Source organism: Catharus ustulatus, chromosome 7, assembly GCF_009819885.2.
Source record: "Catharus ustulatus isolate bCatUst1 chromosome 7, bCatUst1.pri.v2, whole genome shotgun sequence".
In the NCBI taxonomy this organism is placed as follows: Eukaryota; Metazoa; Chordata; class Aves; order Passeriformes; family Turdidae; genus Catharus; species Catharus ustulatus.
In genome coordinates, this window is record NC_046227.1 from 40153674 (window position 1) to 40436149 (window position 282476).

The window sequence follows — 282476 nt, forward strand, 5'->3', positions numbered from 1 at the left end:
ATTAAATATCAGAGAGATCTACTTTAGACTGGATGTTCTTTCATTTTTCCTGCTTTAAAGATCCAAGCCAACAGGAGTCGCCCATAAGATGGTTGTTGTGCTATACCTACTGGTTTCTCAGTCTATTTTCTCTTCCATTTTTTTTGCTTCATTTCCCTCTTCTTCAGATTCCACTTAATCACATTCTGTTTTAACATTCCCTCTCTCCTTTTTTTGAATCACTGACATCCAATAATAAGACAATTCCAAACAAATCACGAGACTAACAGGTTTTATCTTTCATGTTTTGCTTTCAGAATCCCTAGAAGAGCTGTTTTTTGTGATGAAATGCTTTAGCACAGCAAAGCAGACATGTTTACAGCAATCTTGGAGAATCTTCCTGACATGATGCATGGTGGCTGCAGCAGCTGCCTGCAGATCAGCCCGAGCCCCCAACAGGTCCAAGGAACTAACAGTTTTTGTGATGAACATTTCTTCCACAGCATAGCTTACAACATAGATGGCAAACATTAAAAGATAATTCCTCAATTATTTTTTGTCATTTTAAATACTGAAAATGTTGAGGAGTTTATACACTAAATAACTCCAGATTATATGTATCTACTTTCAGTTGTTGCGTTTCTACTATGTTGAGTAAAACGTCAATGTTTGTTAAGATCATGGATTTTTTTTTAAAGGCATGAATGACAATGTTTTGCTTGTCTCAAGCAGATACTATAGATTGAAGAAGATTCACCTCACTAAATCAAGTTATTTGAATCTTCAGCAATGTTTTTAAGGTCCCCGCCTCTCACACCGCCCCCACGCCGCCTCCCGCCTCTCCTCAACGCCTCCACTTTAAATAATGTATAGGAGTTGAATTGACTTTTCATAAGGTTTGAACAGAAAGAAATGCATTGAACATGCCTCTCACACCGCTCTGCCCCTCACACCTCCCCTCACACCGCTACTCTCACACCGCTCTGCCCCTCACACCGCTCTCCGCCTCTTTCACCTCCCCTCACACCGCTCCCCTCACACCGCTCCTCTCACACCGCTCCCCGCCTCACACCGCTCCTCTCACACCGCTCCCCGCCTCACACCGCTCCCCTCACACCGCTCCCCGCCCCTCACACCGCTCCTCTCCCCTCACACCGCTCTGCCCCTCACACCGCCTCCCGCCTCTCTCACCTCCCCTCACACTGCTCCCCGCCTCTCACACCGCCTCCCGCCCCTTTCACCTCCGCTCTCTCACCTCCCCTCACACCGCCTCCCGCCTCTGTCACCTCCCCTCACACCGCTCCCCGCCCCTCACACCGCTCCCCTCACACCGGTTCCCGCCCCTCACACCGCTCCCCGCCTCTTTCACCACGCCTCTTTCACCTCCCCTCTCTCACCTCCCCTCACACCGCCTCCCGCCTCTCTCACCTCCCCTCACACCGCCTCCCGCCCCTTTCACCTCCCCTCTCTCACCTCCCCTCACACCGCTCTGCCCCTCACACCGCTCCCCGCCTCTTTCACCTCCCCTCTCTCACCTCCCCTCACACCGCCTCCCGCCTCTGTCACCTCCCCTCACGCCGCTCTGCCCCTCACACAGCCCGGATTACTCTCCTCGCTCTCAGTACCCCGCCCTACCCCGGTCGCTCCGAACTGCACAAGGCGCTGCCGCTCGGCTCGGTGCGCGGCTTCCTGCGCTGTTCCGCTGTCCTGCACTGCCGTGCCCCGCTTGGTTCCCGGCGCTCCCGGTCCCGCCATGGCGCTGAGGAGGGGTGTCCCGCCGGGCCGCCGCCCTCCCGCAGGTAGGGGCTGGGGCCGCTCCGGCCGCGGTGTGAGGGGCTCTTCCGCCGGACTGTCCCACACAGATGCAGCTCCTCCGCGGAGAGGAGTGGCCGAGTGGGACCGGGAACGGTGGAGGCGGGTCTGTGGGGCGCGGCCCGCTCGCCCCAGCAGGTCCCGCAGCCGCCCCATCATGGGTGCGCTCGGTCGGCGAGTGCGGGACTGGCGCCGCTCGGTGACTGGGAACGCGTTATTGAGGGATAACGAGAGAAATGGGTGTTCGTGTTCACTGAAATATCTGTGTTTAATGTTACAGCCGTATCCCTCGCCTCCTGTAGTAACGTGAAGAATTTACTTCTCCTCCACCAAGCCCCCCCGCCCCGATAGTTCTCTGTGAGGAAGCTTTCGAACCTGCTGTTCCAGCCGCCGCTATGCCTGTATGGTGGCTGTAAGAACGTAGTACCGGGATTTTAACGATGTAGTAGCGCCTGTGTTTGTTGGGGAGCGTGTAAATGCATGCGGTGTGAGCAGCTCTGGGCCATCCCAGGAGCAGTGCGGAGCTGTCTCTCAGTGCGTGGGCTGGGGCCCGCCTGTTCTGGGGCACACGCAGAGATGCTGCAGGCTCAGCCTTGGGAGCTGGGCGATAGATAGTCGCTGCAAGGACAGTCACTGCGGGCTCAGCCTTTGAAACCTGAGGAACCGTCACTGCAAGGCTTTAAACCCTGGAAGCTGGGGCTTCCCCTCGGTTTATTAGGCGTAGTTAGTGCCCGAGGAGCACATACTTGTGTGTCTCCATATACCCCTAAGAACTATTTTGTTTTCTTGAAATTATTTTTTATTTTTTGCTTGGAGTTTGTGGGCTTTTTTTCGTGGTTTTTTGTTGTTGTTGTTGTAGGTTTGTTTTTTTAACCATGCTTTTACATTAATTTAGGATGCAAATAATTTTTTTCAGCTTGTCTCTAGTCCATTCCTGGATTTTTGTGTGTGTGGCAGGGACAGTTGAGCTGTACCTGCAAGGGCCTTTAAAGCACTGCAGTCAGAGACCTGGAGCAGGTACTGGCCTTTCTGAACTTGAATGATAGTGAACTGCCTCTTGTAGACTTGCAAGTCTGCGAGTAAGTCTTGGTGAAGTTTGTGTGACTGCAGCAGGGACCAGCCTGGCAGAGGGGTGGAGGTAGCAGAGCAAGTGGTTTCAGCCATGCACTTAGTGAGCAAAGTTCAGGTGGGCACCTTTTTTCTGACCAGTATTCAGCCAAACTGTCTTTGTTTTCGCTTGGGTTTGTTTTTATGTTGTTTTCTTGTTTGGGTTTTTTTGTTGTTGGGATGTTTTTTGAAGAGGGGAGCATAAACGGGAATGTGCCTCCTTGCTTTCTTGTTTTATTTTAAAGATACATTGTGTTTTAAAAATGAAAATTAGTAAATATTTTGTCACTTAACTGTTAGATTACATGGCTAACAGGTCACTTATACAAATCAAAAAGTTGAACTCCATATTAAAAGTTTGACATACCTCTCTGTTGCTTTGGAAAGCAAATTGCAAAACAGCTTTGTGGTGCATCCCAGATGCATCCATGTTTAACTCTTGCCCCACCGTGGCTGTGTGAGCAGGTGGCACAGCTGTTCCTAGAGGCTAGTTTCAAGTCAGTGCAGAGCTAGAAAGGTCGGGTTCTGTTTAATCACTGTAGATAACGCTGTTTTGTGGGCCTGCTGGTACTAGACACAATTCCAGATTGTCTGCGTTTCAGTATCTCCTCCCATGCTGGGTATCTCTCTCCTCCTCATCTCGCTCCCCTCGTGCTTTGTGTAAAGCCTCATAGTGCTGAAATGTCTGCCTCTGCCTGGATCTCCTTGCCCTGCTAAACTAAAACTAAAACAATGCTTGTGTCTGGAAATCGCCCATCCTGCATGTCAGGAAAGGTCCCAAACCAAAAGTTGTGGGTCTAGGTTCGGTTACCTTTTTTTTTTACCTAGTTTCAAAATTTTAGTGGTTTTCCTGTTTGTGGTTTGACTGGTTCCTAAAAAGACAAGAGCCTAACAATCTGTGAGAGAACACTTGGGATAACTTGCGTTGGTGCTCTAGATGAAGTTATATAAAGAGAAATTATCTCAAGAAGATCTCTGAGATCTTGGAAGATGTCAGGGCTTTTTTTGTGTGGTCTGGTTTGTTATTGATATTTGGTTTGTGGTTTTTTTGGATTGGTTTGGGGTTTTTTTACATGCTTTGTCATTCTAGTTTGCCTCAAAGATGCCTCAAAGACAAGGAAGAGTTTCATACATTGTGAGGGTATTTAGAATCTCAGTTCTCTTTACTGGTAGATACTTGCAAGCAAATAGTTGAAACTTTCATTTCAGATACTTTTAATTTTGCAGTTAGACTGCCAGAAGGATTAGGTTCAGTCCAAGTCTCCAGCGTATTTGCAGCTGTAAGATGGCTGGACAAAGAATTCGCTGCTCATGCAGCAGTATAATTAACTGTATGTACATATGCAATTTTAGAACGAGAAGAAAAGCCAAGTCTAGCTATAGCATAACTCTGATATTGTAGTGCTGCTTTGGACACGGCTGCAGGAGAATTTTTTTTTCTAAAATTAAACCTACAACCAGGAAATACAAGGTCAGGAGTCAGATTTGGTAGAAAATGGGTGTTAGTTACAGATGGATACAAACGCATTTCTCATGCTAGCTAGTTGAGCAATTCTAGAAACCTCTCCCCATTTCCTGTTCTCTCCCACCTCCAAATTTAAACTCTAGCCTTGATTGTTCATGATCAGGCATCTTGCTGAGAGGTGGAGTAACTTGTTCATTAGGGTGAGAAAAGAACACCGAGGTTGTTCTTTCTTACTTACCATTTTAAAACTTAAAATGCTACCCTGAAGAGGGAGAAAATGAGAAAGTATTTCTTTCAAGAGAATAGTTTTGGATAACTTCACATGTTCTTTGTTCAGAATTCAATTTTCAGACGTGCCTCAGAACTTAAATTGTTATTGTTACATTGCCTGTAGATTAATTAGTGCTAATTGGTTTTGGTGATTGGCAGATGTGTTAATAAAATATAATTAAACATGTTGGAACACAAGTACAAGATGAGTATACATCTAGTTCTTGTCTTCATTATTTGATGTATTCTGGAATACCCTGAACTAATCATGAAACCCTTTTTGTTGTTAGTCACATCGTTCAAAAACCTGAAAGTGTTCAGATGGTGGTTTGATTTTCTTTTTTGCTTTTAAAATATGAATCTGAGATGTAATAGTTTCTGGGGAAGAATGCATATTAACATGGTAAGGTGTTAAAGTTTAATATAGTGTCTGAAACAATCTGATTTCTTGATTTATGGTATTTGGAAGCTGGTTTGAGTCTGCCATGACACAGAATTTTGAAGCCTTTGCCACATCTCTTTGGCTACTCCTGTGGATGCATGTGTACGAGTAAAACATTGACCTAAATACTGAAAGATGATTTCTGGTTAATGGTTATCTGGGGTAAAAGTATTCTCTTTTTGTGTATGTACTGTGGTGTGTAATTCTGGAGGTATTTTTACTTATATTTCACTTTCTTTTTGCAGTTAAAGCTGGAGGTATGAGAGTGTCTAAAAAGCAAGAAAATGGACCAGTGGAGAAAAATGCTAAACCTCTGGGAAAAGACAAGTCAAGGTATTGCAATGCAATGTTCACCCCTGCCCTGTAGTTCAAGTTCATAGGTAATGATCTTTGAAAACAAAGAAAACACTTATTCTACTGGAGCTTAATTCTTAAACTAACTTGTGCAATTTATAGATAAAATAATACTGATATTGAAATAAGTATCAACTTAAAAAAAAAAACCAACAAAATACAGCAACTTCAAAACCCAAGGACAGTGCCTTCCAATGAAAGGCAAAGGATGAATTTCATCTCTATTGTCATGTTTTATGGAACAGAAATTAAAACAATGTATTACATACCTGTGCTTAGTAAAGGAATGGTCAAACAGTTTCCAGTGAAGTAGGAATGAACTTTAGGCTGTTTAATTCTGAAGGAAATTAAACCCACATCAACTGCCCCCAAGGAAGACTCTTATCTCCTGTATAGGCTATGCTCCCTATTTCAATCAAAAATCTAAGTTGGCTTTTGCTGTTTGCTGCTTTACAAGGTTAATCAAGCTGTTTTGCCCCCAAAATGAAGGCATGCCTCTATTTTTATAAAGTAACACCGACCAGTTGATGTGGTCATTAAAACAAATATTTTCTTGCAACTTTTTCAAAGACTGAACATTTTCCTAAATACATGCACTTTTCTTAAGTGTAACTTAACAAAACGTTAACCAATATAAAGATATGACAGTAAAATTTGAATGACTTGTGGTGTTCCTGAAGTTTTTGATTTTTTTTGTTGTTTTCTTCTGGGATTAGAAGCTTTTTATTTCCATTTGTTGCCAATTGTCTGGGTGTATTTTGCAGCTGTCTTTTCCATAGTCATAGTTACCTAATGGTATAAACAAATCTGAAATAACTTACATTTGTCAGTGTAGCAAACCGTCAATTGCTAAATTGGAATGTCAGTAGGAAATGTCTTGCCTGATCCACAGAATTATAAACTTAAATAAAGATATATCTGCTTTTTCAAGAGTCACGTTTATGGTATTTGGGATTTATCGTGGTTTTTCCCTACTCCATTTTAAGCTGCAGATGGTTATAATGGTATCATGAGAAGAATGTGCCATCTGAAGTTCTTCCTGTTGTTGAAGTACATTATTTCATATCCACAGACTCATTTATTTGTGAATATTGGTAACATGGTATTATTTATTGAAATATGGAGAAGTTATGGGATAATATAGTGAAAAAGAAGTTGTTGCTTGACAAATAGTCGCTGTGAAAGCGGACACTCTCCAAAAGCAGAGGGTGAATTTTTTTTATGGGTCTAGGTTGGAATCAAGAAAATTTTTTATAGATCAGGGTATAACTGCCCAGCTTCTGAGAAGTTATTTCACAGTGTACAAAAAAAATCCTTTTTGAGATATTCAAGGGTATTTCATACACAGTTTTTTGTATATCTGAATAAAACAACCTGTCACACAGCTTTTCTGCTGTTCCATTCTGAAACAGCATGCCTTTTTTGATATTATATACAGTAACTTCATGACTATAAGGCGCACCCTTTTGACTAAAATTTTGTCCCAAACCTGGAAGTGCGCCTTATAGTCTGGTGCGCCTTATAGTTGTGAAATTACTGTAGTTTTTAATGTGATGAAAAGATTTAGCTCCAAACCCTAAATTTACATTGCAAAATGTTTTGTATTAAGTCTGGAAAATGAAAGTGACAAGTGCTCAAGTGTTTCTGTGATGTGGAAATGCTAAATACTTTTTTTTCTTCTGCTTTACAGTGCTATTGTCAGTTTTACAAAACCTCAGAACATGGGTGTCTTGGTAGCAGAGGCACTGAACAAAGTAAGTCTGCAAGAAAAACTCAGGGTTTCTTCATAACTCTAAGCATGAAAAAGAATTAAAAAGTGAACTTTCCTTAAACAGGTGTCTGGCAGTTGCAGGTGTTTCATCTGCCACTAAATGTTCTTGGGATATTCTGTTTCTGTAGTGGCTGTGTGGCTGAGCTGCTAGATGGCTAAAAAGTACCTGGCCTTTTCTCCTCACTCTGATTACACTCCCAGTTACTGTGACATGCCCTGGGTAGTTGTGCCAGCCAGACAGTGAGGTGTGTCCTGCTTGTAAGGTGCCGTGGTGCATCAGCTTTGGTGAAGTACAGGGAAGAATTACCAGTGGCCTCTAAGTTCTGGCTGAGCTGGGATTACAGTGCAGAACAAAACCTTGTCTTCAGTGCTTTATCCCACTGTGGAAATCACTCTGACCCCTGTGAGTGTCCAGCAGAAATACAGAGCTGCGTGAGGGACTGGGTGTCATGGCTGGCAGGTGCAGGGCATGCCAGCATGGTGCTCCAGTGTCCTGCCCTGTGAATGATCCCCACTGAATGATCACAGACAACAGACACAGCATGTCCTCCTGCTGCCCCATAGCTTGCTGTTTCATTTGAGGCCTGACATCACTCACTCAGGCACCTTTGGACTTCTCCCTTAGGAATACTAGAGGATCCTGTACAATCCTGTATCCCAGAGCTGCTAATGGACCCTTCTGTTTATCGCCACTCCTGCCCTGTGTGTCAGTAGGCTGCTGGTGCAGACTTACACCTGCCCTTTGGAAGAGCTGATCTTACAAGCAGCTTTTTGGTTTGCAGGGTAATCCGAAGATCTCGCAGTTATCATCTCTTTGTTACACACTTGCAGACTTCCTGCTGAAGCATACAAGAGTTCCTCATCCCTAGAGCTCAGTAAAACATCAGTTGCATAATTTCAATACAAACCTTTTATCAATAGTTGTGCTTATAGCTTTAGCCTGTAAATCTTGAATTTTTGCTTAGGCTTTTTTAATGAGAACAGATACAACTCATCCTCTTTCTCTTCCACTCATCTCGTCTGTTCTGACCCACCATTTCCTTCTCCTGTTGGTTTCTAGAATCTTGTTTATGAAGCTTCCTTGCTACTTTAGAATGTGATAGCTACTGTAATAATGATGACTTTGAACCTGGGAAAATAAGAATTTGTTTTAATTTACTGTTAACTCTGGCATACAGATTATTTGCTGTGTTTTCCTTATCTTGGAAGCTTATTCTGTGAACTACTAAACAAGGAAAGAAAAAACCCAAAAATTTCTTAAAGGTAGTCAGAGTAATATCACTTTAAAAACAGAAATTATAACTAAAACTACCAAGTTACCATGAATTCTGTGTATTGATCACTTGAATTTTTTGTGGGTTTAGGCCGTACTGCTCCTTTTAAACTACTTTAGTAGGATGAAATTTAGAAAGACAATAGCTGAAAAATCTGTATTCTATCACAACTTTTTTTCTCCCCCCTTTAATGTTACAGATGAGCCACAAAATCCATGCAGCAGCATCACAAGTGGCTCACCAAAAGCCACAGCCTACCCTGGAGAAGTTCATACTGCCTAAAAGAATTTACATTATTCAACAGCCACGGAAATGTTAAGATAATAATTTAAAAACTTATGTTTACTTAAAAGTAAGTTTCTATTCTATATAGCACTTAGCACAGTGGTGAAGTGCTCAAAAGCTGTGTGCCTTGTATCTTGCTGTGTTTCTGTTACTGACAATAAAATATAAGAAGAGTTACTAAATGTACTCAGGATTTATTACAATATCATGGCTTCCCTCTAACCTGGTGTTACTGGTATGCAGTAATTACTCAATGCCAAAAAGTCTAAGATTCAGTTACTGTGTGAGTTTTGAGTGAAGGAATGGAAACTGTCAGCCCTGTTGTTTTGGGGTTTTTTTTAGTTTAATGGTAGCAAAGTTGATGTGAACTTGATTCTAAGAAAGCAGGTCATGACTGAAAGACATGGGGCTTCTTTCAATTGAGCCTAAGGTTTTCCATGCTGAATGCATGCCTGAGGCTTACTGCATGGTAAGTAATTCACAAAGTCCTGGGAAGGATTTCAGTGCAATGAAAGAAATATTTTTGGTTGCATTTCTTTCTGTAAGAAAACCCAGCACTTCTGTAGGGCTCCAGCAAGCAGGAAGAACTGACTGGAAACAGTCTGATCCTATTTGCGGCTGGGGTGGATAAATGAAGGAAGTACCTGATTTGGAGCTGAACCCTTGGCATAGGAGGGCAGGTAGCAGGGAGGAGCCAAGGTACAGAGAATCTGTGACTGGAGATTGGAGTTAGAGTTGGTAGAATGGGGTATGAGACTTAGCACTGACTGGTAGTAGGGTCATGAGGGTTAAGCTTAAAAATGGGGAGGAACAAGTGTAAATCTTAGTCTAGGCAATGTCCTTGAGCCATGACCTGCTTGCAGTGACAGCAGGGACAATAGAGAGAGCCAGAGGATAGCACTGTCTTGCTGTTGGGAGTTAGTTGTGGAGCTCCACTGAATCAGAATTTAATTCTGCTGTGTCTGGTTTTTTTTCTTTAAGGTTGTGATTGCAGACGAATATTGTCCCAAAACTGGTTCTTTCTTCCTTTTGGTGTGCAAGAAATTGATGCCCACAGAGAGTGTAGGTTTTTGATTTATTTGCAGTTGTGTGCAGAAAGGGGTGCTGGGTGTTGAATTGTCAGAGCTAGCATGGACACAGACCAAGGCAGGCACACCTGTAGGTTACAGTCTCAGGCCAAGCAGATTGTGCTTCACCCCGTGGTTAAGTTGCTATTAGCGTCTCGTCTCTATTTCAGTCTCAAGGTGTAGTGCCCCAAGAAGTCATGGTACGTGCTCAGTGAGCAGTGGGCTCTTGGTGGGCAGAGGGGGCTGAGCTAGGGATGTGGCTTTTGCTATTGTAATTATGTCATAAGGAAAGTTCATGGCAAGGGCAAGCTCTCACCACAGAAACAGTCAGACCTGGGGCTTTGTTGGCCCATCATATACGGTCCTGAATAAGAAGGGTGTGATCTTTTCGTTCCCTCCCCTTCAAGGACCTAGGACATCAATTTAGTTTTCTAAATGTGGCTGTTGCTCCCATTGCTTAACTGCTTTGTTCTCTGTCTTAATATTTGGAACTTTGCTCCTGTTATTCATCAGTTCCCCACTTCCATACCTATGATTCTTCTTACACATACCAAAAGTCTCACTTTGGAACCAGCACACATTTTCCTGAAAGGAATCACAGGGCTGATAGGTAAGTCAATTGCTTCATGATTTCCCAGATGCAAATACATAGTGCTACGATTAACACAAAACATAATAGGGTTAGCATTAGGTTAAAAACAGGGTAAAACATCTCATTTAAACTCCCTGTAGTGATGGTAAATGACCATCTGAAAAGTGTCCCACCATCCACGTGCTCTGTCTCACTTCTCTTGTTCCAACCTTTGTGTGCTTTCCACACCACAATGGACAGAAATCGAATTATTTTATCCATTCTTCTAAGCTTGTTTTAGCAGTTGTTGCAGATCATCATGCTATAATAATTTTCTTACTAAAGTGACATTCATCCCAGCAGGAATGGGCAGCAGATCTTGCATCAGCATATAATTATCCTGCAATAACTGATATAATGTGCAGGAGCTGAATAATTGAAATCCCATTGATTTTGGTGAAATTATCCACACAAACATTAATTACTTGTATCTACAATAATGAAGCCAGAAAGTGTTCTCATATAAGCACACAGTTTTCCAGTATATAAAAGTACAGGTTCATGAGCTTCATCAGGATGGATTTCAAAATGACTAACACTATTCTGGATCCAGACAAATGTCAGGGCTTTGGTGTGAGTGCACAAGTGAGTCCCTGCTCCCATACAGTGCATGTGCTGACACTGATGGTTTGCCATTCCCCATGGGCTCATGTCCTGTGCTCCAGGGTAGGGTTTGGTTCTGATTCAGGCCTAGTGCAGTGACTGAGTGATAGACACTGAGGCATCCTAGATGGATTAGTACCAGGACTGTGCTATTGGTGTTACAGGTATGACTAAATGCCACAAAGGCTGGAATTCCTTTGCAAATTCAGTCATTATTCCAAATTACTTTTTGAAGTTCAGTGGGTGAAGGTGCGTTCACCTTCTCTTAAAACTGCTGCTGCTGCTATTGATTGTATCCACAGCTGAGCTGAGGCATAGCTAAGAGGCAAAGAACCTTCACCTTGTGTTGCACCAAGTGCCTCTGGGATCAACTATGAGCTTGTTCATTGATTCTTTCCATCTGAGGCAATGTGTCAGGTAAGAACCATTGATTAGTTTCTAATGCTGGTAGAGAAGACCACAGAGGGTGTTGCAATTTGCTTAAATCACACGTGGTTGTTTATAAGGTTATTTATAAGTACTTCAGCATCTGCACAATTTAAAATTCCCAAGTCCCTATGGTTCCAGTCACATCTCCTCTTTTGGAGAAGTGGGGGTTTGCCCATGTAGTCATAACTCTTGCATGGGAAGCACTTAAGAATGGTGACTGCATTGGTTTAAGTGTAGGAATATTAATCTGCATTGCTAGTTCTATTTGTTTATGAAACCAAGGTGGATTAAACAACATTTGTTGCTGATCTGCATTTTTTAACACATGGTCTAATTTCAAAAATGTGTGGGAATTGAATTTTCTCATCCTCTTTGACCGGGGAGATGCTGTTTTGGTTTCAATAATATCTACCTTGAGTTTAAATGTTAGTCCCACATGATGGTCATGCCAAAGGCATATAACAAAACCAGGTTTAACCAGGGTAACATGATACTAACAATCCCACCCTTTGATGGCATAAAATTTTGAGTCTTTTGTGTTTGATTCTGTTGTACTAGGAAACATTGAATGGCTTTCCCATATGTAGATTCATTGATCATTCTATCAGAATTTTTCCTTGGGTTGTTCCTTTCAAGAGAGGAACCCAACTATATCTATCCCAACCCTACCCATGTTATAAATATGCTTCAGTTCCATGCATAACCAGAGTAGTGAAATTGTGTACTAAAATTGTATACTTAAATTTATGCTTTGTGCGAAAGGTGATACTCAAAAAATGGTTATGCCGTCAATCAGGATTCTTTTTAAAGTGTGCTTTCCACATGACTGCAGTGGAAAGCTTTGCAAATATATGAGACACTCCCCCTAAAATCAAGGGGTCCTGGCAGTTAGTGTTGCTCTTTAACACTAATGTCTGCCTCTTTTCATCCATCCATCAAATGTAAATACCCTTGCGTTGAGTAAATTATGATCACAGGAGGTGGTGATTACTAGCATATGCAATAAATAATTTGGCTACACCTTGAATAAATAAAAAATATTAAAATACTGCTTCTCCTTTGAAGGCAACTGGTTTTTATCTCTGGCTCTGACTGATAGCTACTTGTGAAATACTGTCAGTGTTACCCTGGACAGCAGCAACAATATACTTTATGGGTGTTGAAATTGTAGGTATGGGATTTGGAAAACAGTCTGCTTTGTATCTTTTATTCCCCAGGCTGGGTCTATGGCAGTGAATATTGATATGAATGTCAGTGAACAAACAGGACTTGAGTCAAAGCTGTCCATGTGTCAAATGACTATCCATGCTCTCAAAGCCAAAAATAGCACAGTGCACTCTAATGTATCAATGGCCAATACCTGCTTCCCCTGCAAAGAATATTCATAAAATCTTTACAATTCTAATCTTCATGCTTTTTGTTTCTGAGGAAAATCAATAACTAGTGAAAAGTTGTAGGGTCTGGTTCTGCAGGCCTTTCTGTACGTAACTTTGTATGAAGCTGCATGTTATTTAACTGTTTAAAGCAGTATGTTCAGGGAGGGGTATGTGCAGGCTGAAATGGAAAGGATCTTCCAGGTACTAACTGGGTAAAACTTCCACATGTAAAAACAGGTCCAGACAAGAACTTAGGAGGTCTAGTTTTGAAAAGCTCTGGTTCCCGGATTTGCTAAATGTGGAGGAGATGCAATCTCCTCTTCTGCTATAAGATGAATCTTGCAGAGCAGGAAATCCTGGCAAGTGTTCTGTTCCATGTCCTACTCTGTCAGGTGGCGTCCCGTTTGTGTTTGTGCCATCGTTGATGATACTGTCGTGAGGCTGTTGTGCCTTCTGTTGCAGGGAGTTTGTTTCATTTAGTTCAAGTCTTAATACTTAGCTTTCATTATTTTAATATGAATTGCCACCAAATTCAGCACATAAAGAACAAATAGAGTAGGTTTGCTAGAAAAATGAAACCCCTGCAAGAAGACTGTTTCCAGGCTTTTCATGCACTGTTCCAAACAGCACAGGCATTCAGTGAGAAGGACATGATTTCAGCAAAGTGTTTCTGCTGGTGATCTTCATTTCACCATGTTGAAGGGCACAATGTTGGTTAATGTGCAGTTGTTATTAGCTGTAGCCCTTAAAACACCTTGCAGAGATGGGACGCCAAGGGACAGTGAAAACTGTGAAAAGAGATTTCCGTCCACGTTGTTGGTTCAATGTCCTTGTCAGTTTGGTAATGTCACACGTGCTGTTTGATGGCCTGGGGCACGTGTTCTGTTGGACTTCTCTGCTGGGAGGCGTTTCCTCTGGGGCAAGGAAGAGTCTCTGTCCTTAAGCCCGTGGCACTCCTAGGTTGGGTGGTGCTGGACAGAGCTGTTGGGAATTTGGGACTGTCACTGGTCTAGCAGGAGCTGCAGTGTGTGCTGTTCAGTGCACAGACCAAGGCCTGAACTGAGACCATGGGATTCCTGACTCATGTGGGAAACTGCAGGAGATGAAATGGCAAAGAAATTGCGCATGGCGAGACGGAGAAGTTGCAATAAAAGAGAACTATAGCACAAGACTTAATTTTAATAAACAAATACTAGCTGCTGTTTGAAGCCTTTGTGTGTTCCAGGATGTACTTGTTCAGCCTGTTCCTCTCTAAGTGGTATGCATGAATCTGCAAATCATTTCAAGCACAGTAACCTCTGCCTGGGATATAAGCCCCAAAGTACTGGTAAGTGTTGCATGGATAAGGCAAATAATTTCCTGAGTTCACCTTTAATTCCAGCATAGAAGACTATATTCCTACAATGTAAAAAAAAAAAAAAAAAAAAAATCAGTGGTCTAATCATTGTCATCTGCCATACTCGTATTGTTCCTGTTGTGTGCAATTCCCACACCATGTTACTAGGAAGGCACCTCTTGGTTTGGAAAACCTTGCTGTTGTTGAGGACCATTGTTTCCACATGTTGCCATTCCTCCTCTTCCCTCCTTGCACCTTCTCGTTGCCCTTTGCTCCTCAGCCTGCACAGGACGGGTATTTGCAGCTGCTCAGCTGGCTGGAGGAATGTGCACTTTTATTGTATGTTCATGGTTCTTGTCATATATGGCCCCAGATTCTACTCCTGGCCGTTATGCCACTCTAGCTCCATGCTAATGAAAAACTTGTAGATTATTTTATTAGCAGTAATTCCAGTCTGACACTTCATTTATAATGGGCTACCAATGTTTTAATTCATTCTGGATGAATGTTGTTTGTTAAAGAAATTTTACAGAGGTTTATAACTCATATCAAGAGTAGCTTATGCAGTTTCAAAGGTTATTCATCATTACATGTGTACTGGATTTGCCACAAGAGGTTGCTGTATGCCTGTAGCTTGTTCCAGCTCTGCCAGCTGAGCTGCCCTCAGAAATACAGCTGTTTTCTGCCAAGGAGGTATATTTTAATTTGCTGGAAAAGTTTAAAAAAAATAGATAAGTTTATGGAAATATCATTTGGTATTTCATGGGGGACATGACTACCTAGAAGCTGTGAAGATACAAAGGGCATAACTCCATGATAACAAAAAGTGGTATCAGACTACCTACCCTTCCTCCAGTCTCTGGTTCCCAGCTGCAGTCAGGTACAGGTGAGGCAGCACCAGGAGCAGGAGAGAGTGCAGACTCTGTTGGTATTGGGTACATCCAGTGTGATTTTCTCAGTTTGTAGATGCTTACGTAGTATGTTTCTGAATATGGTCACTTCAGAACAAATTCATTGCTTCATGAGCCAGGCGACATTAGAAAGTTGGATATAGCATCCCACAGTCAGCAGTTATGGATCAAGAGATGAAGTTTCTAAACCCAACTCTGTACCAGTGTATTTCTTCTATATTTGGGCTTGACTTCTGGAGAGCAATTCAGAACTTAGGGTTATGTAAAGGAATTATTAAAATTTTTCTTAAGTTAGGATAAAAATTGTTTTATATCATAGGTATCATTTTAGTTGCAAACCATGCATTTACCATATACTGAAATAGAACAGTCACTAAAATGAAGATTAATATTAAAATTTAAATCCAACCTTCTACTTTCATTGATAAGTTTCTTAAATTCCTTCTAGTTTAAATTTTTCACATTCAGTATGTTTTTTCAAAGTTAAAGAGCTGGAGCAAACTGAGCTTTAAGCTACATAAACCTGAAATATTTGTTCTTTATATGTTACAATCAAGAAATACTAAATAATGAAAAGTAAGGTTATCTATTTAAAAAATAGCTGAAATTGAAAACTTTTAATTTGGTTTGTTCTGTGGATCTCAGCTTTAAAAAGTAAAACAAGTCAAAAAGACAAATTTAGACAGATTTTGCTGAAGCTGTTCACAGGTGCCAGCCAAAGGTGACGGCGTGTTGTTCCTGGTGTGTGTGCATTTGAACACTTCTGCAGTAAAATTTGTTGAGGTTTCTGTAGACAGTTCTTGTAAATATGTCACAAAGAGCCCTATAATTATGTCACAAGTTCTAGCTGCTGGTTCTAAAATTGGTTTAGATGTCTTGAATTGTAATGAATAAAAAGGAAAATAAAGGGGGTGACGGGGAGGTGGTAGAATGTCCTAACACTTTGCAGACCTGGGCTGTAAGGAATTCAGCAATTTCAGCATATGCTGTGCTGCATGCTTCTGCTGGTGGAAGTGCATGTACTGTTCTCATAAGCTTACAGCTTATCAATAGGACTTTTTTTTTCTTGTCTCATGCCCTGCCAGTGAGCAGGTTCACAAAGGAAACTGGGACAGATGACCCGAGCTGGCCAAAGGGATATTCCATACCACAGAATTCCATTCCCAGTCTGTAAACTGGGGGGGTAGCCAGAAGGACCTATATGGGTTTGGGAAGGGGGGTCTGGCATCATTCAGCCAATGGTGAGCAATTCCATTGTGCATCACTTTTTTCCCCCCTTTTTATTATTTACCATTATTACTGTATTTTACTTTATTTTCAATTGTTAAACTGTTATTATCTTAACATACAAGTTTTACTTTGATACTCCTCCACATTCCACTGGGGTGGGGGTGAAGAAAGGGCGTTGAGGGAGCAGCTGCATGGTGGGTTTAAAACCATGACACTCTACTACCTTAAAATCAGTAAATTGAGGATTTCCTACCAAATTCAAATTATTATGTTGCATGAGAATGAATCTGGTGGGATAAAAGCATTTACATTGAATGGAAGCCTCTAAAATTTACAGATTCCTTGAAGGCACCCTCTAAAACAAACAATTGGAATAGTAGATTAGGATGAGAATCCTGAACTGACACAAACAACACTGAATCTGAGCTGAAAAAGGGAGGAGGGCTGATTTCTAATTTCTCTAGCCCCCAGCATGTATGCTAATTCAAAGAACACTGCTGCCATTATATTTCAGTGTGGTCTGATTCCTGTTTTCCTAAAATAAAAAAGCTACTAGAAGCTTGCGTGATAAGTGCAGGACCGAGGAGAGCCATAACCTTTGTGAGAAGAAAGAAGAAAAAGCTGAAGAATTTCAGTGGCTAGGATAAATCATCCGAACAAATGAGTGGAAGGAGCAGAGGGCAGAACAGTTAAAGTAGAAGAACAGCTGTGAGCTAAATTCTTCCCAAAAGGAAGCTACTGATGAGAGCAAACATCTTTACGTTCCTGATATCAAAAGCATTCCTCTACTGAGACAAATAGGGAACCACTAGAATAGATTGTGAGCTTTCCTGTGAGGCAGCAAGACCTAAATCCATCTGACTGTAAGTACTATTTCAAAACTTCTGGGTTCGTATCTAGAGGAAGAGAGTGCGAGCACTGGACCTTGTGAGGAATAGATCCCACAACAGTGGAGTCATAGCTCAGTTTCTTGTCTCAGATTTCAGAGACAAAGACAACATCGTAAAATGCTGCCCAAACTGACATTTCCTCTGAGAAGGAAATTCCTTTATTTCATCCCACTGGCAAAGTACGGGGAAGAGAATGTGATTAAGAGGATTTTCCACTGGAGAAAAGACGCTGTGTGCTGCTGGCTGAGGTGCACGCAGCATCCTCCCCTTGTTTTGGAACCAATCTTCAGCTACCAAGCTGCTGAAGTGACGGAGAAAGGAGAGCAATGTCACTAATTGCTGTGCTCATCACCCTGAGGGTTCCTCTGCCCTTCTGACACAAAACAAGGCAGTTGTGGCCATTGCTCTGCAGAGAATGTGCTGCTTGTGTGTCTGCCTGGCACTTCTTTCTGAACGCACATGTGGATTGCCTTGTGCTCCTTACAGACACCTTGGAAGACATTTTGTGAAATGCTTGCATAGCGTACAAAATGTTCTAGAATACTGTGGCACTGTAATTTTGTGGTTAAATTCAGATTTAGTTTGTCATGATGAATTGTATATGAAAATTAGAGTTTGCACAGAAAACAGCAAATCCTTATTTATCCATTTATAAATGTACTTCAGATTGTCCCTGTATTTTCCTTTTTTGGTGCGAGGAGGATTCATTTTTGTGTTTAATTATGTGAAATTGTAGAGGTTGTGTGTAGCAAGGCTAAGCACTTTGGCCTCTATGCAGGAATAGCTGCAGTATTGGCCACTTGGGGTGGAAAAGGCAATCAACTTCTTCCAAGGGTGGGAGAGAAAAACATGTCAGCTGAGTGTTTCTGCTGACTTTTGATTGATGTGCTCGTAACAATGGCATGCAGGTCACCACTGCTAAACCTATGTTATACTTAACATAGTTAATACTTAAAACCACCGGGCACTTCAGTGCTAACTGCTGATGTAAGAGTTATCTGTCTACACGTGACATTCCCAGCCAGAGATCATGCTCTTTGTGGCTACTTTGGTACAGTTCATGGAGGTCACCATGGTGCCCCAGAGTAAAATTACCTCGGGGTTTTTTCTCATAAGCTGCCATCTGAGGTGTATTTTTTAGGAGCTAAATATTTTAACACTCTTGCTGCCTGGCATCATCTTCAGCCTTCAGATCAGTTTTGTGGATTTCTTCTGCAGTCTCATTCTCCAGTATCTTGGAAAATATGGACGGATATATGGGAGCGGTGTTCACTGCTGTATTCAGAGGTAATGCCACCTCTACACGTACTTGCTGATCCCTCCTTTGTATAGGTAAAGAACACACCGGCTTCGTTTGGAGCAGCAGCATTGATGTCGTGTGGCCTTGCCATGGCAGCCCCAAACGCTTTCAAAGGTGTTGCTTTCCAGGACGCAGTTTGTCTTCTGTGCTGTGGGCAGGGCGCCTCTCTGGGCAATCTGTTCCAGATCTGTCGTTATTATTTATAGGATTTACATTATTTATATTCCACTCATCTTTTGTCGTGTGCAGCTTTTATAAGCTCCGATGCGATTAGTTTCATGTTCCAGGGGGAAGGTTGCTTTAGTGGAAGTGGATGGCCTCTGGTGCGGGACTCGGGGCAGGAGCCCCCAGCCGCGCCTGTGGGCTTCCAGGAGCAGAGGTCAGCCGGGCAGAGCGCGCGGATGGCGGGGCGCTCCGAGCAGCACACGGCCCGGGGCCGGGGCACGGCCCTGAGGCCGGTGTTTGCGGGGCGGGAGCCCGGCCGAGCGGGCACGGCCCCGCTCTGCCTCACGCAGCGCTCCAGCCCGGCCCCGCTCCGCCCAGCCCGGCCCGCGGGGGGCGGGCGCTGCCGCCGCCCCTCCCGTGAGCTCATCCCGCCGACGCGCCTGCCCAGCCCGGAGGAGCCCGGAGCAGCCCGGGCTGGGCCGCGCGGAGCCCGAGGCGAGGGGCCGGGCCCGCCGCCGGGTGAGACCTCCCTGCCTCGTCCTCTCCCTCCTTCATCCGCCCCGCGCCCGCCGGGCCGGGGGCTGCGCGGGGTCGGCGGGCGCGGAGCCGCCGGTAAAACTTTCTGGCGGAGGAGCGTGTGCGGGCATGTCGGGCAGGCACGGGCCGGGGCCGGGGCCGGGGCCGGGGGCAGGGCGGGACGGGCGCGGCCCGGGGACAGCGGGGGTGGCCCGTGAGTGGCTCGGGGTGGCCGGGGCCGGGCTGGTCCGGGGGAGGCGCTGCCCGGGCGGGGCCCGGCCGGGATTTCCGCCTCCCCGGCCCGCGCTGTCACGTTTCGGTGACTGGGGCGCTTTTCATGCCTTTAACAGTAAAGACTTGGGGGTAAAGAAAAAAAAATGCTGCTTTCTGGAAAACTTGTTTTGTTGGTGGTGTTTGATTTCGGTATTGGAAGAGGCGCTGGGAAGAGGCAGGCGGCCCTGCCGGCCGGGGCGCGGGCACGGGCGGGGATGCGGGGCGGACACGTGCGTGTCGGTGGGCAGCGACCTTATTTTGACGGCTGCGACAGAAGGGCCTGCCCTAGAGCTCGTCAGCGTTCCTGCTGGGATCTCAAGCATAAGATGATAAAACCATAACTGGATTCGGTTTTAGTGAGTTGCTGATAGTGTATAGTAACTGTATTTTAAAGCTGACTTTCTAAAGCTTCCTGATTTCTCCGCACTTGTTTGCCACAGTCTCATAATGCATATTTGTTGGATAGGAGACTGGGTCTTGAATTACTGCTTTTGGAAACGGGATGTGACTGAGGACACCTTTGTGTGGGGGTGAGCCCTGGAGGACTAGATCCGCTTTGGAGCGTGTCCCTGCCCGGGTCCTGCTCCGCAGCCCCCGGGTGCAGAGGAGGTCTGGATCTCCTTCGGTGCCATGTGGAGCGTGTCCCTGCCCGGGTCCCTGCTCCGCAGCCCCCGGGTGCAGAGGAGGTCTGGATCTCCTTCGGTGCCATGTGGAGCGTGTCCCTGCCCGGGTCCCTGCTCCGCAGCCCCCGGCCAGGCTGGCAGCAGCGCTCCCTGCTCTGCCTCGCATGGCGCCTTCTGCCCGAGCCAGTGCTGCTGCACCATTTGGGAGGCCAACAGCTGAGGATGTGGGAGGTTTACTCTGAGCTTCTGTGACTGCTGGGTGTAAAACCAGTTGGCAAGAGGTTCGTTCACTGGTCTGGAGTATTTTAAATGATTTACTCATCCAGCCTACTTCAGAGTTTTGCTGGATTATTCAGTATATGCAGAAGTCCTATGTTACCTCGTATTTTTTATAGCTGTTGCTTAAAAATAACCTGATACTTAAAAATTGAAAATACCAGGGAACATGGGAAATAAGTGTGATACCTTAGATCCTAGAAAATTTCCTCCCAGTGTTGTTTAATATACAGTGGCCAAAAATGAACGTTTCCCATTTGTTCTGATCTGCTGTTTAAGTGCTGTTTAAGTGAAAAATGGTAATGTACTATTAAATAGTGCCAGTGAGCAAGGTAAACACAAGTACTGTTTCTTTTTGCCACTGCTTGGGTAGTGTATTCAAAGCTTCATTTATGTAAATGCTCTGAAGTGCTGGTTGTCTTGCTTTCTCAGTGTAGCTAACCATTGGAATGTCCAAATGGTGATGAATTATATCTACTTTAGAGCCAAAACATATTTGGTTCATGGCCAAAGTTGCTCAGCTTCCCATAAGAGTCTGTAGGAAAAAAGACATTTTGTGTGTATGACCACAGGCCTGAAGTTGATGCCATGGCAACTTTGTGATCTGAATTATATGTTGGAAGGCAGCTGAGCAGTCTTAGGAGAGGTGTTTGTTTTTCTTTAGCTGAACTTCTTCCTCTTATCAAGATTAAACCTTTCTTTGAAGGTGGAAGATTATTTAGCAAGCATTCTTACATGCACAAGAGTTTGAAAATCACGTGATCTGTTAGTTATTTGTAATGACACCCATAAGTATCTGTAAATTGTAATTTATATCCACGATTTTAAAATTAAGGTTTATCTGTAAAGATGCTGTTTTGACTAAAAAGTGGTATTTCAGGCTCTGTCGGGAGCTAGATCTTCATGTTTTCCAGAAAAATAGAGAAAGGTCAGCTATAGGTTTTGTGTGTGGGAAAGTCTGAGAAAACTGGGTTAGTTAAAGTCTTTTGGTTGCTTTCAGCTCCTGAGACTTGATGTGGAGGTCGGAGAGTTTTTTTATCACAAAGCTGTGGCAGTGGAAAACAGATCTCAGCTTATGGCCTTACAAATGTGTAAGGTTTTATTTCTTAACACTATGTTTGCTTATAGGAAGCACCACTGTTAGAAAACTGGCTACTGAATATTGAAGGCATAGTATAACACTAGACTGAAGAAATCCCAGAAGCAACCTCTGAAACAATACGTGATCCTCGCTGCATTTGGTTTTGTGTTTAACTTTAGTTTGATAACTGCCTTTTTTTGTTTTAATAAGTGTGTTTTTGTGGAGTCTTAACCTCTCTGATCTTATCCTGAAGGGAAGTAAATAAAGGGATCAGTTGCTCATTAAGGCAGAATATCTATTGTGTGGTCTAATGTTAATATGTCTGTTTGCTTTGCTGTCTCCTACTATCCTTTCCTTTTAAAATTCATTGTTTAGCATGACTGAATTAATCCTTCAGTATTCACTGTACTTGAGAAGTTCTGTAAAACTATTTCAGCATGCTTAATTGACTAGATTATTTATCTAAGTATAAAACGCCAGAGCTCAGGGGATGATCTGTGTGCTGTGTTTGGGCTCTCCACAGACATGTTGCAGTCTCCCATGGTGTCCATCTCCTGCTTACTGGGTACTGGGAGAGTCTGAACTGGAGCATGGGTTTTCTTTGGTTCGGTTTGTGCTTTCACTCAGGGTGCTTTGGTCTCCTTTCATAGCTAAAATGTCCTTTTGCTCCCCGCTCCCTGTTTTTCAGCTTCATAAACCTTCAGAGGTTTATCCAGCGTAGTGATGTCAGATTTCTGTGCTGTGTAGGTGATACATCACTGTGTAGGCTTTTTTCATCCATCATTGCCACTCCTGCATCTTGAAGTACATGCTTTCTAGTTCATGTACATGGAATTATTTAACTTTAAAAGTCCTGTTTCTCTTGCTGTGTTTCTGGAATTTCCTTTTTGCTCCCCATCTCGAGAGGGGGCCTGCTAAGCCACAGGCTTCATCTGTAAAATATTTTGTTACTAGAATAGTCAATTTTGCAATATCTTAGCTGTAAGTGCTTTGCCTCCATGTGTGAAGTGTGGAGTTACTTGTGTGCCTAAGGGATGTTCATTAGAATGTGGGAGCAAAGGGCTGGGCAGCTGAGCCTGTGAGAGTCATTTCTGCGCTGTGTGATTGGGAGCACTGCTGCGACATGGGCTTTGTTTCCTGAGGCGCTATCACCAGTTCAGTATTTCACATATTTTCTCGTCTGTAATTTCTAATGAGGGTGCTGGTTTGAAAGCAGAAGTTGCACTGGCTTTCAGAGTGAGCAGATCAGCCAGCCTGGCCGATGTGAGGTGTCCCAGATGTCGGTGTCCTGTCCCATGGGACAAGTCCTTGGGTGCTGGCAGAGAGCAGTTTGCTCTCAGCCCCGTGGGTGGGCAACTCCTCAGCCTGGGATCCTTGCTGGGCCGCAGAAGTGATGGTCAGTGATGGCAGCAGAGAGTTCTGCCACAGCCCTCACAGGAATTTAAATGTCTGCAGTCAAATCAAGAGCTGCCTTTGCAGTCTTGATGCTGTTGGAGTTGGTTCACTGAATTATCTAAATTTTTTCTGTAAATACTGTGTCAGCAGGTGCAGAGGTTATAGTTTGCAGTATTTGTGAGGTGACTGACTTGGTGAGGCACTCTGTGGAGCACTTCTCATTCACTTTTGAAGTCTAAATGGTTAAAATAATTTTGGGAATGCAGCTGGTCTTGAAGACATCTAGTTCTTCCTCATGTGCATTAGGGAATTCAGCTGTATCTAGATGTGTATGAAATTGGAAAACTTCATGCTTCTTAGGGTTCTAGTGAGCTTAAATATTTTAACTACATTATAAACATATACAATATATAAAATATATACAAAGTTACAGATCTGTATTTTGAATATCTGAGTGTTTTTTATCAGCTGTCCTTAATTCATGGTGATGCAAGTTAGAATTTGTGAATTATCAATAAATACAGATTTCCTCTGTATTTTAGACTTCTGTAATGCAGGATGGTGTTAAAAGAGAAAAAATCTCCACAGCCTACAGCAGAATTGTTTGCAGTCTCATTTTGCTCTACAGTAGAATTTCCCCCGATCAGTGATCCCAGCGTTAGTGGAATTTATCACCTTTTTATTTTTAAGAAAAGATCCCTGGGGGCCCAGCTCTGTCAGAATGACCGATACAGGGGCTGTGCCAGGTGACAGTGGCACAGCGGTGCCAGCGCTGTCTGGGGCCAGAGGTGATGCCAGAGGCACACGGGATATGGGGCAGTGGGAGGGGACAGGGGACGGGGGGCAGTGGGGCCATGGGAGGGGACAGGGGGCAGTGGGACAGTGTGGCCATGGGAGGGGACAGGGGGCAGTGGGACAGTGTGGCCATGGGAGGGGACAGGGGGCAGTGGGACAGTGTGACCATGGGAGGGGACAGGGGGCGGTGTGGCCATAGGAGGGGACAGAGGGCAGTGGGACAGTGTGGCCATGGGAGGGGGCAGTGTGGCCATGGGAGGGGACAGGGGACAGTGGGGCAGTGTGGCCATGGCTTGCTGCAGGCTGCTGGGTGCTCTCTTTGCCATGGCCAGCACCTTCTGCCTGCCCTGTGTCACATACTGTCACACCTGAGCAGTGGGAGCTGCTGTCACCTGTGTCTCCAAGCCCCTAAAGTGCATTTTCTGAAGTGTGTAGCATGAGAGGATGAGGAGCTGCTGCTTGTTTGCAGCATATTTATTTGATAATTTACTGCTATGAGACCAAAGGGTTCTGTAAAATGTTTGCTGCACTGCATAGAAGTTGTGTGTATGGTGTAGGTTGTTTTTTTGTGTTATTTCTGTTTGTTGGGGTTTTTTGGTTTATTGTTTGGGGTTTTTTTTTGCTTTGTTTTTTTTTTTAAGACTCGATCTTAGTCTTGGTTAAATTTAGCTCCAGCAGGAGAGAAGCTGGAACTTGTTAGGACACAGGAAATGCCCTGACAGGAGGTTTTTGATGTGTGTGTTTGTGTGTAAATGTGAACTCTGCAGCTCCACGATGGACTCAGGCCTGGGGACCTTTGGGTAGGTTTTACATCTTTAAATGTTGTCTTAGGTGCTCTTGGAACTTTGCTACATTAAATATTAAATATGTCTTAACTTGTCAAAAGCTGGTAGTTTTAAGTTAAATCCAAAGCTATCACTCTTAAAACAGCAGAGGTGTTTAATTGCTGAAAACACAGTTCAGATTTTATCTGCTTCAGTTTTGTTTTATATGAACAAACACTGGAATTTGTGTAGTCTAAAGATTGTACTTTTTTCTTTTCAGTCATTTACAATTAAACTAATCTATGTGTGTCTTAGCAGACGTCCCTTCCTCAGGACCTACATTTCTGACCATACTTTAACAAATTAAGTATTTCAACAATATCCAAATAAGAGTGAATAGAAGCACAGTATGACCTTTGCATTTTGAAATTTAAATGAGGTGGAAGTTGGTAGAGACTTTAATGTGTGGGCTGGGTTTGATTCTTTTTCTGTGTTGTGTGTGTGGGGTTTTTTGTTGCTTGGGTTTTTTTGTTGTTGCTTTTGAACAAGAATGACAAAACACAAAATAATTCTTAGTGTGAGTTTTAGAGGGAGATTGGTTTTGTGTTTTGCACCAGAAATGCCTTTGAATTCAGTTGATTATTTAGTTGATATGCTTCAAGGTCTGTTTTACACTGGGCTAAATACCACTGAGGTCACAAAGGGATTTTTTTGGTGTTGGTAAGGACTGAGTTCCTGGATTTTTCTACAAAATTTTCCGTCAATTGAATGTTTGAAGAGGAATATTGCTACCACAAAGTAGGCGTGGTAAGGTAAAATTTTCAGCACTTGCTAACTACTGATACAGAAAGTTTGTGTTCATGCAAGAATTACTTTGAAAAGTTAGGAGACAATGTGACAAGACATAAAGAGAAAACTTGGCTTTATGCTCCAATTATACTTGGCAAAGGTAGAATGGAGTATAGGAACACTGTGCCTTCTAGCATCATGTACTAATCTGTTGTGCAGTTTCAGAATTTAGTGGTGCTGGTATATTCAAAACTCTTGGAATTCATAGCGGGTGTGTATATTTTTGTTTATTTATTCTCTGTCTAAGCCATTCTTTGTGCCACTGTGGTATGTCACCAGATATTTTCTGTGAGTTTGCAGTAAGTCACCCAGTGATTGATGGCAGCAGCTTATGAAGTATTTTACACTCATTTTGAGGTACTGGGCATAGTTTGAAAGTCTGAGGGGAAAAAAAAGACCAAATTAATATTGTTTTTCTTCCCTGACCAAAAACACTGCACTTTGTCTTTAAAAGACAATAAGGACAGGAAAACTGAAGTGACATTGAATTATTTTGTTCTGCTGGAGTTGAAAGCTTTGTAAAAGTCTGCACCAGAGGAATATATGCTGGCTGGTTTGTCAGAGAGGACTTTTTTTTCTCTTTTTGCTCCTCCCATGCCCATGCAGAAGGTTCCGTGAGGCTCTTGCACCCTGTGTGCAGTGTGTGCCCCCAGAACTGCCCTGGGTCTCACTGGGGACCTGGGCTTCTCCAGAAAGCTCCTTTTGTGTGTCCCAGGCTGTCTGGCATCTGAGGAATCTCACACTGTCTCTCTATCTGGTAGAAATAAGTTTGATTTCCACTTGTTTTCATCGTCTCAGCTAATAGGAAAAACAGGTACTTTTCTTCTCAGTGAAACTTGCTTGAACTGAGCCTGCTTTCTTCAATTCTCAGCCTTCCCCAGGAGAAAAATTTAATTCTGTTTCTTTGCAGTTTTTCTTCTGTTGGCAGGATTTTGAGCTGAGTGGGTTCTTGTTGGCGTTGACTCTCTTCTCTTTGTGTATCAGTGAACTCCACTCCTGTGATGCACAGCAGGGCTTGTAGGCATCTCAGGAGCAGGTTAAGGGCACCCAGTATGTACTGCCCTGGCAAACTTGTAAAGATGTACAGGGACTGAAGATTTTAATGAATAATTACCTTTTGTATTTTAAGTATAAAAGTTTGTATTCCACTAGTAGCCAAATTTTTGTTGCGAGGATTTAAATTTATTTATTTTGGACACTTGCCTGTGGAAGGAATGCTTTCTGGCATCTGAGTTAGACACTTTAGTGGTGCTTGGCTGTTTAATTACTGAAAACAACAGGACAACTGTAAAATTTTAATAAATACGGGCTTGCCGGGTGTTCCGTATTTTTGGTAAGAACATGTAAGATCTTGTCTACACCAGGGAGTTACTGCAGGATGGGGGAGGATGTGAATGTGGAGCACTTTACCCCTTGTATAGACAAGCCTTTAATTTTTCCTGAGTGAACTCTGGGATGTTCTGGGTATTCCATGTTCTTGTCCTTAATTTGAGCTCTGCAGTGGCTGACAAGGAGTTCCACCTCAAGTGTGTGTCTAGTTCATGTGAATAATCTCCCTGGTGTGGGGTCTGTGTGTGAAGAGAGCCCAGCCACGCCACGCTGGCACTGGGGAGGCCTGGTGTGATCCCTGTGTGTGATCCCTGTGTGTGATCCCTGTGTGTGATCCCTGTGTGTGATCCCTGTGTGTGATCCTGGCTGTGATCCCCCGTGTGTGATCCCCGTGTGTGATCCCCGTGTGTGATCCCCGTGTGTGATCCCCGTGTGTGATCCCTGTGTGTGATCCCTGTGTGTGATCCCTGTGTGTGATCCCTGTGTGTGATCCCTGTGTGTGATCTCTGTGTGTGATCCCTGTGTGATCCCTGTGTGTGATCCCTGTGTGTGATCCCTGTGTGTGATCCCTGGCTGTGATCCCTGTGTGATTCCTGTGTGTGATCCCTGTGTGATCCCTGGCTGTGATCCCTGGCTGTGATCCCTGGTGTGATCCCTGGTGTGATCCCTGGCTGTGATCCCTGGCTGTGATCCCTGGCTGTGATCCCTGGCTGTGATCCTGTGTGTGATCCCTGTGTGTGATCCCTGTGTGTGATCCCTGGGTGTGATCCCTGTGTGTGATCCCTGTGTGTGATCCCTGTGTGTGATCCCTGTGTGTGATCCCTGTGTGTGATCCCTGGGTGTGATCCCTGGGTGTGATCCCTGTGTGTGATCCCTGTGTGTGATCCCTGTGTGTGATCCCTGTGTGTGATCCCTGTGTGTGATCCCTGTGTGTGATCCCTGTGTGTGATCCCTGTGTGTGATCCCTGGGTGTGATCCCTGTGTGTGATCCCTGGTGTGATCCCTGTGTGTGATCCCTGTGTGAGATCCCTGTGTGTGATCCCTGTGTGTGATCCCTGGTGTGATCCCTGGTGTGATCCCTGGGGAGGTGCTGCCTGTCAGGAGCGTGCACACAGCTGATATTAGTGATATCAATGCTGATATTAATGCTCTAACAAGGGCTCTCAGTGCCACTGCCTTGTACATTGAAATGGAAAGTGGTTCAAGGGGGAAGGAGTTGGGAGAACATGGATGTTTGAGTGTCTCCTTAGAGTTTACACTACAGAAGAATGCCTGAGTCTGTCTATAAAATAACTCCAGCAGGTAACCAAAAATGGAAGGTTTACAATTCACAAGAGACAGAAAAAGGCAGCATCCCAGGATCTGAGGTGAAAGCAGGGAGAGTAGTATTTGTGTTTTGCCTCATTTCAATGAGTGAGATTTCAGGAAACAGCCAAGTAATCTAGCAGTTTGTTGTGATTCAGGGGAGTGAGTGCCATTCCTTCTTCTGTACCTGCTGTGGGATCCTTCTTTTTTGCTGTATCATTTTCTCTAAGCACAGAGAAGATGAATTTCATCTGGGCCAATGCAGCAGGAGCACAGGGCTGACCCCACTGGCTGTCTTGTAAAGGCTCCACCAGCATGACCTTGAGAAAACTGGGCTTTGCTCCTCCTAGGTGACATGGAAATAAGTTTGTTGCCCTTCCTGCAGGCTGCTGGGAGCAGGAATGTGTTCTGAGATGCTCTAAGGTTGAAGAGGCAGTATACACAGATACCCAACATACTTTCTGGATTATGTCACTTATATGTCTGTTCTTTAGGCATCCTCAAAAATGTTAATGTTTAATTCCAAAGTTTGCTAATTTATTTTGTCCACAAAGATATATACCCTTCTTTTTGTGTGTGTGTGTGTAGTTGTGCAATTGTACTAATGTGTCTTGGACAGTCCAGTATGTTTGAGCTTTGTGTTCCTGCTCATTCCCACATTATAGGGTCACTTAGCACTTGCTTTTTAAGGAAATTTTTTTAGGAGGAGGAGGAGGGTTGCAGGAGGTACGTTATAGTAATTGGTATCTAGTACAGTATAGGTCACGTTACAGTAATTGTTACTAACTCTAACCCCAAACCAGCACAGGGATCCCTTTAGTTATGTTCTCTGAAGGAAATAATTTTGCTTTGTATTTTTGATTGAGGTTTCCAAGACTTTGTTGTGCGACTTGCCCTGACCAGGGGCTGGACCAGATGATCTTCAGAGGTCCTTTCCCACCTCAGCCATTCTGTGACTGTGCCCTAATCAAAGAAGTCCTAGTGAGTCCTGATGTTTCCTTTCTGTCACTTTAGGATATCTCAAGCTCATCACATACCATTCCACCTCTACTAGCTAAAGCTAACAGTAGTTATCCTAAGGAAGAAAACATCAACATCCATTTGTCATCAGAGTAGTATATTTTAAAAGCCACATTAAAACCTTCAGAAGTGTATACTTAGTAAAAAATATGTTCACCTCTGCCTGTGAAGTAGGAAGTAAGTAATGTGTTTGTGTACAGATTCTGGATGGAGCTCTGCATTTGATTTCTAGAAAAAGTGAGTGGCTGTGATTCCCAGCCATTTCAAGATCAGGTATTTTATGATTAGAGTTTATAGAAAACATACCATCTCAGAATTTCTAAGAGTATCTGACATGGGGAAGAAAAGATTGGCACCAAATATAGGTGCATGTTCTGGTCTGTGTTTAAATAGAGAGAAAACTCTTAGTGAAACAGGATGAAAATTCCATGAAAAAGCAGAGAATAAAATCCTGAAAATACCTGATAAGAAGGATGAAGAATGTAGGAGATCTGGAACTAGATATGATGAGGAGCTAAAATAGAAAGAAGCTGTGAGTTTTATCAACATCATCTTATATTATTGCTCAAGAAAATACAGCTGTCTGTATTAGTGTGATGTTTCTTTTAAAAAATAAAAATCTCAGGGATACTAGATTTGTTGAAAACCTGCAAAGTAGCTGTGATGATGAAAAAACTCACCTCTCTTCTGGACATAACACTGACCTGGTTTGGGATTTTATTGGATTAGTTAGTTTTAATTTTGTTTTGTAAGTCATAACTGAAGAAAGGGAAAACTGTAGAAAAAGGTAGATGGCTGTGGTCCTGGCATTTTCTCTGGAGGGTCTCAGCAGAATGGGAACAAAAAGTCTGAAACACCTCTGCTGTGGCCAGGTATTTTTCATACAAGGAAAAGCTGTGAACAGGTAAGATTTTCAGGTTGTGTTGACAGCTGCTGCTCTTCTTTCCCAGTGTAGCCAGACTGGTGATTCCACTTGTGATTCTCCAGGATTGCTGAATCCTTGGGCTTGGTTCAAACAGGGCTTACGACCTTTGAGGTGAAGAGTTCTGGCTTGTGAGTGCTCTCCATCTGCTTCAGTGAAGATCAGCTTCCTCCGTGCTTCAGGGTAGTGACGAGTATCTGGGGAGCAGCAATCTCTGAAATAGTGATAAAGAGTCATTTATGCAGTGTCTGGCACCTGCCCAGGAGTTTTGGACAGCAGTCAAGTGAAGTGACCAGCTATTCCCCTGTGCTGACAGCCCTCAGGGACACTGGCCAAAATAATCAGCAATTTGGTAAAATGGTAGCGTAGCAGAAAACTGGGTGACTTCAGGACTGAATAGTTACATCTGTGGCATCTGAGAAATTAAATCTAGGTCCAGACTGTGGGAAAAAAGTGACGGCAAAAGCACATTCTAGCAGCTAACATGATAATGAGGTTTTTCTCACACTTCCTCATCTTTCACCTCCTATTGTATTTTAATAGTGCTTCAGGGCATAATTCCACTTCAGAAGTGAACAGCAAACTGGAAACCTTGCTGTTCTTTTGCAGTTTCCTTTTAAACTGCTGCATAGCTTTCACTGGGTCAGGTGAGAGGGAGAAAATGTGGAGTATCTCATAGGTAAGTTTGATAATAATTAGACGATTGAATGAAGAGCGACTAACACAAATGTACTACAGCTTATCTGTATTGTATATCTTTTGTACCTTTATTGATCTTTCTGCATGAGAAATACCTACATAGGGTAAAGACCATAATTGTTTAGGGTATTGTTTAAAATATTTCAATAATAACTGTTTAACTTTAGTGGGTCTGGCTAAATATAGCCTATTGGAAACAATACATATAGCATGTTTTACTTGGCTGTAGGGACAGAGAGTCAGGGACAGACCTCTCCAGTGAATGCTTTATCATTTTCATTCATGCACTTGAATGATCATAACAGAAATAGATCTCACTGGAAGTTGCATCTTAAAAAGTAAAAACACTGTTCTCTTCAAATGTCTGTTCATTCATGAATCAGTAATTTAATATATGGGGATGTGCCCTCTGTTTTTTACAAAATGCTAGCTGTAGGTGACCCAAATGTAGTAAGTTTAAAGGATTGTTTTACTTATTGTCTGAATTTGTTGTATGAATACCTTGCTCCTTTAAGTATTGTTTTTTGCTGTATATTCCTCTTGTTTGAAGTCTGCAGTTCAGCTAAAGGACTTTGAATTTGCCATAAAAGGGAAGTGTTGGAACTTTTCTGTGTGACACATAGAATGGCACTCTGAATGTGTTTGTAGGCAGTGAAAGCAGCTCTGACTAAATGAAGTTTTCTGAAGCTCAGGATCTTGGGATTCAAATGTTTGAATCTTTGGATTCAGAAATGCAAAATACACTTTTAAAAATACAGATTATTTGAAGTATATGTTTAATAAATCTCACACTGAAGGGTAGCAAATCCTTAAGTACTTCTGTGCAGACAGTGGACTAAGATGTTCTACCTTTTATTTCTTTGCAAATAGATGCTCACTGGTTTTCAGGATCTAAATAAGGAAGCTTGAACACAGCTGTGGGTAGTAATGTAAGGAGTGTAAATGTCAGGAGTTCTGGGCAGTAGCTCACTTGCTTACCTGCCGTGTGGCATTAGTTTATTTGACCTCTGCAGCAGTGATGGACTCCTGTGGGTAGATCTTGGAAAATAGTCCTCTCTGAGAGGTGAGGGAGGTGGAGCAGGAGCTGTGAATCATCCTGTTCCTGATGTCAGGGTCTTCAGTAGTAGCTTCATATGGAAAACACTCCCATGCAAGGAAGTTGCTGAGTTTTAAGGAGAGACTTGCAGGCTGAGGGAAAATATGGAGAGGTTTTTCCATCTCTGCTTTTCAGAGGGGATCCCTCAGATAATGAAGTACTTAACTTAGAAAGGTTGAGAAATGAACTGTTGTGTGTTCCTGTGCTCCTGACTCTTTCCATGAGCTGTGTTTTATAAAGCTTTTATAAAGAAGCTGATCATTACAAATTACTGAATTGAGAGACTTTCTGCCCTTTCCCCCCTGCTCCGAGCAGGAAGCAGTTGTATGGAATGTCTTCTGCATCTCAACACAAACAGTTGAACTGGTGGGAGGACAGCACCCGTTTGAAAATGCTCTTGGTGTGAGCTGGGAATCCACCTTTGTCAGCAGCTGACAGCACCTTCAGTTCCACAAGCAGAAGAGTTCTCTTGGGATGTTATTACTAGCACTCTGGGGTGACAAGTCCACAATTAATACCCATTTTAAAATGGGAAAGATAATTTTAAAATCTTTAAGAAACCCAACAAAACACCAAACAAAGAGTTTCATGCAGAATTTAAAAACTGGAATTTAGAAAATGTAAACTAGAGTTGTTTACCAAAGGGAAGCACTTGCAGTAGCTGAAAGGGTTCCTGAAGTCTGAGTCAGGGAGTGATTCTACTTCAGCTTAGCTGTGAGGAGACAGAAGGTGCAGTGTGCTTAGAAAGGCAGTGTCCCACATTACTGGAAAATGTCCTATTCGTATCCTTTAAAACAAAACAACATCCAGTACCTTGTGCCTGGTTCAAGGCATGACCAATTATCAGTGCACACTACCACTGTTCACTTTGGTTGGTGTTCCTGAGGTGTGAACCGTGAGTATGGAGAAATGCATTGCCTGAAGCTGAAAAGGAAGGAAATGAACTTTATTTCCAGGTAGCAGGCACTTTTCATATCTCCTCTGAATGAGCAGCCATCTTGCATGCCAGTGCTGTGCTGTGTTGGAACAGATCCTTGAAGAACTCTTTGCACAGTAGGGGAATTGGCCTCAATTCCAAGAAGAGAAAATCTAGGATGGAATTGTCCTTGATTCCTTTTATTTGGTCTCTCATTAACACTTATCCATGTTCTAAGAATAGGAAGTAGAGTTCTGGTTCTATATCAAGCCTGTCTGTTCTGGTTAATAGAAAATTCATACTACTATTTGCAAAATAAGAAAGTGAAATATAATATGTGACTTTTCAGGTCTTCCTTTTTTTCCTCAGCATGGTTCCTGTGTTGTCCCTGTCCTGTGTGACACCTGGCAGTGCCACACCCAGCATGGTTCCTGGGCTGTTGCTGATTTCTCTTTCTCTGCTTTATTTCATCAAACTAAGAGAATCCATTTCTTTCTGAGGAATCCATCATTTTTGGGTGGAAAACTTTTGCTTTTTCTGTCTCACGTGGGGTTCGTGGCAGTCTGTCACCTAAGACACCATAGCCAGATTACTTTTTCCCCCCTTCTTGTTGCATATTCCATACTGCAAGTTTTCTAAAATGTGATACCTTTTGAATTTTTCAATAGAGAAAACAAATTATGATTCACAGATGCTCCCAGAAAGCTTTTTGAGAAAGAGGTACGCTTCGTAATTCTGTTTTCCTTGCTCTGTAACTGAAGCTACTTATGTGAAAGAACTGTCATTCAGGTTTATCAACCCAAATATATTTTTCTTATGCTTCTTACTGCTCTGAGATCTGCAGCTGGTGCTCACCTGAGGTTGACTGTGAAGTGTGCCGTGTGGCAGACAGGAAGCATTGAGGGATGGAGGAGGTTGTTGCTCAGGTGCCCTGTGTGCTGTGTGTGGGGACAGAATGAGGGTGAAACTGTGTCCTGCTGTTGTCCCCCTGTACAGTCCTGCAGGTGGCATTCCCAGCTGGCACCAGGCTGTTCCCACTGCTGCCAGTCAGGCTGCTGAAGTCTGGTCAGGAGTTAGAGTTTGATTTTAGTTTATTTTTGATGGAGTGCCTTACAGCAACTTACTCAGGTTTAGCCCTGTAACTGCAATTGGATGTGGAATGTGGAGAATGCTGCATTATTTTTCTGTACCAGAAGACAGCAAACTCTTATTTGCTTAGTTAAAGTATTGAAACATCCCTTGTGCATCAGTACTTTGCTTAACCAAGTGACACTGTGAGAAATAAATGTAACTACCAGAATGTTTCTTCTAGTTACCCCACTGTTTTATTTGTATTGATCCTGTTTTTTGTTTCAACATGTATGAATGGGCATTGCATTTATTTTTGTTTCTCTCTGTAATTCTCTAGGAGCAGCATTTAAAATGTTAAAGGCCGTTCTGAAAAAGAGTCGAGAGGGTGGCAAAGGGACCAAGAAAGACCCAGGTATGAATATTACTGTGATGTTTTATACCCAGAGGAGTTGAGCACTGTGCACCCAGGAGTGTCCACGCTGTGGGGCAGCAGGGCTTGTCCTGGGCAGCTCCAGGACACTTGTTCTGCATCTCCAGTGAGAACAGGTGCTCCTGGAAATCCTGAGAGCAGGCTGTGTGTGCTGGGCTGCCTGGTTGTGATTGTGGGAATCCTGAGAGCAGGCTGTGTGTGCTGGGCTGCCTGGTTGTGATTGTGGGAATCCTGAGAGCAGGCTGTGTGTGCTGTGCTGCCCTGGTTGTGATTGTGGGAATCCTGAGAGCAGGCTGTGTGTGCTGTGCTGCCTGGTTGTGATTGTGGGAATCCTGAGAGCAGGCTGTGTGTGTGCTGTGCTGCCTGGTTGTGATTCTGGGAATCCTGAGAGCAGGCTGTGTGTGCTGTGCTGCCCTGGTTGTGATTGTGGGAATCCTGAGAGCAGGCTGTGTGTGCTGGGCTGCCCTGGTTGTGATTCTGGGAATCCTGAGAGCAGGCTGTGTGTGCTGTGCTGCCCTGGTTGTGATTGTGGGAATCCTGAGAGCAGGCTGTGTGTGCTGGGCTGCCCTGGTTGTGGTTGTGGGAATCCTGAGAGCAGGCTGTGTGTGCTGGGCTGCCTGGTTGTGATTGTGGGAATCCTGAGAGCAGGCTGTGTGTGCTGTGCTGCCTGGTTGTGATTCTGGGAATCCTGAGAGCAGGCTGTGTGTGCTGTGCTGCCCTGGTTGTGATTGTGGGAATCCTGAGAGCAGGCTGTGTGTGCTGGGCTGCCCTGGTTGTGATTCTGGGAATCCTGAGAGCAGGCTGTGTGTGCTGTGCTGCCCTGGTTGTGATTGTGGGAATCCTGAGAGCAGGCTGTGTGTGCTGGGCTGCCCTGGTTGTGGTTGTGGGAATCCTGAGAGCAGGCTGTGTGTGCTGTGCTGCCTGGTTGTGATTGTGGGAATCCTGAGAGCAGGCTGTGTGTGCTGTGCTGCCTGGTTGTGATTGTGGGAATCCTGAGAGCAGGCTGTGTGTGCTGGGCTGCCCTGGTTGTGATTCTGGGAATCCTGAGAGCAGGCTGTGTGTGCTGTGCTGCCTGGTTGTGATTGTGGGAATCCTGAGAGCAGGCTGTGTGTGCTGTGCTGCCCTGGTTGTGATTGTGGGAATCCTGAGAGCAGGCTGTGTGTGCTGGGCTGCCCTGGTTGTGATTGTGGAAGTCCTGAGAGCAGGCTGTGTGTGCTGTGCTGCCCTGGTTGTGCTCATGCAGGTGTTGGTGGCTGCTGTGAACTGCCTGCTCTGTGCCAGGCCTGCTGAAGTCTTTGCTGCAGTGCCTGGAGAGCTCATGGACCTGAGTGAAAGTTACCTGTTTTTCAGAGTTACATTTTTAACTTCAGACTGTTAATGTAGAAGAACATTTCTGATTTTCTGATGAGTTTGATCCTAAATTATCCAAAAGAGTAAATTTATGCTCTTTGGCAACATGAGCTTCTTAATCCCTGAGTAAAGTATAAATAAATAAATCTGGCCACTTCTTAAATACATAAAGAATAGAGCATAATAAAGCTGACACATCCTTGTTTATTGGAACCTTTAAAACAACAGTCCTGTTGTCTTTGAAAGCAAGTTATATACGTGTCTTGCATTGCACTTTTAAAATTGTGTAGTTACACTGAGCCCTACAAGTGGAGGGTGTTTTCACTGTTCTTTTGCAAAAGCCAGGTCTGAGTTCATCTGGCAGGTAATGTGCTGTTCTTCAGGAAATTTCTATGGTCTTGTAAGTTTGTGCTCTGCCACAGTTCTTTTCTAAATGACTGGACGATGGGAGCTATGCTGACTGGAAAGAGCACTGACACTAGATCAGACGTGCACAGAAATGATCTCAGAACAAGACCAAAGGCATCCTGTCCATTCTGAGTGTGCTGCTGACTTGAAGTCACCAGCTGGGGTTGTTTAAAGAGAGTGGACTAAAGATTCCTGTGGTGAGGCTTTCACTGGTACATTTTTTTGTTAAAATACTAGATGGAAGTTGGTTTTGGCTCAAAAGGAAAATTGGTCTGCTTAGAATGAAGCTCTGACCAGGCCTTGATTAAAATCTGAAGCTTAGAAAAACCTTTTTCCTGTAGGTCAGAAGGCATGACTTTTTATTTTAGGATCTCATGACATCTGTCTGTATTCATATGTGCAAAAGAAGATTTTTCTCTGTTTTTGCAAATAAAATGCAGCTGTAATTGTGAGCAACAAGGGAAGATTGTTAGATCGTGGGAAGTTTTTTGGTTTAATTTTTGGTTTGGTGGATTTGTTTATTTGTTTGGGGTTTTTTGTTGTTTTTTAAGCAGAGCTCCAGAGTTTCATGTATTAATTAGATGTTATGGAAACCAAGTATTGAGAAAAAAATTGGTGAATAATGCCTGACTGGTGAGAGCTAGAGCAAGGAGGAGTTCAGGAGCAGCTTTTTAAAAGAAAGTAAATAATTTATATATTGGATTTCAGAGATTTAGGGATTTTTTTTTATTTGAAGATGATGTGAAAAGTTTGAAGAGAGATATGTGCATTTTATTCTGTTCTGTGTTACACCAGGGCTCCCTGTGAAGTCCAGTCTGGTTTTTTCTCTTTCTCTGTTGTTCCAAAGCACATTCCAATTCTTTCAACTCTAAGACATTTCTCCACTTTTAGAAAAGATGTGAAGCAAGGCAGAGAACATTGGTCTTTGTAGAGCTTACTTTTCTCGCTCATCTCCCTGATCTTTAAAGTGAAAACAGGAAGAAACTGAAGGGTTTTTTGATTGTAGTTTTCCCACTTCACCACCCTTTGGATATGGAGTAGCAACAAGAGCTCTGAATTTCCTGGTGTCTGAAGAGGGTAGAAATGCACCCCAGTAATGGGAGCTGTGGACGTGGCCATGGCCGTTCCTTCCAACTGCTGTTGGAGAGAGGAATGCAGTAGTAAATTTAGATTTACCTCAGATTTACCTGAGCTTCTCTCAGCTCTGGGGGCACATGGGCCTGACTTTTTGCTTATGAGGCTTTGGAAAAGTTTCCAGGTTTTTCAGAGCTTCTGAATGCGGGAGGAAGGAGATGGTGCCTCTCAGTAGGGCCACCCTGAACACAGGTGGGAAGACTGCATGATCTTTTTTGAGTATGTTCATGGTCTTTTTTGAGTATGTTCTTGTTTAGGAGTGATGCTGAGGAGCTGGAAGGGTAAAAGCACCAGGGGTCATGGTGGGCAGCCCAGCCAGTGCAGGAGGGACGCCAGGGTGATGCAGCTGTGCCCTGACCACGTAGGACAATTTGGAGTCTAACTGGAAGGGGTTTAGGCTAAACTGCAGCAGCTTCTTCTTGAACTGAAGTAACCCCAGCTGTCCCATGGGCTGCATGGAGGGAGCGCCTGGAAGTCTGTGTAATTCAGATCTGAGTGGGATGATTCCTGTTTGACTGAATAGAGCTTCCTGTTTGTGTGTTAACTCTGATGGGTTTTACAGCTGCTGGCCTCCTGGAACTAGTGCAAGTAGCAGTGGTGTGGTTTTTTCTGGATTGAAGGCAGGCACTTCTGGAATATTAAAAAGTGTAAAAGGGTTAAAGCACAAAAAGAAATCAGTGCTTTTTTTAAAAGTAGCTTGTGTGGTTTTTGATATGAGAATTTTTCATTGGCTCGGACATAAGGGCTTAATAGATGAAACTGTGCATAATATTTTTGAAATATAGCTGCTGGGCATATTGATTGTGAGTTCTAATAGATTCTTAAATTTGGTGTTACCATGAAAAAGAGGGTTGCAAGAGCTAGTATTGATGCTTTCCAAGAGAGACTGAAGTGCTCTGCTGAAGATTTGTACAATGTCTCTGTAGAAATAACTTCTGCCTTGATCAGGTGAAAGGCTGTCACGTGGAAATGTCACTTTTGGAAAAATGATGCCTCAAGCACCACCAAAAGCAGTAATTGGAGGTACATTGTTGGGCTCAAACCCTGCAGTTGCTTCAGTAGAAATTCTACAAATGTTTTCTTAAAACGGGTTTATTTAGATGTGGCTGTTGTAGAACTAGATAAAATCTAAATTAAGCAAAATAAGTGTGTTTAAACATGCACATATGTAATTATCAATTTGTGCAAACATACATGAACACAGGTGAGAAGAGCTGTGTAGGCAGCAAGTTGTGTAGAACAGCTTTTGCAAGCAAAGCTCATGGAAGTTATTTCTAAGTGTGGATTTGAAGACAAAAGTGGTTCATGTCCTACTTAGGTAAATAGATGTACCAAATGAGCAAAATTTCAAACAAACCTGTTTTTTTACCCAGACATACAACTTTTTCTGCATCCAGATTTTTTCTGGTTTTCTGCAGCATGAAGAAACCTGTCTTTATAACCCTTCAGACATAGTTATTTCCATACAACAGAGATAACTGTCTGCAAGTTGATTCTTTTCTCTTGTTCTTCCTTGCATACTTGGTAAAGGACAGAACCTGAGGAGGAAAACCCACAGTCTGCACTTTAAGTTAAGCTTTAAGTTAAGCTTAAAGTTACAGAAAGCTATGTGAGGAATGTTTGAAACCAAGAGGAGGAGGGTAAACAGGAAGATTAATTTTTGTGTCCCAGAAAATAATCAGTGTGTTTACATGTCTCATATAAAATGCACAGCTGGAAATATGCAGCTGGAAATGTACAGCACTTACTCCCAGTTTTCCCTTATTTCTCAAGGTTTTTAGTCTCAGAAACAAAGTATAAAGTGGTACTTTCTTCTCTTTGTTATCCTATTGTCATCAAATAAATTTTATCTCTTTAAACTCTTCCTTGGAGATTTCTCTGCAGTGGGGCTGGCAGAGTTGTCTCACCTTGTGGCCTCTGCTGAGGGTACACCTTCTCTTTCCTTACTCTTTGTCTTTTGCTTTGCTTTCTTAGTGCACTTTATTTTCTAGATTTAAGGCAATCTCATCGCTTTGACTATTTCTGCCCTGTGTTTCTACCAGCCATAGAATTGTGTGTTTCTGCTCTCTCTCCTTTGTTCTCATAGTTGAGGTTTACTTGTTGTCCAGTTTATTTCCTTGAGGTTTTTAACTTGACCTCTGTAACCACAAGGAGATGATCTGCCTCTGGCCTCGGCTGAAAGGAGCTGGCTGTTTTTGTTTTAATATAGCATACAAATTTTATGTTAATGACACAGTTCAAGCAATCAGAGCCGGGAGACTTATTCAAGTTCAGGTTCTACCAGGTTACTTTTAAGTCCTGTCTGTGCCTATGATGAAGGTGATAGTAAAAAGAATATACATAATATCTTCAGAATATAAACAGAAAATACTTCTTAATTATGGTCAGTTAAGAAATTCTACAGACCTAGTCATTCTTAGATGCTTAATAATGCTTCAGAGATAAATTTGTATTACTATTTCCTGTTAGGTTTCTGTACTTCCATCTGCTTTCCAGCTGCATTCGTTTTCTTTAACTGTCCCAAACTCAGCAGCTTGCCTGCATTGGAGAATCTGCTTTTTTTTTACTTACTAAGCAAAAGCTCATTCAGTATAAAATACATGTAAGGTATTTTAATTTAAAAAGACAATAAAATCCTGTGTATGAAGTTTCTGCAGAACATGCTGAGTTATTTCAGATGGCTTTGGAGTAGCGTGAGCGTTGTCATTCTGTTGACCCAATCTCAGGCCTGAAGGAACACAAATAATGGCAGTATTGTGCTTAGTTTGCAGTTCTTCCTGCACTAAATCCCATCAGAAGTTGAACATCAAATGTAGTACATGGTATGCCTGGAAACTTCATTGATGTCAGTAGAAATTCAGTGGGGTAAGTAGTTGGGACTTTAGGTTTTTCATCTTCAAGGGTGGTTAGATATTAATAGTAGTGGTAAAATAACAAGGGACAGATTATTATGTAAACAAAAAGATAATGTTTAAAATGTAGCAAGGGTAGTGCTTTAAAGGCAGAGAATCTGGAAAAACAAGGTGGGTGGTTTTGATTTCTGAAATAAAAGTTATTGAAGTACTTATGAATTTGTATACATCAGACTTTCAGGGATAGCCTGCATATTTAGATTTTTTTAAAATTTGGTCTGCAAAAAGGGTTCATATTAATAGATCTTTCTTGTGTCTTGTTTGATTCAGATCTTGAATTTTTACAGTACTTTTTGACACTTAGTTTGCATTTGCATTAGTTTCCTTCCTCTTCTATCTTTGAGTGAAATATGAGTGTGCAGCCTTTTGAATGTTTGTACAGACTGGAGCCTTTATTTCTGCATTATGCTCCATTGTAGGTTGGTGTGTCATTAGTTACTTTTATTTGTCTGCCTTGCCCTTTAGGAATATTGTATACTAAGCGTTGGATGAAATCTCTGGATTCAAAATTGCCTCTCTTATTCACATCATCAGATACAATTAAGAAATTGAAATTATACTGAGTATTCTTTTTCATAAGTAAAATGGCTTTCAAAGGCAAGAGCTGTGATCGCTCATAGGAGGTTCCACCACCCCTGGTTTACTTTCTCCCTTTCCTTTCCCAGGCCCCTGCTGCAAGCCTGATGTGCAGCACTGGGGCAGCACTAGGAATGGAAAACAGAAATGTGCTGAAATTCACTGTCACTGGAGGATTTTGTTTGGGGTTTTTTTTGGTGTTTTTTGTTGTTGTTGTTATTATTTATTGTTTGTTTGTTTGTGGTTTTTAAGAATTACTTGCCTGTAGCAGTAAAGGTTTGATTCTCAACTGACTGTCATCTAAATGCAGGTTTTAACTCCTCTGTCTTGCATTACATCTCACTCAGCATTTCTGACTAATACACTGAACTGAGCTGAGAGCATCAAGGCTTCAGGTACCACTCTGGAAAACTGAAAGACCATTAAAGAAAATAAGTTTGCCTTTTAAAATCTAAATATGTAAATCCAATTGGCCTTTTCTGTCCAAAAGCTCTGTGATATTAGGCTTTGAATTTTAAGAGTAAAGGGCATTTGTGGTACATAAAGTACACATTCACTGTCTGGAACATTGAACTTGGAATGGAATACTTTTAAGTTTCAGTTTGACTTTTTGTTGTTATTCTAAAAATATCGTGCAATAGAAGAAGCATTGTTTCATGCTTAAAATATGGAGCTGGGTTTGATTATCTTGTGTTGCTTTGCCCACTTTCAGCTGCTCTTGTCACTTATTAAAGAGCTTAAGTTTTTTTCTGAACATTGAGTATTTAATGTGGTAAATGTCTTTTCAGAAGCTAATGTATCCCATGTACGTATAAGCACCCGCCCTCAAAAAAAATTCTGCCCTTGAAACACATATGCAAATTACTTCAGTGGTCTGAATAACCTCTGTTTTTCACTGTTTTATTTTAAAATTATTGGGTTTTTTTAAGAGCTACAGGAGAACATTAATGTTTTGTGTACTGATAAAGTAATCCAAAGTGCAGAAATAAATGCCAGAATGTGAGCAAATAACGTCAAGTACAAGCAGAGTTGGCAAAGACTGGCCATTTGAACCATTTATTCTAATTTTGCCTGGGTTGTTTCTCACTCAGTGCACTTCACTGCTTCCTTTGCTAGGGTGTAATGAGTTTGCTTCCCATTGCATGCTAGTTTCTCTCTTTTTCTGGTCTTCCCAGAGTCTCGAGAGCAAAAGGATGAAATGTTGCTCTCTCCTCATGCGTGCATTTTCCATGGCAGCAGTCTGTGTCCTGTCCCAGAAGACTCCACTTGGCAGGAGTGGCTCTGCAGCCAGTGATGGTGCTGTGAGACTGGATTGCCTTGTCTTGGTGGTGTGAGACTGGATTGCCTTGTCCTGGTGCTGGTGTGAGCCTGGATTGCCTTGTCCTGGTGCTGGTGTGAGACTGGATTGCCTTGTCCTGGTGCTGGTGTGAGACTGGATTGCCTTGTCCTGGTGCTGGTGTGAGCCTGGATTGCCTTGTCCTGGTGCTGGTGTGAGACTGGATTGCCTTGTCCTGGTGCTGGTGTGAGACTGGATTGCCTTGTCCTGGTGCTGGTGTGAGACTGGATTGACTTGTCCTGGTGCTGGTGTGAGACTGGATTGACTTGTCCTGGTGCTGGTGTGAGACTGGATTGCCTTGTCCTGGTGCTGGTGTGAGACTGGATTGCCTTGTCCTGGTGCTGGTGTGAGACTGGATTGCCTTGTCCTGGTGCTGGTGTGCACAGACTGGATTGCCTTGTCCTGGTGCTGGTGTGAGACTGGATTGCCTTGTCCTGGTGCTGGTGTGAGACTGGATTGCCTTGTCCTGGTGCTGGTGTGAGACTGGATTGCCTTGTCCTGGTGCTGTGAGACTGGATTGCCTTGTCCTGGTGCTGTGAGCCTGGATTGCCTTGTCCTGATGCTGTGAGCCTGGATTGCCTTGTCCTGGTGCTGGTGTGAGACTGGATTGCCTTGTCCTGGTGCTGGTGTGAGACTGGATTGCCTTGTCCTGGTGCTGGTGTGAGACTGGATTGCCTTGTCCTGGTGCTGGTGTGAGACTGGATTGCCTTGTCCTGGTGCTGGTGTGAGACTGGATTGCCTTGTCCTGGTGCTGGTGTGAGACTGGATTGCCTTGTCCTGGTGCTGTGAGACTGGATTGCCTTGTCCTGGTGCTGTGAGCCTGGATTGCCTTGTCCTGATGCTGTGAGCCTGGATTGCCTTGTCCTGGTGCTGGTGTGCACAGACTGGATTGCCTTGTCCTGGTGCTGGTGTGAGCCTGGATTGCCTTGTCCTGGTGCTGGTGTGAGACAGGATTGCCTTGTCCTGGTGCTGGTGTGCACAGACTGGATTGCCTTGTCCTGGTGCTGGTGTGAGACTGGATTGCCTTGTCCTGGTGCTGGTGTGAGACTGGATTGCCTTGTCCTGGTGCTGTGAGCCTGGATTGCCTTGTCCTGGTGCTGGTGTGAGACAGGATTGTCTTGTCCTGGTGCTGTGAGCCTGGATTGCCTTGTCCTGGTGCTGGTGTGCACAGACTGGATTGCCTTGTCCTGGTACTGGTGTGAGACTGGATTGTCTTGTCCTGGTGCTGGTGTGAGACTGGATTGCCTTGTCCTGGTGCTGGTGTGCACAGAGTGGATTGCTGGTGGTGTGCACAGACTGGATTGCCTTGTCCTGGTGCTGGTGTGCACAGACTGGATTGCCTTGTCCTGGTGCTGGTGTGCACAGACTGGATTGCCTTGTCCTGCCTGGGCACACTGGGACCCTGCACTCCCCTGGCCTCCTGGATTGCCCTCTCCCAAGCTGGGCCGGGTGTGTGCACACGCACACACACACTTTGAAACATGTCAGTTTTGAAAGACACAACCCTTCCAGGGCAGGGCTTAGTGTTTTACAATAAAAATGAAGCACCTTGTATTCAGTCACTGAGCCATGTTACAGAGTTCTGTGGGCACTTGCCTGTCAGTTCTATTGAAAGAATATCAAACCCACTGGGCTTGGTAGTCCTTAAACAGTTTCTTACTGCTTAAACATAGAGATGCCTTCTTCTGGAAGGGACTTTCCTTGTTCTTACAGCTGTAGTGTCCTTCTGAACTTGTGGTAGTGTGTAATCACATCCAAATGTTGGACGTGGTGGTGTCCTTCACTCCATGGGGCTCACAGGGAGCCTTGGTCCTGCACAGGATACAACAGCATCCTGCACTTTTTTCTTTTTTAATGCAGAACTACAGAATTTAAGATTTCTTCTGTTGTAGCATGATTTAATATCAGGTATTTTTCTTAAGTGGGTTGAGTCTTGTTTCAGTTTAGTAGGAAGGTTAAGGGAGAGTCTTTGTCCTCTTATTAGTACTGAAAGTGGAAAAGCAAATCTTGGACTGCCCATCTGTGAGTGTATCTATTATTAATTCACCTTTTTACATGTAGGGGGTAACCCAGCCCTCCTTTAACTAGTTCAGTAAACAGCATTTCAGGTGGTCCTGACTTTCATGCTAATACAGTGATGCTAAAACACCTTTTTAGTTTGAAAAATACTTTTATCTTCTTAGGAAACTTAACCCTAAGGATGAAATCTGAAAAGTGCTGACTGTTAAAAGTGAGATTTTTTTTCCCTGCCTTTTTCTCTTTATTATATTAAATTAAAATGTTGCTAACTTGTTTACTTACATTTTCCCAGTGGTTGTCTGGATTCTGCAGTGGAGGTGGCATGGTAGAGCAAGTCACACTCAGTTGTTGCTGGCAAATGTTTTATTGTGTTAAATACTAATGTTTCAATGCAACTCTAGGCTGTTTATTTTGGCACATCACCTAATAGATGACAAAATTTTATTTTTAGCAGGTGACTGCTGCCCAGAGGATGCCTCACAGGTTACAGCAACATCTGGCCACAATGCAGATTTCCCCAGTGGCGAGCAGCCAGGCTCCCAGGACACTTACAGAGCAAACTTGGCCAAGGGAGTCTCAATGTCACTGCCGTCCTCTCCCCTGCTGCCACGCCAGTCCTATCTGATGCAGGCAAGAGCAAACAAGAAGTCTCCAGGTAAGATGAAGCAACGAGCAACTGGAATCTTCAGAACATGTTAATTCGGTTATTGATAAATGTTGCATAAATTAACCTAGTAAAATCATACTAAACTTGCAACAAAAGCCAGAGCAGTGCGTGTTTCCAGGTTAAAAAAGTAATTGGTTATTAAATAGAATGTGTTGTTTCATGTGGCAAAAAATGAATTCTATTTGGTGTTGCAAATACTTATATTGAAGTGTCTGAATATGATTAAACCTGGTTATTTATGGTTATTTTATCAGGTGGAGGACTACTACAAAAAGCTTTGTTTGTGCATGTGTTAGTGACTGTGTAAGAGTGAGTGTTGTTCGTGGCTTTTACAGTTCATTTATTTTGCTTGTATCTCCATACAGAAATGTATTAATAGGTAAGTTCCTGTGGAAGAGACAAGAAAGTTGTTAGTTTTCAGCAGTTGTGTCCTCAGTGGTGCCTACCCACTGGTGTGGGAGCCAGGCTAAATATGGGGCTCCATGGGGCTCCTGTTATCAGCATTCTGTGCATGGAAATCATTCCAGCACGCTGGCATCACTTGGGTTCACTCGGGTCAGGGCAGGAGGGACAAGTGAAACTCTCCATGCTCCTGTTCCTCTGGAGACACTCAACAGGTTGGAGTTTATAAGGTCTGGGAACAGAGTGCCAAAAGCTGGGCTTTGTCAGCACAGAAAATGCTCAACAGGAGATGAGTTGTGACTGAAAAGCCATATTTACAATGGCTGCAAAGTCATTCCACTGCGACCCACAGCCAAGGGAAAAGATTCTACAGTGCTGGGAATGCACTGGCATTTATGCATCATGATTTTGTACAAACACATAACCAGGTGATAGGAGGCTGACAGAAACATTGTGCTATTCCTTTGACTTTCACCAAACTGTAGCTAATGGAAGATGATTTAATATAAATTAGCTGTGTGGTATCTGGGACAGGGGTAGTAACAAGAGTATGCTAGTGTCCTGATTTAAAAGCTCTCTGTTTTGGTAGCATGAAAGCAAGTTACAGATCTTTCAGGATACGGGGAGTGAAAGAAGAAAGGACTGCAAAGGAGCCTCTGTTGGGTTGTAGTGATAAAGTTGTCTAACAATAGTAGAACAAAATTCTAATTTCGGTCCTCTCAGTTGAGTTTTTTCTACTACAAAGCTAGAATGAACATTGTTTGGATTGGTTATCTTACAGGTGTGCAGCTAAACCAGTATTTGTTGTCTTAAACGGGTAATAGTTGATTGTAGTCTGATTAGGAGACTTAACTAAAAGAAGGAAAATATTGATTTATAAGGAATGTGCCCAAAAAATGAATTGTGGAGTTCAAGATATGAATTAAAGATGCTGCTACTGCACTTGAAAAAAATGTTTGCTGCTTTCCTGATATCAATGATGCAGTAATACTTTAACAGAGAAGGGTTTCCTTTGAAATCAGTGAATTTCCATAAGTGAATGCCAGAGGTGGCTGCTGGGAGAGTCTTGCATAAATGTACAACAGGACTTTAAGAAGTTTTGAAGTTAAACTTCAATTAAAACTTCTAATTAATACGCAAATTAATCCTCACACCTGATTCTTGAGACTAGACTAGGTCAGAGAACTGGTTTCAGCCCAGGCTGCAGGTCTGTGCCCTAGCCCTGGGAGCCCTGGGGACTGTTCCTCCTGCGTGCTCTAAGCTGTCCCAGCTCCAGGGTCCTGCATCAGCAATCCCTGGGGTCAGTGCAGCTACAGATCCTCTTAGTGCTGACTTCGTGAGTGGGAAAGGATGGAGCTGCACACACACAGTTACAGTGATCATCTGAGAAATGAGCTCTTCTGCAGTCAGAGAAGCACTAGGAATTGCTAGCAAAGCAATAGATGACTTTCAAAAAGGATAGGTATGGAATTGTATAAATCTGTAACTTGTCCCCCCTTGGGAGGAGACTGGTGTAGCTGGTGATAGCAACTTTAAAAATCTGCACTAGATTTAGAGCTAGAGCAGGCTCAGGAGTGACGGTGGGTGTGGAATGGCACTGAAGAGAAGTCATGGTAACAGGCTGGAGCAGTGTCTGCCTGCAGGAAAGGCGGTTGTGAAAAGGAGACAGGGCAGGCCCTGTCTGGCAGTGTTGTGTTCACCTGCTGGTGGTGCAGGCTGTGAAAGAAAGGCTGGGCTTAGTTCCTGGAAGAAAAATCCATCTTGAAGAGCAAGTGGCCAGTTCTGCGTCAGGACATGCTAAGGCGCTCAGAGCAGTCCCAGGAGCATTGCAGGGAGGGTGTTTGCTCTTGCTGAGATTCTTCTGCCTTTTGCGATAAAACATCAGGGGTGATGGACATCCCTGTCCCAGCTGAACCTGCTGTCAGACCTGATTCAGCCATCCTGCACTTCTGGAAAAGAGCTGCTGTTCTGCAGATGCAGTTCATATTTGAATGAGCCCTTTTCACCCAAGGGTTAATTAATGTGTACTGTTAGGGATTAGTGCATGAAAACAAACTTACCATGAATTCTCCTACTTGTTGCAGTGTTGTATATCAGGTTTGCAAGTACTGTGAGTCACTTCCAAAGCAGCTTGTGAGGAACAAAATTCAGTAAAGGGTCTGAGGGTCTCCTCCACAGCTTAAGGCATGATTGCTAAAAATACACCCTGAAGATCTTTCCATGCTGATCTAATTTTACAACTGCTACACTTATTTTTGGTTCTTTTAGAATGAATGCTTTTTACTGTCAAACTTTGACATGTTTGGTTATACTTCTGCTTACAAATGACAGGTTTGGACTATGGTCTCCTTAAAGAATGTGAATTTATTTCAAAGGAATGTATTTTTAGCTGCTTTCGCCATGGCCAGTGCCCCTTATTTTTATTAGACAGTGGCGTTGGAAGAGCCCCCTCTGGTGTTGGTGCCAAGCTGGTGGTGTAAAAACTGAAATCCACTCCAGAATCTCTACCATGTGTTTGTGTAGGACTGACACTTCCTGACCAGTATTTCTTAGCTAAGGCATTAGGTTGTCAGTTGTACTTGCAGGTGGAAATCTGAAAGAGCAGATGGGTCCAGCCAGGTTGTTGTGGGCAGGTGATGTGTGCTCCCCTGTGATGGGGTGGCCAGGCCTTCAGAGCTCTGGGCCAGTGTCACCCTGGAGCCCGAGGCCGCAGAGGAGACGTGCAGCGAGTCCTAAAGTGCTCAGGAAAAAGAGCAAGATATCAGTGTCGTTTTCAGAGACTGAATGTACCCTCTGAGGCTGCTTCCAAAAGGAAAGATGGGAGGTTTAATGTGGCTTAAGTGCCACAGCCCAGATATAGGGTGGGGTTTTAATGAACAAAGTGTGTGAGAGCTTTGGTGTGCCCTTGAACTCTGAACCAAGGAGGATGAAGAGCTGAACTGAGAGGGGGAAGCCCCTTTCAAGGGCAATGTGGGACAGCTGGCATCAGGCCCAGGTCCCTGAGATGGAGCCGAGGTGCAGTCCCGAGTTAGACAGCAGCGCTGAGGAGAGGAGGGACACCCGTGTGCAGCTGGCACACCACACACAGCGGGGGTTTGCCAGCAGACCTCACGCGCTGAAAAGCCTGGAGCACGTTTGTCACCAGAGTGGAAGCGCAGCAGCTCGCTGATCTTTGTGATACAAGTAATTTCTCTGCTTTTTTTTACATCATAGAGCATAGATATAGGACACAGGAGCCTTGTGGTCCCTGTGGAAAGAGTTAGATCCGCTCAGCTCGTTCCCATTGCAGGTCCAGTCAGGAAGCCCAAGTATGTGGAGAGCCCCAGGGTGCCGGGGGAGGCAGAGCTGGGCCAGAGGAGGCCAGAGCCGGGAGAGCCCAGCGGCCACGGTGAGTGTGAGTGTGTGCTGGGGGGAGTGTGAGTGTGAGTGTGTGCTGGGGGGAGTGTGAGTGTGAGTGTGTGCTGGGGGAGTGTGAGTGTGAGTGTGTGCTGGGGGAGTGTGAGTGTGTGCTGGGGGAGTGTGAGTGTGAGTGTGTGCTGGGGGGAGTGTCAGTGTGTGCTGGGGGAGTGTGAGTGTGATTGTGTGCTGGGGGAGTGTGAGTGTGAGTGTGTGCTGGGGGAGTGTGAGTGTGTGTTGGGGGAGTGTGAGTGTGATTGTGTGCTGGGGGAGTGTGAGTGTGAGTGTGTGCTGGGGGAGTGTGGGTGTGAGTGTGTGCTGGGGGAAGTGTGAGTGTGTGCTGGGGGAGTGTGAGTGTGAGTGTGTGCTGGGGGGAGTGTGAGTGTGTGCTGGGGGAGTGTGGGTGTGAGTGTGTGCTGGGGGAGTGTGAGTGTGTGCTGGGGGAGTGTGAGTGTGAGTGTGTGCTGGGGGAGTGTGAGTGTGAGTGTGTGCTGGGGGGAGTGTGAGTGTGAGTGTGTGCTGGGGGAGTGTGAGTGTGAGTGTGTGCTGGGGGAGTGCATGTGATGTGTGCTGGGGGAGTGTGAGTGTGTGCTGGGGGGAGTGTGAGTGTGTGCTGGGGGAGTGTGAGTGTGAGTGTGTGCTGGGGGAGTGTGAGTGTGAGTGTGTGCTGGGGGAGTGTGAGTGTGTGCTGGGGGGAGTGTGAGTGTGTGCTGGGGGAGTGTGAGTGTGTGCTGGGGGAGTGTGAGTGTGAGTGTGTGCTGGGGGGAGTGTGAGTGTGAGTGTGTGCTGGGGGTGTGTGAGTGTGTGTGTGTGCTGGGGGAGTGTGAGTGTGTGTGTGTGCTGGGGGAGTGTGAGTGTGAGTGTGTGCTGGGGGAGTGTGAGTGTGTGCTGGGGGAGTGTGAGTGTGAGTGTGTGCTGGGGGAGTGTGAGTGTGAGTGTGTGCTGGGGGGAGTGTGAGTGTGAGTGTGTGCTGGGGGGAGTGTGAGTGTGTGCTGGGGGAGTGTGAGTGTGCGCTGGGGGAGTGTGAGTGTGCGCTGGGGGAGTGTGAGTGTGTGCTGGGGGGAGTGTGAGTGTGAGTGTGTGCTGGGGGAGTGTGAGTGTGAGTGTGTGCTGGGGGAGTGTGAGTGTGTGCTGGGGGGAGTGTGAGTGTGAGTGTGTGCTGGGGGGAGTGTGAGTGTGAGTGTGTGCTGGGGGAGTGTGAGTGTGAGTGTGTGCTGGGGGAGTGTGAGTGTGTGCTGGGGGAGTGTGAGTGTGAGTGTGTGCTGGGGGGAGTGTGAGTGTGAGTGTGTGCTAGGGGAGCGAGTGTGTGCCCGAGGTGTGAGTGAGCATCTCTTTGCTGTGTGAGTCCCTGCTCAGCTGTGCCCGCGACAGCGCCGCTCACAGTGCACTCGCTGGCTGTGTGCTGGGCAGAGCTGTGTGCTGTGCTGTGCTGGGCAGAGCTGTGTGCTGGGCAGAGCTGTGTGCTGTGCTGGGCAGAGCTGTGTGCTGTGCTGGGCAGAGCTGTGTGCTGTGCTGGGCAGAGCTGTGTCCTGTGCTGGGCAGAGCAGAGCTGTGTGCTGGGCAGAGCTGTGTGCTGTGCTGTGCTGTGCTGGGCAGAGCTGTGTGCTGTGCTGGGCAGAGCTGTGTGCTGTGCTGTGCTGGGCTGTGCTGGGCAGAGCTGTGTGCTGGGCAGAACTGTGTGCTGGGCAGAGCTGTGTGCTGTGCTGGGCAGAGCAGAGCTCTGTGCTGTGCTGTGCTGGGCAGAGCTGTGTGCTGTGCTGTGCTGGGCCGAGCAGAGCTGTGTGCTGTGCTGGGCAGAGCTGTGTGCTGGGCATAGCAGAGCAGAACTGTGTGCTGTGCTGGGCAGAGCTGTGTGCTGAGCAGAGCTGTGTGCTGGGCAGAGCTGTGTGCTGTGCTGGGCAGAGCTGTGTGCTGTGCTGTGCTGGGCAGAGCTGTGTGCTGTGCTGTGCTGGGCAGAGCTGTGTGCTGGGCAGAGCAGAGCTGTGTGCTGTGCTGGGCTGTGCTGGGCAGAGCTCTGTGCCGAGTTCACTCACAGTGCCCTCACGAGCTGTGCGGAGGAGTTGGTTCTGTGCTGGAGCAGCTTTGCACACAGGAGCTGCTTGCCCTGACACCTGCCCTGACTTTGGGCTGGCTCTAGAGAGTCTTGGGGCTGTTGATGTGCTGCAGGCAAAGTCATGTCCTGGTGCCCCTGGCTGCCACATAGAGCTAAGGCCTTCTGGCGTTTTTCTGAACTGGCTCAAATGTGTAGCTTTGCATGCCTTGTAGTGCTTTGTTTTAGAAATTTTGTAAAAGTTTCCTGACTAGGGCAGTAACAGTTGATTCCTGTGTTGACAAAGCTGGGGGATGCCACCTCCCTAGATCTTACTGGCTTTGGAAAGTTTCATGTTGGTAAATCTGACTAGTGAGTGACAGTGTGGCTTTTACAGTGAATGTCATGACACCTATGTCAGTATATGTCATGTATTTTTAGATTAATTTTTCAGTTTAACTAACTTCATTAAGGTTAGTGGATATAACTGATAGTGTTCCAGGTGAAAATTGCTTTTTTTTCATATGTTTCAATTTTAAAGACAACTACAGTTTAAAAGGTCTGTATTTCCTTTCTAATATATGGATGCTTAGTAGCAAAACCAGAACTATTTGAAATTGTTTTCACCATCTACCCTGGTTGCTCTTGTACCTTCTTCATAGGCATCTTCTAGTGCTGGCATTAAATTCTAGGTCCAGCTGGGAGAGCATGCAGTGTTTGTCCCCTAGTCTGGCCGTGCTGTGATGTTCTCCTGTCACAGAGCTGTGCTCCCAGGTGCTGTGGCTGAGGCTGCTGGAGACCAGCACCAGGTTCTGCTGTTCCAGGATTGAACAGTGCATGCTGGCTCAAACACCTTGGACTCTTAGCTTTGGTCTCTGTTACAGACTGAATTTGGTAGTATGCCTAATGTTTACTCAGACTTGTCAGATATTATAATTTTCAAGTAATAATATTAGTAATTTTTGTAATTTTGAGAGATGAATGAATGTGTTGATTTCACAAACTGTAGTTTCCAAGATTGTGATTTAAAGATTAACTGTAATCTTTAAAATTACTTTTTTAGGAGAAAATATATTTTCCAGGCAAATATTTGAAGACCAGTCAATTTGTGAAAATTCTGAGTTAAAAAAAACCTTTTTCTGTCTACTTTCATAGACTTCCTTCTTTTGGGATTCAGTCTCACAGAGTAAAACCTTAAGCTGTCCACCAAATTAAGAAATACATGCATTCAAGTAGGCATTGAACTGGAGTGAAACAAAGATGGAGAGGCTGACTGCACATGTGTCTCCTCTCCTGAAGTTCGTCCCCAGGTCTGGGCACTGACTTCTCTCGCCCACTGAGGCACTCAGCAGCAGTTGGGAGCGGTTTGCTGCACTCCTCCAGAAGCTGAGGTGCTGGAGCTCTTGGGGTGTCCTTGCTGGCTCGCAGCAGCCCCAGTGCTGGCTGGGCAGTGGCCCTGCAGCTGCTCCTCTGTGTCCCCCTTGGCAGTTCTGGGGATAAGAGCTCCCGCTGGGAGCTGCTTCTCCTAGTGATCAGATGATGCTCTGTATTAATTTAGCTGTTTACATCTGAGGATGGGAAGGCCTGTGTGTGTGTGTATATGTATATATATTGGTTTGGTTTTTTGTTTTTTTAAAATAATGGATGAAATAAATAAATGCCCTGTCAATGTTTCTGTCAGAGCAGATGGTCACAGGTTGGTGGGTGATGCCAGACTGCTGACATCAAAGAAGGAAAATGGCTGGAAATGTTTGTGAGATTGCATTAGCAAGAGTGTGTGCCAGGGCAGAGCTGTGCTTGGCTGCTCTTGTTGCAGCTTGCCTCATTTTGAATTTTGTCTTGTTATATCTGTTGGATGCTAGAAGACATTTCAAAGCACTGTAGTGATAAAATTAAATAACTTTGCACCAGAAGAGCTGGGACATTTAGAACTGGTGTCACATCTTTTGCATAGCAAGCAAAACAAAAATCTTTGGAACTAGTTCTAGTGTTAACTGTGAGCTTACAAAACATTTGTGTTATTAATCTGTACTCTCCACGTTTTTGTATGAGAGAAATATAGTTTCAGATTGCTGCTAAGCTTTGATAACATTGAGGTTAATGCTGCTCTTAGGAGAATCCTTGTGTTCTGTCACTCATCACTCCAGTGATGAACTGATTGCACTTAAACGTTTCTGCTTTGACTGGCAGATGGGTTTTTCCTCCCCTAGAGCTGTGCAGCAATTAAAAGTCTGCTGGTCAATTTGGTTGTACTTTTTCTACCTCTTTTAACAGTCTCCAAATATAAGACTCTAACCTTCAGCTTTTTTCCTCCCAATCCAAAGCAAAGCCTGACAAAGACTCAAGCTGTTCTCCTGCAGCGCAAGAATTGATGACAAGATTGGGGTTTTTACTGGGGGAAGGAATCCCAACTTCTGCTCACATGGAAGAGAAAAGCGAAGTTATGGTAGGATAATGGAATATATTTAATGTTCATCCTGTTTCAGAGAGGACTAATGTTATTTCCTCTATCTACTAGTTGCAGCTACTTCATATATATCTACCCAAACACCATCCATTTTAATAGATACAGTAATAGAATTGGACTTCAATTTCAACAAGTATTTGTTTTCAAGAAGACAACATCAATTCACAATTTGAAAACACACAAACTGAATAGACTTCTCATCATTTCTGGACATTAAATCTGATCTACTGTGAATGTGAATAGCTTGTAGAATTCTTTCTGCTTTTAATATTTAGGAGGAAATTTTTGCTTTCTCTTTTCAGTGATTTTTCAAGAATGGAGAGGGCCAGCATTTTATTAAAATTGGGAGCATGTTTGAGGAGAGGGGTGTGTTTGTTTCTTCCTGAGAAGTTCACGTCAATCAGGCAGTGCTTCTCTGTCATTTGGGGTAGAGGGATTGGAAAGGAGCAGGCAGCTGCTATGTACACCAAACTCATCTGCTAACTAAAACTTCACAGTAACTACCCCCTTACTCTCTCCACTTTCAGTCCCAGCCCTCCTAAATCTTAGTGCATTAGTTTGGGTTTTCACACTGACAGTGTGAAAGACAGCAGTTCTAGGTTTTTCAGCTCGAATAAATGCAAGAGGTGGAGGGGAGGGGTATCCAGTAAAGTGTTAAATAGAGAAGAAATCTACCTTACAGCTTTTTCACTGAACTGTGAAATTCCCTTTTTAACTCAGTGGTCACTCTTTAAGAGTAATATGGAACATGAAGATTCCCAGTCTAGACAAAGCTTTCACTTCTTGAAGTTTTTACTTTAAAAATGGGCTCTTTGCTTTGCTCTTATCCTACCTCAGCTCAAAATCTCTGGTTTTCAGCACAGCAGGTCCTGCCTGCTGTGCAGTGAGTGTTTCTTGCTCTCCCCTGGCAGTGTGCAGTCCCCAGCCGAGGAGTGAGTCCCTGCTCCACCCTCACCAGCAGCACCACCTCGCCCAGCACCGACAGCCCCTGCTCCACCCTCAACAGCTGTGCTGGCAAAGCTGCAGCCAGCAAGAGCAGTCCCTGTGGCACCATCAGCACCCCCAGCTCCACCCTGGAGAGCAAGGACAGTGGCATTATAGGTGAGCATTTTCCTGAGCATTACTTTCCTCTGAATTGTGCAAGTCTGAGCAGATGCTTTATGGCACCATGTTTGGTTTTACACTGCCTGTGGATCCCATTTGAAATACTGAAATCCTGTTCTTGGCTATAAAATCTGCTGTTGTTACGTGTGCATTTCTCTTCTTTTGTTTTCCTGGTGCAGTTCTAATTTCTCCACTTTTTCCTTTGAAATAATTAATTTTCTCTCCTTTTCTCCATTTTTTTTTCTTATGCTTTTTTTCTTTTCCAGAGGTCTTGACAGTGCTTTTCATAATGGTGAAGCGTGGCAGGGCTTGAAGTTCATTTAATTTCCAGCTGAGGAAACAATATTGATGTGATTTCTTATGAGAATAGCCTAAATCAAACTGTTTAAAAAAAGTGCAGACTTTTGAATAGTTGACATGAAAATGAAGCTAAAATAGGGCATTGAGGAAGAGATGAAATTGTGTGATCTTTCTGTTGAAAATGGCTGAGTTGAGGGTGTGTATTCATCTCATGTGGGGAGCCTGTGGCCACTGGAGGCAGCCACCCTCACAGCCCAACTGCTGCAAGCTCCTTGTACCAACAGCTGAGTAGAAATCATTTTTACTGATCAGTTACCCTAAGAGACATTGTCATGGGTCAAGAGACTCTTGCATAAAACTGAAGTGTTTCAGTTGAAGAAAATGATTTTGTGTGCTCGTTCCGTGTCACATTGATACATGATCAACTTTGTATAAGATCTGATTTTGAGATAGCATGAACATCTTCATCATAAAGGAAAGGATATATCAGAATTGTTGCTTTTGGAAAAAGAGCACAAATGTAGATAATGATATGAACATACTAGCCATGCCTGACAAGCTTGAAATAGTTCAAGAGTATGTCCATGCTCTAAATAAGGTCATAATGGCCTCAGGTTTGTTTGAAATAGTGTACTGGCATGACAACATCATTATTGTATAACCTTGTAAGTACCAGTGTTTTAAAGAAAATATTTTAAAACAGTGATAAAAGTTGCTTATTGAACTACTGAAAAGGAAGGATGAGTGTAAAAAAACAGAGGGGTCTTGCTGGTGGTTCCTTCAGTCGAGTACGTATGGTTCATGGCTGGGACCACGTGGAAAGCTTCTGCTGCTGCTCTGCAGAGCTGCTGTTCCTGTCTCAGATCCCAGGAGAATTTGAACAGCCCCTGTCTCTTGGCTTCCCGTGGCAGGACCCCTTACATCTATAAAGGCATGAAACCAAGGAGAGGCACCTTTCTGATAAGGGGCCTGTGCTTTTGGTTTTTATATACAAGTATGTCTGTGCATTCACATTCGTTATTAGCACATGTGCATTTTAAATAATGTCTAGCAAGTATATGTTTTCTGATGTCTTAGACAGAGTCCATCCAGCCATGAAAAGATCTTACTCTTTCATGCTATTTACATGAGCCTCCTCTGTATTTCTACTCCCACTATGTTTTCTGGAGCAGCAGACTGATGGGAAATGGGTCTTTTCTCCCTTTTCCTCTGTTTTATTTCCAGTTGAGGTTTCCTTTAGTTTTCCACTCTTACTGCTGTAGCCAAATTTTTGTTTGCTTCTGTTGAGTTTGATGTAATGTAGTAAAGGCAGGTTTTAAACTTCAGCAAGGAGCTACATAGGAGAAAAGATTGGGCTACTGGCCGAAAGAAAAGCTTTGCTGGATCCTTGCTGCTGGGTCAGGATGGAAATCTTGAGCACCCAGATTTCCTGGAGCTACATTTCACTCCAAGAGGAATTGAAGTTCTAAAGATTTCATACTTCAGGAAGAGCCAGATTTTTTTGACATGACAATAAAAATAAAATAAGTTTATCATATGGAAGTACAATCTAAGTATGTGCAAAGATTAATGGAGTGCCTGGGAAGTTGGGTTTCTTTCTTCTACTGCCTGTAAATTGTATGTCATTATTGTTATTTCTTAGAATATGAGCTGTTGAGTTGGAGCATCCGGTCTTCTATTTCTTATGAGTGTGAGCCTAAGCTGGAGGAACACAGAGTTGTGCAAGTACCTCAGCATCCTGCATGGCTGAAGCTGCAGTGCTGCTGCTGTGCAAGAACAGTTGGTCCTTCCTTGGCTGGACCAGGCTCAGCATTGCAGGAACCACCCCTGTGGTTGCATTTTGTTATCGGTCCTATATGCCAGAATATTTTCCTTAAGGAATGGGCCAGTTGAGTGTAGAATAACCACAAATATGGCTTTAACTTTTAAATTGGTTCACACAGTTATTATAGTTTGAAATGGTATTGACTTTTTTTGATGTGTTTTTTTTTTTATCCTGATGCCCTTTCATCCTATTTTGTGTTTTCCTCTGTTTTATTAAAGTGTTCAAAGTGCATAGTGCTGGCTTAACCTTTAATAAATATTTGAATATTTGTTGTTCAGTTACTTCGTGAGAGTTTAATGTATGTAATTAAAAAACTTTTAAATTAAACAGAGTAGTTTCAGTATTAGTCATACAAAAAAAGAATATATCTGCAGAGTGTTCCTAATTGGGTAAGGAGGTTAGCATAGTTTTATCGAACATTACTCAAGTAGGTCTTCAGGAACATAAAGTCTTCACATTACAGGAGGCCTGGATTAAATACAGTCCCAGACAAGTACAGACAGACTGATAACCCTTGGCGACCAAACTGGAACATCTGGGTCCCACTGGGTTATGCAGGTGGTGTCTCACCAAGGGAGGCACTGCAGCAGCAGGAGCTGCTGTTCTGTACCACAGTACCCAAAAGCACCTTGGTGGTCTTAGCTGCCTTTTAGCTGAGGGTCTCTCTGGGTCTGTGTTGCTTATTGCCAGGCATATGAAATTTTCATAGCAGAAAAAGTCCCCTTTCTCCCCAAGCCTTTATTTGAGCATCTGATTTATACTGCAGCACTCTTTAAAAACATAAATCAGTATGTTTAATATAATCTGGAATTTTATTAATATGCTCTACTGGTTCTGATTTATCCTGTTTGTTCTTTCTGATAGTGAAATGTAGTAGGTGCTTAAGAAAGGAGCAGTAAATAGCTTACCTGCTGGAAGGTCTCTGTCAAGATCAGTTTGCCAGGTATATGAGTGCAGGCTGAGTGTCATCCTGATGTGATTATGTATTTTAGGTGTGACAGACCTCTGAACAACATTGAATTTTTGTCATTTATGTTTCACAATGCCGTTTGACAAAGAAAATTCTAATGTGTGTGCCATATTTCTCTGACTTGGTTTTTTTCCCTCCTTTTCAGCCACTATAACAAGTTCATCAGAAAATGATGATCGTAGTGGATCCAGCTTAGAATGGAGTAAGGATGGGAGTCTCAGAGCTGGAAAACGCCAAGGCATGAGCCGTGATCGAAGAACAGATAATTGTTCACCAGTTGCAGAAGAGGAAGCCATTGGATCTTCTGAGAATTTGCCAAAAGAAGTACCAGCAGGAGAGGGTCCCCTTCCTTACACTCAGAGTTCTGCCTCTTTAATAATGCCTCGTCCAAACTCTGTTGCAGGTAAAGTCCTGGAGTCAAAACCCAAGGGTGTTCTTAATGATAGGACATTTCTTTTGAATTTTCTGTTGTCAGTATGAAGATATCGCTATAGGATAAAAAGAAAAAGCTTATGTTCTAAGCTGAATAGATGAACATTACCTAAGTTGTTTAAAACTGTCATCCAGAAGGCTGTTACCTTGCTTTTTGGTAGGTATTGATTAGGTCAGGACTTCTGAAACACTTGAGAAGTCCATCAGTTATTCCAGGACTCTGCCTGCTGACAGGGAGTGTATTAGCAGGTAATACCCAAACCTGTTCTAACACTTCTGGTCTCACTGACCTGCTTGTTCCCACAGTAAAAAAGGAAACTGTATGGAGGGGAGAACTGAGGGCCATTTAAGCAGGGAAAACCCCTAAATCTTTAGTGAACTTGATTGAAATGCATTTTGTAAATGTTACAACATTAATGACTTTATGGCCATTGTATAGAAAAACTTCTCTGTAAGTAACATGTGGATGAAGGACTGTAATAAATAATTACATTATTTGTAACTTGTATAGAGAGAGAAATAAGTGTAGTTCTTTCATTCTCTAGCAACAAGTTCAACCAAATTGGAAGATCTGAGTTATTTGGATGGACAAAGAAATACTCCTTTACGAACTTCAATCCGCTTACCTTGGCACAACACTGCTGGCGGCAGAGTGCAGCAGGAAGGTAAAGGCAGAGCCATGTCCAGCTGCACCTGGCTGCAGTCACACCTTGCTCCAGCACTCTGGGGTGTGGGGGGCTGAGAGCTCTGTGGGCAGCCCTGTCCCAGTGCACTGCTCCTGACGAGCCACTCTGTGTGGCTGCCACCAAGATGCTTGCCTACACTTTTTCCTGAACAATGCTGTGGTTTGGAGATGGAATGTGTGTGCATTTGTTACAACTAATAACCATTAAAGGCAGAAAAATTAAGATGAATTCCTGCTAAAACTGACCTTGAGGATTGTACGTAGATATTATGCTGCACTCTTCAAATTATGGCTTTTCACAATCACAGATGAAGGCTGAAACAGAAGTTGTGTAATATTACATTTGGCTAATGAATCTTTAGGGCATAATATTGGTGAATATTATTATTCCTCTAAATTTTAATGTATTTTATGCAGTCAAACCCAAATTTTTTCCTAAGTCATCAGGTGTTTCCCAGGTGTATATATCAGAGTAATCAAAGGTGTGACTACAGATCCTTGAAAAGTGACTTGAAAAGTACAGAAAAACAAGGCAGTAATTGTTTTTGTGTTACTTTAAGGGGTTTTTTAAAACAGAAAAATTAGATTATTCTCTATACCTTTTTCTGTGTCTCTGTAAATGTCTGTACAGATTTAAAGACCTAACAGTGCTCGGTGAACATAGTTCACTCTAAATTGAAAAATGACACTTCCCCATTTGTAGAATTATTAATGCATTTTTAAGAAAACTTTTTGGATTCTACAACTTACTAACTTGAGTTCAGTTGTAAAAAAATAGATTATACCTGTAGCTTCTTTCCTCTACAATTTAATTCATGCAAAAATTATGGAGAGGACCTAAACTGAGGCAATCAGATTTTATTGTTTTCATGATGAAAGCACTAGAGTGTCTGATTATGACTGTAACAAAGCTTCTAAATAATGTTACCTTCTGCAACCATGCTGTTTGATTGCATGTCAAGTTTCTTCTAATAAGCTTTTCTCCCTGACACCTTTTCAGCTCGTTTCATCCCCTATAAGCCTCAGGATATTTTGCTGAAGCCGCTGTTGTTTGAGGTGCCAAGCATAACCACAGACTCGGTGTTTGTTGGAAGAGAGTGGCTGTTTCACACCATTGAAGAAAAACTGCAGAATCCTGACCCGGCAGAGAGCAGGGGAGCAGTCATTACTGGAAACGTGGGGTTTGGGAAGACTGCGGTCATTTCACGGCTGGTGGCACTCAGCTGCCATGGAAGTCGCATGAGACAAATAGCCTCCAACAGCCCAAGTTCATCTCCTAAAAGTATGTTTCTTTTTGGTAATGCTCTGGTTTCATATGCATCAGGAGTCACATATTTGCTTTTTTGTCTCGAGGTAGTCAGATCTCATCAAGTCTTTAGCAAACACTTTTTTCTTCCGATGAGCAAATGAAGGAGTTAAAATGTTTTGTTCTGACAAATGCCTTCAAAGTGTCATCACGTGGGCTCAGCCCATCAGAGGTGGTAACACGGAGGCAGTGTGCAGGATCTCTTCCTCTTGTCAGGCAGCGCACCCCAAGATCTGAGGATGTGCCTGCAGCAGCTTTGGAAAGGGAGCAAGGGAGTGTTTCTTTCCTGCTGTGTACCTGCTGTGTATGCTTTCCACAGAACTTTTGTGGAGGTGAGGATAAGGCTGTGCAGAGCTCCCTTCTGTCTCCTACTGGGATCCGTAACCTCCTGTCACCAGACCAGTCCAGTGCCTGCATTAGCTGGAAGGATGGCGAGACTGTCATTACTGCTGTTTCCCTGACTGACACTTCAAATGTTATTATTGCTAATAACAGCAATGTAAATTTCCCAAGAGTTTAGTCATACAGTAACTACTAGTTTAAATGAGGTATTGTGTATGTAATTTTCTGAAGGAGACTCTCCACATCAGCATGGTTTTGCTTTCAGTAATTCTATAGTTTTGATTTAAAAGTCAGTTGAGTTGTTTTTAAATCGTGAAGTTGCAAATGTGTGCCTGTATTTATCAGACTAGTTTCAGACTTCTTTTATAATGGTATTTCTCAGTTTCAGTTTTTCCTCCAGCAGTAAGATAATCCGTGGTGTTTTCCTAGAAAGAAATCTGCTATCAGTAAATTTGGTCTCTCTTGTGTTTGTTGCCTTTTAAAAGCAGGTGGTGACTCCTGTCAGGAGATTCCCTTGAGCCAGTTCCCCCCGTGTGCCCCTCTGTCAGGTGACACCAGTACAATGAAGACTCTGACTGGTCCTGGCACTCCTGAATGCAAAACTCACACAGGGGATTCTGTGAGACGCCTCGCCTCAAAGGTGAGTTCTCACTTCCTCGGAGATGTTCAGTGTGCTAGAACCCTCTGCCCTGGGGCTCAGTTTGCTTTGCAGAGCCCCCTTGGAGGCTGCAGGCGTGCTGGGAGAGGGGCAGCACCTGGGCACCTCTGCATGATGGCTCTGGTGAGATCAGCTGCCTGCCCCTGTACATGTCAGGGGATCACCTGAATCCTGCATGGCCTTAGAAAGAGTTATCTGAACAGCTGCTCACCAGTTGTGTGTGGGTGTGGGAGGTTGGCATGCTTTCCTTGCCAAAGGGGCTGTATGTTTTCACTGGGAGCTACTCAGTGTACCTTCCAAATGCAAAATTTGGGATAGGGGGAGGTGGGGAAGAGAAAGTGTTTGGTTCTTGTATAAGACATCTGTATGCTATGATACAGGCTGAGTCTGAATATAGTTTTATTTTCCATACTCAGAGTCTGAAGTAATTTTTGTATTAGATTAATGTTAGGTGTTTTATTTTTTGCGTGAGTAGTAAAATCAATGAGTGTCTGAATTGCATATTTTATATTAATAATTGTAGGGAGAACATGAGATCTCTAACATTTGCAGTCTTTAAAGTGACAGATATTCATTTGAAGCAGTGTTATGAGAACCACTGAAGTGCAGGCTTTTTATTCACTGTGAACACCATGTTTTCCTTGTGGTTTGTTTTGGGGCTTTTTCCCCCAAAGAAATATGGGTTACATCCTGGTTTATTTTTAAATACTAAAGCCAGTTGTTGTATTTCTCCATTTGCTTATGGAAGCATGTCTTTAATAACTGTCTGTCATTTACTTTTGCCTGATCAGATTAGTTCTTAGGTCATTACAGTGTGGGACATGGTGTTGTTAATTTACAGCTACTAGGTCACTTAGTCAGACCCTCAGGTTACTTTTCTTGTGCTTAGTTAATCAGCTGCTTACCCACTGTATCCAAATATCACAAACTCAAATTGTTGTGTTTTCCTACCAGAATCTGACACCTTGGTTTCTTCTCCTCTCTGCATGCCCTGCAAGGTCAAAAACCTTTCTCATTGCCTTCCTCCCTGTGTTTGACCCAGGCTGTCAGAGATGTGGGATCTAACAGCATGGGAAAGGATAAAAGGATAAAAGGATCCTGAAAAGGATTTTATAGTCGAGAGAGAAATTTAATAACACTATCATAACTAGTAACCAGCCAAAATTCTGAAAGGGTGATGCTTTTTGCTGTGTATTTGTGCAGGTGGTTGCTTACCATTACTGCCAGGCTGATAACACGTACACGTGCCTGGTGCCCGAGTTCGTGCACAGCGTGGCAGCTCTGCTGTGCCGCTCCCAGCAGCTGGCAGCCTACAGAGAGCTGCTCCTCAGAGAGCCTCACCTGCAGAGCATGCTGAGCCTCAGGTCTTGTGTCCAGGATCCTGCAGCAGCCTTCAAAAGGGGAGTGTTGGAACCACTTTCTAACCTCAGGAGAGGTACGTTAAATTGAGAGCGACTTGGAAATGGAATCTAAACTGCATAAAGAGTGGGGAAAAGTATTAAAAATAAATAAAGCAGAACCTTCCTGGAGAAGGGGATTCCTTAACTGTGCTAGTTGTTTTAACAATAATAGATGAGTTTTGAGCAGTTGATTCGTGTTTAAATTAAAATTCTGTGGAACTTATCGAAGGTTATGCAAGTTTTATATTTACCTTTTTTGCCAGAAAATGGAAAGACAGCTATGAACTTGAAGTTAAGACTGGCACATTCACATTAAAGGATTTTGTTTTAAGATGTGTTCAAGTTTTGTCACATACTTTCTAATTTTCTGGACCTAAACATCTGCAAAGTGGATATTGGTTTTGCTTGCTTTTAAAATGGATGTGGCAATTTTCCAACAAGTACAGAATCTCCTGAACTGGAAAGGACCCACCAGGATCATCACTTAGCTCCTGTCCCTGCACAGACCCCCCCAGCAACATGATTTGTGTATTTTATAAGACCCTAGCAAACTCTTTTTGAAAACAACTGCTTCCCAGCATATGTCAACTTGAGCAGATACCTGATCTGTGGCAGAATGGGGGCTTTGCCTAAGCATGAACTGAGTGTTTCATTCCTGCTCAAACTGGTTTTAGTCTCCTAATGTTGTTTTTAATCTCCTAAATAACGCTTCAATGCCGTAAAATGTACTAGTGTGCATAAAGATACATTTTTGTTATTGGCATATGGAATTTGAGAATAAAGATGTGTCACTTTAAGGGAGAATGTATTTTTATCCTTTCCTTTTTCATTTTCAAATTTCAGAGCAGAAGATTCCTGAGGAAGACTACATAATTTTGGTAGATGGTTTAAATGATGCTGAATTTCATAAACCTGATTATGGTGACACTATTTCTTCATTTATCGCAAGTATAATCTATAAGTTTCCTCCCTGGCTGAAGCTCATTGTGACTGTAAGAACTAATTTCCAGGTAAAAACACCTTTTAATGCTTTTCTTACCCTCAAAGACCAAATAATCATTTATATTGGTGCAGCTTCATTATTATGAAAAATACTGGGTTTTGAGGAACTTGGCCTCTTGGATTTTTTTCTTTCCTTTGTTCCATGTTTATTTGCAGCACACAGATACACTGTTGGAGGCCTTTTCCATTGTGAATCACTTTATTGCAGCTGCCAGTAGAGTTGATAATACAAGGAATGATGAAATTTGGGTTTGTTCCTTGTACCTCAGGAGTGCAGTGCTAAGGTGCAGGTGTGCTGCAGTACAGCCTCTGAGAGTTTATTTCTTCTCTGCCTTCTTACCACTAGCACTCAGAGTGTTTAACTGGCTGAAGGTTTGTTTCTCAGCTAAATTTTTGAGTTTAAGAAGGGATTTCTGTAGCAGCGACTGTCCCCTCTCTGGAGACTGGAGAAGTGTGTCTTAAAGCATTTCACTAGTCTGAAAGTGTAGCTTTTTGAAATCCATTTAATTACATAAAGTGGAATAGAGTTCCTTTTTCTGTTGCGAAAGTCTGGAGATGTTTGTTAAACCTTCTTTCTAATACATGACTCTATGTAAGAAGCTTCTGATTCTTAAACTTTTATTTTAAAAATTTTAAAATAAAACTTTAGAAATTTTACTTTATGTATGAAGTTTAAGTTAGAAGTTGCAGAAATGTTTCCTTTAAATAAAGGTCTTTCGGAACTTTATTTATATAAACATAAAAGTAATCTGTATAACAGAAACATGAAAGTGTGCTCAGGGGAAGCTGCTGAAGTGTCTGTGCTGTACTTGGTACTTGTACCTTCAGGCACATGGGGCTGGGGATGTGTGCACAGCACCTTCCTGGTGCATTAGCACTGGAAGGTGAGTTGCTCTGGGGAGTCTTTATTCTCTTGTCATTTGTGATACTTCTAAATGAAACGTTCCTGCCTATTAAATCATTCTTTTTGCCTTCCCCTTTCCCTGGCCTATCTTAGGGTCCAATTCTGGTAACTGTTTTCCATTTCCTTAACTTTGAAGTGGTCATTTCTCATCCACTTCAATTGCTGAGTTTGGTCAGTGAAATATTTGAGACCTTCCTATGAGAAATTATAAAATGTGGGAATACTGGTGTTCCTTTTATGAGGAGGCAATATTTGCAAAACCATCTCAGGCATACTGAATTCCTTTTTAATCTGGTACTCAGTACAGAAGGGAAATGTAGCAGAGATGCATCATTGAGTTCTCAGTGCTGGAATACTGTAATATCTTTGATTTGATTTTTTATTTTTTTTTTTCTTTTTTCTCTTCTCTCCCTCACAGGAAGTGGTAAATTCACTACCATTTGTCCCAATATCCCTGGATAATTTTCCTGACAACAAAGGAATTCAGGATGATTTGAATGCTTACATTCAGCACAGAATTAATAACAGTCAGGAAATTATAAACAACATGTCTTTAAATGGAAAAGCTGATGCAGCTACAATTGGGAAAGTGAGTAACCACCTGATCATGAGAAGCCTGGGATCTTATCTCTATTTGAAACTCACTCTGGATCTTTTCCAAAAAGGTCATTTAGTAATCAAAAGTGCAAGCTACAAGGTTGTTCCTGTGTCTCTGTCAGAGCTGTACTTACTGCAGTGCAATATGAAGTTCATGACAAACTCTGCTTTTGAGCGAGCTCAGCCCATACTTAATGTGGCACTGGCATCCCTGCATCCCATGACAGATGACCAGATTTTCCAGGCTATTAATGCAGGACAAATAAACAGTGAACAACAGTGGGAAGACTTCAGCCAGAGGATGGAAGCCCTTTCCTGTTTCCTGATCAAAAGACGTGACAAAACACGCATGTTCTGCCATCCGTCCTTCAGGGAATGGCTTGTCTGGAGAGCAGAAGGTGAAAACACTGACTTCTTATGTGAGCCAAGGTAAATTAAAACTGCAGTAATTCATGTTCAAATAGCCAAAATTAGGTTTTTTATATTTGATTGCAGCAATTGGTGAGGGGAAAGAGTGATTTTAAAATACAAGTACACCTAATTTTTTCCAAAACAAAAACTTTTATATATATATAGAGGTAATGTGACTTAAGACTCAAAGTTTACAGTGTGTAATTGACTCTTTAGAAGTCAGAAGTTTGCATCTGACTTTGCTACCTTCATGGAGAAATTAGAGTGCTGTATTGTTATTAACACAGCAGAATTGTTGAGAATCCCCTGCACAGCACCTTGTCTATGTAATGTGGAGTGCAGGAATAGAAGGAACAGATCATCTGGGCTTTTTTTAAACGTAAAAATATTGAGATATTTTGTGCTGTAGTTACATCCTGCAGGCATTGTTTCAGTTTGTTCCAGCTCACTTTGTGTGACTTGGAGAGCGGAGTTGGTTGAGTTGGAGACAGTGGCTGTTACTGCCCATCATGTTCTCACAGTTGGCTCCCCAGATGTTTTTTCCCATGTTCCTTGGGGTTTGCAGCTTTTGGGTTTTACAAAAGAATAGATGATTCTGACATTTAAAATTATTACCAGCCCAAGACTTGTCTGAGCTTTCAAGTGGCTGTAACAGAACAGGTGTGGGTGGGACTGGGGGTTGCAGCCTAGTGGAGCCCTGGTCCCACCACAGGAACTCCCAGCACTTGGCCCAGCAGCAGTGGGGGCTGCCCGGGCCCAGGTAAAGCTTCTGATTGTGCAAAGTTCTGTTCAGAAATGTCTGAAGATGGAATGAGAAGTCCCTTCCCACACGTTCCCCCGTCTGAAGAGTCCAGCTAGCATATGGCTGGTTGCCCAGTTCCAGTGTGTGGTCTGATTAACAAATACTTTGTGATAACCTTGTTTCCTCAGGGTTGTGCTGCTCTCATTGTTTCCTAGAACACTGACCACCACTAATGTAGATGTAGAATTACTAAATACACATTTTTCTGTCAAATTTTGCAAGTATTCAGATCTTGTGCTTCTAAAAGGTTTGGCTTCTCTGTGTGATGTCTGCAGTTCCTGGCTCTGGGAATGCAAAAGGGAGCAGTGTGTAAACCACTTCAAAGCTGATACAACCCCCTGTGAGGGGACTGCACAGAGATAACTACCACCAGTGTTTCATCTTCAAAATTTTGCTGGTTTTCATTTTGCATTATTTCATTATGGAAAGAATTCTGTTCAGATGCGATGGTATATTTCAGTAGTCTGACACAGTTGAACTGTTATAACAGGCATGAAGATGTGTTAGAATATGTACTGAAATGCAGTTATAAAAGTGGTTTTCTCTTAATCCTTTTTGTTAGGAATGGACATGCTCTACTGGCTTTCATGTTTTCTCGACAGGAGGGAAAATTAAACCGCCAGCAAACTATGGAACTTGGCCATCATATCCTGAAAGCTCATATTTTCAAGGTAAAGCTTGCAGCTTAGTACACATTATGACCTATTTGTATGAATGCATCATAGAGATTCTCCTCTGAATAATTTGTTGGGAGCTTCCTCAAAATACTTGGTAGTGCTATAGATACAGATTTAATTTCTTTTTACACTGAGTTGTAGATGAAAATAGGATTTCTAATTCTATAGTGAGATTTCCTGTTCTGTCATTTCTGTCAGGGTCTCAGTAAAAGGACTGGAATTTCTTCTAGTCACCTGCAGGCCTTGTGGATTGGTTATAGCACTGATGGACTGTCTACAGCCCTGGCTTCCCTAAGAAACATCTACACACCCAACGTGAAGGTAAGAGCTTCAGCAGGGCTGCACAGCCAGCTGCCAGAAAAACACCTGGATCTGAACTCTTCTGTGACAAGCCTTCATGTACTTTTGTAAGCTATTTCTAAAGTTCAAAACAGTTTTCCTTGGTAGTATTGATGGAAAGAAGGGTTTTTCCTTTTTTCTTGTGTGGCTGGTGAGTGTGTGGGTGCATTTTTGGGGGTTAGATGTCCCATATGGCCTCGCTGGGCAGAGCTCAGGGCTCTTTGCTCTGTGGGAAGTTGTAAAAGGGGGAAATACTGTGAGAGGAAATTCTTTAAAACACCACAACTTCGCACTGTTATTTGAATTTCCAGATGATGGAAGGCAAAATCCAAGTCAGTCACTTGGAATTTGAGCCAACTGCTAAAGCTTTTGACTGGAAATTTGTCTGTACATAAACACACACCTGCATGCTCTGGCTGTTTGAGATTTTTTTTTTTATGCAACCTGATTCTCTCTTAATGGAGGTAGTTGCAGAGTAGTAGTGAGTATCAGGGGAGAGGTAAGTTTTCTCTTGGGAGTACAATGCTCAGTAATTCAGTAATATATTTACTAAAAGAATATTTTAAACTGGTATATTGGTATATATATGTTAAAGTTGATGTCTGCCAATAAAATCTGCATCAAAACTGGGGGGTAGCAAATGAATACCTGATCAAGATAGCAAATTCAGACAAATCTGAGGAAAACATTGTTTTGTTTAAATTAAATTTTAGGTGAGTCGGCTGCTGATTTTGGCAGGAGCGAATGTGAATTACAGGACTGAGGTATTGAATAATGCTCCAGTGCTGTGTGTTCAGTCACACCTTGGACACGAGGAAGTGGTGACTCTTTTATTGGAGTTTGGAGCTGCTATTGATGGAGCTTCAGAAAATGGGATGACAGCCCTTAGTTACGCAGCCGCTGCAGGTCACATGAACATCGTGTCCCTGCTGTGCAGAAAAGGGGCAAAGGTAAGCTGGTGCACAGAGATTGCCAAGCCTGCAACCAGAAGAGTCATACAAAGACCTAAAAAAGCTGTTACTTAAGTCAATAATTATCAGGCATAGCTTGAGGGGTGAGTCCAGACTTCATGAAGCATTTTGCTCGTGCTGCTGGTCACAACCCTCTGGCAGAGCCAGCTTTGGGTGCCCCTCACTGTGCACTTCAGTGACCTGTGGCCATCACCTTGTCAGTGACTGTTACTGAGAGATGTTGGAGCCCTCAAAGTGGAGGTCAGGGAGATCCCCAGCTCTCCTCACCCACCCTCTGGTCCCCTCAGAGCTGCTGGCTGTCCAGCAGGCTAAGAACAATCTCCTCTTGGCCAGCCCATGCTGACTGGTCCTGCTCACCTTGTCCTTCCTGTGTTTGGTGGTGCTCTCTGGGATTAGTTTTTCCATCCTTTCCCAGCTGCTCAGTGAGGCTGTTTGGCCTGCAGTTCCCCAGATGTTCCCCCTTGTCCTGGAAGTCAGGAGTGAGAGCTGCTCTCTCTGAGTGCTCTGAAGCATCTCCTCTCCACAGCCTTTCACTGTTCCTGTTAACCTCAGACATATCCTTTCCCCCTTAGGCTGACCTTGCTGACAAGAAGGGCCAGTGTGCTCTGGTCCATAGTGCACTGAGGGGGCACTGTGGGATCCTGGAGTTCCTGCTCAGCCTGGTTTGGGTGAGTCCCTCACGAGAGCAGGATTCACTGCGGAAGCGCCAGGCGCTGCAGCAAGCGCTCACAGCAGCGGCCAGCATGGGGCACTGCCAGGTGGGTTGGCAATTCAGGTACTTCAGAACGGTTTGAAATCATCAGAATTGTACAACAGTGCTTGCAGCTGTTTTTAGAAGAGGCTTGGAAAGAATTGTTGACACTTCTGATATTTCTCATAGTATGTATTAGCAGCTGGTTTAAATGCTCTAGCTGAGTATCTGATAGTATAGCTTGCCTCAGGATCTGTTTATATGTAATTTTCTGTCTACTTTCTCTTCTCTGTTCTTGGAAGTAGTCCTAAATCTCTAGCGGTGGTGATGATTTTCTGTGTCACTGATCCACCCAAGTATGTTTCTACTTCAGGTTGAATTTTTTCTTCCAAATTTCATTGCATGCAATCACACAGGCTTCAGTTTTTAGCTTGATGTATGTGTCAACTTATAGTCTTCAGCTCAGTGTCACTTTAGACAGAAATTTGGTAAGGAACACTAAAAATAAACACATGAGAAGTACTTTAAATGCTTTAGATATTTAGGTAATACAAGTATATCTTCTGTTCATTGGGAAAATAAACTGTAACCTTGATAGAAAAGTAATGGGTGAGTAAAGATCCTTGAATGAAGATCAGCTAGGCTAGGGGACTTAATTGTGTAGTAAGTGATGTACCAAAGAGGAAACAAAATCTCTTCAATAAAGGTGTTTCAATATTTACTTCTTGTAAATCTATTTTTAAATTGCTGTAAGATAAAGAGTCTGATATTTGAAGTTGTTTAGATGATCCAAAAGTACAAATGTCTATGTGCAGTTATTTATTATATTGTATATAAACCATTGCTGTCTTGCAATATAAACTTGAGGATTCTGAGCTATGGTTAACTTGGATGAATAGGTAATTCCTTCACTCTCATAAAAGTTCTTGTTTGCTGTCCAGTAATTAAATGAAAGCAGTCAAATCCTGAATATCAATAACAGAGATCACATTAATCATAAATACATACCTGAAATATGTCCGTCTGTCTCTATTTTTAAGACATTAAGAAGCTGTATTCTTAACTAGAAAGAAGATCTGTGTATTTCATTAATTTTAACAAATTATGTCCTAGCATTTTGAATTCTAGGATTTTCCATACAGTGTACGTGGGCAAGTGTCTGCAACAGTTTTCAGACAGCCTGAAAACACCCAGATCCTTTCACCTTTGCTGCCTTTGTTTTTGCCTGTAGCATCCCAGACTTTGTTAGTGTGATTCTCTTCACTCACCTGTTACTGCGGCCTCAGTGACCATGTGCCCCATTAGAAAATCTGTTTAAAACAGTAATTAGAAAAAGTTTTAATTTAATCTTTTAGCAGGTGGTTTCAAAACACAGATTTCCTTATTATAGTATAACAAGGAATACATGTAGTAGAAAGACAGCAAAACTTCATTTAAAGCTTATTTCAGCTTTAAAAATTACCCTTTATCAATATATGCTTAGACTATTCTGGGAAGAAATATAGAAAACCAGGTAAAATATAACCAACGTGGAAGGAAAAACCGAGGTATCACCATTTTACAAAATGTGTGCAAATACTCACATTTTTGCTCGCTTGTTTTAGATGATATGGAATTTCCTCACGGAACTGGGATGCTTTATTTTTGCCATTGTTTATTTTGATTATTCTGTTCTGTATAGGCCACATGGGAGCTCATTAAATCATATTCGTGCCAAATAGCAAATCCATGGAAGAGCAATGGGCTTTTTTTAAACTGTTTTCAGTAACATTCACTTGCCTTCAAGTCATTCTAAAATCCTACTGAATTTGTTTTGAGCAATACCGATTTTCTTTTCTATTGATTATTGCACTGAGAGAGAAGCACTCTCACTTGTTTTACATCTTTTGTCCCTTGCTGTAGCATACAAGTGACAAGTGCTGCTCCTGTGGCCCAGCACATTTGTGCTCTCTGTTTTTGGCAGGTGGTTCGTTACATCCTGACAGTTGAAAAGGACCATGACATGGACATCAATGACACTGATGGCTTGTGGGGAGAAACAGGTACTTCCTTCTTGTGTGTTTTGTAATTAGAGTTGCTAATTTAAGAATCAAGAGTTTTTAATCATACTTTTAAAATTTAATTTACTATAGTAAAAATAATGGAAAGTAGTAGATTTAATAATAAAATGCAGTTTATAAGTATAGTTTTAACTTACTGAATCTATTAATCTCAAGTATTGAAGAACTGTTTTACATTAAAAGTACTATAAATTACTTACTTTTGAAGTAAATGGAAAATTGTGGAAATAGAGTGCTTAAGTTTTAGTGTGGAATTTTATGGTATTCTCTGTCTGAGAACCTTTGTTTAAATATCAGTAGTTTTCAGGAAAAGCTGGGCCAAAGCCTCATTTGTTCTAATTAGGCAGTAGAAGAAAAGAGCTGCCTTTGGACATCTGGGGAGGGGCAGATTCAGTTTTTAAGGCAGACTGTAATGGGTGCACTGCAGTTCCCTGGTGTGCAGCTCCACTCCCTGGAACAGCCGAGGGTGTGGGGATGGTGCTCAGTGACCTCTCACACCCTGGAGAAGCAGATGTGCTGTAGATGTTCCTGCACCTCTACAAAGCCCTTGTTGCAAATCCAGTGAATTCCAGAAGCCATACGTCTGTTTCTAAATTAATTTTGTTCTTCAGTGTTTTCCTGTCAGTGATTGAAATCCTTGCATAATACATTGGGACTCTCACTGAGGAAGTGAACTCCTAAAAGGGGGATTTTTAAACAGGACTTACTGGTATCCTTAACAGTTATTTTTCAGTTGTTCAGCTCTAAACAGTTGTTATAACTGGAACACAGTGCATTTTCATCGACTGAGGAGGGAATGCGTAAGATAGTGCTAAAAAAGAAAAATTTACTTCTTCCTGCAGTGTTTGTAATTTCCTTTACTTTCAGTGTTCATTGGAATTAAAAAAAAATTCTATTTGATCATGTTTGAAAATGCTAAAAATTAGTAACAGGAAATTCATAATTTGACCCATTTTTTAGTAGAAAATTCAAGTTATTAGGCTTTAGAAACTGGAGGGACAAGTCCTTTGCTGATTCTTGCATAAGTCACACATGAACTCATTTCTAAACACTGTTGGCATGACTGGTGAGGCTTCAACACAAACAACAAAATTTAAATTACAAGTTCTTTTTAAAACACAATATGAGCAAAGTAGAAGAGGGGTGGAAGTCACGATGGGGACTTTTTTGTTCCTTTCAGCTTTCAGTAAGTGTCCCAGTGAAAAGCTGAAAGACTGGGGATTCAGAAACACAGGGGTGTTGTGATGTGTCCAAAGGGCAGGAGGCCAAGAGCTGGTGCTGATGGCAGTGCTCTCTCTAGCCCTGACAGCTGCGGCGGGCCGGGGGAAGCTGGACGTGTGCCGCTTGCTGCTCGCGCACGGAGCCGCCGTCACCAGAGGCAGCAGGAGAGGCGCGGCCCCGCTGCTCTGCGCCGTCCGGCAGGGACACTGGCAGGTCTGGCACAGCCCTGGGCACCCCTTGGGAGCTGGGCCCCGATTCCTCCCATCTCTGTCAATTTTCTAATACCCGTTTGCATCTGCTTCGGAGGGATGGGCTCAGAAGCTTCACTTCCAAACCCTTTGTACCCCTTGAAATAACTTAAAAATCATGTTGGCCTCACAAAGTCTTAGTTTTAATATACCTGAAAAATAATGTGAGTTAAAATATTTTCCTTCCTAGACCAAGATCAGAGGTGATTTCAGATCTTTTATGCTGCTGTGCAGAGAGAGAACCTTGGATTCAGAAGCCTTCCTCATGCTGGTCTCTCCTGTCAGGAGAAAGCCTTGAACTGCAGTCAGGGCTTGAGTTATGTAGAATTTCTCAGAGATTGCCATAAGTGCCACCTTAGACCTCCTTTTTAAAAGTTCATGATATTATGTCTGAAATCTCAATCTACCAATTCTCATAACATCACAGAATTGGTAAGACTGGAAAAGCTCTCCCAGACCATCAAGTCCAATTGTTCCCCAGTACTTCTGAGGCCACCAGTAACCCATGTCCTGAAGTCTTACACCCATGTGCCTTTTAAATCCCTTCAGGGATGTGGCCAGTGGGAATTCTGCCCTGGTGCCAGGGCTGGACAGCACTTTCTGAGAAGAAATTCTCATTTTCAATCTAACTCCCGCCTGGTGCAATGAATGTATTTTTAAACTGATATTTTCTGTTTCAGATTGCTAAACTTCTAGTGGAGCATGGGGCTGATGTGAATTTAAGTGACAAGCAAGGCCGGACACCATTGATGGTGGCTTCTTGTGAAGGACATCTGGGCACTGTGGAATTTCTCCTTTCTGAAGGTAGAAAATAAATAGTGCATTACAACTGCACCAGGGATTGCATCTGGGTGAGATAACCAATTTTTCCATTTAAACAGAGAATGTTCATAACGAAGTGTGTTTTCATTTTACAGGTGCAACTGTTTCATCTCTGGACAAGGAAGGACTGTCAGCTCTGAGCTGGGCATGTCTGAAAGGCCACAAGGAAGTGGTTCAGTATTTAGTAGAGAAAGGTGCAGCAACTGATCAGACAGACAAAAATGGACGAACACCCCTAGACTTGGCAGCTTTTTATGGGGATGCTGATATTGTAAGTATAACAAAACAAAAATTTTAAAAAAATTTATAAAAAATTTGAAATTTAGAAAAAATATTGCCTACCAAAATAGCAAATTCAGGGACGTAGCCAAGATGGTTACACTGCTCTCATCCTGACTGCTGTGAAAATGTTTGCTCAGGAAAGCATTTTCTAGATGAAGTAAAAGCCTGGAATTATGCTGCAAACCCACAGAGGTCTCTTCTCAGGGTTCTGGACAGTTGGTGCCTTCATAGAGGAAATACCTTAAGAAGAGGAAGGGCACACTCAGATCTGTATGGACAGATCCAAGAGGGCAGCAAGGAACTAGGCAGAGCACATGCAGCCTCTTGTGCTCACATCTGTGTTCCTGCAGCTCACATAGACAAGGTGTGTTTCAGGTGCTGCAGTACCTTGTCCCATTCAGCCTTTGTCTGAATTAACTTGAAATTGTAAATAAGCCCTCAGGTTCCAAAATGGCTTTGGTGGTTTTCAGACACTGTGTGTGTTTTTGTCTGTGACACTCGAGACTGCTGGAGAATGAGGGGTGTCCAGGCTCCTTCCTGTCCCTGCATTTGCTGTAGGTTATTGTCCTGGAGTGGTGCCAGCTCCGTTCCCTGGCCAGACCAGTCCCTTCAGTCTGTGCTCAGCCCCTGGACAGGCTGGGACAGGAACAGTGCCGGGGAAGAGGTCCTTGGGCAGGCCATGGGTTGTGGGGCCTGGCCATGGGCAGGACTGTTGATGCCTCTTCCCGTACAGGATCACTGCTGGTGGCCCTTGGGCAAGTAATGGCTGTGGGAAGGAATTGCTGCTTCCCTCCAGCCTGCCGAGCTGTGGTGCCTTCAGTGGGTTTTACGTTGTGGGTTGTACTCTGCAGCATGTGCTCAGTGTGTTTCAAAGATTACATGGTACCTTAAATATTGCAGTGGTCTGCCTTTCCTAGCAAAAGCCATGTTCCAAGGCACGTCTCATTTCTTCTCCCAGGTGCAGTATTTGGTGGAGAAAGGAGCAATGATCGAGCACGTGGACCACAGTGGCATGAGGCCGCTGGACAGAGCCATCGGCTGCCGCAACACCTCGGTCGTGGTCATGCTGCTGAGGAAGGGAGCTAAGCTGGGTCAGTGACTGCCTGCACCAGGCCCAGCAGCTGCCTTCTGCTCTGCCAGAACTAGTTATTTCTGTACACTAGATGAAATAACGCACCAGATTTTTGCAGGCTGTCTGGTTTGCAGATGTCTACCCAAGAGAAACAATCTCCTTTAGAGGCAGACATACAGGACTCACTTTAGAAGTGAGGAAACACAAGAACTTTTTTTCTGCTCCTTCTTTGATGTGTGCTGACTGTGAGGTCTGGAGGAGTCACTGGGTACTCTGCCTTAACATATTGCCTTAAGACAAGAAAATGATGATGGTGCTATTACTGATACATAATTAGGGCACTATTAATGATTTAGATTAAGAAGTTTTACTTTTAAATAACATTCTTCTAATAAACTATAGAACTGTGTATTTTTGCAAAGGTAAACAAAAAAAAGTAAGTCATGTATTACCAGTAGGTAAGCACATGGTGCAGTTGTGTATGTGATAATGACTGAATATGTAGTACCTTTGAATCACTATTTCATATTATTTGGGTAGTAATATGATCAAATACAGGTTCTTACTTAGGCCTGAATTTGTGATTTCTATACATTCCTTTAGAGGGGGGAAATGTATCAGACCATTTAGTACCTGGCTGCTGTGCAGGTGGTGGCATAGATGTATTTCAAATGTGTGCACCCTAATTATGATGATAATCGTACTATCAGTTGCATGTAGGTGGAATGTGTACTGAAGCAGGACCAGGCTTTCTGCTGTGGAAGACAGCAGAAACATACTTTCTTCCCTTTTGTAAGAGACCCTTAAAATTTAACTTGCAGGAAATGCAGCGTGGGCAATGGCCACCTCCAAACCCGATATTCTCCTGATTCTTCTGCAGAAACTCATGGAAGAAGGAAATACGCTGTATAAAGTAGGTAGATTTTTCATTTTTTCTTGCAGCATTGGACTTCTGCCTGAAGGTAGACTGAATTCAACTATATAATCTGATATATTACTGCTCTGTTTAAAACAAAACAGTACATTAATTTTTTCTGGTACTAATAGTACGTATTAGTGCAAGTATTATCCTCACCAGACACCATTAAACATTTGAGTTCAGGAGGAAACACAAACTCTGGTTAACATGCAGGCTCTCGCTGTGCTTGTCTGATAGTGTAGTTCATACTGTGTATATTTATTGAAAAATCTGTCTCTGTGTTTTTTACTTGAAAGGCATCTCTTGTTAGATGTCAAATATAAATACATGCTTTTTGGCAACAGTATTGCGATATTAAAAGTTTGTGAAAAACCTCTTGTTCCCTAATATTTGCAGAAAGGCAAGATGAGGGAAGCAGCACAGCGCTATCAGTACGCACTGAGGAAGTTCCCAAGGGAAGGATTTGGTGAGGAAATGAAAGCCTTCACTGAACTGAGAGTTTCATTATACCTGAACTTGTCACGATGTCGCCGCAAAACAAATGTAAGCTCTTGCTGTTAGTCTGCTACCTCTCTGGCACTGGAAATCTGAGACTTACATCCTACTGCGTTACTGGGGTTGTATGTGGACATCTTATCTGTGCTGGTTTATAATCCTTTTAACTATATCCTGGCCTTGGGCTTGACCATGTCAATAAATAAATGGTTTATTAGATGAGGGCGTGTTGCTGTGGGGGATCTATTACAGCTGGTCTTAACATCGTGCAGTTATTTTAGAATGATGAACTGCTGGATCTTTATGGTACTTTTAAAAGACTGAATGGAAAACACTGCTCCCACCTTTTGTTATCAAACGGCAACCCAGGTGCCATGGCTGTGCCCATATGTGCTCTTGCAGACTGGGGCAGGAGCCTCTGGCTGCGCTCCCAGAGCCCAAGCACGACCTGGGGCTGGCAGCTGGCTTTGACTGGCACTGTGTAACCAGCGTGTTTGATTCCTTTATTAGGATTTTGGTATGGCTGAAGAGTTTGCTACCAAAGCCTTGGATCTGAAGCCTAAGTGTTATGAAGCCTATTATGCCAGAGCAAGAGCCAAGAGGAACAGCAGGTACTTTTTGATTCTGTACATCTGTCTGCACAGATATTTTTTAACTTTCCCTTTTTAATAACTTGTTCTTTTCTGCTAGTTATATTTCAAATTTGCAAAGAAGAAATTATTTTTAGTGCACTGTACATCTGAACTATCAGATAAAGCTAACCACATCCAAATAGCAGTATTGAGTACTCTATTGAGTATTGAGGCAGTTTAAAAAGTCACAAATTCATTTGAAGAAGGATTATTTTAAGTGTAACATTGAATGGGTCTGCTGCTCCACATGACTCAGAAGATTGTGGCCAGCAGTGTACCACCCAACTCCAGCACTTCATTATTTATTGCCAAGTTTCTGATTTATTACTGGCTGCTTTGATAGGACAGAATATGATGAATCATTAGCAGCTGAAGACAAAAACAAGTGGAGAGAGGAGGAACTCTCTCTTCAGGTTGGAAGAATAAAAAACTACAGGGGTGTAGCTGAAGTACATGAAGAGATGCCTTTTTGATTCACCATGTCTTCTCTAAACATATCAATAAATGAAGCAGAGTTCAGCAGGTTCCCTATTCTGGAGGTAACTGCGGAGCTTGTGAGACCACATGTCACTTCCTAGTGTTCCCAGCAGAGAGGTCTCTTGGGGGTTTCTGCATGGGCTGTCAGGATACTTGAGAGAGGAGTTCAGGGTTGTGTCTGCACTCCCACTCTAGTTAAGAATTTCCTGAGGTGGAGAACTTCCAGTTCTAATTTGTCACCACCTGCAGCAGGAAGCAACTAATCAGGATATTTCACTGCATAGGTGGAGGTGGATTAGTAGTAGGCAATGCTGGGACTCAGATTTGCCACAGTTTTCATTGTTTACTTATTTCTTCCGAAACAGAAAACTCCTTGCTGCTCTCTCTGACCTACGGGAAGCCATTCAGCTGTGCCCCAGCAATCAGGAGATAAAACGTCTCCTGGCTCGGGTGGAAGAGGAATGCAAACAGTTCCAGAGAACACAGCAACAGAAGCATCAGTCTCCACAGCTACTTGAACAAACCAACAACTCTGATAATGACGAGGAGGGTATTGTACCAGGTGTGAATGATAATTTTAATCTTCAAGACAGGGAAGATGAGCTACCACACCCCAGTGAATCTGTTTCCCCTCCACAAAGGCTGCAGTGTTCCTCAGCTGCTTCATTATTTAGCAGGACCCTTCAAGAAGGTGTTCAGAAAGCTCAGTCTGTGTCCCCTCAAAGCAGAACAAGCAACAAGTACGTGAGAGAGCCAGGCTTGATCATGCAGCCAACAAAGCAGGCACAGATTGTAAAAACTAATCAGCATCTGAGCTCCATCCAGCCTGGATCTAAACCAGGAAGCAGTCAATGTAGCACTAAGACACAATCATCTTTGCAGCATCTTCCCCACAGTCCCTTGCCCATCCAGCACTCCAGAAGTCACCATGTGGATGGGACAAGCACATTGTCATCTGGAAGCATTTCCACAGATCCGCCTCCTGAACTGCACAATGAGAAGTTTGTGTCCAGCCAGTGTTCACATCCACAGCATCATGAGACTCTTTCTTCTCGTTCTTTTGCTACCAAATCTAAACCTGCTGACACATCAGCAGCCTCTGCTCCAGTGAATTTCAGTGACCCAAGGCAGCAAAGTCCTGGACCCAGTGGTGGCTCTTCTGGCTCTCCATCCAGTAGTGTGCTTCTTGCCAGCTCATCAAGCAGCTTCAGTTCAGCCAGCAGTTTGTCAGGCAGTGTTAAGGGGCTGGGCCCAGATGTTCGACTCAAGGAGACCAATGTGAGCCAAGCTCAGGGTACTGAGCACCGACCCCGCAACACCCCGTTTATGGGAATCATGGACAAGACTGCAAGGTTTCAGCAGCAAAACATGCAATCTAGTCGCACCTGGCACTCTCAGGCAGCAGATGGATTATCCACAAACGTTGCTTCTGCAGGCATTCAGCCCTCCACCCTGGAGCAGTTCTCAGTTAAACACTTCTCAACTAAAGGATCATCTACAGGTGCTGCCCTGGGAGAGGGCAGCCAGAGCAGCGTGCAAGCAAAAGAACGCGAGGAGCTCACATGCCAAATCCCTCCCCACTGTACAGACAGCAGATCACCCAGCCAAGGTTCTCATTTGTACCCCGATGCTGTAGCCAAACTGCCATCCCACAGCGCTCAGGACAGCCACCTCAGTCACGTCAGCACAGCAAAACCAAAGCGCTCGTTCATTGAATCAAATGTATAAATGCTGTTCTGTACAGTGACAGGCTAGACCTGGCTCACAGCATGGCAGGGTCTGACTGCTGTACAGAACACTGACTGCCCAGGCATGGCTGGGTCCCAGGGAGCAGTCTTCAACGGGATACAACCACTTCCAACTGTTCCTACCATCACAGGACAGTGACAGTAACTGGAATAACAAATTCATGTAGAAAGACTCAGTTAGGTTGACCTAGGAGCTTGAGTGGAGAAATCCTTTCCATTACTTACATGTTACCATTAAATAAGCGTCTCCTTTCACCTAGGGCTTCGGTCTTGGCTTTTGGTTCTCCTGCATCTCACACACAGTACTTGTGCCTCTCAAATGCTTACGTGCTGATGTCTCACAGCAGTGCTAAGGGCGATAAGCTGCTGCAGAATACTCAGAGCTGTACATGCATGCATTTTTAAAAATCAAATTATCACTTTTTTAGTGAGATCTAATTTGGGTTGCATGATGTACATTTAGGAAGCATAAATACTTTGTGTATGAGTAAACTATAAGCAGCCATACTTTGACATGTAAATATAACTATTTTTAGTAAATAGAAGAAATGAAATTAAATGAGTGACATTTGCATGTGTGTTGAGAGGCTTTGACCATATTGGTTATTGCACTGAAGAACACAATATTATGGCCTATTAACAATAATCGCACTTTATATAGGGTATCTAATCACCTTTGGGTGCTATCTTAAAGCAAAATGATTTATTGTTTATTTGTGAAAAGGTACAACAACAAAATGCTTAGTAAATGTTTTTATGGGAAAACCAAGAAACGGATGGGGTGGACGTGAAAGTTTGGGGAAAAACGTACGTGCAGTTGCATGACAGGATGAAGCTGAGAAGTTGGTTTTTTGAGGAAATGAGGGTTTTTATTGGCAAGAACATTCTGAAAATGAACTGCTGCAGTGACATTCCTATGAGTGCAATTCAATTGGAGTGCTCAGCTTTATGCTCTTCCCATCATGCTTGATTACAGTGTTCTGTGTACATTGTAAACAGCTGTACCCAGCTCTACACATCCTTCTGCAGTTTGCATCATTACACTTTAGCTTATTTATTATTTACTGTTTGATATTTTGTACAAGTCCTATATTAGTCTTGTCCTGTAGTTCTATTTTTGCACAGCTACTGTACTCTTTCCATACAAAATAAAGATTATTAATATATCTGTGGGATGAGATGCAATCCCTGATGGTTACAGGAGAAACTCTCTCCCAGCTTTTCCAACTATGTGTCCAGTAATGGGGAACAGAGAGACAGACACATTTCAGTTCATCAGAGTAGAAAAGGAAATACAGAGCCTATATTTTGCTATTTCTTATCTTCTGAAAGACTGACTTGGCAAGATGAAGACTCAAAAGTCATAAATGTAGTAAAAATTTTAAGAAAATTTTATTTGAAAAATTCAGTTTGAGTACTTCACTCTTAAACAGAAATACCACAAAGTAGAGCTACAAGGAGCTTAAAAAAATTTGTGGGAGTTTGCACCAATGAAGGTTGAACCAGCCACAGATTAGAAGAGAAACACTTTTTCTTTCCATTTGTTTCTGATACAATTAATTCCTTCGGCTGCATAAACTTGCAATTAATTTTAACAAACAACTTCAAAATTAAGTGGTTTAACTATTTCTGCTGAGTCTCTAGCCAGCGACTAATGGCCATTTTTAGTGTCCTGTTTGGTGTGAGCATAAGAGAGTGGAGAGGAAGATTCGTCATGGGACTAGATCGTCTTTTGCTGAGCCAGTTTTCCATTGCTTCCCTTTCATAGGAATAGCCATCTGCAAAGAAACCATCAACAAAAGCTTGCATTACAGAGGTATGGGCACTGTGCAGATGTTAGCTGGTTAAATGTAAAAGGGAAGTAAGGAAATACATCCCATCAGGAAAATTGAGATCTAGAATAAGTACACTGCATGTGAAATCTTTCCTGTGGGTACAAGCAGTTGCAGCTACTTTCATGTATCTGTCTCTGCCTGCAAAGCACCAAAGTATATTATGCACAAGTTCAATAAGACTTTCATTTCAGTTTGAATGATCCATAATGTCAAGTAAAAAGCTCATCAGCAGCAATTCCCTAACAGAGCTAAAGCTGCTGCTCTGCTGAAGGGGGTGCTTGTCCACCTGGCTGACCCAGCCCTGAGCTGCAACCTGTACACCTCACCACCTGGCCAGGTTCAGGACTTTGGCTCTTAGAGTTGATCCTTAAAGAACAGACATTAGGCCCCAGCTAGGCATCAGTCACTCAGGAATGTCTGTAGTGGAACACAAACCCGGGTCTGTGCCCCTCCTCTAACACAGAGCCATACTCTGGTCTCCTTACTCCTTATGGAGTAAAGCCATGTCTTCATATTTTGGCCATTTTAATTCTCAGAAGTCTGCCCTAATACCTCAGAACTGGATGAAGTCACGGTTGCAGAGCAACAAAAACAATTATACTGATCTGATGCTTGTATGCTCCTCCTTCCCTCTCCCCTCAAGAACAGAACTACCAAACACTAGTTCTTCGTAAAATGTTTTAACTACATAACATCTGCTGCTGCTGGCATATCACAGTTCCAAGGGCTTGCTGCATTTAAAGGAGTCGCATTCTGTACAAACTTTTAAGTAGGTGCCCTGTAGATGGTGTGCCAAGCATAGTAATGAGACTGGGTTAGTTCTTTCTTGAGGGGGTGGGCAGGGTTGATTTGATTTGTTTCTTTGCTTTTTGCCCCACTGAATGCCCAATTCCATTTTGCACTTACTGAGCCGACATTTTAATTAGGCTTTTATGTATATTTACAAAGGCATATAAAGAGAAACACATTAAAAAAAAAAGGTTGCTTGATGCAGTGTTTTTCTCCATATCAGAGCTGTGATTCAGCAGATTAAAAATTTGTCACAATTCTGGTTTGTTGCAACAGCTGTTTAGAATAGTTAATCTTTCTAGACCTGATTATGAGATAAGATGTGGGAACATAAAAATGGGCCTATCTTTACTCTCAGGTAATTAGCTTTAATTCATGTCATGTAAAGACATACCTGTGGCAATGACAGGATCCTTCATAAGCTCTCTTGTTATAGGACAGAGGAACTCATCAGGAACAGAAACCGAGTTCATTGTCATCCTCAGCTGTTCAATCTTCTGGAGAATTTTACTGCGCAGGCCTAGAGATTCTGAAAAATTATTTGTACATGAAGCGCGCAGCAAAGACAGGTAAGGCGAAGAGGTCAGATCTTGAAATAGTCAGCAGCTGTGTGACAGGAGACAGCTCCATCTCACACAACCTGCAGCCAGCGCTGGCTCCCACTCGGTCAGCTCTGCCACAGGCATTCTCTCGTGCTGTGCAACAGGAGCTTGGGGCAGTAATGAAAACAACCAAACCAGTGCAAGTGCAGCAGAGCCAGGGCAGAGCTGTGGGCTGGCTGCACTCCCACAGGGCCAGAGCAGTGCTGCCCTGCAGCCACACCCTGGCACAGGACACTGCAGGGCTGGCCCTTGGCACGGGACAAGGCAGTGCCAGTGGGAAGGGACAGCTGTAGAGTGCTGCCAGCACCTCCAGCAGAGTGGACTGCCCTTGGCCCTCATGCTGGCATTGGGCAGCCCTGGTCACCCACCTGTGTTACACCACACCTGCTGCGCAGCACTGTGGTCTAGGGCTCACAGAGGTACCCCTGAAAGGTGCCTGAGCCTGGGGTTTTTAAAAGAACACTGATGTCCTGCAAACTATAAAGACTGTGGAAAGCTTCTAGAAGTCTTTAGCAAGATCTTGCATCACATTCTCAGAACAAAGAAAACAGGTTATCAAGAAGAGAAAGGACATGATCATTCAAGGATTTGTCTGGTGGTAGACTCCTAAAATTTAGTCAAACGGGAATTTGAGTTTGATGTCGTTCATTTTAGGCAGATAGTATTCTCCTTCGTTTTGCTTGATCCTTACCAAAAGTCATCATCAAATGCACACTTAAGAATTTCACTGTTTGATTCAAGGCTGGTGAACCTCCAATTCTAAACATGCCACTTCTGCAGACTGATAGGAAAAATTATAGACCACTCTGTTTACCAAAGTGAGAAACATGAAGTGTAGAGAAAAGCTGAAACTCCTTTTCCACAGCTTAATAATACAAGATCAACCAAGGAAAACAGAAACAAAATCAGGTAAGATCACTTAACAGCATCATTACTAGAAGTGCACTTTATGTCTCCAGGTTTGAGCAAACACACACACACACACAAAAGGAGTACTATGGCCAATGTATATTACGGGGGTTTTAACAGCCCTACAAATGAAATAAAAAGGCATTTCAGAGGGAAAAAAATCCATGTATGGAACTTCTAATTTGCTTTCATTCTAGAGATTAAAAACTAGCTGGATTCCAATCCTCTTACCAATTTTTAGTTCATTAGCAAGACTTTCCTTAGTAAGATTCAGTAGTTCCTTGCCATCAATATTATTCATTTTGAAAAGTCCAACAAAGTCTGCTAAATCCTGTGCACAGAGCCAGGCTGAAACATCATCCTCTGACCAGTCCTCAACAGCCATCTTTGATTCATTTTCTACAGTATCTCCTTTGGAAATTAAAAAAAAAGAGTTTAAATCTCCTTTGGAAATTTAAAAAAAAAGAGTTTAAAAACAAAACAAACAAAAATCCAAATTAAAAACAAACAACACCTCCCCCCACAAAGAAATCTCACCACAACCCCCCAAAAGCAACCAACAATGAAATTCTCAGTTCAAAGAAACAATGTCATTAATAGATCCTGTTTTCAAGTGTACCATACATTCTTCATCTAATAAAAGAAATGCTTATTAGACATTCCTTTGGGAGGGAGAGCAGTAATTTGGGTTTACTTTTTACCTATCAATTTTCAAAGTTTAGAGGAATTTAATCTCTTTGATGCCTACATTTCTGTCAAATTTGAATTGAACAAACAACTAGAAAAGTGTTAGCAGACACTGGAATCATCTTGCACCTCCTTAGAAGACACACCAAAATCCAAACTTACTGTTGTGTTCTGAACAAGAACAATATGTACCTTTGTTCCACAAATTCTAGATGCTGGTGTAACTTGCACCATTAGTTATACTATATTAATGGCACTAATGTAATTTGTACAATTAGTTTTTCACCAATAACGACTGGTAAGGTGCATTTCTAATTGACAATTACGCTTGCAATTAGCGTATTTTCAACTTGTCACAAATTATGGGTGTCCAAGAAGTCTTTCAGCACTCTGGCAATAATATTCATCTCTTAAATGCTGTCCAGAGAATAAACAATTGTGAATATCAGAAAAACAGATACAGTAATTTAATAAAATTAAGATACATCTAGTTTATTTTTCTTTACAAAGTAACAGAAAGAGAATACCTCTTCTGGGCATTAATCAGGTCAACTGGAAGATAAAAAACATGCACACAGTCCTGACATTACACATTAAGTGCAGGTAAGAATGTGGGATTTTTGCATCTTCGGATGGTGTTTTGAATTTAAAGAACAGATTACAAATACTTCACACACTGACCTGCACAGGATTGCTTAAGGTCAAGCTGCCATATGTGCACAGTTTTATCCATTGAGCCTGTGGCAAGTAAGGGACTATGTGGTGCAAAAGCACAAGTTGTAACGTATCTACAAATAAAAAAAAGGTCTGAAAATTCACAAGAAAAGGATTTATTTTATTTATGAAACAGAATAATCATGCTGATTTCTTACCTCGTATGCCGAGACAAAGAATGAAGGGTATTGCCAGTACTCTGTAAAAGAGTTTTTGTGATTTTAAATCTTAAAGAATAAAAAAAGTGTTTCTTCACTTGCTTCCTTTGAGAACAGGGAATACTGCTTCTTGAAAGGTGACAGAAGCTACCTTCAGAGAAGTTACACAACCTTGACAGAGCTGATCATCAGCAGAGTCAGAAATGCAACTTGAATTTCCTGCTTGAAGCCCCTGTTTCCCTGGAGCACTGCTCCCCTGCACAGTCAGGCAGCATGGAAAGTGCACGGAGAACAGTGCCAGAAACACTGAATTAAATCCATATTGGCTGGTTGGTTGTGTAGATAAAGACATTTCTTCTATAAATTTTCTATTAGAAATGACCAAAAGGGTCATTGTAGGGGTCAACCCACAATCCTTCAATTGGACCAATAATTAACCACTCCTACTTGGTCTGTTCTCTATTTGGCCACTAAATACTAGTAAAAAACTAAATTCCTGAATTTTGGCAGTTTTAACTTATTATTGAAAGATTTTCCCTCCTATGAAAAACTGCATTTCTTTGACAGGTACAGACAGGTTGGAAAGATAATGAGCAAAGTTGTTCTGAATCACTAATTGATCAGTCAGCACTTCAGTATTCAGTACTGAGGATTCAGTATTCAGTACTGAGCTGTCCAACATGACTGAAGTGCCCAAATATAGGATGAAATCTCTCTCCCTCTGCAAAAGGTTTATTGTCCCCACTTTTCCCCACAGAATCTCAGAATGGCTGGGGACCTCTGGAGATCATACAGTCCAACTCCCCTGGTAAAGCAGCATCACCTAGAGCAGGTGTCCAGGCAGGTTTTGAGTATCTCCAAAGGAGAATTTCACAACTAGAAAACTTACTGTCCCATTTGATAAAAACCTAAGGCCACATAAGCTGATGAACAGCATATAAGCAGTACTTAGGCTATGGTTGCCTTCATCTTTCAATTTTCTGAGACTCCCAAACTCTAGAGGACATCTTATGTATCTGTCTAAACTTCAAACTACTAAAAGAACTGAGCCAAAAACTGTGCAGGTATCATGGTAGCGATTTTGGTGAAAAAACTTTAATGCTAATTTAAAATTTGTTTCAATACAACAGGTATGTGCAAAGCAAGCTGAAGAAGTTAAAATTTGTTCATCCTTCATTTTCAGCAAAATTATTATTTTTAATACTATAAAGTACTAAAGGTGTATATATATCGCTTACAACAAAGGATATACCAACATTATTATAGAAAAAGCTTGAACATTATGTTTTAAAGACATTGTACTTAATATAAAAATTTTCTTGAATTCTTTATTATGCTTCTATTTTATGTGCACTTTACATATAACTAACTACAGAACTTCTGTGATCACCATTCCTGATTTTATGTCAAAAGGTACAGTCCTTCTTGCTTTGGAAACTAAACTAAAGTTAGGATAATAAAAAAATCCTTCTGCTTCAATATGATTCAATACTCGTAAGTATGAAATTATTGAGTAATACCCTACTGCAGAGAAATCAACTGACAAATCCTCACAATGTAAATAAAAATAGAAAGTAATTAGAAGTAATAAAAGAGAAAGACTGGTCAACTTGCAGGAGATTTTTTCCTTAGACTCCTTCCCTTCTACCCGCAAATGCACAGTAAATTTTGGCTTAGTATCATTTGTATTCTTTAATATTTTTCATTGATAAGACACTGCAGAAGCAATGCTCATATTTAAAGACAACACCCCAACAAAAGGTCCTCCATTATGCTATACTTACAGTTTCATAGATTATGACACACTTGTCCACAGACCTTAAAAAAACACATTGACATTAAATGATGCAGAGAAGGACAAGGAAACTGTTTAATTAACCCTTTCCACAACCCAAGATTTCAAACTCAATCACCTACAAGACACAGACCAAATGTAAAAACACTTCAACAGTTCTGGAGGTCAAAGAATTATCCCTTAATTATTGTTAATAAATATTTAGAAATCTTCAACTCTTTTGAACTTTCAGTTTTACAATATTGAAGCATGAACCTGGACAGCCTGACATTTCAACAAGGTGCTGCTTACCCCGAGACTATCATCTGTCCATCACACGAAAATGCACAAGCCAAAACTGGGGCAGAGTGCCCATTCAGTGTGCATTTATATTTTAACTGAACACCTAAAAATACAAAAAGTAAATTATTACATATGGCCATATTTGACAAGGTATAACAAAGCTGCTTTAAGAAGCCCAAAGCTGCACCAAAGATGTGACTCTGTGACATACTGTTTACAAAAAAGGAGATAAAAATATCACAGAGATATTTTATACCTTTTAATACCTTCAACTTTCTCACTTTGTAGTCTTAGCATGTCTCACAAGATTTTAGATAATTAAATGTGTATCTGGATACACAGTATTAATCCTTACATACATTTATATAAAAGAGATTACAAAAAAGTACCTGCTAAGGATATTTTTGGCAATTTACCTAGTCTCTACATTGTCATTTTTGCAGGAGCCAAGATTCTTTTCTCCAGCTCTTATTCAAGGCCCAGGATACACTGAAACATGAAGACAAACCTCTCCCTGGCCAGGCAGATCAAGAGGTTTCAACCTATCAACCTCCTGAAAGGCCACAGAAGAATTTTTTATAAATCTTTACTTTCAATACTTGTTGATAAATAGATTGCTAAATAAAATCTACATGGCACAGCATCATGAAGTGCTGAATGCCTTAGCTGTTCGCCAGCTAATAATTCAAAGAAATCTTTCAATTTGTGGTTAGTTTGGCTGTGAATCCAGAAGTATATATTTGATTTTTGATTTAAATTGTCACTACACACCTAATACATTGGTATACTCAAAAAACATTTCTATACAAACCTAAGAAATCTGTAAACAAAATAAGCCAGAGTTTGATCTGATTATCTTGTCCACAGGAAGCCATCTGGAAGTATTTTAATCCATTTTCACTATCTGATAAAATTAAAATATATAAATGGGAGTCAGTAACATTGAAAATAACAGCAGATCAGTAAACTACATCAGAATAAAAATCTATCAGAAGTTCTAAAACAGTCTGGATGTGAGAAATAGGTATCATTATACTCTTTCCTGAATAAGTAGATAAAGAGCTGTGCTCATGTTTTAAGTTTCCTTGATGGGAAATGTTTGATTCCTCTACATATACTGCTGGAGTATTTTTATTTTAACCTGAATTATATGGTTATATCAATTTTTCTACAGTTCTGTAATTCTCAAAATTAACCATATACACATGTACAAAATCTGAAATTTTCATATTTTTAGACATTAATTTCTCATTTTTATAAACTCACATTTCATGACTGCAGTTCAGCCAAACACTCAGTAAATACTGCATTAAGTGTGAAATACAACAATAACAGTTTTATAGCTTTCCCCTCGTGATTCAGTGGCTATGGACATTTCTGAATGATCATGTTCCACGAGTAGACTGTTAGATGCATAAGGAAGTGGTTGGATGGTTGCAACCTGAGGGCAGTGGTCAATGGCCCGGAGTCCCAAAGGACCCGTGGTGTCCCTCAGAGTTCTGTACTGGGATCAGTGCTATTTAATGTCTCCATTAAGGTATTTCATAGGGAGCAGGAAGGGAGCAAGCACACCCTCAGCAAATCTGCAGATGACACCAAGCTGAGTGGTGCAGGTGACACACCAGGACAAGGATCTGGGAGGACCCCAGAGGGACCTGGACAAGCTCAAGTGCTGGCCCAAGGGAACTCAGCTGCTGGTGCAGCAACTGAACTGGGGCAACCTTGGTAAGGATCCAGGCTGAGGGGTGAACAGGTGGGGAGTAGCCCTGCCAAGAAGGACTTGGGGGTGCTGCTGGGTGAGAGGCTGTGAACATTGCAACCCTCGCCAGCCTCAATCCCAGCTTCACCGCAGCCTTCCCTACACAACCATAATTCATCTCCATACTTTTCACAAGCTGTGAGTCTTTGCTTCTTGCCTTTTAGTTTGACCAGCAGTTCCTGACTCAGCCATGCCAGTCCCTTGCCCTCCTTGCCCAGTTTCTGGCTCCCAGGCACCACTGACTCCTGCACTCAGTAGAAGACTTTCCTAAAGATCTGCCAGCTCTGCTCCATTCCCTTGTCCCTAAGGGCAGTGTCCCAGGGGATCCCACTGACAACCTCCCTGAAGAGCAGAAGTCTGCCTTCCTAAAGTTCAGGAGCCTGCCTCCATTCCCTACCTCACCTATATTCCTTAAGGTGGCAAACTCCACCACACTCCATCACAACTGTTCTAGATCCCACGAGCTCCCAGGCAACTGTGACTGAATCCACTTCAAAGGCAGAAGAACCACCTGTTACAGCCTAAAGCACAAAGAACCTATCAGACACTCTAAATCAAAACTTGCTCTGAATTAAGCAGGTAAAGAGAGTCTCAATTTAAAAGTATCTCTAACTGTACTGGGTGAGCACTACTTGTATGCATTTCATAATGTGCTAAATCTGCCAAAAATCCCAGAATGTCCAACTACTGATGATCAAACGGCAACACACAAAAGGAAATACGTTGACTTCCAACCATATATGGATTAAAAAATCAAGAGTGATCATAAATCAACCAGAACAAATCCACAGTGCAGGAAATACCTGTTTTGTTGTCTGTTTCACTTTATCTTGGCAGAAAGCTGTAATTTTTAAACCAAGAGAATAATCTCAGTATGAAATGGAGTGCAGTAAATTACACTCCAATCTGTTTCAGCTGCAACACTTTTTTTTTGCCCTCAGATGCAACTCTTAATTCACAATGGAGTTTTTGAGCAGTATTTTCACCAAGAAAGATGCTACACCTTCCAGTGGACACACATTTGTTTGATTTGGTATTGTCAGTCACTAATTCTCTGATCTGAAGTCCATGTTTTCATCCATCTTCCTCAGCTTCCTGCTGCTTCTGTCCTGTTTTCTTCCCCACTGCTTCTCTCCTGTTTTCTTCCTGCTTTGCACCACCTCCTTAGACAGGGTGGTACACAGACAGTAGCACTCATTGCTGGGTTCAGCACTTGAAGATGAAAGTGGCTGCTCAGTTACAACTTTTGGGGCCTTTGAAAGGGTAGTTTATGTATTCTGAATACAAAAGCCTAAATATGTTGATGAAGATCACTTTGTCTCAATAGTAGATCTGGAAAGCACGGAAGTATTCACACAAGGTTATTAAGTCAAGTTGCTGCACTACTCCCTGAAGCTGACCACGAGGCTTCTTCCCAGTTTCCTAACCTCCATTAGAAGCAAATGACTATGTGATCAAATGTTAAAACAGCTCTAAGATTTCTGAACATCTTAGTGGAACGCAGGAGATTCGGGGCTCATTACTACCCCAAATTCCTCTAAATGAGAAAGTCTGGCTCAGGAAAATAGCCTACCTGTTCATATTCCACAGTTCAAGCATTTAGCTTATTAGGTTTACAGCTCTGTGTATTGTTTTAATCCAGTCCTGCTCCTAGGGAACCGAAGTATGAGAGAGTCAAGTGGGAATGGCAATCAAGCACTGCATCTTCTAAAACCTTGTCTGCTGCAGGGTAATTAACTACTCAAGGTTATCACCTTGTTTGTTGATCTAGTTCATTCCTTGCCACCAACCAGACCACAACATTTACTTAAGAATATTCCAGATATTCTAAAACATCAGCTCTTCACAAGATCATTTGTATCTTGAGCACCAATGGCTAAAAGAATATGAAAACAAGAGCTAGGGAAAAATAAAATGTCTCTTTTTAAAAATATTCCTCCCCCAATGAGTTGAATAACTAACCAGATACTGGATGTGAAGAAATATCACAGCAGGTAACGCCAAGATCATGTGCTTTTTCATTATACAGGCATCTCATTTTATCATCCCAAATGGTTAAATCACCACTTGATGATCCAGTGACAAAGAAACTTCCATTGGGAGAAAATGCACAAGCCATCAAAGAACCACCTTTAACTTTCCCAGATCTGAAAAGCAAGAGTACACAGGATTTGAATTCAGAGTAGGTGAAGTTCTACAAAGTGACCCCTCAAATGCAGTCTGATGCAATAAGCCAAACTCTTTTAAGGTCTGCACTTTGGAACTAGCTAACAGAGGAAAGAGAAACTCAAACCAACTATGACAAGAGAGCAAAATAAGCTCTGTAGCAGGGACCAGACCTGCTCTTTGACAGCAGGAGGAAAAACATGAGATGGCAGCCCAAGACAATAATTTATACTGAGTGATAAAATAATTTTCAAACTAAAGACAATTTGCACGGATTTAACACTTAAAAGGCATAATGCACTGTTAAAATTCTATGGCAGGACACATTTTGGAAGTCAAAGATAAACACATAATGATCATTAACACAGATTTACATGTAAACAAGAAAGGGGAAAAAAGACTGACAATTCTTCTGGTTTTAGAGACAAAAGAGAACATCTACTAGCCCATGTGATAAGCTGTAGCTCAGTAGAATACTTTGTGACTTATGATGTGAGATAAATTTTGAACAACTTGTACACAAGAGAAAGCAATATGGAAAAGAAATGCTGGATTTTAACTAAGTCAGCCAAAGCACTTTGTAAAACTGATCTTCAAAGAAAATTTCTAGCAGATATGGAAGTGTGATCAACTTCACACTTCACAAGAAGTGGGGTGAACCTGACATCCTTTACACTATCTGATAAACTAAAGTTAATCAAGTCTCACTCCTTTTAATGGACACCAGATCCAACCAAGCAGGCACAGCAGAGTCTTTAAGTGCAGGGAGAAAATCACAGCCATGTGAAACAGTCACATGGCAAAAAATGTCAGTCCTACTTACTCTGTCACTGCACTTTGCAGAACAGCTCCTAATTCTCTTTTACTGACAGAAATGTTATTTACTGCCAGAGGCGTCAAATGTAATGTCACAAGAAGACAAATCAATAAATTTTCCTGTGTTACACCAGGCAGACCCATGACCTTCTAAAAAGCATTGTCTCCCTTAATTCTTTTATTAAGGATACTACGTGCTTCCCATCCTCATATGTACAATCCTTTTTCTTTAGTGGAGCTTTTACAACTTTCCTTCTTTCACACAAAAAGCTGCACATTCTGCTTAGAAAGCAACAGTAAAATAAATAGCATTGTGCATGCATTTAAAGCTTGCAGGCCAAATACCAGTTTTGTAACTTAACTACTGAACATGAAACAGAGACCACTAAGAAATACACATTCGTCAGCTTGCTTTCTTGTTGTTCACATCCATCATAGAAATTATCTAAACAGCCATCTTACTTCACAATTTGAATCATCAATTAAAACAGATGAGTAGGTAAGAAGCAAATATTATGTAATTTTATTATAATTACCATTCATTTAATTAAGTAACAAAACAGTGTGGTAAAATGTTTCCTCATTTTCAGCATCAACACAATCAACTGTTTCAAAAGAAACAGGGGACCACAGATTGACAGTAGATGGTTAGATGGTTAACTAACTTCCTCTGACATAATTTTAAGTACCTTGATGATTTCTATGTGATACTGATTTCAGCTTTTAAAAACAGGATCTGTGCATTTTTTCTATCTGCAATTACAAACGACAGTAAAAAAATTAATCAGCTGAAAATAGATACACACATAGACATCCCAAAATAGATATAAAGTTAAGTTGACTACTGCTGGCCTGTTAACACTCTGAAATGAATTTTTAATAGTTGATGGGGACAGGATGGGAATGTTCAAGTTTTTTCTTATTTCTCTACAATGAAAACACCAAAGCAGAATAATTTCAGCGTGTAATAATGATAGAGTTTCTACATAGTCATTATACATGCACTACTCATCTAGAAGAAAATTAGGATGTAGGTCCAAAACACGCATCACTGTATGAATTAAGAGTATAAAATTGTAAGAAATGCTGTTTTCATATTTCTGGGTTTTTCCCTTCAGCAACAGCATTCTGAATAAAAAATAAACAATCTCTTCACTAGTCATGTCTCAAAACAGATAAGCCCTCAGATTTCAGAATACCAATGACTGAATTTCCCACTTTTTCTTAAAGATAAAACTAGAAAAAAACCAGGTTATCTTTACTGTCTGAAAACAAAACCACCATTTCAATGTTTCTTTATGTTTTACAAAAAAACATGGTGGCAAAAATCTGCAAGAATTCTGTTAATGGACAAATTTCCAGATTTACACAATTTCAAGTAACTATAATCAATCATTTTTAAAACTGTACAATTCCCACATAAATCACTGCCGTGGAAAGCAAAGAGGTCACAAAAGGAGGGACATGCTTGACAGGGGACATCAAACAATTCTGTCTTTCAGAAACAGCTGCTCCCTCAATCTGGAGTGAAACATCAGTTCACTCAAAGTCTTAACTATTTTTCTAACTTTAGAGTAATTTAGTTGTGTAACAGGGCCCTACAATCGATATAATGTCTTGCCCAAATACAGATTGCAACTGGTCTGAAGAAAGTACTGAACGACAGAATGTAGAGGAGGACTGTAAAGATAGCTGTAAGGTTCATGCCTTTAACTGCACCACACCAACAAATATCTGCAATAAACACCAATAAATCTAATCTGCTTTGCTTAAAATGTTTCTTGGAAACCTATGTGAAATGTTGACTGTCACGCTTAACTCACTTAGCACCAATACTTCTTTCTGCCACTTTATGTCTTAAAATGTACAGTTTCAGGACAGGTCTATAGTTTCCAAACTCTGATTGTTGGATTACCAGCAAGCTTCTAAGACTTCCCTGGACTCCAAACGCCTGGTAATTAAACATTTAATTTATACTACTATGTGTAATGCAATATAAAGCACACAGTACAGTCCGGCTGCACTGTGTATTATGTATCACAGTTTGCTGACCCACTGTTTAGAAACCAAATGCATACAATCTGCAATGTATCCTGACCTCATGTTAAATGAATGAAATTAACTTTTAAAAAATCACGATTTAGATGCAAGATAACTTTGTAAAAATTAAAGCTTCTTACGTTCACGTTGTTTAGTTTAAAAAAAAAAAAAAAAAGATACTCAGAACTTTTCCCTCTCCTACTGATAAATCTTGTGGTCATCTAAATCCTATCCCCGTTTCTTTGTGATACCCATCGGTGGTGTAAGTCTGCCTATCTTGTTTACAGCACAGCATACCACTTGAACTATAGTCACTTGAAAACTAAGTATTTGTCAAAAAATATTCGGCACTCACCGGTAGAGCTTCAAGGAGCGCACGTTCCAGAGAACCACGCTGCCATCCGCCGCCCCTGCCAGCAGGTAGGAGGCCTCGGGGGAGAAGCGGCAGACGCGGACGGGGCTGGCCCCGGGCTGCGGCAGCACGGCCAGCCTGCGGCCGTCGCGGGCGTCCCAAAGCGCGGCCGTGCCGTCCGTGGAGCACGAGGCCAGCACGTGGCCCGACGGCGAGAAGCAGCAGCAGTGCACGGCGTACGAGTGACCAGCCAGGGGCGAGTACGGCAGCTCCGCAAAGTTGCTCAAAGAATAAACGCGGATTGTTTTGTCCAAGGAACAAGTAGCCAAGCACGATGAGGAGAAGGCGCAGCAGTTGACATCGTCAGTATGATCTGCTAAAGTGTGAATTAATGTCGCCATTTAAAAAAAAAATCTGAAAAAGAGTTTAACAGTTAGACTTAAATTTCCTATTTCATAAATGAAACATAGTACCTTAGCAAATTCTGAAGAAGAAAAAAAAAACCCAAACCTCATTTGGAAAGGCAAGTTTTTAATCTACATTGTGTAAGCACAGAATCATAAAATCACGGACTGGTTTGTGTTGGAAGGGACCTTAAAGACCATCCAGTTTCACACCCTGCCATAGGCAGGGATACCTCCCACTATCCCAGCTTGCTCCGGGCCCCATCCAGCCTGGCCTCGAATGCTTCCAGGGATGGGGCAGCCACAGTTTCTCTGGGGACCCTGACAGCCCAAGAATTTCCTCCTAATGTCTAATTTAAACTTGTTCTCAGTTTGAATCCATTCCCCTTTTTACCACTGCACGCCCTTGCAAAAAGACCCTCTGCAGCCCTCTCCAGTGTGTGGCTGGAGCACTTTCCAGTAAAGACAGCGACAAAAAAGTCATTGAGTACCTCAGCCTCTCCATGTCTTAGGTAACCAGGTCTCCTGTTTCCTTCCAGAGAGGGCCCACGTTTTTCCTAATCTTCTTTTTATCACCAACATACCTATCTATAGAAGCTTTTCTTGCTGCTCCTGACATCCCTGGCTGGATTTAATTCCATCAGGATTTTAGCTTTCCCAGCCTAATCCCTGACTGCTCAAACAATCTGTCTGTATTCCTCCCTAGCTCCCTGTCCGTGTTGCATCCTCTTCCTTTTTTTACTTTGTCCAAGGGCTCCCTTCTGCTTACTTTGACAGACAGCAACAGTATTGACTGTAAAACATCAGCACAATACCACATACTTGTGTTGCCAACCTAAGGTTTAACCAGACTGACCAAAACATTTAAGCCAAAATGTGAATATTAACTGGGTGATCAGAACTGGAACCTGCAGAAACTGCATTTGCTGCTAACAGAACAACAAAAGGCAATGTGAACTTCACGAGCATTTCCCCAGGACTTAAAACTGCTGCAACCAGTTTAAATTGTATCAGACAAGTGGTTTACACTGCTGAGGTCCAGGAAATCCCTGAAGAGGTATATTCCAACCACTTACTCCCCATGCTGCACATCTCAGACAAATTTCCTGAGAATAAGGAAGCACAGAGCCAATATAAAATACCCACAGCTCTTATAAGCTGTTTATAACGAATAAAAAAACCAGTAACACTGTTTATATTGAGTTAACTTAAATAATAGTCTGCTGTTTTAGGTAAGTGCTTCATTCTGAATAACTTCAGTGCTGACACATCTGCGAACAAACCCATATATACTCACACATTTTTTTACATAGAAACATACACACACACACACGCACACACACACACACTCGTATGTTCGTATGTATGTGGTCATGCAAGTATGTATAAACCCACGCACACATGCAGAGGTATGCACGTATACAGACAGACACAAAGGTGCATTTGTAAGGGTAAAATACTTGTTCTCTTCAGACAGTATGGCACACTGATTTAGTTAAAGACCAGCTTACTGAACAATACCTAGTTTAGCTTCAGGATGTTCAGTTTTACTACTACTCTCTTTAAAACCACTAAACAGATGAAGTACTATCAATAACATATCTTTTAGCTGCAGGAAGAAAATAAACATACTTTCTTCAACTACGAGAAACCTAGGAGTCAGACAAAGCTTGACATCTGGAAAGATGAGTTGAAAAAGGCACCTTGATCTCACTGTCAGAAGACTTTCAGGAGCCCACTGCAGGAAAGTAAACCTAAAAACAAGAGGTTTCAGTATCAATAAATCGACTGAGGAAGCGAGGAGCAGCGGGAGCATTCGTCACCAGAGTTATTCAGCACCACAGCATCATCTCCTCTGGCAATTACGTATTTTTTCTCATAATCCATAAACCAGCAGCACCTGCCACAGAAAGAGCTACAGCAACTCTTGGCACGGCTGGCAGCCCCTTCCCTATTGCTCTTTCCCGCAGCCTAGCCCCACCCAACCAGGGCGCCGGCGGCGAGGCCGGGACGCGCTCGGAAGGTCGGCTCAGTGACCCCGAGCTCCAGTGGCAGGTGTCGCGTAAACAACGCCCTGTCCCGGCTGCGCGGGGGTCCCGCAGCCACCAGGCCCGGCCGTGACGGGATCCCGCCCGCACCTCCCGCGTTCCGACCGCGGCGCCTCCAGCCCCGGCCGCTCCCGCACGGCCCAGGGAGCTGCGCACGCGCGGCGCCACCCCCGGCCTCTCGGCATGGTACGGCCCGGGCCGACCCGCCCCGCTGCGGGCCGCGCCACTGCGCGCCGGCAGCGGGGGGAGCCGGTGCTGCGTTTCCCGCTCTCACCGCCGCCACTGGTGCCGGCCCTGAGGCAGCGCGGGCGCGGCTCGTGCGACAGTCAGCCCTCCGCGCCCTCAGCCGCCGGCGCTATGGCTGCTGTAGCACGAACCCTGCCTGGGTGCGCCGGTGCCAACGCCTCTGGGGAGTCGGCGGGACGGATGCTCCCGGTCACTGCCGCGCCCTCAGATCCGCGCCCCGCCAGGCGCCAGCCGTGTCCGTGCGGGCAGCGGGAGCACTGAGATCTGGACACGGTGACCGCCTCAGCCCGGCCTCCGCCCGCCACAGGCGCGGAGCGAAGCACAGCGCAGGGGAGTTCCAACAAAGAGCGCTCCCTCAGGCCCAGCAGCCGTCAGGTAATTTGCAATCATCGCCTCCCCCTTCCACATACATGCTCAGCAACTCATGCATAATAAATGGTTTCGCCGGCACCTACACGTTCTAAACAAGACAAAGTCATTTTTTCGGAGTCACTGTGCCCAGGGAGCGTTCCCTAAATGATTCCGTGTTTAGTATGTACCATCTCACGCTGTTTTATAGCACATTACTTGATTGCACACTCTGATCCACGGCTGAAGCCTGGCCTTTCCTTGTTCTGAATCTTAGGTGACAGCCACTATTAAAAAGAAGGCTTTAGACCTCCTTTTAAAAATACATACTTTGATTTTTAGCTGCTTTTTTATCAACCCGTTTTTTCAAAGAGATGACAAGAGACAAGAGAGCACCCACACTCATAAAATAGTAAGTTTGAAAGTTTCAGAATAAATTCTCTAAATTAAGACTGCCACACTGTTCAGAAAGGATGAGAGCACACTGGAAGAGTTTTCCTCTTACGAAAACACACAAGTATCAACAGAAGAGAAAATTAATAAAGAGGAAACATTAAAAACATTTTTCTAGTGGTTAAATCCCTGATCTTCTCTATGGAGGTATGAGGGCATATGCATTACTCAAGCTTGCCATTCAAATATAGTATTTCCTGTAAATTTTAATTTTACTGCACGAATGAAAACACTGGCTGTTAGCAAGGCAAGCAATACACTGGCCACGTCAAGCTAGAGAGAGGTGATGATTGTCTTATCCTCATGACTATAGTAGCTGTTGCCACCTTCGCAGCTGTTCAGCTGAATTGGGATACAAGCTGAAAAAATTGCAACTTGTGTTATAGATAGTGTATGTAGTGTAGCTGGTAACCTGACATTTCAGAAAACTAACAGTTCTAGTATTGCAGACAAAGCATTAACCAGTACAGAATCTGGAAAAAAAAATCACTGAAGCACTAGATTTCTCGATTACCTAGCATATTTATAACAAACTTACCATCATAAATTCAAGAGTGATTATTCTTCGTATTGGTAGTACATGTCAGCAAATCTCTTTACTGAAGTCTTCAGAAAGGTCACGAAAAGGAAAGCCATGGAGCAGTCAGTGTGGGAGCTCATGTTAGCACGCCAGACTGTCTTGACATCCAAATGTGATCTTTTTATTCAATAATAACAGATTATTCTAACAGGACTTTGGAATAAAGGAAAACATTACTGAACAAGATATTCTGAGGGGAGCAATGGAAACAGTTAAAAAGCAGGCACTAAGACTCAAACATGGCAGACCTAGTTTAAAAGCAAAAACCAACACCCCTCCCAACATTATTTTGTGAGAGAACTACATGTATTCTGGTTCCACAGTGCGTTTGTAATTCCTGTATTTTCTTCAGTGTGAGAAAGGATTATGATTAATGTCCTTCTACAGCCAAAGAAAGGGGCAAAACCTCACATGCCCAGTGGTTTTCAGAAACATGACCAAACATGTGCATTTCCATGTCTGTAAGGACAGTGATCACCCTGGCACACCTCCGTTATTTACAGGCAGGGAACTGCTCTCTGACTTGACTTGGCAATTCTTCCTTATGAACTACTACTAAAAGCCCTGGAAAACTGAATGTTAAATGCAAGACTCCCAAGATATTATCTAAAAAATACCCCAAACCAAAAAACCTGTATATACAGGACCTGAAGTATTAAAATTGCCAAGAAAATATGGTTTGCAAAAGTCTTTTATTGTATCCGTGCCACACATACTAGTGAAAAATAACACTCCTAAAAAAGGAAAAGAAAGAGAATGCTACCTTTCCACAATATTTCTTTTAAATAAAACTTCAAGTACTCTTACATTAGTACAAAAAAAATTCCAATCTATCTGCCCCTACAGGCCACCACTACACACAGTAGATAAAACACAGTGGTTACAAATGTCTTCTTTCGTTATTAGGTGGCAAGGCAAATGGAGGGAAATGTTTCTATGAAAAAATACTGTGTGCGTAGGAAATTGTCACAATTTTCTTCCACATGGATACAAATGATTATACTTGAATTTGAGGCCGTGGGGGCTTGAAATTATATAACAAAATAGAAAAATGGAAAACTAATATCCCCTACACCCTGTTTTAAAGGCAGGCACTACCAAGATTAAGGAGACTCCACAGTGTTGGTAGAGGATAATTACTGTACAAGCCATAGAGCTATAATTACCTTAAGACTAAAATAAAATGCTACCATCCTCCTAAGGCATAAACAATAATGTCTGCAAACAATATGTACACATCATACATATTTAAAACAAGACTTAATATAAACAATAATGAACAGTATGTACATGTCTCAATTTTTCTTCACTGTCTTGAAATACAATTTAACTACACAAGTGATGCAGCAACATATATATAAATGTACTTGTAACTCTACAGTAAAGTTTAATTTTTAGTGCCTTTACAGCACATCAGTGTAAACAGTTTTACTTGGCTTTGTTTTATATTTTAAAACATTCCTTGTTGTATTTTCAACATTTAAAGCAATTTTCTAGTTCTTCCTTTTCACAGAAAACGAAGATTCTGAATGCCGTATAATCATAAATAATTCATAAAATTAAATACATTCACTAAAAAATAAACTACAAAGTAAAAAAAAAAAGAAAAATAGATATTTATTGAAAGGGAAAAGAGAACCATTTCCCCAAGTAGAGCTCTGGTGGTTGAATATTCAGTGCGTTTTGATAAATTGCTATTGCACTATAACACCCCTTTCTTTGAAATTCTTTGGGTGTGCTTCCCTGTTCTACCTAGTTTGTTAAAACACACAAGCCAATAACCAAGGGGCCATGGTTGCTGTAGGAGTGAAGCCTTTAAAACTAGTATCACAACTCTGTGATATTTTAAAGGAAAACATTAGTTACATATGTGCCTTTTACTTCCATGTAAATACAGTTCACATTGCTGGTCTTATCAGTCCTCATTTAATGGAAAAAAAAAAAAAAAAGAAAAGAAAAAAAAAAGAGTTCTAGTAGCTTCAGCTCACTTTGAAAATTTCTGTCCATTTTTTTTCAAAATACTTCCTCATATTGTGGCCAGCCCTGCCTATGTCAGAATCATCTTCATTGAAAGTTTCACAGTTGTCAAAAACAAGCCTGACATCCAGCGAAAATGCTTCAAGATTAGGGTACCTGAAAGAAGAAAAAAGTGAATGATTTTTGGAACATAGAGAATCAAAAGGGAAAAATATTTCAACTACATGAGAAATTACTTAAGTAAGAATTTAGGTTAGAATTTCTAACAGGAAAATTAACATCAGTGAAAGGAAACACTCTCTTGTAACTGTTTTGTTATTTTCCTCTGAAGTTTTTTAAGGTAGAATTTCATGCCTGTACTGGAAAACAAACTTTTAGAAAACTAGCTTCTCCTTCTTTTCAACAGCTTTCTAGTTAAAATGCTATGGCTATTTTCCATTTATGCATCTATTCTTGGGCTTTGGGTCCTTTCAGAATGTTGGACAGCTGAATTTATCTAAATGAGGAACAAATGGGTACAAAAAAAGGCTGCCCAATAATCCTGTAAAACTGTTTTTACTTTTTATTCTAAACATACCCCTGAATGGCCCAAAGAATGTTCCAATATTCATAGGAATTAATAAAAAATTTTTTAAAAGTTACAAGTCTGCTGATATGAGCACATGGGGAGGGTTTAGATCTCATATTCATGGGAGAAAAAGCCTGAAGACATTAAAAAGTTCCTTTGCTATCCATCCTAGGAAAGTTGCTGTGTGTGGAGCTGGCAGACACTGTAGAGGGTCCCTCTTCATAGATTCATTAGAGCACAGGGATACTAACAGGGAAGTGACACAGAGGCATGTAGTGTGGTCTTCTCTTAAGAATCAGTGCAGTCTAACTGTGGGACTATAAAATTATTAGCCACCATAACAGCAGTGTTACCCACAACAGAGCTGGCAATTCACTCCACAGCCACATCATTTACAGGGACTCTAGTAGCCTAAACCTCTCTCTGACATGCCGTAACACTAAGATGTCTCCAAGAAAAAAAGATGAGGAAAAAAGCACCTTCCTTTTGATTGTTTTGGTGCACTTGACCTGGCAGTTTTATTGCCAGTTCCACACATTCTCCCATCCAACATGCTATTTCACTTGGATATGGCAAAGATAAAAGCTTACAATTTTGAACTTTTATTTTGACTGTAAAAGTAATCACAGATGTGTCAGAGCAGAAGAATATAGTTCAGCTAATTTTAAAAATGTATTGTATTTCAGTGTTTAAATATTTTTTAAATGTAACGTAAAATTTACAACAGGTTTACTTACTGTCCACTGCTTAGCTTGTCTCTAATAGTAGAAAAGTCCATAGGTTTTTTAATAACTTTCTTATAACCAGGAACAAGTTTCAAGTTTACAGGAAGTAAAAAAGGCCAGGCATCTTCATGAGTTTCCAATTCTGAGAGAATCATGCTGAATAAAATAAGGTTTCAAATCAGTGTTTTTAAACTCTTCATACATTCACAGTGCTTTCACTATTACATGAATTCCCTATGAACTGCTAAAATATTCGCTTTACAAAAGAAAAGCAATTTATTCTGCAGCCCTGTGTGAAGATAGGTTCTAAGGATAGTACAGAAGGCAATCTCTCCCGATGATTTACAGCTGTACTGACTACTGAGGAGTGGAAATAGCCTTACCTGCCCAATGAGTTTGGCTGTTATAAAAGAGTGGGCTAGCTGGCTACAAATTACAGTTGGAGCTTAAGACCAAGAGTCTGCTGCAGTTTGGGATAGAGCGTGCTGGCTGTGCTGTGAGGCAGAAAGGATATGCGGTCGTGCAAGGGACAGACAAGGTAAGGAGATGGTGTGTGAGGGACAGACAGGGTAAGGCAGCTGGGAAAGGGACAGCTTGGGGTCGGCCAGTTATGTAGAAGGAAGAAGGGATCTTGCAGAGAGGAAAGAAGGAGTCAGAATTGTGTGGAGCTGCCTGTAAGAAAAGGAGTCGGTACTGTGTGAAGCTGCCTTGAGGGAAGGGGTCAGAGTTGCCAGAAAGAAGGCATGAGAAGTTTTTCAGTAAAGGACTGGCAGTGATTCTAGTCCATCTTGATATAATTATTACATGCCCCATGCAAAGCTGAGAACAATGTAGATGGAGACAGACACCTGAGTAACTAAAATAGCCTTAAGTTCTCTCCAGGCAACCTGTGTGAGATGAAATTCCAATGATCAACATCCCAAAAGAAAACATGATCCTGCAACTTCGACCCTCAATGTAAACCATTTGCAAACCAGCTGCTAATACTGACTTTCCAAGACTGTGATAAGGCTAAACTAAGTCTCATTTGACTGAGCAGCAGTACTACCACAGCAGATGGTTTGTGTATGCCCCTTGGGACACCATGGAGATGGCCTTTGGTAGCCTTCAGAAAGGTGTCAGTGCCACAGCTGCTGGGGCTGGGGGCCAGTGCTCCCAGTCCTGAGAGAAACGTTCCCCCAACAGACACACAATGTGTACACACACACATGATATGTGTATGTATATACACTTGTCAAAGTGTAGCATTCCTGTTCCCCAAAACAGAAGAAAAAGGATTAAGTACCACTTGTTTAAACACGACTTACCCCTAAATTTAGCATCTGACACTTTACCTGCATATAGCCAGGTCCTTGGAGTCTCCATCTCTCTTAGATTTCTTAACAGCAGTGCAATTTTCTTGCTTTGACTGGCTTACACAAACATTTTCATCCATCTTTCTTTTCTTAGGGTCTGTTTTTCCTCTTTTTAAGGCAACGCTTGTAGTTGCGGAGTCTTCATCTTCTGTTTCTCCTGCTAATTTCCTGCTTCTCTTTTGTTCATTGCTTTTTTTACCTTTAATTTGAAGCTTTTTTATCTTTAGAGTTTGACCACTTGCCTACAATAGAAAGAACTGAAATAAGTAATAGAAATTACAGAAACCTCTGTTACCATTGACAGATAGCAATGAAGATCAGAAACAGGAGCAGCAAAACAAATTAAATATTTAGTATTAGAGATTATTCCTTTTTTGGTCTTCTCTGAAGACAAATAAGGCTGCAGAAACTCCTGGTACTTGTGACAATACAAAAGCACCTGACATTCAAATTAGTAAAACAGTACCTTCTAACAACCAAGTTACCATAGTTTTAGAGAAATATTAGTCCATTACTAAATGACTGATATAAACATTAAAAAAAAAAATCACTAAGTTTTTTCTCTGCTTTTTCTTTTAAAACAGACCCTGAGAACCTGTCAACACTTCATGATGAAATTTGAAAGACAAATAATGTATACATTTTAAAACAAATTAAAAATTATGGTTTTGAATTAGCTTGAAAATTCTGTACCTACTTACATTAAAGAGTCCACAGGTCAGAACAAATAAAACCTGTAGCCTTCACTGCCACTAAAATACAAATTAAAAAGAACTACTCATCTCATAATTTAATCTGAGTCCCCCATAAAACATACAGACCACTATTTTCATTGAAAAAAAGCAGTGGTAGACCTGTAACTCTATCACATAGAATAAAGCAGTCCCTTCATCCTGACAGGAGAGTTACCTTTGCTATGCAGGCAGGACAGAACCAGTCCCCATCTGGGATAGTGCTGATCTTGGGTCTGTGGCAGTAGGTGTGACAGCCTTTATCACAACCATCACAAAGGAGCAGCAGTTCCTCATTATCTCCCTTTCGACAAATTTGACAGTACTGCAATTCATGAAAAATGGGTTTAATTCAAGTTTTTATATTTGAAACACATAAATGGCACCTAAATTACCCTTCTTCACACACACAAATTCACTCTCAAAAATACTTTGATTTTACTTCAATCAGAATCACACGATTATATCCATAGAAGAATATACCAAGTATGTATATACTAGGCTACATCTGGCTGCTTGGCTACACGTTGGAAAAGCAGTTCATTTATTGTAAGACAGGTGTCCCTAGAGCACAGAGAAAGACGAGCGCTTTTTGTAATTCATTAATGTCTGTGAGAAGTAAAAGTATACCTATCAAAACCTCTTGGCCCAAACATACGAGCTAAGAAATCTTCTCTTCATTTATGCCCATATTGTATACAGATGTTGCTATTTAATAAAGAACATTTATATTTTACAAGAGTATTTCCACATAATTATCCAAGGGCCACCATGAACAAATTCAGTAAAGCAAAACATATCGTTCCAACGCTTCCTAAAATTCACACAAACTTAAAAATATCTAAAGGACTGTCTATTTTCTTATATATCTGTTGTGTGATTTTGCTAATCAATCTCTTAATTCTAGACATCTTTTTCAGGAACTTAAAAAAATCTCTAAATATTTTCAACAAATACATATGTTTACTGGTATCACAGAATATCCTGAGTTGGAAGGGACCCATGAGGGTCATTGAGTCCACCTCTTAAGTGAACGGCCCATCCAGGGACTGAATCCATGACCCTGGCATTACGAGCACCCTGCTCTAACCAACTGTATTGTAATTAAATGTAGGAAATATTTAAACCAAATTGAGAGAGATATATTTTTCCTGAATAATAAATTACTTCATCTTGAAATGTTCTAATGCCTTTTCAGGTGCTCCTACCAAATTCATAAGCATTTTGGCCTAAAAATACTGATTAAAACTAACTGCTATATAAACTCAAAAGTGCAGCCTGATATTAAAGCTTTTATTTAAATAATCCTTTAATTGCCCAGATGTAATTAGAATCTATATAGGACTGACAGAAATTTTAAAATTAGGAAAAGGACTACAAATGGAAGAATCACTTTTGCCTCCCACTACAGACCACCTGTCATACTTGATCACATCATAGTCACTATTGCTGTAGTAATAAGTTTTGTTTTCAGGAATTTGAGGTACAGAGGTCCATGCAAATTTTGACACACCTCCTTGGCATGCTTTTTTTGTATATGTAGTTGACAGATTGACCTGCTGAGTGTACCAGGAACCAAATATTTCAGTTTGTCTCCTCACACACTTGCCTAATTTGTATGTTCAGATTTGAGAACTCTGTATGCAAAGAAGCTGCATGTTTGGAGCATCTCATCTTTCTGAAAAATGGAATCCTTAATGAAGGATATATGACGTTGAGCTTCCGTAAAAATAGTGTCAGGGGTGAGGTTAGGAACACTCCATTAGAAAGAGGATGTTTCATCAGATGGCGCAAGATGACTTACCTCCATGTCATCATTAAAGAAAAATTGCCATCTTAAGTAATGTAATCATTTACATAATGTAAGCAAGGAACAATCTTTTCCATTAGGCTTCTTCATCTGTGTACAATGTACAGTTTAACTGTGTGAGGTTTTACATGAAGTAATAAGAAATGCATTATTCAACTGAAATTGCCTGAAGTTAGAAAATTGGATAGAGCAAAAAACAGTTTTGATACTTACAACTTTCATAATGGATTTTTCCCATGCTATTGATTTCTGTAGCTGCTGAATGCACAGAGCTACCTGGGCAGCACTGCGGGCTTCTGACAGTGCCCTTCTCCACACCCTTAGCCCTGGAGCAATATCCTCTTCAGTTCTGCATTAAAATACAGGCAAATTAAGTAGGTCACACTCGTGTTTGCCCATGTTTAAATGTGGGACAATCATTATCACACTGAAAGCCAAGCAATGACAAAACGTACACAGCCAATAAGTATAAGGTTTAAGCAACTAAATTTCATGTAGTGCACAGACTGTGGCTACGTGCCTCAAAGCTTAGTCACAACCAGTTAAATGTAAGATAACTTTGCAAGATTATTAACAAACGTAACAAAAAAAATCTTTACAAAGCACCATGCAGAATAACACGATCCATATGGATCACAGACATACAAGAAAGTACATAGATAACAGGCAATAAGAAAATAGGCTCCAATTAGCAAAGAAGCACAATAATTTTTCAAGTTAATCTCAATAACCTACCCGTCACCATCACCACTAATAGATGGTGCAGGAGCAGGGACAGTAACTGTGCCCACATTATCCAGTTTGATCTGAATGGTGGTACTTAAGGGGCTCTTCAGATACCTTCGCTCTATGTTCCGCTCCAAGTCAGCAAGCCTGGTTACAGCTATATCTAGAGGGTTGTCACTCCTCCGCTCTAGAGAGCTGGCACTGCCTTCTCCGCCTCCAGCACAATCTCCATCGTGCTTCTTGTGCAATCTAGTAATTGACTTATGTTCACGATATACCAAGTCGTCTCTCTCTGATGCAGGTTCAGGACACAGCCAACCCTATGTCAATAGAAAGGTTTGGGCATTTATTGGTTGCTGTTAACTCAGTGTGTAAACACAGGAGCTGTTTTATGGAATCAAACTAAGTAATTGAAGTGCTGTTTCCAGTAGATCTTGGTTACTTGTAATCCATCTGTAGAGACATTTTCCAAAATATCCAGAGAACTAAAATAATTAATCAAGAAACAGAAGCATTACCAAACTTTCTGAAGGGACCTTTCTGCAACAGTCTGCATTCTTACCCTCTTGTCGAGTACCCTGTTCTATTGGCTGAATGATCAGAACAGGTCTACCTGTTCTGTAGGCTCAGGAGGCAGCAACAAGACACAGGAAAGTAACACCCATCTCATGCCAAAAACTAGATCCCAAACGCTGCATCCGTACTATAACCAAACATATGCAATTTGACAACCTTACACCCACCTTGGAAAAATTCCAAAATCCAGAGAATTCTTAACTCTATCACACTCATAACCATTACATGTTCTCCATGGCTCTACAATACTCGAGCAAATTATTCTAATGTACTTGTAGGCATTTCTGAAAGCATTAATAGCAACATTCACACAAACAAGGCAGAACTGTGGCAAACCCCCTGAGAGTTAGGCACTTTATGTGAAATACAGTCTCTGCATTCAGAGAAGGTTAACAAAATGTACACAGAACTGCACTGTAGGAGAACACTCTCTGGGAATTGCCATTCTGAGCATCTTCAGCTGAAGACTGAACTGCAATAAAATGTTTCAAACATGAACCTCCAAGATACTGCGCAATGTATTTGTTTCATTTGTAGGCAATTAGGATGGAATAACAAGGCACTTATGACTACACAAAGACTGCTGTCTGCTTTAAATTCTTACCACTTAAACAGACATTTTACTGAAAGTTGGTTTTACCTTAACTTGTAAACTAGCTGATGCAACTCTCCTCTCTAGATCTTCCACCTGCTGAAGAATAGCAAGATCCATCTCCATAGCTTGTTCTTCTACTGACCAGTTTTCCACAACATCCCGAGTTACCTGGTTATCTTCATTTTCATTGATATCAATAATTGCAACTGTATTTGAGAATCACATTTTTATTATTTTCATTAGCATTACAACTGCACTGGTAAATTCAAGCTGATTTACCCGTCACTCCAGTCAAATGCTGAAGAACTGCTGTAGAAATATACTATTCTTAAAATACCCAATATGGACAACCAATTCTGTATGCTTTGAAACTTGCAATTTAAAGACAAGAAGGGGAAGGGAAGTCCAAGTGTCAAAGAGATGGAAAGAGCTTCAGAAGGTTACCAGAGCTCATGAAGGTTACTTATACCACTAGAACTATATATATTAAATGGCATTTCTCTAACTTTCCAGAACAAGCCTGGTGAAAAGGCAACTACAGATAAGGAGACTTTTACCTTTTTTCTCCAACCATTACTTTAACTGTCCTGCTAAACATATCCCAAAGAGCTCCATGCCAGTTGTCATGTGTAACATAAATATCAACTACATACCATCCTTGTTTTTGATGCAGGCCAGAGTGATATAATCCATGTGTTTCTGTATTTGCTTTTGTAAGGCCTTTTCTCTTATTCCCCTGAGATGCAACACTTTAAGCAAAGATTTTAGGTCCTCTGGATCAGTAATCCTCCACCACCCATACTGCATTTCTAAATCAAGACAAACATATAAACACTTCGCAGGTGCTTTTTTTTATGTGATCACACATTATCAGATTAGAAAATAAATAGGCAAATTATTTAAAAAATTGTAACATGATGGGAGGCACTGCAGAAATTATCTTAGTGTTGCGTTACACTTACCTTCTGGTATAGGCTTTGGGCTAGGATAATCTACAGGTTTGGCTACTTCAGCTGCTGTAGAAGGGGTAGAAGATATTCTTTCAGCTTGTAGTGCTGGTGATTCACTTTTACTCGCAGGAACACTAGATGCCAAGAACGAGTTACCATTCACTTCTGATAACCCCAGCCCTGATCCAAGAGCAGGTAAAGGAGATGGAAATGGAACATTTGAAGTAAGAACTCCTGTAGGCCATCCACAAAACTGAAGTCCCATTATAGGTAGTCCTGTCTTCATCTGCTACAGAGCACAACTACCATTACTATAACCAAGAAACCTGAATCATGATTAGGATGCTATTTGTCAAACATCAGAACACAAATATGGCCTTTACTCAATACATCAATTAGTTTCAAAAAACGAATGTAATACTGACATGTAACACTTCTTATTAGGGCCTGGTTAATGGTAAAAAACAATAGGTTCTAAAGGTAGGGTTTGGTGTGTTGCACTTCCACAGATTAGTTTGTATTTACTTGCTTTTCATTTAACACCAGTAGCCAACATCCTAAAAGCCAAACTATTTCCTGAAATACATGCACAAAATATCATACATTGGCTTACTTGAAACATCATAATCTAGTATTATAAAACTTCTGTATTTAGTTACTAACACTTAGGGGAAAAAAAAAGAAATGCAGATATAATGATTGCAGTTCTGTGAAGTAATTTGTATAAACAGACATCCTGCCCAAATAAGCTCTGCAAATTCAAGCCATTCAAAAATTAATTTATTTACCTGCAGTGGTGACAGTGCAAAAGGACTTAATCCCATAGGACTCTGTGCAGAGGTTGAGCCCAGAAGAGGAGATGGAACAGGTGAGGGTGACTTTGATGGTGGTGACTGAGGAGTGAGTGCAAGTGCAGTAGCTGCTGTGTCCACGCGGGTCACTGAGGTGTCATCACAGGGCACCCGTGGCAACAGGCTGAACCACTGCCTGCTCTTCTCACTAAGAGTCTTTAACAACTGATCATTTGCAATTAGTGGAGAACTGTGGAACTTTCCTGTCCCACTGGCATTAGGACTGAAAAGATTATTAGAATCAGATTTCTCGATGGAGCTTTGTGACGCAGGGGATTGCAGACTGCAGAGAGAGTTTTTTGAGTTACTTGGGTAAGATAATGTGCAGCCATTTGCTGCACTGCCATTAGGTTTTGGGGACATAGTGTCAGACTCAGGTGGCATTTTTGCTACCTCTAACAGTTTGCTTAATTTTGAAAATGACCCAGGCTTTTGTAAAAACAGGTTAGTGCTGTCCTTTTCTTTCAGATTTTCCTTTTGCTCACAGTGTGTTGTAGCTAAGCAATGTAATTTTTCTTCTGTTTCAAATTCTTCTTCTTTGATATGAATACTTTCTTCCTTTTTTAACTTTTCTTTTTCTTTTGCAATTTCTTCTAGACCTAAAAAGGTACAAGAAGCACAGATTACCTGTAACAGATCAACTATTTTACAAAGATTTTATAATCATAGTTTGAATTAAAAATGACTTCCTTTTTGGCTCAACACATCCTAGATTCCCATGTCTCTGCTATTGTTAATGAAATCGTTTTCACTTTGCAGCACACTTCGCAGAGGAAACAAGCTTCTAGGCCTACAGATTTAAACACTATTGAACACTCTAGAAAAAACCACCTCAACATGGCCAACACGCTACTGGATTCACACATCTGAAGCAGCTTGCCAGTGTGTGTCTTTGAAATGAACAAATTTTTGCCCGACTTTCTTTTTGCATGCCTCATCCAGAAGCCCCTCTGGTGATATCAAGGGAGTGCAATGTCTACAGCCCTAAGTTTATTTTTGCAACTGATTGTTTCATTAAACACACAGCCAACTACAGAACCAAAATACCTGTTACAAAATCAAATATTTCCCAAATACTGAAATAACATTAAATGTTTTACTTCTTTCAATACAGATCACTAACAACTTTGTCTGCGAAGTTTAATATCCTTTCAAGAGCCACCCAGAATGATTGTAACTCTCCATAAACTAAGCAGACAGCTAGTACCTAAGAAATTGAAAGTACAGCAAGCAGAAGCTGATTTAAAATAAAAAACTTTCTTCAAACTTAGGAGATGAAAAAGATCTGAAGATCTACTTTTAATGAAGGAAAAACTTTTTCTCATGTTTGCACTACTCGTCTTTCTTAACCATTTCTCTTCTGCCCTTATACTGACTGCCAACTCAGACAAAAAGTCTTTAAAAGTATATAAAGAGAACTGTAAGCACAAGGGGAAGGAGGTAGAAAATCCAACTACTTATTTTATGTTAATCAGATACTTCAGTCACAAACAAACACATGGCTTATAGTTCACTGCAGGCACATCTACAAGTATTTACCTGCTCCCAAAAAGCTGTAATTTCTACAAAGAAAACTACATCTCCTCCTATTAAAACTTCAGAATGTGTTCACAGTTATGGTCTGTGTCAAGATATAAACAGTTTAAGTATCAACATAAGCATGAAAATGGCTACAAAAAAGGGACAGAGAAGTACAATTTAAATGGACAGATCATTCAAGACTTTGTGTCTCCTATTTCCAAGGGTTAGGGTTAGGCAATTAGAAACAGATAAACTGTAGAATTTACAGTACAAGAGGGCAAACTAAGAGCTGAGGGGAAGAAGAGGTAGGTGAGAATTTAAGAACACATCTGTTTTCCTTTTCAGGGAGATTAAACTTTCATTAAGACAACATTAAAAAACAAAGGTTTGCCCTACAGCTGTTGGGTAAAACTTCTGTGTGGGTTTGTTTGTGTCCGGTTTTTTAGTATTTAAAGACAGGTAAGTGTATGTAAATTATCTTTTTGTTTACCATTTCCAAAGCGTTTGGGGGTTCATCTGGTTAAAATATAATGAAATGCAGCAAATCAAAGAAATGCAAGCAGCACATTCTGTGTGCAGCTACTTGAGCAAAAGCATTCCTCACACAGAGCACAAGTTAATGTGGAGCAGGAGAAAGAGAGTAAAGTACTTCTTATGCTACCCATTTTAGAAAGATAATTTGATGATCAAGATTACAATTAGGGGAAGTTCTATGGCTTATTTTTGGACCCCAGACCAGGCTCAAATTTCCTACTATCCCATATTGTTACTGTTAAAAAGCTCTCTAGAATGATGCAATTCTCATGAGATCATGCAATTCTGATGTGCATCAGATTTTTTTCTTGTTATTTTGTGAGGGAAACAATGTAATAGAAGTGTGATTTTTGGTTCATCTACGTGAAAATTAAAAACTATTTTCTGTGGCCAAAACAAAGGCTTATGTTTAAAAATTCTAATACCAGTAAAAAAGATTAATACATAATTTCTGCGTATCTCCAATTTAAAATGTGTGAAAAATTCAACCACAGTTAATATACAGCTATCATAACCCAAAACTACATTTTTGTTTTAGCAAAATTATTTCAGCAATTGCCAGTTAAAGAAACATCAATTGGTAAAGTACAGAAAACAAGGTACTTCACTGCATGAAAGTAATGATCATATTTTTGCAAACATCTATCATATCTTCATGCACAGAATAGTCTGTGCATCTGCAGAAAACCTGAGGACGAAAATTTTTTTCTCCATTCTGTGGTCTTCCTAATTTTCATACATAGAGGTCACTGCCATAGGGAAAGGTAAAATAGTTCAGAAAGAGTCAAAAACTTTGGAGGTAGGTAAAAGCATAACATGTAGAAGTATAACTGAAAACTTCCAAAATACCAATCCTCATTTTGAAAGGTATTACCTGATCTTTCATAACCAGGAAGAAATACCAGAGAACCACCTGAGCGGAGAGCTCTACTGGCAGCAGCCTGAGGGCATCTGCCTGAGGGTGAAGACCTTGCTGCACAAAGCCAGTGCCTCTGGAGATGGGCAGCATGTCTTGGCCTTGTGTGTCTCTGAGTGCCACCATCCCTTAATGGCTCTTACCTTCACCACTTTCCATGCCTTCTACAAAAATCCCACCACACTGGGGCAGGATCCAGTACCGGCGCCTGTAACGGTCCTGACCAAACATCATTGAGCGCAAACAGTGCGAAGCTTCAAATAACTTCTTTCTGTATTGGCTTTGTTGCTATTTAGAAAAGGGAGAGCATTATAAATCAGTGGGGGTAAAACAATCTCATTATTACAGAAAACATCTGGCTGACAGACTGAACAGAAGTTCAAGGGTCAGACAAGGAGGCCCTCTCAGAGATTCAGGATAGTGGTGTTGTCTGTGTTGTGATATTCTATTCACAACTGCTGCCTTGATGATTTTACTCACAAAGCTTCCTTTCTTAAAAAAAAAAAATCAATTAAAGCACTCCCTGGCTCAGCCTAGGTTTATCAGTTTTCCTCTAAAAACACACTGCAGTGGCGCGCACCTTGTCTTTTTATCCCTGTCTCTCAAAACGCAGTGGATCAAAGAAAGATTTCATTGCATGAGAACAGCAGAAATCCTAACAATTACATAGCATCAGCAAATGGTAAAGAGCCCTGAAGACAGATGCTAATGGGAGACTAGTAAGATATTTTAACTGTTCATAAAAGAATGACAACAACAATGCACAAAAATAAACTATCTTTGAACATAACAGCTCTTTGAGAGGGCCAACAAGAACTTCAGTTTGTTTATTCAGTTCTTGCTCTGCTAAATTGACACCTGGAGTCAGCTGGAATCCTGGACTGCCAATTTACTGCAAATTAGAACATGAGAAAAACCAACACACAAAGTCTTAAATGACAAATTTTCTAATAGGAAAAATTTTAAAAATTAAAGAAATTAAAATATGAGCCATGGGTACCCCAATTACAGGATTACATCCTTCTCATTTACATTTGTCATCCTATTCTATTGCTGCTTCTTTCAAAATGAGAAGCCCAGACAGCTCTGTACTGGCTTGGGGCACAACTGCAGAAATCAGAATGGAAAGGAGGACATGAGAACCACAATCCATTGTATAACTGAAGCCATTGCTTCTCATGCAAAATTTGTCATCATTTCCTGAGATCAACAAATAGAGATATATGAAGTAGATCTGGATAAAAAAATACATTACTTTTTATTCTCCAATGTGCAAATATATGATCAACTATTATAATTAACTGCCTTCTGAGTGACCTCCACTTAGTGCCACCAGACTGAACTCAGTTCAGGTGTCATGAATCAGAGCATCATTCATACTTTCACAAAACAAGAGTAGATACTGATTTCAATTTATATTAAGTTGGAGCATTGAAAATGATGTTTAATATACTAACTCACGACACCCAGTGATCATGTTTGTATTAGAAAAAAGAGTAATGATCTCTCACCTTTGTCAGTTTTTCAATCTGCTTCTCTAGTTCTTCAACACTTGCTGACTGGTCCCCATCATCCTATAACCACCAAATTTATTTCATAAATCCATAGATAAAATCATACTACTATGTCTTATCATTACTACAGGAAAAAGATATAACAGAAAATGAGAGGAAAATGCTAAAGAGAAAAAAAAAAGAGTTCAAAATGTGCTCTTGTGCAATATATTTCACTAGCAACAACATAACTGAAAAGCAGATATCCCTTGAATCTTTTCACACCACCCCAGATGTGGACAAAGTGAGAAAGCTCATGTTTGCTAAAAACTAGAAGTAACTCAGTTTGTGCACGAATACAACACTACAGAATTTAATCTTACTTTCTATGAAGCTTTTAAGATAGTCAAAATAATTTTGAATGTTTCTCATGCATGAAATAATGGCATCTCTTCAAATCCTATCAGTAAGTCTTTGGTTAGTCCACATTTGCATTTAAAATTATAACTCTGCTACAAAAGTTACAGCATCAATCCTGCTGCTTTTTGACAAAGAATAAGCTCATGATTAAGTCTGTGGTTGCCTTCTTCTTTCCTGTTTAAAAATGAGAGTCTTTTCCATTATGAGAGTCTCAAATTATTTGAAGAAACAGTAGTTTCTTCAATTAGTTGGAGATAACAGTAAGTTTCCAAAAGAATATGGCCCAAATCATCTACACCATAAGATACAGGTCTTGTTATTTCTTGTCTCCATAAAAGTGTACCAGAGTAAAGCATTCTGAAATACTACATCAAATACAAATGAAATGGAACTTCTGGTAGATCAGAAAATTAGTTTCTGAACAGTTACTGGAATTTTGTCAATTAAACGCCCAATGAACCAGCAGAGGAGATTGCACAAGAGGGAAAAGGAATAAGGGATGGACCTGAGATTATAAATCTAAATATTACTCTTTTAAAATTCTGAATTATTTTTAAGAACTTTGGGCTGTCCTCTAAGGTATTCTCTTGAATTCATACAAATTCTAATACTTGAAATAAATCCAGAATAACAGCATAACAGGCTATTCCTATTCTAGAAATTAGCTGGGTTTCTAATTAAGGGTGTATGCAAAGATCTGAGTTCATATAAGTTGGATATAGGCATTGTTCAAGTAGTCTTAAAAACCTTTGAACCTTGCATGAATAGAGAATTTTCTGTTTGCCAGAAAACACCCAGTGCAACACCAAGTGCTTTAAAACATAGTCTTTTCTATTGCTCATGCCTTGTATCAAGTTCCATCCAGTGGAAGCCTGTGCATTTCCATTAAAAATTAGCTCAAAAAAGTAAAAATCTTTCAGTGATACTTCCTGTATTGTATCTGACACTGACAAATGAAATTTATCATACTTTGATCAAATACAGTCAGGCAGTAGCTACCTGAGGGAAGTTGTGAAAAAAATACACAGGAAGATCACTCAAGTTTCGTAACAGAGAATGTTGAATGTACCTTTATTGTTCTGTTTTTTAGTTAACAAAATAATAAAAACTAATAAAAATTTTAAAACCCTGGAGGTAAGTTATTCTTCCCTCCTTTTTATGGCAATGTTTTGGGGAAATAGTGTCATATTACAGAAAAACAGAAGGAAAACAAGTTTTAGCTTATTTGCAAATAATGTTTCACTATACTGACAATTCCCCACCTCATCCTCACAAACTTCTGCCTTCTTTCCTTTTTTATCATCTTTGTCCTCTTCATCCTCATCATCCTCATCTGCCTGATCGTCACTGTCATCATCATCGTCGTCGTCGTAGTCGCTGTCGCCTCCCTTCCGCCGGCGCTTGCGGCCAGGTGTGGGGGCCTCCAAGGAATGGGGCTCCTCGCCTCCATCCCCAGTGCCCACAGCGTCTCTTTTACCAGTTTTCTTGGCATGAATGATTCTAAGCCTTGGGACACATGAGAAAGGGTGAAATGATGGATTATGTCTGTAGCATAAACATACCTCTCTTCTTATGAGATTGAAAGAAAATTATACATTTCAGATTTAAACTAGAGCTTCTGGTCTATCATGATACTGTATTTTCTCAATACTTATTGTCACTAGTCAACAGAAAAACTGAGGTTATAAAACCCTTACAACTCGTGGTTCCATTCTGAATAGACTTTGTTCTCCTAGGTCAATTTTACTGTGCAACTGTTCAGAAGAAATGAAACACAGGACGGATTTTGAGAAGTCAGGAAAGATGATGTAGAAGACAGAACCATTTCAACTTCTTTATGTTTTATTTAATGCAGTTAAGAACATGATGACGAAATACCTGTGTCTGAGCCAGGGAGGAAAAGGCAAAAATCCTCACTTGGAAGTATGAAATTATACACATTGCATGGCAACAGCAAGGTCAGTTTATTTTTTTTTCTTTTTCAGATTTTTAAGAACTTTAAATATTATTTGACTTTTGCCCTTTACCTGAACTTTTTATATATACTTTTTTTTCTGGGGAATTTAGTTACCTCAACTATAAAAGATTACTCAAACTGTCATTTTTCCTTTTATGAAAAAAAAAGGAAACTTACATACCAGTTATTATGGTTGTAGTAGACCTCCTTCTTCTATAAAACCCCTATAAGACAAGATTCCACACAGCAAAAATTACAGTTCCACCTATCAGGGAGCTTGCAGGCAAACATGCTGAACCACAGGAGGTGTAAATAGCCAGGCTGAACCAGTCACTTATCACGCAGACCAAAAACGCAACTGACTTAGAAGAGATTCATAAACGTGTAGAAAAGACAAAGATTTTGTAAGAGATGACTGAAGAAGGTAGGATGGGAAAAGCAGAACGGTAACGACAAACACAATTACCAGGACGTAATTTTTCCTTGTCGCACTCCTCTCTCTTCCCATCCTACAGAACAATATTCCATACAGCAAGTGGCTATAAGTGCAGTGAGTGCTGTCCAAGTACTGGCTCCAGGAATACTGACACATGGACCAGCCTTCTAAAACACTGCTAACCAGAGCCAGTTCTCAACAGCACAGACTGAAATGAAGGTGTCACTGTTCAACTGGGAGTAGCACTTCTTTTAGAAAAAGACTGTTTGCCAAGAAATCATCAAGGGGACTTGAAAACTGTTGGGCTTTCGTTTTTTGGTGCGGTTTTGTTGTTGCTGTTGTTTTGGGCTGGGTTTTTACACACTGGTTAATCCACTGGAGAATTTATAAAGTTTTATACATATATTTTTTCCATATCAAGTGGACATTTACCTGTTTTAGTGATTTAAAATATCTTTACAAAAATCTCAGATCTGCCAGTGAATTTGGAAGCAAGTAACATTTTCATGTATGGTGCAAAAACCCTCACTCTCACTGAGCACCAATACCACTCAAGCTATTAAGTTTTTCAGAAAACAAATTTCCTTTTTACAAAGATAACTTCAAGCCTCTTCACGTGGACTGGAAATTCCTGCCAATACACAGGAAACAACTACCAAAATCACTAGTCAATGACTGGATTGACTGCTTCAGCGCTGGACGATTTTAGATTTTTTAATTTACATACAGCAAGATAATCTTGAAGACAATTCAGTAATAAAGCTGGCAAGTGAATGTTCAATGATCTGCAAACACCTCTTTCACATACCTAAAGGGAATCAGAAGAAACAAAAGAGGCTACTTTTGCTGAAAGCAAAAATAAAGATGCAATGTTGTCAAGCGCTAAAGGAAGCTTGCACCATAGTGCAAAGTACCAAGCATGCAAATGAACCAAAGATGCTCTCCTTTGAACAAAGATGTTCTCCTTCACAAGCAGAAGGTAGCAGCAGTCCCTACTCAAAGTAGTGCAGAAGCAGAAACCAATGCCAGCATAACTTTAAAAATGTTTAAGAAGCATAATCATTTTTCAGTTGCTACCTACACATATGGCTTACAGAGGGAAGAAAACAGTCACTTAGGAAACTGTTCTTTCTCACTTTGAGGTATGGACCAAACCTGCATCTCCAACTGTGAAGAGAATTATGAAGTCCACTGGCCTATAAAAAGAGTAGGTAGCCTATCAGAGAACCAAATGATTGACTTAAGACTGCTCTAATCTGATCTATAATGCTTACTAGATCACAGAAGGAAAATTCACTGTCTGACTTAGTTTTCAAGCCTTCCATGTAATTTTTGCATGTAAGTATTAGGTAGTACCAAAGCAAAGAAATTCTGAACATTGTACTTTCAATATACTTCTAATATACTTCAACTTGCATCTCAAAAAATTAAAGTTTGGCAAATCAGCATTAGCATCTTCTACCCAAACTCAGGGTGTGATTTCTCCCCTTAGTGACACTGCTTTTGTTATACCATCATCATTTAGAGTTGAAATGGTTTTAATTCAACAGAAATTAACTTATACTTACAGAGCATACCATAAGAACTTAACTTACAGAGCATACCATAGCACTGGCATGTTAAAAGAACACTTTGAAGTGAGAAACTTGTTTCAAGTCCTGTAAAAAACTGAATTATTACCTAATTCTTTAAGAGACTGTATTTCATTTTTATTCTGTTTTATGTTGATCTGGCTACAAAAGAGACGCCAAAGAGAAGACATGTAATGGAAAAGGAGATGCTGAGACTTTGATTATCCAGTTTTTTTGAAAAAAAATACATCACAGAAATCATCTCAGGTGAGAGTCTGACCACAGCTGTCACACAAAAAGCACAAAGAAAGATTACTTGACCATACAAGATAGGTGCCTTTACAAAAAAAGAGAGTAGCAAGATTCATATCAAAATGTGATAGAGAAGGAATTAGATGCAACCTTTCACTGACCACCAGCTAAGCAGAAACAGTCCAGGCAGTTCAGAACACAATTTCGTGAAATTACTTTAAGCACCAAAAAAACCCCAAAAAACCAACCAACCAAACAAACAAACAAAAAAACCCATCCTTCATTGAACACATATGATGCAGATAGAATCTTTTCTCATTCTCCTTGGACATACTTGCAGCCAGCCTGGACACAGTGGTTTGAAGATTAACGACAGCAAATACTGGCCAAGCGGGTGGAGATGAAATAAATCCATTCCTCAGCCTCTGTTAATCATCCCCTACACACTTGCCACAGGGGAAAGGTCTGTAGGCAGTGAAAAGAGGTCACAGCTGCTGATCACACAGCAAGTATACCACCAACAGGTATTCCCATGCAAAACTGTTTGGGACTGGGATGCTTAAAAATTAGACCAAGATGTGAATGGAGGGTAAGGATAATATATAAGAATTAAGCCTGGAAGCAGAAAAAGCAGCAAAAAGAAGACTGAAGTATACAGATTTTTTTTTTTTTAGAGAAGCCCCAGAACTGTTTAAAATTGATTGAAGAAGGCTCTTCTAGAACCTTCTTGGAATTCATCAGAAAAAGTGGAAAATTCAAAAATTTTGAATCAAAGACTGAGAGAGATGAATCAAGCCCAGTGAATTCAAAGCAGAAGAGCAACATTTCTGAGCTCTGCTGCAATACTTGCACTCAAAAATAGGGAGAGCACTGTTGGAACCCGAAATTCACACCTGAGGGGAAAAAACCCCTCAGGAAGAGAGAAATTATTGTAGCAAGGAGGAGGAGCTTGGGACTTCAGGGTATGATGCTCACTAGATAAGGAAGAAATGAGAGATCATAAGGAAAAGGGAAGATCCTACATCTACAGGTACTTACAGTTTGATGGAGGGAGAGAAAGACTAAGCAGATCCTAAGAAGACAAGGACAGGGAAGGGTCCCATTTCACTAATGGTAAATTGGCTACATCAGAAAACACTTTTTAAACTATATCCCATAGAGGGGATACAGATGAGGACAGGAAAAAGGCATCTGGGTTATCCTCAAGGTTAAAATACATCAACTCTGTGCAGACTTGGATTTGCAGTATTAGTAGAGAATTTATTGGTCTAATTTTTTCCTCTACCTCCCTCTTGTCCTTCTTCTTTACTTCTTTCCTTCTTCCTTCTGAGATACATTAAAGGGAAAAAATGGAGACATAAGATTAGAAACAAAAGTACCTAAAGCAAGGACTAAGAAAGGATTTACCGTTCCTAGCAAGAGGTAATGATGACAAAGGAAAAAAAAAAGCAGTCTGGCTATGCACTTTTACCCCCTGTGATTCATGAACTTTATGCCGTCCAGCTTCCTGACAGTTGGGAGTCAGTATGGTTGCTGTATGGAATTTTGTCTTGTAGGATGGGAGAACAGTGAATATGAAACTGACAACCCTTAAGAAGCTCCAATTTTACCTTAAACATAAAAAATATAAAAAACAACTCAAAGCTTGCATTCTACATACGATCCCTAGCTATAGGGAACAACGTGACATTGACAGATGAGAAACACTAAGATAACATAAATTAGCAAGATTCCATTGGCAATTGTTGTATGAAAAACACGTTGTCTTAAAATGCCTTTCAGAATGAACACTGGGAATCATAGTAGCTCCAAATAAATTTTGATTATGTCAATAGCAATTTTATGGCTCCTTTAATATTCCAATTAAAAAGTTTTTCATTTCCTCCAAGGAATAAAAAAATCAGACTTGACTTTGCTCCAATTCTTAGTGATGCTAACCCTCTGAATCTCATGCATCTTTAATAGACTGCAAAAGACTGTTGTTGCAATATTCTAAATCCACCATCTGTCTTAATTAAGCACTTTGATTACTAATTTGATGATAAACCTGTAACTTCAACAGCTGATTTTGTGCTTAGAACCAATTCCCTACAAAGCAGTGTATGTGAACAAATGCAAAAAAGCAAAATATTGTAATAGTTAAGGAAATAAAACTTACTTCCGAAGTTTGCCTTCAACCATCCATTTATCTCTCCTTAAGTTTGACATATAATCAATGTTTTTATCAATTTCACTGTCAAAGATGAAAATAATCCATTAACTGTGAACTTAAGTATCTTTTTACTGACAGACATTTACGTATAGACACTTTCCTTCAAATAACTGTCTTGGAGAAATTGTTAAAATTCAAAATACATCATTTTAAAGCTAGGAAACCACAATACTGGTATTGTAGCACACTGCTGTACCTATGTCAGCCTTTATCCCCAGTATCGCCTCAGCTTTCTTTCCACAAGAAGCAGGGCATTCAACATTTCTTTTTATCGTTCTAGTTCAGGGTCAAGCCTCCAAATGTCTTTGCCACAAAGCATGTAGCCCTGTGCTGAGAAAACAGTTACTACTGATCCATCCGAGGTATTCTGCCTAGGATCCCTGGGATCTACAATCCAACATTCACTTTCCACTGCAGAAACTGAAGAACCAAAAAAAGGGCTTCGGTGCAGATCCCACTTCAGAGACATCTTGGCCTCAACAATTCAGCAATTATAGTTGTCTCTATGATCAAAATATAGAAGCTCAAGTTCTGAGTGATCACTTCTACAAATAGGACCTAACAATCAACTGCAACAAAAGGACGTTTCTTTCTATGACGAATTTGACTGATACTCATGAAATTTCTTGAGCAGCTGATGCACAGCACTGGTACTGCCCACTTCTGCTATTTTTCAGCTTTGGAAAACCTGAAATACCTCTTCCATTCCTGCCTTACACAGCCCTAGTTAACTTTTGCAGCATAGAGTACCAAACCCAGCAGAACACACCAGGAAACAAAGCAGCGCTCAATTAAGTGATGAAAACCTTTATCACAGAAAGTCAGTCTGGGGAAGAGCAGGCATCCCAGAAACTGGCAAAACTTTCCTAACTTTTTATTGCACATTGATGGGTTTTGACAAGTTGTTGAACATAGAGGGGATTTAAAATTATGAAATGCTATACACCAGTGAACACAAATGCAACATAGATCTTCCTGAATTAATATGATGATACATCAAGCCTGCCACCTCACCTTATGACCCTACTTAAAGTATTTGCACAGCAAACATCTTCAAAAACAAAAGGAAAAAGGGGAAAACATTGTACTGCAGAAGCCTCGAACAATACTTTTAAGTTATTCCCTATAATACATAGTAAATTTCTTTGCAATCAATCTCATCTTTAATTCCAAAAATTGCTAGAGAAATGTTGGTTCAAGCTTTGAACCAACCAAACATGGAAAAGTTCTATTCTTCCATCATATAAACAGTATCTAAAGGTAAGAAACAGTAACTCAACCAATTTCAGGTTTCATTGTAACAAGAATGTAAGTAGTCTTCCTGTAACAGAATAGTGAATACATAGTATTTCTGAATTACATCATTTTTCTAATTTTATTTTCACACAGCTGTTTGGGAAAAATCTTACCTTACTACACTTTTGCTGCATGCTAACTCATTGACCAGAAAAGCAAGTACCGATGCTTTCTGAGCTGGAGAATGTGCCTGAAAAGCTTTTGTCTTCAAGCTCTCTGTCAGCTCTGTTTGCCCACAGTGAGCCTCCATGAAAATCTGCAGAATCTCAGACACATTATCTCGATTGATACCAACGTTCAGTAAATGTTCCCCAAGAATAGTTTTAGCCTAAAAAGAACAAAGACATTTCAAACAATTATGTTTAAAAACCACTATTTTCCTTTGCTATATTATTGTTTATAGAAGGTTTTGTTTGCATTTTTACATAAGGACTTCAAACAAGATTATTCTTTGAAACTATTCAAATGCACATCTTAAATACAGTAACAAATTAGAATGTCTTCACCTCTAAGTTTTTAAAAACAGAGATAGTATTAGTAATAATTAAATGGATTACATGCAAAAAGGCATGGTCTTTTCATCAATGAAAATTGATGACTACTGCTTTGTACAATGATTCTATAAGGAGCTCTGGAGTGGAAAAAAGCTGTACTGGCTTGAAAAAGAAGGCCAGTAAGAAAGAGAGTCATGAATGAATTGGGGTTTTGATGATGTGACCTAGACAGCAGACCTTAGGCAAAGAAATAGCAAGATTAACTGAGAATGTAACATGAGGATAAAAACACAAAGGAATGGACAGAGTTAAAAGACATAGCCACAGATGTGACAGTGCCCTGCAAAAGGTCCAAATAAAAATGGGATGTATGTTTACGTGTAGAGATAATGCACAGAAACATATCATGTCTGGAAAATGGAAAGGCTGATGGGACACAAGATTTTGGAGTAACATTAGAACCGTGACACTGCAGAAAAGAAATTAGGAAAGAGAAAGGAAATCCATGAGACGTGTCAGAGACACATTATGAAGAATGCATTCATATAAACAGGGTCTTTACTATGGATATTCTCTTTTTACCTTGTATCCTGTACCAAGTCCAGGATCGCACACAGCCGCAGAGACAAGTTTCACAAGCAAGTCTTGTACTTCTCCCATGCTGTCCCCTATGTTGAGCAAACCCTCTTGAAGAACACTCAGGGAGGGAACATCTACGGTCACATCAAAGCCAAGAACTTTACCAAAGTTACGCAGGAACTGCACTACCATGAGACAATCCGAAAACGTGCTTCCATCAAGAATGAGGCCTGGGATGCGAGGCAGCTCTGGAAAAGGCTGGAAAATGAAAAAAAGTGAAAGATTCAATAGCATATTTCAAAAGAAGATTTTTTTTATAACAGCTGGGAAAATTGATTGACACTTCCTTCTGACCTACAGCGTAACAATGCTGGAAGGTACAGGCGATAGGGAACCTACATCCCTTGTCCATTCAATGCTGAAACACGTTTAACTTTTCACAAATTACAGGAGGCGAGAGATTAAGAAATACTTCTCTTTTGGCCAGGAGATACTGTAAGGATCTATTCTGAGCCAAATTACTGTAAATGTGGTAAATGTGTAAATTTAATTAGGGGAAAAAGGGAAGGGATTTCTCAGGAACAGAGACTTTGAACCCAAGCTTCTCTCAAGTCCTTACAGACAAGAACTAAGAACTTGAACGACTGGGAGAGTAATTTTTTTTGAGCAACACCTTGTGAGAGTTCTCTAGATGATGATCTAGTGCCTGTGTACTGAGACATGATGCATATTCTTGATGTAAAAAATAACTTAAGTAAAGAATTTTTTTTAAGCAATAATGCTTTTGGGAAGCAGGCCTCTTCTAAACAAAAAGCTTTTGATTAACTAATCATATGCTACTGTGTAGTGTTCCAGTATCTTGTATTTGTATATATTTCAAGTAGTTCTCTAATTATCTCAATTAAAACTTGAATGCTTTGAGAGTGGTTGCAAGAAAAAAGTTATTGACAGAATTGTAATATACACAAACAAGAAGCAAGAAAGTAAGTCTATGTTGCTGTGATCACCTTCTGGTCTGCTAAGCACATATCTTCATTGGGCTTCTTTAGCTCCTTTGCCATTTCTAATTCCAATCTTCGCTGTTCCAGTTTACGTTCTTTATTTAATCTTTTTTCATCACGTTTCTCTTGCTTTAGCCGCTCTTTTTCCTTAAGAGAATTAAAAGGGAAAAAAATAAACCCCACATATTAGACTTACAAAGGAACAATCAAACAATTTGAAAAGCACTATTTCTGTAACCTTAATAATCACCACCTCAATTAAGGAACCTGCATTAAAGTAAAGGGGAGGGGAAAACTAGAACAAAACCACTGAATTGGTAAGGCAATCTAAGATTCACTTTTTTCTCTCCTGTCCATGCAGACACAGGTTACAAGTATGTTGGCACAGAAAAACTCTTTGAATTACCATTTAAGAAAGACAACTGAGTGAAAATATGGCAAAGAATTGCCACACAAGGCATCCAATTTCAAAAAGTCTGCTTACACCCCTGTATCGTTAAACTGCACCTGCTACAGCAGGCTCAAGAAGCCTCTCTGAACAATACATGTTTAAAAAGTCCCATAATACATAAACTAGATATGAATACCTTATAAAACACAAGTGACCATTTCAAACACAGGTAGCTTCTGGCATTGAATTATCATACACTCTGCATGCAACCTGAAACTGAACATGTCGTCCTTTATGTCCTCTATGCACAACAAGAACACATAGATCATCAAGTGAGAAGCCAAACATCTGTTATTAGTCTCTGCAATACCCTCCACAGTGGAGTCACATCAATACTACATCAACTCTGTCTGCAACATGCCAAGACTCACTCTGAACCTGGGTGGCCTTTCCCGCCCTCAGTGACAGAGGTTCTGCTGCCACATGTTCAACATCAATCCACCGTCCTGATGACAAAACTTGCAACCACTATTGAGTGTAAAATGTATGGAATCTGCCACATATCAACATCACCTGCTAAGAGCACAGAACTGTGCCTGTAAACAAACATATGTGTATGTGTGCGTGCCACCACTAAGGACCTGATACAATACAAAGTTGAAGATGCTGTATGTCCTTTTCACCTGTGGACACAGAAGGGCTAAAGAACCAAGTCAAGATGCTTTCCATTACTCAGAACCACTCCCTACTATTCTGTTAGTCTAAGAGGTCACTCTAGTCTCTTCCATTTACTACCACTCTAGTTTGCCACAATGAGAGAATGGGCAGTACTAAGCCAACGTTCGGCTGCATTTGTAGATCAGTATTAACCACTGACTTCTCTGTAGAGCTCTGGCAGGCCCTGTGACTTTTTATTCTTCCTTTTGATTCTATACAGAGTATTACCAGACCACTAGTGACACCTGTGGCTAACCACTGTGAGTCCACAGAGATCATGACTTCCACTACTACAGTCCTTAGTGGATTTTATGCAACATTGTGTTTCACATTAGACACAAAGAACATATTTGGACCAGTAAATTTACACTGGCAGAAAAAAAAGCAGTGACATTCAGAACTACCCCTCTGCCCACCTGCTTGCTGCTCTACAGCTGTGTAAGCATCCTCTCTACTGCCAACGCAGGGCCTCTTCATCTACACTGAGTTCATAAAAGACATCTTGTACGGAAAAATCACAATACACTAAAGCAGCACGCTAAATCCCTAACTGGATTTTAAAATGGGAAATGCCCTCTGATTTGCTTTTTGAAAACAGTTCATTTATTTTAGCATATGTCAATGCCTCAAGGCCAACTGGCGTTGCCTACTTGTTTTTGCCAATTCGAAACAATCTACCACAGGAGAAAACAAGAGATGCATATATGGATATTTATGTGGCAACTTAATAATTTACAGTTGTGATTAAAACCAAAAACTTTAGCTGCACTACATTTCATAAATCTATTTAAAGTTTACTTTTACTGGTTGAAATAAACACTGTTCTATTTCTATTAGAGTGAGAATATAGTTAGATATTCTTAGGTAGTGGATCAGACTTAATGACCGTTTAGCTTGGGATTCTGATTTCCAACAGTAGAAAGGGTGCTTAGCATATAATCTTCCTCTATTTCCTTGCACTGAAGTATTATTCAGGTTCTTTTGGGTTTGGTCAGTCACTTTTACTGAAATTTGTAAATACATCCTAGAGAAAAGCTTTAATTTCCTTAACAACTACTTGCAATAATGATGGATATCTTATTTCAGTATGTTCATTACCTGCACTTTATTTACAAAACTCTCAGGATATAAAAATACATACAACATAAAACAAAAAGTAAATCAGCAATTGGGGGGGGGTTGTATTTTACTTATGTTTCCTCTCAAGAACATCCAGAACTCTCAAAACTCGGCAATCTCTGCCAGTGTACAACCATCTCCCTCCAAGGAAAAAAGTTTTTTTAAGTTGAAACAGAATTTCCTGTATTTCAATTTGTGACTAATTCTTCTTATCCTACTGCTGCAATGTACACCAATTAAATTATACATAACATAAAAAGACACTCCTCTTCTACAGATGACTGCAGAATGAAACCATGAAAACTTCAAACTTTCAGAGGTTAATACTCACTTCGGCTTTTTTACGCGCTTCCATGGCTTTCATAAGCATCATATGTTGTCTCCTCCGTTCTCGTTCCTATTGAAGCAAGTAATATTAGAACCAAACTAAACCACATTTTCAAATCAGTAAAAAAGCCGAATAACAAATTTAGCATTAATAGACAAGTCACAGTAAATACTAAATATAAGACAAGAATGGCCAAGTCTGTGCATGTTTTAGTTCAGGTTTAGAAAGCAAATACAAGAACAATCAAAAGCAAAAAGGTAAAGCAATGAACATGGAGACAGTGTAAAAAAGAAGCATACAGATTTACTTATGGTCAGTTGTGATGCTCCTTCATAAGCTGGCAGAACAAAAAGCATAATGGTTGGCTGGAACAGGTCAGTTACCTTACATCTGCTATGATGGAACTTGCAATTTACTTCTTCAATAGCCAATTCAGTAGAAATTTTAAACTGGTCTTTTTCAAACATTGCAAATATTAACATTTTTGCAACCAAGCAACAAATTAACGTGATTGATTTTATCAGCTCTAGATCAGTTTTACTCAAGCCAGTGGTGGTGCATATATATGTACGCAACAACACTTGCATTTACTGGTGCCTGTCCCTCACTAAATTATGTCAGTAGCTTCAAATGCATTAAGGAGCAGTATTCTAGGGCACTAAGTACAGGGGTTTTGCCTTAACAAATCTTGGCCCCAGTAAAGGCTATAGGAATTTTATCATCTGGTTGGTGGGGTTAGGACTGCATTCTAATATTTCATTGTGTACTTCTAACACTATGTATTTATCACCAGCTGAAACCTAATTTCCTCAGTATCTTACAAGGGGGAGACATCACTCTGATTTCTAAAACAGGTTAATTCAAATTGTATTTAAAATGTCTGGATTCATTCCCAGTGAAAGGGACAAGACTTGCAGAGATCATCCAAGTGACTACCGATTAATTTTGTATCAATCCCTGATTTTATATACTAGTCAAATTTTTACTGGGACATCAGTAATATAGATCCCTGGTCAAAAATCACATTTAGTTTTGCCACATTCAATTTATACACATGTTCAAAACATGTCTTTTTTTCCTTAACAGACAAGACAAGCAGATGTATGCAATGCACTGTGCTGTAAAGCCATGCAGCAGTATGTAATATGACAGCAGCCAGTGCTACATTTTATGCATTGCTATGACAACCATATCACAACCAAATCACAATGCGGTGTTAGATGTACAAAAATAAACATACCCATACCATATCTAGTCTATGCCTCTCCAACTCCTGGTAGAAAGAGTTGGCACAACATTATGAAACAGAAATCACAAAGTCATAAAACCAATTTATAATCCCCCAAAAGACCCCAATACCAAAGCAAAGCAAAAAATTGTAAGGCAAAAGAATATCTGTGCAGGAATCAAACCCAGAAATTTAAAAAGGGCATATTTTGAGGACTCCACCCCCCCATACAACTGAAAGAGGTAGCTGACAATTGGCATTCTGTCTGTGTTGTCAGTCAAACTTATACCAACCTGGTGCTTCAGAAGAACAGCCTGCTGCCTTCTCATCTCTTTCTCCTTCAACAGAAGAACAAAAATGTATTTAAAACATCAAAATTTTCTTACCAAATTGCACAGTTCTGCCACACTAAAACAGTACATCTGAGTTCAATTCTAACTCAGATGAAGAGAGAAGTACACACAGCATACATGACAGTAAAACTGGTGAGTTGGGACTTCCATGTTAGAACACACCTAGAATGCTGAAGCAGCAATAGAATTACCTATACACACACACACACTATTTTCCAGTATTTGTAAAAGAGTTCTGTAGTGTTGCATGCATAACAGCCTAGAAAAGACAATGCCCGCTGAGAAACAACATTGTTTTTCAATACACTATGCTTAAAAGAATATTGTGAATAACGTTACTGCACAAACATTTTGTTCTGCAAACTATGATAATGGCATATAAAGTGCCAGTCTCTAGATACTTTTGTGCCTATGTCACACATAAACAAACTCCTCTGCATATGCTTCATGTCTTTTTATAACCATATATACATGTTATTATTTCCTGTCTCTATGTACAACTTAATTACTGATGAATAGTCTCTCAAATTTATTGCTTTTATATATCAACATACATTATGTACAATAACACAGTTCTTGTTTTTGGAGCTCCTCCAAACTAACCTTTATTCGTTTTTCCGCTTCCAGTAATTTGGCATTTGCTGCTTCTTCCTTCTTTTTCTTTTTTGCCTGTACATACAAAACAGGTCACGCAACAGCACCATCACAACCTGAAAATAATCTGACTAGAAGCAAGGTTATGTACCTTTAAAAGTTAAGAAAATCATCACTTATTGTGTACATTGCAAGAAATCCCTGATGCAGCTTTCACAGGCAATCAATTCACATTTCAGTTACTTTATAAAAATTAAACCAGAATTTCAAGTCCCACTCAAAATTGCTTCACCTGGCTATTTTAAGAAAGCAAGTACCCACAGAAACAATGTAAGTGGCAAAGAGATTATTATTACAGTATTTTCACGACAGTAAGGCGCACCGAATTATAAGGCGCACTTCCAGGTCTTTGCTAGAAGAATGCTCTACTCAGACATACTATTTTTAAACCCATTGCACTTCTTGTAGAGCAGAGCATTATATTGTTTCAATATCCTACTGCTGCGAACTTGTTCTCTAACAAAGGAATTGCTCTGCTGTTAACTTAAGTACACACAAGACTATGCTGATAGAAAATCGTGAGTCCAAGTGTGAATACTTTTAAGATTATGGATCACAGTTAGTGTTAATCTTAAAAGAAAAATAATTTAAGATACATTTTTGAACTGGTCTTTGGAAATCAAGGTTGCTAGAACTGCTATACTTAGTTCCATTCCTAACTATGTGTGACTACTAAAATACAACATTCTTTAAATGGCAACAGAAAAATCCCATTTGAGCCAGTATTTTTACCTCTAGGATTTGTTGAGCTCGAAGTTCTTTCTCCATTCTAATTTGCTGGATTCGTTTAATTTTTTCCTACAAGGGTAAGAAAGTTATTTCTTAAAAAATAATATTTAAAGGAAATTTATTTTTATATTTGAAAAATGACAGAACTTATACATACTTTTTTATTATTGAAAACAAATATTATTTTTGTTATTGAGTTTCACCCATTTCAGTCAACTGTTCCTGTATGTTTAGAAATTTTACTAGGATTAGATGTCTGGTATAACCCTGAAGGAAGTCACACCTAGTTATGCATAGGTGCTCATGTTTAAGTTGTCAAAGTTTTGTTTTGGTTTTTTTTTTTCAATACCCTCAAGGGGACCAGATTAATGACCAAGCAAGGAAGCTAGAGACTTCAAATTCCAACTGACAAAGGTGGAGCTAGTTAGGAATTAACAGAAGGGTGAGCTATGCCATGAAATCTGTGACAGTCTGACCAAGAAAGAGAGAGATCTGCCCAAGCACTGTTTGTGCCTCAGCTCTTGCAGCCTCTCTCAGACCACTGTGGTCCCATGGGCAGCACACAGAGCTCAGCTCCGCAAAACCCAAAGCCCGTGCTCTGTCAGCCAGGAACACTCACATCATGCAACCTGGCTAGCATGCTCAGTTAAGTACACTTCACTTTCTCCAGACTTTTAAAGCACTCAGGCAAATGATGCTAACTTTGGAAGCCTTAATATGTAGTTTAGGGGATGCAACTGCATACATGATGCAACAAAGGAAGTAACTGGAACAGGAACCAGGGGAACTACAACACATTCAAGCATGTTTCATCATGGTGAGAAGAAAATGATCTAGTTATGTACTTCACAGACAGATGCTGGGCAACCACATTCTAATTTATTCTTCTTGATGAATTAATTCTAAAATCTGAACAAAGTCTTATCACTTTGATGGAGAAATGTAATCATTGCAAATCATTTCACACTACCTGTGCTGCCTAGGTTTGTCTGCTAAATTCGCTACTAAAAATTCACTAGTACATTATTTAATATTTCATTATCTCAAAAGAGCTGACTGAGCCACAGTGACTAAGAAGGACCATTTTGAAGAAAAGTGCCTACATCCAGCTGGACCTGCTCTGAAGTTTTAATAACAAAACCCAGACCATGGAATAGCCCTGCAAGCAGGGGGAAGTCTAGATCAGAAACTTTAAAAGGAGCTCAATGAACTTCTCAGGAACAGCAGACACTTTCCCAACAGTGAGGGTAAAGCCCATCTGTACAGAACACATTGTTTTCTTGTGAGCTGGCCTGAGACTCTCAGAACACAGACCACTCTAAAATTTTAGTCTATGGAGAACACATAACGATATATCTACTTTATTGAAAAATAACTCAAAACCAAAACCAAGCTCCTAAGAAAAGATAATCTAAAATATTTAACAGTAAAAGAGCAATCACAGATGAGAAAGACATACAAAGTTTTCTGACAAATAGAGCTCCAATCCATGAAGTCTTATAAACTCCAGGCAAATCCTACCAGCTGCTTAAACTGTTGAAAAGTCCAACACAATACAACTTTATCAAGAAAATTAATTCAGAGGCCTTGTTCAGACACTGCTGAACTTTTTCCACCATGTGAAGCTCACAGCATGGACCTCAAACCTCTATTATCCCCATTATATTTTAAAACAAAACAGTGGAAAGTTGAAAGCATGTGCTACATCCTCTCAACTCCATAAAGGTTAGAGTTAATAGAGACCAAACTTTTCAGCAGAGATCACAACAAAGAACTGTATCAGAGAGGAAGTACTCTGCACATTGAAATCATGAGTTTTATCAGGTCACACATCAAGAAGGAATATGATGATGACAAACAAGGTCTGGATTTGATATATTTGACAATTTAAAACCCTGCTTCCTGGACCCTCTGAATGCAAGGGCCACTTGAAAATCATAGTGTGTTCCTTTTCTTTAATAAGTATGGGTTGCACTGAGAAGTGGACACATCAAAACTGTCATGACCTACAAAAGTGCAGACTGGTTGAGACTGGGAGGGACATCTGGAAGTCACCTCGTCCCCACCCCCCTGCCACAGAAGGGTCACCTAGAACCAGTTATTCAGAACCATGTCCAGGCTGCTGTTGAAAATCTCCACTGCTCCACTGCTGGCTGATACCCAACTTGCCATCAACCAGGACCCCACACCCCTTCCTGCTCTTCAGTCCCTCATTTCCCAATTTATAAACACACACTGGGTTGCCATTAATATATTTAAAATCTTTTCCATTATGTCCCATACTTCTGGCAGCTCAAACTTCAACTGAGCTTTGGCCACATAAGTTTTCTCCCTATAGTGACAAGCAGCACCTCTGTCTTCTCCCCATGTCACTTAGAGGTAAACTAATATTAGTACTTTTTCCCAGTGTTGGGATGCTGAGACCATGTACAGGCATTGATTGATGGGCTGGGGCATGTCCAGAGAAGAAGGGCAATAGAGCTGGGGAAGGGGCTGGAATACCAGGAACAGTTGAGGGAACTAGGGAAGGGGCTCAGCTCAGAAAAAAAGGAGGCTCAGGGAGACCTTCTCACTTTCTTTAACTCCCTGACAGGCAGGTGGAGCCAAGCGAGGTTCTGCTTCCAGGGAACAAGGGACAGGACAAGAGGAAATGGCCTCAAATTGTACAAAGGGAGGTTTAACTTGGATATTAGGTAACATTTCTTCACGGAAAGGGCTGCCTATCTGGCACACGCTGCTCAGGGCAGCAGTGAAGTCACTGTCCCTGGAGGGATTTGAAAGTTGTGTTGATGTGGTACCTGGGGACACGGGCTAGTGGTGGATTGAACAGAGTTTAGAACCGCAAGTAATATACACTCTGTGCTCTTTAAAACTAGATTTAAAACATACACTTCATAATCAGCATACTTATTAATCTACTAAATATTTAAAACATCATTTAAAGAGCTTATTTAGCAATTGCAATTATAGTTTACCTGTTGCTTCATTATCTTTATCTGCTCCTTTTGCTTTCGCTTTTCTTCAGCTGCCATAATAGCTAACAAACAAAAGCAAACAGTATCAGCAGAACGTGGCAAAGGACAAGTAACTTTTCATAAACACTTTTCAAATTCCCTAGCATTCACAAACTTGCACAACACCTACCTTGCTGTTTTTTTGCTTCTTTGGCAGCTCGCGCTTGTTCCTGCTTCTGAAGCTTTCTCAGTAACTTTATTTGTGCTGCTTGCCTAGCTATTTCTGTTACAAAAAGAAAATAATAATTTCATAAAAACAGTGCTGTCCAACAATAAAGACACAGTTAATGTTCCAGACATTTGCACATTGTAAAGAAAGAGCAAACAGAGGATTTGATTTGCACACACTGAACCATCATTAATGGCACATCATGTATCAGCAACTGCATCAACAGTGCAAATGAACATGGATACTTTCTACATAAAATAAATAATGGTTTTGGAGGAAAAAAATATTTATTAAGTGACAGAATCGTGCCAATAATGCTGGTTAATTTTAAAACCATTTTTTTCTTTCTTTTTAAAGCAGACAACATTGTTTCAAAACTACTAAATCAACATTTTATTCAGAAAGCATGGAATTAGTTTTACTTAGAAGTCACCTCATGTAATTTCTAAATCCTTTTTTCACAATGAAGCAAGAGCACACTCTTTCCTTTGGCTACCTAAAGTCAGCCATTCTTGTGTTAATTAGTAACCTCCTGAAGCATTCTACTACTCTGTGACAGCATTTCTGAAATTTGAATTAACTGCTCTTGGACGTACTGATAGAAAGCTGTAGGAAGGATTTTCTGGAGGTTGAATTCAGCTTGCTTTTCAAAGGACTGAGGTCCAGGACCTGCATGATAGAACTCCCCAAAATCAGCTTCTGGTACAGTAACAACAGAGAGAGTTTTTAGACATGTCTGTACCCATGCACTTCCTTCTTTCAAATCTAGCTACTGATGAACTATTTACTGATCTTCCAAAAGTCTTCAGTAAGAGCATGTAACAAATATCCAAAATAAAATTCTGTATACTAATATCCTAGCTAGACAAATCACTCTCCTATAGCAAAAACATTAACTCTTAATATACCAACATTCTCTCTTTGTGAAAATAGGCAGACCTCCTACCTTGAGCCTGGAGCTTTCTCAGAAGCTTTGTGTCAGTATTGTCCAGAAATTCACCACTTCCAACATTGGGAGGTCGGCCCTTGCGGCGTCTGCTCCTCAACTCCTCCCTGGAGTGCTGTCTGTCGGGATTTGGGGGTCGTCCTCTACGCCCTTCCATAGCTCTGATACGGGGAATGACTTCCTCTTCCTTCAGAAGACACCACTGCACACCCTTTTAATTGACACATTTCACAAGAGCTATTACAAACACAGATTAAAATAACCTGAAATCTAAGATGAGCTGTAGATACTAAATATGCAAGGGCTGTGGTGTATTATTTGGGCAGGACAATTTCCTGGTGAAGCACAGAAGCTATGTGTTGAGAGACTATCACTGAGAACTTTTGTCAATTCTACCACTAGGAAGGACTTTGAAGACTATTCAAGCATATACTAAGTTTTTACCTAGTAGATATGCCATTACTGTGTTATTTTTAATTATTTCTCATCAAATAAAATTGTTCAACCCTTTCTAAAAGTCAAAACAGATTCATCCTTATTATATAAACTCAAGAACAAGTATTCTGCTTTCACATAATCCACTGCTCCACATGAATGAAAACATGTGTGAAGCTATGAGGCGCTGTCTTCCAATAGAGCGTGTTTACAGAAATTCTGGCATACATAACAAGCAAAGGCAGTACTGTATTTTCAAATATTGCTTTTGAGTGTTGTAGAGCGCAACAACTGAGCTGAAAAAACACAGATGCATTTTAATCTTCAAGTTTTAGTTAGCAGAACTGAGTTCTCCCCTCATTCACTGCAAAACAGTTTCTACACCAACTTGAACCAATGAAAAGTAAGTTCTAATCATCCACGTACCTAAACTAAACTTACGTGAACTCTATTCTCTAACCAAAGCACACACATATTTTCTGGCATCATGAAAGCAGATTCTAAAATACTTCGTTAATAAAAACACTCAAGGTAATCTTCAGGAAAGAATAACTTTACTTCAACTGGTTACTAAAAAGTAAAGTTTATTGCATCTACTGAGCAGAAAGAGAGTACCACATTTAGGTGATCCTGTTTCATTGAACACCAGTATTTCAAAATTTTAACATCTTTTACCATTTCCCCAAGTTTTTGAGAAATGTAGGGAAAAAACTGCAAGCTAAGCACCCTTCAGGACTTTTTCGCAACTTGCCTAAAATAGGTTTGTGAAAAATATCAGTTCAGAAAAAAAGTCATTTGGAATGCTTCCATTTTCACATTTATATGTACATAAACCCTAAAATCCAATTTATTATACCACAACATGAATTATTTATGCTTATTCTTGTAATTTGTTTTTTAATTATTTCTGCTCATTCCTCACAATTACAAAGGTTTTGCATAACTTCAGCAAAGGAAACAGCAGTTTGTTAATGAGACATTCAGATTTCAAAGGAGTTATCAGTATCTGCAAAGATACTTTTCTGAAGTCTGAATCACCCTCAGTTAAGACCATCCCCAGAGTACAAGTCACACTTGGTTTGCACACATTCCAAAGGGCTTTGTTATTAATTATGTTCTGAAAATGTGCTGATCAGAACCAGGACCATATCATCAATGTGTACCACATTGTCATGCACCACCCCGAATGGCTTTGTAATCCAAAATAATTCACCTCTACCATGTGTCTAGAAGTCAGTTCTCTTACTATCTAGAAGAGTACTACTTAAGTGTAACTTTTGTTTTTCTGCCTAGTTCTTGAATTTCAGTTTATCACAGGTTCAGTGTGTTCAGGTAGATTTGATACTTGCACTTACTACCTGCACCAACTTCCAACCTAGAAAACCTAATCTTGTAAGATGTACGCGCCAGGGGAGGAAAAACAGAAATCATAGAAAAGGAGGAGAAGCAGCCATAGTTTAAAAAGTACCTGTAAAAAGCACCTTTTCTTCAAAAAGAACAACAATGGAGATTGCTCTTGCCCTGTATTTGTATTTTCTGCAGTTAATGATACTAACAATAATAAATACACATCACAGAAAAGTAAGAGGTCTACCAGATCATTAGTATCAGGGACCATGCCGAGTATTACATTATCCTACTACTGCCTGAGAGAGAAACTAGAGGTCATCAAATTAAGTGAATAATGGCTCAGGAAGCAAAAGGAGCATGCGTTTCAAGGGATGGGAGAAGACTGCTTATGTCTGGTCAAAGGATATCATGAATGCACAATTTTCCACAAGTTTAAGAGAGGACAAGACAAAAATAGTCCAGAACAAAGCCACTGAGGGCTAAGCAAGATGTGACTGATCACCTATATTTTGTGCTCTAACAACTTTTAAAATCTAACACAAAATACATTTCTATTAAAGGAATGTACAGTCTGATATTCTGGGGTTTTGATATTTCAAAGATAAAATATAGGGGTTGTGCCCTAACATCAGAGAATCACAGGCTTCCATAAAATTGAAGCTTTGTTACTCAAATATTAGAGAAAAAAATAGGAATAACACTGTGAAATGTTGTGTTAGCGTTCAAACTAATCAAAATAATAATTCTATTCAGTTTCTCACCTTCAAGCATCTACCATGTACCGCAGTACTGTACTGCCATCAGGACATTTGCCAGAAAGACACCAGACAACCATGCATGAAAGCAGGATCAAGTACAAATCCTGTTAATCCAAGCTAATGAACAGAACTATAGGCACTTTGCATGAAGCAAAAATCCACCTAAATTTCAGATTAGATTTGTGGGGGAAGAGTTAACAACATAGGTTTCCAAACTGCATTGCAGAACTCAGAACAGGACAGACTCCTGTACATATTTGTTAAGCTCATGAGGACACGTCTATTCCATCACCCCAAATCACATTCATAATAATCTTCCTAAATCACAGCAGTTGAAACCTGAAATGAATTTTCACATTTGCCAAACTTGAGTCATTCTAATCCTACTCCTTTGTGGCCCACTTCTGCCAGACATGGTTCTGTTACAGCATTCAAACACTGCTTTGAATAACCCATAATATTTGGTGGTTTGCATACTACAAGAGAGAAACACAGGTACTAACACAAGCAGGTAATCCATGTACTTTTGTCTTGCAATAGATAAATCTTTAATAATACTGATTTAGCCTTAAGATAATTTTCTTCAATATCTTGTTTCATCTTAGAGCTGTGTGAATCTCAGCCTAGCATAAGTTGCATATCTCAAAAGATGACAGAAATGTATAATGAAGGAAGGGAAGAATAATCACTAAAGGCTATATAGAATAATTGAAATTACCATGAAAGTAGAAATAAAATTTCTGGAATTACATCCAGACATCCATGAAGATATGATTATGATATATTATTTTGAATCTGCATGATTCAAAAAACTTTAGTAAAGAGGGTGTAAGCTCTTTTTATAAAGTATCAGTATCACACACTGTTTCACTAGGCAATATTATCAGCCTGAGTTTGAGCTGTTTTGTAACTTCTCATTCACACATAAAATGCAATACACATCTTAGCACATCTAACACAGCTGCCCTCAGTCTCTTTTGTAGTAAGAAAACTTCTCCTTTGTACTACCCAAGCCTCAGTGGAACCTATCAAAAACCGCATCAGTACCAAGTTCTGTGGTGATATGTACTACAAACTAATGCTCACATTGCCAGCCTTGCCTGTAGAAATCTGCCCCTCACACTGCCTTCATTCTCAAGTTTTATAGAACAGGGCAAACTGAAAATCAACTAAGGGAGAAGACAGATATAACTAAAGAAGGAGACAAGATTAATGAATAATACAGGCAAGAGACACAGAAAAGAGAACTCGGCAAAAAAAGAGCAGATACCATGCCATTACATTACATCACAATAAAATGAATTATTACAGTCAAGACATGCAGGTACATGATGAAGTTAATAATTACAGGAACTTGTAACTGTTGAAGGCCAAACATTAAGCAAGTTTATCAATGTTTTAGTCTTAAGCCAGGAAGTACCACCTAGAAGTAGTTGTTTACTATGAATTCAGTCTTCAATGCTTTCAAATCTATACCACACAAACATTACATGTTTCTACAAGGTATTACACGAACATAAGGCTAAATTCAAGCCTGAACTCAAGCCTGTTGAGAGCTAGTAACATGTTCAGAACACTTAACTTTTAAAGAAGCAACTGAGAAAAGTCGAAAAATTTTCATGCACATCCTGAAGAAATGGTAACATGGCCAAAATACAGTAACACAGCATGGCACAAACAAAATAACAATTTCCTTCAAATTTTCCTTTTACTTATCCTGGTATGGTATATCTACATACCATCGAACAATTTTACCACTGAAAAGCATAACTGGTATAGTTCTGCATCCCCCTCTGTAAAAACGTTACACCTCACGATGCTCAGACAGTATTCTTGATAAAGGAGACAATTGTATATAAACATGCAATTTACATATATATATAAACACACATATTAACACATACATATGCACACGAACACACTAACAGAGTAGGATTTAATGTCGACATGTAAATTACTATTGATATGAGGCTGTATACAATAAAAGAAGAAACAAAGTTTTAAGTTAGAAATACCTGAATGCTAAGATAAAACACTTAGCTCTGAGTTTTCAAACTAGACCAAGCCAGGCTCAGATCTGATCACTGAAGCACCCTCGGAGCAAAGCCACTGAAGGGAGCAGTTCTCAACCCAGCCCAGCATGAAGTACTCCACGTCTGTCTAACTACTGTTAAGAACATGTGCAGCTTTTAGAAATAATTAGCTAAAAACAAGTAATGCTTCAGACTGTAGCAAAAAATACTTCACCTAAACTTAAGTTAATGCTCCTTGGATCAAAAACTTTACTTTTTAAAAAGTGGATACCTGCGGTCCATCTCTGGCTTCATAGAAGTCACCCACTCCTATTTTTGCACTGAAGCTGAAATTGTCCCTTGAGATATCCATTATTCCATTTCTGCTGAGATACTGAAAAAATCACATATTTTTCCACTTCAGCTTGTAAATAATTACAACCCAGCTTTGATGTACAGCTAACTTTGTGAGTGTAATGTTTTGCATATTCTGTCAAAGGGATACGCATTTATAAGACATCAAATCAGTAACAAACTGAGATACATTACACCTCACATCACAGGAAATAAGTATCTCTACCGGAGAGAATAAAATACACATTTTAAATGCAAGCATGCTCACTAGCGTTAGAACACAGAAGTTAAAAAATTAATGTACCTTTACTACTTCAGGATACTGTCTCAGCTTCTTTCCACAAGGTGCAAAATATGCTACTTCTCCTTGAAGACGACCACCAAAGTTTCTTATTCGGGTTTCTCTTTGCCAGCTAGAGTAATATGAAATAGTTGCATACAACAATACACTTTTTAAAAAACAAGTAATTTGTGTCAATTTAAGAATTCTACCAGAAAAACAAAAGGAATAAGGATAATGTGACTAGAGTATCATAAACAGACCAAACCAGAAAATTTTAACATGCAGATTGTCCAAACTGGCTAAATATATGAAATTATTTATATCAAGCAACTTACATATTACCAGATTTTAAACAGCCTAGAACTATACATTAGGGAGTTATTTGGAGTCTATATCGGGTTGGACCATCAGGACTAATTTCCAAAACTAAACAGCTAAGAAACGGGTCATGTTTGCAAAAGAGAAAATTTAATGCACAAAAATTAACACATGAAATATGTTGACACTTTTTTAAAAGATTCACAGTCACTGGGAGTCAGAAATCTAAATTGTTGAAGCCCTTTCCTGATTATTGGTTCAGCCTCAAGATTTTTAAAGCTCATTTCTTCCCCAACAGCTTTTTGAAGGCATGATCTCTCTTTAAGGAAATTCAGGTGTATAAGTAACATACCCATAATCGAGAGGAACACGCAGCTCCCGTTCATCTGCTACTCTTCGTCTTTTCGAAATACCTAACACAGAATCTCTGATTAATACCTAACAGAACTTACAAAAGAAAACATGGTCCTAAAATGTACTTTTTATGTTTCTATTTCCAAAAGAGAACTGTTTTTTCCTTCTCCCCATTATGTACCTCAATTACCAAGAAAACTAATGTAAGTGTTCTTCTGAAATACATTTCCCTCTAAGTCTCCTGTAACCCCACCCTCTGAAACTGTAAAGAGAAAACCTAACTATTCCATATCTATCTGCTTGTCCTGTTTAGTGCTCTCAAATATTGCTAATTTAATTCCTTGAACACCTGTTTATCTAGACAAGACTGTATATGAAATTTTTTCAGCAAAGAAGATGCAAATAAAAACACTACTTTAAAGATCTAAAGATTAATATTTAAAGATATTCTAACAGGTATTCAATTCTACCTTCTCTCAAATAATTACACGAGTTAAAATGTCCTGGTCTAAGTGTAACGTTCTAGTCTAGAGAACTTGCAATTTGGCTGACAGATCTTAATGACTACTGCGAACACCCGTGAAATGATCAGTCACCCAATAGCCAAAGTCAGAAGACAACTGGTCCAGCCTTCCTTGGGAAAGGAAGCTTTGCCAAGATTGTCTTGCATCCTGACCAACTGGTATCTGAAAACCTCAAGTGAGGGGGACTCTGCCACATCCCTGGGGTGGCTGTTCAGTGAAACACTGTTTTTAGGAATAAAAACCTTCTTGAGCAGTCGCTTGATACCAGCACCTGGACTACTTTTGCAACTACTTTTACAATACATGGACCTTAGCTATCCCATGGTAGTACAAGAGAAGACGGTGAGATACCACAGTGTGTACTTGGTGTGAGGCTGGAGGTTCCTGTCCCGAGGAACACTGCAGGCTGGGACTCGGGACATAAGGCAGCTGGTGCCGAGCTCGATGTCTTTGCTACTTGGAGATTAAGCGGGGCGGAATGAGCTGTAAGACCAATGGAAGAGCTCTTCACAGAGGATGAAGTTTTATTCAGTTTCAGTGGGGTTTTTTCTCCCTCAGTGTCGGTATCCGATTCATCTTGGTCTTTATCGTCCTCCTCATCTTCCTCCTCAGACCCTTCTGTATCTGACTCAGAATTACTGTCAGACTCTGTTTACACAAAGGGTGGCAAAAGGCACATTATGACTTGGAAACTACTGAGAAGTTCATTGAAGTTCTGATACTTACTTTCTCTTATTGTATACACTTTTCTAATAACATCACTTGAGTATCAATAGGAGGTTCTAATTAACTACCTAAACTTTAAAATTACTACAAATAAGACATCATTAAATAATTCTGCACCAAAATACACTGTTCTTTTGAATGGAAAGAGATTAATGACAGACGCTGCAGTATTTCAAGACTGTTTACCCCAGAATGAGCTACAGCTCAATCATCCCATTAGCCTAGCAGCAGCTGGGCATTACCCCAGGAAGGGCATTTCATGGGTGTGACATCCACTGTGAAGAGCAAGAAAACAACAGAACTGGATATGGACTGAAAGGTATCAGAATCAAAAGAATGGCAACCTGGGCAAAAGAAGAAGAAGAATCATGAACAGCCAAGGTAAGGAACTAAAGGTGAGATACAATCCTGAGATAAAAGATTACTACAGGGTGTGTGGATGAGAAGGGGAAAAGAATGAAGAAGGTGGACACAAGGGATATCAGCACACTGGACAAAGCAGTGACCGAATTCAGTCAACTCTTTAAAACAGGCCTTGTCATTCCAAATTGCACAGCCTGGTCTGGAGCCCTTAGAACTGTCCAGTTACTTGCTCATGGATTGCTGTGCTCCTGAATGAGGCACAGGAACACGCTTTTCCTGCCAAACTTGAAAACTTGAAGGCCCTTGTTTAGTCCCCCTCTGGTTAGGAAACCTGTTTGGCAACTGGTCTCTGCCACAATCATTAACCATCAATGGTCCTTAATGTCAACCCGTTCCTGAGCACTTTTGTCACAGCAAGCTGCAGGTTGGGTGACTTATGTAGAGGGCAGGTCTTTGACAACCTTTCAAAAAGGCTAAGGAGCCACCCTTACCAGGACAGCTGACCAAGTATCAGAACATCTCAAACACAATTTTTAGACATGACACAATGGAGAATGTGGACACATGCTAATTTCAAGGATATGTGTAGTACACTGTGTGGGCCAGGCTGTCCCAGTATTTCCTGCCCCTATTTTAAAATATGGTGAGAAATGCATGTTTCTAAAATGTAAAAAAATTAAGTTTCTGCTTTTCCTATTAAAAAGGTTAAACCACCTGATTGGCTATCATCAGAATCATCTTCTTCGTCGTCCTCATCTTCATCTTCATCATCGTCGTCATCATCATTTGAGTCGTCAGAGTCTTTACTGCTGGGGGCATCTGAGTCTACCCCTCTGAACTGCTCCACCACCAGTTTTGCAGAATGAAGGCGGTGTTGTGGTTTTACTGCATTTACTGCATTATTGCTGACTGCTTTATCCTTTCCTGAACCAGGTAACACAGGAGAGGTAGAGGGCATAGCAGCTGTCCGGTTACCAGTTGTCTTTTTCCCACACGCACTCAAGTTTATTGGCAAAGAAAAGGGGGCACTACTAGAAATGGCTACACTTTCACTGATCTTGCTCTGGGGTTTCGCTTTCGTAGTGAGCGCAAGAGGAGCCTCCTGGATGACGCTCTGAATAACTCCATTGGGTTGGTGATTACCTAAAAGTGCATTTGTCAGGAATGGGTTAGAATGGTTGTTTTCCAAGGGTGTGAGTTTGTGATGAGCTGGTGAATTAGATGTTGGCTTGGGACTTGACAAAGCTGCAATAACCTTCTTCAGGCTCTTAGACGATTCCTGTTTCTTTAGCTGTGCTGCTGGGAATGTCTGTTTATATTGTTCCTAAAGAAAGAAGACAGAGGAATGAAATGTGGAGGCGTTTGTTTGGCTTTCTGTGGTATTCAGGCAGGTGAGCTCTAAGAAATTTTAAACATCTGCTAAGCCATTTTTAGACAGTCAAAAGCAGGTACTAGGTACAACAGAAGAGATGAGTAACTACTAGTTACGCAAGTCTTGTATGTTTTTTTCACTGTAAATGAAGTAGGGAAAGACAAATTGCACTCAAGATGAAGTTGATTCCAATTGTGTGGGGAAGCTTTCTCACCTGCCACAATGCTCTAGACAAAGACTTTCACAAAAGGTACTAATCATTCTGAAAAAAGCCACTTTTAGAAAGATACTTACTACTCTTGTGTACCAGCACAGGAAACTCTCTTATTACTTAATTTAGTGTATAAAAATCCCATTAGTGAATGCACAGTTACCTTTAATAATTTGTTCACTTTAAAGCACCAGGTAAATGCAACACACTAATGGCCACAATACTAAAAAACCAACAGAGGACTCTTGGTGTAGAAAAATTTTATTTACAAAAATGAGGAAAAAGGTATTACTCAGAAATGCTGTGATATGTTAATTGTTTAACTGGAAGAGTAGTGCTTGAAATTCTTCCACGTAAAACTTGGTAACAGCTCAGAAATACATATAAAGTTTACAGTGTCTTTAGTCTAAAGACTCTCGCAAAGAAAAAACCCACATCATCTTCAATAGAAAATATAATAAAATGGATAAAGACAGTACAGTTTGAAATCTATTTTTAAAAATTAAGTAAAACACAATATATTCCTGGAAGTTACTACATTTAATACTGAATACAAAATTATGATGATTTTAAAAATAAATTCACACGGTGCGGACCTCCAGTAAAAGTTTTAGAGAAATCAAACTATTAAATGTGTGATCTATCACCAACTAAAGACTTGTAACCTAAATCTGAAAGCAAAAGCCTCTTTCAAAAGTAAAGACGTGTGTTCTTATAATTCCAAGTGAAAACCATGTTTGAATTTTACCAACAGGAGATTGGAAAGGAAAAACAGTTTTCACCTTCTAGTCTAGGAATAAAAATTAAGTATTTTCAATCCTCACTGAAGGCCTGTGAATTAGCTGTGAATCATAATTGAGTTTACTACTCCTGAATAACACTTAGCTTAAAACAAAATTTGAAAAAATAAAATAATAATAATAATAATAATAATAATAATAATAATAACAACAACAACAATAGTTGCCTTGGCAAATGCATTTTTATATTTTTGTACTTTATTTTTATACTTATTTTTGTATATAGCCTAAGCCTCAGGGTTTGTAAAACACCAGATTTTTATTCTCTTCTAATCCTCATTCCAATTTCACTGAACAGAAAATTCATCAGCAGTCATCTTAATTACGATTAACAAAATTAAGAAACTGAAGATCTAAAAATTTTAGAAGCCGCAGAACTGTTAAGACAGACACACAAACTTATTGTATAGTCCTGACCAGTAAAAAGGAAGATAAATTGAGGGAGGGTGGGCAGCCACCCTCCAGTGGGTGTCCAGAGCAGCTGTGGTTGCCCCTGGATCCCTAGCAGTGCCCAAGGCTGGACAGTGGGGCTGGGAGCAGCCTGGGACAGTGGCAGATGGCCCTGCCCATGGCAGGGTGGAACAGGATAGAGCTTTAAAGTTCCTTCCAACACAGGCCTTTCTTGCCTTCTAAAAAAAAACTACTGAAATGGTCATACTGAGTTTTTACAGGTATCAGTGCATAAATACCAGTCTTTAAAGAGCAAGCAAAACTCAACATTAAATTACACTGAATTTTTTTTTTTAAATGGCTTTCAGTTTCTTTGTTTAAAATCATGGTTGAAATAGGTGATTTCAATTACTTTGACTTGAAAGTATCCAACTTGAGAGAAAGTGAAGCCATACTTACATACTAGATATGTGAAGAATTAAATCATAACTTTGAACCTAGCAGCACAGGAAAAATATCCAGGCCACACAATTTACCCATGAGCACTTGGCTTATTTTGATAGTGATTTCAGGTGCACATTGTCCTTAAAGAGATGCACAACCCACACAATCTAGTTCATTTACACCATTCAGAAACTCTAAAAACACAAACTCCCATGATAATCAAAATATACATACTTATAATTTTAGTACACTATATTTAGAAGAGCTTGATGGCACAGTATTACATCTTCTTAAGCAGATGGCACAGGTTACAACAAATCAAAAACTTCACTCACCCGTTTAGATCTAACATCGCTGGTCAAAGTGAGAGATTCTTCAGAGGTATTTTTATTCCCTGCTTTGACTAGATCAGGGGAAGGAACTAGGAGTTTTAAAAATGTCTCCTTTTTGGCTTCATGTACCAAAGACAAAGGTTTCACATTAGGAACCAATCCCGTAGACTGTATTACACTTGTGTGTTTGTTCACAGATTCCTCCTTTGCCTGAGAGCTTTGAAAAATAAATGGAAGCTGCTGTGACAAAACCTGAGGCTGCTTCTGCTGGGACTGGAATGATGGGTGAGTCTGGGAATCAGACACAAGAGGTATCTGCTGGTGTGGTTTTTTTTCTTGAGACTTTTCCAGTGACTTCTGTCCATCGGTTTTTGTATCTGTTACACTACTATGCATTAGCACCTGCAAAATATTTATTTTTGACTGTTCATTACAGAAGTTAAAGATCCTTTTCAAAAGGCTAAACATATGATAAGTCTCCATGAAACAAGTACACTAGTCTTGGCAGACGATGAACAATAATAATTTTTAAATCAGTGTAATACACTTATTGTTCATTTTCGGTTTTCCCCCCAGATAGTTTCAGTATGCAATGACAATGTTTACTAGAGAAGGAGTATTAAACCATGGTTGTTTTTAAATGTATTTCTGACTGTAAACCTAACAGGATACCAAAGATTCCAATCTTTTTGTTCTACTACTAGGAAAAAGCAGCCACACTACTAGGAAAAAAGTAACTGCCAAAGAAATATCCAAGTTTCAATTTTTTCAATCCACTACCAGCACTTAATTTCTTTGTATTTCCCACTCTGACATAACAAAAACAACACTCTACCAACTGTAAACTCCTAGCCTGTAAAGAACAGCAATACACACACATGCAGACAAAAGAACCAAAAAACCCTTCCCAGAAACCCCACAAACAGAAAACCCTGCAGCAAACCTAAAAAGAGTATTCCTAGCATTTATTAATGTGCAGTTAAATAATTGTTGACTATTTGCTCACAGACATGAGCAGGTCAACTTGTCACAAACAGCTTGCATCAACAAGACTGTGGGCAGCAGAGTGAGGTGTTATACCTTGTTCTTGCTTTTGTGATGTGTTTCATTTTCAGAATCAGATTCGTCATCTTCACTCTCTTCAGCACTCTGGTCCTCCTCCTCCTCCTCATCCTCCTCTAGGTCATCAGAGTCACTACTGCTTACACCTTCACTTGAGGTGTCTGAAGAGGAGCCCGAATCACTGTCGCTGTTACTAGAGCTTTCCACTGTTTTTTTTCTGGGCTTCTACGGGAAGATGAATTCTGTTAATGCTTCAGCTTAAATCTGTTATATAATCTTATTATTACACATAATCTTTGAAACAAGGAAGAGTGAGACTTTGGAGTGAAGTGATCTGCAGCGCTTAAAGAGAAAGTGCTTCACAAGATGATGGAAATTAAAAACTGGTCACAGAGTCCCACTGAAGTATTTTTCTGACCACTGTCAACATCACTACATCACAAAGCAAAATGCCAAATTTAGGCCCACAACGTTGACCAAGAACTAGGGTCTAGTAAACCTCCGAGTGTGCCGATTCCAGAAGCTTCATACCCAAAATGCATATTGCAAATTAGCCCAGAAAGAACAACAAACATTAGGTTTATCAAAGCTCCAGTGACTTTCACAGTATGAGCTGCCCAGCAATGTACAGTTTTCAGGACTGAAAAGAATATGTTCATCAGATTGCTTCTGGAATTTGTTCCTGAAAAATGGAACAAAATCTCCTGAAATACTCTGACAATTATATTACACTGAAAGTAACTCTCTACATTTTCATCAACTGTAAAAACAGTTTGATATTACTCTTTTTCTTTTTTTCCTACAACTAAACAAATATTTTAACAATTTTTTAGGTACCATCCTCAAAAAGAAATTATAACTAAGATGACTGAAGAAATCAGAAGATGAATACTAAAAAAATTAAAACCCTGAAGAAAAGAACCTTTAGGAAAAAATATTAGAAGGTTTTAAAATAAGACATGCTTTTAAGAAGAGACAAGAGTTTCACTTCAGAATCTAAAAGCATAACATCACTTGTACAAAGCCCAGCATAATCATCCTCATGTTGGAGTTCTCATTTAGAGTAATTTCTGCAAAATTTCAACAAAAGGTTGTTCAAATCATTACACTGACAAATACCAATTACCTCACAAAAAGTTTCAGAGGAAAAGAAGTTATGAACATCAGCATATCAAGTAAGACTAGAAACAACAAACTCCCTATCAGTATTAAAAAATTTACTACAGGAACTTATGAAACAGACAACCTGATATTTATTTGCATGAGACAGTGGACTTGAAGTTAAGATACAGAACACAACATTCCTAAGAAAGGTACTTCCGAGTCTATCCTTTCACAACACCTCAATATTTAATCAAGTAAAACTGGAGCTTGAAATCAGTGCCTGCATCAAGAAATCTATCAGCAGTACCAAATTTATACTTAAAGATGAAACGTAATATGAAGGAGAAGATAACAACGCTAAGAAACATCCCGACAGAAACCTGGGGGTGGACCAAAACAACAAACTAAACAAAAACCCACAATTACAAACAAACACACACACGCCAAAAAGAGTTAAAATTTTATGAGTAAAGCAAAGTGCCAAAAAGTACCTTCTGGGAAGGTATTTAGAGATTGTAAAAAAGGAATTAATTTGGTATTCTGCCTAGCTGTAGTAATAGTCAGAAATACAAAAACACTATCTGGAAAAAGCTTTACCTCTGCACCACAGAAAGAAAGCCAAAATTTGCATGTAGATACCCAGGATAAAAGCAGAATTTTAGAAAGATCCATTTTTAGTATTTAAGCCTGAAAAAAGTCAAAGATTTCCCAAATACCTTTAACTACCATAATACTTTCAAAAGCTGTCAACTGCTGAACACAAAGAATGTTTTGAGGGAAAATATTCTTAACAATTTCCCTGTATTAAACACTATATATCATTACACAATTACAAGTAATCATTTCAGTGTTAACCCTTATTTTTATGCAGATACATCAAGCACCAGCTGTCCTTTGAAAATGCCAACCTCTCACCCTCAAAGATTCAGACTTGGTAGCTGAATGTAGCTCCGTAACAGAAAGAAAGCAAGAGGCCCAATTCATTCACAACACAAAAATAAAGAGATGTAAAGAAAGAAAAATATTTTAGCCTAGATGGCTATCAGTAGAGAATTACTCCTTAGCTTCTATTCAGACCTAATCACCTCCCCAGTACACCATCTTCCATGTTTTGCTTATATAGTTTTGATTCCAAGAGTAGCAAAGTTCTTAGTGTGCTTAGGACAATATATAAGGTTTACTAAGTCACTGAAATTACTCCTGTCTTTCATATTAGATGGTTAAGATCATTGCTGAAACACAGCAGTAACAGTAGTTCTTTCCTCTGATAAACAAGAAATTACTTCCAGAGCAGCATTTTTAATGTCTAAAAATTTTCTTTTTTTATAAGATACATGCAAACCTAATTATATTCACAGAATGCAGTAACTGTAATATCAATATATGTGTGTGTGTATATATATAGTAATATAATAATATCAAATATTGGTATTAAATATAACTTCTAAAAAAAATTATATAGTTTTTTAAAAACAGCTGTTGGACACAGCCATTAACTTATCAACTAGTTAAATTAGCACTAATAGTAACTTTTGGTTCATAAGTATGTCAAAAAACCCTCAAACAATTAAAAAATTTCAGAAGTCAATACACACAAAAAATCCCTACAGAGACAAGGGTACATATTTTGCTCTAATAAAGCAGAAGAACCCAAAACATTTTTTACTTATAAAGAACACTGAAAAATGCTCCCGTGTGCAGAACACTTATGCCGAATTTTTTGTCTGAATCTTCAGTTTCTTTCTGTGTATTTACCTTATCTTTGATTTTGTCAGCCCTGGTGTCCAAAAGCTGAACTTTGTTTTGCTCCTGGTTGTATTTGCGTCCTCCAGCTCCTGAGGTTACAGTTTTCACTGCTCCTGCCGATGTTGCAATGCTAGTGGAGAGCAGGGATGTGCTGAGAGCCGAGACTGTAGTGGTACTGTTGCCATTCAGTGATCCATTTATACCTAAAGATGACAGATTTACAAAGTGACATTTAAAACAAATCTGAAGTAACAGATAATTTCTTTGAGATGCCCCAGTCATACTAACACTCCATAGACATGCAACAAGACCCTAGACTACTTACAAGTTACTCACCATATATACTAAAATTTGCCATCAGAGTGTGAGTCTGATTTGGAGTTACTTCAGTGTAATCATACAGAGAACCCACAAATTAAAGGTCAAACACATACTTGGTATGCATCACCCTTACCTAACAGAACCAATTTTTACAGAAATGTTTAAGAACGAGAAGAACGAGGAAAGTAAAGCTCATATTCCACAACTTTCTGCACATGTAGAAGTTCAATATTATTATTTCCTGACAACTTCAGCCATTACCTTTGTCTGTATTGCTTCGACTACTTTTTCCTGTAGCTCTTGAGTGGAATGAAGCAGAATCATGATTCTGCGCAGGAGGAGCAAACAGTGTGGGAATTCCCAAGAGTGGTGGGAAAAAAGCTGCCCCAGGACGAGAGTGTGTGTCTGCTGTTCGCCACCATTCTGAACCGCAAAGGAAATAAAAACAAACTTCAGTTGTTCTAATACCATATTTAAGTATTTCAGCAAGCATATTGTTGTATGTAATCCAGACCACATTTACTAAATCTAGAAGAACAAAACATTCACAAAGTTCTCAATGACACACATTTCCTGCAGTAACTCTGGTCTTAAGTCATTAAAGCCATTCTGATAAAGATTGCAATTAAATTTTATTTAAATACATTCTGAAAATTAGTATTTAATAGAAAGCTATATGACACTGATGACCCCAAAATGAAACTGCTAGTCTTATAAACTGAATCAGTATTCACAGATCATCCTTTAACATTTATTATCTCAGCACTTTTCCTACATCTGAACTACCAAGTAACACACCAGCTTTCAGTCACCTCTGCAATCTGAGTCTTGCAATACTCCAAGACCTCTACCACAAAACCACATTTGAAGCTGGTCCCTATGAAAAGACCTATTAAATAGAGTAAGAGTGAGCCACTCAACAGCACTCAACAGTCACTGCAAGAGGATTCTATCCTTGAGCTTGACACTGCATTGCAAAAAAAGCAGCCTCTTTTTTTCCTGCAACAACTCTATTCAAATGCCCAAGTTTCAACTGGTGATCCAGCTTCGAACTTCAGTATGAGTAATGCTATCTCTCAGATTGGTAGGTTGGCAGACAAGATGAAGATGCGACATGATGAAGAGATATCCTGGCTCCAGACAGGACAGGGTAATTTTTGCAGTAGCTGGGAAGGGGCATATGGCCAGGACCCAAAGCTTATTCAAATAAATCTGCTGTCATTGGCAAGGAAAATGGACTCTCTTCCAGGGAGAAGGACTTTCTTCCCAGTTGGCACATGGTGGCAGAGGTCAGGAATCGTCTATTGTTGGGAAGGGGGGCGCTCCATTTGAATAGCTTATACCCTCTGTCAGTACTGCTGCTGCTAATATTTGTTTTCTTATGTCTGTTTCCAGTAAATTGTTCTTATTTTGACCTGTGACCTCTGCCTTTTGTGCCTCCAATTTTCCTCTCCAGCCCTCTTCAAGGGCAAGGGTGGTGGTGAGGGGCAGGGGAGAAGTGAGTGGCAATGTGGTCTCAGTGGGAGCACTAAAGCTAATGAACCAGACTGTAAAAATTACAGCTAAAATGAAAGCCTAGCTGGAGCTGTGCTTACTTTAAACAAGAGGGAGACTGAAGCTAATACAGAAAGAAAAATATGTGAAAAGGAAAATTAACAGGGGAAGTGACCAGAAAAAAGTAAATAGAGAAGTTATTTGAGCTGCTACACACCTGGAAGGTTGGAAAGGGCAGCACAGAAGAGAGCAGGCACAGTACAGTAAGTCAGTATGTAGTCATAGGGTAGGACAAGGTAAGAATATATAATAGCGAAGATGACAGACAAAAATCAAAAGCCTAGAAATTCTGTAATCCTGGTAGAGGAGATCTCATAGGTGTTTCAGAACTAAACTTCAGCTTTAGAGATAGTCTGAACACAAGTATGGAAAACAAGTCATGGAATTCTGAGATTGTAAAAGCATACATAACCAGAAGAATAGTGTATTCCCTACTGGACAGAAAAAGCAGAAAAAGACTGACATCAAAGAACATTAAGTTCATTTGCCCCACCCTTTAATATAAAGATCATCACATCAAAAAGGACAGCATGAGAAAGGCCAAGCATTCCCTGTTTCCCAGGAGACTCCCATTATCAACAAAGGGCTCTGCACACTGGCCATGCTTCTGGTGGACTTCCACACACAAACCATTAACTTGTTTGGTACCTCATCCCATGCTTCCCTAATCGCTTGCAATTCTGTAGCAAGGCAAGCCTGGGATGGATAACAGGAACAGGATAAAAGATACAAAGAGGCTCTTTCTCCCAGGGTTTTCCTTGGTTTATTTCTTCATGGCTTCCAGGGAGCAAAGAGGAAATCTCCCAAAGTCTGGGGTCTTTTCTAGGGTCAGGAAAGGGGAGGGGAAGCTTGGCTTCCTGCCAATAGGATAACAGAGGGGTCAGTCCATAGATTTTACAGGGGTAACAGGAATCAAGGGACATACCATTCTTAATACATCTTGGGTACAGGGTTACAACACTTGTTTGTTAATCTACTTCTCCCTCTACATGTTTTAAACATTATTACTGTGTTTGTGTATATAAGGAATAATTCTGAAATTGATGCCTGACTGCAGTAACTCATCCTATTAGGTGTTAGGAATGCAAGGGCATTCACCAGGATTTTTCATTTACTAGCAACTACAAGGCAACATAACAGACATACTACAGTGCAGGGAAATTCCTCTTACTGATTTCAGATTTCTGGTTCAAGTGTCTTTTTTTCCTTCCTCCAAGACAAGAAGAGATTTGCACTTCACTGATGCTAACTATTGCACATCATGTGTGGAGTATTTCTCTAAACTTCTGGACTGAGTTTATAAGCATCGAATTTCAGATCTATATTTGCTGAACTTAGTTCAAATGGCTTTAACATCACTTTGTAAATCATCACAAAAAAAGACCCAAAAAACAGTCATAACCAACCTAAAACCCATTTGTGTATCTTCTTCCACAATGCTTATCTCTCACAGACCACAGTGGTGATTCTTAATCATGTTGATGAGCAACACTGCATTGCAAAATTTCATAATACTCTGAAGACCTTCCAAGTTGAAAGAACCTTTGAGACTGTTCATCAACTTTCTTCATCATACAGAAGGTGTACCTAACTGAATATTACACTACACACAATTATGGCCTTGGAAAAAGACGTACTAAGTGTGCTATCTGATCCATTACCTAATGTATGTAAGAAAGAGAAGGCAAGTATTTTAAAATACTTGAACACATGGAAGAAATAAAACACAGACAAAAAAATGGCAGAAGTCTTGTAATACTAAACTGAACTGTAATGACATATCCCCTCTTTCTTATCTGACGAAAATACTAACAGTCTGCTTAGTAATTATTTCTAGTATTTCCTTAATTTTCCTATTTTAGTGTTTGCTCTCCAAGCTACTAACTTACCTTAAACATGCTCTGCATAGCTAAATTTCTTACTCAATCTCACTCCTTAACATCCTTGGTTTACTTTCAAATAGGTTAAATATTTTTGAGCACTGCTTTTCAAATTCTACTAACCACTGCACAGATAAATGATTGAAAGCATTATTCCAAAGGGCAACATACATTTTAACAAGGTTGGTCTCTTAGTAACAAAGAATGACTTTGTGCGTTTATGTACACAATTTAAAATTGTTCTGGATCTTATTAAGGAGAAATAGGGAACTCCAAAAAGACTGAAGATTTTTGCTTTGACAAAAACAGCTTATGGTCTGAGAAAAAAAAATTGTGTTTTGTCATTTAATAAACAGTTGATGAACTTTCCTTTCTTGAAAATGAAAAATTAAGGACCTTCCAGACCTGATAACATCAAAACAAGACAGCTTAGAATGTTTAGCTTGGAATGGTTTCACACAATATTATTATTGCCTTTCATAAAGACAATACACTGAATTATGGTTGCATTTAGAGAAAAAACTATTGATTTATATTCTTCCAAAGTTGCTAACATTCTCATAAGGGTAAACCTCTTTCCAGAGGCAATTTACGTTTCCAATATACCTTATTTCCAGCAATGGATGAATAAAGGAAAGCAAGTATCTGTTTACTTTATTAGAATGCCTTACTTGTTCAGGAACTAGTGCAAATTAACCAATTAAACTAACAGCATGTGATATATTCCACAATGGTTTCACACAGGTGCTTTGTCTTTTTGACCTGGGCAATATGCCAAAATAATTTACTTGTATTTTAATCTCCCTGGTAAAGCATAAAGACTCCTAGTCCTAACTCACCATGTATCACAGGCACCTGACAGAGTACGCAAATAAGTTTATTGCGGAGACTACTTAATAGACTACTGATTGCTGCAAAAAAAATCAAGAGATTAATTGGGCTAAAATGAACCTTTCTAATTCCACACATTAAGATGCATTACCTTCTCGTAGTAAGAATAATCGCTCATTCTTTAAAAATTACTTTATTAGATTCTAGAAAATTCTAGAAAAATGCATTTTTAAGTTTGAAGTCAATTATCTGTTTGACAGACATTGATGGGTTTTTTTAAATATCACAGTAGTGAAGGCGGTTTAGAACAGGCTAGTATATAGTCTATCTTGGCTACACAGTATCTTGCAAAGTCAGGACACGCCATAGGTCATTCATGGGAAAACAGTCCTCAGCTGGATGGCAGCATAAACGCTTCAGAGGAACCTTTTCAGAGTGGATACCACAGTAACCACAGCACACTGCGTCAGCAGAGAAACACACACACTCATAAATAAAACTGACGGGACAGCACTGATAGTAAACTACATTCCAGCTTGGTTTTGGGAAGACAAAGTGTCCTTGAAAAATTATGGATGTCCTTAAACATTACAGGTAGTCAGGTAAACAATCTGACCATCAAAAAAAATTAATGCTGGTAATTACTACTAGTTTTTCAAACTATTAGATATCAGATAGAAATTAATTTTATTTTTTTTTAAATAAGAGATGAGAATACAATTTTTAAAAGGCTTTTAGTAAAGAACCACCTATGTTTTCTAAAGAAGAACAAAACTGACAGTTTAGTATCTTTATTATATTATTCACCTGCATCAGTCTTACTGTATTTTGGCAGATCAAATACGTATCCTCTAAATGCACAGAGTGTTAACAGGAGATATAGAACTACATGATGTAATATGTACACAGCAAAAGCAGCAAGGAGAGGCAAATGAGTCACAGAAATCCTCAGGTTAGGACTGTACATTCATAGCCATACAGAAATTAACTCCTGTTACTATTCCAGGAGCCACCACAGAAAATCATTTCAAGTGACATGGGCTAATGAACATAGACAAAAAGTCTTTTGGAGATGAATTTTTAGTGGGATACTGAAAAATAAAACAATTTGTTATTCATTTCAGATGAGTTTTAGTTAATAATTTTCTGGCTGATTTTAGAGAAATTAAATAATTAATTGAGACATAACTCTAAGTCTGCAGACATTCTGGTTTCAGCTTCTTGGGGCAGCTGAAAATGAACAAATTCAGGATGGAGTTGGGGACTTGCAATCTACTTACTACTTATCAAGCTGTAGCAGTTCTGGAGAACGTACTTTTGCTCACTCTGCTGCAAAAACAGTTGTCTCTGAAAACAGGATTACCATTAATTTAAACTGAAAAAACTTCCTATTTGCCATGTATCATATAAGGATCAGGCTAACAGAAACAAGGTTCTCCAAAAAAAGATGCATTTTCCGAAAGTTAAGCGCGAAGCAGCAGTGAAGAGTTTGCGATTTCTTGTTCTGTGGCATACGTACGCATCATTCAGCTGAAATAGCAGTTTCAGTCACAAAAATGAGATTCTTGCATGGAGAAATCTTCCATATATTTTTCTGATCCAAGGTAAGATATTTCACTCCAGTCATGATTATCCAAGACTGCGACACTGTGAAATTCATCTTTTCCATTTAAAGCTCCATTAGAAGACACTATTTCTCCAAAGTGCAGTATGGGCTGCGCTTCAATGCTGAGAACATGATGTATGGTCAAGAAGCTGATTATTACAACTTCATCGGAAAGTGGTACAGAGTTTGCTATGTGAAGCCTTTATCTGATCCTCGCTTTCAAGGCAGCCTTACAAACTGATTTTTTTTTCACATTTTAAGCAGTGTTGGGGGCTGTTGGTTTTTTTCGTTCTCCTCTCTGAAAGGAATTTTTCCCCACTGACATGCTAAGATGGTTACCGATAGGGGGAGGCTCCCTGTCCCTCTTTGGAGTTTCTCTCGACTGGAGGGAAGGCAGGGAACACCACGAGATCAGGGGCAGGTAAAGGAGAGGTTTGGGTAGCTGCTCGCTCTCTTGTTCGTTTGGCTTGGAGAAGGATGGTTGCTGGAAAACCTCGCCCTGCCATCCCGACACTGGGAGTTGCCATTTCCGGTGTGGGACACAACACAACCCTGCTCAGACACTTTCCTGCTTCAGCCTGCCACCTCCAAGCATCCTGCTGGAGCACCTGTTGTGAGCAGAGCAGAGCCTCTCCTTCCCATCCAGAACACAGCCACCACCACCCCCAGTGCCCCTCCAGCCACGTGTGATCACCGCCTCTCCCCCTGTTCATGGGGAGCTGGCTGGCACTGACTGCCAGCTGTGATGGTGACTGCACCACAGGGGAAAGGTGTCCACAACCAAAAGAACTGTTACTGGATTCCTGTTCTGTTTGTTGTTAATTTTGTAGTTGTTGTTGTTTTGTTTGCCTTGTTATATATACATATATCAGTAAAGAACTGTTATTCCTATCCCCGTATCTTTGCCTGAGAGCCCCCTCAATTCCAAAACTATAATAATTTGGAGGGAGGAGGTTTACATTCTCATTTCAAAGACAGGTTCCTGCCTTTTTTAGACACCTGTCTTTCAAACCAAGACAACAGGTAATTTTAAATTAATTTCATTCCTTCAATAAGTAAGTACTACGTAAAATGTATTCACAACACATGAATGTCACCTGGCAAAACCAAAAAACCTCAAACATTTTTCTTGGATGCATCTGTGCAACCTTATTACATGTGACTTGTAATAATAATTACAAGTGCTGACAAACACTAAAAATCACATTGCAATATAGACTGGAGCCATTTTTACCACATGTGTTGATGGTGGAGCTCAATGTCGTGGCTCCACCTTTCGATACGTCTGAAGTTACCGATGGTGTCGAAGATGCTGGAGTGGAAGCAGCTGCAGCAGAGGAGACTGATGATGACGTTAACCGCTCTCCAGACTCCATATCTGGAAGAGAGAAGATAAATGTCTGTCTTCTATGGCAGCAAAGGAAACCACAAGGGACTACAGGATTTTCTGTGTTGTGTCTCAGGATCTGCACTGGATTTTCCAGAGGTTTCTGTGAGACCTTTGCATGACAGGTACATCCCATTAACAGCACCCATTTGTCAGGGAATCCAGCAGAGCTGCAGCACTATGGCAACTTGGTACTGCTGTTCGGAGTTACACCACATTTCAACTTGAATGCCTCTACACATCCTCTGCTCAGAAGCTCCCTTTCAGCTCAGGTTGGAGCCCTCAGGCCTTGCCAGAGCCCACCCACCACTCTGTGCCTCTGCCTCTTGGCTACATCCCATGTTCTAGCTTCCCTCAAGGACAGCATCAGCTCCCATCTTCTGCTACTTCTGATCAGACAGCCAGATGGAAACTGGGCCTGACAGATTCCACTGTTCTGTCTAACCCTGTGACCAGTACTGTTCAGACTGCACAGAACCTTGCCAGAGTTGGGAAAAGCCCTGCGTGCATAATGCTCAACTGCCAGCTTATCCCTCCTTGCTCTTGCTGCTCCCTGACAGACAACTTTAAAGAACCTGTACTGCATGCCAAAACATCCATATCTAGACTCCTAAGGAAAGACCCAGCAATTATGGTGAGAGAGTATAAATACAAGAACTCCTGTAAGTTGCTAAGGATTTGTGGTGGTGGTGGTGTTGCTTCCTGGTGAACTTTACATACAAAATAAGACATTTTTATCTGTGTCATGAATTGCCTAAATCAAAAGTCACCAGACTTATTTCACTGAAGAAGTATGTGTATTTTAAGAACAAAAAGACAGTACTATTTTTATTAAAAACATCAGAAAAATTGTTTGGACAATCCTCTCAGGCACATGGTGTGGCTCTTGGGGATGGTCTTGTGCAGGGTCAGGAGTTAAGACTCAACAATCATTGCGGATCCCTTCCAACTCAGCATATTCTGTTATTCTGTGAAGTAGTTTTTCAAATAGTTAAGAAGTGCGACCAAGCCAATTATGTCTTTGTGCAGTGGTAGCAGCATCAACAGACTGTCTGACTCAATCTGCCAGAGTAGCAGTTGATGGTGAGTCAGGATCGCAGTATAAATAAAGTGGGGAAAAAATTTCAAAGTCTCTGTACTATCAAAAATGCAATGAGACCAAGCACATTGAACTCTTAACTGGGAAACTCCCAATAAACCTGTTCCTGCTGTGGAATCTCCCTCACGGACAAAGGCAATACCATTTCTTAGTTTACACCTGAAATTTGAGGGGGTAAGTACTGAACCTAAATCAAACAACTCTTAAAAAATCTCATTCCCAGTACTTACAAAGCAGAATGCCAAGTACACAAGAAAGTAACACTTTTCCAAATTCCATTTTAAACAATTCTGAAAACTGATACGGTAAACAGCACTTGTGATCCCAAGTTGTATTAAATAGTGACTTCCCAAATGCACACTTGGAAAGACAGCATAAAACCTGCTTCTCCAGAAAGTAGATCCTTGGTTTGTCTCAGCCAGTAAAAACGAAACTTAAAAAGCCACAGCAAATACCAAAACAAAATCAATGGAGAAACGCAAAATATTGTGAAGATACATTGCACCCATTTCAACTAAACTGTTCATTCCTCGTCACTAATAGTTTTTATACAATGCAATTTCTAAGCATAGGGAAAGCCTCCAGGATTTCCCAGCTAGCAGAACAAAGCATACTACTTTGGGAAAGTGAGAACTGCTAACAGAGAGGTACTGTCTGTCACAGAGAAATGCCTACCCTTTGTACCAACTGCAAACAGCTGCCCCACCCTCAACAGCACCTGAAGATTCCACTGCTTTTATTCTTTACAGCCCAATTTATCACCAATCATTTTCACACATGTAGAAAAAAATCTGGTTTTTTTCTGCAAACACAGAAAAACCAGGTACTTACACCAAAAAAGGTGTACTATACTGAATATTAGGAGTACGATCTTCTCCTTCAGAGCAATAGTAGAAATAACAAAACTACTTCCTTCTGAAAATTTATGAAGGAAAAAATGTTAAGCATTTTAATTTTTTCATTCAGGACTCCTAAATTCATACTTTTTTCCAGTTAAATCTTTTTCATGCACAGTTAAAGAATACCTCATTAATTTTTAGCAATCTGTGAGTATAATCAGTGGAGGTGGGTCACTGGAAAATATTGCATATAGCGTTGATTACATATATATGTCCATTAACTTTTACAACTATTCTGAAGGATAATAATTAACAAAAATCCTGTTCATAAGGGACTAACGTTTTAGTTTACATCTATGAACTTTAGTCCACAGCACTTGTAAAATGATTTACTATGTTTAGTACACGGACATCAATAGACACAAATTATTATGACAAAGTACTTTTTTTTGGTCACTATGAATGACTGAACTTACTTGGGGCCAACAAGCATTCCTTGCACAAATAAAAATTTGTTGTATTTTGGTATTGTTTCAATTGTGGCTACAGTGAAGTCACTATATTTACAGAGAGCATAAGGGAAATTAGAAACAAACCAAAATGGTATTATTACAGTATTTCCTTGTAAAAGGAAAGGCACTTTTAAACTTTAACACACTCCATCATTCAAAACTCAGAACTGAAATTTCCTATTTTATGTTTCCTCACAAATTGATCCAGAACTCTCAAATTTCAAAAAAAAAGAAACGGTAAATCTATGTGTGATATTAAAACACCAAAATAAGTCTTTACCATAGAATCACAGAATCCAACCTAAATGGGTGGAAAAGACCTTCAAGATCGAAGTCCAACCTGTTCCTGATCCCCACCCTGTCAATCAGACCAGAGCATCGAGTGCCTGGAACACCTCCACAGATGGGCACTCCAAACCTCCCCGGCATACCACCCTTCAGTGCCTGACCACCATTTCCATGAAGAAATTGCTCTGATGTCCACCCTGCCCTCCCCCTGTCCAGCCTGAGGCGTTCCCTCTCCTCCTGTCCCTGTTCCCTGGGAGCAGAGCCTGACCCCAACCCAGCAATTCCATCCTCCTCTCCGGGAGCTGTAGAGAGGGAGAAGGTTTCCAGGAGCCTCCCTTTCTCCAGGCTGAGCTGAGCCCTCCCTCAGCTGCTCCTGCTGCTCCAGCCCCTTCTCCAGCTCTGTTTCAGTCTCCAGACTTGCTCCAGCCTCTCAGTGTCTTCCTTTTTGTGACAGACCCAGAACTAGGCACAGCACCCGAGTTGCCTCAGCAGTGCCAACTAGATGTCATTGCCCTGGTCCTGAGCCCTGGGGACACCACTGCTGACCAACCAACCCCTGGAAGTAACTCCATTCACCACCATGCTCTGGGTTTGGCCATACAGCCAGTTCTTAAGCCAGCAAAGAGTGCACCTGTCCGAGCCATGGGCTGCCTGCTTCTCCAGGAGAATATTGTGGGGACAGTATCAAAGGCCTTGCTGAAGTCCACGCAGAAGCATCCACCGCCTTTCCCCTAATTCAACAGGCAGGTCACCTGGTCATAAAAGGAGATCAGGTTGATCAGACACAACTTGTCTCTCCTAAACCCCTGCTGGTTGGGCCTGCTCCCCTGGTTATCCTGAGTGTGCCATGATGATCTGCTCCATCATCTTCCTGGGGGACTCAGGTCAGCCTGACAGCCTGGAGTTCCTCACATGTGAGCACCTAAACTATTTTATAAATAAGCATAGTTAAGAACCACCTACAAGAAATCCATGTTTGAATCATAAATAAGAAGACATTCTTGGCATATCAATACTTCTTTAATACAGAAAAGTAAATATAGCTATACTCGCAAGCTTTTAACCAACATAAGCCATCTGTTTTATCAAATAAGAACTGGGAGAACAGTAATAAGCTGCCCTTTTAAGGCTCCCCTCTCTTTCTCACTCCCACCTTGCTCCTTTTACTTCAGTTTGCAGGGGTCTGAGAAGTTAAGAGGGTGCTTTTTCAAACTTTAATTTAGCTGCTTGTTGAATGTCTTTAATAGAGAACTAGAATATTTGATTTCTGAATTATTTTGAATGGAAGAAATATACATTCTTCTCCTAGCGACATACATACTTTTGATTTCAAACTAAGTCAACCTTTAATTACATTTAATTACTCTAACCATAGCAGATGGCTAACTCCAAAAGAGATAATCCCCAAAACAGTCATTAGACAGGATCACTAATAATTACACTGTAGCCCTAATGCGTTCTGTGACTAAAAAGTCTATACCAGTTACAGAAGATCCATATTCTTTCTAACCTCCAGTATAAGTGAGACATTTGTTCCACTGGAGTTATTTTGTCAGTCAATAGTTACGAATTTTCATTACGTCTTTTTAATCTCTCATATTTGTAAAAGAGAAAAATCATGAAGTAAAACTAGGAAAAAAATTACTTTTTAAAATTTTCTAGGTGTAGTGATTTATGTCAGTTTCTCTCAATGCTTTGCCCAAAATTCCAGCTATTTTACCAGAATTTCCCACAGTGAATAATAATCATTAATGCAACTGAACCCAATGAAAACAGAAAGTAATCCCTCAGTAAAAAGTAACAAAGAAGGGAAGTATGTGAAACTACACCTAAGAAAAATTTTGTCTTTTAGGGGAAAAAAATTACTAACGTTTAATAAAAATAGAAACACTAAAAGATTAAAGTTTACTAAAGGAAACAATCAAATAATTTTCAAGTATCAAGTTGAAATTATCAAGTTGAAATTTCTTTACAGTCAATCACCTATCTATTCTATGCTCAAAATCTTCACAGAAATGTACCCTAATGCAGAAGAAAAACCCCTTTCTTACCCTTAAAACAGGTATAAATGAGTAATTCCCTTTACAGGATAGTATCATGGATACAGTATCCTATCAATGCTAGCTGGGATGTACGAACACTGTGAAGTGTTTTGAAGACATCTAAACACCAAACTAACTCATCCCCAAATTCCAGTTTAACTTCTACACTCCCATGTATTGCTTCATTATTTCAATTATTACCTCCAATACAGTGAAAAAGAAGTTGGGTAGAAACATGCTTCAGTCTTTCTCAATGATCAAGCAAAATTTGTAACAACTTTATGACCCCAAACTACGCAACAGTCCCACCATATTGTGATCTCTTGCCTCACAGCAAGGTATTTAATTGTATCATAATAATATTGTCAGTCTGCCACTAGTTTTTGTGTCAGTGAGTGCTATGATGCCAGAAATCTTGCAGCTGATGAAGGGAATCTCTCAGAAGACACAGTCCAGCACATGACAAATGCAAAATGCCGTGTCCAAAAAGGCCATGCTCAGAAGGCGAATGCAAAGCATGGGTGACAGCTCAGATGTGACTCGGCAGGCCAAGCAGTACCTGTACATTCCACATCTTCTGCAACGCCACACAACCAGGGGGGGTGAGTGGGTGGGGAGTGGGTTTAAGAGCAGTGATGTGACAAAAAACACCCACAAAACAAGCAAGTGCACTGACCAAACCTCACGTGAGAAGGAAGTGAGGTACCCACAGGAATAAGTGCAGTTCCTTACAGACAGACTGGACACCAGAGGGTCCCAGTGATGCTCCCTGCTGTGGCGACAAGGCTTGGTCCCAGACCTTCCAACACATGGTCTACCACTGCTATGATGTTTTACACATTGAGATTTTTAAACTCAAATAAAGTGCCAATATAATTAATGAGAGCCACTGTCTCAAATATTGTAAAAATCATAAAAGCCAAGTTAACTGCTACATATTGCAAATTTTGCAGAATATCACTGTAATTATGTCACTTTTGATCATTTATTCTAAGTGCTTCACGTAAAATTCTCTAGGAATAAAAGCCACCACAACAAAACTTCTTTTACTAAATCAACCACCACAAGATCTTTTTTTGTGAATCAACAGTAAGATTGGCTTGTGTTTTAAAGATACCATACAAAGACACTTCTTTGCACCCATACACTTAACACATTCCAGCCAGTTCCAACGTGCGAGGAAGACTGGACATTCCTGCGTTACATTCTAAATGGCTTTATAGCCTTCCTCTGACTCACATCACCCGTATTCAGTCTGTGATACAGCAACACAATGTTTGTTGCATCAAAATCCACAGCAGTGAAAACATTCACAAAAATCACATGGACATCACAATTCCATAGGTATTTGTTTTTACCCACATAAGGTGATTTACTAAAAGCCACTTCAAAGCAGAATCCAACTCTTATGTTCAATACAAGTGAGTCATGACTGGCTTGGCAAAAACACAAACAGAGAAGGGAATCAGTTGCCAGTCTATCCTTGATTAATACATAGTGGTCATTTTAAATAGTCAGGATAAAATGACATTTTAAGCAATGCATCTATTTTGACTACCCAAACAGGATTAAACTGATCAATAAACAATGTATGCAAAATAATCTGCAACTCAAAAACTTAATTTTTCCTGTTTTACAAGTAACTATGTTGCTTTCTATTAGAAATAAGCATCACTTTGAATATTTCTGCATTCATACATTTCATGTTCTTCATTATTATGGTAAAGAAAGAATAGTTGCAAATGACAGAGGGCATTACAACTCACTTCACATTCCATGGAGGGAGAAGGGGCAAACAGGTCAGGTTAAACAACAATCCTCTACAAGCCTCACTTCCAGACAAACCTCAGAATACATTTCTGAAAGCTGCATAATGCTGGGCAAGAAATCTAATCTCTCTCCAATCTGTATCACAAAAAGTGCATGGCCATACCATGAAGCAACACAGCACCACAGAGATACACTCAATATTGAAGTGACCCAAGCCTCCTTAAATATTTCAAACCCAGAATAACAACACTAAGAGTCTGCTTTAAACAAACATATAAACAGAATCATAGAATGGTTTGGGTTGGAAGGGACCTTAAAAGCTCATTTTATTACACACACACACCCAGCACCACAGGCAGGGACACCTTCCACTGGATGCAGTTGTCCACTGACCCATCCAACTTCAACAGTGTCAGGGATGGGGAGACCATGATTGCTCTGGTCAACCTGTGCCAGTACCTTACCACCTTTAATTTCTTCCTAACATCTAATCTAAACCTACCCTCCTAAAATAAAATCTATATTATCTGTTATTCTGTATGAGGTTATCAACTTTTTACACCCATGTTTAGCAGTTACTGCTTTTATTAAGAACACACATTTTCACTTCTATGATGGGTTAGGAAAACTTAACACCATCACCCTCAAAAAACCGAAGTAGATGGGTAGGAATACACAGATATACATGCTTTCAGTCAGGAATGCTCACCCTTCAGAAGCAGCTGCCCAAGGCACTTCTTGCAGTACAGCAAATTACAGGATGGTTCCTGTCTTGTCATCTGAAAGTTACTTTTACCAATGGAAAAGCTGTGCAATTCATCCAGCTCAAGAAGAGGAGCAGTCACGATGTAGATATCAGGGTGGCAATGGTCAAGTGCAACTCTGTGCAGACATTAAGGTTTATGGACACTCCACTCATGGAGTGGAGATGACAGCACAACCTGTATTCCACTGCTTCTAAGCAGATTCTAAGCAGCAAATAAATAGTGGTACCACATAAAATTGATAGTCTGGACTCTTGTCCTAACTGCAGAGGTTGAAATAATAGCATCTGAAGAACATCCAAATGCAAAGGTTCTCTGGCATCAGCGTGGCAAATGCCCCAAAGAGGCACGTTCACCAGATTTTGTCATCAAACCACAACAAAGGATTTATCATTTCAGAACTGAGGTTTTACAAACTTTTCTGCTCCTAAAAAAACCCCCAAACCAACAAACAGATCACTGAAGTATTTTATCGTGCCTTGGGTTGAATATCAGTTTTTATTCTCATGCTATCAGTTCAGCTTAAAGACATGTTGCCAGTTTCAATGTAAAAACCCACTCTTCCATTCCGCACATATCTTTTGTTTTTTTAATATTCTGGGTATGAGATTTCAGCAACTTGGAGTTTATTTGCACTTGATTCTAGTACTACAACATCTTGTTCTACAGAAGCAAGACTTGGCACTGTATACTATTATTTCAGTTTGTGAGGGTACTGAGTATACTATCTACAACTACCTCCGTAACTTCAAATTTATGAAGTATTATTCAATCTTTGCATATTGATAATCAATACAACATTTTTGAAACACACAGCAAAAATTCTTGCTTAGGGTGGCTCTGAACCACCCTAAGAACAGGAACCCACACTAGAAATCCTATGCAGCAGTTCAAAAATCAGTAAAAAAACTGGGGCAGTTGATGTCAGTGTCTTTTTTTTCCCCGTGCTTTTCCAAAACCTGATTTTCGATCTGTCAGAGGCAAATTTTCTGCTTTTCTGGCAGTATTCTGTCAATCAGAAACTTAGCTCCTGTTTAGCTATTGTACCGTACACCTCTTCCAATGGTTCAAAAGCCAGACTTGATCTCAAGCTCAAGATGGAGGCTTAGCTCCAATTACAGGCACTAGCAGAGCTGGAGAAAACACCTGTGGGGGGGAGTGCCCAGAACCTCTGACGGCAAAAGCTCACATAGGCTTGTCTAGAAATCATTAAATTTCAACAGTGCTTGTGCCAAACATGCTTTTTAATACTTCTATATCTGAATCTTGCCTAACTTTGCCAACAATAACAGAAGGCATTAAACCAACAGCTAACTTTGTGAAGCCTGAAGTATCTGCTCTAAAATATGTACATACGTACAAGAACTTTCAAAAGGAGTCACTACAAACAACGTGTTTTGCCTACTTGGTACTATTCTGCTTCATGCTGAGAAAAAAAGACAAAGAAATTCCTGCACAGAGAAAACTTCAGTTAATCTTTAAAAACATAATCTAAAGGAAAAGTAATTTGAAGAAAAAGTAACTACAAATCCAATATGCATTTGGGTGTATGAACACCATATGTGCCAAAACAACAAACTCAGAAACAGTCCTTGGGCACTGCCCTGTAAGAAGAAAGATGCTGAGAAAAGGGTTCTTTCACCCTGCAGCCTTGAACTTACAGACCACATATACTCTAACAAGTAAGAAGGGGCAAGGAGGGTTGTCAAAGTTCTTCCTAACAAATTGTCTAGAGATTTTGTTTTTGGGTTTTTTTTTTTGGAATTTTTTGAGTTTTCATCCTAACAATTCATGTTATTATTCTAGTCCTTCAAATATTGCTAAAGACTATAACCACCAGCATACTTTGATGAGAAATGAATGACGGGTATCAAGTCAGAGCTCTAGAAAAGCATTCAGGAGAAACCAATCTTTTCAATGTGTTCTTGTACCAGCCTCAGGCTTTGCAATAGGTCCTGATTTTCTTTTAGAATAGCACCAAACTTCAGTCTCATTATTCTAACATTAATATCATTTTACATTTAAACAAAAAGAAAAAAGCCATCTAAATTGTACATTAGGTTCTTCAATGCCAGTAAAAACTAGTTTTAGCCCATGGGAGAGTAAAGAAGTCTATCAGCCTCTCACATCCCTGATTTGAGTTTTGGTACCTTGACTAAAAAACTTACCACTGAGGAATGCTAATTCCTCCGTTTTGAAGTCCTAAAAGCACCCTGCAGTGTCATCCAGCAGGAATGTAATAGCTCCCACTAATAGGCTGACACACAGTAGCAGTCTCATGGTTCTTTGGAAACCCAGAACCAGTTCTTGAAGAAGTGTTACGTGCCATAACAGCCACTGTTTTGAGTCAGCCTCATCACTGGCAACCACCCCTTTTTTCAAAATATCTTCCTGAGATTATTTGTTCATTGTTTCTTCCAATTTGAAAGGTATCATGATTTTTTTAAAACCTGAGACATTTAACCGAAACAAAACCCCTACAAAACAACAACAGAGTCCACTAAAGTTTAGGTAAACAGAATAACAAAAAGGGAAAATAGTAGGGGTCTTAAGATATAAAGAAATAAAATTAAGCCTCAACAGAAGCCACAGCAGGTAGTCCTGTGTCAGAAGACTACTCTGGCTGACGCCATTCACAACATTTTTACAAACCAAGCAGACGCAAATCTGACATCTTGATGTTATTTACAACTTGAAATCCATGCTTGGACACAATAAAAACCTACCAGATCAAATTTTTATTTCCACAAACTGGAAAGCAAGAAGATAGTAAGACATCCATACTTCCATCTTCAAAACCGAAGAATTGTATCGAGATTTCAAGCCCTAATAAAGCCACATGCTAAACATTACATTTTCCTATATGATTAAAAAGTACTGGTTTAAAACACAGGAGACCACTTTTGCTGTACCAGGTGTTGTTTTCTTGCAAAGCTTGAAAACTCTTTAAAGATTAACAGTGATACAATTGCAATAAACCATTCTTTCAGAATTTAAAGGCACTCTGCAAAGGCAACAGTCAATGATGGTCGTATCCGACAGATAAAGCTGGGGTTGTCCTGCGGTGTGTGGGAGCAGGATGCCTAAGCAGCCCCAACTCCTGCCAGCCAGCACTCCATTCAAGAGCTGCACGGGGACCCATGGTTGTGCCCTTCCCTGCACACAACAGCAGCTGGATCCCTTGGCCACTGCCGCCTCCCACACTTCCCTTCCCCCAGGCAGCCCAGGCTCCCAGCAGGGCTGCTCTACCTGTTCTGTAGGAATCAGGCTCTGGAAATTAAGCTGAAACTTGAGCCAACAAGGTCAGCTTTGAGGCATCAAGCTTTAAGAGTCTCTTCAGAGGTAGAATATCTAAAAATATTGCAAAAAGCAAGGGAAACCTTTTCAAAACACCCAGACTGCAGGATATTGGAAAGAACGGAGCAGGGTGACAAGACGGCTGGACAGCAAGGAAGTCTGCTGGAAGACAATACATATGTTTTGCTGGTCCCCAAACTCTAGGATATTTCATAGACAGAGTCAATACTAAGCACTACTGTAACTTATTTGGAATATCATATTATATAAAGTTTATGTATTAACAGCAGCAATTCAGTATTTTGCTTTAAAAAAAAATCAATAGAATCTTGTTTTGTAAGGGACATTAGGATAGTACTCCACATTACGGGGCTTCCAAATTAAAAGCCAGTATTAAAGGGCTTGTAAGGGAGGCAGTATGTGTATGAAACACATGGCGATCCTATGAAATCTTTATCTTTCAGTCAGTGTTCTCAAGATGAAAAGGTCATTTTCCGAGAGAATGGCACTCATTTCTCAGCAATCCTCAGAACACAGCACAAGTATTTCAGGGAAAAAACAGTTCAGATCAATGGCTTCCAAATACCAGGTCTTCAGCACCTCACGAGAAGAGAACCCTATAAAAAAGTAATATATGTTGAATCTCTCTTCCTTTCTTCCCCATGGCATTCTTCCTGCCTTGCTCTCCTCCTTAAAATATACCTGTAACTACATGTTCTAGCTGCTCCATTGTTCACACCCTTTTCTCTATAGCTAACAAATCATGTGAACTAATAGGTCAAGCATGTCCAAAAACCTCTTTCTACCTCCAGCTGGAGGAACACTGTTCCTTAACTACTTATTCTCACAGAGTGAACAAAACAGATTTCTCATATATGCTGTCTACTTCACAAGTTTTTTAATAATAGCTGTTTAATTCAATATGTATTTTTAATATCTATTTTTATCCATCTATTATAAAAAACACCTTTCTTTTAACTAAACCATATTTTTTCTCCATGTTTCAGTTTTGGTGCCAGTTTCTGTTAATACAGTGAGCATGTCCTATGTTACTGAATGAAATTGTACATCCTTTTATTTCCACATAAAATACTGTAATAGAAAAAGTGGACTTTTGAAGAGCATCAATGATTTTGCTTAGGAATTCACTACAAGGTATTTCATACACTAGTTTACAAAAGGGGAAAAAAAAGTCTTTGGTACCAAGAACACAATGTTATTTTAATTTATATCAGAACTGTTAAATTAAATATAGCACTTATCTTAGCTTCCACAAAATAACCAGGAACACAAATTGGTGTTACATACTATAGAACGTACTTTTATCGTGGTACATACAGCACTACTGCAAATACTATGCCATCTATACTAGCGCAACAGAAGACCAACCTTTAGAGAAATAAAATCAATGCAGACCCATGTAACAAGTCGAGTAAGACCAAAAATGCTCTGTAACCATTGTTTTGCAATATGAAATCTGTTAGACTGATACTCTTGAGAAAAATATTCACACTCACCTGGTCCTCAGTAGCAAGAGTCAAGAAATTACTTGAAGTAAAAATAACACATCAACTCTAATAAAGATAGAAACAGCGCTTACACAATCATATAAGAAAAGTTGACAAAAAGGTTGTTTTGTTCTATTTGGAAACTAGTTTGCTAGACAGGAAACAGTTCTGGAAGTGGTAAAAATATTATGAAAACACCAAGACTTCAGAATTTGCATGAAATGCATTCTGCGTCACTACATTTGTCCAGTGAGTACTCATCAGATTTTTCATAAAATTAATACTAGTTGGCTAAAACCTAAATAGACTTCAATCGTTTGGGTTTTTTAATCTCATGAAAATCAATTTATTTGCTCATCACTACTGTCAGATAAGCATTACAAGAAGCAGTAGCTGTTTTAGAATTAAAAAAAATAATGCGACTCTATATATTCTTTTCACATTCTTCTTCAATCTAGAAACATTTCAAACTATTAACCCAGGGAAGGCCCAGAGGGGGAAGGGGAAGAAGAGGGAAGGAAACAGAGAAGAAAAGCACTGAACACTTGGCATTACAAGGAGAATAGATAAAGAACACGAAGAGCTTACTGTGGAGTGGGGTTTAATCAGGAAGTAGCCATTATCCTGTCGCTACAGAGCAGTGACAGTACTCCAAAATAAGCCGAGGGTTTGTTCTTGGAGATTTTTGTTGTTTGCTTTCTTTTTCAGTCAAGAAGGAAGAAAGCACACATGCTATCCTGTCCGAGTTTGCTGAGCCCAAAGGTCGCCAGATGCCTATTGTCAAAAGCTATCCCGAAAATGAAATCCAAGCAAGCATTGACAAAGCTGTATTTAAGGAAGCATCTGAAATCTACCACAAGCTCCCTCTGTGTTACACACAAAACATGGCTGTCTTATTCAGAGATTAGCAATTATTGTAATGAGATACTGTCGGAGAGGGTCAAACAGTGCTTCCTGCAGTTTACACATCTTGATTTCCTGGTAAACAAACTGAAAGGTAGGTGGAGCACTTGGATCAGCAGTAACACAGCAGCTCACAGAGCAAAACCAGCTCAGGTAAAGTACACAGCTTTATCTGTACTTTAATTGTAAGAGGCAGGAAAGTAGCAGAAAAACATAAAACTAACTGAACCACAAAAGAAATTTTTCCCACTGCACTACGTAAGCACCAGTGCCAGGTTGCATTGTTTTCTTGTTTATGTCAAGTCCAAGGAAAATATTTTTATTTCCATGTAAATGATACTTATGTGCACACACGCACACTCACTCTCTCCAGAACAAACTGCTCCCCAAGTTGTTTTGACATGTAAAAGTGCTGTGAAACTATACCCTGAAACAATCCTGGAAAAATCTGAAACTGAGTAAAACAAATTCTAATCACTGCATGTGAATTTAAGCATCAACTTCCAAACAAAAGGTACAATTAAAGAAATCTAGTAACAATATGCAGGCATCATAAGAATTTATTAATTAATATAATTTTAAAAGAAAACAAAAAGTTAAATGCCTTTTCTTGAAACTGCCAAAAACTTTTCCTCCACAAAAGAAATAATCACATATGGGCTAAATACATGGCAATGATTCAGCAAGAAGAGATTATAGGTTGTTCCCTACCTATAATCATTCCAAAAACTAACTTCCACAAGTTCCAGTCTAAAAATTGTATTTTCAAGATGGAACTGAAAAGAGTCCTCGGTTACTATGAAAATTAAAACAGGAAAGTAGAAAAAGCAACCCTCAACAAATAAACAAGAACACTCCCCCCCAGAATAAAAACCTTGACTAATGGAACAAAAAGCTCCCTTCTCCTAAGCAACTACAATAAAGTATTTGGTCCAAAAAGAGAATATAGAATTTCTGCAAGGGATAAATATAGTTAACCTATTAGCAAACCTGTTGATACAACTGAAACTGTTACAGTGACCTAAAATAACAGCACAAGGGCCTGAACCACAAGATGTGATCCAAGAAAAAAATCATTTGTATAGCAGGAAAGAGATGCAAAAGCACTGGGGGTTGGGGAGTAGTGTATCAGTCAATTAATTCTTCCTCTCTCAGAAATTCAGCAGCATCAAAGACAACCTAGTGAATACACCAAAGTAACAAGTCTGAAAAAACAAATCAAGGAGCAACACGCCAAAAAAGTTTCTAATAACGATGTTAGAAATCCACCGCAGCCATTTTATACAATTAGGAAAGAAATAAAGGAAACCCATGAAAAAAAAATACAGAAAGCATTACTGGAAAGATGAAGAAATATGAAGGGTGCATCTGCATCAGCAACCATTGACAGTGAAAATGCAGTCTCTGCCAATGAAGGAGTGATGCTGTCCTCACAATCCCCCAAACAACGTAAGATGCATTAAGAGGGTTTTCTGCAACCAAAACAAAACACCAAGAAGAATTTTGCAGGCTGTGCTTGTTACAGATATAACTAGTGCAGCCACCATTTCCTCATCAAACACTTGTATATTAACTCACTGCCTTACGTTAAACTAGATCAAAACTTCAGCATTTCATTCACACAGTTTTTTGTTTCTTGTCTTACAAAAGAGCATTTGTCAAATCATATGCAGTGTTTCTGAAGAAAAGATTAAAATTCCAAACCACAACTGCAAAAACAGGGAGCATCAGTAGCACTCTTCACAGTAATCTTAAAACAGTTTTTAAAAGTAATATATGTTGTATTTAATCAGGGTAAGTTTGGCACTTGTATCACTGCAAACAAGTTTTCACTGCAAGATTTAGACCATGATCTGAACCCTCAATTTGCTAATATCAGAAATTTGCATGCTAAAATACAGCCCAGTGAATCTGATTCTTGTATGACTCCAGAAGAGTCATGCAGAATAGCTCTACATGTTAAAATAACCATTCATAAACTATATTTTTCTAAAATTGTTTCAATCCATATTGCTCATCATGTGAAAAATACTTATGGAACAGCTGTTTCACATTGACAGAACAACAAAGGAGAGAGAAATAAAAATATGCCACTGGAAGTAGCAAAACAGAAGGTCCATAGTTATTTCCTGAACCTCGGGCTCAATCAGACCTTAGTCCAGAAACAGTCAGTGAAACAACAAAAGCATAGATCTGGTTTCTACCACGGTAGCCATCAGAGAAGCTAAATACATTGAACTACAACCCACTACCTCCATGTTGAGAGGTTTTACAGGCTACTAAAACACTGGTGGTCAAACACCTCAGCTTCACGAAAAAAATTACATTTATAAAACTGACCCAGTATGATACAATAAATCAACTACTCCAGCTATATCTCAAATACACATCAGCCTCTGCCCTCATGAAATGGCATGGCCTCAACCTGTGCAGCCCAACTGGACAGTTACTGTCTTTGTGAAAGATGCTACTTTTTTAAACAGTATTGCTTTCTATATAGCAAATTATAAGTATAAATACGGGTATTAAATGCAACTGTAGTTATGGGTATGATTACGTAAACTAAGTAAATAAAAAAATTATTCACAAACCAATACGTATGATAACAGTAAGTAAAATACTGAACTGTTCCTCCACTGAGATTTCAAACACTGCCCATGGAAAGTAAATCTATGGTCATAAATAAATTACAAAATCCTGAAAACTTTACCTACTAGATTTCAGTCTATCTAGAACTACCTCTAATCACCACCTAGCTCTATTCCACACATTTTGATTTAGAACATCTCAGTTTACCCTGTGATAAATATAAAAGCAGTTCAGCTATGAATGTTGCTTACACACACTTGAACATATAGTCCTTGTGGAACCTGCAGTGAATGCTAACAAAGCCAGAGATTTACATTCAGCATCATAATTTGATCCAACTTCATAACTGTTGCAAAAACCACATTACTTCATAGCAGAAACACTTGCTCAAAATAGCAAACATTCATGAATACAGGCCAAATACCTGAATCCAGCATCATCTGTGCACACAGCCTGCATCAATGGTGCTGGAGAGCATAAAATTCCTGCAGTTTATTAAATCAATATGCTTATTCATGAAAGTTTCAGATGTAGTATTAATCTGTCTTTTGCTTCCAGAAATTTTAGGTGGAATCCTCTGACACTAACTGCATGGACCAATAAGGAGACAAAAGGGATAATTCATTACTTGAGGAATAACCACAATTCTAAATCACCTTTTTATTCAAGATAAACCTAATAAGTCAATAGAAGCGACCTCCAACTAAAGTACAAAAGATTGGCAGAAGGAGGGGAGTGGGCCCACAAAGGATGGGCCCGACAACCAACTTTGTTCCCTTCATTCAGCCTGCAACAAAGTCTCAACCACCATTCACTCCTCAGCGACCTCCACGCCATGGCACACCAAACAAAGTCTGATTTGCCACTCTAGAAATTCAGACTCTGACAACATTTACATGCCTCAGTACCATTTTTTCCCTACCTAAACCCCACTCTTGAGTTGTGCTGTTACACTGAGTACCACTAGTACTCACTGGATTGGTGTAAAGTTTGGTCTCCAAACTCAAAACAAAGATGCACCGCAAGAGACAGATTACCTTATTTCAAATAGTTTCTCACTACCAAAAACGACTACATGAATCAATCTTTAAATCCCATCAGCTGACAGTAGGGAATCTGCATCCTTACACTGGTTATAGCCCTACTAAAGCCAAGGGAAAGAGGTATCCTTTCCCTAGGGGAAAAGAGGCAACAATCTTCCCTTTGTTCTACCTCCTACATATCCTGGTCAGATTTATGGGTCATATTGATCATGATTTAGCTTTATTTTAAAGGCCCTTTGGTCCTCGTTGAATTGTTTATACAATGCATGAACACTTCACCTGTCAATTTAATCCTTAAATGGTATTTTGGATTTGAAATTAACACAGCAGCTACCAGTGAACCATCACTGACAAAGAGCCATATTAAATATGGTTCTTATTAAATACATCTCTACCACAACCCTAATAAGTACAGAATTGTTTAAGTGCACGTAAGAAGTCACACAAAATCCCAGAAAACCGGTTTATCCTTTATATTACTTCAGTGTCCACAATCATTCTTCATGCAAGTTCACTAAAACTAATCACAGAACTACTAAAAATCCTAAACTATCACTTATACAGCAGCATTTCAAACATTCACTACTAGATTTCAACCCCACAAAGTAAATATACATGAAATAAATATGCAAAGAGCATAGAAAAATACATAAATTAAATAATTTTAGTACAATTTATTTTTCCTGTATCAAAGCTTTCTCATATGTTCCCTTTCATGATTATCATTTTGATAATCAAAATGTCTTAGTATTACTGATTGCTTTTATCTAGCAACTTGGAAACAAAACAAACTAAACCATATCAGGATCTCAAGGAACACACTGTCCTGAGTACCAAAACACACCCTTTCATAATAAAGTTGATATATTTTAGCATAAAGTTTTGCTAATATTTTTCAGTATAATCTAGTAAAATGTAGTAATTTGAATTTTATGAGATTTGACATCAAGATTAGGTTTATTTCCATGTTCTGGATACATTACTATCATCAATTTTAAAAAGCATTAAAGAAACCAATATTCTTTTTTTTTTACACATAGGTGAAGGGGGGATAATTCAGTATTAACTGCTATTTTGTCAAACAAGATTTTGGAGAAAAGATCACATAGGTAGCAAACGTGGCAGACAAATGCGCAGAGAAGGAGGGTTAAACTGCTATTTTCCATTAAAATAACCATTAATTTACCACACTACTAGAAAACTGAAAAGAAATTATTTTGAAACTATAAAGGTATTTCAGAAGTTTCAAAAGCTTGGAACAACAATAAATATATTCTTCATCTATCATCAAAGTACACATACAGACCCTCTGAGAATACTACATTCATTTTGCTGCAGAAGAACAGACATTGCATAACAATGAGATTTGCTAATGAAATCAGCCATCAACCTGGAATACATTTGTATTAAACCAAGACCTCAGTGTCATTTTCTTTTTACATCATTTGTTCTTGCTCTCATTTTTTGACCTTTCAAGTATCCTGTTCTACTGGTTTCACTGCCTCAAGTACAGCAATACTGCAAAATATTTTAACACTGCATGTATAACATGCTATTTTACAAGATTTCTTTGCTTACTGCTAAAAGTAAATTCTAATCGCATAGCTTCTACCAGCATTATTAATGTAGCCTTAAAAGAAAAATCAATGGGTACTATAGAAACAAAGGAGTTTTATTTCCTCTGTAAAAAGGAACATCTAATAAAAACCGCCTGTCACTTGGAGCAGACTATACTTTCATAGTTCAAGTTGCACGCCCTTTAATATAAGGATTTAAGAGAACACCGTATTTTAGAAAAATACCCTCTTTATTTATCTAAATGGTTAAACAGGACAGAATTTAGCATCATTACATCAAAACACAAGTGTATTTTCTTTATGTGAACACACAAGACCATGATGAAAAACATTAACCAATCCAGCAAGTTCAGTGCCAGTATGCTAAAGTATGCACTATACATAACAGGTACATAAAACACCTTACTGAAAAAGGAGATGAATACAGAATGGGACTCTTTCTTCTACTACTCAGAGGAGACCACAAAAATTTTAAATTACAAACGTATTTTAAAAGATGTTTTTCTCTCGTTACACTAATATCATATTTTGGTTTTGCAGTTATATGCTGTCTTACATTTTATAGATAAAAAGCAACCTATTTGCACCCTCAGCTCCAAAAACATTAAACCTATGTTTTGAAATCACCCCAAAACTATTGAAACTGGAATACAACACAACAATTTTTTCTACTGTTCTCGTTTTACAGATTTTTTTTTCAATTTAATTAATACAAATAACACATTGTTACCATAAGGTACTATCAAGTTAGTATGATATGCTCCTATTGTTGATACCAAAACCTAATACAAAACAATAGGAATAAATGTTCACTGATTTGTTTGGTAGGGTTGGCTTTTTTTGGCAGAAGCGTGGGAGAGGGGCAGGCATCACACATAACATGGTGTTTTGCTTGGGTGGGCCATGGGTGTTCGCTTCTTTTTCTCCCTCTTTTTTTTAATTAACACTAAAAAACCCTAACTCCAATTGCCCAAAGAAAGGGCAACTACTTATTCTAGTATACAAAAATTGCACCCAACTCTCATGGAATAAATGGAAGTAATTTGTAATTTATTTTACCTGGGGGAAGGAAGCCATTCAGTCATTCTATAGTTACAACAGCCATGACAACATAAAAAAAACCCCACCAAAAAGGCATAAAAGATCATAAAAAATAGAGGAGAAAAATAATTACATGTCAGAATATGCACTTAAGCATCCCTGAAGCCAGTTGAATCAAATGGCCTCTATACAGCCCAGGAAGAATACCATCAAGATAGTGGACATAATGAACTAGGTAAGTAACTGAAAGCAACAAAATTTCCATAAACTGCCTTCATATGTGCTGCACTGCTAAGTTAACAAGCACCTATGTCATTAAGAACCGTGGAAAGCTAAAGGCATAAAACACATGGCCTTATTTTTTCTTCCATTTTTCTCAGTTTTAAAGATACGCGGTTATAGGATACGAGTATCCCAGTATATGCCATATGAAGAGGTTCCTACGCTCATTCATGCATTACCATGTCCTAATAAAAATGTATGAAGACTATCACACACTATCAAAAACGCTTCTTTCAATTATGAAGCATTTGTCCTTCTGCAATAAAGCCATCCACATTACATCTCAGACACAGAGGAGGCACGATTAACATAAAAGCAAGGACTGTATGACCTCCAGGCTCAGAAATAAAGAAGCTCTAATGCAACAACCTTGACCCTTGAAAGTGACAGGTCATTTTCTTCTGTGATAAACAGTGATTGCTTTCTGAAACTCCAACAATTGTCAAGTAGGCTAAAGGGTATGGTTGGCAGATGATAGTTGTGAAAAGCTTGCACTTTTAACAATGACTTACTGACATGTTGTATAGATCAACAGCCCAATTGAGCATCTTCTACAAGATCTTACAGGCTCTTGAAGCCATATATTACAGCAACTGACATCATTGGTGTTATTAGGGATCAATCTAGTGGATGCAGAACCTAAGAATACAGAAAACTATTAAATGATACAGTCTTAATTCAAATGAGAAAGACAAGATATGCAAATTTGCTGTGCATATGAAAAACGTGATTCTGGTGCATCACTCTTGACACTAGGTAATCACGTATGTACTTTAAGCACTCAACATAAAACTTGACAACTCACACCACTTGGTATAAATTGCATAGGTATGAGAACACAGAAACCAGTTATTCTACTAATAAAAGTGAACACTTATTTTAAAAGTATACAAGAATACAGATGAAACCATATCAACACCACACAGAATAAGATAATGCTAAAACGTATTTGAATGTTTATCAATAAGCATGAACCCAGAAATTTATTTGTATTTTTTCTCTCCGAACTCTGAAGATGCTACAGTCTAAAATTCTGTATTTTGCTGCAATAAATCACAGACATCAACGCTCAGAGCACGAACATATTCCAAGATTAACACTGTGTATTTTATAGTGAAACTATTCATAAACACGTAGACATTCACATAGAGAATATGCACATATACACATCCAGTTCACATCTCCAGGTTTTGCACTGTGCTGTACTCGTAGTCATACGTATGCACACTAACACCTTCACATTCAGTATGACACAGGGCTTACTTAAACACTATTACTGGCACTTCCATGCAGAAATTGAAAGCATCCTTCAAAGCTTAGCAATAAAGCAGGCATATGTTTTTTTCACAATGAAATACCACAAATTGTACTAAATTATAAATACTACTATTAATCTACTTTTAGGGAGTAAAACTAGAAGACAATTTATTAAAGCACAGGAGGAACTCCTGAACACTGGAAGGTCACCGACTATGGGCTGAGCTGCTAAGCAAAAATGTCTATGATGTTGCAGAGCTGCCATTTTTCTTCCTTGACAAAGCCTCCATCTGCCACAGAACCATTTACAGCCTCAGAGTCAGAATATCAATGATTTCCAACCATTCTGCAAGTCTGCTTTCACCTTGACATCACCTCTGTAAAAAATCTAAAGCAGATGATATCTATAACCCTCAATTAGCTCTAAGCCCATGCTTTATTCAACTGATACGCATTTAAGCTGTACTCTAATACACCATTTCTGTACTTCCTCTGAATTGTGCAAGAATATGAAAACTCAAAATCACACATCCTTTTCATTGTTGTGCTTGCCCTAAAGAAATCACCTTAGAAAACTTAAAAAGAAAACCTTTGGCTATTGACAAAATTATGTAAAAAATTAGTTAGAAAACATCTGTATTGACATAGTGTACGTGCACACCATCATAATTTACTTTATTCTTTCCCAAATTAACAAAACGTGCCTGGTAAGATACTTACTACACAGAATAAACTATCACAGACTCACTGAAACCAGTAAGTTCTTGATGTATATACAAACTGATTTAAAAAACAAAAACCAACAGATTAGAGATGGGTCAGAAGATGAAAGAGAATCTTGACTTACTGAAAGAATACCTAATGAATTAAGTACTCAGACGAAACAGTTTATACCTGGATTGATAAAACCAATCATATACACATATACACACACATATAGGTACGCATTAATACATATACCCCCACACGTACATGCACACGTGTTCTCTGTCAAGTATAAGAATACACACTCCATCATCAGGCTAATTACAAAATGGCTTTAATGAAGGCATTCATTCAGGATGTTGGTTTTTTTCTTTTTCTTTCTTTTGTATTACTGTATTTTTATTTTAATTTTTCCTAAAAAAGAATTGTTATTCCTATTCCCATATCTTTGCCTGAGAGCTCCTTAATTTCAAAATTATAATAATTTGGAGGGAGGAGATTTACATTGTCCATTTCAAGAAAGGCTCCCGCCTTTCTTAACAAACACCTCTCTTTCAAACCAAGATAAATTCACAGACAATAACTTTTGGAGTCTCAAAATGCAGATGAATGTCAGCACTCTAATTTTAAAACTGACAAAGTTGCAGTTTGATTTTATACTGAAAGTGGGCCATGGAAGAAACAAATATGTATTTGTATTACAAATATGTTGGTAATCATAATCACATATGATTGCATAGCCAGAACTTCAACTACTGTCCTACAAGCCCTCAAGATGTTAAGTATAAAGGAGTAAAATACTTGAACGCTAGATGAAGCTTGCAAGCATCTTTATGAAAAAATTACTTCATAACACCTGTAAAGTACATATTTTACAATCTCAACTTTTGAATAATCAAATGTAAAACTACTGATGGTAGTCTGGGTAAATAGCAAAAAACCCCCCACATACAGTACACCTCCCTCCTTGAACTCATAGCCCTTAGAAAGACCAAACTTTTTGGAGCTTCCCTGTGGTGAATTAGTCAAGTTCTATTAAAACAAGCTTTCTAGTTGAAACAGGGACAAAATACTCAAGATTAATGACCTGCAGAAAAGTTCCTGAAGACTTAGATTGAAAATAGAAGGTGGTGACAATTTACATATGGAAAATTGTTGTTTCCATAGTCAACTAGAAATGTTGTCTTAGCCTGAACATTGACATTTCAGAGCTACTGTATAGTAACTCTGAAATATAGTAAGAAAAAGTATTTCTCATTTCCCATAAGTGGGCAAAGCTTTATTTTTAAATGCTAAGAACATTTCCTTCTGTAAGAAGGCCAAAGCAAACAAAGTGAAAACTCTAATCACATGCAGTTGGAAAGATTTCTGAACTTTTAAACTTTTGAAGGAACTGTTAACAACAAAAACACTTTCTTGTGCAAATAGAATGTTGCTATTGCAAAGACAAATCAAATCAGCTGGTCTAAACAACAACACAGTGATACTACCAAAAAGTGGATTTACATCTGAGCTCCTCCAGTTGTCATCTCTACAGTAAAGTTTAACAAACCATTTATTCCCCCTAACAATGGATTTACAATACTAAATCAGAATCTGGCCTTCAGCAAACAACCATTATTAATTAACCATTATTACCCGGTTTGCAGCAGAAGCATTAACAGAGCTGGAAATAAGTCTTAGAGAAACTGTGTCAGTAAAGGGGTTTTGTGTTTTGTTTTGGTTTTTTAACTGCCTTCCTATTATAACTTACAACATAACAAATATAGACTAATAGTTTAAAAGAAAAGTATAATAAAAACCACATATTCCACAGAGAAATATGCAGTTGATTAATTCTTTCATTGAAACTTTCAGTCTTTTGGTAATTTTACTTTTGCAATTTTAGTTGTTTGATCTAGCATGTAATTTGTTTTACTCAATAAAGGCATCTAAATACATACAAGCAAGGACACACAAGTACATACACACTAACCATACTTGTAGACACCATAAGCAATAAACTACTTTCAATCTTTTAATAAGATGATTTTCTCAAAGTAACTACATAGAAACAAGTAGAAAAAAGGCACAATTGCCCTATGTTTTATTTACATTCTATATAATTACTGCAAGCATACAAAACCATTACAATCATTTTATCTTTAGTTTCTTAGTCAATGTTAATTTTCAGTACACTGAAGTGAAGATGCAATTAATTCTCCAGGTATTACACGTGTATGAAGAAATTAAATTCTCATGTTCTTTGGGGGACAGCCTGTTTTGGAAGCTTTTAAATTTTTTCTAAGCTTTCTATCTATATCCCCACCTACACTGTCAAAAAAAACCCAAACCACTATTTTTCAAACATTATTACCACAAACTATGAACAGCCTCCTTTTATAGTCTCAGAAAAGTTCTATTAAAAAGGGACCATAAAGCTCATTTCATCTCACCCCCAGCCATGGCAGGGACACCTTCCACCACTCCAGGGTGCTCCCAGCTCCAATGACCAGCCTGGTCTTGGGCACTGCCAGGGATCCAGGGGCAGCCACAGCTGCTCTGGGCACCCTGTGCCAGCCCTGCCCACCCTGCCAAGGAACAATTCCTGCCCAAGATCCCATCTAATCCTGGGAAAGCCATTCCCTATGTTTGTCCCTCCATCCCTTGTCCCCAGACCCTCTCCAGCTCTCCTGGAGCCCCTTTAGGTCCTGGAAGGGGCTCTGAGTTCTCCCTGGATCCTTCCCCTCTCCAGGGGAACATTCCCAGCTCTCCCAGCCTGGCTCCAGAGCAGAGGAGATCCAGCCCTTAGATCACTGCTGTTGCAGATCATTATTTTAGCAGCTCCACATCTTTCTTGCACTTTCTTGAATTGTTTTGGGGGGAATAGAAAAACAGAGGTACCTTTTCCATAACTAAATGCACATTTCCAGGAATCCTCTGTGTCTTTATGAGTAGTTATATGATGCAAAAGGCAAATACAGCTATGTATCTAGATGCTTAAGCTAACTTTTGATGAGAAAGGGAACACTTGTGGAGGGGGAGCTACCAATACACTGAAATTACCATAAAACCACTTTTGTTAATCCGAGTTCACCAAATTTTTCTTTTTTCTTTCCTCTTTACTTCTCTGTAAAGTGTGCTCTAACTTGTTATCAATAGTTCCTTGTTAGCTGCCTAGACTTATCAAATTTCACTTCTGGTTCAATAACCCCATTTTTTGTTAAGTTTCTTTTATTCTGAGATATAGAAGCTGCAAGTGATAAAGCAGATGGTTTTATAAAAATAAAATAAAACTGTTTGTCTAACTTGCTTGTTTCTACAAGTCTTCTGGTTTTTTATTTAGCTGCAAACAGGCTATTATTTATCTACATTTAAAGTAAGAAAAGGGCTTTTCTTGGCAACTTGCTTTCATATTTTAGAACCAGTAACCAAAATACATGAAATCTTTCATGGGTCTGACTCACACATTTTTTGTTGCTGTTTGCTTTCACACTCCTAGCCCTCAGCTCCAAGTAGGCCACTGAATACTTTGTTATTGTGAAAGAAATTGGGTAGTTTTCAAAACCTGTTAAATCCCTACTTAAACTTTCTGTAGAACGCTTGATTTCTGAATCTTCTAACATCTTGCTCTTCTTTGCTCTTCTTTTAGACCCCTCCAGCCCCCCTCCAAAAAAATGGAAAAAAAATCCTTAAACACAGATCTCACCTAGGAGGATGCTTCTGCTCATCACCATACTCACCCAACACTACTATTCCTGTAATGGCAACATCACTCAAAAATTTGCCTTGTCACCACAATTTTTGTCAGACTTCTCTTCATAATTTCCTAACTTTACTCCAGAAAATTTTCTTCAGCCTTCTGCTGAGCTGATCTTTTACTTTGAACTTTTTTTTAATACCCATTAATAACTTGTTTAATTACAACCATATAGATTTTTTTTAAAGTATTAGTTGCATAACTTTCAAGTACTGTGTCAACATTCTAAATGAGCTGTTTCCACAAATAAATTGGGACTGTTAGAATTCACCACTGCTGCCTTTTGTAACAAATAAAAAGAGCCACAATTAGGAATTAGAAGAATTTTGTGTTTGGGGAGTAGAAATTAGTATCCGCAAGATCTTCCTACCTAAAATGGCATCACTGTAACATGAAAACTAAAAAAAATCCCACCAAACAAGCAGACTTGACACCCCAAGTGACAACACAGAAGGAATTATTACTTGCCATTTTCCCCAATCTTTTCAATCGCCCTTCACTGACCTATTTGTTACAACCCAAGGCACACTGAAGTGTTTAGATGCAAGAGTTATTATTGCTTCATAGTAAGGAGTGTATGTTCTGTAGGCTAAACAATTGACTGTAATCACAAAAATGGTAGAGAAAATAAGGATACATTTTTTATTATTATTCAGAGATCTGTTATTTTTCATCTCTCAGAAAAGAAGTATGGTTGGACAAACATACAAAGAAACTTAACTGGCACACTGAGTCAGTACTAACAGCCAGCATCAAAATTAAGTTTCTTGAAAGAAAGAGATCTACACCTAGCTATTGTTTCTGTTGTATTTTTAATGCCTGCAAGAAAACTCATCAAAAAACATACATCCTTCTATAAATTCCTCCTGTTCTTCTCCAATTGCGTACTTACAGGGAGGAAATTCATTCATGACAACTTGACCATTTATGCATTTTTCTCATTCTCCTAAGGCACTCTTTTCTTCAGCATTCATCCTGATGGCTCCACAAAGTAACAGTGGTCAGCTGCCGCCAGCAGCAGTTCTAGTTCCACGCTTGTAGGTCCAGGAAAAACTGCCCCACAGAGTAGGACTTGTTTGTAGATAACAACTCCCAAACATTAAGGAAGAAGAAGCCCTTGTAACCATTGAGTGTTCAGAAGTCAGGACAAATTCTTAACTCAAGTAGCGCACCTGTATTCTTAGCAGAACTGTATCTCCTTCCCAAGGTAAAGGACTTTTTTTAAAACAAGATTTCACAAGTCAGAAAGTTAGCAGGTTTCGCTTTTCAAAGCCAAACATACGGGTAATGTTTAATATCAATTACGTACTTCATCCCTTTATCCCCTGCAAAACTGGAAGCTTCGTCTAGAAAGTTTATACATCCTTCCAGTCACTGGAGGCTGGGAAAAGTACCTCTCTCAGTACATCCCAGCAAAAAACATTATCTCATTAAAAAAAAAGCAACAGCGTCCAGCATTTATTAAATGAAGGCTTTTCCACTAGCTCAGGTTACAGAAGCTGGCAGTACACTACTGCATTACAGGAAGTTTCACAATAGCTGATTTGGCACAAAATATTAACTACTATTAAGCCTTCCTATTTCTGTTATTTCAAATTACTTAATTACTTCCCTAGTTCTGCTTTTTGATTTTTTTTAATGGTTCGAAATGATGCTCATGATTTTGAAACAGCAGGTTATCATACCTCCCACCCTTACCTGCTCTCCTATCACTGCTTGCCAAGCAATATGTTCACTAGAAAACTGCTCTTTTAAACTTGATTCCTCCTGTTTAACAGATCTGCTCTGTTCATACTAACCTATCAATTCTTTGAATTTAGCAGCTACTAGTGGTGCTCTTGCCATTCCCATAAACACTGTATTAAGACACATGCAGTGGCTTGCCACAGCTTTTTCCACCTTGAACAGAAAGTACTGAAACCTGAGCCTTTTAAAGTTCTTCTTACAAATTATTTTAACCAGCATGCAAAAATTATTGATTTAGGCTTTTCTTTCCTACTTTCAGTGCAAATTTCACCTCTACTGACTGTAAAGTTACAACTGGGATGAGGGCCAGGAAGTTAGCATTGAGACGCAAGACTCCATTGTATCACTCTGTCTAGTAAAACAAGAAAACTCATGTTCATCATCTAGCAGAATATTCTCTGACTGTGCAAAATACCTTTCGAAGTGTTAAAACTGATTTTGGAATTAAACTCCCAGAACAAACTCTCAATTACTTTTAAATACTCTGTAAACTCTACAACAGACATCAACACTACTAAAGCTACACACTAAAATTACAAGCTATCAAATTTATATTTCAAGTCTACATACAAAGTAATCCATACAGAGTATTATGTTGTTAAAGACCTTCTCAACAGCTAAACCTGGAGTCACAAAAATAACTGCAACCATGGACTAAGAACCTTTAAGTTTTAGCCGAGGCTGTACTTAAGTGTCTAGCTGAAATCACAACTTAGATGAAGAATTTAGCACTAAGCCATTCAGTAAATAATATTTTCTTTTTCCCTGCATGAGTCATGCTTCTCAGAGAACTATCAGAATGCTTACTCTGCTACAGCTTACTTACTATGACCAACACGGTCAGTTCTGTGACGCTGCAGTTCAGCCACCTGAAAACAGAAAACAACTGATGATCAACTGAGTCATCAAGTAACTTGAAAGACACGTGGAATAGAACACTAAAATTTATCCAAAAAAAGTACGTAAGGCATTTCCAGCACACTGAAAGCACTGTTTCCCACTGCCAGATATGAAGCCATTGCAAGAGGAACAGTTGAAGACAAATGTTATCTAGTAGGTTTGATTTGTTTGCAACCATCTTTAAATACACATACCCATTTTATCATAACCAAATTGTGAATGATACAGTACAACATGTACCCACTTGATAAACAGAGTAAACCAAAGGAATATTGTCAAAATGCAAAATAATTCCCAAAAACTAATGGAAAATCTCCATTTTTTTATAATGGAACCAGCGTTTTATTCCATTAGTGACACTCTCTTAGCATGCAGATTTCAAATTCTCCTCATGCTATGGGAATTCAGAAGCACGTGTATGTCACACAATCCACACATATTGCGCTGAAAATTCAAAATTCTAAATAATTTTCAACACTTGTTTGGATTGTTTACTTCCCAGGTTTTTTCCCCTGGGTAGATGATGCTTTTCTAAACACCTAGCTCACACACAGTGTATAGGACACCAAAAAAAGCACAACAGATGCAACATTTCCATTTCAGAAAAATGTTACTTGCTGTAGTAGTAGAAATCCAATCCTGTTGGGGTTTTTTTTCCACTGAAGATGATTCAGTGATAATTTACAGCTTGATACTTTTAAAATATCTTCTGTAAAACTGAACGTGCACTTGTTTTACAAAGCTTAGAGGTGCTCTCTTTGGCTACACAGACAATTTTAACTAAAAAAATTGACATAATTTGCCTACGTATCAAAATGCTAGAGTAAAATGCCATTTCAGGATTTTTCTCTGAGTTTGCCTTGACTGGGGGACTTTTAGGATGAACACTTTTTAGAAAACAAATGCATAGAAAAACAGGTATTTTTACTCTAGATTCTTTGCTACAGCACCACACTGCTAGGAGTATACAGCTCACCTATCTCACAGTGGCACAGACAAGAAAGCCCACTAGTAAGTTTACACAAACAAACCTTCAGTCATCTGCATGTGCAGGAACTTCTTTAAGAGTTAGGCAAGTTAGCTAATTTAAATCTAGGAAGGCAGTTGCATCAACAGCAGCCATGAGTTTTTATAATGTAATCTTAAATTACAACCTGTAAATGTGTGGGCATTAACTCCAACTGGTTTTTTTGTTTGTTCTGGCCACCAATGTCAAGTTACACTCCCAGGCCTGCCAGGAAAGCAATAGGTATTTTTCTCCCTTGACAAAGGACAGCCAGGAACAAAACATTCCTCACAACAGTCAGTGGCAACATCATGAACCTATAAAGGAAAAGTATTATGTTTATTCTCCCAAGGCAAAATCTAAACGTGGATATTCTCCTTCCCTGCCCTACTGCCATACACTGACACCCCCAAGAAACCTCAACCTACTGGAACCAAAACAAGGGAGGAGACAGAAGATACCCCACAGTAATTACACCATTTAAACAATGGGAGCAAAACATTTAAGAGAGGGGAAGATTTAAAAAGAATGCATTTTACTACACTGTCAATCATCCTCCTGGCTCGCTAGAGCCCAACTGGAATTGTCTTCCCAAAAGCAAAAAACAAAGTCATATTTCTTCTCTTACATTGGAAACATGACACCTCCTGCATTAACTGAAGCTCAAAGCTCAAGTACTTGCTCTCAGCTAATATTCTGCACATACATTCTACTTCTGACTGCATACATTTCTGTGGCACTGCTAAGTTTGGGGCTTGGGATCAGTCCTGAAGGCACTGAAGTGTCCCCCAAAACCCGAACTTTGGGACAAAGGTTAGAGGTTCAGCAGAGGCCAGTGAAAAAAGCTCTTTGGGCTCCTGCTTGCCACTTGCCAAGAACAATAAGCAGCTACTTAAGCACCAGCAGGCAGGGGTACTGCACAGTCACAGCTTCCTCAGCCTTGAATCAAGTCATGAAATAGTTTTGAAAACAGCCTTTACAGTTCCCTGATTATAAAAACAGAGTGGTTTTGGCCCCAGTGTCCAATGTGCAGAGTAAACAGATGCCTAAATGGTAAACTAAGGCAAAACCCAGTAGCAAAGATATGATTTGGCATGAACTGAAGGCATGAACCTACTTCTCTGTACAGCAAAAAATACCCTAAAGCACCAAAGAATATTGTTACAGATTAAATATTCTCTTTCTTGACATAACTACATACACACAAACATGAAAGTTAAGTGGATTTACCACTTAACTGTGCAATACTGGAAGTCCTTGAAACTAATTTCCTCTTCCTTTCAGTACTCTCGGTTATTCTATTAAAGCCCTACAGAAAAGCATTTTTTTCTGGTTAATTTTTTAGATGTTTTTAGAAACAATTATTAGAAAGTGTAGAACAAAATATCCTCAGACAGAAACAAAATTCTAATGCAATTTAAGACTAAAAGGCCAGAAACAGCCAACATTCCACACTCAATAACAATGGAGGTGGAAGTTGAGTATTTCAAACCAAAACCAATCAACCAAACATCAAAAAGCCCCAAGTTACCACACATAAAAGCAACCCAAGCTGAGAGTGGTCAATGGGACACTTAACATGGACAAGAGTGATTTTATTGTTTATTTTCAAATTTCAATATTGACTATGCAACATTAATGTAACCTAATCAGGCATTATTTCATTAATGTGTTAAGACAAAGGAAGTTTCCTGTGTTTAATATTAGCATATAAAAGGAGCTAATTAAGATTTGACTTCAGTGGGAAGACAGGATGAGGTGAATTCCCATCTTTGTTACTCTTATCGCTTTGCAAGGTGGGTTTTTAAGCAAGACCAGAATAACTGGTTTACATTCTGGCAATGGCATCTTCTCATTTAAATTGAAACTTGGTGAAAGCACCGGAGAATGCAGCAAAATAAAACAACGTTTTCATAAAGCTGTGAGGGAAGACATTTTCTCTCTTGATGGCAATTTGCTTATTTCTCCAATGTAAACATATTACAATAGATATGTCTGTCTTCTAAAAACCTACTGCCCTTTTTAACTGTATTGCAAACAAAGATTAAAAGAACACTGTTTTCAGGTTACATTCTTCCTGGTTTTCACTAGTAATTCAGGACTTATCTGCTCTGAAAGTTTACTGTGACAGGAAAGCTAACAAAGTTGCAGCATTTTTAAAAGCCTGAGAAAGTGAGATTAGGGAGTTTTACTAATATCTTTCATACTTCTATTAGTATTTGTAACCAGTAGTTCTTGAAAATCCTACAGAAAGAACATTTGATAAAATGAGGGCCCTTATTCCCTTACACTTACCAGAGCATTTGAAGCAAGTTTCTCTATGTAAGACAAGATATGTCATTTTTTGGTAGTTTTAAAAGGTTTAGCAGAAAAGTCATCAATACCTACTGAAGACTAGTACCTGACAATGTATTTATTGAAAACCCCTTCTACTGGAATAGTCAAGAGGAAGAGAGAAGTCATGGGCCTAAAATACAGTATTAGAAAAGTACTCTGATTTTAAAAACCACACACACATATTTCTACAGGTTTTTTTAAGACTTATCCCCTCTGGTGAACTAATGTTGGAGAACCAATCATTCCAAAAAATGGCTTTAGAACAAAAGATCAACCAAAAAAAAAAAAAATGCAGAAAATGTTGACTCTGCCAAAGCAGAATTATCCCTTATGATTTTGAATACTGATAATTCAACAGGAGTTCAGTATTGCATCATTGTATTTACGCATCGGTTGGTATGAAGAACATTTAAGTAACAGAAATCAAATGCTTTCCCTAAGACTTTGGATTCTGGGTTTAATTTCATTTAAAAGATTTATGTAGATGGGTTTTGCCTGCTTGCAATTCTCCCCATGCCCCCTCCTACAAACCAGTTAACCAGTACAGAAATAGCACAGAACTGAAAATTACTTCTGGAACAAATTTACTTCCTTCCTATCCCACATCACACAATTCTTCTCATAATGGATCAAATACCACCTTCAAATTTGGTTTCCTTCTCCAGTCTCTACATTCTTCTGGTTTTCAGCCTAAAATTGCTCTTCATCAGCTTGACCCCATTTGTTTGAATCTTATTATTTTCTATGTTCTTTACAATTTTTTCTTGGGAGCATGCAGACCAGGGGGCAGGAGTAAGCAGGATTTAAATTTTGCTAAACAAGGGCAGTTTACATTCTTTCAAACCCTTAAGTCTCCAGATTAGCCTCTGAATCCCAGTGTATGTTCTCTTCACCTATTTTAAAAAATATGCTTCTAGAATATGAATAACCCTTCTGGAACAAAACAGAAACAAACCTCATTCCAGACGAGGCCTTACCAGGACATTCCCAATGCAACAGTCATGTAAGAGAATCACTAAAGTCACTGCACAAAAGTCTCCCATCTAGAGACACATTAACCTCAGCGACCCACTCCTGTATTGTCCCAAGAAAACTCAGCAGTCACATGCTTCCCCTCTGTGCAGAGCCCTTCTGTGGATAAGCTCTTTACAGCTCTTGCTGCACCTTCCAAACAGAAACAATGCAATTGAGGGGGCATGTAGTGGGGATCCATCAAAAAGAAACCCCATACTAAACCATCTCCCAATACAATCTAGTTACACTCGCTCTCATTTCTTGAAGATCTTCTAGTTTCTTCCAGTCATTTGCAATTGGACATTCTTCAGATTATTAAGTATTTGAAAGCAGAAATGCAAGTGTAACTTCTACTCTGCCCAAATGCCCTGTTTCCTCACACTATTATTTTATCAGTCCTCAAAAACTACCCACTCTTCACCTACATTAGACAAAATTCTAGCAGTGGCAGGAAACTTAAGGGCTCTACCCACATTTTAACACTGTACAAATAGAATGAAGATAAGAAATGTTAATTCAGCTTCACTGTACTAAGAAACATCTTTTAAGCAGCAAATGGGTGTTGTCCATTTTTATGACAAATGTCCTAAGTGCAAGAAGCCAGATTTTTACAATGAGTATGTTAGCACTGCTTTATGAAAGTGAAAGCCACACAAACCCTTAAGGAAGTACCCAATTCTGCAGTGGGCAGACCACACTTCTCTGATGAGGTATTCTGCTAGAACTGCAGACACGGAACTGCGAATTGGACCCAAAATGCCTGACTGAGGCTCACACACAGTTCCACTTTATTTTTTTAATCCAAGTAATTTGATCTATGCACCTGGAGACATCTCTCATATCCAACCCCTGTGTACAGAGATCCACTTACACAGAATTGCTTAGGTTGCAAAAGCCCTCCAAGGCCATTGAGCCCAACTGCTCCCCCATCACTGCCAAGGCCACTGTTCACCTACATGGCTTTCAAAGGCCCCCAAGAATAGAGACTCCGTTACTGCCCTGAGTAGCCTGTTTGCAGGCAAGGAATTGCTCCTAATATCCAATCTAAGCCTTCCCCGGCACAAAACTGTACAATCATATCAAAGTAAATACCTTCTAGACAGAGTCCTTATTATCCTCTAAACCGTTGTATTTCTTTAAGTCTCCATTAATTTAAACTTGTTTGACCATTTTCAAATACTTTAAAAATATTATGAATTCTCATACTAAAATAATTGATCATTCTCTGACCTTCAAATACTGAAAAATCTCTGTATACACTGTGTGAAGAACAAAGACAATGCTTTGAGCTTATTTCTCTTTCAGTGCAACAGACCACAAAAGCATAACAATCAATTGAAGGTTTTATTTAGTTCAGTAGTATTAAAAAACAAATCTAAGTTTTAAGTCCTTTTAGCATTTTTCAAGTAAAGCATGTCTGCAAGACAAGCCACTTTTCTGCATAATTGTCCTCTCCCTAAAATAGATCAAGCTAAAAAGCAAGAAAGTTAAGAAAGCTGAACTACGGGGGCTTATTCAAATTGTTGACCATTTTGTGCAGTTGGACAAGATGAGATTCTGACACTTAGTTGCTCAGGAAAAAAAAGTCACTGTGGAAGAAACAAAAGTTGCATGGACTGTCAAAGCTCTGTCAGCACATCAGACACACTTATACCACGAACCTTTCCATATCAGGACCTTTCACTGTTATGACAGCTGAAAGCAATGTCATCAGCTATGACATGGCCCACACCATAATTAGGGATTTTGATCAAGATTCAAGACTTGTGAAAAAACGATCTTTTAGCAAAGCTTGCCTGAAAGTGCTGAAAGGCTTTTGCATCGCTTTAATTAGTTTTCATCGACTCCCACATTCCACAGACAAGACAGAATTTTTCTCTGACTCAGCACTCGTAGGGATCAGCAAGCACACTTAGTACTAAAAAGCATGGCCATTCTACATAACCTCCTTATGCGTCACTTCCATGCATTTGAGAAACAAAATTTGTGTCAAGCCTATTCTCTAACAAGTGAGGACATGTTGGTTAACAACTCTATCATGCCAGCACAAAGTGAAGAAAGGAACACTGACGGTAAAAATTCAAAACTGCTCCTCTTCCTGTCATCATCTTCAGTGGAAGATGAAAGAACCTGACAAGAATTTTTTCTTCTAGCAAAGTGCCTTTAACATCCATTTTGAGCTAAAGAACAAGAGAAAATCTGAGAATTACTGCACTGGCAGGACTTCATACTTTCTTTGAAGACTGACTGCTACCTTGAGACTGCATATTTGCTCTGCAATGTTGGAAGCTCTTGCAAATAAGAGGGGAGCAGTAAGACGTGGCTTCAGCATCAGCAAGACGTGGCTTCAGCATTCACACAGCAAGCTGCTCCAGTCTGCCAAAAAGACATAGTAATTGCTTTGCACAGTGCCCCAGTGACAAACAAAGCTCCACTGCATGGTACATGATTCAGAGAATCCTAGACAGTATTATAAAAGCAATAATCACACAGATACAAACATACCTGAGGAAAAGACAGAGAAAGAAAGAATGAAAAAATCAGATGAAGAAAACAAGAAAACAAAGTTATTAGAAAGCTTCAAAAGCCTTTTTTTTTTTAATTAATAGATTAAGTTACTTAAGAACAAAAATGCAATGCAACCATAAAGTCTCACCGGAATTGAGACTATTAGGATGAACATGATGACGAAGAGTACAAATAATTTTAAGTTCTTTGACATTTTGGGAATTCTCACGACTGATACAGGTACCTTTATCAGGCACGTGTTTAGTCACACAGGCAGCACAGAGTGGAGACATATAAATGTCAGTATGTCACTTATTATTAAGTCTCCCAGCACGGAAGTTTGACAACAAATGATTAGAAAAGGTGTGAAATACAGGTTTGATTCACAATTGGATTATATCAAGTACACAAGCTAATATAAGAGTCCCTACTCTGAAAACTGTAACAAGAAGATAACTCTTTCCATGCAAAGGTATTATTTCCAGGTCCTTAAAAAACAAAGTTTGATTTCCAAAACTTTGAGATGCTGTGATGTGACAAACAGTAAACATCTTGTATCTTCTCCAACAAAAGCAATTACCACCTGTAAGCTAAAGCATTTCAACCAAACGAAACAGGAAATTAATTGGTTATCAAGCACACCTACATTTAAATATCCTTTGTGTCCGATCTCCTGTCTTTATACTTCCACATCAGTCACAAAAGCATTGCCCTGGCTATCTACAAAACCAATTAATCCAACTTGTAAAAATAAATTTTCAAAAATGTATGTATGTATGTATGCGTGTGTGTATATATATATATGTATGTATGTATGTGCATATATATAGGGACACCTTCCACTATCCCAGATTGCTCCAAGCCCCGTCCACCTGGCCTTGGACACTTCCTGCGGCAGCCACAACTCTCTGGGCACCCTATTCCAGGGCCTCAGCACCCTCACAGTGAGGAATTCCTTCCCAATATCCTGTCTAAACCTGCCCCACCAATCACCTGGTGCATATATCCCAAGATACCATGAGAGAAAAGACCCTCCCTATTGTGTGTCACTAAAGGATTAATTTAAACCTAATTCAGAAGCAGCATTTTTGAGGCAGAAACACAGGTACTGTTTACAGTTACTTGTAATTATTCTCTTGATGGACCGTACGTACATAAAAGAATTTTTCAAAGTAAATATACAAGAAACTACATAACCTGAAGCAAGTATGTTGCATTTTAATAATGTAGAACTCACAGATTATAATCTGGGGAAAAATAATCCTAAATAATGTGTTGGAAGGCTTATTTGGCAGAGAAGTACTGAAAGCCAAGAACATATCAATTTCCAGAAAAAATAATTGAGATAATACCAGGATCAAACCATTTACTACATATCATTACTTATATTTTATAGGTGCATCAGATAAAACAGGAACAGATTTGACAAATAAGAGCATTTTAGCAATAGAGACGGCTTTTACCTGCAAATACATGTTAAGGAAAAAAAATGCTCTAGTGCAATTCTAATTTACTCTTGCCCAGGATAGTAGTGCCTTCCTTACGAACACGTGTAACATTTTTAGGCACTGGAATATTCTCACAGGGATCTACAGTTTTCATCTACCCACAAACCAAGTCAACATAATACAATATTCAAACACTCACCCCACTCCCTTACAGTAGGGCAAACCCCTACAATTTTAGGCTCCTGCTCTTTCTTCCAAGACAACAACCAGGCTTCTGCATTGGCAGCCATCATACCAAACGGAATAACACTTACTTCACCTATTGCATAGGCCTTAGACAGTAACATCACATTCCCTCTACTGCATTTCCCAATGCATAATCCTCCACTCTGCTCCTGAGAACCCGAGTCTGATTTCATGCTCTGACAGAAGAGGTACATATTCAAATCTGACTTACATAGCCTTGTACTGAAAGATGTCAATAATAAATACCTCGTAATATAACTAGTATAATACATAAGGAAAATAGATCAGGATTCAAAAAAGCTGTGATAATAAAATACCTCATCTCTCATTCAAGTATCATATCTTCATTTTACAGTGTTTAGTAAAATACTTTATTTGCATTAAAAATCTTTTAGTCATCTTTATCAGTTTACATAACCACTGCATCTAGATCAGAACACTTCTCTCATTAATCACAAAAATTACAAGCTAATGAATCATACAGTATGTTTCCTAGTTACATGTCTAGTACTAGGTAGCATTACTTTTCAAAACACAACTACTAAAAGAGAAAAAATGGGGGGCTTTATTACAAACAGGGGTTTGTTGGAGGTCTTCTATTTGTTTTTTAACACTTGTTATATTTAAGTTTACTGTCTTACAAAAAAAAAAAAAAAAAGGCCATGCAGCTGATAAGCTAACTTTAGTACTACAAAGACAAAAGAGAAACACAGGTTTTCTTAATTTCAAAAATCACAGTAGTATTTATATACAGTACCTACATATATATATATATATATATATATATATAGCACCTATATATACATACACACACACTCACTTCATGTCTTCCCACTTGCAGAAATGTTATTAAAAGGTGGAACTGCAGCCACTAAAAGAGAAACTAGTGAACAGATTTTATCAAATTAATACAGTAACTTTAATATATTACTCCTCTGGAAAAACAAAATGCTTGAAATTGGCCCATGTGCAAATAATCATACCAAAGGCAATTTAAAAAGCCTGTATCACAAAAAAAATCCCAACGGTACTAATGGACATTCTCTGTTACTTATCCCTAAATCATCAGGGCATGACATGAGCCACCTACCAGGCATATACAGTTGATTTATCAGATCACATGGTAAGTACAAACATGTTACCTGAACAAAAAACCAATCCACGCCAGTGGTAAAGTCTATTCCACAGATTTTTCTAAATACAGACCAGACTCCTGCTATAGGAGGTTCATTTTCCTGAAACTAAAACACAAAGCAAATCCTGCAACAGAGATGACGACAAAAAATTAGAGAAGTTATGCTGCTCCCTGCTAGCATGCAAAATATAGTTGACAGAATGGAGCTACACACTCAAATATTGTGTATTTTGTTTAGGAACGGATAAATTTGAATGGAAATAACTGTTGGTTTTCCGGAAAAAAACAAAGGAGCAAATCTTACTAAAAAAAGATCAACCTTTCTCCCTCTCTCCTCAGATTTTGGGTAAGGAAGAATTCGACAGTGTAAATATATTAAGTAATCCATTAAAGACAGAACTGAAGCACTTCCTACTAAGCTTATAATAAAACAATTTTTTAAAAACAACTCTTTTTATTATTCTGAGAAAAAGCAGCAAAGAGTGGAGGTTAAACCTATAATACTCTGTGTTCCCTGTGCTCACAGTTTAGCATAAAGTTACTAAAAACACCTGTGTCAACATTCTCTCCTATTTGTTGATATATGTCAACATATTTGTTCATTTCCTTAGACACACATTGATCAAGTCCTCCTGTCTCAGGACAAGGTGCACCAAATGTCAAAACAGTATAAACTAAGAAATTACAGAACAACAAAAAGTTATCTTTTTAAAGATCATACTGGATAATCCTCACTGGATAACTTAATCCTTTTCTTTCCAAGGAATTACATTTTATTTTCAACGAATCTTCAAGACCCCAGAATTTCAGAGTCTTAATTCAAGCCTGTAGCAATATTCTACACTTCTGGTCAAAACCCGTGACTCTGCATGCTCTCCTAGTATCATTCTGACACTAAGTAAGTCTAAACCGTTCACCAAAACATCCTAAAACACAGAGCAAGCGACACACAATCAAAGAATGGTTGAGATTGAAAGGGAGACCATCTTGTCAAAGCCTTTCCTCAAGCAGTCACTTACAATCAGTTGCCTGGGACTGTGCCCAGATGACTTTGGAATATCCCCCAGGTTGAAGACTCTGCAACCTCTCAGGAAAACCCATGCCAATGCACAGCCATCCTCACAAACCAAAAAAGTTTCCTGCTGTTTGGGGGGAACTTCACAGAGGGGGTCAGTTTGACAGGGACAGCAGTGGGTCATGCGGTTGTGCTTTCCAGAGCACATGGCATGGAACTTCCTGTGTTTCTGTCTGTGCCCATCCTTGTCCTGACCCACTGAAAAGAGCCTGGTTCTGTCCTCTTTCCACCTTTCAGGGAGGTATTTATAAACACCGATGAGATTCTCCTGTACCTTTTCTCTGGGCTGAGGAGTTCAAGCTCTCTCAGCTTTTCCCTACAGGTGAGATGCTCCAGCCCCTTCAACTCCTTAATGGACTACAGACTGCTGATCATTTGACCTCTGACTCTTTCTATATGGCTCATTTAAAAAAACCAAACAAACAGCAAAGCAAGCAACAGGAAGTTGAAAATTAATCGTCCTGAGTCCATAAAATACAACTTACAACTTTTAAAAATACGACTTCTGATTATTTCATTGTTTTTTATATGTAAAAAAAAGTCTATTTACAAGAAAAAAATACAATAAAAAAAGAAATTTAAATGTCTTGTTTAAGAAACTAAGCTTCTCTTCAAGTCCTGTAGAAATTGTAGTCTTACACTTCTGCTGTTCAAAATTAATTAAATTTATACTGGTCACCTCACTTCTGTTCCATGAGTGAAAACATACCGAAACCTTTCTTTCAGCAATTTTATGACAACTTATTTTCTATCATCCACAGAAATTAATTATTGCCCCATGCAAGAACCAGTATGATTTATACTACAACAAAAGTAGCTATCTATGCAGGCTTTTTAATAACTGACAAACAAGTCTGACTCCTGTTAGTTTCATTTACAATTTACAGGATGGCAGTGAATCTACTACATCACTGAAATCCAGCCTACAATATATGGCAGGGGTGGAGGGGGCAAGGGATGGAGGTGGGCAGACACCTCACTTGTCTTAAAAAATAGCTATGACTACACCTTTTAAAACCTTGCATTTTTCACTTAGATTTGACTATATAAAATAGCAAGTCCTGCTTTCATTAATGAAACAGCCATCAGCTGTCAGGAAGCCATCCATGTGACACATGCATACAATCCATTTCACAGGGCATTGGTAAGATACAGACTTCGGTTCTAAAAAATTCTCAACCAACGTGAAAGCTCTGGAAAACTGTGTACTATTATGTGCATGCATTTCCTAAACACAAATATTTATTCTCTCATGTAACACTGGACTGGAAAGATAACAAGTCAGCATGACTTGTGTTAGACTATCTGCCCTCAATACAAAATAATGCATACATGGGAATGATTCTAAGGTACTTTCACCAATAGAAATTACTGGATTACTTATTGCTTATAGTTACAGATGTAAACATCATTCTAGTCACGCTACTTGAAAGCGAACATTTTCTAATTGAAATCATATTGAATTTATTCTGAGAACAAAATTTTGATCCAAAACAGGTAAAATTTAGCATCCACTATCCACATTCTACTGTGCACAAAATCTATGTACATGGTACCATGCAAAAGCTTTTTACTCGAGGTCTCTTCATGTCATGTTTTACTACCGGTCTCCTCACCTCACTTTTGAGGCGGCTGAAAAAATTCTCCTGCGAGCAGTGGTTCTCCGCGTTTTTTTACTGCCATAAACCAGATCCCATGAGAAAGTACAAGTCCACTTCAACAACTCACTTGGCAAGGACAGTGCTGATAGCATATGTATTTGTCGAACAGTGGGCACACACTGCGGAGAACTGCTTGGGACATTGGTGAAGTAACTCTAATACTGGCCTACCACTTCCTCAGCTGGCAGGTCTAATCTGTGCATCTTTTTCAATACAGTGACTAATTATCAGAAAACTGAAGAACTTTATTGTTGAATGTCTAGCCTACTTTCAGTTATGGCTGAAAATAAATTACAAAAAGAAGTTATGGCATAGAATGAACAGGCACATGGACAAACAGGTAAGCACAAAGCACGGTTATAAAATTTTACATGTTGACAACAGGTACTTAAAGGGAAAGACGCACATGAAATAAAAAAAGTAAGTCAGCTTTACAAAGATATCCCACTTACCTGCATTTCAAATGTCTCCTAGTACATGTAACGCACATCATTCCTCAAGACGATTGCTTATTTATTTATTTTTAACACACTGCAAGCTATAAAAATTACAGTAATTTCACTATTATAAGTCGCACTTCTGGGTGTCAGCAACTTTTCGTTCTTTCTCCATATATAAGCTGCACCTGATTATAAGCCTCGAGTTACAATGCAGAGTGTGATAAAAGGTGTCTATTCTGGTGTCTATTCTATTGGGTCATCCATGGGGATTGTTCTTTATCTTTTCACAACCCATCCTTCCTCCAGCGAGTCATTTTCTGCTAATGGCCCATTGGCACTGACTGCCAGCTGTGATGGTGACTGCACCACAGGGGAAAGGTGTCCACAACCAAAAGAACTGTTACTGGGTTCCTGTTCTGTTTGTTGTTAATTTTGTAGTTGTTGTTTTGTTTGCCTTGTTATATATACATATATCAGTAAAGAACTGTTATTCCTAATTCCCATATTTTTGCCTGAAAGCCTCTTGATTTCAAAATTGTAAGAATTTGGAGGGAGGGGGTTTACATTCTCCATTTCAAAGAGAAGCTCCTGCCTTTCTCAGCAGACACCTGTCCTCCAAACTAAAACAGCAACTTTTCGTTCTTTGTCCATATATTTACCTCACCTGATTATAAGCTGCACTTCGGGTTCAGACCAAAATTTTAGTCAAAATGGTGCGGCTTATAATCGTGACATTACTGTACAACAACTATAAAAATTAAGCATTTAGAGGCCAAGAAATCTTTAAAAAGGGATTGCCCACGCTTGTTTTACCATATAGTCTTTACACTATTCACGGATCTCTCAGAACACATAATTCATTTCCACGACCGCAAGAAGACTGCAGGCTACATTTGAACACTGCTCTGTATAAACCACTTACATCAACACAATAAACTTTGCAATATGCCGTATATCTGTAACATCTTAACTGCTAACCATGAAAATTTACTGGCATCTGCAAGAGTCAAGAGATTATAAATTTACTTCAATGATACTCAGAAACAGGTTGGCATAGAAAAACATCTCTGAAAAAAACGGGCAAGTATTTCAAGCTGCTCCGTATCTTTCTCACATATAAATAAAATCACCTAGCATAATCTCTTCCTTTCCTAACCAGGCATTTTACAACTGACTGCACTTACTGGTGCACTTAATGGTAGTTTTAACCTAAGGTAAGTGAGAGCGAATTCCTTCCTTCTCTGCATGCCCTTTTACCCGTTTCTTTGTATAATGAACACACCTCTGCAAAAATCATAAAAAAACTAGTTCAAAACTAACCTTCAAAACTAACCCTTTGGACAGTGCTCAACCATGGAATCAGTACTTCCACTCTTGCTCAAAAATACATTTGGTTCCATGAAGAACAACTTGCTATACCCTCTAAGCCTCAAAGGGGGAAAATCAGGCCTGAAAAGCACTTCTAGAAAAGAACTGCAGAAAAATACAGTGCTAATACCACAGTTAAATGCCAAACAATTAAGGACCCTTGCTAAGTCTGTTGCCATTTTAGTAATATATTATTTCCATATGCATTTTTTCTCTTTTCTCAAATTTACTACTCCAAACACTCTTACATGCATTAAGTGGCAAGTACATAACTATACAAACTCTTTGGATACTTTTTATTTGGCAAGTTGTTGGCAAGTTAAAACAAACAAAAAAGACATGAAAAACGTTGAAGAGAATTACTTCAGTATGTCATCAAAATGGGACATACCCATTTCGTCTTCAAACACACACCCATTCTAAAACCCTATCCTCCAAATCCTTCTCCATTACATTTAAGGTATGACTAAATCCAATTGCACTCTCTACTAAGCTGCCAGAAATATAATTGTTGGAATGTATTGCTGTGATTTTTTTCAATAATCCACAGTATTTCACTCAAGATTTGCGATCTCAACTTTCCTCCCATTTCTCACACTTTCTTTGGGATGGTCGCTTTTTAACACGGTCTCTGCTGACAATGCAGTGAAAAAAATTCAGTCACTGTCTGCTGTAACCAAGTGTCAGTGATTACTAAGAGGAGGGTGGGTGTTTAATCACCTAAAATCAGAATATCCTGCACTGGAAGAGACGCACAGGGATCATTGAATTCTACCCCCAGCCCTGCCCAGGGTAGCCTTACAATCCCACCCTGTGCCTGAGAGCATTGTCCAAACACTCCTGGAGCTCTGGCAGCCTTCTCTTCCCCTCATGAGGAAGCTGCAGACCCCAATGAGGTCTGACCTGTCTCCTTTTCTCCAGACAGAACATTCCAAGAGACCTCAGCCATTCTTCACTGGCTTCCCCTCCAGACCCTTGACCCTTAAAAATTTAGACTCCTGTGCAAGGTAATTTCACTGCAAGAGCCAAAATGGGAGAGTCTATTGTTTCTAATATTAGACTCAGTAACTAAAAGCACCCAAATACCCAAACACGAATTCTCCTTGCTGCTTTAAACGCTCCTACAATCGTGCTATGAAGAAATTGTTTCTGGCATTACAACTGTTGTGGACTTGGGTCTCCCCAGGGACCTATTGCACACTCTTCTACCTCACTTCTCTCCTTAACCACACAGCTGTAGTCTCGGTTATCTCTGATCTAGCTCTTTCTTCAACACTGAAAAGAAGCAGTAAGGTTCTAAGGGTAACTTCTAGGAAGAAAAACAATCAGAGATGCAATGGAAAAATATTGGTTTGCATTTCTCACAATTTATCTTTTTTTCAATTGCTGTAGCTATTCAGACAAGACCAGAGCTGTAAGGAGTGATAATATCTTTTATTAAATCAACTGATACTGCTTGAAATTTTATATCTCACTGACTAACACAGTAATAAACCTCCCTTAATGGCTTCTCATTTTCCTGGATCCATACATATGAGGTAAGAATTTATTTACAGCTTTTCTCAGCAATACTTTCTATTTACATGCCACATTATAAATTAGTAACAAGTAAATAAATTACAACATATTGGATCAAAAGATGTACGGAGAGCAAGAATTTTGGGCTCCCATTTATTCCTGCAGGAACTAAGGATGTTAGGAAAACTGACTATTGTTGTCAACAATATATTACTCCTTACAAAAGTTCCAGTCATTAGGGCAAACAAAAATACACAGGAGTCATCAAACTTTTCTCTATAAGCTTGATTTGATTTCTAACTGAAAAGCAAAACTAAATGCGGGGCAATCAACTTTACATCACAGTTTATACATATTAATAATTAATATTTCTAAGTATGTACTTTTCACATTATAATGATAGATAAGCACACCTTTGTAAGAGTACTGTCGTTCCTAATAGATACATTATTTTCTCCATGGGACACTCAACTGGGCTGCTTACTTATATTTTACTACCCCTTCATTTTGGGTAATATAATTGCATTTGATATTTCTTAGCTTCCCCCCAAAAGCACTGGGTATACAAAGCATGGAAAAAAACCAAAAAAAAAAAACCCGCAACTACAGTGTTAGCAAGGTAACACTGGGTAAATCTAACAAGGATTTCTTATTCAGTATAGTCTTCATAACAACAAATGTTATGAAAGGACTACAAAGCTTGGCTGATGTCACTTTTTTAGTCTTTACATAACAAGATTTCATGTTTAAGATGTATGCCACTGCTCACCCTTACACCTTGTTTCTTCAAAGCACAGAGTTTAACATTTTATTCAGCATTTAGTTAAAAATAAATATTTAATACCGAGGTTGTTCTATGATGCAAGCGCAGCTAAAATAAGAGCCTCTGTGGCTGCAGCGACCAGATTTCAAACAGGTAGATCAATTAAAAAAAAGCTCAAGCACAGCCTTCATGTGTGAGTAGAATGGTTTATAATAGCTTGCAAATAACTGTGCACTTGTTGTAACCAGCTGTTCTTAAATTATGAGTATGCAACCAATTCATGTTAAAACCAAATCCCAGCACCATTTTACAGGGAAATCCTAGTAGTTTTTTTGCTTGTTCCACATGTAAGCTCTGTTAAGGATACATACAAACAGCAGTAACTTTGGAACAAATAGGATCAAACTATTTGCATTTCATTACCAAGTCCATTAGCACAGCAAGGGTTGCCAATCTTTAGAATTCTCCTACAACAGCGCAGGCAATATAACAATGATCTCCAAGCCAAAAAAAAAACCTCCACAGCAGACACATGAGCCCCTTTGCCAAGCCTTTGCTTCAGTCAATCAGCCTGTCCGTCCTGACCTGCCTGAAGGCTTGCATCTAACACTTAAAAACATCCATCATAAAAACAAAGACAGGACACTGAATTATACAGTATTAACCTCTAGGGTTTGCATACAAAGACGTAAGATTTATTTACGACCTAGCACGTTATGAGTTTCAGCACACTGTTCTTTACACCAAACTAGCTGCCAATTTGATGAACCTCTCTGCCCTCAGCAGTACAGTATCTTTGATTAATGTGTGCATGCTTGTGGAAAAGTGCAAGAGCAAAAAATGGGGCAAAATCCACACAATTATGTCCCTGGGCACTGAAAGACCACTGCAATAATTTTTGTCCAACTGGCCTCCTGTTGTAGAAATATTGAGGGCTGAGGAGGGGGTTTTTAGATTATTTTGCTGATTACACTTGGATACTACATACCACTCTTCTAAAATAGGTATCTGGTAAGATGCGCTGAACTGTTTATTAAAGAATCTTTCAGCATTAGAAAAATAATTAACTCATTAACACAAATCGATTAATAAATAGAGTCTCAATCCAAAAACATTATCTGTATACTCAGTGAAGAAAAAAATACTCTCCAGAAGATTTCAAGGCTTTAGCTTCTCATCCAACAGACTCAAGACTGAGGTCCAAGTTCAAGAACAGCTAGGCAGATTATTTTGTGCCTTTAAATTACTGTATTAAATACTCCAAAGAAAATCTACCATATACTTCCTGCAATTTACAGGTAGAGTTCATCATTACTCAAAATATGAAATTATCCTTTCCAACAATTCTAGAGCAGAACTAAGATCTGGTGAGACTCCAAAAAGACAACAGCATTATCAGACAGTCACTGTGTTATTTTTAAGTCTATCTTCTTTCCCAAGGCTTTATACTGTAAACATTACCAGTAACAAAAATTTAGCAGCCCCACTAATTACTAATGTGAAGAGTGCATCAGGTAGAACAGTTTCTCTGGTAGTTTTTCTTTAAATTTTTAGTAGCTTGAACGTTTGTTTAGGTTTTGGGTGATTCCTGCCTCAGCAGCTACAAAAATGTCTGCAATCTCTTTTTGCAAACTACCAAGTCTTAACCCATTCAGCTCTTTACAATGCCTGACCTACATCAAGTGAAAAGAGTCTTCTGTCTTTTACACACAGAAAACAAGACTTCCAGGAGGCCCTGAAGGGCACGGGTAGCAAGGTACAGGGAGAGAATTCACATTAAATGACACTGACAAGCCCAGCACATCTTTTTCTAAGTCCATACTTTCAGAGACTATGTTTCAAAGATCACCTGTCACTAAGTAAGGTTTTAAAATGTACACTTGTTTTGATATTGGTCTTTTTTTCCAATGATCTGAAACATATTCTATAAAAAGAGAAAGAACTGGTATTAGGAATTGTGTCAAATCCATAAATTAATTAATTAAGTGCTAAGACTTCCTCACACTCCAAGAGTTTCTTTCACCTGGTGTCTCATGAAATGCTAATACCAAAATAAAATACATCACAATTTCTCCTCCCTCAAAAAGAGACAATAATCTAATTGAGACCATAAAATGACTAGTTTTACTATTTATTTTCATTTAAATCTCAAGGGAACTTCTGCATTGGACTTTAACAGAGTGTATTTGTTTTTTTCTTTGTAAGGAATAGCTCAAGAACACGGCACTATAGCATGGTAAATTTAGGACAGTAAAGAGCTTAAATACTAAAGAACTTGGGTAAGAACTTAACACAGCTAATAGGTGAAACTGTGTGCTAAGTGGATTATATGTTCTACATACCTTTTTTCCACTTATAGTAGTATGATTAAGAAACAAAAGAATGGCAAAATACTGCATCTTGCATACTGCAGAGGCTGAATTAATACACCCAGTTTTGTTTAATGACTGTGTGCTGCATTCTGCTTACCTGTCCGTGGCAATTACTCTGCAGACTAACAAACCACACGCTTCCGTTTTCAAGGAAAAACTACCCAGCATGCTACAGATTAAAGTAAGTGAAGATAACTCTTTTTTCATCCTCTACCACCAACTACCTGTAATGCTGGTAAAAGACTAAACCCTTCCAGAGTCCTTATCTCAGTAACAGTGAAACTAATACTGTCTCGCTTTCATAAAGTCCTAAGAAGGACAAACTAAAAAAAAAAGCATGAGAACCTACTGTTTTCCTCACACAAATCTTCTGGTGATTCCGTGTTGGTTTGTTTGTTGCTATTTGCAGTAAAAATTGTTTTAAAGCAAAGATGTAGTAGTATAACAAAAAAATCTTTAAAAGCATAGATGTCAGTTTAAAAAAGGATGTTTCAATTCCTTCTGTGATGCAGTGGGGAAGATCATCTGTACCTAGATTCCAAATACTGCATAATGTTCTTCAATAAAAACTTCCCATTTCTATAAAATATGTTGACCAACATATACTTACTACATTTTGTCTACATTCAGAATGTTGTAAACTATCAAACAATCAGAAAAATCACCACTAACTTTGGCAAGTGTGTCAGTGTTCCTTGTGGTGGTAATTAACAATCGCGAACTAGTTCATAATGTCATATGGCATAATTCACTGACTATGCTGTAGTAAAACTACAGTATTAACTCCGAAGTTGAACCACACTTGGGAGAAAAGTGGCAACTATGGGAACCTCCCTTGGGCCAAACTATCTAAGTAGAGTATCACTCTTCATACTCTATTAGAATAGTTTGTTTATTAAAAAGAAAATTAAAAAAAAAAAAACAACCAAGCAAAAAAAACCATTCTACCATTACTTACACTATTAAGTTTTATTTAAAGATACCTATACACTGGAGTCTGCAAGATGGATCACAGCTAAGGGATTTGAACAGTGACCATACAGCGAAATCCTCCCTCTGGAGAGGAGGGAAGAAGGGTATAGGAAACTGCATTGTTGGGTTATACCTCCCAACAGTCAAGATCTCCTATTCACAAAGATGCCATCATAAGAAAATTATAGAACTAACAGCAGTGATGTACTCCTTTCCCTCATTCTGGGATATGAGACCGGGTGCACAAGCTTCATTTTATTTGCTACTTTTCTGATATTCCACGTCTTACACAGGAACAAAAAAGTAGCAACAAAGACCTTAAGAACTGCAGTTCAAGCTGGGAGGGACTGTTCTGTTTGAATTCAATGACACCACTAATGGCTTCTTAGCAGTTTCATGAAATCAACCAGCTGTCAAATCGATGCATCAGAAGGAACAGTTATGCACTCCCATAAGAAAATCAACACATCAGGATGTTTTGCAAAACATCTGCTCCTTTACAATGCAGTTCTACAATAAATATGCAAACAAAGAAAACATGATAAAGGGCAACAGGACCTAGAAGTAAAGGCTTCTATTACCTTCTTATTTACATTTTAAGTGTCTCCCAAAAAAGACAAAAAAGTCAGCCTTGTAGAACTTTAACACAAGATCAAGATTAAACAAATATACTAAAGGAGTCAACCAATGCTCTTTACCTTCATGATATAAAGATACTGTCAGTTTATCTTTTGAAAATGCAAAACATTTTATTACACGTTCAAGAAAATCAAGTATTTTTCACCAAAAGGTAACAACAAGTATGTATTTAGGTTTTTTCCCTCTCACACTACTCAAAAAAATTTTATAATAGCATTGACAACCTACAAGAATCCTAAAAACAATTACCTTTTTGTGGGAACACAGACCTGTAAGGAACCTAGCACAGTGGAATTTAGTTTAAGAAAGTATCTTAGATGGGAAATAGCAGTATGTCATGGTTTAGGAATGGTATTCTCCAACTCAGCGCTCCCATTGAAACCATGCGCTGCTCATTCGGTCCCTCCCCTTCTTCAAGATGGAGAGTTGGAGGCACAAAAGGTAAAGGTCACAGGTCGAGATAAGAACAATTTACCGGAAACAGCAATGAGATAAGAAAATTAATAGTAATAACAACAATACCAATGACAGAGACTACAAAAAAGAGTTTAAAGAGTCACATGGAAACAATACCCTAGGTTCACTTGGAAGAGAGCCCTTCTCTCCCTGAAAGGGATAGAGTGCCTTGCCTGCCTTTCCCAACCTCTTTCTAACAGAGGTAGGTGGTCAGAACTACTTGGTCCAGGCAATGCCCCTCCTGGCTACTGCAAAAATGAACCCTGTGCTCACTGGAAGTAGAACATCATATCACAATTCCAGTTTATTTTCAATACACAACAGTCACAAAACCTTATATTGTGCCATGGAGAACAGACTTTGGATCAGGAACAAAAAGGAAACAATACCTGATCCTGTGAAGAAATTTTTTTTTTTACTTTTCCAAGAATTCTGTTTATGAACAACTTCTCCACAACCTGATATGAATACTCCCCTTGCTTACAGGAATTGGTAGGACTTATGATTAAACTAGTATCACCTACTCGAAGTGAACATAGAATTTCCTGAAGATTCCTTAACAATGCCTAGTGTTTTCTCTACATATACTTTACAAAAATTAACTTGGCTAACATTGTCTTAATATTATGCATTTTACTGATTTTGCAGCATTTTGACAAATCATGTATGTAGCTTATTATGAGATGTCAAAGCTATACTGCCATTTTCAGACAGTACTTATCCTCTGTTGCTCACCATCTATAACCAATCCAATCTTCTAGGTATTCATTGTATTTATAATTTAGAATCACCTGCTGTACATGCTTTCAACTGTTTAAATGTTTTCATTTATTCAGCATTCACTCAGATAGGAAACAGCAAATCCAACCACGAATTCTGATGCATTTAGGAAATAAAAATAAAGCAAACATCTCACATCTGCTCTAACATAACCTTAAGGCTGCTTTAAATACAGCATTCAATACTGACTTGGACAGAAAGTCTTGATGTACAAACAGTTACTCATTACTTTCTGTGTTAACTGTTGTTGGCACTTTTCCCAATTCTGAAGACAAAGAAAATGCGAATTATACACAAGTAGTTTCATGTTTTCCACAGTGCAACTTTAAATATGCAGCAAGTCAAACAAACAGAGAAAGAAGAATGGAAAAACAAAACTTTAGCTACAGCAATTACTCCTTACCAATTACCCATTTCACTAAGTCATGTGACCATAAAAACTTTCATGAGATTAAAAAAAAAAAGAAAGCAATTGAGAACCAAATTAGAACAGTACCTTTTATTGTTCTCCCTTTCACAACAGCTGATGCAAAACTTGTAGTCAGAAGAAAAGAGATTTGTTGTTGGGTTTTGTGTAAGGGGCTGTTGCAGGGTTGGTTCTTTCAATGAGTTTCATATAGTTACTACGTTTAGCCACACGCATTATACAGTACCTGGAACATAACCCAAACTACATGTAATATTTATAGGTACTTTCCAGATGGAACCTTTTAATAATATACCTTAAGAAGTTCGTTGCTTCAAAACATACCTCCACGTCTGTTATTTAAAAATGGAGATCTGTTCCTCATGCCAAGAAGACAGGGAAGATCCTGTACCATGAAAACTTCAGATCAGATTAATACTTGCCATAAACAAAGCCAATGTAGATCTCCAGATAATTTGTTATTTAACATAGTAACTTCAGAACATTTTTTTTTTAATAACCGAACAGTTAAGCATTGCACATTAAATACTAAGGCTAGGGCAATGAAAAAAAAGGGGGTGGGGTGGCGGTTGGGGGGCACGATTGTTTTCCCGACACAAAACCAGACACCGGATAAAGAAGCATATTCACAGTGCCCCTGTACCTGCATGCTCACCTTTCTCTTTAAAGCTCGGTTTACAACACGTTAGATCAGGAATTCCAGGGGAAAGCACAGAGTCTTGGAGAAAAAACCGCTTAAACTTTACATGACGTCACTATCTGTCCCTGTAACATTCCCTAAACTTTGATGCTTATCCAGAAGCGCTTTCAGGTTTTCTACTCATTCCCTCCTAAAAGAGACGGTCAGACTTTGGAATAAAAATTTGCCCAAGATGGCGAAAGGCTTGTTGTTTAGAGGGCAGAAAAATGGAGGATATTGTAATATACACAAAGGGATAAATTCCAACAACTCGGCCCAGCGCTGCAGCTGCTTGTTTCTCTTCACAAGGACGGGACACGCACAAAGCCGCGGACGGAGGGGCCCGCAGCGAGCCGGGTGTGCGGAGCGGCGCCCGCTCCCGGCCCGCGCCGCGCCCCGCGGAAGGGGGGGAGGAAGGGAAGGAGCGCCTGCTCAGCCGCGCGCGGCAGCGGGGGCTGCGCGGGGCCGGCGAACGCCCGCGGAGCGGGCCAGCGCGCGCTACGGCCGCTGCCCCGCGGACGCTCCGCGCGGCCCCGCCTCGCGCTCGCCCTGACAGCCCCGACCGAGGGGAGCGGGGCAGCGCCCGCCGCCAAAGGGGCAACGGCGCGGGAAGGCCGCCGGGACCGGAGCGTACTGCACAGCGCCACACAAAAGAGCCGCCCGGTGGCCGCTAGCAGCCGCCGCGCCGCCCCGGAGGCTAAGGGCGTCCGCCGGCAGAGACGTGACCGGCGCCGCCCGGCCAAGGCACGAGCATGCGGCCATGAGCAAAGTTTAAAATCCCTCGGAACACGGCCGGTCCCGTCTGCAGACACCCCTGCCTCGGCCCCTCCCCGGGACTCACCTCCACACAGCCACTCTGCCTCCCGCTCGCAGCCCTGCCCGGGCAGGGCCCCGCAGCGGGACTCGCGTTCGGCCCACACAACAAAGGGGCGATACGCACCGGCGGGGACGCGGCCGGCGAGGCGGGTGCTACGCGGGCTCGGGAGCCCCGGCGCGGCAGAACGCCATCCCACCGCAGCCGCTCACCTGGGAGAAGCTCCGCCGCTCGGTGCGCGGGGTGCGCGGCTCTCGCTCTCCCGCTCTCTCCCCTCCGCGGTGCGGGCGGCGCGCGGCGGGCCGGCCCTTCCCGGCGCTCCCCGGAGCCGGGCGGGGGCGCGCGCGGGCGGCGGCGCGCGCGGCGGCCGCCCCCAGCCGGCGGGACCCTGGAGGGGGTCGCGGACCCCGCGCCCCCGGTGACGTCACGGGCGGCGCTCTCCGCAGGGCGGGCGGCCGGACCGCGGATCTCGCTGCGGGACCCGCACCCGCCCTCGGGGTGGGAAAAGTTCTGAACGGCCCGCATTCCTCCCACAGCGACGGAAAGTTCCAGTCCGCCTTGGGTCATTTTTCAGTGATGACTTTTTCGGTCGGGGGAGCAAAACAGTTGCCCACCTTAAGAACCTACAGATTAAGGTCAGGTTAAAAACATCAATAGAATCTGAGACATAAACAACTGCCGTCTACGAAAAAAAAAAACCAAGACGATCCACTTCTAAAAGACGAGACATTTTAAAGAAGCAACGTTCAACTTTTCTTGAAGTACTCGATAAATTTAAATTCAAGTAAAGCAGGCAACAAGGATGGCGGAATTAAATTAAAATCAAGGAGAAATATCAGCTATTGACACAAGAATTAAAATTAAAAGTACATCTTTTAAATACAAATCTTCTCGCCTTCCCTGAAACAACCCATAGAGGTTATTTGTAAAGTTAAAAGCTGTGCTTCCCTACACCAACCCTTCACCACACTACACACATGGTATCCTCCTACATTTTTTCCTTCCTTCTTTGGCATGGTCTCAAACTCAAGCAGGGTTAAAGTACGCGGCAAGAGCCCAAGAACTGCTCCCCGCAAACCATAACATATAAAGTTAAACCAGAGTGCATTGAAGAAAATCTACGTGATTTCAGTATGAGTTGGTAAAAACATACTTGCAGAATTCAAGAATATGTACAGCTTGTTAACCTTATTAAATACTACATATAAGCATTTTAAAAATCAACAATATTTCTAAACGAAGTCGGTCTATGCATAAAGAAATATGCACAAGCAGAAAGATGCCATTGTCTTCCGTTTCCTCTTCAGCCACTGGCTGTGATTTTAATTGTGCTGGAGGATCTTCATTAGTATTAACACATGGGGAGATTTCACAAAGCTGCTTCATTAGGAAAAAAAAAAAGCCTGGCAGACTAGCTCTTTTTGCATGCAAGGAGAATGTCAGCCTTACCTCGGTCATTTGTAACATAATAAGTGCAAGCACAATGATTGCAGTGCAGGAGCATTGGGGGAAGGGCAAAAACACTGCCTAATACGGATATGAGAAAAGAAAGCTTCTCATTACACAGTAAAATTTATGCTAAAAATTAGTGAAGATGATGTCTCATGAGACTCATGCTAAATACATTAATGTGCTGATATGTTTTTAAGTATTATTTTTGTACCAGGCTATTTCATTCCAAGGATTCACATCCAGCAGCAAAGGTTTCCTAGCATTTATTGATTTTTTTTTTTTATTGGTCCACCACATTCCCAGAATACAGATTTTAATCATTTCACTACACCATATTCAGTAATTTCATTAAAAAATGGAAGCTTCCATCCCCAGAAAGGCATTTAATTTCAATGACACACAATTTATTTTAGCAGCAAACTGTCTCAACAGTAAAAGCTGGCCTAAGGTTCAAATGCATAATTTAGTCCCAAATTCTCCATGCTCTGCATTCCTTTGAAGCTATAATTTGACTAACTACCTAATAACTGTAATAAGGACAATGATTTCCTTATAATATGGTATTAACCCACATTTAATTAACTCAGAGGCTGAGCTCTGTACATGTTTGATTGGGTCAGTACCTCTCTAACCTCAAAATTTACTAATAATGGTCTAAAAAAAGAGTGTGGGGTAAGAACTGGTATAGATACAATAATCAGCTGCTTTGCTCAGTGTTATTCCTCAAAAGCTCACACATTTTGCAATACAACAACACTGTCACTTGTGAGATAACAGAATTTTGTAAGGGGAAAGAAACAATAGATTTAGATAATTCACTATCAAATTTACTGCATTTTTGGTGCATATTTAATATTGCTGCTTGTAACATTTTAAAGAAATTCAAGTAATAGAAATTTTATCATTACAACATCTCTAACCATTGTAAATATGTTTTTGTTGTTAGCAAGAGGAATTCTAGTATCTTGTGACAAATAAAAATGAGTGTATGTTTGGACAATATTATGTAATCTTTTTTTTCTGTAATGTTCAGCTGGACAAAATTTAATCAATGTGAGCGCAGAGCTCAACAGGTCCCAGCACATATTTCTCTTCACAAAGTTCACTCAACTATCCAAATGTACACCACTGGGTTATATTTGTCATCAAAATATGAACAATATGTTTCTCATTGTACTGAATATTAATTTGGCTTTTGGTCAACTATTTAATATAGTCTTAGGTAGCTCTATAGTATTTTATAGTCTACACCAAAATACGTTTTAAAAGTTACAGTTTTTCCACTAGTCACAAACAAATCAGTTTTATTACTGCAAAACTTACTTTAAAAAACTTATTACAATTCCTTTGCTTATTCAACAGAAGCTGTTGTTAGTGGATGTTACTGATGCATTTAAAGTGACTATTACATCAGAAAGGTCCCTAGCTTTCAAATTTGGCTGCACTCCCTCAGGCAGTATGAAAGCTGTAAATCTCAATTTTAAAAAATGCAAATTTAAACTGCAGCACATGCACTACATGAACAGGATTCTTTTTTCTGTTGCATCCTTTTCATGATTAATTAATTACAAATACAGTTGGCCTTTGCATTCTTTTCAGGCTTCCAGCATAAATACCATTAAAAAATACACTACACCAGAGTTTTGTAGTTCCCTTAGTATTTTCTGCTATGCTTTTTGACCCTATCATTATATTTTTTTTAATAGCTGCACGCACCAATGCATTCATAATCTTAACTGCTGAGTCAGAAGAAAAAAGAATAAAATAAGCACCATATTTACAGATATGTAACTTCACATTTGAATAATTACACTGATGTCACAAGGGCTATTCGCATACCATACATAAATGTCTGGAAGGTCAAACTCAAAATTCCTATGGGACCACAGAGGTAGAGTTCACTGTAATGATCTCTTCAGAGGCACAGACAGTTTAAGAGGTTTTTCTCTTCTGCACCTCTACTCACAGGCTAGCAGCACAGATTTACAGCCCTTCATTTGTTGCAATGCAGCTGTTTGTGAGGCTACACTGAAGTTAATACTCACACATTTCCACACTCGGATCTTGTAACAGGATCTGCTCTAGACAGACCTTCTTATACATCTAAGCAAACAAAAAGTCTTTGAAAGTATTTTAAAAGGCTATGCAGTATTCACTAGGGACTAGATACTATATTATGTACTTCTGTTAACAGGTGTCCTGTGCTCTGTTTGCTAAGCGTGCATTTTATTATCATAAAATATATTAAAACAGATTTGCCACACTGTAAGGACCAGCAAAAAGTTACCATCAATCAAAAATAACAAAATTTTTACAAGCTAGTAGGGCTAGTTCCATCCCCTGATGAAGGCTTAAAATAGTTAGCATTTAATGAATGCTATTAATAAAAAAAATTAAAAGTTGATTTTCATAAAAACATGACTATATCATTCAATTGTGATGTTCCATCTGTTTTCTAAAACATTGTGTTCAAAAATATTGCAAAGCCTTTTTGCTGAATTTGCTCTGTGTTTGGGAGGTTTATTGTCTTCACAGATACTTGCATTTGCAGAGGTTATGCTACCACTCTCTGACAGCTATTTATACAATTTAACATGTCTAAGTGCTCCTGGCTTTATGGGCTTATACACGTGGTTTTATTATGCCATCCTGGAATGTTCAAATGAGTATCTACTTCACTGCAGTGCATGACAGTCAAGGCACAAAAGGCCAAGGAATTTTTAGAAACATAAATAAGTTCATAAAAATTATAAAACTAATGTAATATTTTTGCAACTGGATCAATATGTTCACCACTAAGTTGCTTTCATTAAGAAATGCTGTGTAATTGTTGAAAATCAGTTTTTAGGTAAATTTTGTTCTAAAGTTTTGCAAAGGTGTTGAACTAAATTAATCCACAGAGCAGCCACAACTGGTTTGCAGAAAATACAGATTTGAAGAACCAAAATAAGAACTTCTGAAGGATGAGAAAGAATCCAGACTGCAAGAATCTAGACTTCACACATTCTATAAAAGCCTAGAAATCTTCCCTAAGGAGTTTCTGCATTGGCCTATGTTACAGACAACTTACCAAATACACTTCATAGAAAGTTCACTCTTCTTACAACACATCTCATTGTGAGAGAGGTGAAAGCAGCTATGTGTTATTTCCCTTCACTCCTAAATTGTTAAAGAATACTTCTGCTAATCTTAAAAGATAGAGAAATCTGATTTGTTCTGCCAGTCCCATTCCAGCAGTATGTCATACCCCAACCTTGCCTTCCACTACTCCTCCAGCATCTCTTTCATGCCTATGATCAAAAATAGTCTTTTTATTAACCAATTAAATCTCTAAATGTGAGAAATGCCAGTTCAATCTAAACAATGAATATATCAACCCCTTGAAAGTAAAAAGATAAAAAAAATTCTTCACTAGGTCCCTTCTGTACTGATATTCCTGTTAAATTTTACACTGAAAGTATCTGGCTCTGTCTTGTCTCAGAACCAATGCTGGATTTTAAGTACAAGAGTGCTTGCAACTGCAAGTTGTTTGGGATGTATATCCAGCGTGTTACATTTACCCTTAGAATTAATGAAAAAAAGGGTCATTTAAAATGTTACAGTCAGGCAATAAATTACCTCTACATCAGAAAAGAGTTAGGTTACATTTTTCGGTTTGACTGGAAAAGCACCAAACTCACCAATAGCAATGTTAGCAGTAAGGAACTGAAAATCTTTGATTATCATGACAGATCACATTGTTCTATCAAAATCTTTGCAAATTAAAGGGACTAAAAGACATACTTAAAACCAAAAGAATCAGGGATTACTTCTGTATCATTTTTTCACTAGGTGTTTTAGAAGAACTAAGGCAAGGAAACATGAACTTGCAAATCCAGTTAACTTTTATCTTCTTTCAAAACATTGATGCTTTTTGATATGTAGGCATATTTGGCATTTTCCCTTCCCCATGTAAGTCTTCGATAATAACTCGGTTAATATCCTTATGCCTACAATGCTCTCTTCTTCTGGATCAAAACTACAGTTAGTTTTCTCTGATCAAAAGATGTGTGTTTCGTTTTTTCCCTCTTGCTTCTTTAACCACAAGGATGCAAAAAGGCCTACCTCTAGATTTAGTGTAGACCTGTAGTAATTGCATCCACAAGTGAAAAAAAGCTCTTTCAGTGTGGAGCACAACTGGCACTGGTACGTAGCAGACAATACAATAGTTTAGGACAGGAAGTGATGGCATCTCTTATTAAACTATATTTAAGCAGGAAATGATCTTATGTATTTAGCCAACTTGGAACCTGGTCAGGTCACAAGGATTAAGAACTCTTGCAAAAATTTCAGCATAGCCTTATTTAATTGTCCATCAACTTAATTTTAAGCACAGTATATTACTACTGCATATATAGCGCTTTATGCACCAAAAAAGAGATGTGGCAAATTATTTTGTCAGTGTATACATTTTCAAATTGCGCTTAGGCTATTAATGAAGCTGGCTTTAATGTACTTTTAATAATTTTATTCATAAAACATCATCCAGTGGTCTACCTTTAAAACTACATCAACTCTATGCATATTGTCTAGCTGATTTTTATAAATTAAAACGGAGTAATGCACAACGCCAATGTTGTGACAGAACACAGATTTTTTGGTTGCTTGGTTGGGTAGTTGGGTTTCTGGCTTTTTCTTTTTTTGTAAGAGACACATGCTGTTAAAGTTTTATTTAATTAAGGTCTCTCATGCCTGGAAAACCTATAGTTTCAAGGCAGAAACTGGCTTTGCTTACACAGTTCAGATTCTTCAGCTTCTAGCTCTTCTCTTAGTCTATCCTTACTGCGATTGACATGTTGCTAAAGACGTTGTAAATGCATTTTTATATTTTAAGACCTTGATAATGCATCCATTAACCAGAAATATGTAAAACGGAGCAAGGATTACTGCAAAAAGGCTAGGCTGGAGGATAAATGCACCGACACTTCTCTTCAGCCATCGAGATCATGACTTTTACGACAATACCACTAATTGAGGGAAATACAGAGGAGATGGGTCTAATGTCCAAGAATGTCCTCGGCATAACAGAATCAACCCATCAGTATACTTAATTTCCCCCTCAACATCATAAAAGGTATTCTAGATGAGAGCTATATTGAAAGGTAAAATAAACAAAGACCCTTAAAAGTTATACTCACTTGCTCTTTCTTCATCGCCTTACGGACAGTAACTCTTAAATTTACAAGATACTAATGTCCTTTTTATAGACAAGGATTGAGGTAGACAGAACTAAGAGCTGAAATCATAAGCTTGTGATTCTAAATTCTGTAAAGTTCCACCTTCCAAATATTAGAAAAAAGTTCTTAGAAATAGTTTTGTACCAAGATTATGTTGGTAACGAAATACACATTCCTTAAACTGATAGTTTTCTAGGAATTTCTAATAAAATAATTTGTCAGAGAGTTCAGAAATAATATTCTGAACGGAGTGCAATTCTATTGCCATTAAAAAAAAAAAAGTGTTTATCCTATGTCTTCAGAATCTCTTGCTAATCTGTCATTTCTTAATCTGAGCACATTTTCTGCATCATCCATTTCACGTCACATCTATTTACACTATCTTAGAACCCTCAGAACATTATCACCATGCATGTCACAACATAACCCAAATAAAGATCAGGCTTCTTACAGGACTACAGAGAGCTGAACTATGGATCTAGAGATTGTTATTGCAACTATCAGAACCTAAATATTTTTAGAAGTGTTTCTGAAAAGACTGTAACACATAGTATGGAAAATTTTGTAATGTTTCGTACATAAGTAACTAACATTTCTTTGCAGGAAAGCAAGCATGAAAAAGACCTTTTCCATGCTACTGAAAATTATAAACACCCTACATTTATTGTTACATATTTGTTAATATCTTAGGCCAAAAAATACAAAAAGTAAAAAAAAAGCCACTAGTGTAACTGGAGTAGTAGAAAGCTGGCATATATGTATTGATAATAAAAAACTTTCACAGTCTTGGCTTTTCCTTTGCCTTTTCCCTTCTCTCCCTCCAGATTATATTAGCTTCCTTGTTGAAAGTTAAAAATGCATAAATTTATTACTATCCACTACAGAGATCTCTATGACAAAGCTTTACCTAAATCACTTCCTGGCACGGTAAAATGACTAATTTGGGCTTCTGCAAAAGCTCGTAAGAATTATTGTAAGTGGGAAAGCTGTATCATGTTTGAACTTTTTATTACTATAATAGGTAGTATTCTCAAATTACGTAAGCATGTCATTCCACATTTTAGCTTCTAAAAATTCAGGAGTTTGATCGCATTTCTGATAATAGAAATCAATACTGCTTTAATGCTTCGTCTCATTATGTTTTAACATAAACAGACAAAAAAAAAACCCCAAAACATTACAAGTGTCTAGTCTTGAATGTCTACATTAACTCATATTCAGCAGATATAAATACACTACATTTTATGCATCTCATGAAAGATTGCATATGTTCATGAAGTGCAAGAGTTTTTTTTAAAAAAAAAAAGGGGGGGCGGGGCAAATACCGTTGGAATGCCCCTAGAGTTAATGACTAGACGCTGCATCTTTTCTCTGGCTTTATCATATTAATGGCAATTGGCCCACACTCGGCTGAGGCTGTAATTTTTACCTTTTGAAGATAGTGCACACATTGGAGCCAACCTGGGTGAGGACGGTGGTACACCTCGGAGGAGAAGCAGTACGCCCGAGAGCGCCTCCGAGCCCCCATGCCCTGCCAGCGCAGGCGGCCCCTAGCTGCCCGCTGCCCCTCGCAGTCATGGCTTGCGGGGTCGGCCGCTGCCGGCTGGGGCAGCACGGCGGGAGCCGTGAGGGGACCCAGGGCGGGCCGGCACTGCCCGGCGCCGTGAGGGGACCCAGAGCCGGCCCGGCAGAACCGGCTCCGTGAGGGGACCCAGAGCCGGCCCAGTGCCTCGGCCCCCCGGCGCCGTGAGGGGACCCAGAGCCGGCCCGGCAGAACCGGCTCCGTGAGGGGACCAGAGCCGGCCCAGCAGCCCCCGGCGCCGTGAGGGGACCCAGAGCCGGCCCAGTGCCTCGCCCCCCGGCGCCGTGAGGGGACCCAGAGCCGGCCCGGCAGATCCGGCTCCGTGAGGGGACCCAGAGCCGGCCCAGCAGCCCCCGGCGCCGTGAGGGGACCCAGAGCCGGCCCAGTGCCTCGGCCCCCCGGCGCCGTGAGGGGACCCAGAGCCGGCCCGGCAGAACCGGCTCCGTGAGGGGACCCAGAGCCGGCCCAGCAGCCCCCGGCGCCGTGAGGGGACCCAGAGCCGGCCCAGTGCCTCGGCCCCCCGGCGCCGTGAGGGGACCCAGAGCCGGCCCAGCGCCTCGGCCTCCCGGCGCCGTGAGGGGACCCAGAGCCGGCCCAGTGCCTCGGCCCCCCGGCGCCGTGAGGGGACCCAGAGCCGGCCCGGCAGAACCGGCTCCGTGAGGGGACCCAGAGCCGGCTCAGCAGCCCCCGGCGCCGTGAGGGGACCCAGAGCCGGCCCAGCGCCTCGGCCTCCCGGCACCGTTCCGCGCGCCTTCGGGCCGCCGTGGCCCGCACCGGGCCTGTGAGGTAGGCGTCTATGGCTTGAAATGATGGCCTGCACTGGGGCCCGACTTGCGCTGGGACCCGGCCATGAGGGCAGCCGTGGCCTCACAGCCCTGTTGCGCAGCAAGGCAGCTTGGGCAGGTGGCCTCAGACTGACCAAACCTGGCCTTTTGGAGTTTGTGCTCCCTCTGCCAGACTAGCTACAGAGTGACTAAAGCACTCGAGTCCAAGTCCCATCTTGTTTATTAAACTATATCTCTGCTTGAAGCTGGGTTTTGCTCATACAAGTTTGACTGGAGGTGACCTCATGCTCAACTGGAGTGGTTTATTGCACAATTAAATTTTCTCACCTACTTCACTGGCAAAGATTCTTCTTCTTCAAAGAAGGCAGATAGGTGTACTTGCTTCTTAAAAGGCTATGTTTTGTGAAAGCACTATGAAAAAGCTAGAGTAATGGCAAAGAATTATTAAAAGGCTTCATCTCTACTTGATGTACTATATGCTCTCAAAGATCAGTGTTGGTAGAGGCATTTCAACAAGATTGTCTATCCTCAAACATTGTTTAAGAGTGAGAACAAACTTCTAACAACAGGCAATTTTCCATTGCAGACTAACCTGAAACGATCTCATTCTGTATATTTCAGTGCACATAGAAGGCAGAGACAAATTCTATAGATGCTGATGACTGCAAGAGGGAAGATTAGACAGCTTTAAGAGGTAAATAAATAGTATGATTTTAGTTCTTCAGTCAAGAGATCTAGATGATGTCAAGGAAACTTCTATCAAAGAATTCCCATAGTTATATTTGAAACCTATCAGTAAGCATGTCCTCAGTAGTCTGTCTTTTCCTTCATGGGCATTTATTAGGAAAAGGTGTTTACTAAGGGTTTGCTAAACTTGTGAACCCTTTCTTACCAAGCATTACTTTTCTGTCATAGAGAGTGCAAAAGTATATGCTTCTGCTGTTAGACCTTGAGCCATGCATTATTTTTTACTAATATTTTTCCATTCACTCTACGAAGGAGTTCAGTCAAAAACATGGGATTTTATTTTCCCCAGCATCAAATATATTAATTCCATTCTCCGAGCCACCCTAACTTCCACTGATTTGTCTTGAGCACCATGAATTGACAAAAGTAATTTGAATTTTGATTTCTTTGCCCAACTTCTGCTGAAAAGTATTAATGTTATTGACTGATACTAGGTCCTTTCATAAAATTGTGAGCTCTATAAGCACACCAGAGCTATTTAGTATTAGCTATTAAGTTCTTATGCTTGTCTGAGACTTACCTTGATCTCCTCTCTTGTGGTCACCAGTATCAATAGATTTCTTGGCTGTTTTCTATGTGCACTGAAGTATATGGAACCAGAATAAGTTGGGGGGTGGGGGCTATGTGTGTGTGTGTGTGTGTATGTGCAGGTTCTTTGGCCTAGTCAGCCTAACCTTCCTACACAATTTGAGGAAGTTGAGAAATAAGGCTTTTTGTTCTCAAGTCCAAATACTAGTTGTATTTCAACTAGGACTAAGTTGAAAGCCCAGCACAATTGGTGCACTAAACAGCTTAGGTCTTGAAGGTTTGGCTTGATGCAATCAGCCCTGGAAATTAAATCTTCTGCATCTGCCCATATGTTCTTAATTTAAGTGGACATGAATTCGTGTTCATGAGATCCTCTTTAATCTGACCTATTTGAACTGTCATCACATTCTGTAGTTTAAGTTATATGGAATCATAGGATGGTTTGAGTGAAAGGTCATCTCATTCCTATGAATATTAAGATGTATGCAGAATAACGCAACCACTCAAAATTCCAGATATCCCTCTTTCGTGAATGTTTGAAAATCCACACCATAGGACAATACTGGGGTTGTTTATACACACAAGAGCTTTATCAAAAAAGACAGCTACATATTGATGCGTATGTCTAATAACACTCCAGGGCGGTAGAGATTCGGATGGCCAAGAAAGAGGTGTCTGGCTTCCTAAATTCTGGGTCGCAGCTATAAAATAAGAAAGAAAGAACAGACTTTTGGAGGAGAGCAGGGAAAATTGACAGCTTTGATTCGTATTCTATCGGTTTAAATTTTTCTGAAAACTGAATAGACAAAAATCTAAGATTCATCTTTCTGAAAAGGCCTACAAAACTGACAGCTAATTAAATGTCAGTCATCCATGAAGCTGAGTAGGCCTAAGGACTGAAAATTAACATATTATAGAAATAATCCTGTACTACTTTATGGGCCTTACCATTATAACAAAAAATATTTTCAAGACTGCACAGAGAAAGCTCTCTGAGCTAAGAATAAGCAGGACTAAAACTTGTGTGTGACATCAGTTTGGCCTCCTTGTTCTCATGAACTTATTACTCTAGTGTAGTTTGGTTCAGTAATTAATCTTTATTACCTAAATATGCAGTTTGACCACCTATTTTCTGAAAGTATAGGATATTCACCAACTTCCATTCACAGAAATTTAGAGCTGTTTTCTGTGCAAAGATCTTCACCAAACACAGGTACTTGACCTGAGCATCCAAACTACTCAAACAAAGTTGGCAAATACATATTTTAATATGCCACATATGAAAACTAATAAAATCATTCCTAACACATATAAACTAGGATACCAAATCAGGACTACTTATTCCAGAATCAACTGTCACATAAACATGGTCCCATATATGGCCTAATGATCATATTATAAAGAATTGGTTTAAATTAATGTCTGCTCTTGTTCCAGATTAATTTCCACCTATAAAAAAATCATTACTTAGAGCCTGCTTCTTGTCTCTGAATTGATAAATTCCTCATGTGCCTTAATAGTGTGTATGTTACTACTGTACAAGAAGTAGCAGCATTATGTCCTTCTTTTTGCACACACAAGCAACTATGATAATCTGGCTTTGTTGCTTTCCAACAGAGCAATTGATTAACAGTCAACACAATAACAAACATATGAAGATTTACAGTAATTTCATGACCATAAGGTGCACCGGATCATAACGCGCACTTCTGGGTGTTGGCAAATTTCTGAACTTTTGCCGATGTATAAGGCGCACCAGACTATAAGGTGCACTTTTTTTTTTGCAGTGAGCATCTGCCGCCGGCTCCCCCCGCACTGTTGCTGGCCGAGGCCCCGCCTCAACCCGGCAGCCATGGGCCCCTGGGCCCCCCTGCACCCGGCAGGAGCCGCGCCACGGCCCCTGGGCTCGCCTGCACCCAGCAGCCGCGGCCCTGCCTCTACCCGGCAGCTGCAGCTCGGGGGCCCTGCCTCCACCTGGCAGCTGCGGCCCTGCCGGCTCCCCCCGCGGCTCGCGGCTCACACTTCCGGGTTGGCAAATTTCTGAACTTTGTCCATTATATAAGGCGCACTGGACTATACGGTGCACTTCCGGGTTCGGGGGAAAATTTTAGTCGAAAGGGTGCACCTTATAGTTGTGAAATTACTGTATTTAAAATATCGCTTTGTAATCTGATCTGTATTACCATTGCTACAATTACACAGCAGCAATATCAGATCCATGACTATAGAGGTGTTTCATTAAAGATTCCCGTTCTCAGAGCGCTGGCATTTTTGACAGAATGATTTTACTTATGCATCTCAAATCAAAAGGCAATTTTCATTACTGTTGCTTTGTAAGCATGGCAAATTAAATCAAATATTTTCTCTTAAGTCCTTGTTGTGTGAAAAGATAATGAACCTATTTTATTTTGTCACTCATTTCAGGAATATTTTGTCTCTATAAATTAAATATTTGGTCTTTCATAAGCTTAGTCCTTATTTTAAAATCCAACTTGTAAAAGGAAATTGAATTAAAAAATAGATATTTTAGTCTAAAAACTATGCAATAACCTATGCATTGATTCTATGCCCTATCTCCTAATTAACCTTCTGTTAACTACAGCAATAGCTGTAATGTGGCCTTCTGGAGAGGGAAGAGAAACTAGGCTTTGCTAGTTCCACTAGCCATAGAGCTATTTTAATTTGTTTTTATTGATGTCATTAAATAAATCTGAATATTTATGCTTGCACAAAACACGAGTTTTTAGTGAAAAGAACAAACAGGAAGGGATTAGCTCCGTGGGGTTTTGTCCTTTAACTCCTCCTTTATCACAGTAGTCCTGTTTATCCCATGATCCCTTTGGTATCCTTTCCAGGACTGGAGATAACATATGTTATGCTAATGTAAATCCATGAGAGTTGGCTGGCCAGAAGGTTTGTTCCAACCAGAATATATAGCATACACATCCTGCATTCTTTTCTTCACTTGAAGTATTAATTCTTATTACTCTCCTTCATGCCTGCAAAGATACAGCCACCACAAAAGACCTCCAACAAGTTTTCTTGCTGTCTGCTTTTACTACTCATTCAGGATCTCCAGTTAGCATCTCTGTCACGACAAGCAACTTCTCTCTCTGTCTGTTCAGGGCCAACTCTAGTAATCACCACTCCTACACACCTTGGGTTTATCACTCAAATGACTACTATTATTTTGGCATTTGCCTTTGCACAGTCACTGATTTTCAGAAAACTTGCAGGAACACAGATTACTATCCATCTTTCAAAATGGTTGACTTTGGTCAAGACAATAGGACTGGCAGGGCATTTGTATGAGCCTCATTTCCTTGGGACTGCCTGATTGAATTATGTCTCTCAACCATGCTGGGGCAAGTACTGTCACTTCTGCAGGGGTCAGTGGCTCCAGGTACAGGGTAGGCAGAAATAAACAGTTGCCCCCTTTCAGAACATGCCTCCATCAAAGTCTGTCTATCAAAGACCATCAGACCTGGGCACATCCACTGCTAGGATTTTACAAGAAGTCTGGAGCAAAACACTGGAATTTATGGATACTAACTGTTAACATTAGATATGTAAGTGTGAAAGAAAAAGTAATCAGTGAATGGCTTACATAATTATTCCTGTCTTTTTCAAGTAAAAAAAAAAAAAGTGATAATCAGGAATGGCAGAGGTTGAAAGTAAACCTTACTGGAAAGACAGCAGGAGGCAGATGTATGCAAGGACAAAGGAAGAAGGCAGGCAAAATCACACAGGTATTTTAGAGAGCTGTGAGTTTCCGATACCTGCAAACGATTATTCCCAATATAAACAGAGGCATGTTGTGGGGGGAAGAATCACTTGGGGCTATGAAAAGAAATACCTTACCAGAATTTGTTTCAAATAATTTTAAAAATATTTACTCTGGTCTTCATTGGAAGTTACAATTTCCTCGGCAGGAGCAGAAGCTCATCAAGGTGTACTTTAACACAATGCACCCAAACTGACAGACTGGCTTACCACTTAAAACTAAGAAGATAAATTGACTTTATACAAGACTCAGGTGCCAAACTCTTTTAGCAATCATCTAGAAAAAGGAAAAAAATTGCCACATGCCCTAAATAGTTTCAGAAAGGTTTCATTTTAAGTAGGTGTTTGGTAAGAAGGCTGCTGACTCCTGGCATTTGCATGTTTCCCAGCAACATGGTACTAACTACTTTGCTGTCCTTAATGGATTCATACAGACAATTGCAGACTCCTCCAAGAATGTGTACAGTAGTTTCACGAATACAAGCCGCACGGAGTATAAGCCGCACTTCCAGTGCCTCGACAATGTTGCTGTCTTTGTCAACAGATAAGCCGCACCCCGAATATTAGCCGCACTTTCGTTCGTAGCGAGAATCCGTGCGCAGCTTTCACAAATTGGCCAATTAGCAACAGGATCGCGGCATAGCGGGGTTTACTGGCTCGGGGCGGGGCCAGGAAGGCTCGGCCCGCTCATGGTTGCCGACGGGGCCGACCGGGTGGTGCTGCAGCCGCCGCCGGGCTCACTGGCCCCCCTCTCCCATCAGCACCGCCTCGCTGCCGCGTTTGCTCGCCCTGCCAGCGGGCCAGCCGCCGCCGCCGCTGCCAGGCACGCCGGCTGCCCCGCTGCTGCGTTTGCTCGCCCGGCCGGAGGGCTGCCGCCGCCACCGGGCTCGCTGGCCCCCCTCTCCCATCAGCACCACCCCGCTGCCGCGTTTGCTCGTCCTGCCGGCAGGCCAGCCGCCGCTGGCAGGCACGCCGGCCGCCCCGCTGCTGCGTTTACTCGCCCTGCCGGCGGGCCAGCCGCCGCTGGCAGGCATGCCGGCCGCCCCACTGCTGCGTTTACTCGCCCTGCCGGCGGGCCAGCCGCCGCCGCCGCTGGCAGGCACGCCGGCCGCCCCGCGCCATGTTTGCTGGCCTGGCCGGCAGGGCTGCCACCGCCGCCGGGCTCGCTGGCCCCTCTCTCCCGTCAGCACCGCCCCGCTGCCGCGTTTGCTTGCCCTGCCGGCGGGCCAGCCGCCGCCGCCGCTGCCAGGCACGCCGGCCGCCCCGCGCCATGTTAGCTCGCCCGGCCGGCAGGGCTGCCGCCGCTGCCAGGCTCTGCCGGCGGGGCGGCCGCCACCAGGCTCGCCGGCCGCCCCCTCCCGTCTGCATCGCCGCCGCGTTTGCTCGCCCTGGCTGGCACTGCAGGCCCCCGCACCGCCGGGCTCCCCCACGCTGCTGGCCCCGATTCTGCTGGGCTTCCCCCGCTGCCAGGCAGCCCCACCCGCTGGGCTTCCTGCTTCTGCCATGCTCCCCTGCACTGCTAGCCCCAGTTCTCCCGGGCTCCCCCGCCCTGCTGGCTCAGGCTCAGCCGCCCGCCCCCCACACTGCTGGCCCCGCCTCTGCCAGGCTTTCCCACCTCTGCCGGGGCCGGCCAGGCGTCCAGCTTGGCTTGGGGCTGCCGCGGGCTCTGACTTCCGTGTTGGCAGCTTTTAGAATATTGTTCATGTATTAGCTGCCCTCGAATATTAGCCGCACTTCCAGGTTTCCACCAAACTTTTGGTCAAATTGGTGCGGCTTGTATTCGTGAAATTACTGTACATATTGCTATTTTTTTATTGCAGATCATTGGATAAGATGCTGAGATAGATATGATTTTAATGCAATGTTTTTAGTACAAAATGGAGGTAATTTCCTCAAAATAATGAGACTCTTTTCTCCATTTTTTGTGTTATTCCTATGCTTTCTTCCATTAGCTTTGTTTCCATGCGATAAAGACACAAGTTTCTCCTCTTTATTCTTTTTTACTTTGACAATTCTAATGGTTTCTCCTGAGTCCTGATTTGTTTGCTCTAACAGGATACTCCTTTTCCTCATTATAAAGTACCAGGGGAAAGAAGCATTTATTTGGCAAAAGTATGCAAAAAGTAAAATAAATAGTTGGTGTAGTACAGTGTTAAACAAGCTACCCTACTTCATATTTGGAGGACTCCCAAATCAATCAATATGTATATACAACATAGAGGAAGCAAGGAACACAGAAAACAATTTTGCTAACTTCAGAAAGAGATGCGCAGCAGAAGTTGGATGGAATAAGCAGACTGTGATTAATGAATTATGGTATTAGTATTTTTTTTTCCCCTTGTCATAATGTCATTTTTTCTACAGGCAATGGACTTACCTCACAGTGCAGGTATTTCCAAGTGCTGTATCAACAACACTACCATGTCTTAGCACGTGAGTGAAGGTGAGCACAGAAAGCCTCACCAATATCACCAGTATCTCAGGCCAGGATAATAACTGCCCATCTGATGAAAAGTCAAATCAAGAAGCACCCAACTTACTAGTAAACAAATCCTTGGAGAGGCATAATTTAACCTTTATTTTAGTCTGAGGCCAAACCCAGCAATTGGGATCCTTATAAAGCACTTAATGTTATGCCAGGTAAATAGGCACCAGTGAGCCCAAGACTTTGAACATCGATTTTATCTAGGCTTCAAAAATCCCATGGGAATCTTCAGATGGTGCTATGCTTTTGAAAGTCTAGAACTGTTGCCCAAGTGGACTGTGACAGAAATTCTGAGAAGGTGTAATATGCAGACTCCGTTCTAGTCTGGTTATCTGGGGCCGGCCTTCCTTCCTTCTTGCCTGCCTGCCTGCCTTCCTTCCTCTCACTATTTGGATTCAGAAACATAATCAATGTTAATTACATATATTTGTGTAGGATAATTGTTTGAATGGCTCTTTATCATAAAACATTATCTGTAACCAGTTAGGTTAGAATTGGCAATGAGGAATGCAAACTGATGATTTTGAAGGAGTATGCTGTATTTGTTTTCACCTCTAACTTGCAAATCATAGAACCTGGTGATGGAACTAAAATTATGTGTTTGTTTTTCTCTGCATTATTTCCTCATGTGAAACTGGCAGTCATGTTTTTTTACTAAGGTAAACAAAAGAGCCTATAGTTTTGATAGCTAAGGTACTAAGTTATTTAACTAATGCTATGAATGTGCCTTAAATTACAAGAAATTACGTATATTTTTTACTGTGTTTGTTTATATTTTATGAAGTGACAATAATGCAGAGGCTATATGTATGATAGCTTTCAAACAAAACACATTCTAAATTTAATTGTTCAAAGTATAATCACAGGAATTTAAATATATTAGCGTAAGAAATTTTAATTTGCACAATAAATAGAAGCAGGCTGAGTTATAAAAAATGTAAGATATAAGCTTTCTTTTTGTGAGACCTTTATTTTGCTCTCCAGAGCTAGAGTCAAAATCTGTGATTTTAACTTCACAGATAAGCAATAATCCATAATTTAATCGATTTTTCCTCAAATGTAAATATTTTTCTTACTGAATTGACATTATTTAAATTTCAGACAGTATTATTTGTTCAGCAAAATGCTAAATTCTTTCTGTACTCTGAGATTTGAAGACAGATGATCTTGAGGAGTCAAGAGACAGTTAAAAAATCCATGACTGATTTCAAAGCTGACCAATTCTTAATTGATTGAGACTCAGAAGGCATCAAGTGACATCAGCCTTTATGACTGTAAATGAATAGAAAGTCTCTAATATTTTATGAAAAGAATCTTTATTGATAATGACATATAAATAAGGTGCATCTAGTGTTTTGCAATCTGATGAAATTGCACACATTTACATAGATGCAAGCCTTTTTAGCAAAGGATACAAAGAAAAGTAGTAAATTTATTAGAAGATGCAGATGCCATGTATATTTTCAAAAATTAAAGAGGTTAACTTATCCCTAGTATATACACTCAGCTATTTCAGTGATGCTATAAGTGACCCTGTCCTTCTTACTAAAAAGTGTGCACACATTACATAATAAAGCAGCATAATGGCTTGCAACAAAGCAATTTCTCAAAGGGTAATTAAAAGCAGTTTGAGAGTGCTAGGATTGGGGTGATATAATTTGTCTTGCACTGTGATCTTTCCCCTTTTTGTACATCACTGGGAATCAGTCATTCAGTAATAAATCAGCTATAGAATTGCTTCAATGTGTATCTTTTTAGAACAAGATCTACAGATGTGAACAGCTTTCTTGACAAGAGAATGGAAAAATAGTGTCGCGGGATACATGAAAATCAGTTGTTGCTGTAGCCCATGGTGTCTGATTCTGAGCTCACCAGTCAGTGCTACTGTGTCAAGTGGTGATAATAAACGGTTACTACCGGGGGAAAAGAAACCGTGCTGCATCGGGGAGGAAAATGGGTACTGAGATAGAAAAAGGGAAAAAACCTTCACGATGTTATGTAGTTACACAACAGAGGAATTGAGCTTGGAATATGTTTCAGAATCCTATTTCTACCTACATATGGGTATTGTAAAGTAAATAAAAGATTGTGAAAACCTTTTTTCTGTTTTGTTGGTGTGCTATTGCTTTCTTTAGTTTTTGTACACGGCATCTTGCCAGTGTGTAGTTTCAGTGGTTAACTGATAACAGTTGAAACATCCCCACGGGATTGTTGCCAGCCCCACCTGCTGGTCTGAAACACACCATTTTCCATCGAGTTCTGGAGTTGGATCTGTATTTGGTTCTGGCTGAATTCTTCTTATTTTTAGGCTTGAAAATTCAAGTAAAAGGTAAATGCATTTTATTTAGCCAGGCTTTTCGGTATTTCTATGAAAGCAGTAGATATTTTACAGATATTTAGCAATTTTCATCCTCAAGTCGAAATATCTCCTAAGCGCGACATGCGGGTCCGGGCGCTGCGGGGGGGCGGGCGCCACCGGGTGGATTGCCAAGGTACAGCCGCGATTTGCTCCGAGCGTAACCCGGGTCCTGCACTGAATCCCAGAATCACAGAGTAATATTCTGAGTTGGAAGCGACCCGCAAGGATCATCGAGCCCTTTTGCACTTGCGTCTCAACAATCTTTACTTTGGTCTCCTGTGCCTAAGGATTAGAATTCGACCTAAAATACATGATGGCCTTTTGCTGAGACCACCGTCCATCCAATGGAGAAATATGCTTTCATTGTCTCCTGTGCTGTTTCCTCACTACTTTGCCTGATACTAGGGTTTAAGACCATCTTTGATTTTCCTTCTAAAATAGAGCAGCTGCTATCTCAAAAATATCCAATGGCTCATTATAGTTCATATGTGCTTCATACTACAGATAATAAGAAAGAAAGTATTATGAAGGCATTGGCTAAAATATGATGGATCACGTAGGAAGGATCAATAAGGCAAGAGAAGTAAGTTCAATGGAAAACTATATGTCTTAGGGAAGAAAATATAATAGATCAGCAAAAGTGTGATTTCAAACAACTTTTCTATCTGGATTTTGGATGAGGCCTTCATTTATGATCATTAACATTCCAACAGATCCTTAATTTTCAAATAATGTCTTAGATGTGAAAATCTATATCTAAAAGTTACCTTTTCATTCAGAAGAACAATTTGTTTCTGTGAAAACAAACTAATTTTTCATGTGTGAATATGTCTGATTATTAGTGGTAAAGGCGATGATGTTTTAAAATCCTATTTCCTGGTTTCATGAATATTGAATTATTTTTAACCTTTATCTACATAACAGCTTGCAATGACAGGACCTACCCTCCTAATTTCTCATATACAGAGCCTAGCCATTAGCGTAATGTAAGGACATTTCATAAAAGATAGAAGGAGACTGCAATTAATTTTTACCTCTCCTAGGCAAGGCTCAGTTGACCACAAAAACATGGAGATCCTGTATTATGTAGCAAATTCCTCATACAGATCCAATTATTTAAGAATGATCTGGCAGTCCTACGTGTAGCCTAAATGACCTGTTTCCTGAGTTTCCGACTGAATATTTGCATTTGTTTTCTTCATGTACTTTTTGTATGGGAGCCTCAATGACTGTTACACTTTGAATTCTCAGCCTGGGGTGCTGGTTGGCAGCAGCTCAGCAGGAGCCAGATGATCATGAAAGGAGGTGGTCCCTCTGAGCTCTGCATCGCTGTGGCCTCACCATGAGACCCATGTGCAGCACTGCGCCCCAGCATTGGAGAATGACATGAAGGTCCTCAGATGCTGCTGGAGGGGGCAGCTGAGCTGGTGAGGGGCTGGAAGGCATGTCCTGGGAGGAGCAGCTGGGGGATCTGGGCCTGCCTGGTTAGGAGAGAAGGCAGCTGAGAGGCGACCTCTGGGCTTTTTACCAATTCCTGAGAACTGGACAGGGAGAGGCAGATGCTGCGCCAGGGACAGGATGTGTGGGAATGGCTGTGCCAGGAGAGGTTTAAACTAGACGTGAGGGAATATTTCTTTACCAGGAGGGTGGCCATATGCTGGCACAGGTCTCCTGGAGGGGGAGCTGATGTCCCAAGTATTGAAGAGACATTTGGGCAGTGACCTTAATAACAATCTCTGAATTTTGGTCAGCCCTTGAGAAGTCAGGCAGCTGTACTAAATGATTGCTGTAGGTTTCTTCCAATTGAAACACTCCATTCTATTTGAAATTTGGTTGAGTACAATATCCTTGTTTTAAAATGTCCATCCATTCATTTTGTTTTTAATAAGTGAATTAGATGGCTATTAATTAGAACAAAGATTTGGTGCATTTATACAAAAGTATTAGGACTATGTACATTTAAATAAAGGAAATTGAATTACTTTCTAGTTTTGCACGGGTCTCACTGGGAATGAAAAATGCAGCATACATTTTACAAGCAACCTGACTGTAGGCTTCTCACTATTTGCGAAATTAAAAAATTACTGTAATTAGTCCAGAGGAGTGGCACATCTCAAGGTAATCAATGAGTAAAAACAAAGCTACATTTCCAAATCACTGAAAACAGATATCCCTAAATTGTTTCCAGAGAAAACTGTATGTTTTCAATAAATTATAAAACATACATTTTAATATGTGTCAGTGGTGTCCCAGCCCAAGTTCCTATGGCAAACTTGGGAATACAGTGCTGGTGCAGCCAATATCTACACATAAATTTTATTTTTTGGTTCTTTTAACACCTTGTATTACAAAGATGTATGAGTATGCTAACCATTATGGTTTGTGAGAAGATCCATAAGCCCTGCAGTATATCAGGGCTGTTGATAATCAGTCTAGAGAGCTAAGAAAGAATGTCACAGGCTGTCCTATAGAGGATGTCAGTAATATGCGCAAATACGTGTTTAATATGAGTCAGTTACATATACAAAGCTTATTTACTTAAGTGAAGTCTGCAGAACCACTTCCAAGTTATCAGTAATCGCATCACTAGCAGATACTAGATGCAATATTAGTTTTCACTAGAATCTAGAGAGATGTCAGTGTCTGCACAAATGTCCTGGTTCAACCTGGACAAAGTTAATTTTCTTCTCATAGCTGGTCAAGTGAGTGCTGCGTTTTGGATTCAGTATGAGAATAATATTGATGTTGTGATGCTTTTGGTTGTTGCTCAGCAGTGCTCATTCTAAATCAAGGACTTTTCGTTCCCTGTTCTCTGTCAGAAGGAGGTGCACAAGAAGCTGGGGAGAAGCTTGTCCAGGACAGTGAATCTGAACCGGCCAAAGGGATACTCCATACCACAAAGCATCAGAGGATATGACATGCCATGTTCATAGGAATGAACTACAGGTTCTTTCTATAGGTTTATAACTAAAGGCTATATAGGCTTTCTATAGGCTATAACTAAAAATTACATTAACAGATTTTAAGTGTGAACTCATATGAAAGTACTCCAGTGACAAAAGAGCAACTTCCTAGAAAAAATGTTACTTTATATCCTTTCCTTACTGGCCAGCTGATGCGAGACAAATACTTATCCTCAGTTCTTGATTCCAACAGTTGTCGCATCTGAATTTCAAACACAGTTGTAGGCTGATCTTTGCTAGGAGTAGTAAATTCTTCTCTGTTGCCAAGAAAACCTTATTTTGCAGTGATTTGTCTACTTTCTTGCATTGCACATGACTCCTGTACATAAAAGAAGTTGGAAATACTGCAGACAATTGTCTCTGGAGATCATGATCTCTGACCTTTATCTGCATTTAACAACAGCTTAAATTCCACATTTTGTTCAGCATAGGATTCACACAAAAGTCTTCTAAATAGGCTCTACCAACTGCTATTCAGAGCGGCTCCCATTGTAAAGGCCTTTTCTCCCACATTTCATTGTTTTAGAAGTAAAATGTTACTGCTTGTATTTTTAGAAACTTTTATCCTTTACATCTTTATGAGAAGTGAACATGCTAATAGTCTGCCATGCATTTTCCTTCTATGACTTTCTGCCAAGCACAGCTAAATCATCATCAGTCAAAACACTAGAAGTTTTATGTTAATAATAATTCAAATAGTGGTTTGAAAAATGCAGTTGTTTCACTAATGTTTTAGTTCCCATCTACTCAACAAACATATACAAAGAAAGCAGATACTTCCAGCTGTGATAATTTCTTGTTTTGACAGCTTGCGGCTAAATCTCCATTGGCTACTTTTGAAAGAAATAGATTTGTTAGTAGTCTCAAGCTCAAAGAATAAAAAGGTTAAGAAGTGCTACTTAACTATACTAAGAATTTGATTTAAAATGTAAGATCTAAGTTTTCTTATTCTACCTTATGAATGTGATGTTATATATGTGTTATTTAGGCTGTACAGTTTGAATAAAACAAACTTATTTTTTACAGAAGTCAAAAATTGTACAAAGCATCTACACTAAAACCTTTTATATTGTATTTGATATTTTAAATGAAGAGAAGGAGAAGAAAAAAAACAACAAAAACCACAAACAAACCAGAAATAAATGACTTGAAGCTGTGGAAGACAAAGCCATTCTTGTTTCCCGAAAACCCAAACTATACTCAAAGTTATAAAGTTAAGAAGCCTGTGAAACAGGACAAGCCTGCATTTAATTATTGCTGAATCTTAGATCCTGATTTCCACAATGAAGAGCAGAGCCCTCTGAGTCACTGGGGTATGACCTCTAAATGAAATGCAAAAAAGAAATAGGCCCTGTATTTTGTAAGGACTGTGCATTTCTCCTAAGGCTCTGACCAAAAAACTCCAAGCAAATGGTATCTTCAGGGTGAGAACAGGCTACCTCACATGCAATACTCACAACTCACAATCCCATCCTGGGTAACCCTCCCATCCTTTTCCCCTGTAGACAACTTCTCGGGCTTGGGTCAAGGCTTTTAGAACTTTTCTGGATCACATATCCACCCTGGCGTGTGGGAGAGGACAAAAAGTGATCTTTGACACTGTAGATAAAAAGAAAGAAGTGAAAGTTATTAACAGCTGCCACTTCCTTTATGCATCTTGAGAAGATAGCTTCACTAGCTGGAATACAGAGTAACATAAAAATTCTTCTTTTTAGATCAAGGTAATATGATAAAAAACTAATCCTTTTTTATGTAAGGCACTACATAGGAGATTCCCAATGAGTTTGGGTGCAATATTAGGAAATAAATAATCTAATTAATTAGTTCCAGACTTGCCAAATATCACACAAGCTTGCCTCAAATGAAAAAGCCATATATCACTAATCAGAGATTCAGATTTCAGGCTCAGTCCTTCGAGGCAGGAAGATTTAGATTTATTTAGGGGTATGTGCAGTGCAGTAACAGAGCCATCTTTCCAGTAGAACTATCAAACTCACACCTGGTGAGAAAGAAAGAAGTCAATAGTTGAAAGATATTTAGTTTGACAAATTTCCTACTTCTGAAACATTCAATGAATAAACAAGTCTGCTTATGAAAGATCAGAAAATGAGCATCCAAGTCAAGTATTTTGTTTCCAGCAATGTCTGTGTGGTGGGTTAACCTTGGCTGGCTGCAGACACCCACTAAGCCACTCTCCCACTCCACCTCTTCAAGAGTTCAGGGGGAGAAAATAAGATGAAAAATTATGTGGCTTGAGATAAAGACAGACAGATCACTTACTAATTACCATCAGGGCCAAAACAGAACTGACTGGGGAAGAGTAATTTAATTTATTGCCAATTTAAAAATTGAGCATGAGGGTGAAAAACAAAGCCAATATGAAAATCAATCCCCCTCCCCTTCCCCTATTTCCCAGCTCAACTTTACTGCGTTATGCTGACTCTTCTACTTCCTCTCCCGTGAGCAGCACAGTGGGGATGAGGAATGGGGATTGCACTACGCAGCAATAAAACATTCCTGTTATCAACACTATTTCCATCACAAATCCAAAACATGGGACCGTACAAGCTACTATGAAGAAAATTATCTCAGTGAACACCAGCATGCACTTCTCCACCACACCTTCCTTTTCATGCTGTTTTCCTTCTCCAGCATGGGATCTCTCCCACAGGGCACAGTCCTTCACTAACTGCTCCAGCATGGGCCCTTTCCATGGGATACAGTCCTTCAGGAAGAGACTGTTACAGTGTGGGCCCCCTGCCGGCCCACAGATCCTGCTGGAAAACCAGCTCCTGTCACCTCTCCTGGACCACAGTGTCTGCCAGTAGACCATCCTGGTGTGGAGTCCTCCATAGGCCACAGAGCCTCAACACACATCACCATGGTCTTCCTCACGGGCTGCAAGGGAATCTCTGCCCTGGTGCGTGGAGCACCTCCTCTCCCTCCTTCACTGACCTTGGTTGTCTGCAGGATTATTGCACATTTTTCTCATTCCACTTTCACCCAGCTGCTCCACTGTGTTTTTATACTTTCTTACATGTTATCACAGAGGCACCACCAACGTTGCTGATGGGCTCAGCTTTGGGCAGCAGTGTCTTGGAGATGGCTGAAACTGACTCTGATGAACCAGGGGGAAACCCTCATGTTTTTTCACAGAAGCCAACCCTGCAGCCTTCCCACTACCAAATCCTTGCCATGTAAACCGGATACAAGCTAATAGAAGATATCTAGTGAGAGTATGGGAGTAATGCAAGATACAATGAAGGCAGCTTCTCTGGCTTGCTTTACAATCCAACATACAGAGGAGGCACTGTTCAACCCTCCTTCTGGGAAGTAGCATGAATTTCATTCCAGATTGAATCCTTAGGCACCTGTATTTCTTCACAGCCTGTAGTGATCAAAACCTCAAGTACAGTGTTACAAGTGCTTAGAAAGGGAATCCAGTACAAAAGTGAAGCCACCACTAAACCACTATTAGTCTGTTGTGTGCCTACACCCTGAGTAATGAGTTCAGTTACAGTTACTTCCGACAGAAATTATCTAGTAGGACCAGCAAACTGAAATAAAGGATGTTCTAAGTTACAGAAGAACTCATGGACTGAAAAATGGACTAGAATTCTGTAACTCAGAAAAGGCAAAACTCAAAAGTCAAGATGATAGGTGTCTATAAAGTCAGTACTTGAAAAGGGAACAATTATTTGCTCTTTCTCTTATTTCAGAAATTAGGAAGTATCAAATCAAATTATCAGATAGTGATCTCTAAGCAAACAGCAAGATATTTTTTTGCACACCACAGAGCAAAATTCTGGAATTAGTACTACAGGATGTGTCTGTGAGGATAAAATAATCAGTCATCATAAAGATGTGCATCACTACCTGTTTTCGATCTATAGCTCTGAAATGCAAGTCTGGTATTTGGTGTTCCTTCCCACAAACGCTGTGCATGACCAGTCCCACAGTCTGTGTAACAGGGGCAGCACCTATCATAGAATCAGTAAAAAAACTAAGGTGAGAAAAATGCCTCTGTTGTTTAATATCCTATGGAGTCAATTTTCACTTCTTGATCTGTTCCCAGAATTGGCTATGTTGTCTTCTTGTTATTTCCAGTCCTCTCTGTGTGAGGCAAAGTTGAAGATATGCTGTCTCAGCTCCATGTGAGCCTCCACGAATACCTTACGCCAAATTCAGAACTGTGACCTCATCTACCTTCTTCTCCCTTCCCATCTCTGCTGACTAGTGGAGCATCCTTGGTCAAAACAAAATCCTTATCTTTTCTCCTTCAACTTCTTTATCTTAAGTTGGTTTAAAATGAACACAGTGGAGCATATAGGGCATTTTCATGTAAAACACTTCTCAGGTAAATTCTACCTAGGTCTTTGTTATATTTATGTACACAGCCTTTAGTTTTAAATGAATGATAATATATATTTTTAAATGCACCACTGTATCTACCACATCTGCACTGCAAAGAAAAAAAAATCAGGCAGACAGGGAGTTGAGCAGCTTTTCCACGGGTGAAATACAGTTGTAGTACGTACAACAGTAGAAACAAGGTCTATATTCCTAATCCTACACATGATTTATTAAGTCTAATCTACTTCATATTTATTTTCTCATTTGTGTAAGGCACAAGAGGAAGAGATTTACTCTGGTCCTATTAATTGCCCACCAGAACACAGATGTTCATTTTCATTTCATTTTTTTCCTATTGGAATCTTAAGAAAGGGATATTAATCTGATCAATGATAAAGCAAGAGCTAGAGAGAGGTATAGTTTCACCAAAAGTTGCAAATGCTTTCTGGTTTTAATTATGTTTTAATCACAGTCATTTATTCCTACATATAAAAGTGTTTGACATAATAAAAATTAAGGTAAATAAATAAATAAATTTGAGACAACAGTTATTAAATAAATAAGTAAATTTTGAGACAACTCCATTGTCTATTACAGGAAAAGCAGAATTAACTCCTTGTGTATGTACTGTAACTAATAATTCCTGATGTTTTGCTCCTCCCACTTCCTTCTCTGCTTTAACACTGAATTAGTCACATGTGAGAATAACAATAATTAAGTTGTGTCTGGACTCCATTCCATTCACATCAACATAGAAGTAAAACATATTGCATTCCTACCCTACTTACATACATAGCAGAGCTCAGATAAATTTCAGTAAAATCTTACACTGCTATTATTCTTGTTCAAAAACTCTTTTAATCTCATATTTTTATGTATATATATTTGTGTATGTGCATGTTGGTTCTGAGCAACTATTAGATTTTTATAATAGGGGTATAGAGAGGTAGTTTAAGGCTATCCAAATTTTTAGTAGCTAAAATTTCTTGCTAAAGGACAATAAACAAAGACATTTTCATCTCCAGTGGAGTAATTTCCACTGCTCTAGCCTGGGTTGAAGACATCATCCTGGATAAGATGAAAGAAAATAATGATGTCTGAACATTCTCTTTTCTCTGAAATGTGTCGTGACTTTTCACTAGTAGCTTTTTCTATTGCAAAAATGAGAAACAATTGACATATGTGATTTAAGGTGAAGAACTCTTCCTAATAGGTATTTGTTTACAAGATATACAAATATTTAGATTTTTCTTTTTAAACATAAAAGCAATTGGAAAGGAAAAAGGTAGTTGTTTCAGATGTTTGCTGCAGTTCTGAGTACGTAATTTTTTTCTTTTAACTTTATGTGTTGCTATTTAGAAGACTGGTTATTCCACAGAAATGAATGAAAGAGCATATAGGTATTCTGAGAAAACAAACCAACAGAAGCATTTTGATCAGTGTTATTTAAAATGAGCAGTAAGAGCTTCCTGGTGAGTAAAACAGTACTAGAAGTACAATTTTGTGCCTCATAGAGCTTTAGTCTTCTTCCTGACTTGCAAGATGGGAAGAAGAAAAGAAGTAAAGAAAGATTTTAAAACATTGACACATTCTATAGTATTAGAATTCCAGAAATAGTAGTTATAGGGGAAAAAAAGAACTCATCACCATTATAAAACATAACTGAATAATTTTTAACAGTTCTATCAATTACTGTAATTTTAAACTCACATTCTCTGATTTTACAGAATACAAGTTTAGCCAAAACCTAAAATTTCAAAAGAAGATACAGGTGCATTCAGTCCATCTACATGAGGTATAGTAATACTTACAAAATCAATCTGATGATGTGTTTAATTGCCTTTTACTTTACATTGTTTGGAAGCAAGAACAGATGTGATTCAGAAGGCACATAGAAGCTTCTTGATTAAAAAAAAATGGTAACAGGATAAAGTAAATATATTTATTAATATATAAATAATTCTCTTAACATAATTCTCAGGAACACTGGACAATGATTTTAGATGGGTATTAAAAAAAGAAGTATAGATTTATAAGGTAAAACAACAACAGGGAAATCTTTTTAAGATGGATGTGCACTACAGTGTTTTATCTCATAAAACTGGGATCCATATGGGCCAAAATTATTTCAGTTTGATTTGGATAAAATTAAAAAGTCTTTTAATTTCAAAGCTTCCCATATCAAAATTAGGTTTTAAGTTAATTTCTCGTATCAAAATATTTAAAAGCTGTTATTTTAACCTTGCCTTAAAAATTACTGTGTTCAAAGTGCCTGCATTGTAAAGCCTATATATATTTTGATGAATTATTTATTTCTGTAAGAGTTATGCCATATTTCTCACTGTCAGTATTACAGTAGTTTCTTTAGGGCTTAATGTGTTCTAAATTGTCTTGTCTCTGCAATGTTTATTTTTTTTCTTTTTCTTTTGCATCACTGCTGTTTATCTTATGCATTTAGTGTCATGCTCAGTAGCTCCATGCACATAAAACCACAGACTCTCCTGAGCTGGGAGAGACCCATCAGGATCATAGAGCCCAGCTCCTGGCCCTGCACAGACCCCAACAATGCCACCCTCTGCCTGGGAGCATTGTCTTAACGCTCCTGGAGCTCTGGCAGCCCTGGGGCTGCAACCATTCCCTGGGGAGCCTGGGCAGTGCCCAACACAACAGCCTGCAGAAAGAAGAAAAGGTGAGGGTTAAATTCATTAAAGACAGACCCAGGAATCTGTATGGTGTCAACCATAGGGACTATCTTCTTAGGACTTGTTCTAGCTTACAGTAAAAAGAACAAGTCCACATAGAACCTAAGTAACACATTAGTGCAGAAGAAAACACATTAAAAGCATGATTTGAGATGACCTTGGTTTTTGTCTTGTCTGTAAGTCCTTCAGCCTATTCCTCTTCTGCTAAGACACACACTCACGGTACGTCGTGTATTTCAAAAACTGTATTTCATAGAGAATGTTGAATAAATGGACTTTTGTCTCAAGGATGCATTTTTGTTTTTCTAAGACATAATGGCTGCTATCCATGGAGGTCATCTTCATCTGTCACCTTCAGAAATGGGTACTGTAAATTTGTGATAATCTGTGTCATAACATGCCATATCAAAACCATTTTCTTGATTTGAGACCTTTTTGCTGCCTTTTCTCTTTGAAAGAAGATTCTTAGGATATTGCCCGAAATACTTCATAACAAATGAATATTCAAGATGGAGTTTAAATTGCATTTTAGAAAAAAATGTGCTCTCTATTAAGATTCTTGGTTTAATCTGACATTTAACAAAAAAGGCTTTGGAAACTGTCTATCTTCAAACGGTTTTTGAAAGCGATTTTTACTGAAGAATGGCTTACTAATAGGAATAAGTAAAAACTATTCAACTAGACAACACCAGTTTATGATAATCTTAAAATTTCAGACTATGGCCTACGGAAGTTAAGGACAGACAGTACAAAAAGTTCTGCCATTTGTGGAAAAACAGCTTTTGTGAATCCCTTTTTGTGAAGAGGTGTAAGAATAGACAGATAAGGATAGTAACTCTGTTAATAATGATCCAATTTAAATCTGTTTCCATATCATTTATATGGTTAAAAAACATGATGAAGCAGATGTACTCTAAACCTACTGCTTAACCATTTACAAACACATTGGTACACAGGATTTGTGACTTCAGCCACTAACACCCAATATTAGATATTTTCCTTGAGACAAAACCCAAATCATATCTACATTTGTTAGATGGTGCCATTTTAGCAATGATTCAGAATGTGGAAAAGTCTTTATGCAATGTGGTAGTATTGAATACTATGTCTTAGCCTTTCCTAATTTTGTATATTTGTAATTATTAAACTAGTTATTACAGGGTAGATCTTTGATCCATTATGCAGATTAAAACAAAACAAAACAAAAAGCAAGCTCATGAACTTAGGTAATAGTCCAATTTCTTTTTTCTATGAGCTAGCAAATGCCTCATAGAGCTCATATTTTGTTAGTAAAAGGTTATTGCATCAACTGCATAATAGAATTTGTGCATTGCATCGGACAGGGCTAATGTAGTGAATTGCATAACATCTTAGCACTGCCAGTAAATATTCTTCTGATAATAACAAGACTTAGTTGAAGACCTCCAAAGTTTTGTATTGGATGGCGCTTTCCTCACTTACCTTCTAACCTGCTTTTAAAAAAAGACAAGCATAATGCCCTTGGTCAGTGATGGCTGTGATCTACCCTCACTGCAGGGAAGGCCATACGCTTCATCCTCCCCATTTACACAGGCATTTCACCAGATCTGTGAATAACACTTGAATTGTGCATTACTAAAAAACAGAATGACTTCTTTAAGGATTGAATTCATTGTAGATCTAACTCCTTCTATAAGTGCTCTTGTTTGCTAGCCAGGAAAAATAATTCATGAACGCATTCTAGCTGTCCTCTTCCCCTGGAGACAGTTATGCCAAATAAATGGTATTGTCTGGGGCAGTAGGCCTGCGTCTGGGTGTTATACACAAGATTTTCCCAAGTCCAATAAGCACTGCTCTTGGCATGATGGTGAAAGGCAAGGCAATATGCCCATCAGCACAAAAAAACAAGAGCCTTTCTCTCTCTATCAGTTTTTGTTAAATGTTCCTCTCTCTCTTTACAGCTTTTCCCAGTTCTTCATCCTTGTCTCAAATTAAACAGTACTTTGCCCACTATTTCTCTGTGGGAGGAAGCGAATAAAATGCAATACATTCCAAACATATTTAAAAGCATGAATGGAAACAGAATCAAGGGTATTGCTAAATACAGCAATAGGACTGTCTACAATTTAGGTGCCACCTACTTTCTAACTAGCCTGGCTGGTCTCGTATGTGTCCCAGATCTGCCAGACCTATTAGGCATGGATGCATTGAATTTGTATGTGTTGTAGCCCCGTGCCAGGGTGGCTGGTTGTGTTTTCTTCCCTTTCTAAATTCTCTTTTTTTTTTTTCCTTTATTTTCCTTTTTTTCTCCCTTAAAGAATAACCATCCTTGCTACTGTTGCATCTGGCTTGCAAAGTGTGATCCGTGGCACTCACTGGGATACTGTGATTCAGGAAAGCCCTGATGCAGATGGATGACAGATGGACATCGGATCAGTAAAATACTGAGGGTCATGATTGCCGTGACACAAGTCTAGACTCCTGAGTAATAATAATAACCTGTCTTCCTCAGGGCCTGGCTCAGAAACACAGTGTGAAGTCTCTGCCGTGTTCCGTAGAGGCCAGGGACACTGGAAATCATCATTTGTTTAGGATTGCTAATCAAAAATCTCTAGTTATGTGAAGACTTGGCATTTTAAGAATTTAGGAAAATTATCTCCCGACTTCCTACATCATACAACATCTTCCCCTCAACTAAAAATGCCTGCCAATATCCGTTACTTTCAAGAGTACAAAACTGAGGCCTCAATGCAATTTAAATGTACGGCAATTCTGTTGTTTTGCTTCTGCCGAGTTTTTCAGGGACAGCCTGCTGTACCTGGTCACGAGAGATGGGGGAATTAATTTCTAGGGTTCAGGCAAGGAAGAGAACGTGACATAGACAGAAAACTCAAAGACCGTGTGGCAGTTTTCCGGCCGAACGTGGAAGACGATTCGGATGTCTCAGGGCACGCTGCTCCGCGCACCAAAAAGGACACCCGGCCGTCCCTCCCGGCAGGACACCGCGGCTCCCGCCCGTCCGCAGCCCGCAGGGCCCGCGCAGGGCCCCGCCTCCCCCGCGCCCCACCCACGGGGCCGACCCGCGCGGCCGCAGCTCTCGCGAGAGCCGGGGGTGGCCGCGCCAGGCAGCCGGGCGGTCTCGCGCCGCCGCCATTGTGTTACGGGTGCGACGGGTGTGGCGGCAGCGGGCGGCCTGGGCTGGCCTGGCCTGGGCTGGCCTGGCCCGCGCGGCGGCCCGGCCGTGACGGTGAGTACGGACCGCCCGCGGCGGCCGGTGCGGCTCGGGCCGTGCCTGCTACGGGGCCCCGCCCGCCTCGGCGGCCTCACGCCAGGGCCGCGGGAACCATTTTGTGCCGTACTGGGACAGACCCCCCCACCCCCCTCTCCGTCATCGCCCCCCTCTCCGTCATCGCCCCCAACGGCCGCTCGGCTCCGCGGCCCCTCTCGTAGCGAGGCCGTGTGACGCCTGGTGCCCCCTGTTTCTCTCCGCCCTCCTCGCGGCCTCTGCTCGGCGGTTGAGGCCCGATGCTGCCTGGGCAGCGGCATCGGGTGCGGCCGCGGGCCGCTTCCCGGGGCCTGGCGGGGGAGGTGCGCGGTGCCCTCGGTAACTGCGGGGCACCCAGCTGGCTGCGGGAACAGTCCAGCCTTAGGGCACCAGCGGTGGCTGCGTGGGCAGCCGTCGACATTTGTAAATATTCTTGCTCCTCATGGGGCTCTTGAGAGGCTCCTGAGTTATTTGTCAATTTCACTACTTTGAAGGCTGAGAAAATACCCGTAACGAATGCGCAGTCTGAGAGAAACACTCGTGAGTACTGTCTTGTTTATCATAAAAACGTGATTGTGAGTAACTCCCGAGGAAGATTCGTGAGCACAGGTTGCTCGGGAGAAAATCTTAAGAATAGTTTTATGTTAAACCACACAAAAACATGTAGACGTGACAGCTCGAGTCTTAGGTAGAAGTGTTAATGCATAGTTCCAAGCTGGAAGAATGAATTTAGGAGAGTGTAGGTAGAAGTGTTAATGAGTAGTTCCAAGCTGGAAGAATGAATTTAGGAGCAGGCAGTGAAGCTTCTGATGGACTGTACAAGATTGCTTAAAACTGGTAGTAATCATGGAAACTGGTAGACATGACTACCTGAAAGTACTCCTCTTTTATCGATAGAGGGGGTCAAGGTGGAGGAGAAATACTTGCTCTTGGTGTTTTTTATGAAGGGGTGTAAAAATGGACAGTTAACCATACTATTTTTGTTTTTGGCAATTGCATTGCTTTCCCTCAAAGACCTCTTGGATCTTTTATCGCTTTGTTAGTTCTATCCATGGGTTGTGTTAGGTCTAGTTCATCTTTTATAATGCTATTGGAGGGATGACAGATGAAGAAAAGCAGGACATTTGAGCTGTATGCTCAAAATAGCCTGTGCAGCTCCACCTCCTTTTTAAAGTTGGTCATCTGTTTCTCAGGTATGACTTTAAAGTTTTATTTCAGAACTTGGTTTCTGACCAAGTCTTGACAGGTATTGCGTATGTCCTTTATTTCAGGAGTCTCTAGAGTTGTTTACAGATTTTTTTCATGAGGTTGTGATTGCTAAGTAGTGTAACATGGCAAAAGCTGAAATATACTGCTTTGATAAGAAGAGTGCTGCTCATCCTGCATTACATCTTCTCATTTCTCTGTTGTTAGGTGTGAAGGTGAGTAGTGTCAAAATAATGGAGAAGCCAGAAGTGTGTTTTCATTGGTTAATGTGTTGAGGGTTCTTAATGAAGCACACATCAGGTGTGATACTTGAGTAAGGTGTTCCTTTACTTTTTGGCAACAACAGGCTTTTTAATCAGTTCAGACTACAACCCAATTTCTGTTACTGTGATTATTGTTATTTCCTCAGAGAAGTGCTTTTAGATATTTTTTGGTCTCTCTGTCTTGGAGGTGTTTACTTTGTCATTATAGAAGTCACTACAGCATGTTAATTACCACTTGGGGTTTGTTGAATTCCCGTGTATGTAAACAAAATGCTTGAGGTTTTGAGTGTTTTTCTTCAGGAATACCCTTAAGATGATGATACTGTGAAAGGGAACCATTTTCATTCTGAAATACTGTATACAAGCACAATATTCCCCTTGCAGACAAGCACTGTTGTGGCTTTAATAATGTGGTTGTTTTTTTTAGCACAAGACCATTGTGTGGCTCTGTCCTGTACTCTGTGATAACTTAGCATGCTCACTTTACTTATAACCACCTCATTGTGTTACTATGATCAGCATAAGCCCTCTGGGTTTTGTTTGTGTTCAAGCCACTGTAAAGGCAGTTGCATCTCAGGCTTTCAAGGTACGGTGCTTAAAATGGTTTTCAGAGAACTCTGGGGAAAAAGCTCCAAAACCCAAAAGACATCTTACTAGTGTTGATCACCACAGGTGAAATGTGTAGATCTAGTTTTGTCTATCTAGTAACTGGATGTTGTGGCTCCATTGGCTTCAGCTGCATCTCTGTCTGTCTGGGTAAGACTGTGAGGAAAGGCTGAAATGATTTGGGTTGTTTGGCCGGGAGAAGAGAAGCCTCTGGGGGAAACCTCATTGCAGCCTTTCAGTACTTAAAAAGGGTCCATAAGAAAGATGGGGGCAGACGTTTAATAGAGCCTGTTGTGATAGGACAAGGAATAAATTTAAGGAAGGCAGTTTTTATGATGAGCGTAGTGGACCATGGGCACAGATTGCCCCGAGAGGTGGTGGATGCTCTGTTCCTGGAAACATGCAAGGTCAGGTTGGATGGGACTCTGAGCTATCTGATCTAGTAAAAGATGTCTCTGTTCATTGCAGAGCAGTTGGACTAGAGGGCTTTTAAAAATCCTTTCCAGGTCAAACTATTCTATGATTTCTGCTAGTTGGATTGCAAGTAAATTTTGTAATGGATACCCAGAAATTGAAGAGCTCTTGGGCAGCAGATTTTAAAAAATTATTCATCTTAATGGCATGCTTTATGTCACTGACTCTTTATTGAAAGGTAAAGGTAAAATCCAATTTCCTTGACCAGAATTTCTTTGCCTAGATCATAAGCCTTTTATTCAGCATCTTTTCACTTCTACATCAGACATGGCAAATGTCAAATGCCTATTCTTACATGACTCTGATCTTTGTAGCAGATCCTTCTCATTTGCTGGCTGAAGCAAAGACTGAAGAAAAAATGTACGGTTGTATGCAGGAAATTAATCATAGTGTGTATACATAAACTGACACATTAAATTTTGCCTTTTCTATTATGCTGCCTTACCTTGGTTTTAACACCTTTTTTTGTGTATGGTTTCTGCAATATTTCTTTGCTTGTAGTAAGAAAATATTCTATAGATAGTATTATCCTGACATACTTTGAAATCACAACCTGTGCTAATTTACAAGATTAGCCTGATGGGTAACGTTGTCTGTGCTCTTGGGGCTACCACTGAAGGAGAAAATTAATCTTGTGCCTATTTATGTGTATCCATAGAAGTAAATTGCCGATTTTGAACTCCATTTCATCTTCTGCAGGTAGTTGGCTCTGGTGTCCAGTCTTCCACCTTGTCCTGTTCTGTGTGAATGCTCTTATTTTTTTCTGTTCTGTGGATGGTGCTTAATACTAGTTTTATTAGTATTAGATGATTTATAATTTAGTCTTTAAGTTGTCCTACGCTTCTGTCTCCTCCGCTGATTCATCTGGACGTTAATTCTTATTAGTAGGAAATTCCATCCCTTCTTGAACCTCTGCATTTTCTATGTGTATCTGTGTCTGACTTTTATCTATGTAATTTAATTCGTCTGGTTCCACGTGTATCTGGAACAAAGTGATCCAGAAACAGAACGATCCAAAATAGAAGAGATAATGCTGGCAGTCTTTTTCAAGTACCTAATAGTACAGAATTGGATCCATTATTCTGTGTACTTGTTCCTTGTATTTTATATGAGAGTAAAACATCGACAGTGCTTAGAGTATCAGATCTCATCAAGACATACAACTGTCCTGTCCAGCCTACACTCTAGTCTATATTATTCTCTTATTATTTTAGCTTCACAGTTTGCAACTTTGATAGTTACATTTTTACACTCACTGCAGCTTCATACAAGTACTAAACTTGTAGAGCACATTATGGCAGGTTACTCTGAAGGTTAAATTACCTATCATGACAATTTGGGAATAAATAGGTTTGTTACGTTTTATTGAACTAACGATCCACTTGAAGTGGTGTAGTTTAGATAATTAGGCATGCCCTCAATTTCTTTGAAACTTGCACAGTGAACTGTTCTTTTGACCTCTGGTCTGCTGCTTAGAACATTGTTATTGATACACTTGTGCTTACAACCTGAGTATTGCATAAATTGCTGAATATTTACCTAAGGTTTTAAATGTCATCTGGGAAATTAAATCAATTATTTCGGTATATTAATGCAAAGTTGGGCAAGTGAGCATTTCAGATTCCTAACCAGGTCTTGTTTACCTGGTGATGACTCTGGCAAACATGAGTGGGTTACCTAGTGTTGGAAGCATGGTCTAGAAGCAGATGTCCTCTGTAATACGAGCCAGTAGTTCTAGTTCTTTTTGTACACAAAAGTAAACAACCATTTAAACTTGGTATATTTTAGAGTCCTACTTGCAAGATTAAGTATTTTGGTTGCTTTGTGCTTTGGCTGCTGTTGTAAAGCTAGCTAACAACTGAACATGCATGAGAGCATGGTTAAGGAAACAACTCAGCTGTCCCAACTGTTGGGTCAGTGGAGTTCTGTAGTAACTAACTGGCTTTTACCAGGTAGAATATTTAATTCAACATAACTTGAGTAAAGATTAGAAGTCCTAAGTATACGGACTCACCTTGAAACTGCAACCAGATGTGAAGTGTTTCAGGATTGATGTAGCAGGTTTTTGCAGGATGTGATACTGATGAGCATGACTGAATTGTGGAAAATATATGCTTTGTACCGCACCATTGAGGGTACTGCAGTTTGCTTAAATTTTTTTTTAAGAGCAACCATTTATGGTCTGCTTCTGTCTGTACTATCCTGAGGAGGAAGAATTTAGCTGTCTGGAGTTTCATGTAAATGTTCAATCAGGTACTGTTTCAAGGACAGGGATGAATATAGGAACACTTCTCAAGTGGAAAAGGTACCAGCATTTCTTTTGAAATGCCTAGATATAGCAAAAGGCAGATAAACACTCAGCAAGTGAGAAGTAAATTTATGAACACACTTGTGAGATAGCCTGTGCTTCTTTGCATATGTTGACTTCCATGGCAGTCATCTTTGGAGGAGTCAAAGGCAGATGGACTGCAGATGTGTTTTTTCACAGGAGAGTGAAGTTTCACAATTTCAACCCTGAGGAATAAGTCTGAATATAATTTCTGCAAATGTTGAGATGCAGTTCATTAGCTAAAGCATAATATTTGAATTTAAGAAATCTGAGTTATTAGTTCCTCACTTATTTGGCATTAATATGAGTACTGTGTCGTTCTTAAGGGAGTACCTCTTATATTTATAATTGAAAGAATATAGCATAACAAATTATAAAAGGGACTATAGTTTTCTAACGAGGGATGAGAGATGTAAAGAAAAGGTGACAAAAACTAGGATAAGAACTTGTTTCTTCATTTTGCTGATGCGCAGTCAGACCAAAGCACTGTGTAAGTATTTGTATGTGTGAATCACATTTATGTTACACCCAGAATGACCTGTGCCTGTTTTGCATGAGTTCCCTGGTTCTGTGAGAAAAAATGATCAGTATGTCCTTGTACAGGATACGAAGAATGGAGTCAAAACCCTCAAGAATTCCTCGCAGGATATCTGTTCAGGCTTCCAGCTCTCCTCTAGGATCTAGAACTGGAAACAGTTTATCTGGTGCATATAGTACAAGAGAATCTTCATGGAGATTAGAATCTGGATACCAGGTAACGTGTTTTTATTCTTTCTATAAAGTATAGTAGTTGTAAAATTGTCTTTTTTACCAAAAAAGAAAGCTCCAAAACTCAGACAAACAAAATCTCTAAAATGCAAGAATTTACGAACCACGCCAATGACAGTAATCAGTGAACTGGTAGTTCTGGATTTTCTGGTTTTACCTGCTCTTGTTTGTAGCTTCACCTTTGGAAATCAGCTGTTTGGTGAATTAGAAGGCATCCTGATAATACGGATCTGTTTTCTTATTAGTCACTGCCATCTTAAACCTAGGTAAATAGAGTTTTCTGTTGAGGGAGAGGTGAGGGTTTTGTTTGAACTTTGATGCGTGTAGGGCATTACATCTGATGTGTTGGTGATACAAAAAGTACAGGTCTGTGTTGTCAGTTAACAAGGCTGTTAAGTTCTGCAGCACCTTCTGTGTTTATATTTTGAAAAGGTAAAGAGGGGGAACTTTAGACTTTGTCCTGGTTTGGCACTGGCCAAATGCCAGGCACCCACAACAGTCGCTCAGTCACCCTCCCCTGCCGCAGCTGTGCAGAGGAGGGAAAAACTTACTGAAGGCTTCATGAGTTGAGATAAGGACTGGGAGAAAACACTCCAAGGGCAAAACAGGCTTAACATAAAGGTTCAAAGTGAATTTATTACTAACAAAATCAAAGGAGGATAATGAAAAGTAAAGTAAACCCTGAAAACCACGTTTTCTTCTCCCAGCCCCTCCCTCCTTCCCACTGACAGTGCAGGGGTACAGGCTGGGGGTTTTGGTCAATTTGACACCCGAGGTTTTCTTCTGCTTGGCTTAGGGTCTGGAGTCCTTCCCCTGTGAGGCCATGGGGTCCCTCACAGTTCTTTGTGAACTTCTTCAGCGTGGGTTCACTCTCACAAGCAGCAGTCCTCCCAAAACTGCTGCAGTGTGGGTCACTCTTCCACAGGGTGAACTCCTCCAAGGACAGGCTGCTCCAGCTTGGGAGCAAGGGCCCTCTCTCTCCACTGGGTCTCCCACTGGATCACAGCCTCCTCTAGGAATTCACCTGCTTCTTCATGAGCATCTCCCCCATGAGCTGTGAGTGGATCTCTGCATCCCCCATGGATCCCCATGGGCTGCAGGGGCACAGCTGCTTCACCATGGTCATCACTGTGCCCTGCAGAGGAATCTCAGCCCTGGGGCACCTCCTTCCCCTTCTTCTGCACTGACCTTGGTGTCCCTGTGTTGTTTTTCCTCACATGTTCTCACCTCTATTAAACTGCATCCCTTCTTGTGTTTTAATTTCTTCTGAAATCTGTTATCACAGAGGTGTGGCCACCATCTCTAATTGGCCCAACCTTGGCCAGCAGCACATCTGTCTTCAGAGCCATCAGGTGTTGGCTCTGTCAAACGTGGTGGAAGCTTCCAGCAGCTGATCACAGAAGCCACCTCTGTGGCCCCCCAGCTACCTACCAAAACCCAGACTGTGCAAAACCAACACAGACATTACCCTGTCGTGTCAGTATGTTAGTACAGCTGGGCTTTGCATGCACTGCATGGGACTGAAAAAAAGGCCTTTTGCTGTTTAACAAGCAACATTTTACACTAACCAAACTACTTTTGTGGGAAAGGGGAGCTGTGCTCAAGAGGAAGTATTCATGCTGTGCAGGTACTTGCAATTTGGTAGAGTACTATGGGAAGTAAAGATTAAACTATTGCAAAAATTATTTTTGACACTTGGGAGCAGCAGATAGCAGTTTGGCTCAATTATCTTAGTACTTTCTTTCTGCTCCTGTCAGCAATTCTCACCTCAGTTTTGGGCCCAGAAATGTAAGTCCATTTTGATCTTTGAAATTGCAGAAATGTAACTCTGATTAAATGCTAATATATAAAAAAAACCCTTTTTGAGAAACAGTTTTACAAGTAATAGAATATTTTTTAGCACAATTAAATGTATGTGTGTTACATTTTTGTTATCTCTAGCATGCATGTGCTTGTTACTGTGTAGGCTATAGAGAATGTACAAAAGGGAGCAGTTGTCAGTCATTTTTGCCTTTTGGAGTCCTACATGTTTTTCACCGGCTGCTCAGCAAAAGCAAATCAAACAGTCTTACTCTGTAGAGATGTATGGACACAGTCCACACACAGTGTATGTATACTGAAAGCCATTGATCTGAAGTCTTCAGCTGAACTGGTGCTGTAAAGTTCGATGTATTGAAGCTGTTAAGAGATTTTGACACAACGTAACTTTCATTTTTTTCATTTATTGTGTGAACTGCAATGTGTTCACTGCGCTGTTTATTCTTTTGACTATTTCCTGTTGAGCAAAGTAATTCTGAGCTGAGGAATGATCTCGTAACACTTACCAGTTAAAACAGAAGGGGAAATATTTGTATAGTGAGATTATATTGTAGCCCTTTCCACTCCCAGTTTGTGGAAGGTAGTCTGAGAACTCTTTACTCAGGGCTGGTACTTAGTGATAAAACCGTTGGGAAGCTCCCTCTCTTGACTAACCTTTGATACTTGCAGAGCTTGTATATTGCTTGTGGGTTAAGATTACAGAAACTGGAGCAAGAAGGTTTAAGTCCAGTCAGATAGAAATACAAAGATCAGGCATTTTCACTTTGTTAGTCCATTCAGAAACCTATCGTAAAGTATTTAAGATCTTGTTCAGCTATAAATAATTAAAAATTTGTCATTTAGAATAAAAACTTTGACTAGCAGTAATTCTTTAGGTGTAAAGAGGACTTGGATTTCTAATACAGAATTTCTATAGAGAGAACATGCGATTGTAGGTTAACTCAAAAACTTACGGGAGAGATCAGTCAAATTTGTATTTGGTTTTGATTAGGGCTAACAAATAAGAAAGGTTTCTATTAGGTGAGTTTGTTGCATTTCTTTTTCATACCAGTATGGAATTCTTGTACGTCTTGTACTTTTGAGATCGATCTGGGTACTAGCTCCTGCTTATCTGAGGAGGCATAACAAGGAGGTTAATTGTCAACTAATCAGATGTTTGGGATGTGGTGTTGTTGCTAGGTTACTTTAAAATACAAAAATTGAGCTAGTGGCATGAGGAAAAAAACTTCTATCCTTTATGATACAACATAATAATAAACGCATTATGACAAACTAATTAAAAGTTGTTTTTTGTTTTTTTTTTTTTTTCTTCAGTGGAGGCATAGGGTCAAGTGTTGTTTATAAAATTGTTTTGAATGTTTTCCTGATCATGTTTTTCAACTACTGAAAATAGACACCATAACCAGAATACCTTATGTAGGGCTTTAATTGTTACATTCTGACAAGGGATGTTAAATAGTCTTAAGCTAAATTGAAGGAAGAAAACAAGCTGAGATTTTTGTATTGTTTTGGTTTGGTTTTGAATGCTTTGTTGTTGCTTTTAAGAAATGGTGGCGGCAACTACTGTGTTTGTAGTACTAATAGTTCACAGAAAGAGAATGGACGAATAATCACTTAAGAATACTGCTTAGTGTTAGTAAAATGGTCGCATTTCTGTTATCTCTATTAATTTTGCTAATCTCCATGATTATTCTATGGAGCAAATTAAATTGCAGTCTGTTTCTTTGATGATAATCTATTCATCGAAATTCAGCTTGTTTTAGTGGCCCAAGAGGTGCTTTTGTTGTCATGGAGACCTGTGGTGTTTTTTGCAGTGAAAGTGAGACCCTTAATTCTGCTCTGTTGCTGCAGTATCTAAATCAGGGTAATGCCTCAAAAGACTTAGATTTCAACTTTTTATTGTCATCTGTCAAAATAGAGGACAGATGAAGGAGCTGCTGTAAAGTACTTAAAAGCCAAACAAGAAAACTTTCCTTTTGCCAGTGGTTCTCTTTAAGCCTGTTTCATTTCTTGGCTATCTCTCAAGGTTTCTTATTAAATGTTTCCAGATTTGTTACTGCTTCCACTTCCCTGTATTTTCAATATTCTGATCAGATACAGATTTTGAGTTACAAGGTGCCTATGATAAGCATGTTGTTCTTCAGGAATCCAGTGTATTGAATAGTTCCAGCAGAGACTGGAGAATTGGCGAAAGGGACACTCGTGAAACTCCTTGGAAACTTACAGCGTCGTCTCCAACTCGCTACTCAGGGACACTTGATCACCCCCATTCTGGAAGATTTTTGGGAAGCAGAAGCAGATTGGTGAGAACTGTTAATGTGTGATACTTTGAAAAAATATTGAAACCCCAGAGTTTTGCTTTAGTCTTGCCAATCTGAAAAGCTGTCATCAGGGGCTCTCTCTAACATTTCTGGATAAGTAAATCTTATTAATTCAAGATGGGGCAAAAGCTAGAAGATAGACCATTCAGAGGATGAAAATAGTGATGTACATTAGTTTTAGTAAAAGCTAAGAAATACATTTGAAGTCAGTAGCTCTGTAAAAGTCCATTTAAAAAGAGAAAGGAGGTGATGATTAGAATCTCAGATGTGTTATAGTCCTGTGGATGGCAAAGTTGATATTATTTATACTTGTTCCCTCAGGTATTTCCACGGGGGTTGTTTTTTGGATAGTACTAGCTTTGTGAGTTAACATAAAGTTCATGGGCTTGCAGATCTGCTTTAGGAAATTCAGTTGAGAGGTGTAGTTCATCGTCACATTGTTCTTACTTACATCTGCTTACTTCATAGTGTGAAATAGTGGTTACCTGAGATTCAAGACTCACGTCCTAGTAGTTTGTCTTAATTGGTTTCTAGAATGTGCCTTTGTAACTCCAAGAATAAAGTAACTTGCTTGTCACATGCTTATGCATTTTACAGTGACAGTAAAACAGTTTGAAGTGCAGTAGATATATTAAAATAGGGAAAGCAGAAAAATCTGAAGAAGTTTGGTGGGACAATAATGAAATAAAAATTCTTCTCACTTTCAAAGTGAAAGATGTTTGGGTTTGTAAGAGTGCTTACATCGTTAAACAGGTGTTGCTGTACTTAGGTGACTTGAAGGCGAAGACACTGCGCTATTGGGGGGTGAGGAGGGAGGAACTAGTGTGCACCTGTTGGCCGTTGAGGGAAGTCGTGGTAGATGTCTACATATAGTTTAAATGCAAGTTGAGTCTGTGGTTCTAAGTGGTCTACATAGCTAGTTAAATTAGTGCTATTGATTTTCAAGATGAAACCCCTTTTTTCCCTCCATTAAATTTAATTATTCTCTTAAAGTAAATTCTGATGCTAGTGAACCTTGCTGAAGACACTGAAAATTCTGCATAGCAAGTAAAAGTAGGAAGTAACCTGGCTTTGTACTTGGTTTCTGATGTTAGTTTGTCTCCCTGGTTTTTTTATGATGGGATGAGGGAAATACTTAAGAGATTTCTTAGTTTGAAGGAGTGAAAAGTTGTGGCTTAAACTTAGTAAAACCCATAGCTAAATAGAAATAAAACACGGGTATAACATACTCTAATTTGGTTGATCTTTAAAGGAACTTGATTGTAGATAGTTTTTGGGAAGGCGAACAGCTCAATTCAGCTTATTGATTGAGCTCAACTTTTTAATATGAAAAAATGAACCTGAGGTATTTAAAATAGAAAATGAATGCCTTGACTGTAAGTAACCAGATAAACAGCTTTGTAGGCTGTTCCAAACTTTTTTAAGTCCTGTAGAGCTAGTTTCTGAAAACTGTTTTATTTCAGTGCTGTGCACTGCAGAAATTTTGTACCCATTCTTTACTCTGAACTCCTTCAGTTGCACTTAAGCTTATTGTAATCAAAATAGACTTGTTTCAAACAGTTTTCCTGAAGCTCAGTCCTTAGGTAATTGTATTTTAGGTTGATAAAAAATAAGTTGGATTAGTTAAGCTGTTAAATAAAGTAATGTAGCTCTTCTGTTTTGGCCATTTCTGGACACCAAAATATGTTCCCTTGGGGATCTGTAAAGCTATATTTAATTATGTTTATAGCATCTTACAGGTGAGGAATATAATTTTTTCCCCCTTTTTACAACGTTTTTTTGTTGTAAACCACATCTATCTGTAAAGAAAACATAATGTTGAATGCTATAGTAACTGACTTTCATTGGTAGGACTGTATTGACTAAACCTGAAAATACTAATCAAGAGCACAAGCATAATTCCTATGTTATTTTTAAAGAAAAGGTTTTGTATCTGAAGTTATTCTTTACACTTCTTGGGAGTTTTATATTATGTACACTTTTATGCAGTGTAAGGGCATCTGATAGAATTTATAATTTATTTTTTAATGTTATTTCAGTCTACGTCTTCTTCCTCTCATTTCTCGTCTGGGTGTTATGGTGAGTCTGAGAGAACTCAGGGAGCATATTCAAGACTGCATAGCCAGGAGCAAGATAGTGATTCAAAGAGACCTAAACTATCTTGTACATCTACCTCTTCTGTGAGAAGTAATGGCTTGACTGCCTTTTCAGGTGAGAGGTTAATTACTTGAGCTGAGTTACATAAAAATTGTCTGAGTAGTAAGATCAGGTTTTACCAAGTTTTAAAAGACTTGCTTCAGATATGATGCTTATATCTTTCTTAAGTGATAAAAATGTATGCCTATTGTGTGTTCACAATAATAGCAGTATCCAAAGTTCTGAGTATGCTGTTAACATGGTCTTTTGAAAATCTAATTGTACTTGTGTGATTTCGGAATTATTACCTGTACCTATTCAATTTGTGGTCGAGCTGAACTGCATGGCTCAGACATAATCTAATTGTTCAAGATCTCAAGAAAAGAATGAGTGCAGCTGCTCTTTATTTCATGAGTCAAATGGTGTTGATACATCAACATGTGCCAGGGACAGCAGAAAGGAAATCTTTACCATACTTAGCAATATGTTCAAGCACAATGTCATGGCTGGTAGAGCACTGTTGTTAGGTCAGGAAAGACGTTTTCAGCAGGGCCTGAACTCATTCTCTAGGTCTTTGTAAAGAAGCATCCTACACTCAGAGCTCTTCCAGGAAAACCTGAGGTTTTTTCATTAACGCTGTAAGGTTGTGAAACTTGGATAGGCAGAATTTACACAATATGCCAACAGATGTCCAAAGCTCAGGCAGTAACGGTCAAAGCCTTACACTGAAAATATTTCTAAACCACTTTGGTACAGATCATTAGATTAATTCACATTACCCTTGTGAAGATGGATTAAATTTTTTTTTTTTTTATTTCCCCTCATGGAATTGCACAGTCATCCAAATAAAAATTAAATTCTTTCTCAAACCTCAGTATTATTGATACTTTCTTACTCTATTAATGAAACAACGACCATTAACATTTCTCATTATGTTGTAGGACTGTTTATCTTCCCCTTATTACATTGATTGGTCATCACACTGCTGACCAATGAGTGCTTAAATTTAGTTTTCTAGGTTAGCAGTGAAGCGATATCAAGGTAGATGTTTCAGAGCCATTGAAGAAGACTCTTTTGGATCGAGTTTTGTCCACAACTGATGTATATATAGTTTGCTATACACTTGTTGGAGCTGTTAACAAAAAACAAGATCCCTTTTAACACTGAAGTGTTTTGCTCTGTAATATGAACAAGGACAGAGTTAGTCATTGTTCTTAAAATTGTGTCTAAACTGCATTTAAGCTTCATCAGCTGTTTTTATGGGCAATGAAATTTCATTTAAGTAGTGTCAAGTAGAATGGCAGCATTTACTAAGTCTCTGCTGTTTTGCTGTAATGTGAAACATTTTGAAAAACTAGCTACCATTAGGAAACCAGATGCTACTTCTCTTCCTCTTACGTCCTCTGACTCTTCACAACAGTATTATTACTTTTTGTTTGATTTAGCTAACTTGCTGCAAGATGAAGTAAATGCCAGCATCAGCAGAGTGCACTCAGCTTTATGTTGGCAGCTGGGTCCTTGGTCAGCCTAGTGGTAATGTTAAACTTGTCCTTGATAGGAATAACAAAAATGTCTGTGTCAAAAGTGCCAGTTTTAATGGATTTTTAGATGGTGATAAAAACCATGGGATTTATTTACTTTTTCTTTCTAGAGTCCTCATGGAGATGCAGTAGGATTCCTAGATCTTCATCAGTAATGCTTGGCTCCCTTGGAACGGATCTGGTGAGAGAGCGAACACAGTTAGAAAGAAGAACAGATCTGTCTGTTAATAACCTGGTGGATCCCAGCTACAGAAGCAGTGACTTTTCACCTTCAACATGTATGTTCTGTGTAACTGAAAGCTCGTAAACCTACAGTTTGCATGGCTTTTAGTTTCTTAATATGCTCATAGGATCACAGAATGATTTGGTTTGGAAGGGACCTTTTGCTCCACCCCCTGCCATGGGCAGGGGCACTTCCCACTATTCCAGGTTGTTCCAAGCCCCATCCAACATGGCCTTGAACACTTCCAGGGATGGAGCATCCAAAACTTCTCTGGGCCTGTCCTTTTAATATTTTATTCAAAACACAAACGCAAGATATATTTTAAAATGTCCTTTTAAATAAAGTTGGTTGGCCACTTCCCATGTGTTGACCAAACCATCAAAGGATATATAAATGGTCTAGCTTGTAGATGCATTCAGTCGTGTGAAAGTGATGTTGGTGGTTGCCACTGTAACTCTCATTAGTCATTAAAGCTCTTTTCTTGTTTGTCTTAAGATCTCTTTGTATTTAGGTATGGGAAGAGAAATAATGTTGATTTGATCCAGGAAAGTTTTTTTTCTTAAAGGTTCATATTATCTCTTTTTATTTGGGTTCTCAAATGGTTATTAGGGAAAACTGTTGGGCTACTGAAAATCAAAATAAATAAACACCACTTTACATGAAGTGGGTGGTTTGTCTCATGGCAACTGCTAGGACTAGTAAGGTGTTCTGCACTGTAATTTTCACTTCCTGTTCAGAGTGCTGTGACCTTCTAGAGCTGTCTCAAGGGAATCTCACTATTAGTCTTGATCTGCAGCCTTTTGCAGATGCCTTAGTGGTATTTTGTAATGCAGAAGTTCAAAAAAAGCCATGTTTCTATGTATGAAAGATAAGCAGAAAATATAAAAACTACTTATTTCAGAATTCGTCCTGTAGTCTTTCCTCGACAGAAGAGTATATTTTAATATCATCATACACTTAAGCACTTTTTAGTAAGGAGGCAGTTCGACTGCTCTACCTGGTAGAGCCTAATGGGAGAAGTGGATTGGTGAGCAACCTTGCTTTGTACTGTCTGTGCTGCATTTTTAGCAGTAGTACTGCTATTGAGTGCTATAAAAATAACTCCCAGCTGTGTTCCCTGATGTGTAATCAAAAGCATATGGTAGATGGTTGGTTCGTTAGCTAGAATCTGCCAGATAAATAAAGCTCATCTTCAGATGTAAATGGTGATTGCAATGCAGAACCCATTAAAAAAAGGTCACCAAAACTACAAAGATGAGAGTTCTAAAATTGAGAACACATAGAGAGCTTCTGTTTCCTACCTTCATCTGTCCATGCTGGCTCCTCCTTCCCTCTTTTCCCACCCACAACCTCCCAGTGCAGCCATTTGAGGAAGGAGACTAGCCACCTCAGCTACTTGATCTGAACTACAGTTCATCTACAGTGGAGTTCTTCTCAATGTGTCGACATACTCAGACAGCATTTACAGAAGATATGCTTGTAAAAATTATTAAATGGTTTGAGTTGGAAGGGACCTTTAAGGTCCCCTAGTCCAATCCCCCTGCAGTGACCAGGGACATCTTCAGCTAGGACAGGTTGCCTAGAGCCCTGTTGAACCTGACCTTGAATGTTTCCTGATGTGTTCGAGCACATCTTGTCAATAGTATTTTCCTCTGCTTTTCTGCAACAGATCTTCAAGACAGGCCTGCCTCTTCGTATGCAGAGGGAGCAAGACCAAAAGAGAGCTCATTAAGCACTTTGAGGCTGAATGTACCCGTGAACCGCCAGTTGCCTTCTGATCATCAGCCGTCTTTTTTCAACAGAGACTCTAACATGAGCTCTTCAAGATCCAACTATTCTTCAAGACAAAGGAGAAATGAATTGGAATCTCCCCAGAGGAGTGTGCAGCCAGCATTTTCTCTTACTGCCATTAGAGATGAAACCCCTTCCTCAAGTAGTTCTGAAAGGATTTTATCTTCTCAAAGGTCACTGAATGAGTCAGCAGCTGACAGTGAAGGGAGGCGCACAACCAGACAGTTGCTATCTCGTTTAGCATCTAGTATGTCATCTACGTTTTTCTCTCGAAGGTCTAGCCAAGACCCATTGCATACAAGATCGTTAGGATCTGAAGAGTCAATGGTGGTCCCAAGAGTTCAAGCTACTACTCTGTCAAGTAGTAATGGAGATGCAACTCCTGAAGTTCCAGGACTTCAGTCATCCGAAACTTCTCAGGGGTTTAGTTTTCTTGGACGAAGATGGGGTTTATCAGGAGTTTCACAGAATCGCAGCTCTGATTCTGACGGGGAAAGTTACAGACCAGACACTGAAAACAGGAGCGCAGGATCCTGGTTGTCGTCCTCTTTGAGAAACAGATGTACACCTCTCTTCTCCAGAAGAAGAAGAGAAGGAAGAGATGAATCCACAAGGATCTCTACCTCTGATACAACTGCTAGATCACAACATGTCTTTAGAAGGAGAGAGTCAGGTGAGGAGACCTCTCTTGAAGCATCAGATAGCCCTCGTCGGGCTTCTGTTAACAGACCGACACCTGCAGTATCTGTTATTTCTACAGCTACTGCCTCCCCACCAGATTCAGCCCCCAGTGGAAGAAGTTCAGGAATTCTGCCTGGTTCTCTGTTTCGCTTTGCAGTACCTCCAACATTAGGAAGCAGTCTGTCTGACAATCTTATGATAACTGTAGATATCATTCCTTCTGGCTGGAATCAGTCTGATGGACAGGAAAGTGGCAAGTCTAAAATACCGCCTTCAAGAGATCCAGAAAGGCTCCAGAAAATTAAAGAAAGGTAAGTTAGTATGTTCTTTTGTGCCTATTTTGACCTGAGAGGGCTTTCTGCAATCTTGATTTTATAAGAATACTTTCCTTTAGATGAAGTGGCAACTCAGTACCCTGTCACCCGTATTCTCACTTTTGTCTTTAAAGAAACTTGTTTTAATTTTCATTGCTTTGAGAGCAGTTTGAGAAGTGGAATTTTCATTATAAAAAGTCCTACATGAAATGTTACAGCATTTGTTGGTCTTCCATCCTATTCAGCCTGCTTTTAGAAGATTCTGAAGATGAAGAGGGTGACTTATGCAGAATCTGTCAGATGTCCTCTGCAAGTTCTGACAACCTTTTAATAGAGCCATGCAAATGCACTGGAAGTCTGCAGTATGTTCACCAGGAGTGCATGAAAAAATGGCTGCAATCGAAGATAAATTCAGGTAAAGCAAACTCTAGACCCAGGGTAGGCTTCTAGTTATACAGGGAGGTTTATCAGAAGGATTGGCTAGGGTGTTTAGTTGAAAAGCAAGCAGTGGGGACAAACAGTAGTATGGCACTTCCAGGCTTTTTGTGTCTGTGCAACTTCTCGTGTGAGTAGTTCCAAGAACTGCATTTCTTGTTTGTAGGACTATGTTTTTTTGGGGTTGTCTACTAGGATGTTAGACAAAAGATAACTGCAGAGGTGTAGCTTTAGAATTACTCTGCCAGCACTCAGTGGTACCACTTTGGGTGGCATTTGTTCCCTACCCTTCCTTATCGAAATGGTTGTGCTTTTTTTAAAGACTTCTATAGACGAGCTAACTGTTAGCAGTGATAGGAATTTGAAAATCCAGAAATGAGTTTGAATTATAACTAGACTTGAATATGTTAATTTTTTTAAAAGATACTAACTCCTGTTCAAGGCACTTTATAATTGCTTGTTCAGAAATTACTTCAAAGTTCGTATATAATTCTTTAAGGAACACTTCGGATAGTGCGTGCTGCAGAAATATTTTTGTAACTGATTGATTGACCGGTTTGTAACTGTTACCTGCAGCACTCTTAACGCTTAAAAGTAGGTGGCTTGAAAGAAGATGTGAAATACTTTGTACCAAAGGAAGTTGCTAGTATCTGACTTTTTTTACCAGAGAATACACATCAGAGTTGGGGTATTTTAGAAGTCTTAGCCTGCAGAACAAATTAATTTGAATTACTTAACTATATGTAAAGACATAAGTCCACTATCAACTTTATGAACTTACTTTATTCATGTTGTTGCTTATGGAGGAGTTTGATTTAAAACTGGTACTTAAGACAAAATGTTACTTAACAATAACTTTATTCTGATATATTTATTCTTACTTTTGTGTGTATTTGGATTACACAGTGAAATTCAGAAAGCCCAAGAAACGATTTTATGCCAGACTTGAGGGAAGAAGCGTATTATATCCAGAGTGAATGTGAGGCAAAATTGGTGCAGCTGGATAGAGACGAAACATTCTTCAGAGTTTAAATTCTGACAGTAGCAGATGTTACTACATTCCTATTAGAGGTTTTGTTTTCTTCTAACATTGCTCTGCAAAGTAAAGCCAAAAAATTGTGTAGAATTTTTAATGTTTATATGACTGTGTTGTATGTTGAAACTTGACACTGAGTTTTCCCCTTGCCCGCTCCCCCACCAGGTTCTTCTTTGGAAGCAGTGACAACTTGTGAATTGTGCAAGGAGAAGTTGCATCTTAATCTGGAAGACTTTGACATTCACGAACTCTATAGGGCACATGCAAATGAACAAGTTAGTATATTTTACCTAATTTGGTAAGTGTTGCTTTAGTGCTGGGAGGGCAGTCTTTAGAGAAATGCATCTCCATTTCAAAAGGACTGTTAAACGTATAAAGTTAATGTGGAACAGATTTTTCTGCTCAATATTCCAACTACCACTACCTTCCTGCTACGCTTCCTAGACCTGAGCTTTGAGTAAGTTTAATATATCTCTTACTTGCATATCTGTCATCTATCTTTGTAATCCAGTGTCTCTGGATTGCGCATTGTCACATAGGTGCCGTGTGATTTCTGGCATGATTAGATTGAATTTCCCATTAAGTCAGAAGTTTTCATTGCTTTTAGCTGTTTTTGAACACAGTTTACCAGTTGTTTTAAACATACAATTACAAACTTCTTTTAGAGTGGTAGAAACTAACCTCTGTTCTAGCAGTTTCTGACTGCTCCTTCAAATAATTTCCTATCTTAAAAATAATCAAAGGCCCATTCGTGTTATTTTTGTTATTTAAAATGGATTACCTTAGAACTATTGGATTGTGTAGTATTTAAAAATTACTAAGTAACACAAAGCTGATGTTTTTAATAAACTTTATTGAGAGGGTTTTTCCCTATTCTCTGTGAGTGTATTCTGATGATATACAAAAACTAATGATACTAGCCTGCCTCAGATATTGAAAGAAAATACTAAGTGACATCAATTTTGGGGCAAAATATCAGCCTCTAATTTTTTATTATTTAAAGTAGTTTCTTACGCTAGTACTCTAATTCCTGTCAATTGGACCAGTCTCTGAAATGTCTTTCTCAAGAGTGCCATCACCTTGTTTTATTACTGCTGCTTATTGGTTGCTGACACTGCACTTTAAGAGAAATAAGAACTTTGAATTTTTTTCCTAAAGAATTGACTAAATTGTCTGTTCACCAGTAGCATTTTAAAAGTTTTGTCTAAGCAGGTAAAGGAATTACAACATCATAACATTCTTAAAAGATATTCCTTTATTTTGGCTTTCTGTAAAGCCTTGGGACCATAGAGAAGAAACCAGCAATGCTGGTTTTTGGTTATTTCCCCAAGTGATATAATACTTTTATTTCCATGTTCTTTCCTCTGAACTAATCATGCTGACTGAGAATTAATTTCTATTTATCGTCAATGATAACATGTTAGATTTGGGGTGGATGGGAAGGACCAGAAGTAGAAATAGCTTTTCAGCAACTTAAATTTTTTTGTATTACATTCTTCTAATTCTTTTGGAGCAACTAGAGATAAAGTTGAAATGATTCTGTTAAAATCTGATTGTTGTTCTACTTGAATGATATATGCAGATGTATTACTGACATTCTGAGTGTGTCTTTTGATCTCTTTTTAAGGCAGACTATGAATTTATCAGCTCTGGTCTCTACCTTGTAGTGTTGTTACACTTGTGCGAGCAGCGCTTTTCTGATATGTTAGGAACTGCAAATGAGGCCAGCACACGTGTCAGAGTAAGTATGCAGTGATTTTCTGGCAGGAGTTGCTCATATAGAGAACTTGGAGGCATATTGTTACCTCGAGTGACCTAGGAGCTAGATACCCAAGAAACACACTTTTTGAACAAATGTGGGTCTAAAATGGGCTGTGCTTGTCAGTGCACTGTGTTTGGTTTGAAACTGAGAGTACTACATAATTGCAGATACTCTGCTACAGAATGCTTTTTGTCAAGGTAATTTCATTAGTTAGCATGTTGTCATGATTATTGTGAATTTGGACTACCTGATTAGTTTAATTTTTCTCATTATGCAAGTCTGTGTTGCAGCGGTCTGAACTTGCAATGCTTGACTGCCAGAGTACACCTAAATGTGTACTTGAATATTAACATTCTGCAACAGCCTATAGCAGTAGCATGGTTTCTATGGCATTAGTCCAAACTCTTATTAGTTGCATTTGATTGCATTCTCATCGCTTGAAAGGCCTGGCTTAGGAGCCCTTAACCAGTAAGAGATCAACCTTCTGACACAGAGTTCTTTCTGCACAGCAGTCCACTCATAAATCCAGTGTTCTATGTGTTTATTTGATACTAGATCATTAATCAGTGCTCTTAGTCAACTGAACTCCTGAAAAACTGGTTATTTTTTGGTTTTTTGCTTACATACAAAGAAGTGACAGTATTAAGCTTATCCAATGCATGTGGGAGTGTTTGACTGCTAGCAGGTACTGCTAGATCTTTGGAAGAGGCAGGACTGTGCTGTCTGATCTCTTAATGTATTAGAACAGTGCTCCTCTTTTCTGTACACATGTAATGTAGGGCTTGTATGCCACAAGTCCAGTCTCTCTGCTACAGGTGTAGAGAGATAGAAGACACATGATCTAATCGTAGCCAGCATCCAGCACAGGTTATTAGCTGGAGTGTATTGCAGAAGATGTTTTTACTGGTTTCCCATCAGAGGAGGCATTTCATACTTTTGTGTGTGACACTGCATTTTAATGCAGTGAGAGCAGCAATGCCAGTGTTTGATATCAAGTGAATAAGTAAGCTGTGGAAACGCATTTTATCTGCTGTGTCTTAGTATCCAGACTTTTAAGTGATGCAGTTTGGTAGTGACAAAAGAAAACCACTTGGCTGAGACTTTATTCCTAGGAATTCTGGCTTTGGGTTTTGATACCTGGTGCTTCTAACATCAAGCCATCACCGTTGCCTAATAGTAAGCCTGGTCTTAAGATTTTAATTGTAGACAAAAACTTTAAGTGTGTTTATGCATTTTTCATGAACCACATCCAGTCACAGAGGGTTCTGTTTTGTCATATTAGTCCTTAATTAAATGAGATGGATTTAACTAATGCAAGTCCTTACCGTGAATATGTTTTTCTGCACTACAGTTTTTAGGAATGGTTTTTATTAAACTGACACTTGTTTATGTTTGCTGCTTTCAAAATTGATGTGTTTTACAGACTGTAGAACATGAAGATGATGCCACAAGCTGCTACCACAAACATTTTACAGCTGAAGTAACTGTGCAATAGCAATTTGAAGTCTAGTGTGTGTGGATTTATATTAAATTTTGCATTGTAAGTTGGGCAAATGGATTAGGATAACCAAAATCTGTTATGAATCTTTGGAATGTAAAAACTGAAGAAAACTTTGCTAACTTGTTGCAAATTTCTGTAGATAACTTTGCAACTTTTAAACTACTTTCTCTCTGCCTTGTTTCTAGTTTATTAACCTTGCAAGAACTCTTCAGGCACATATGGAAGATATTGAAAGTAGGTGCTTCCCCTCCTTCCCTCCTCTCCCATTAGATCGACTCAAAGCTAATGAGTACAATCCTCCTTGCCAAGATTCATAAATACTAAACATCATTACTGAAAACCTTACTGAGCAGTGAGTTTTCCATCATTGGTAGAATTATTCTGAGGGGGAACTGATTTTAATTCTCCATTATTAATTTCCCAACAGCACAGAGTTGTTTAGACCACAGAAGTGTTATCTGCAATCAATAAAAAATTCCTTACTAGTTACAGTTTGGTTATTGTCATTCTGCTAATTCGTAATTACCGGATAAATGGTGACCTTCAGGTTGTTGCCTTTTACAAGAGTCTTAGCAGGAAAAAAACATTCAGAAATTAATTTTACTGCATTTAAATTAGACACTTGTACTACCATTTCTCTTTCGTTTTTTTTTTGCCCTCTTCTTCCCTTTGTTTTTTTCATCCATACGCACTTTTTGATTGTGTGGGTTCCTTGATCAGACCTGTCAGACCTTGTGAAGGAAGTCTAAAGGTTGCCAGTTCTGGCAAAGGATTAACCTACTTTTCATGTAATGGCTTTTTTTAGTGTGTTTAAATTCAAAACTGTATGCTGATATGTCTAAATTTCTGGTAAATACACCCTTTCTGGGTATGTTGAGTAGTCAGTAGAAGGGTACTTGATCTACTCTTTTTATTTTTCCCAACGTGCATGTGAGTGTCTGCCAACTGTATACGGGTTTTCAGTACACGGGATGCATTTGGAATACTATAAAGAACGTGTGTGTTTGTGTGAAAGAGAGAGTTCTGGTTCAAGATGATTATTTCTGCATTCAGAGCCATCAAAGGTGGTCTTGAGTTCTGAATTCATTCCTAAGTTATGTGCATCCTTACTAGAGGAAAAATTAATGAGTGTCATTTTACTCCTTAATTCAGTCTATATTTGATTCAGCCTTTAACTTGCAGGTGAGGAATACTGTGTTCTAGATTTCTTATTGATGCACTTCAGTTACGTTTCTCTTCTAAGAACTGAAGAAGCACTGAAGTCAGACTTTTCTTCTTTCTGTGTTCAGGGATGGAAAAAGTTACTCCAGTATAAACACTTCCTTGCCTTCAGACCTTGCTTAGGAGGACACACTAAATTCCTGTTACAGACAAGCTAGCATTTTACAAACCTAATGTAGGTTGTGTGTACTGACCTTTCTACCATAGTTGACAAGTGTGTATTTGTCTTTTAACTCACCTTACAACGACAAAATCCTGTACTTATGTGGGCTTTGTGTTCGTCTTGCATATGCTGAAAGGACAGGAGTGGAGAGAGGAGCTGCTTTCAAGTAGGCCCAAGTTGCATTAAGCAACATATATGTGTGTGTGTGTGTATATATATATATATACACACACATACATATAAAATTTAAGAGTTTTTGTTTAGAGTGCTGAATCTTTCTAGGTATTTTAGTATCCAGATTGTTAACCTAGTGAGTAATTTCTTTCCCTTATGTTGGGTGCTGCTGTCATGCATTGAGTATATCCTTCTCTGACTACTGCTGGAATTAGCCACTCTAAGCACTACATAAAAGTTGAATCTCTGGCGTACTTGAGTTTTCTTCCTCTTATTTTGAGGAAGAAGAGTAGGAGGACACTATATGTTCTGTTGAGTTTTGATATGAAAATGCTGTATTTTTCCGATATGAGATGCATTTAAGAATTAAGCTATATGATTACACAAGGTTTGGGTGGGTATTACAGTCTGCTGTTTAATGTTATAAAATCACCTTTATTTCCTCTACTCATCCTAAAGTGCTTTAATTTTACACATTTTTGTCCAGTCTTCTGATTACACTGTGTTGTTCCAACAGCTTCTGAAGATGATTCTGAAGACTGATGCTGATAGAACTTTCATACTGCAAGAAACAAACAGAATTGCTGCAGAAATGCTGAACTGGCAAGAACAATGTCAACGTGCATTTGTTTTATTCCTCTCCTTAGTAAAATGCACATTGAATATTACTGTAGTTTTTGAAGCATTGTTGAATTCAAAATCAGCTGCTGCACAGTGGAGCTCAGTGGACTTGAGAACTACTCAGCATGTGTGAGGATTAGATACATAGAAAGCAACTTCCTTTTTTAAATTATGAGGATGTTGTGGTTTGTTTTGGAAGACATCAGATTCTGAATATTTAAGGAAGCTCTATCTCCCTTTCTATTTCCTTCTTACTGTAGTCAGACTTCTGGTTTTGTCTTACCAAGTTTTGCTCCTGTACTGGCACTAAGTGGTTATAGTGGGTTTCGGGGGAGGGTGGGGATGCCCGTGTACTTAAATACGTTTTTGTTTGGCTCTTCTTAAATGCCTCTTTTGCCACATCATATTAACTGATTGCTTCCATTGTTAATGAATGAACAGCAGGATAAGGTAAGCAAGATGCTGTAGAGATTGTTTGGGGTTTGGCTTATTTGAAGATTATTATTTAACTCAAAAAGCAATAAGAAGTTGCAGAGGTCTTTTAATACTTGGTGATGGTATTTTTATGTACCAGTTTGGAAATCTGAGATTATATTTGATATCATGTGGCTGTTCCATTATGGAATATTGCAGGTGTAAACTCTTGCATTTCAGCATTCCTAGCAGATATGCAACTTGACAAAGACCTAAGGCTGTTTAGTTTAATCAGACTTTTTTTAGATCCCACCTTCACTGTTCAAAGTGCTGGTTATCAATGTGTTTTCTAGTGTTATCACTTCTTTATAAATAAAGACAAAAGAGGCGTGCATCTCTGCTAGTATTGTCAATTTTATTTACATGTGGATATATACCACAATTTACACTTGAAAACATAGAAAGCTGTAGTCTGTGGTATATCTTTACTAATGTTTATAAATTCTTACCCAGCTATTTAAGATCATTCTGACCATTTTGGATTGAAATGCTTTCTATAAATGGTGGTACAGTAAATTCTTATACATGTATTGGAATTGTATTTCCTACAGATAGGTGTTAGTTTCGTAATTACCATAGTAACAATGTATCTGCAAAGAGTGCAGTACGGTGAGTTTGTTGTTACAGTATGTAAATCTAACTTACGCAGATGAAAGGATGTGCCTTACCAGCTGAATTGGATTCGTGATTTTTAGAGTTAACTTTGCTAGCATTACATGAGTTGTCCTGTTGTCTGTAACAGCAGGTTGGCCCTTTTTGATTAGCAAAAAGGCATCAAGTTTCTTTAAAAAAGGAGAGGAGTTATACAGTATATCAGGCTAAGACAATTTTGAGTAGGTCTGCAGTGTTTTCGTAAAGTGGATTTATTTCTCTTTTAACTTTAGAATAAATTATAGTGTAGATTGTACAGATTGATTAATTATGGGTCAATAAAGAAAAGAGTGAATGACAAAGATTTAAAGAAACCTGTATGTTTCCAAATGCTGGATTTGGATGTTGATTTCTTGATTTAGGTAACATTTAATCAGGAGGAAATCAGCTGTGTATGACTTTTGCAAGCTATTGGTAACCAAGGACTAGAAATTATTCCAGTTAAGCTTCAAGTAACTTCAAGGACTTAAAGCTTTACTTGGTCCCAATTTAAGAATAAGTTTGTTTAACTTTGGCAGCACAAGCTCAATTTTAGATGCTATATCACCACTAACTCCAAAGAACTGTATGTCTAGAGAGTAATCTCTGTGAACAGGAGACCTTTAGAAACTCAGTGCTTATCTCTTGGCTTCACCTTACTTGAGAAGTCACATTCTAAGAAAGGGTGCAAGGGCTCTTCATGAGGCGTTTTCATTTTCAAACCTGCAGTATTAAACTATGCAGTGAACTACAGTCTTTCCAGGGGTACAGTCAGAGGCAAAAGTTAAAAAATCATATTGGAGCAGGAAAAAAAATTTGCATCTTTCTTACCCCAAGTATCAGGAAGTTTGGCTGTTGGTAACAAAGGAGCTGAAAAATGACATCCATGTCCACTGGGCATCTGGACATAATTGAGAGTGCAGTTAACAAAACCTCTATATTTTCTGCCCAATTTAAAAATGGAACCAAGAAAGCTGTTGGCACCATGCTGCCATTTTTTTTTTCCTTTTTGGCCCCCTAATGTGTCTCATTCTACCCATTTACAGTATTACCAGCAGTAACCTGATGTCAAGGTGTATTTTGGAGATACCATTAAAAAAAAGTAGACGTTTTCTTTTGTAACTCTCTGAACCTTACTGTTCATTAACAAAAAGAAATCCAAAACAAACAAAAACCCAAAACCAAAACAAAACAAAGAAAAAAAGCCCAAACAAACAAAAAACCACGCAAAGAGAAAATATGTCAAAATTACTGTAATAAAATTTAAATCTTTAACCCTTAGAAAAACAGGCTGAGTTAATACTGAAAGACATAAAATGGAAGGTAGGGATAAAAACTGCATAAAAAATCCTGATTTGTATTTTATATGTTTAGGACTAAAAGCTGCAGAAGTGTCCTCCCTACCATCATCCATAACTTTGGATGCAAAGGAAATCACAAATCACATTGCAAAACAAATTTTGGTATGTAATAGAAAATTATAGTACTATGTTTCACAGTTTTTATGCAACTCAAATGTATTTTCAGTTTCTGAAAGGATACAGGATAAGCACTGCCTGTGTTTTAAGGAAAACTGATTTCATTAAACTTTGTGTTTCTGAAAGATGATACTGAAGGTCAGTGTTAGCTAGACAACACAAAATGGCCCTTAGGGTAAGGGAATATCCAATGTAATGTTTATATGCAAACCGAGAATCCTGAGATCAAAAACAGGCTGGAAATTAGCTAATTCTAGTATTTTTATAATAGAACACAATTTATTTAATATTTTAATGCATGTGTATTTTTAAGAGCAGCACAGGCGGAAGGGCGCTCCGGAGATGATGAAGCAGAGAGCTGCGCACCAGTTAGCAACGAGCTTGGTTCAGACTGCCAGCAATTCTCAACTGGACCCTGGCAGTTGGCATGGACATTGGAAAGCCCTGAAGGAAAAGTAGGAAGCCAGTTGTCCCGCACCTGGGAAGAATGATGAGCAACAGTAACATGTAACAGAGGCTGCTGCTCTAGTTTTTATGACTGCACGATGATTCTGGTTTTTCTGGTCTTTTTACATGGTGTTACATTTTTAATTCGTAGTGTAAATTACACTCAGTAATGGAAGATCATATCCTTTATAGGTTTCCTCCCTCCCCCAGCTTACCTGGAATAAAAGCATTTGCCTTCTATGAGGAACACGAATTCTCTTTGAATTCTTTTTGATGATAAATTGTATAATTTTCAGCATTTTTGAGCAACGCTGAGAGGAGAGGGAAGCACTGGGGCAGAGTACCTAAGGAACTCAGAATTTCAGGCGTGACACAGAAGAAAGCGCAGATTACAGAAAGAGAAATGTGCCCAAATTGGCTCAAAGCAGTGTTGCTGTCTGTTGTTATTCAACTATGTCTTCTAAAAATGAGAGTATTCTATTCATTGTGCTGTGCTAAACACTTCTCACTTCTCCCAATGCCAGGAAACAGATGAAGTTTGGAGAAACTTGAAGGAATTTGGATGTGTGAAAACAGGCTGTTCTCTCTTCTCCAGAGCGAGCAGTTTGATGTTATTAGCAATAAAGGTTCCAAGTTTTCTCATAGTCCTCTTGCTCAGTCTTAAAGTCACTGTAGGATTTCCAAAGAATCCCCTTTCCAAAGAGACAACAGAGAAGCCTCTCATCGTGTTCATTCCGATCACACACAGATACTGGGAGGGGAAGGGAACAGATAGAGGTGAGATTTCCCTGATAAAAGGTTTGGAGATGAGGGTGCTCGCTGGCAGTACAGGCTGGGATTAGGGCTGAGCAGCACCAAAGCTGGAGCACATCAACCATTCACCTTATGTTTTGTCAGGGGCTTTATGGAGACGGATGTTAACTGATGAGTCCTAGGCTGAGCCGTGACCGTGACCTGTTCTCTTGGAGCTGGTGGTTTTTGGACACGTTCACCTGCCACACTCTGTAATAATTAGTCCTGGGCTTTGCTCCTGTTTTTCTTTCAGCCTTCTATCCGACTTACACTCTTTCTCTCTGTCCAGTGTCTTTTGTGCTCTTTTTTTGTCCTGTGTGCTCCACTTCCCGTTCCTTTTCACTACTTCACTCTCTGTTGTTCTTCTTTTTCTTTCAAGAAATAAATCCTTAATATTTATTAAATAAATGTTGCTCAGTCCCTCTCCCTGTTCTGTCCTGCTTTTTGTCTCCCTTGCTGCCTGCATCTTTATCTTTCCTTCTTTCTTCTTCTCCTTTTCCCTTTGCCCTGCATGGCAGGTGTATATCTTTGTCCCCGTCGCTGTCCTTGTGCCCATACCTGTGTGCACCTGCTGCGCAGAGCTCGTCCCTGAGCGCAGCGCTCTCTGGGTGAGCCTCTGTGTCTGCATCCCCGTGCCGCTCGTGGCCCGTCTGGGAGTCCTTGGTGCCTTCTTTGGGGGTGAGGAAGAAAGGCTGAGGGGAGGGGGTGGAGATTTGGGTGTTATTATATAGATAATATAAATATAAAATATAAGGAATAGAAAAATGAAAATATAAAAATATATTTGTAGAAATATAAAATACAAATACAAGTAACAAATTAATATGAAATATATACTATGTAAATAATGCAAATATAATATATCATGAATAAATATAAATATGAGAATAGAAATATAAAGATATACTTTAAATATTTTATTGGCTTTATTTGATTAGAGGCAGGTTTTTTTATGAGTAATATAAGCAAAAATATAAATATTCAAATATAAATATATACAGACATACAAAGTTAGTAATATAAATATATATGCATATATAAATATAAGATAAATATATATGTAGGATATAAATAATAGGATATATTCTTATATACATAATAGAGATATATAAATTACAGATATAAATATGAAAAATATAAAGAGAAAAATATATTTAAATATTGTTAGAAATAAAGGGATTTTTTTTCTTTCTATTTGGTTAGAGGCGGAGCTTTTTAATAAATAATATTTAAAAATATAAACATACAAATATATAATACATAAAGATATACATATACATAAAATAGAATTAAATATTAGCAATATCAATATTTTGTATATAATAAATAAATAATATTGTATATATGTTAGAATACAATTTTAATATATTAATATGTATAGATTATGAATATAAGTTAAATATTAACAAATATTATATCTATATATTCAAAGGGTTTTTTTTCTTTTTATTTGGTTAGAGGCAGAGGTTTTTTTTAGTTTTGGTCGACCGGTTTTTGGGGCATTCATTTGGGAGGATTTTTTGAAGGGATGGAATTCGTTGCTTTTGCCTTGTCTGCCCCGCAGCCCGGGCTGAGCTGGGCGGCAGTGTCGCCGCCGTGTGGGCACCGCGCGGTACTGCAGCCATTGCTGAGGCGGTGTCGCCGCCGTGTGGGCACAGCGCGGTACTGCAGCCATTGCTGAGGCGGTGCCGCCCTGGGTGATTGGGCGGTGACCAAGGGGGACGGCGGGGTCGCTCCGCCGCTGCCGAGCGCGGGGAGGGGGCGAGGGGCGGGAGAGAGCGGGGCGGTGTCTGTCAGTGGAGGGCAGAGGGGAAGGGGAGTTGGGGCTGCAAAGGGACGCCGTGGCTGAGAAGGATGACAGCGCGGGTGGTGGTGGCGGGGGGGGCCCCCTCCCAGAATTCCCAATGGGACTCCCCCCGGGACCCCCCCCCCACCCTCCCTGGGAACCCTCAGGGACCCTCACGGGCTCCCCGTGGGGGCAATAAAAGCTCAAATCAGTGACAAAACCGCTTCTGCTGTGTGTCCACTACCTGCACTGGAAGAACTGGGAGAACTGGGAGAGACGCGGGGACATTGGAAGGCACACTGGGAGGACACTGGGGGCGCAGGGAGGAGACCGGGACTCCTGGGAATGATCCTGCACACAAAAACCCCTCGGAGTCATTCCAGTGCTGTAGGACACTCCAGAGACCGAGGGGACACGGCCCAGGGCCCTTGGCGGGATGGATTTGCCCCTGAACCACCCGGGGCGTGACACTTGGGGCGATGGGGACTCGGACCAGCCCCAGGTGTGGGCAGTGACCAGCAGGAAGGGGCGGGGCAGTGCTGGGGGCTGGTTCCGGGGAGGGTTTCGCTGCTCTCTCTTTGGTCTGGAGCTGCTGGAGGAGCGGGGTTTACGGTTCGCTCCGGGGGTACCTCGTGGAACGGCGGTGAGAGCACTCCACGGGTCCCGGGGGAGCGCTGGGACGTGGAGAATTGCTCACGGGAGGGGCCGAGGGAGGGAGCGAGGGAGCAGCTGCTGACCGGGGCTTTGCAGTGGGCGCTTGTCCCCTTTTCAGTTGTATCCCGAAAAAAATGGGGGCTGTGAAGACGAACGGAATTTAAATTGAGGGAAGTAACTCCTCTCCGTATTGTGTGTTTAAACCGGGGCAATGCTGCTTCAGCTGTGATTTTAAGGGGACTGAGAGCCGAGCCGAGCCGGGAGGCGGGAGCGGCACCATCCGTCCGAGCCGCTCCGTCCGCTCCGGGCGCGGGGCTCGGACACCGGGAGCGGGGCCATGCCCAGCCCGCCCCGTTTGCCGTCCATCTCCCCGACCATCTCCCGGTCCATTTCGCCTCCCCCCTCCCTGTCCCGATCGCTGCCGAGCCCGCTCGCCGTCCATCTCCCGGTCCATCTTCCCGTCCCACTCCCCGTCCATCTTGCCGTCCATCTCCATCCCCGTCCATCGCTCCCAGTCCATCTCCCGTTCCCACTCCCCGTCCATCTTGCCGTCCATCTCCATCTCCCCGTCATCTGACGCTCCCCCGTCCATTTCCCGGTCCATCTCCCGGTCCCGCCGCGCCCGCTGTCCCTCCCGGGTCTGGCCCCCGCCCGGTGCCACGGAAGGGAACAGCGGGGATGATGAGGCAGGAGCAGAAGCTGCTTTGGTTTCTGTCAGCTCCAGGCTTGGAGAGCACTGGGGTTTGAAATCCTCCCGCCCAAATACAGTGAACTTGAACTTCTGGGCACTTTTGGACCCCTCTGTGCCACTCCTGTGATCCTTTACCTGCGAGCTGTGGCCTCAGAACCCTGCCCCTACTGCATGGGTTTTTACACGTGCAAATTAATTTTCTTAGGGAAACCATCACGTCTCATGAAAATCTATGATACAGTGGCTGATAGTAGAGCTCAGCCTTGCTTGTTTTCTTTAAAACCTGTTCTAAACAGGACTCTGAAACTGGAAAATGCAAAGGGGTAGGGGTTGCTCTCCATTTTTTAAGGAGTGCTGTGGATTTTGGTACGGCAAGTGACACCACCAAAATAAAACTATAAGAAGTGAGGACTCTGGAGTTCATCCTTTAACGTGTGTGGGTGCAGGAAATGTCAAAGCCCAATTCTGTGTCTCTAACATTAAGTGCATCATCTTGAAGTGCTCGGTGTGGGGTTTTTATGTATGCTTTTATGGTCTAAAGGCTTTTTCTTGTGCCCCAAAGCCCACAAGAACCTTCCAGAAGCAGGCCTTCATTGCAGAGCTGGGATTTCAGTTTGCTGGTAGATTCTATCCTCCAATCTTCTCTCGGTTCTTGTTCCAGAGGTGCTCTGACCCCAAGCCTTACAGGGTCTGTAGCCTTGATAAATGGGAATGAAATTGGCCAGTCTGTCAGGAAAGCAAAAACATCCTGGGGTTTGTTTGGCCAAAGACGGACCAGGAAGATGTCTGTACTTCCAGTGGGTGTGAGTGCTGATCCTTTTGGGACACTTTCAGCAGCAATCCATGTTTTAAAAGAACACAAAGCATCCAATGCAGAAGAGTCTTGAGGAAATACACCCAAATAAGAGACTCTGCTTTTTTCCTGTAGTTCTCCCTCCTGTTTTCACCTGGGCTGAAAGGATGGGCAGGGCCTGTGTTTATCATATGAAAGCGATGCTCCTAAATTTCTCCAGCAGTTCTGATTACTATTATTACTCTTTTTCTGTCAGAAAACGTGCTGATTTTGCCATTCTCACGTTGTTTTCTGGTGATGGCCGGGTTTTGGGGTTGGTTCTCCTCCTTTTTCTGCTGTGGCATCTCTTCCCATTATCATGCTAAGCTCGCTCATTGGGCTGCACTCAGCTCCTAATGTGCAGAGAGAGAGAGAGAGAGAGTCTGCAACTGAAAAAGAGACTGAAACTAAGTTACTGTTTTTGTTTTGTCAGTAATTTTTATAGCTGCTGCTGTTTCTGTTTGTTTGGTTACATATATTAGCAAAGAGCTGTTTTTCCTTCCCCCCATGTCTTGGCCTGGGAGTCCCTGATTCCAAATTTATATAATGAGGAGGGAGGGGGTTTACATTCTGCATTGCAGGGAGGGATTTTCCTGCCTTTCTCGGCAAATACCTGCCTTTACCAGCTAGGAAGTGCACGGAAGTGAGGCAGGGAAATGACAGGAGGGACCAGCTGTAAATTCAAAGGCAGAAAGAGCAGATGTACCAGCACAGGGCAGGAAAGGGGAAAGGTTTCAGAAAGCATTTCTGTGGTCTAATTAATGATAATTTCTGATTCCCCAGGGAGAAGAACACCAACTCACAGCCACTCAGGCCTGGCAGTCCCTGCAGTGAGAGCTCAGCACACATCGACAGAGGCAAGTCCAGCATCTGAAAGAAGAAAAATAAACAGAAGAAAAAGGTAAATTCTTTTACTTCAAAGTTGTTTCAAGTTCTTACAGCCCAAGCAACATTTGCTCTGGATTTTGTGTGGATGAATCACGAGCACTGGGCAAGGGTCATGCCGTTCATTTAGCTGTAAACCCAGGGTAATTTAGAGGGGACACAAGAAGTGTTTGTGTAGGAACACGCGAGGGGATGTCAAGGGGAGTGAGGTGGCATTTTTGAGAGGATTGCTGAGGTAACCCAAGGGAGCCCAGCAGACAATTTCTCTGGGAAGTCCGAGCCCCCTGTGGAGCGCAGCCAGGGCTCTCCAGGGGTAGCGGGGAGGGCTCTGAACTCGGGACTCTCTGTGTCCTCCTTCCTTGGCAGCAGCCGGTGAGGAAGGGAGGAGAGGCTCCGTGCGGGATGAGACCGGAGAGAGCGACCAGAGGAGCGGCCTCGGGCTGGAGAGGGGCAGAGAAAGGCAAAGGGACCTCCCTGGGGTCACCATGGCCTGTGGGGAACAGAATGGACACTTGGATGACCAGTGGAGGGGAGGAGTGGATCTGAGCTCATCTACAGGGAAATGAGGAGGGGATATTTTGGGGGGAAAAGCTGAGGTGCTGAGGTCACTCACCCTGGCACAAGTTGTGTTTGCACCAAGTGCAAAAAGCCACAAGGAACCTTCCAGAAGCAGGCCTTCATTGCAGAGCTGGGATTTCAGTTTGCTCATAGATTCTATCCTCCAATCTTCTCTCAGGTTCTTGTTCCAGAGGTGCTCTGATCCCAGAGCCATACAGGGTCTGTAGTCTTGATAAATGGGAATGAAATTGGCCCAGTCTGTCAGGAAAGCAAAAACATCCTGGGGTTTGTTTGGCCAAAGACGGACCATGAAGATGTCTGTACTTCCAGTGGGGGTGAGTGCTGATCCTTTTGGGACATTTCAGCAGCAATCCATGTTTTAAAAGAACACACAGAGCATCCAATGCAGAAGAGTCTTGAGGAAACACACCCAAATCAGAGACTCTGCTTTTTTCCTGTAGTTCTCCCTCCTGTTTTCACCTGGGCTGTAAGGATGGGCAGGGCCTGTGTTTATCACATGAAAGCGATGCTCCTAAATTTCTCCAGCAGTTCTGATTACTATTATTACTCATTTTCTGTCAGAAAACGTGCTGATTTTGCCATTCTCACGTTGTTTTCTGGTGATGGCCTGGTTTTGGGGGTTGTGGGGTTGGTTCTCCTCCTTTTTCTGCTGTGGCATCTCTTCCCATTATCATGCTAAGCTCGCTCATTGGGCTGCACTCAGCTCCTAATGTGCAGAGAGAGAGAGAGAGAGTGTCTGCAACTGAAAAAGAGACTGAAACTAAGTTACTGTTTTTGTTTTGTCAGTAATTTTTATAGCTGCTGCTGTTTCTGTTTGTTTGGTTAAATATTAGCAAAGAGCTGTTTTTCCTTCCCCCCATATCTTGGGCTGGGAGTCCCCGAATCCAAATTCATATAATGAGGAGGGAGGGGGTTTACATTCTGCATTGCAGGGAGGGATTTTCCTGCCTTTCTCGGCAAATACCTGCCTTTACCAGCTAGGAAGTGCACGAAGTGAGGCAGGGAAATGACAGGAGGGACCAGCTGTAAATTCAAAGGCAGAAAGAGCAGATGTACCAGCACAAGGCAGGAAAGGGGAGAGGTTTCAGAAAGCATTTCTGTGGTCTAATTAATGATAATTTCTGATTCCCCAGGGAGAAGAACACCAACTCACAGCCACTCAGGCCTGGCAGTCCCTGCAGCGAGAGCTCAGCACACATCGACAGAGGCAAGTCCAGCATCTAACAGAAGAAAAATAAACAGAAGAAAAAGGTAAATTCTTTTACTTCAAAGTTGTTTCCAGTTCTTAAAGCACAAGCAACATTTGTTCTGGATTTTGTGTCGGTGAATCACAGGCACTGGGCAAGGGTCATGCCGTTCATTTAGCTGTCACAATCCGGGGTTCTGCCTGCTCAAATTCCAAAGGATCGGATTTCTCCCCACAAAGTGCCACCACTTAGAACCTTGACTGCCTTTGGAGTGCAAAATGCCTCATTTAAACTACTGTCAGGAAACTGGGCTGGTGACTTTTCTTTTAGAGTAAATTTGGCTACCTTTTGTATCCAGCACCCCGGGCCTTAGACCGGGCTTCCGCCTGCTACAAGTCCAAACGGATCGGGATTTCTCCCGGATCCAACCTGCCCGCACTTAGAATTCTGACTGCCTTTGCAGTGCCAAATACCTCCCCCAAAACGATATCAGGACATTGGAAGGGTGAATTTTCATTCACAGGGAAAGAGGCCACCTTTTGCGTCTAGGGCCCTGTCACGGCGACTGTGCTCTACCCACTATAATTTCAAACGGATCAGGATTTATCGTGGCTTCAAGCGGGCTCCATATGAGTCCTGACTGCCTTTGCAGTGCAAAATACCTCTTCTAAACTGCGATTATGCTTCTGGGAGGGGGAGTTTTGGTTCAGAGGGCAAAGCGCCAATGTTCTCGTCCGGGCCCTGTTCCTGCGACCCGACTTCCATCTGCTACAACGCCAGACAGATCAGGATTTCTCCCAGACACAAGCTGCTAGCACTTAGAACCCCGGCTGCCTTTGCAGTGCAAAACAGCTCCTCCCTACTGATGTCACAGAACTGGGTGGGTGAGAATTACTTCACAGAGAATTTACTGTTTTTCTTGTTTTTTTTAAAACATGGTAGCCCTGAATAGAGGTCTCTGTGACACTTACACCGTTGTTCTCGTTCCTATTCTCGTCCATCCTAGTTAGTTACACACATAGTAAGTTTTTGCATTCACTAAAGACTAATTCAATCACCTCATAAATTCTCTCTGTTATCTAGCTATGCTGCTGAAACACAAAGTTTTATTTCTGATGCAATTTTTGCCCCTTTTTCTGAACGCGCTTGTTGCAAAAAGGGAAGGATTTGGATTTCCTATATATTTTTTTGTATCGAAAAATGACTTACCTTTCTCTTGCAGAATTTCCTCATCTCAAATTCAAGTCTGAGAAGCCAAACAGCCACATTATTCTGAGGCCTTTTATACCTCGTGGGATTTGCTCCTCCTTTTCCTGCAAAGGAGGGGTGGTCCCAATCAGGGGTATATTAACCGCAGCCTTTGCCAAGGGTCTTCATTCCTTCTCTGGAATCAGCTGGGATCAAGATTCTCCTCTCATTTCAATGCAGAGGATGTTTCATTTTGTCTCAGGTCTATTTTGTGATGATGGCATCAGATGGAGTGCAGCTGAAGCCTGTGACCTGAGGCTCCGGGTATATTTGAGAGATGGTGAGTAGTGAAATTATCAGGTTTTGGCCTGTATGCTGCTCAGAGCATGCACTGATGTCTGCTTTTCTTTATTGTAGCTGACTAAAAGACAACAGCCCAGTGGTGGCAGGAATTTCCCAGATGGTGAAGCTTTTTACTGCACACCTGGCATGGATTCTCAGACCTGCATCTCTGACAGATAAGTGCTGGGCTCCAACCCACAGAGGGGATGGGAGTGGATGCTGTGTCTGGAATTGTCAGGAGGGATTTTTGAGGCAGCTTTGGAGCTGGGGATGGCCAAGAAGCAGTCCCTCAGGCCCCATAAGGGGAAGAGTTTCAATTTGATCTCAATGCTGATTTGCACAGGGCAGAGCAGTTCCTCTGGGTGTCACGTCACTTGTCTCGTGTGCAATCTGTGTCTGTGTGTGTTGTATTGTATGTCTCTTACCTTAGCCCTTTGAGGGGCCTGTCAGAAACCCTGGGCTCATCCATAGCATCTTGTGATCTCTGCATTCCTCAGCCTGGCTGTGGTGCCATCAAACCTTGGTCTCAGGAGCTTGAATAGGCATCTGACTCTTTTCTTTTGGAAAGCATCCAGTCTGATCTCTTAAGGTCTTTTTCTGAGCTGTGCACCTGAAGGATCCCTTATATCAAATTGGAACTTGTAAGAATGGAAGATAAGAAGAGGATTCCCAGGCATCCATCTCTGCAGCATCTTCTTGAAGGAAATCATTCTGCTGGCATCTTTTTCCCACCTTGTCAGCTTGCTCTCAGTCTTTCCCTCAGTCCTTGTGTCCTTCCTCTTGCTGAGATATTTTTTTCCCTCTCTTGTCATCCCTTCGTTTGTCACGTCTTGTGTCACGGGTGCCTGCATGCATTTGGGTCGGAGCTGCTCTGCCCTGCTGTGTAGTCTGGGCATAGGTGTGCTAGGACCAGTCCTGGGGACTTGCTTTTTGTAATGTGGGGTGGTGTTGGACTGGACCCTAGATGAAATCTGGAGGTATAAAGTTATCCTGCAGCACATTTGACTTCTGTCCTATCTTCCTTTCAGATGCAGATGGATCAAATCTGAGGCTGTGGGCCCATCCTAGGTAAGGGTTTTGCCCTGAGCATGTCAGTCACAGTTTGCCTTTGCAGGGGACATGTTAATGGTGACTGTGTTACAACACTTTTCTTGGCCTTTTATTTTTAGGAAATGAAGCAGGATATCCACTGTCAAATGGAAGCAGGCCAGGTGAGCAGTTTCTGATGGTCTGAATCAGTTGTTATTGCTCAGGTCTCAATCTCTGGTGCAGCTCTCATTGTTCTTTGTGTGTTTTAGGCAGTGCCCTTGAACTACCCTGAGATGGCTCTGCTCAGCTGGCCAGAGACCCAGTTCACTGCTCCTGTGAGCCCTCCAGCAGTATTACAGGACTCTGATGAAGCCTTCACCTTCTGCAATTTGAAGATGCCAGCTGGGCAACCTTTAGCAAGGCAAAGGTTGGGTGAGTCTGGGAGTTTGGAAAGGAGTTTGGGTCCAGTCAAGTTTCAGCCATGCCACATCCTCTTTTTTCTTCTTAAACCAGGCCTACCCTGCCAGGACAGTCTCAGCCTCTGAGTGCAGCTGAAGCATGTGAGGTGAGCCCCTGGGCATTCCTGGGAGATGGTGAGTAGTGAAATTATCAGGTTTTGGCCTGTGTGCTGCTCAGAGCATGCACTGATGTCTGCTTTTCTTATTGTAGCTGACTAAGGGACAACAGCTCAATGATGGCAGGAATTTCCCGACAGCGGAGCAGCTCTTCACACCTGGCATGGATTCTCATACCCAAATCTCTGACAGATAAAGTGCTGGGCTCCAGTCTAGAGGGGATGGGAGTGGGATGCTGAGTCTGGAATTGTCAGGAGGGATTTTTGAGGCAGCTTTGGAGCTGGGGATGGCCAAGAAGCAGCCCCTCAGGCCGCATAAGGGGAAGAGTCTCAATTTGATCTCAATGCTGAGTTGCACAGGGTAGAGCAGTTCCTCTGGGTGTCATGTCACTTGTCCCTTGTGCTGTGTGTGTGTCCTGTGTGTTGTATTGTATGTCTCTTGCCTTAGCCCTTTGAGGGGCCTATCAGAAACCCTGGGCTCATCCATAACATCTTGTGATCTCTGCGTTCATCAACCTGGCTCTGCTGCCCTCAAACCTTGGACTCATTTGCATCTGAATCTCTTTGCTTTTGAGGAGCATCCAGTCTGTCTTTTAAGGTCTTGTTCTGACCTTTATTGACAGCTGTGCGCTGCAAACTCCATTACTTGAGATTGGGTCTTGGAAGAATGGGAAGATAAGAAGAGGATTCTCAGGCATCCATCTCTTCAGATCTTGAACAAATCATTCTGCTAGCATCTTTTTCCAGCCTTGTTAGCTTGCTGTCAGTCTTCTCTGAGTCACCTCAATTTGCAATCTATGTCCTCATGGTCCTTCCTGCTGAGAGATTCCCTTTTTTCCCCCTGTCCTCCCCTCGTTTTGTCCTGTGTCACGGGTGCCTGCACGCATTTGGCCAGGAGCTGCTCTGCCCTGCTGTGTAGTCTGGGTAGGGTGCTAGGACCGGTCCTAGGGGCTTGCTTTTAGTGATGTGGGGTGGGGTTGGACTCTAGTTTAGGTCTGCAGATTGATCCCAGAAATCTGGAGGTATAAAGTTATCCTGCAGCACATTTGACTTCTGTCCTATCTTCCTTTCAGATGCAGATGGATCAAATCTGAGGCTGTGGGCCCATCCTAGGTAAGGGTTTTGCTCTGAGCATGTCAGTCACAGTTTGCCTTTGCAGGGGAAGTGTTAATGGTGACTGTGTTACAACACTTTTCTTTGCCTTTTATTTTTAGGAAATGAAGCAGGATATCCACTGTCAAGGGGAAGCAGGCCAGGTGTGCAGTTTCTGGTGGTCTGAATCAGTTGTTATTGCTCAGGTCTCAATCTCTGGTGCAATTCTCAGCATTCATTGTTCTTTGTGTGTTTTAGGCAGTGCCCTTGAACTACCCTGAGATGGCTCTGCCCAGCTGACCCAGAGACCCAGTTCACTGCTCCTGTGAGCCCTCCAGCAGTATTACAGGACTCTGATGAAGCCTTCACCTTCTCCTATTTGAAGATGCCAGCCAGGTAGGCTTTGGCAAGAGCCAAGCAGTTGAGGTGAGTCTGGGAGTTTGGGTGAAGGAGTTTGGGTCTAGTCAGGTTTCAGCCATGCCACATCACCTTGTCTCTTCTTAAACCAGGTCTACCCTGCCAGGACAGTCTCAACCTCTGAGTGCAGCTGAAGCGTGTGAGGTGAGCCCCTGGGCATTCCTGGGATATGGTGAGTAGTGAAATTATCAGGTTTTGCCCTGTTTGCTGCTCAGTGCATGCACTGATGTCTGGTTTTCTGTATTGTAGCTGACTAAGGGACAACAGCCCAGTGATGGCAGGAATTTCCCAGATGGTGAAGCTTTTTTACTGCACACCTGACATGGATTCTCATACCTGGATCTCTGACAGATAAGTGCTGGGCTCCAACCCACAGAGGGGACGGGAGCGGGATGCTGTGTCTGGAATTGTCAGGAGGGATTTTTGAGGCAGCTTTGGAGCTGGGGATGGCCAAGAAGCAGCACCTCAGGCCCCATAAGGGGAAGAGTCTCAATTTGATCTCAATGCTGATTTGCACAGGGCAGAGCAGTTCCTCTGGGTGTCATGTCACTTGTGTCTTGTGCTGTGTGTGTCTTCTGTGTGTGTTGTATTGCCTGTCTCTTGCCTTAGCCCTTTGAGGGGCCTATCAGAAACCCTGAGGTCATCCATAGCATCTTGTGCTCTCTGCATTCATCAGCCTGGCTCTGGTGCCATCAAACCTTGGTCTCAGGAGCTTGGACAGGCATCTGAATCTCTTCTCTTTTGGAAAGCATCCAGTATCATCTCTTAAGGTCTTGCTCTGAGCTGTATTGCCAGCTGTGCACCTGAAGGATCCATTACAAGAGATGAGGAATTAGAGGAATGGGAAGGTACGAAGAGGATTCTCAGGCATCCATCTCTGCAGTTCTTGAAGCAAATCATTCTGCTAGCATCTTTTTCCAGCCTTGTCAGCTTGCTGTCAGTCTTCCCTCAGTGATCTCATTTTGCATTCTCTCAGTCCTCGTGGTTCTTCTTGCCGAGTTTTTTCGTCCCCCTGTCCTCCCCTCGTTTGTCATGTCCTGTGTCACGGGTGCCTGCACGCATTTGGTCTGGAGCTGCTCTGCCCTGATGCATAGTCAAGATAGGACAAGGTGCAGGGTCTTGCGTTTTGTACTGTGGGGTGGTGTTGGACTCTAGATCAGATCTGCAGATTCACTCAAGATGTCTGGGGCTGCCCAGCTATTATGCTGGGCTTTAAATTTTGTTCTAAGTTCTTTTTACCTGCAGTTTTCTGGGGTTTTGGGTAGAAAATGTGTGGGGATGTCTCTTAGCTCTCAGGTAACCACTCACTGACCTCCCGCTTCTGTCTCGCAGGTCCCCGAGGCAGATTTCCGGTTCTCAGCCGCCACCTTTCACGGAACCTATCCCTCGATGTCGAGGACCAGCAGCCAGAGGATGCGGTCAAGCATCCTGTTCAGTGTACAGTTTCAGGTAAGGGTTGCAGTCCGCTTACCAGCTGAAGATTGTGTGACAGTCTGTGTGTGAGAGTTTGTGTCCGTCTACCACCGCTAGCGTATGCCTGTGCGAGTGTGCGTGGTGACCAGCTGTAATTTTGTGCGTAGGAGTTTGGCCTTTCAGGCTTTTCAACCAGTTTTAAATTTAGAATAAAAATTCCCCAGCCAGGGTTTTTTTTTTTAATTTCCTCCCTGGCTGGAGTTTTTTTTTCCCGGGTCCCGGGCGGTCTGCGCGGTGAAGTTCATCACCAAAGTTTGGGCACAGAACGGCCAGGGACCGGGGTTTTCGTCAGGCAGGGCGATATTTGAGGGTCCAGGGGAGCACAGAGAGCCGTGGTGTAATTGGGCGCTCGAGACAAGAGCGGTGGCAGGTGAGCCGAAAGTTGTGTGCGGTGGATAAGGGTTATGTTTTATGGGTTCTGATTTTCTTCTCATTTTATTTATGCAGGAAATCGAACTGTCATCAACTGTTGTGGTCCAGAAGGACGATTATGTTCTGTTACTATGTATGAGGTTTTATTTTGTTTTAGCAAGAGGCAGAAACCCCCAGTGATGCTGCAGCCGTCCCAGCCTTTAAATACTTTGGGGATGTGCTTGCCAGCATTCCCGAAAGAGCCCTGGGAAAGCACCAGGAAATCACAGAACCGTTTAGGCTGGAAAAGAGCTCTGACATCACCGAATCCAAGCTGTGCCCATCCCCACCTTGTCCCCAGCCCAGAGCCCTGAGTCCAGGACAGCTCCAGGGACCCAAACCTCCCCAGGCAGCCCCTCCAGTGCCCGGCCTCCCTTTTCATGTGGGAATTCCTCCCGAACTCCCCTGGTCCAGCTCCCATCCCATTGCTGGATCAGAGCCTGACCCTATTGAATTTTGGGGTTGTCACCACATCCTCCATCCCGCTTTTCAGGGCAGTGACAGCGAGTACGAGGTGGACCCGGGGCACCAGAAGGGCATCTCCCGGGCACAGGCTTACAGCTACACCAGGAGCGATTCAGGCGAGCCCGAGCACACCCCGCTCTCCCACAGCACCTCCACGCAGCAGGGCAGCCTGTTCCCCCCCAAAGCCAGCAGGACTCCCACCCCCCAGACCCCCGGCAATGCCCCCAGCAGCCAGCCCGGGACCCTGTACTGCCCTCCCAGCAGCCTGGCCCCCGGCTCCAGAGCTCCCCTCGCTGGGTTTTCCTCTTTCGTTTGATATTTAAACAGAAGGAAAAAAAAAACCAACAGGAGAGGGGGGGAAAAATTAGGGGAAGAAAAGAAAGGAAAAGAAAAGCCCCAAGAAAGTAAGAGAAAAGGAAAAAGCAGCAAGGAGGAGGAAGGGGAGCAGCCCCAGGGGTTTTCTGCTTTCTGGGCAGCACCGGAGCTGGATGCCAAGGTCAGGTCCCCTCCTTGGCCAAAGTGTCACAGACTCCTCGGGGGGGCTCGGGCTGTGCTGACATCACCCTTGGCACCCATGGGGGCCACCCCGGACCTGCTGCTGGACTCCAGTGGGTGCTGGGGGCTGGGTGAGGGGCTCCTGCCGTGCCAAACCCCGGCCCCTCCACTCGTGGCTCCCCCAGGACATGGGGACAAGCGGTGACACAGAGACCCTAAACTAAAGAGGGCGAGAGGAGCTCAGCTGCTCTCAAACCTCTGGACTTGAACCCTGCACTTGGCACCCCCACAGCCTTTGGGGGAAGGATCCCAGGGCACAATTCATTCCCCCCCTCCTTGGTGCCTGGCCCAGCACAGCCCCCCGAGGAGAACCCAGGACTGAAACCCCCGGAGAGCCCAGTGGGTGCACGTGGTGCTCATCCCCTCCTGACTTTGCACCTCGGGGGCTCTGGGGAGGACTCGGATGAAGCAATTGGAGCCTCCCCTTGGCGTTTCTGGGGGTTTGGGGGTTTTCAGTGGGGTTTTGTGCAGAGACCTGAGGGCATTCGGGGGTGTGGATGCCCAGGGAGGTCCGTGGCCATTTTGGGGTTTCTGCACAGCACAGCCCCCACAGTGCCTATGGGTGAGCCAGCATCAGCCTGGCAGGGCCGTGGCACCCGGCCTGAGCCGAGGGAGATGCCGATAACCATGCTGAGGACAAGAGTGTCCCCTCTCTGTCACCTTGCTCTGCCACAGAAAGGGCCAGTGCCCCGTGTCCGTGTGTCCTGCTGCCCCACTGGGCTCGTGGCAGCCCTGTGGCACCAGGGAAGGACCTGGGGTGCCAGAGGTGCTGGGTGGAGCCCAGAAGGGTGCAGGGAGCTGTGCTGGCCGTGTCCTGCATGTCCCCGTCACAGAGGGGGCTGGAGCTGCTGGGAAATGGGGGGTGGGACAGGACAGCCCCTGCCAGCAGCAGCCCTGGCACTGGGGATTCTCCTGGGCTGGGTCACAGCCGCCCTCTTCCTGCTCTGCCCTTCAGGCCTGGCAGGAAAATCCAGGTGAGGCGTTCAGGTTTCATCAGCTGTCACCAGCTGGGGCTGGGGGTGGGGAGGGCTCAGCACAGCACCAGGTCAGTGCCAGGGGCTGCACAGTCCCTGTCACAGCACCTGGGAGCCACATCCCAGGCCAGGGGCTGCCAGGGGAGCGTTGTGCAGGGTTTTGGGGTCCCTGCTGCTCCCCTTTGGGCTGCACTGGTGGCCTTGCTGCTGAGCCACAGTCACTCTCTGTCCCCTCACAGTGTCCCCAGAGCAGCTGGCACTGCAGGTGGGTGACTCTGACCCACCTGGGCAGCACAGCACCCAGGGCTGCCGTCCCCTCCTGGGGAGCCCCCAGACCCCACTCACGGGCACAGAGGGGATTCTGTGCCTGGCTGGACAAACCCTGCTCCTCGTGTGCAGCTCAACTCCAGCCCCAGCCATCCCTGCTTGTGCAAGAGGGACCTTCCTCCCACGGGGCTGGGACACGGGGCGGCCGGAGACACGGGGCAGAGCAGGTCTGGGGAGTTGAGCAGCACGGGGGAGTTCCCAGAGCAAGGACTGCTCCTTGTGCAAGGGATGGCACCCGTTGCAAGGGACATTCCGTGTGCCAGGCAGGCTCCTGGTGTCGGGGCCGATCCCTGGCTGAGGGCTGTGAGCTCAGACACATCTCCCATCCTGGGAAGGGGGGAATGCAGCCCTGGATCCCATCCGTGAGGGATCTGTGTGCGCTTTGGGACAGCTCAGGCGCTGCTCACCTGCCCTGACCCAGCTCATCCCTGGCTGCCAGGAGGAGCCCGAGGCTGCAGCCACACCCGAGGCAGGTTGGGGCTGGTGCTGTGCTGGGAGGTGACACTTGCCGGTGCGGTGAGGAAGCCTGCAGGGGAGATCCTGCCCACGGCACCCAGCGTGTCCCGGTGCCCGCCTGGCCAAGGGCGGGGGGCGGGCAGAAGCATCCAGCTGGGATCCTCTGGGCAATGCTCCCGCCCTGGGTGAACTTCGGGGAAGGGGCTGAACCCCTCGGCGGTGCCTGGGGGTCTCTGGGGTTACTGGGGAGGTTTCTGGCAGCAGCCAGCGCTGGGGATTGGGGGATTTTTGGGGGTGTGCTTTGTTCTGGCATCCTGGGGTGTCCGGACAGCGATCCCCAGCGTTCAGGGATGAGCTCCCCGCTGGCTCGGCAGCGTCGGCAAGACAAAGCTGGCAGGCGCTGGCAGCAGGAGGAGGGGATGAGGCTGCCGGGAACTCGGGCGCTTTTCCAGCAATGCCCCGCCACAGGTGAGCTCCCACAGTGGACCCAACAGGTGAGCTGCCCACGGGTGAGCTGCCCACAGGTGAGCCGCCCACAGGTGTGAGCCACCCACGGAGCTGCCCACGGTGAGCTGCCCACAGGTGAGCCACCCACGGTGAGCTGCCCACGGGTGAGCTGCCCCACAGTGAGCTGCCCAGGTGTGAGCCACCCACAGGTGAGCTGCCCCAGGTGAACGCCCACGGGTGAGCCGCCCACAGAGTGGAGCCACCCACAGGTGAGCCCCACGTATGAACTACCCACAGGTGAGCTGCCCAC

At 40.6% G+C, this 282476-nt stretch overlaps 6 protein-coding genes and 1 long non-coding RNA gene across 51 annotated transcripts; 5 read left to right on the forward strand and 2 right to left on the reverse strand.

Moving 5' to 3' along the window:
* Nucleotides 1–1510: 1510 nt before the first annotated feature.
* Nucleotides 1511–8936, forward strand: DAPL1 (death associated protein like 1). 2 transcript variants are annotated; one of them, XM_033064863.1, is made up of 4 exons: nucleotides 1511–1778; nucleotides 5321–5408; nucleotides 7120–7183; nucleotides 8674–8936. In XM_033064863.1, exons 1-4 carry the CDS (start codon nucleotides 1733–1735, stop codon nucleotides 8791–8793), a joined length of 318 nt encoding a protein of 105 aa, XP_032920754.1. In that variant the 5' UTR covers nucleotides 1511–1732; the 3' UTR covers nucleotides 8794–8936. The 2 variants fall into 2 exon arrangements, with proteins under 2 accessions (XP_032920754.1, XP_042635391.1); XM_042779457.1 differs by lacking the exon at nucleotides 8674–8936 and adding an exon at nucleotides 7983–8665.
* A 5174-nt stretch (nucleotides 8937–14110) lies between these two features.
* Nucleotides 14111–79311, forward strand: TANC1 (tetratricopeptide repeat, ankyrin repeat and coiled-coil containing 1). Of its 10 annotated transcripts, none has more exons than XM_033064847.1 (26): nucleotides 14111–14192; nucleotides 33965–34039; nucleotides 44244–44447; nucleotides 48151–48249; nucleotides 52611–52732; nucleotides 53665–53854; nucleotides 57098–57355; nucleotides 57930–58049; nucleotides 59070–59351; nucleotides 60203–60357; nucleotides 61579–61810; nucleotides 62619–62785; nucleotides 64100–64707; nucleotides 66054–66162; nucleotides 66367–66489; nucleotides 67221–67457; nucleotides 68051–68236; nucleotides 70133–70211; nucleotides 71530–71663; nucleotides 72379–72502; nucleotides 72616–72791; nucleotides 73761–73893; nucleotides 74696–74787; nucleotides 75190–75336; nucleotides 75799–75899; nucleotides 76763–79311. In XM_033064847.1, the coding sequence occupies exons 1-26, from the start codon at nucleotides 14126–14128 to the stop codon at nucleotides 78123–78125; spliced, it is 5583 nt and encodes a 1860-aa protein (XP_032920738.1). In that variant the 5' UTR covers nucleotides 14111–14125; the 3' UTR covers nucleotides 78126–79311. The 10 variants fall into 10 exon arrangements, with proteins under 10 accessions (XP_032920738.1, XP_032920739.1, XP_032920740.1 ...); XM_033064848.1 differs by having other exon boundaries at nucleotides 60206–60357; XM_033064849.1 differs by having other exon boundaries at nucleotides 44247–44447.
* Nucleotides 79312–79513: 202 nt separating this feature from the next.
* Nucleotides 79514–95622, reverse strand: WDSUB1 (WD repeat, sterile alpha motif and U-box domain containing 1). Of its 4 annotated transcripts, XM_033064860.2 has the most exons (12): nucleotides 95592–95622; nucleotides 95157–95207; nucleotides 93053–93463; nucleotides 89638–89822; nucleotides 86728–86820; nucleotides 85926–86019; nucleotides 85624–85657; nucleotides 83840–83880; nucleotides 83649–83755; nucleotides 82512–82691; nucleotides 81164–81298; nucleotides 79514–79923 (listed from the first exon to the last, which is right to left on the reverse strand). In XM_033064860.2, the coding sequence occupies exons 3-12, from the start codon at nucleotides 93448–93450 to the stop codon at nucleotides 79769–79771; spliced, it is 1422 nt and encodes a 473-aa protein (XP_032920751.1). In that variant the 5' UTR covers nucleotides 93451–93463; nucleotides 95157–95207; nucleotides 95592–95622; the 3' UTR covers nucleotides 79514–79768. The 4 variants fall into 4 exon arrangements, with proteins under 4 accessions (XP_032920751.1, XP_032920749.1, XP_032920750.1 ...); XM_033064858.2 differs by lacking the exon at nucleotides 95592–95622 and having other exon boundaries at nucleotides 93053–93425; nucleotides 95086–95585; XM_033064859.2 differs by lacking the exon at nucleotides 95592–95622 and having other exon boundaries at nucleotides 95086–95171.
* A 2179-nt stretch (nucleotides 95623–97801) lies between these two features.
* Nucleotides 97802–206672, reverse strand: BAZ2B (bromodomain adjacent to zinc finger domain 2B). 13 transcript variants are annotated; one of them, XM_033064111.1, is made up of 36 exons: nucleotides 206611–206672; nucleotides 154687–154830; nucleotides 147843–148004; nucleotides 147270–147463; nucleotides 144429–144635; nucleotides 143352–143750; nucleotides 140514–141123; nucleotides 139074–139358; nucleotides 138185–138245; nucleotides 137536–137644; nucleotides 137170–137271; nucleotides 132323–132533; nucleotides 131338–131430; nucleotides 131169–131230; nucleotides 128197–128262; nucleotides 127414–127479; nucleotides 126751–126795; nucleotides 126470–126502; nucleotides 125233–125298; nucleotides 122681–122821; nucleotides 121677–121931; nucleotides 120714–120928; nucleotides 119251–119325; nucleotides 114139–114382; nucleotides 112475–112537; nucleotides 111107–111251; nucleotides 107930–108591; nucleotides 107154–107430; nucleotides 106845–107000; nucleotides 106237–106397; nucleotides 105030–105340; nucleotides 104508–104643; nucleotides 102663–102809; nucleotides 101733–101995; nucleotides 100411–100554; nucleotides 97802–99261 (listed from the first exon to the last, which is right to left on the reverse strand). In XM_033064111.1, the coding sequence occupies exons 2-36, from the start codon at nucleotides 154826–154828 to the stop codon at nucleotides 99108–99110; spliced, it is 6462 nt and encodes a 2153-aa protein (XP_032920002.1). In that variant the 5' UTR covers nucleotides 154829–154830; nucleotides 206611–206672; the 3' UTR covers nucleotides 97802–99107. The 13 variants fall into 13 exon arrangements, with proteins under 13 accessions (XP_032920002.1, XP_032920001.1, XP_032920000.1 ...); XM_033064110.1 differs by having other exon boundaries at nucleotides 107154–107427; nucleotides 126476–126502; nucleotides 139062–139358; XM_033064109.1 differs by having other exon boundaries at nucleotides 126476–126502; nucleotides 139062–139358.
* Nucleotides 206673–239159: 32487 nt separating this feature from the next.
* MARCHF7 (membrane associated ring-CH-type finger 7) lies at nucleotides 239160–266228 on the forward strand. Of its 4 annotated transcripts, none has more exons than XM_033064065.2 (11): nucleotides 239160–244229; nucleotides 248206–248364; nucleotides 250422–250593; nucleotides 252170–252337; nucleotides 253952–254746; nucleotides 254834–255065; nucleotides 255314–255483; nucleotides 256705–256814; nucleotides 258167–258280; nucleotides 261878–264548; nucleotides 264877–266228. In XM_033064065.2, the coding sequence occupies exons 1-10, from the start codon at nucleotides 244056–244058 to the stop codon at nucleotides 262112–262114; spliced, it is 2331 nt and encodes a 776-aa protein (XP_032919956.1). In that variant the 5' UTR covers nucleotides 239160–244055; the 3' UTR covers nucleotides 262115–264548; nucleotides 264877–266228. The 4 variants fall into 4 exon arrangements, with proteins under 4 accessions (XP_032919956.1, XP_032919955.1, XP_032919957.1 ...); XM_033064067.2 differs by adding an exon at nucleotides 259988–260036 and having other exon boundaries at nucleotides 239161–244229; nucleotides 253952–255065; XM_033064064.2 differs by having other exon boundaries at nucleotides 253952–255065.
* Nucleotides 266229–268155: 1927 nt separating this feature from the next.
* LOC116998836 lies at nucleotides 268156–273904 on the forward strand. 6 transcript variants are annotated; one of them, XR_006163017.1, is made up of 6 exons: nucleotides 268156–268231; nucleotides 270549–270666; nucleotides 271387–271543; nucleotides 272363–272480; nucleotides 272940–273296; nucleotides 273639–273658. It is a non-coding gene; the product is annotated as an uncharacterized LOC116998836 (long non-coding RNA). The 6 variants fall into 6 exon arrangements; XR_006163018.1 differs by lacking the exon at nucleotides 268156–268231 and adding an exon at nucleotides 269659–269736; XR_006163016.1 differs by lacking the exon at nucleotides 268156–268231 and adding an exon at nucleotides 273867–273904 and having other exon boundaries at nucleotides 270252–270666; nucleotides 273639–273758.
* Nucleotides 273905–274052: 148 nt separating this feature from the next.
* LOC116998837 (protein sidekick-2-like) lies at nucleotides 274053–279765 on the forward strand. 12 transcript variants are annotated; one of them, XM_033064966.1, is made up of 7 exons: nucleotides 274054–274923; nucleotides 276572–276662; nucleotides 276764–276805; nucleotides 276904–277037; nucleotides 277151–277202; nucleotides 278391–278507; nucleotides 279436–279765. In XM_033064966.1, the coding sequence occupies exons 4-7, from the start codon at nucleotides 277027–277029 to the stop codon at nucleotides 279721–279723; spliced, it is 468 nt and encodes a 155-aa protein (XP_032920857.1). In that variant the 5' UTR covers nucleotides 274054–274923; nucleotides 276572–276662; nucleotides 276764–276805; nucleotides 276904–277026; the 3' UTR covers nucleotides 279724–279765. The 12 variants fall into 12 exon arrangements, 7 of the variants coding, with proteins under 7 accessions (XP_032920852.1, XP_032920858.1, XP_032920857.1 ...); XM_033064962.1 differs by having other exon boundaries at nucleotides 274056–274923; nucleotides 276900–277037; XM_033064963.2 differs by lacking the exon at nucleotides 274054–274923 and adding an exon at nucleotides 275526–275568 and having other exon boundaries at nucleotides 276623–276662; nucleotides 276900–277037.
* Nucleotides 279766–282476: the final 2711 nt, after the last annotated feature.

Coding starts and splice junctions, on each gene's coding strand:
- WDSUB1 (XM_033064858.2), bottom strand. CDS start 95,269: ATGCTCCCGCTGCTCCTCGCTTCCTCAGTCGATTTATTGATACTGAAA. Junction 93,426..95,085: donor GTTTCTCGTAGTTGAAGAAA/GTATGTTTATTT, acceptor TTCACACTTTAG/CAGATCATACTGACGATGTC. Junction 83,756..83,839: donor TCTTTGTCTCGGCATACGAG/GTAAGAAATCAG, acceptor TTTTATTTGTAG/ATACGTTACAACTTGTGCTT.
- MARCHF7 (XM_033064064.2), top strand. CDS start 244,056: ATGATCAGTATGTCCTTGTACAGGATACGAAGAATGGAGTCAAAACCC. Junction 248,365..250,421: donor TGGGAAGCAGAAGCAGATTG/GTGAGAACTGTT, acceptor ATGTTATTTCAG/TCTACGTCTTCTTCCTCTCA. Junction 258,281..261,877: donor AGGCCAGCACACGTGTCAGA/GTAAGTATGCAG, acceptor TTGTTCCAACAG/CTTCTGAAGATGATTCTGAA.
- DAPL1 (XM_033064863.1), top strand. CDS start 1,733: ATGGCGCTGAGGAGGGGTGTCCCGCCGGGCCGCCGCCCTCCCGCAG. Junction 5,409..7,119: donor CTGGGAAAAGACAAGTCAAG/GTATTGCAATGC, acceptor TCTGCTTTACAG/TGCTATTGTCAGTTTTACAA. Junction 7,184..8,673: donor TAGCAGAGGCACTGAACAAA/GTAAGTCTGCAA, acceptor TTAATGTTACAG/ATGAGCCACAAAATCCATGC.
- BAZ2B (XM_033064104.1), bottom strand. CDS start 154,828: ATGGAGTCTGGAGAGCGGTTAACGTCATCATCAGTCTCCTCTGCTGCA. Junction 137,645..138,184: donor CGTGTTCCTCTCGATTATGG/GTATGTTACTTA, acceptor ATATTACTCTAG/CTGGCAAAGAGAAACCCGAA. Junction 101,996..102,662: donor GTCCTGCCTGCATAGCAAAG/GTAACTCTCCTG, acceptor TTTCTATTGTAG/GCAAGTGGTCAAACTCTAAA.
- LOC116998837 (XM_033064961.1), top strand. CDS start 275,119: ATGAAGCAGGATATCCACTGTCAAATGGAAGCAGGCCAG. Junction 275,158..275,244: donor GTCAAATGGAAGCAGGCCAG/GTGAGCAGTTTC, acceptor TGTGTGTTTTAG/GCAGTGCCCTTGAACTACCC. Junction 278,508..279,435: donor TGTTCAGTGTACAGTTTCAG/GTAAGGGTTGCA, acceptor CCCGCTTTTCAG/GGCAGTGACAGCGAGTACGA.
- TANC1 (XM_033064847.1), top strand. CDS start 14,126: ATGCATGAATCTGCAAATCATTTCAAGCACAGTAACCTCTGCCTGGGA. Junction 66,163..66,366: donor TGAAAGCTCATATTTTCAAG/GTAAAGCTTGCA, acceptor CATTTCTGTCAG/GGTCTCAGTAAAAGGACTGG. Junction 67,458..68,050: donor TGTGCAGAAAAGGGGCAAAG/GTAAGCTGGTGC, acceptor TTTCCCCCTTAG/GCTGACCTTGCTGACAAGAA.